This window comes from Lytechinus pictus, chromosome 9 (genome assembly GCF_037042905.1).
Source record: "Lytechinus pictus isolate F3 Inbred chromosome 9, Lp3.0, whole genome shotgun sequence".
In the NCBI taxonomy this organism is placed as follows: domain Eukaryota; kingdom Metazoa; phylum Echinodermata; class Echinoidea; order Temnopleuroida; family Toxopneustidae; genus Lytechinus; species Lytechinus pictus.
In genome coordinates, this window is record NC_087253.1 from 22,336,493 (window position 1) to 22,595,536 (window position 259,044).

Consider the following 259,044-nt stretch of genomic DNA (forward strand, 5'->3'; position numbering starts at 1 on the left):
TCCTGTTATGGTAAGATCCTATTTATCTTGGATAAATCTGCCAAATCAAAAGAATTGATTTATTCAGAAAATGTAGATTTTCAAACTGGCTTTTTTTAATGTGCCATTTTGACTGAATGGGGTTGTGAAATTAAGAACTGAGTATTCTTTTACTTTACTCATTTTAAGGATTAATTTCTAAAAGATGCTTGCTATTTTTAGGCATTTTACTGTCATAAATATTTCTAGTATGTCACAATTTTTTTCTTTACAAATATTCCAAGGGCAACTTTTTTGGGGGGCTCTAACTGATTAAATAATAAGTATGTTATTTTTGTCGGTAATATTGTTTCCGAGGTATCCTTTTTTCCCTTTCATAGAAAACTGTGACGTAGATGCAATTCCTTTCTCAAATCAAACAACGGCTGATTCTTTGGACCATGATGCAAGTATCGTTATAGCCTGTAACAGTGGGTACTCTACCGGTATGGGTATTCTAACAGAGCTCATGTGTGATAACGGAACCCTTTCTGCACCTGTTCCTTCCTGTTATGGTAAGATCCTATTAATCTTGGATAAATCTGCCAAATAAAAAAAATTGATTTATTCAGAAAATATAGATTTTCAAACTGGCTTTTTTTAATGTGTCATTTTGACTGAATGGGGTTGTGAAATTAAGAACTGAGTATTCTTTTACTTTACTCATTTTAAGGATTAATTTCTAAAAGATGCTTGCTATTTTTAGGCATTTTACTGTCATAAATATTTCTAGTATGTTTGAATTTTTTTCTTTACAAATATTCCAAGGGCAACTTTTTTGGGGGGCTCTAACTGATTAAATAATAAGTATGTTACTGTTGTGGGTAAAATTGTTACCGAGGTATATTTTTTTTCCCTCTCATAGAAAACTGTGACGTAGATGCAATTCCTTTCTCAAATCAAACAACGGCTGATTCTTTGGACCATGATGAAAGTATTGTTATAGCCTGTAACAGTGGCTTCTCTACCGGTATGGGTATTCTAACAGAGCTCATGTGTGATAACGGAACCCTTTCTGCACCTGTTCCTTCCTGTTATGGTAAGATCCTATTTATCTTGGATAAATCTGCCAAATCAAAAGAATTGATTTATTCAGAAAATGTAGATTTTCAAACTGGCTTTTTTTAATGTGCCATTTTGACTGAATGGGGTTGTGAAATTAAGAACTGAGTATTCTTTTACTTTACTCATTTTAAGGATTGATTTCTAAAAGATGCTTGCTATTTTTAGGCATTTTACTGTCATAAATATTTCTAGTATGTCACAATTTTTTTCTTTACAAATATTCCAAGGGCAACTTTTTTGGGGGGCTCTAACTGATTAAATAATAAGTATGTTATTTTTGTGGGTAAAATTTTACTGTCATAAATATTTCTAGTATGTCACAATTTTTTTCTTTACAAATATTCCAAGGGCAACTTTTTTGGGGGGCTCTAACTGATTAAATAATAAGTATGTTATTTTTGTGGGTAAAATTGTTACCGAGGTATATTTTTTTTCCCTCTCATAGAAAACTGTGACGTAGATGCAATTCCTTTCTCAAATCAAACAACGGCTGATTCTTTGGACCATGATGCAAGTATCGTTATAGCCTGTAACAGTGGGTACTCTACCGGTATGGGTATTCTAACAGAGCTCATGTGTGATAACGGAACCCTTTCTGCACCTGTTCCTTCCTGTTATGGTAAGATCCTATTAATCTTGGATAAATCTGCCAAATAAAAAAAATTGATTTATTCAGAAAATGTGGATTTTCAAACTGGCTTTTTTTAATGTGTCATTTTGACTGAATGGGGTTGTGAAATTAAGAACTGAGTATTCTTTTACTTTACTCATTTTAAGGATTAATTTCTAAAAGATGCTTGCTATTTTTAGGCATTTTACTGTCATAAATATTTCTAGTATGTTTGAATTTTTTTCTTTACAAATATTCCAAGGGCAACTTTTTTGGGGGGGCTCTAACTGATTAAATAATAAGTATGTTATTTTTGTTGGTAATATTGTTACCGAGGTATATTTTTTTTCCCTCTCATAGAAAACTGTGACGTAGATGCAATTCCTTTCTCAAATCAAACAACGGCTGATTCTTTGGACCATGATGAAAGTATTGTTATAGCCTGTAACAGTGGCTTCTCTACCGGTATGGGTATTCTAACAGAGCTCATGTGTGATAACGGAACCCTTTCTGCACCTGTTCCTTCCTGTTATGGTAAGATCCTATTTATCTTGGATAAATCTGCCAAATCAAAAGAATTGATTTATTCAGAAAATGTAGATTTTCAAACTGGCTTTTTTTAATGTGCCATTTTGACTGAATGGGGTTGTGAAATTAAGAACTGAGTATTCTTTTACTTTACTCATTTTAAGGATTAATTTCTAAAAGATGCTTGCTATTTTTAGGCATTTTACTGTCATAAATATTTCTAGTATGTCACAATTTTTTTCTTTACAAATATTCCAAGGGCAACTTTTTTGGGGGGCTCTAACTGATTAAATAATAAGTATGTTATTTTTGTCGGTAATATTGTTTCCGAGGTATCCTTTTTTCCCTTTCATAGAAAACTGTGACGTAGATGCAATTCCTTTCTCAAATCAAACAACGGCTGATTCTTTGGACCATGATGCAAGTATCGTTATAGCCTGTAACAGTGGGTACTCTACCGGTATGGGTATTCTAACAGAGCTCATGTGTGATAACGGAACCCTTTCTGCACCTGTTCCTTCCTGTTATGGTAAGATCCTATTAATCTTGGATAAATCTGCCAAATAAAAAAAATTGATTTATTCAGAAAATATAGATTTTCAAACTGGCTTTTTTTAATGTGTCATTTTGACTGAATGGGGTTGTGAAATTAAGAACTGAGTATTCTTTTACTTTACTCATTTTAAGGATTAATTTCTAAAAGATGCTTGCTATTTTTAGGCATTTTACTGTCATAAATATTTCTAGTATGTTTGAATTTTTTTCTTTACAAATATTCCAAGGGCAACTTTTTTGGGGGGCTCTAACTGATTAAATAATAAGTATGTTACTGTTGTGGGTAAAATTGTTACCGAGGTATATTTTTTTTCCCTCTCATAGAAAACTGTGACGTAGATGCAATTCCTTTCTCAAATCAAACAACGGCTGATTCTTTGGACCATGATGAAAGTATTGTTATAGCCTGTAACAGTGGCTTCTCTACCGGTATGGGTATTCTAACAGAGCTCATGTGTGATAACGGAACCCTTTCTGCACCTGTTCCTTCCTGTTATGGTAAGATCCTATTTATCTTGGATAAATCTGCCAAATCAAAAGAATTGATTTATTCAGAAAATGTAGATTTTCAAACTGGCTTTTTTTAATGTGCCATTTTGACTGAATGGGGTTGTGAAATTAAGAACTGAGTATTCTTTTACTTTACTCATTTTAAGGATTGATTTCTAAAAGATGCTTGCTATTTTTAGGCATTTTACTGTCATAAATATTTCTAGTATGTCACAATTTTTTTCTTTACAAATATTCCAAGGGCAACTTTTTTGGGGGGCTCTAACTGATTAAATAATAAGTATGTTATTTTTGTGGGTAAAATTTTACTGTCATAAATATTTCTAGTATGTCACAATTTTTTTCTTTACAAATATTCCAAGGGCAACTTTTTTGGGGGGCTCTAACTGATTAAATAATAAGTATGTTATTTTTGTGGGTAAAATTGTTACCGAGGTATATTTTTTTTCCCTCTCATAGAAAACTGTGACGTAGATGCAATTCCTTTCTCAAATAAAACAACGGCTGATTCTTTGGACCATGATGCAAGTATCGTTATAGCCTGTAACAGTGGGTACTCTACCGGTATGGGTATTCTAACAGAGCTCATGTGTGATAACGGAACCCTTTCTGCACCTGTTCCTTCCTGTTATGGTAAGATCCTATTAATCTTGGATAAATCTGCCAAATAAAAAAAATTGATTTATTCAGAAAATGTGGATTTTCAAACTGGCTTTTTTTAATGTGTCATTTTGACTGAATGGGGTTGTGAAATTAAGAACTGAGTATTCTTTTACTTTACTCATTTTAAGGATTAATTTCTAAAAGATGCTTGCTATTTTTAAGCATTTTACTGTCATAAATATTTCTAGTATGTTTGAATTTTTTTCTTTACAAATATTCCAAGGGCAACTTTTTTTGGGGGCTCTAACTGATTAAATAATAAGTATGTTACTGTTGTGGGTAAAATTGTTACCGAGGTATATTTCTTTTCCCTCTCATAGAAAACTGTGACGTAGATGCAATTCCTTTCTCAAATCAAACAACGGCTGATTCTTTGGACCATGATGAAAGTATTGTTATAGCCTGTAACAGTGGCTTCTCTACCGGTATGGGTATTCTAACAGAGCTCATGTGTGATAACGGAACCCTTTCTGCACCTGTTCCTTCCTGTTATGGTAAGATCCTATTTATCTTGGATAAATCTGCCAAATCAAAAGAATTGATTTATTCAGAAAATGTAGATTTTCAAACTGGCTTTTTTTAATGTGCCATTTTGACTGAATGGGGTTGTGAAATTAAGAACTGAGTATTCTTTTACTTTACTCATTTTAAGGATTAATTTCTAAAAGATGCTTGCTATTTTTAGGCATTTTACTGTCATAAATATTTCTAGTATGTCACAATTTTTTTCTTTACAAATATTCCAAGGGCAACTTTTTTGGGGGGCTCTAACTGATTAAATAATAAGTATGTTATTTTTGTGGGTAAAATTTTAATGTCATAAATATTTCTAGTATGTCACAATTTTTTTCTTAACAAATATTCCAAGGGCAACTTTTTTGGGGGGCTCTAACTGATTAAATAATAGGTATGTTATTTTTGTGGGTAAAATTGTTACCGAGGTATATTTTTTTTCCCTCTCCTAGAAAACTGTGACGTAGATGCAATTCCTTTCTCAAATCAAACAACGGCTGATTCTTTGGACCATGATGCAAGTATCGTTATAGCCTGTAACAGTGGGTACTCTACCGGTATGGGTATTCTAACAGAGCTCATGTGTGATAACGGAACCCTTTCTGCACCTGTTCCTTCCTGTTATGGTAAGATCCTATTAATCTTGGATAAATCTGCCAAATAAAAAAAATTGATTTATTCAGAAAATGTGGATTTTCAAACTGGCTTTTTTTAATGTGTCATTTTGACTGAATGGGGTTGTGAAATTAAGAACTGAGTATTCTTTTACTTTACTCATTTTAAGGATTAATTTCTAAAAGATGCTTGCTATTTTTAGGCATTTTACTGTCATAAATATTTGTAGTATGTTTGAATTTTTTTCTTTACAAATATTCCAAGGGCAACTTTTTTTGGGGGGCTCTAACTGATTAAATAATAAGTATGTTATTTTTGTTGGTAATATTGTTACCGAGGTATATTTTTTTTCCCTCTCATAGAAAACTGTGACGTAGATGCAATTCCTTTCTCAAATCAAACAACGGCTGATTCTTTGGACCATGATGAAAGTATTGTTATAGCCTGTAACAGTGGCTTCTCTACCGGTATGGGTATTCTAACAGAGCTCATGTGTGATAACGGAACCCTTTCTGCACCTGTTCCTTCCTGTTATGGTAAGATCCTATTTATCTTGGATAAATCTGCCAAATCAAAAGAATTGATTTATTCAGAAAATGTAGATTTTCAAACTGGCTTTTTTTAATGTGCCATTTTGACTGAATGGGGTTGTGAAATTAAGAACTGAGTATTCTTTTACTTTACTCATTTTAAGGATTAATTTCTAAAAGATGCTTGCTATTTTTAGGCATTTTACTGTCATAAATATTTCTAGTATGTCACAATTTTTTTCTTTACAAATATTCCAAGGGCAACTTTTGGGGGGGGGCTCTAACTGATTAAATAATAAGTATGTTATTTTTGTCGGTAATATTGTTTCCGAGGTATCCTTTTTTCCCTTTCATAGAAAACTGTGACGTAGATGCAATTCCTTTCTCAAATCAAACAACGGCTGATTCTTTGAACCATGATGCAAGTATCGTTATAGCCTGTAACAGTGGGTACTCTACCGGTATGGGTATTCTAACAGAGCTCATGTGTGATAACGGAACCCTTTCTGCACCTGTTCCTTCCTGTTATGGTAAGATCCTATTAATCTTGGATAAATCTGCCAAATAAAAAAAATTGATTTATTCAGAAAATATAGATTTTCAAACTGGCTTTTTTTAATGTGTCATTTTGACTGAATGGGGTTGTGAAATTAAGAACTGAGTATTCTTTTACTTTACTCATTTTAAGGATTAATTTCTAAAAGATGCTTGCTATTTTTAGGCATTTTACTGTCATAAATATTTCTAGTATGTTTGAATTTTTTTCTTTACAAATATTCCAAGGGCAACTTTTTTGGGGGGCTCTAACTGATTAAATAATAAGTATGTTACTGTTGTGGGTAAAATTGTTACCGAGGTATATTTTTTTTCCCTCTCATAGAAAACTGTGACGTAGATGCAATTCCTTTCTCAAATCAAACAACGGCTGATTCTTTGGACCATGATGAAAGTATTGTTATAGCCTGTAACAGTGGCTTCTCTACCGGTATGGGTATTCTAACAGAGCTCATGTGTGATAACGGAACCCTTTCTGCACCTGTTCCTTCCTGTTATGGTAAGATCCTATTTATCTTGGATAAATCTGCCAAATCAAATGAATTGATTTATTCAGAAAATGTAGATTTTCAAACTGGCTTTTTTTAATGTGCCATTTTGACTGAATGGGGTTGTGAAATTAAGAACTGAGTATTCTTTTACTTTACTCATTTTAAGGATTAATTTCTAAAAGATGCTTGCTATTTTTAGGCATTTTACTGTCATAAATATTTGTAGTATGTTTGAATTTTTTTCTTTACAAATATTCCAAGGGCAACTTTTTTGGGGGGCTCTAACTGATTAAATAATAAGTATGTTATTTTTGTGGGTAAAATTTTACTGTCATAAATATTTCTAGTATGTCACAATTTTTTTCTTTACAAATATTCCAAGGGCAACTTTTTTGGGGGGCTCTAACTGATTAAATAATAAGTATGTTATTTTTGTGGGTAAAATTGTTACCGAGGTATATTTTTTTTCCCTCTCATAGAAAACTGTGACGTAGATGCAATTCCTTTCTCAAATAAAACAACGGCTGATTCTTTGGACCATGATGCAAGTATCGTTATAGCCTGTAACAGTGGGTACTCTACCGGTATGGGTATTCTAACAGAGCTCATGTGTGATAACGGAACCCTTTCTGCACCTGTTCCTTCCTGTTATGGTAAGATCCTATTAATCTTGGATAAATCTGCCAAATAAAAAAAATTGATTTATTCAGAAAATGTGGATTTTCAAACTGGCTTTTTTTAATGTGTCATTTTGACTGAATGGGGTTGTGAAATTAAGAACTGAGTATTCTTTTACTTTACTCATTTTAAGGATTAATTTCTAAAAGATGCTTGCTATTTTTAGGCATTTTACTGTCATAAATATTTCTAGTATGTTTGAATTTTTTTCTTTACAAATATTCCAAGGGCAACTTTTTCGGGGGGGCTCTAACTGATTAAATAATAAGTATGTTATTTTTGTTGGTAATATTGTTACCGAGGTATATTTTTTTTCCCTTTCATAGAAAACTGTGACGTAGATGCAATTCCTTTCTCAAATCAAACAACGGCTGATTCTTTGGACCATGATGAAAGTATTGTTATAGCCTGTAACAGTGGCTTCTCTACCGGTATGGGTATTCTAACAGAGCTCATGTGTGATAACGGAACCCTTTCTGCACCTGTTCCTTCCTGTTATGGTAAGATCCTATTTATCTTGGATAAATCTGCCAAATCAAAAGAATTGATTTATTCAGAAAATGTAGATTTTCAAACTGGCTTTTTTTAATGTGCATTTTGACTGAATGGGGTTGTGAAATTAAGAACTGAGTATTCTTTTACTTTACTCATTTTAAGGATTAATTTCTAAAAGATGCTTGCTATTTTTAGGCATTTTACTGTCATAAATATTTCTAGTATGTCACAATTTTTTTCTTTACAAATATTCCAAGGGCAACTTTTGGGGGGGGGCTCTAACTGATTAAATAATAAGTATGTTATTTTTGTCTGTAATATTGTTTCCGAGGTATCCTTTTTTCCCTTTCATAGAAAACTGTGACGTAGATGCAATTCCTTTCTCAAATCAAACAACGGCTGATTCTTTGGACCATGATGCAAGTATCGTTATAGCCTGTAACAGTGGGTACTCTACCGGTATGGGTATTCTAACAGAGCTCATGTGTGATAACGGAACCCTTTCTGCACCTGTTCCTTCCTGTTATGGTAAGATCCTATTAATCTTGGATAAATCTGCCAAATAAAAAAAATTGATTTATTCAGAAAATATAGATTTTCAAACTGGCTTTTTTTAATGTGTCATTTTGACTGAATGGGGTTGTGAAATTAAGAACTGAGTATTCTTTTACTTTACTCATTTTAAGGATTAATTTCTAAAAGATGCTTGCTATTTTTAGGCATTTTACTGTCATAAATATTTCTAGTATGTTTGAATTTTTTTCTTTACAAATATTCCAAGGGCAACTTTTTTGGGGGGCTCTAACTGATTAAATAATAAGTATGTTATTTTTGTGGGTAAAATTGTTACCGAGGTATATTTTTTTTCCCTCTCATAGAAAACTGTGACGTAGATGCAATTCCTTTCTCAAATAAAACAACGGCTGATTCTTTGGACCATGATGCAAGTATCGTTATAGCCTGTAACAGTGGGTACTCTACCGGTATGGGTATTCTAACAGAGCTCATGTGTGATAACGGAACCCTTTCTGCACCTGTTCCTTCCTGTTATGGTAAGATCCTATTAATCTTGGATAAATCTGCCAAATAAAAAAAATTGATTTATTCAGAAAATGTGGATTTTCAAACTGGCTTTTTTTAATGTGTCATTTTGACTGAATGGGGTTGTGAAATTAAGAACTGAGTATTCTTTTACTTTACTCATTTTAAGGATTAATTTCTAAAAGATGCTTGCTATTTTTAGGCATTTTACTGTCATAAATATTTCTAGTATGTTTGAATTTTTTTCTTTACAAATATTCCAAGGGCAACTTTTTTGGGGGGGCTCTAACTGATTAAATAATAAGTATGTTATTTTTGTTGGTAATATTGTTACCGAGGTATATTTTTTTCCCTCTCATAGAAAACTGTGACGTAGATGCAATTCCTTTCTCAAATCAAACAACGGCTGATTCTTTGGACCATGATGAAAGTATTGTTATAGCCTGTAACAGTGGCTTCTCTACCGGTATGGGTATTCTAACAGAGCTCATGTGTGATAACGGAACCCTTTCTGCACCTGTTCCTTCCTGTTATGGTAAGATCCTATTTATCTTGGATAAATCTGCCAAATCAAAAGAATTGATTTATTCAGAAAATGTAGATTTTCAAACTGGCTTTTTTTAATGTGCATTTTGACTGAATGGGGTTGTGAAATTAAGAACTGAGTATTCTTTTACTTTACTCATTTTAAGGATTAATTTCTAAAAGATGCTTGCTATTTTTAGGCATTTTACTGTCATAAATATTTCTAGTATGTCACAATTTTTTTCTTTACAAATATTCCAAGGGCAACTTTTTGGGGGGGGCTCTAACTGATTAAATAATAAGTATGTTATTTTTGTCTGTAATATTGTTTCCGAGGTATCCTTTTTTCCCTTTCATAGAAAACTGTGACGTAGATGCAATTCCTTTCTCAAATCAAACAACGGCTGATTCTTTGGACCATGATGCAAGTATCGTTATAGCCTGTAACAGTGGGTACTCTACCGGTATGGGTATTCTAACAGAGCTCATGTGTGATAACGGAACCCTTTCTGCACCTGTTCCTTCCTGTTATGGTAAGATCCTATTAATCTTGGATAAATCTGCCAAATAAAAAAAATTGATTTATTCAGAAAATATAGATTTTCAAACTGGCTTTTTTTAATGTGTCATTTTGACTGAATGGGGTTGTGAAATTAAGAACTGAGTATTCTTTTACTTTACTCATTTTAAGGATTAATTTCTAAAAGATGCTTGCTATTTTTAGGCATTTTACTGTCATAAATATTTCTAGTATGTTTGAATTTTTTTCTTTACAAATATTCCAAGGGCAACTTTTTTGGGGGGCTCTAACTGATTAAATAATGAGTATGTTACTGTTGTGAGTAAAATTGTTACCGAGGTATATTTTTTTTCCCTCTCATAGAAAACTGTGACGTAGATGCAATTCCTTTCTCAAATCAAACAACGGCTGATTCTTTGGACCATGATGAAAGTATTGTTATAGCCTGTAACAGTGGCTTCTCTACCGGTATGGGTATTCTAACAGAGCTCATGTGTGATAACGGAACCCTTTCTGCACCTGTTCCTTCCTGTTATGGTAAGATCCTATTTATCTTGGATAAATCTGCCAAATCAAAAGAATTGATTTATTCAGAAAATGTAGATTTTCAAACTGGCTTTTTTTAATGTGCCATTTTGACTGAATGGGGTTGTGAAATTAAGAACTGAGTATTCTTTTACTTTACTCATTTTAAGGAGTAATTTCTAAAAGATGCTTGCTATTTTTAGGCATTTTACTGTCATAAATATTTCTAGTATGTCACAATTTTTTTCTTTACAAATATTCCAAGGGCAACTTTTTTGGGGGGCTCTAACTGATTAAATAATAAGTATGTTATTTTTGTGGGTAAAATTTTACTGTCATAAATATTTCTAGTATTTCACAATTTTTTTCTTTACAAATATTCCAAGGGCAACTTTTTTTGGGGGCTCTAACTGATTAAATAATAAGTATGTTATTTTTGTGGGTAAAATTGTTACCGAGGTATATTTTTTTTCCCTCTCATAGAAAACTGTGACGTAGATGCAATTCCTTTCTCAAATAAAACAACGGCTGATTCTTTGGACCATGATGCAAGTATCGTTATAGCCTGTAACAGTGGGTACTCTACCGGTATGGGTATTCTAACAGAGCTCATGTGTGATAACGGAACCCTTTCTGCACCTGTTCCTTCCTGTTATGGTAAGATCCTATTAATCTTGGATAAATCTGCCAAATAAAAAAAATTGATTTATTCAGAAAATGTGGATTTTCAAACTGGCTTTTTTTAATGTGTCATTTTGACTGAATGGGGTTGTGAAATTAAGAACTGAGTATTCTTTTACTTTACTCATTTTAAGGATTAATTTCTAAAAGATGCTTGCTATTTTTAGGCATTTTACTGTCATAAATATTTCTAGTATGTTTGAATTTTTTTCTTTACAAATATTCCAAGGGCAACTTTTTTGGGGGGGCTCTAACTGATTAACTAATAAGTATGTTATTTTTGTTGGTAATATTGTTACCGAGGTATATTTTTTTTCCCTCTCATAGAAAACTGTGACGTAGATGCAATTCCTTTCTCAAATCAAACAACGGCTGATTCTTTGGACCATGATGAAAGTATTGTTATAGCCTGTAACAGTGGCTTCTCTACCGGTATGGGTATTCTAACAGAGCTCATGTGTGATAACGGAACCCTTTCTGCACCTGTTCCTTCCTGTTATGGTAAGATCCTATTTATCTTGGATAAATCTGCCAAATCAAAAGAATTGATTTATTCAGAAAATGTAGATTTTCAAACTGGCTTTTTTTAATGTGCCATTTTGACTGAATGGGGTTGTGAAATTAAGAACTGAGTATTTTTTTACTTTACTCATTTTAAGGATTAATTTCAAAAAGATGCTTGCTATTTTTAAGCATTTTACTGTCATAAATATTTCTAGTATGTTTGAATTTTTTTCTTTACAAATATTCCAAGGGCAACTTTTTTGGGGGGCTCTAACTGATTAAATAATAAGTATGTTATTTTTGTTGGTAATATTGTTACCGAGGTATATTTTTTTCCCTCTCATAGAAAACTGTGACGTAGATGCAATTCCTTTCTCAAATCAAACAACGGCTGATTCTTTGGACCATGATGAAAGTATCGTTATAGCCTGTAACAGTGGCTACTCTTCCAGTATGGGTATTCTAACAGAGCTCATGTGTGATAATGGAACCCTTTCTGCACCTGTTCCTGTCTGTTATGGTAAGATCCTATTAATCTTGGATAAATCTGCCAAATCAAAAGAATTGATTTCTTCAGAAAATGTAGATTTTCAAACTGGCTTTTTTTAATGTGCCATTTTGACTGAATGGGGTTGTGAAATTAAGAACTGAGTATTCTTTTACTTTACTCATTTTAAGGATTAATTTCTAAAAGATGCTTGCTATTTTTAGGCATTTTACTGTCATAAATATTTCTAGTATGTCACAATTTTTTTCTTTACAAATATTCCAAGGGCAACTTTTGGGGGGGGCTCTAACTGATTAAATAATAAGTATGTTATTTTTGTCGGTAATATTGTTTCCGAGGTATCCTTTTTTCCCTTTCATAGAAAACTGTGACGTAGATGCAATTCCTTTCTCAAATCAAACAACGGCTGATTCTTTGGACCATGATGCAAGTATCGTTATAGCCTGTAACAGTGGGTACTCTACCGGTATGGGTATTCTAACAGAGCTCATGTGTGATAACGGAACCCTTTCTGCACCTGTTCCTTCCTGTTATGGTAAGATCCTATTAATCTTGGATAAATCTGCCAAATAAAAAAATATTGATTTATTCAGAAAATGTAGATTTTCAAACTGGCTTTTTTTAATGTGTCATTTTGACTGAATGGGGTTGTGAAATTAAGAACTGAGTATTCTTTTACTTTACTCATTTTAAGGATTAATTTCTAAAAGATGCTTGCTATTTTTAGGCATTTTACTGTCATAAATATTTCTAGTATGTTTGAATCTTTTTTCTTTACAAATATTCCAAGGGCAACTTTTTTGGGGGGCTCTAACTGATTAAATAATAAGTATGTTACTGTTGTGGGTAAAATTGTTACCGAGGTATATTTTTTTTCCCTCTCATAGAAAACTGTGACGTAGATGCAATTCCTTTCTCAAATCAAACAACGGCTGATTCTTTGGACCATGATGAAAGTATCGTTATAGCCTGTAACAGTGGCTACTCTTCCAGTATGGGTATTCTAACAGAGCTCATGTGTGATAATGGAACCCTTTCTGCACCTGTTCCTGTCTGTTATGGTAAGATCCTATTTATCTTGGATAAATCTGCCAAATCAAAAGAATTGATTTATTCAGAAAATGTAGATTTTCAAACTGGCTTTTTTTAATGTGCCATTTTGACTGAATGGGGTTGTGAAATTAAGAACTGAGTATTCTTTTACTTTACTCATTTTAAGGATTAATTTCTAAAAGATGCTTGCTATTTTTAGGCATTTTACTGTCATAAATATTTCTAGTATGTCACAATTTTTTTCTTTACAAATATTCCAAGGGCAACTTTTGGGGGGGGCTCTAACTGATTAAATAATAAGTATGTTATTTTTGTCGGTAATATTGTTTCCGAGGTATCCTTTTTTCCCTTTCATAGAAAACTGTGACGTAGATGCAATTCCTTTCTCAAATCAAACAACGGCTGATTCTTTGGACCATGATGCAAGTATCGTTATAGCCTGTAACAGTGGGTACTCTACCGGTATGGGTATTCTAACAGAGCTCATGTGTGATAACGGAACCCTTTCTGCACCTGTTCCTTCCTGTTATGGTAAGATCCTATTAATCTTGGATAAATCTGCCAAATAAAAAAATATTGATTTATTCAGAAAATGTAGATTTTCAAACTGGCTTTTTTTAATGTGTCATTTTGACTGAATGGGGTTGTGAAATTAAGAACTGAGTATTCTTTTACTTTACTCATTTTAAGGATTAATTTCTAAAAGATGCTTGCTATTTTTAGGCATTTTACTGTCATAAATATTTCTAGTATGTTTGAATCTTTTTTCTTTACAAATATTCCAAGGGCAACTTTTTTTGGGGGCTCTAACTGATTAAATAATAAGTATGTTACTGTTGTGGGTAAAATTGTTACCGAGGTATATTTTTTTTCCCTCTCATAGAAAACTGTGACGTAGATGCAATTCCTTTCTCAAATCAAACAACGGCTGATTCTTTGGACCATGATGAAAGTATTGTTATAGCCTGTAACAGTGGCTTCTCTACCGGTATGGGTATTCTAACAGAGCTCATGTGTGATAACGGAACCCTTTCTGCACCTGTTCCTTCCTGTTATGGTAAGATCCTATTTATCTTGGATAAATCTGCCAAATCAAAAGAATTGATTTATTCAGAAAATGTAGATTTTCAAACTGGCTTTTTTTAATGTGCCATTTTGACTGAATGGGGTTGTGAAATTAAGAACTGAGTATTCTTTTACTTTACTCATTTTAAGGATTAATTTCTAAAAGATGCTTGCTATTTTTAGGCATTTTACTGTCATAAATATTTCTAGTATGTCACAATTTTTTTCTTTACAAATATTCCAAGGGCAACTTTTTTGGGGGGCTCTAACTGATTAAATAATAAGTATGTTATTTTTGTGGGTAAAATTTTACTGTCATAAATATTTCTAGTATGTCACAATTTTTTTTCTTTACAAATATTCCAAGGGCAACTTTTTTGGGGGGCTCTAACTGATTAAATAATAAGTATGTTATTTTTGTGGGTAAAATTGTTACCGAGGTATATTTTTTTCCGTCTCATAGAAAACTGTGACGTAGATGCAATTTCTTTCTCAAATAAAACAACGGCTGATTCTTTGGACCATGATGCAAGTATCGTTATAGCCTGTAACAGTGGGTACTCTACCGGTATGGGTATTCTAACAGAGCTCATGTGTGATAACGGAACCCTTTCTGCACCTGTTCCTTCCTGTTATGGTAAGATCCTATTAATCTTGGATAAATCTGCCAAATAAAAAAAATTGATTTATTCAGAAAATGTGGATTTTCAAACTGGCTTTTTTTAATGTGTCATTTTGACTGAATGGGGTTGTGAAATTAAGAACTGAGTATTCTTTTACTTTACTCATTTTAAGGATTAATTTCAAAAAGATGCTTGCTATTTTTAAGCATTTTACTGTCATAAATATTTCTAGTATGTTTGAAATTTTTTCTTTACAAATATTCCAAGGGCAACTTTTTTGGGGGGCTCTAACTGATTAAATAATAAGTATGTTACTGTTGTGGGTAAAATTGTTACCGAGGTATATTTTTTTTCCCTCTCATAGAAAACTGTGACGTAGATGCAATTCCTTTCTCAAATCAAACAACGGCTGATTCTTTGGACCATGATGAAAGTATTGTTATAGCCTGTAACAGTGGCTTCTCTACCGGTATGGGTATTCTAACAGAGCTCATGTGTGATAACGGAACCCTTTCTGCACCTGTTCCTTCCTGTTATGGTAAGATCCTATTTATCTTGGATAAATCTGCCAAATCAAAAGAATTGATTTATTCAGAAAATGTAGATTTTCAAACTGGCTTTTTTTAATGTGCCATTTTGACTGAATGGGGTTGTGAAATTAAGAACTGAGTATTCTTTTACTTTACTCATTTTAAGGATTAATTTCTAAAAGATGCTTGCTATTTTTAGGCATTTTACTGTCATAAATATTTCTAGTATGTCACAATTTTTTTCTTTACAAATATTCCAAGGGCAACTTTTTTGGGGGGCTCTAACTGATTAAATAATAAGTATGTTATTTTTGTGGGTAAAATTTTACTGTCATAAATATTTCTAGTATGTCACAATTTTTTTTCTTTACAAATATTCCAAGGGCAACTTTTTTGGGGGGCTCTAACTGATTAAATAATAAGTATGTTATTTTTGTGGGTAAAATTGTTACCGAGGTATATTTTTTTCCGTCTCATAGAAAACTGTGACGTAGATGCAATTTCTTTCTCAAATAAAACAACGGCTGATTCTTTGGACCATGATGCAAGTATCGTTATAGCCTGTAACAGTGGGTACTCTACCGGTATGGGTATTCTAACAGAGCTCATGTGTGATAACGGAACCCTTTCTGCACCTGTTCCTTCCTGTTATGGTAAGATCCTATTAATCTTGGATAAATCTGCCAAATAAAAAAAATTGATTTATTCAGAAAATGTGGATTTTCAAACTGGCTTTTTTTAATGTGTCATTTTGACTGAATGGGGTTGTGAAATTAAGAACTGAGTATTCTTTTACTTTACTCATTTTAAGGATTAATTTCTAAAAGATGCTTGCTATTTTTAGGCATTTTACTGTCATAAATATTTCTAGTATGTTTGAATTTTTTTCTTTACAAATATTCCAAGGGCAACTTTTTTGGGGGGGCTCTAACTGATTAAATAATAAGTATGTTATTTTTGTTGGTAATATTGTTACCGAGGTATATTTTTGTTCCCTCTCATAGAAAACTGTGACGTAGATGCAATTCCTTTCTCAAATCAAACAACGGCTGATTCTTTGGACCATGATGAAAGTATTGTTATAGCCTGTAACAGTGGCTTCTCTACCGGTATGGGTATTCTAACAGAGCTCATGTGTGATAACGGAACCCTTTCTGCACCTGTTCCTTCCTGTTATGGTAAGATCCTATTTATCTTGGATAAATCTGCCAAATCAAAAGAATTGATTTATTCAGAAAATGTAGATTTTCAAACTGGCTTTTTTTAATGTGCCATTTTGACTGAATGGGGTTGTGAAATTAAGAACTGAGTATTTTTTTACTTTACTCATTTTAAGGATTAATTTCTAAAAGATGCTTGCTATTTTTAAGCATTTTACTGTCATAAATATTTCTAGTATGTTTGAATTTTTTTCTTTACAAATATTCCAAGGGCAACTTTTTTTGTGGGCTCTAACTGATTAAATAATAAGTATGTTATTTTTGTTGGTAATATTGTTACCGAGGTATATTTTTTTCCCTCTCATAGAAAACTGTGACGTAGATGCAATTCCTTTCTCAAATCAAACAACGGCTGATTCTTTGGACCATGATGAAAGTATCGTTATAGCCTGTAACAGTGGCTACTCTTCCAGTATGGGTATTCTAACAGAGCTCATGTGTGATAATGGAACCCTTTCTGCACCTGTTCCTGTCTGTTATGGTAAGATCCTATTAATCTTGGATAAATCTGCCAAATCAAAAGAATTGATTTCTTCAGAAAATGTAGATTTTCAAACTGGCTTTTTTTAATGTGCCATTTTGACTGAATGGGGTTGTGAAATTAAGAACTGAGTATTCTTTTACTTTACTCATTTTAAGGATTAATTTCTAAAAGATGCTTGCTATTTTTAGGCATTTTACTGTCATAAATATTTCTAGTATGTCACAATTTTTTTCTTTACAAATATTCCAAGGGCAACTTTTTTGGGGGGCTCTAACTGATTAAATAATAAGTATGTTATTTTTGTGGGTAAAATTTTACTGTCATAAATATTTCTAGTATGTCACAATTTTTTTCTTTACAAATATTCCAAGGGCAACTTTTTTTGGGGGCTCTAACTGATTAAATAATAAGTATGTTATTTTTGTGGGTAAAATTGTTACCGAGGTATATTTTTTTTCCCTCTCATAGAAAACTGTGACGTAGATGCAATTCCTTTCTCAAATCAAACAACGGCTGATTCTTTGGACCATGATGAAAGTATTGTTATAGCCTGTAACAGTGGCTTCTCTACCGGTATGGGTATTCTAACAGAGCTCATGTGTGATAACGGAACCCTTTCTGCACCTGTTCCTTCCTGTTATGGTAAGATCCTATTTATCTTGGATAAATCTGCCAAATCAAAAGAATTGATTTATTCAGAAAATGTAGATTTTCAAACTGGCTTTTTTTAATGTGCCATTTTGACTGAATGGGGTTGTGAAATTAAGAACTGAGTATTTTTTTACTTTACTCATTTTAAGGATTAATTTCAAAAAGATGCTTGCTATTTTTAAGCATTTTACTGTCATAAATATTTCTAGTATGTTTGAATTTTTTTCTTTACAAATATTCCAAGGGCAACTTTTTTGGGGGGCTCTAACTGATTAAATAATAAGTATGTTACTGTTGTGGGTAAAATTGTTACCGAGGTATATTTTTTTTCCCTCTCATAGAAAACTGTGACGTAGATGCAATTCCTTTCTCAAATCAAACAACGGCTGATTCTTTGGACCATGATGAAAGTATTGTTATAGCCTGTAACAGTGGCTTCTCTACCGGTATGGGTATTCTAACAGAGCTCATGTGTGATAACGGAACCCTTTCTGCACCTGTTCCTTCCTGTTATGGTAAGATCCTATTTATCTTGGATAAATCTGCCAAATCAAAAGAATTGATTTATTCAGAAAATGTAGATTTTCAAACTGGCTTTTTTTAATGTGCCATTTTGACTGAATGGGGTTGTGAAATTAAGAACTGAGTATTCTTTTACTTTACTCATTTTAAGGATTAATTTCTAAAAGATGCTTGCTATTTTTAGGCATTTTACTGTCATAAATATTTCTAGTATGTCACAATTTTTTTCTTTACAAATATTCCAAGGGCAACTTTCTTGGGGGGCTCTAACTGATTAAATAATAAGTATGTTATTTTTGTGGGTAAAATTTTACTGTCATAAATATTTCTAGTATGTCACAATTTTTTTTCTTTACAAATATTCCAAGGGCAACTTTTTTGGGGGGCTCTAACTGATTAAATAATAAGTATGTTATTTTTGTGGGTAAAATTGTTACCGAGGTATATTTTTTTTCCCTCTCATAGAAAACTGTGACGTAGATGCAATTCCTTTCTCAAATCAAACAACGGCTGATTCTTTGGACCATGATGCAAGTATCGTTATAGCCTGTAACAGTGGGTACTCTACCGGTATGGGTATTCTAACAGAGCTCATGTGTGATAACGGAACCCTTTCTGCACCTGTTCCTTCCTGTTATGGTAAGATCCTATTAATCTTGGATAAATCTGCCAAATAAAAAAAATTGATTTATTCAGAAAATGTGGATTTTCAAACTGGCTTTTTTTAATGTGTCATTTTGACTGAATGGGGTTGTGAAATTAAGAACTGAGTATTCTTTTACTTTACTCATTTTAAGGATTAATTTCTAAAAGATGCTTGCTATTTTTAGGCATTTTACTGTCATAAATATTTCTAGTATGTTTGAATTTTTTTCTTTACAAATATTCCAAGGGCAACTTTTTTGGGGGGGCTCTAACTGATTAACTAATAAGTATGTTATTTTTGTTGGTAATATTGTTACCGAGGTATATTTTTTTTCCCTCTCATAGAAAACTGTGACGTAGATGCAATTCCTTTCTCAAATCAAACAACGGCTGATTCTTTGGACCATGATGAAAGTATTGTTATAGCCTGTAACAGTGGCTTCTCTACCGGTATGGGTATTCTAACAGAGCTCATGTGTGATAACGGAACCCTTTCTGCACCTGTTCCTTCCTGTTATGGTAAGATCCTATTTATCTTGGATAAATCTGCCAAATCAAAAGAATTGATTTATTCAGAAAATGTAGATTTTCAAACTGGCTTTTTTTTATGTGCCATTTTGACTGAATGGGGTTGTGAAATTAAGAACTGAGTATTTTTTTACTTCACTCATTTTAAGGATTAATTTCTAAAAGATGCTTGCTATTTTTAAGCATTTTACTGTCATAAATATTTCTAGTATGTTTGAATTTTTTTCTTTACAAATATTCCAAGGGCAACTTTTTTTGTGGGCTCTAACTGATTAAATAATAAGTATGTTATTTTTGTTGGTAATATTGTTACCGAGGTATATTTTTTTCCCTCTCATAGAAAACTGTGACGTAGATGCAATTCCTTTCTCAAATCAAACAACGGCTGATTCTTTGGACCATGATGAAAGTATTGTTATAGCCTGTAACAGTGGCTTCTCTACCGGTATGGGTATTCTAACAGAGCTCATGTGTGATAACGGAACCCTCTCTGCACCTGTTCCTTCCTGTTATGGTAAGATCCTATTTATCTTGGATAAATCTGCCAAATCAAAAGAATTGATTTATTCAGAAAATGTAGATTTTCAAACTGGCTTTTTTTAATGTGCCATTTTGACTGAATGGGGTTGTGAAATTTAGAACTGAGTATTCTTTTACTTTACTCATTTTAAGGATTAATTTCTAAAAGATGCTTGCTATTTTTAAGCATTTTACTGTCATAAATATTTCTAGTATGTTTGAATTTTTTTCTTTACAAATATTCCAAGGGCAACTTTTTTGGGGGGCTCTAACTGATTAAATAATAAGTATGTTATTTTTGTTGGTAATATTGTTACCGAGGTATATTTTTTTCCCTCTCATAGAAAACTGTGATGTAGATGCAATTCCTTTCTCAAATCAAACAACGGCTGATTCTTTGGACCATGATGCAAGTATCGTTATAGCCTGTAACAGTGGGTACTCTACCGGTATGGGTATTCTAACAGAGCTCATGTGTGATAACGGAACCCTTTCTGCACCTGTTCCTTCCTGTTATGGTAAGATCCTATTTATCTTGGATAAATCTGCCAAATCAAAAGAATTGATTTATTCAGAAAATGTAGATTTTCAAACTGGCTTTTTTTAATGTGCCATTTTGACTGAATGGGGTTGTGAAATTAAGAACTGAGTATTCTTTTACTTTACTCATTTTAAGGATTAATTTCTAAAAGATGCTTGCTATTTTTAGCCATTTTACTGTCATAAATATTTCTAGTATGTCACAATTTTTTTCTTTACAAATATTCCAAGGGCAACTTTTTTGGGGGGCTCTAACTGATTAAATAATAAGTATGTTATTTTTGTGGGTAAAATTTTACTGTCATAAATATTTCTAGTATGTCACAATTTTTTTCTTTACAAATATTCCAAGGGCAACTTTTTTGGGGGGCTCTAACTGATTAAATAATAAGTATGTTATTTTTGTGGGTAAAATTGTTACCGAGGTATATTTTTTTTCCCTCTCATAGAAAACTGTGACGTAGATGCAATTCCTTTCTCAAATCAAACAACGGCTGATTCTTTGGACCATGATGAAAGTATTGTTATAGCCTGTAACAGTGGCTTCTCTACCGGTATGGGTATTCTAACAGAGCTCATTTGTGATAACGGAACCCTTTCTGCACCTGTTCCTTCCTGTTATGGTAAGATCCTATTTATCTTGGATAAATCTGCCAAATCAAAAGAATTGATTTATTCAGAAAATGTAGATTTTCAAACTGGCTTTTTTTAATGTGCCATTTTGACTGAATGGGGTTGTGAAATTAAGAACTGAGTATTTTTTTACTTTACTCATTTTAAGGATTAATTTCTAAAAGATGCTTGCTATTTTTAAGCATTTTACTGTCATAAATATTTCTAGTATGTTTGAATTTTTTTCTTTACAAATATTCCAAGGGCAACTTTTTGGGGGGGCTCTAACTGATTAAATAATAAGTATGTTATTTTTGTTGGTAATATTGTTACCGAGGTATATTTTTTTCCCTCTCATAGAAAACTGTGACGTAGATGCAATTCCTTTCTCAAATCAAACAACGGCTGATTCTTTGGACCATGATGAAAGTATCGTTATAGCCTGTAACAGTGGCTACTCTTCCAGTATGGGTATTCTAACAGAGCTCATGTGTGATAATGGAACCCTTTCTGCACCTGTTCCTGTCTGTTACGGTAAGATCCTATTAATCTTGGATAAATCTGCCAAATCAAAAGAATTGATTTCTTCAGAAAATGTAGATTTTCAAACTGGCTTTTTTTAATGTGCCATTTTGACTGAATGGGGTTGTGAAATTAAGAACTGAGTATTCTTTTACTTTACTCATTTTAAGGATTAATTTCTAAAAGATGCTTGCTATTTTTAGGCATTTTACTGTCATAAATATTTCTAGTATGTCACAATTTTTTTCTTTACAAATATTCCAAGGGCAACTTTTTTGGGGGGCTCTAACTGATTAAATAATAAGTATGTTATTTTTGTGGGTAAAATTTTACTGTCATAAATATTTCTAGTATGTCACAATTTTTTTCTTTACAAATATTCCAAGGGCAACTTTTTTTGGGGGCTCTAACTGATTAAATAATAAGTATGTTATTTTTGTGGGTAAAATTGTTACCGAGGTATATTTTTTTTCCCTCTCATAGAAAACTGTGACGTAGATGCAATTCCTTTCTCAAATCAAACAACGGCTGATTCTTTGGACCATGATGAAAGTATTGTTATAGCCTGTAACAGTGGCTTCTCTACCGGTATGGGTATTCTAACAGAGCTCATGTGTGATAACGGAACCCTTTCTGCACCTGTTCCTTCCTGTTATGGTAAGATCCTATTTATCTTGGATAAATCTGCCAAATCAAAAGAATTGATTTATTCAGAAAATGTAGATTTTCAAACTGGCTTTTTTTAATGTGCCATTTTGACTGAATGGGGTTGTGAAATTAAGAACTGAGTATTTTTTTACTTTACTCATTTTAAGGATTAATTTCAAAAAGATGCTTGCTATTTTTAAGCATTTTACTGTCATAAATATTTCTAGTATGTTTGAAATTTTTTCTTTACAAATATTCCAAGGGCAACTTTTTTGGGGGGCTCTAACTGATTAAATAATAAGTATGTTACTGTTGTGGGTAAAATTGTTACCGAGGTATATTTTTTTTCCCTCTCATAGAAAACTGTGACGTAGATGCAATTCCTTTCTCAAATCAAACAACGGCTGATTCTTTGGACCATGATGAAAGTATTGTTATAGCCTGTAACAGTGGCTTCTCTACCGGTATGGGTATTCTAACAGAGCTCATGTGTGATAACGGAACCCTTTCTGCACCTGTTCCTTCCTGTTATGGTAAGATCCTATTTATCTTGGATAAATCTGCCAAATCAAAAGAATTGATTTATTCAGAAAATGTAGATTTTCAAACTGGCTTTTTTTAATGTGCCATTTTGACTGAATGGGGTTGTGAAATTAAGAACTGAGTATTCTTTTACTTTACTCATTTTAAGGATTAATTTCTAAAAGATGCTTGCTATTTTTAGGCATTTTACTGTCATAAATATTTCTAGTATGTCACAATTTTTTTCTTTACAAATATTCCAAGGGCAACTTTTTTGGGGGGCTCTAACTGATTAAATAATAAGTATGTTATTTTTGTGGGTAAAATTTTACTGTCATAAATATTTCTAGTATGTCACAATTTTTTTTCTTTACAAATATTCCAAGGGCAACTTTTTTGGGGGGCTCTAACTGATTAAATAATAAGTATGTTATTTTTGTGGGTAAAATTGTTACCGAGGTATATTTTTTTTCCCTCTCATAGAAAACTGTGACGTAGATGCAATTCCTTTCTCAAATAAAACAACGGCTGATTCTTTGGACCATGATGCAAGTATCGTTATAGCCTGTAACAGTGGGTACTCTACCGGTATGGGTATTCTAACAGAGCTCATGTGTGATAACGGAACCCTTTCTGCACCTGTTCCTTCCTGTTATGGTAAGATCCTATTAATCTTGGATAAATCTGCCAAATAAAAAAAATTGATTTATTCAGAAAATGTGGATTTTCAAACTGGCTTTTTTTAATGTGTCATTTTGACTGAATGGGGTTGTGAAATTAAGAACTGAGTATTCTTTTACTTTACTCATTTTAAGGATTAATTTCTAAAAGATGCTTGCTATTTTTAGGCATTTTACTGTCATAAATATTTCTAGTATGTTTGAATTTTTTTCTTTACAAATATTCCAAGGGCAACTTTTTTGGGGGGGCTCTAACTGATTAACTAATAAGTATGTTATTTTTGTTGGTAATATTGTTACCGAGGTATATTTTTTTTCCCTCTCATAGAAAACTGTGACGTAGATGCAATTCCTTTCTCAAATCAAACAACGGCTGATTCTTTGGACCATGATGAAAGTATTGTTATAGCCTGTAACAGTGGCTTCTCTACCGGTATGGGTATTCTAACAGAGCTCATGTGTGATAACGGAACCCTTTCTGCACCTGTTCCTTCCTGTTATGGTAAGATCCTATTTATCTTGGATAAATCTGCCAAATCAAAAGAATTGATTTATTCAGAAAATGTAGATTTTCAAACTGGCTTTTTTTAATGTGCCATTTTGACTGAATGGGGTTGTGAAATTAAGAACTGAGTATTTTTTTACTTTACTCATTTTAAGGATTAATTTCTAAAAGATGCTTGCTATTTTTAAGCATTTTACTGTCATAAATATTTCTAGTATGTTTGAATTTTTTTCTTTACAAATATTCCAAGGGCAACTTTTTTTGTGGGCTCTAACTGATTAAATAATAAGTATGTTATTTTTGTTGGTAATATTGTTACCGAGGTATATTTTTTTCCCTCTCATAGAAAACTGTGACGTAGATGCAATTCCTTTCTCAAATCAAACAACGGCTGATTCTTTGGACCATGATGAAAGTATCGTTATAGCCTGTAACAGTGGCTACTCTTCCAGTATGGGTATTCTAACAGAGCTCATGTGTGATAATGGAACCCTTTCTGCACCTGTTCCTGTCTGTTATGGTAAGATCCTATTAATCTTGGATAAATCTGCCAAATCAAAAGAATTGATTTCTTCAGAAAATGTAGATTTTCAAACTGGCTTTTTTTAATGTGCCATTTTGACTGAATGGGGTTGTGAAATTAAGAACTGAGTATTCTTTTACTTTACTCATTTTAAGGATTAATTTCTAAAAGATGCTTGCTATTTTTAGGCATTTTACTGTCATAAATATTTCTAGTATGTCACAATTTTTTTCTTTACAAATATTCCAAGGGCAACTTTTTTGGGGGGCTCTAACTGATTAAATAATAAGTATGTTATTTTTGTGGGTAAAATTTTACTGTCATAAATATTTCTAGTATGTCACAATTTTTTTCTTTACAAATATTCCAAGGGCAACTATTTTTGGGGGCTCTAACTGATTAAATAATAAGTATGTTATTTTTGTGGGTAAAATTGTTACCGAGGTATATTTTTTTTCCCTCTCATAGAAAACTGTGACGTAGATGCAATTCCTTTCTCAAATCAAACAACGGCTGATTCTTTGGACCACGATGAAAGTATTGTTATAGCCTGTAACAGTGGCTTCTCTACCGGTATGGGTATTCTAACAGAGCTCATGTGTGATAACGGAACCCTTTCTGCACCTGTTCCTTCCTGTTATGGTAAGATCCTATTTATCTTGGATAAATCTGCCAAATCAAAAGAATTGATTTATTCAGAAAATGTAGATTTTCAAACTGGCTTTTTTTAATGTGCCATTTTGACTGAATGGGGTTGTGAAATTTAGAACTGAGTATTCTTTTACTTTACTCATTTTAAGGATTAATTTCTAAAAGATGCTTGCTATTTTTAAGCATTTTACTGTCATAAATATTTCTAGTATGTTTGAATTTTTTTCTTTACAAATATTCCAAGGGCAACTTTTTTGGGGGGCTCTAACTGATTAAATAATAAGTATGTTATTTTTGTTGGTAATATTGTTACCGAGGTATATTTTTTTCCCTCTCATAGAAAACTGTGATGTAGATGCAATTCCTTTCTCAAATCAAACAACGGCTGATTCTTTGGACCATGATGCAAGTATCGTTATAGCCTGTAACAGTGGGTACTCTACCGGTATGGGTATTCTAACAGAGCTCATGTGTGATAACGGAACCCTTTCTGCACCTGTTCCTTCCTGTTATGGTAAGATCCTATTTATCTTGGATAAATCTGCCAAATCAAAAGAATTGATTTATTCAGAAAATGTAGATTTTCAAACTGGCTTTTTTTAATGTGCCATTTTGACTGAATGGGGTTGTGAAATTAAGAACTGAGTATTCTTTTACTTTACTCATTTTAAGGATTAATTTCTAAAAGATGCTTGCTATTTTTAGCCATTTTACTGTCATAAATATTTCTAGTATGTCACAATTTTTTTCTTTACAAATATTCCAAGGGCAACTTTTTTGGGGGGCTCTAACTGATTAAATAATAAGTATGTTATTTTTGTGGGTAAAATTTTACTGTCATAAATATTTCTAGTATGTCACAATTTTTTTCTTTACAAATATTCCAAGGGCAACTTTTTTGGGGGGCTCTAACTGATTAAATAATAAGTATGTTATTTTTGTGGGTAAAATTGTTACCGAGGTATATTTTTTTTCCCTCTCATAGAAAACTGTGACGTAGATGCAATTCCTTTCTCAAATCAAACAACGGCTGATTCTTTGGACCATGATGAAAGTATTGTTATAGCCTGTAACAGTGGCTTCTCTACCGGTATGGGTATTCTAACAGAGCTCATTTGTGATAACGGAACCCTTTCTGCACCTGTTCCTTCCTGTTATGGTAAGATCCTATTTATCTTGGATAAATCTGCCAAATCAAAAGAATTGATTTATTCAGAAAATGTAGATTTTCAAACTGGCTTTTTTTAATGTGCCATTTTGACTGAATGGGGTTGTGAAATTAAGAACTGAGTATTTTTTTACTTTACTCATTTTAAGGATTAATTTCTAAAAGATGCTTGCTATTTTTAAGCATTTTACTGTCATAAATATTTCTAGTATGTTTGAATTTTTTTCTTTACAAATATTCCAAGGGCAACTTTTTGGGGGGGCTCTAACTGATTAAATAATAAGTATGTTATTTTTGTTGGTAATATTGTTACCGAGGTATATTTTTTTCCCTCTCATAGAAAACTGTGACGTAGATGCAATTCCTTTCTCAAATCAAACAACGGCTGATTCTTTGGACCATGATGAAAGTATCGTTATAGCCTGTAACAGTGGCTACTCTTCCAGTATGGGTATTCTAACAGAGCTCATGTGTGATAATGGAACCCTTTCTGCACCTGTTCCTGTCTGTTACGGTAAGATCCTATTAATCTTGGATAAATCTGCCAAATCAAAAGAATTGATTTCTTCAGAAAATGTAGATTTTCAAACTGGCTTTTTTTAATGTGCCATTTTGACTGAATGGGGTTGTGAAATTAAGAACTGAGTATTCTTTTACTTTACTCATTTTAAGGATTAATTTATAAAAGATGCTTGCTATTTATAGGCATTTTACTGTCATAAATATTTCTAGTATGTTTGAATTTTTTTCTTTACAAATATTCCAAGGGCAACTTTTTTGGGGGGCTCTAACTGATTAAATAATAAGTATGTTACTGTTGTGGGTAAAATTGTTACCGAGGTATATTTTTTTTCCCTCTCATAGAAAACTGTGACGTAGATGCAATTCCTTTCTCAAATCAAACAACGGCTGATTCTTTGGACCATGATGAAAGTATTGTTATAGCCTGTAACAGTGGCTTCTCTACCGGTATGGGTATTCTAACAGAGCTCATGTGTGATAACGGAACCCTTTCTGCACCTGTTCCTTCCTGTTATGGTAAGATCCTATTTATCTTGGATAAATCTGCCAAATCAAAAGAATTGATTTATTCAGAAAATGTAGATTTTCAAACTGGCTTTTTTTAATGTGCCATTTTGACTGAATGGGGTTGTGAAATTAAGAACTGAGTATTCTTTTACTTTACTCATTTTAAGGATTAATTTCTAAAAGATGCTTGCTATTTTTAGGCATTTTACTGTCATAAATATTTCTAGTATGTCACAATTTTTTTCTTTACAAATATTCCAAGGGCAACTTTTTTGGGGGGCTCTAACTGATTAAATAATAAGTATGTTATTTTTGTGGGTAAAATTTTACTGTCATAAATATTTCTAGTATGTCACAATTTTTTTCTTTACAAATATTCCAAGGGCAACTTTTTTGGGGGGCTCTAACTGATTAAATAATAAGTATTTTATTTTTGTGGGTAAAATTGTTACCGAGGTATATTTTTTTTCCCTCTCATAGAAAACTGTGACGTAGATGCAATTCCTTTCTCAAATCAAACAACGGCTGATTCTTTGGACCATGATGAAAGTATTGTTATAGCCTGTAACAGTGGCTTCTCTACCGGTATGGGTATTCTAACAGAGCTCATTTGTGATAACGGAACCCTTTCTGCACCTGTTCCTTCCTGTTATGGTAAGATCCTATTTATCTTGGATAAATCTGCCAAATCAAAAGAATTGATTTATTCAGAAAATGTAGATTTTCAAACTGGCTTTTTTTAATGTGCCATTTTGACTGAATGGGGTTGTGAAATTAAGAACTGAGTATTTTTTTACTTTACTCATTTTAAGGATTAATTTCTAAAAGATGCTTGCTATTTTTAAGCATTTTACTGTCATAAATATTTCTAGTATGTTTGAATTTTTTTCTTTACAAATATTCCAAGGGCAACTTTTTGGGGGGGCTCTAACTGATTAAATAATAAGTATGTTATTTTTGTTGGTAATATTGTTACCGAGGTATATTTTTTTCCCTCTCATAGAAAACTGTGACGTAGATGCAATTCCTTTCTCAAATCAAACAACGGCTGATTCTTTGGACCATGATGAAAGTATCGTTATAGCCTGTAACAGTGGCTACTCTTCCAGTATGGGTATTCTAACAGAGCTCATGTGTGATAATGGAACCCTTTCTGCACCTGTTCCTGTCTGTTACGGTAAGATCCTATTAATCTTGGATAAATCTGCCAAATCAAAAGAATTGATTTCTTCAGAAAATGTAGATTTTCAAACTGGCTTTTTTTAATGTGCCATTTTGACTGAATGGGGTTGTGAAATTAAGAACTGAGTATTCTTTTACTTTACTCATTTTAAGGATTAATTTATAAAAGATGCTTGCTATTTATAGGCATTTTACTGTCATAAATATTTCTAGTATGTTTGAATTTTTTTCTTTACAAATATTCCAAGGGCAACTTTTTTGGGGGGCTCTAACTGATTAAATAATAAGTATGTTACTGTTGTGGGTAAAATTGTTACCGAGGTATATTTTTTTTCCCTCTCATAGAAAACTGTGACGTAGATGCAATTCCTTTCTCAAATCAAACAACGGCTGATTCTTTGGACCATGATGAAAGTATTGTTATAGCCTGTAACAGTGGCTTCTCTACCGGTATGGGTATTCTAACAGAGCTCATGTGTGATAACGGAACCCTTTCTGCACCTGTTCCTTCCTGTTATGGTAAGATCCTATTTATCTTGGATAAATCTGCCAAATCAAAAGAATTGATTTATTCAGAAAATGTAGATTTTCAAACTGGCTTTTTTTAATGTGCCATTTTGACTGAATGGGGTTGTGAAATTAAGAACTGAGTATTCTTTTACTTTACTCATTTTAAGGATTAATTTCTAAAAGATGCTTGCTATTTTTAGGCATTTTACTGTCATAAATATTTCTAGTATGTCACAATTTTTTTCTTTACAAATATTCCAAGGGCAACTTTTTTGGGGGGCTCTAACTGATTAAATAATAAGTATGTTATTTTTGTGGGTAAAATTTTACTGTCATAAATATTTCTAGTATGTCACAATTTTTTTCTTTACAAATATTCCAAGGGCAACTTTTTTGGGGGGCTCTAACTGATTAAATAATAAGTATTTTATTTTTGTGGGTAAAATTGTTACCGAGGTATATTTTTTTTCCCTCTCATAGAAAACTGTGACGTAGATGCAATTCCTTTCTCAAATCAAACAACGGCTGATTCTTTGGACCATGATGAAAGTATTGTTATAGCCTGTAACAGTGGCTTCTCTACCGGTATGGGTATTCTAACAGAGCTCATGTGTGATAACGGAACCCTTTCTGCACCTGTTCCTTCCTGTTATGGTAAGATCCTATTTATCTTGGATAAATCTGCCAAATCAAAAGAATTGATTTATTCAGAAAATGTAGATTTTCAAACTGGCTTTTTTTAATGTGCCATTTTGACTGAATGGGGTTGTGAAATTAAGAACTGAGTATTCTTTTACTTTACTCATTTTAAGGATTAATTTCTAAAAGATGCTTGCTATTTTTAGGCATTTTACTGTCATAAATATTTCTAGTATGTCACAATTTTTTTCTTTACAAATATTCCAAGGGCAACTTTTTGGGGGGCTCTAACTGATTAAATAATAAGTATGTTATTTTTGTGGGTAAAATTGTTACCGAGGTATATTTGTTTTCCCTCTCATAGAAAACTGTGACGTAGATGCAATTCCTTTCTCAAATCAAACAACGGCTGATTCTTTGGACCATGATGAAAGTATTGTTATAGCCTGTAACAGTGGCTTCTCTACCGGTATGGGTATTCTAACAGAGCTCATGTGTGATAACGGAACCCTTTCTGCACCTGTTCCTTCCTGTTATGGTAAGATCCTATTTATCTTGGATAAATCTGCCAAATCAAAAGAATTGATTTATTCAGAAAATGTAGATTTTCAAACTGGCTTTTTTTAATGTGCCATTTTGACTGAATGGGGTTGTGAAATTAAGAACTGAGTATTCTTTTACTTTACTCATTTTAAGGATTAATTTCTAAAAGATGCTTGCTATTTTTAAGCATTTTACTGTCATAAATATTTCTAGTATGTCACAATTTTTTTCTTTACAAATATTCCAAGGGCAACTTTTTGGGGGGGCTCTAACTGATTAAATAATAAGTATGTTATTTTTGTGGGTAAAATTTTACTGTCATAAATATTTCTAGTATGTCACAATTTTTTTCTTTACAAATATTCCAAGGGCAACTTTTTTGGGGGGCTCTAACTGATTAAATAATAAGTATGTTATTTTTGTGGGTAAAATTGTTACCGAGGTATATTTTTTTTCCCTCTCATAGAAAACTGTGACGTAGATGCAATTCCTTTCTCAAATCAAACAACGGCTGATTCTTTGGACCATGATGAAAGTATTGTTATAGCCTGTAACAGTGGCTTCTCTACCGGTATGGGTATTCTAACAGAGCTCATGTGTGATAACGGAACCCTTTCTGCACCTGTTCCTTCCTGTTATGGTAAGATCCTATTTATCTTGGATAAATCTGCCAAATCAAAAGAATTGATTTATTCAGAAAATGTAGATTTTCAAACTGGCTTTTTTTAATGTGCCATTTTGACTGAATGGGGTTGTGAAATTAAGAACTGAGTGATTTTTTACTTTACTCATTTTAAGGATTAATTTCTAAAAGATGCTTGCTATTTTTAAGCATTTTACTGTCATAAATATTTCTAGTATGTTTGAATTTTTTTCTTTACAAATATTCCAAGGGCAACTTTTTTGGGGGGCTCTAACTGATTAAATAATAAGTATGTTATTTTTGTTGGTAATATTGTTACCGAGGTATATTTTTTTCCCTCTCATAGAAAACTGTGACGTAGATGCAATTCCTTTCTCAAATCAAACAACGGCTGATTCTTTCGACCATGATGAAAGTATCGTTATAGCCTGTAACAGTGGCCACTCTTCCAGTATGGGTATTCTAACAGAGCTCATGTGTGATAATGGAACCCTTTCTGCACCTGTTCCTGTCTGTTACGGTAAGATCCTATTAATCTTGGATAAATCTGCCAAATCAAAAGAATTGATTTCTTCAGAAAATGTAGATTTTCAAACTGGCTTTTTTTAATGTGCCATTTTGACTGAATGGGGTTGTGAAATTAAGAACTGAGTATTCTTTTAGTTTACTCATTTTAAGGATTAATTTCTGAAAGATGCTTGCTATTTTTAGGCATTTTACTGTCATAAATATTTCTAGTATGTCACAATTTTTTTCTTTACAAATATTCCAAGGGCAACTTTTTGGGGGGGCTCTAACTGATTAAATAATAAGTATGTTATTTTTGTCGGTAATATTGTTACCGAGGTATCCTTTTTTCCCTTTCATAGAAAACTGTGACGTAGATGCAATTCCTTTCTCAAATCAAACAACGGCTGATTCTTTGGACCATGATGCAAGTATCGTTATAGCCTGTAACAGTGGGTACTCTACCGGTATGGGTATTCTAACAGAGCTCATGTGTGATAACGGAACCCTTTCTGCACCTGTTCCTTCCTGTTATGGTAAGATCCTATTAATCTTGGATAAATCTGCCAAATAAAAAAAATTGATTTATTCAGAAAATGTAGATTTTCAAACTGGCTTTTTTTAATGTGTCATTTTGACTGAATGGGGTTGTGAAATTAAGAACTGAGTATTTTTTTACTTTACTCATTTTAAGGATTAATTTCTAAAAGATGCTTGCTATTTTTAAGCATTTTACTGTCATAAATATTTCTAGTATGTTTGAATTTTTTTCTTTACAAATATTCCAAGGGCAACTTTTTGGGGGGGCTCTAACTGATTAAATAATAAGTATGTTATTTTTGTTGGTAATATTGTTACCGAGGTATATTTTTTTCCCTCTCATAGAAAACTGTGACGTAGATGCAATTCCTTTCTCAAATCAAACAACGGCTGATTCTTTGGACCATGATGAAAGTATCGTTATAGCCTGTAACAGTGGCTACTCTTCCAGTATGGGTATTCTAACAGAGCTCATGTGTGATAATGGAACCCTTTCTGCACCTGTTCCTGTCTGTTACGGTAAGATCCTATTAATCTTGGATAAATCTGCCAAATCAAAAGAATTGATTTCTTCAGAAAATGTAGATTTTCAAACTGGCTTTTTTTAATGTGCCATTTTGACTGAATGGGGTTGTGAAATTAAGAACTGAGTATTCTTTTACTTTACTCATTTTAAGGATTAATTTATAAAAGATGCTTGCTATTTATAGGCATTTTACTGTCATAAATATTTCTAGTATGTTTGAATTTTTTTCTTTACAAATATTCCAAGGGCAACTTTTTTGGGGGGCTCTAACTGATTAAATAATAAGTATGTTACTGTTGTGGGTAAAATTGTTACCGAGGTATATTTTTTTTCCCTCTCATAGAAAACTGTGACGTAGATGCAATTCCTTTCTCAAATCAAACAACGGCTGATTCTTTGGACCATGATGAAAGTATTGTTATAGCCTGTAACAGTGGCTTCTCTACCGGTATGGGTATTCTAACAGAGCTCATGTGTGATAACGGAACCCTTTCTGCACCTGTTCCTTCCTGTTATGGTAAGATCCTATTTATCTTGGATAAATCTGCCAAATCAAAAGAATTGATTTATTCAGAAAATGTAGATTTTCAAACTGGCTTTTTTTAATGTGCCATTTTGACTGAATGGGGTTGTGAAATTAAGAACTGAGTATTCTTTTACTTTACTCATTTTAAGGATTAATTTCTAAAAGATGCTTGCTATTTTTAGGCATTTTACTGTCATAAATATTTCTAGTATGTCACAATTTTTTTCTTTACAAATATTCCAAGGGCAACTTTTTTGGGGGGCTCTAACTGATTAAATAATAAGTATGTTATTTTTGTGGGTAAAATTTTACTGTCATAAATATTTCTAGTATGTCACAATTTTTTTCTTTACAAATATTCCAAGGGCAACTTTTTTGGGGGGCTCTAACTGATTAAATAATAAGTATTTTATTTTTGTGGGTAAAATTGTTACCGAGGTATATTTTTTTTCCCTCTCATAGAAAACTGTGACGTAGATGCAATTCCTTTCTCAAATCAAACAACGGCTGATTCTTTGGACCATGATGAAAGTATTGTTATAGCCTGTAACAGTGGCTTCTCTACCGGTATGGGTATTCTAACAGAGCTCATGTGTGATAACGGAACCCTTTCTGCACCTGTTCCTTCCTGTTATGGTAAGATCCTATTTATCTTGGATAAATCTGCCAAATCAAAAGAATTGATTTATTCAGAAAATGTAGATTTTCAAACTGGCTTTTTTTAATGTGCCATTTTGACTGAATGGGGTTGTGAAATTAAGAACTGAGTATTCTTTTACTTTACTCATTTTAAGGATTAATTTCTAAAAGATGCTTGCTATTTTTAGGCATTTTACTGTCATAAATATTTCTAGTATGTCACAATTTTTTTCTTTACAAATATTCCAAGGGCAACTTTTTGGGGGGCTCTAACTGATTAAATAATAAGTATGTTATTTTTGTGGGTAAAATTGTTACCGAGGTATATTTGTTTTCCCTCTCATAGAAAACTGTGACGTAGATGCAATTCCTTTCTCAAATCAAACAACGGCTGATTCTTTGGACCATGATGAAAGTATTGTTATAGCCTGTAACAGTGGCTTCTCTACCGGTATGGGTATTCTAACAGAGCTCATGTGTGATAACGGAACCCTTTCTGCACCTGTTCCTTCCTGTTATGGTAAGATCCTATTTATCTTGGATAAATCTGCCAAATCAAAAGAATTGATTTATTCAGAAAATGTAGATTTTCAAACTGGCTTTTTTTAATGTGCCATTTTGACTGAATGGGGTTGTGAAATTAAGAACTGAGTATTCTTTTACTTTACTCATTTTAAGGATTAATTTCTAAAAGATGCTTGCTATTTTTAAGCATTTTACTGTCATAAATATTTCTAGTATGTCACAATTTTTTTCTTTACAAATATTCCAAGGGCAACTTTTTGGGGGGGCTCTAACTGATTAAATAATAAGTATGTTATTTTTGTGGGTAAAATTTTACTGTCATAAATATTTCTAGTATGTCACAATTTTTTTCTTTACAAATATTCCAAGGGCAACTTTTTTGGGGGGCTCTAACTGATTAAATAATAAGTATGTTATTTTTGTGGGTAAAATTGTTACCGAGGTATATTTTTTTTCCCTCTCATAGAAAACTGTGACGTAGATGCAATTCCTTTCTCAAATCAAACAACGGCTGATTCTTTGGACCATGATGAAAGTATTGTTATAGCCTGTAACAGTGGCTTCTCTACCGGTATGGGTATTCTAACAGAGCTCATGTGTGATAACGGAACCCTTTCTGCACCTGTTCCTTCCTGTTATGGTAAGATCCTATTTATCTTGGATAAATCTGCCAAATCAAAAGAATTGATTTATTCAGAAAATGTAGATTTTCAAACTGGCTTTTTTTAATGTGCCATTTTGACTGAATGGGGTTGTGAAATTAAGAACTGAGTGATTTTTTACTTTACTCATTTTAAGGATTAATTTCTAAAAGATGCTTGCTATTTTTAAGCATTTTACTGTCATAAATATTTCTAGTATGTTTGAATTTTTTTCTTTACAAATATTCCAAGGGCAACTTTTTTGGGGGGCTCTAACTGATTAAATAATAAGTATGTTATTTTTGTTGGTAATATTGTTACCGAGGTATATTTTTTTCCCTCTCATAGAAAACTGTGACGTAGATGCAATTCCTTTCTCAAATCAAACAACGGCTGATTCTTTCGACCATGATGAAAGTATCGTTATAGCCTGTAACAGTGGCCACTCTTCCAGTATGGGTATTCTAACAGAGCTCATGTGTGATAATGGAACCCTTTCTGCACCTGTTCCTGTCTGTTACGGTAAGATCCTATTAATCTTGGATAAATCTGCCAAATCAATAGAATTGATTTCTTCAGAAAATGTAGATTTTCAAACTGGCTTTTTTTAATGTGCCATTTTGACTGAATGGGGTTGTGAAATTAAGAACTGAGTATTCTTTTAGTTTACTCATTTTAAGGATTAATTTCTGAAAGATGCTTGCTATTTTTAGGCATTTTACTGTCATAAATATTTCTAGTATGTCACAATTTTTTTCTTTACAAATATTCCAAGGGCAACTTTTTGGGGGGGCTCTAACTGATTAAATAATAAGTATGTTATTTTTGTCGGTAATATTGTTACCGAGGTATCCTTTTTTCCCTTTCATAGAAAACTGTGACGTAGATGCAATTCCTTTCTCAAATCAAACAACGGCTGATTCTTTGGACCATGATGCAAGTATCGTTATAGCCTGTAACAGTGGGTACTCTACCGGTATGGGTATTCTAACAGAGCTCATGTGTGATAACGGAACCCTTTCTGCACCTGTTCCTTCCTGTTATGGTAAGATCCTATTAATCTTGGATAAATCTGCCAAATAAAAAAAATTGATTTATTCAGAAAATGTAGATTTTCAAACTGGCTTTTTTTAATGTGTCATTTTGACTGAATGGGGTTGTGAAATTAAGAACTGAGTATTCTTTTACTTTACTCATTTTAAGGATTAATTTCTAAAAGATGCTTGCTATTTTTAGGCATTTTACTGTCATAAATATTTCTAGTATGTTTGAATTTTTTCTTTACAAATATTCCAAGGGCAACTTTTTTGGGGGGCTCTAACTGATTAAATAATAAGTATGTTATTTTTGTCGGTAATATTGTTACCGAGGTATCCTTTTTTCCCTTTCATAGAAAACTGTGACGTAGATGCAATTCCTTTCTCAAATCAAACAACGGCTGATTCTTTGGACCATGATGAAAGTATTGTTATAGCCTGTAACAGTGGCTTCTCTACCGGTATGGGTATTCTAACAGAGCTCATGTGTGATAACGGAACCCTTTCTGCACCTGTTCCTTCCTGTTATGGTAAGATCCTATTTATCTTGGATAAATCTGCCAAATCAAAAGAATCGATTTATTCAGAAAATGTAGATTTTCAAACTGGCTTTTTTTAATGTGCCATTTTGACTGAATGGGGTTGTAATTTAAGAACTGAGTATTCTTTTACTTTACTCATTTTAAGGATTAATTTCTAAAAGATGCTTGCTATTTTTAAGCATTTTACTGTCATAAATATTTCTAGTATGTTTGAATTTTTTTCTTTACAAATATTCCAAGGGCAACTTTTTTGGGGGGCTCTAACTGATTAAATAATAAGTATGTTATTTTTGTTGGTAATATTGTTACCGAGGTATATTTTTTTCCCTCTCATAGAAAACTGTGACGTAGATGCAATTCCTTTCTCAAATCAAACAACGGCTGATTCTTTGGACCATGATGAAAGTATCGTTATAGCCTGTAACAGTGGCTACTCTTCCAGTATGGGTATTCTAACAGAGCTCATGTGTGATAATGGAACCCTTTCTGCACCTGTTCCTGTCTGTTACGGTAAGATCCTATTAATCTTGGATAAATCTGCCAAATCAAAAGAATTGATTTCTTCAGAAAATGTAGATTTTCAAACTGGCTTTTTTTAATGTGCCATTTTGACTGAATGGGGTTGTGAAATTAAGAACTGAGTATTCTTTTAGTTTACTCATTTTAAGGATTAATTTCTGAAAGATGCTTGCTATTTTTAGGCATTTTACTGTCATAAATATTTCTAGTATGTCACAATTTTTTTCTTTACAAATATTCCAAGGGCAACTTTTTTGGGGGGCTCTAACTGATTAAATAATAAGTATGTTATTTTTGTGGGTAAAATTGTTACCGAGGTATATTTTTTTTCCCTCTCATAGAAAACTGTGACGTAGATGCAATTCCTTTCTCAAATCAAACAACGGCTGATTCTTTGGACCATGATGAAAGTATTGTTATAGCCTGTAACAGTGGCTTCTCTACCGGTATGGGTATTCTAACAGAGCTCATGTGTGATAACGGAACCCTTTCTGCACCTGTTCCTTCCTGTTATGGTAAGATCCTATTTATCTTGGATAAATCTGCCAAATCAAAAGAATTGATTTATTCAGAAAATGTAGATTTTCAAACTGGCTTTTTTTAATGTGCCATTTTGACTGAATGGGGTTGTGAAATTAAGAACTGAGTATTCTTTTACTTTACTCATTTTAAGGATTAATTTCTAAAAGATGCTTGCTATTTTTAGGCATTTTACTGTCATAAATATTTCTAGTATGTCACAATATTTTTCTTTACAAATATTCCAAGGCCAACTTTTTTGGGGGGCTCTAACTGATTAAATAATAAGTATGTTATTTTTGTGGGTAAAATTTTACTGTCATAAATATTTCTAGTATGTCACAATTTTTTTCTTTACAAATATTCCAAGGGCAACTTTTTTGGGGGGCTTTAACTGATTAAATAATAAGTATGTTATTTTTGTGGGTAAAATTGTTACCGAGGTATATTTTTTTTCCCTCTCATAGAAAACTGTGACGTAGATGCAATTCCTTTCTCAAATCAAACAACGGCTGATTCTTTGGACCATGATGAAAGTATTGTTATAGCCTGTAACAGTGGCTTCTCTACCGGTATGGGTATTCTAACAGAGCTCATGTGTGATAACGGAACCCTTTCTGCACCTGTTCCTTCCTGTTATGGTAAGATCCTATTTATCTTGGATAAATCTGCCAAATCAAAAGAATTGATTTATTCAGAAAATGTAGATTTTCAAACTGGCTTTTTTTAATGTGCCATTTTGACTGAATGGGGTTGTGAAATTAAGAACTGAGTATTTTTTTACTTTACTCATTTTAAGGATTAATTTCTAAAAGATGCTTGCTATTTTTAAGCATTTTACTGTCATAAATATTTCTAGTATGTTTGAATTTTTTTCTTTACAAATATTCCAAGGGCAACTTTTTTTGGGGGCTCTAACTGATTAAATAATAAGTATGTTATTTTTGTTGGTAATATTGTTACCGAGGTATATTTTTTTCCCTCTCATAGAAAACTGTGACGTAGATGCAATTCCTTTCTCAAATCAAACAACGGCTGATTCTTTGGACCATGATGAAAGTATCGTTATAGCCTGTAACAGTGGCTACTCTTCCAGTATGGGTATTCTAACAGAGCTCATGTGTGATGATGGAACCCTTTCTGCACCTGTTCCTGTCTGTTATGGTAAGATCCTATTAATCTTGGATAAATCTGCCAAATCAAAAGAATTGATTTCTTCAGAAAATGTAGATTTTCAAACTGGCTTTTTTTAATGTGCCATTTTGACTGAATGGGGTTGTGAAATTAAGAACTGAGTATTCTTTTACTTTACTCATTTTAAGGATTAATTTCTAAAAGATGCTTGCTATTTTTAGGCATTTTACTGTCATAAATATTTCTAGTATGTCACAATTTTTTTCTTTACAAATATTCCAAGGGCAACTTTTTGGGGGGGCTCTAACTGATTAAATAATAAGTATGTTATTTTTGTGGGTAAAATTGTTACCGTGGTATATTTTTTTTCCCTCTCATAGAAAACTGTGACGTAGATGCAATTCCTTTCTCAAATCAAACAACGGCTGATTCTTTGGACCATGATGAAAGTATTGTTATAGCCTGTAACAGTGGCTTCTCTACCGGTATGGGTATTCTAACAGAGCTCATGTGTGATAACGGAACCCTTTCTGCACCTGTTCCTTCCTGTTATGGTAAGATCCTATTTATCTTGGATAAATCTGCCAAATCAAAAGAATTGATTTATTCAGAAAATGTAGATTTTCAAACTGGCTTTTTTTAATGTGCCATTTTGACTGAATGGGGTTGTGAAATTAAGAACTGAGTATTCTTTTACTTTACTCATTTTAAGGATTAATTTCTAAAAGATGCTTGCTATTTTTAGGCATTTTACTGTCATAAATATTTCTAGTATGTTTGAATTTTTTTCTTTACAAATATTCCAAGGGCAACTTTTTTGGGGGGCTCTAACTGATTAAATAATAAGTATGTTATTTTTGTTGGTAATATTGTTACCGAGGTATATTTTTTTCCCTCTCATAGAAAACTGTGACGTAGATGCAATTCCTTTCTCAAATCAAACAACGGCTGATTCTTTGGACCATGATGAAAGTATCGTTATAGCCTGTAACAGTGGCTACTCTTCCAGTATGGGTATTCTAACAGAGCTCATGTGTGATAATGGAACCCTTTCTGCACCTGTTCCTGTCTGTTACGGTAAGATCCTATTAATCTTGGATAAATCTGCCAAATCAAAAGAATTGATTTCTTCAGAAAATGTAGATTTTCAAACTGGCTTTTTTTAATGTGCCATTTTGACTGAATGGGGTTGTGAAATTAAGAACTGAGTATTCTTTTAGTTTACTCATTTTAAGGATTAATTTCTGAAAGATGCTTGCTATTTTTAGGCATTTTACTGTCATAAATATTTCTAGTATGTTTGAATTTTTTTCTTTACAAATATTCCAAGGGCAACTTTTTTGGGGGGCTCTAACTGATTAAATAATAAGTATGTTATTTTTGTGGGTAAAATTGTTACCGAGGTATATTTTTTTTCCCTCTCATAGAAAACTGTGACGTAGATGCAATTCCTTTCTCAAATCAAACAACGGCTGATTCTTTGGACCATGATGAAAGTATTGTTATAGCCTGTAACAGTGGCTTCTCTACCGGTATGGGTATTCTAACAGAGCTCATGTGTGATAACGGAACCCTTTCTGCACCTGTTCCTTCCTGTTATGGTAAGATCCTATTTATCTTGGATAAATCTGCCAAATCAAAAGAATTGATTTATTCAGAAAATGTAGATTTTCAAACTGGCTTTTTTTAATGTGCCATTTTGACTGAATGGGGTTGTGAAATTAAGAACTGAGTATTCTTTTACTTTACTCATTTTAAGGATTAATTTCTAAAAGATGCTTGCTATTTTTAGGCATTTTACTGTCATAAATATTTCTAGTATGTCACAATATTTTTCTTTACAAATATTCCAAGGGCAACTTTTTTGGGGGGCTCTAACTGATTAAATAATAAGTATGTTATTTTTGTGGGTAAAATTTTACTGTCATAAATATTTCTAGTATGTCACAATTTTTTTCTTTACAAATATTCCAAGGGCAACTTTTTTGGGGGGCTCTAACTGATTAAATAATAAGTATGTTATTTTTGTGGGTAAAATTGTTACCGAGGTATATTTTTTTTCCCTCTCATAGAAAACTGTGACGTAGATGCAATTCCTTTCTCAAATCAAACAACGGCTGATTCTTTGGACCATGATGAAAGTATTGTTATAGCCTGTAACAGTGGCTTCTCTACCGGTATGGGTATTCTAACAGAGCTCATGTGTGATAACGGAACCCTTTCTGCACCTGTTCCTTCCTGTTATGGTAAGATCCTATTTATCTTGGATAAATCTGCCAAATCAAAAGAATTGATTTATTCAGAAAATGTAGATTTTCAAACTGGCTTTTTTTAATGTGCCATTTTGACTGAATGGGGTTGTGAAATTAAGAACTGAGTATTTTTTTACTTTACTCATTTTAAGGATTAATTTCTAAAAGATGCTTGCTATTTTTAAGCATTTTACTGTCATAAATATTTCTAGTATGTTTGAATTTTTTTCTTTACAAATATTCCAAGGGCAACTTTTTTGGGGGGCTCTAACTGATTAAATAATAAGTATGTTATTTTTGTTGGTAATATTGTTACCGAGGTATATTTTTTTCCCTCTCATAGAAAACTGTGACGTAGATGCAATTCCTTTCTCAAATCAAACAACGGCTGATTCTTATGTCCATGATGAAAGTATCGTTATTGCCTGTAACAGTGGCTACTCTTCCAGTATGGGTATTCTAACAGAGCTCATGTGTGATAATGGAACCCTTTCTGCACCTGTTCCTGTCTGTTATGGTAAGATCCTATTAATCTTGGATAAATCTGCCAAATCAAAAGAATTGATTTCTTCAGAAAATGTAGATTTTCAAACTGGCTTTTTTTAATGTGCCATTTTGACTGAATGGGGTTGTGAAATTAAGAACTGAGTATTCTTTTACTTTACTCATTTTAAGGATTAATTTCTAAAAGATGCTTGCTATTTTTAGGCATTTTACTGTCATAAATATTTCTAGTATGTCACAATTTTTTTCTTTACAAATATTCCAAGGGCAACTTTTTTGGGGGGCTCTAACTGATTAAATAATAAGTATGTTATTTTTGTGGGTAAAATTGTTACCGTGGTATATTTTTTTTCCCTCTCATAGAAAACTGTGACGTAGATGCAATTCCTTTCTCAAATCAAACAACGGCTGATTCTTTGGACCATGATGAAAGTATTGTTATAGCCTGTAACAGTGGCTTCTCTACCGGTATGGGTATTCTAACAGAGCTCATGTGTGATAACGGAACCCTTTCTGCACATGTTCCTTCCTGTTATGGTAAGATCCTATTTATCTTGAATAAATCTGCCAAATCAAAAGAATTGATTTATTCAGAAAATGTAGATTTTCAAACTGGCTTTTTTTAATGTGCCATTTTGACTGAATGGGGTTGTGAAATTAAGAACTGAGTATTTTTTTACTTTACTCATTTTAAGGATTAATTTCTAAAAGATGCTTGCTATTTTTAAGCATTTTACTGTCATAAATATTTCTAGTATGTTTGAATTTTTTTCTTTACAAATATTCCAAGGGCAACTTTTTTGGGGGGCTCTAACTGATTAAATAATAAGTATGTTATTTTTGTTGGTAATATTGTTACCGAGGTATATTTTTTTCCCTCTCATAGAAAACTGTGACGTAGATGCAATTCCTTTCTCAAATCAAACAACGGCTGATTCTTTGGACCATGATGAAAGTATCGTTATAGCCTGTAACAGTGGCTACTCTTCCAGTATGGGTATTCTAACAGAGCTCATGTGTGATAATGGAACCCTTTCTGCACCTGTTCCTGTCTGTTATGGTAAGATCCTATTAATCTTGGATAAATCTGCCAAATCAAAAGAATTGATTTCTTCAGAAAATGTAGATTTTCAAACTGGCTTTTTTTAATGTGCCATTTTGACTGAATGGGGTTGTGAAATTAAGAACTGAGTATTCTTTTACTTTACTCATTTTAAGGATTAATTTCTAAAAGATGCTTGCTATTTTTAGGCATTTTACTGTCATAAATATTTCTAGTATGTCACAATTTTTTTCTTTACAAATATTCCAAGGGCAACTTTTTGGGGGGGCTCTAACTGATTAAATAATAAGTATGTTATTTTTGTGGGTAAAATTGTTACCGAGGTATATTTTTTTTCCCTCTCATAGAAAACTGTGACGTAGATGCAATTCCTTTCTCAAATCAAACAACGGCTGATTCTTTGGACCATGATGAAAGTATTGTTATAGCCTGTAACAGTGGCTTCTCTACCGGTATGGGTATTCTAACAGAGCTCATGTGTGATAACGGAACCCTTTCTGCACCTGTTCCTTCCTGTTATGGTAAGATCCTATTTATCTTGGATAAATCTGCCAAATCAAAAGAATTGATTTTTTCAGAAAATGTAGATTTTCAAACTGGCTTTTTTTAATATGCCATTTTGACTGAATGGGGTTGTGAAATTAAGAACTGAGTATTTTTTTACTTTACTCATTTTAAGGATTAATTTCTAAAAGATGCTTGCTATTTTTAAGCATTTTACTGTCATAAATATTTCTAGTATGTTTGAATTTTTTTCTTTACAAATATTCCAAGGGCAACTTTTTTGGGGGGCTCTAACTGATTAAATAATAAGTATGTTATTTTTGTTGGTAATATTGTTACCGAGGTATATTTTTTTCCCTCTCATAGAAAACTGTGACGTAGATGCAATTCCTTTCTCAAATCAAACAACGGCTGATTCTTTGGACCATGATGAAAGTATCGTTATAGCCTGTAACAGTGGGTACTCTACCGGTATGGGTATTCTAACAGAGCTCATGTGTGATAACGGAACCCTTTCTGCACCTGTTCCTTCCTGTTATGGTAAGATCCTATTAATCTTGGATAAATCTGCCAAATAAAAAAAATTGATTTATTCAGAAAATGTAGATTTTCAAACTGGCTTTTTTTAATGTGTCATTTTGACTGAATGGGGTTGTGAAATTAAGAACTGAGTATTCTTTTACTTTACTCATTTTAAGGATTAATTTCTAAAAGATGCTTGCTATTTTTAGGCATTTTACTGTCATAAATATTTCTAGTATGTTTGAATTTTTTTCTTTACAAATATTCCAAGGGCAACTTTTTTGGGGGGCTCTAACTGATTAAATAATAAGTATGTTACTGTTGTGGGTAAAATTGTTACCGAGGTATATTTTTTTTCCCTCTCATAGAAAACTGTGACGTAGATGCAATTCCTTTCTCAAATCAAACAACGGCTGATTCTTTGGACCATGATGAAAGTATTGTTATAGCCTGTAACAGTGGCTTCTCTACCGGTATGGGTATTCTAACAGAGCTCATGTGTGATAACGGAACCCTTTCTGCACCTGTTCCTTCCTGTTATGGTAAGATCCTATTTATCTTGGATAAATCTGCCAAATCAAAAGAATTGATTTATTCAGAAAATGTAGATTTTCAAACTGGCTTTTTTTAATGTGCCATTTTGACTGAATGGGGTTGTGAAATTAAGAACTGAGTATTCTTTTACTTTACTCATTTTAAGGATTAATTTCTAAAAGATACTTGCTATTTTTAGGCATTTTACTGTCATAAATATTTCTAGTATGTCACAATTTTTTTCTTTACAAATATTCCAAGGGCAACTTTTTTGGGGGGCTCTAACTGATTAAATAATAAGTATGTTATTTTTGTGGGTAAAATTTTACTGTCATAAATATTTCTAGTATGTCACAATTTTTTTCTTTACAAATATTCCAAGGGCAACTTTTTTGGGGGGCTCTAACTGATTAAATAATAAGTATGTTATTTTTGTGGGTAAAATTTTACTGTCATAAATATTTCTAGTATGTCACAATTTTTTTCTTTACAAATATTCCAAGGGCAACTTTTTTGGGGGGCTCTAACTGATTAAATAATAAGTATGTTATTTTTGTGGGTAAAATTGTTACCGAGGTATATTTTTTTCCCTCTCATAGAAAACTGTGACGTAGATGCAATTCCTTTCTCAAATCAAACAACGGCTGATTCTTTGGACCATGATGAAAGTATCGTTATAGCCTGTAACAGTGGGTACTCTACCGGTATGGGTATTCTAACAGAGCTCATGTGTGATAACGGAACCCTTTCTGCACCTGTTCCTTCCTGTTATGGTAAGATCCTATTTATCTTGGATAAATCTGCCAAATCAAAAGAATTGATTTATTCAGAAAATGTAGATTTTCAAACTGGCTTTTTTTAATGTGCCATTTTGACTGAATGGGGTTGTGAAATTAAGAACTGAGTATTTTTTTACTTTACTCATTTTAAGGATTAATTTCTAAAAGATGCTTGCTATTTTTAAGCATTTTACTGTCATAAATATTTCTAGTATGTTTGAATTTTTTTCTTTACAAATATTCCAAGGGCAACTTTTTTGGGGGGCTCTAACTGATTAAATAATAAGTATGTTATTTTTGTTGGTAATATTGTTACCGAGGTATATTTTTTTCCCTCTCATAGAAAACTGTGACGTAGATGCAATTCCTTTCTCAAATCAAACAACGGCTGATTCTTTGGACCATGATGAAAGTATCGTTATAGCCTGTAACAGTGGCTACTCTTCCAGTATGGGTATTCTAACAGAGCTCATGTGTGATAATGGAACCCTTTCTGCACCTGTTCCTGTCTGTTATGGTAAGATCCTATTAATCTTGGATAAATCTGCCAAATCAAAAGAATTGATTTCTTCAGAAAATGTAGATTTTCAAACTGGCTTTTTTTAATGTGCCATTTTGACTGAATGGGGTTGTGAAATTAAGAACTGAGTATTCTTTTACTTTACTCATTTTAAGGATTAATTTCTAAAAGATGCTTGCTATTTTTAGGCATTTTACTGTCATAAATATTTCTAGTATGTCACAATTTTTTTCTTTACAAATATTCCAAGGGCAACTTTTTTTGGGGGCTCTAACTGATTAAATAATAAGTATGTTATTTTTGTTGGTAATATTGTTACCGAGGTATATTTTTTTCCCTCTCATAGAAAACTGTGACGTAGATGCAATTCCTTTCTCAAATCAAACAACGGCTGATTCTTTGGACCATGATGAAAGTATCGTTATAGCCTGTAACAGTGGCTACTCTTCCAGTATGGGTATTCTAACAGAGCTCATGTGTGATAATGGAACCCTTTCTGCACCTGTTCCTGTCTGTTATGGTAAGATCCTATTAATCTTGGATAAATCTGCCAAATCAAAAGAATTGATTTCTTCAGAAAATGTAGATTTTCAAACTGGCTTTTTTTAATGTGCCATTTTGACTGAATGGGGTTGTGAAATTAAGAACTGAGTATTCTTTTACTTTACTCATTTTAAGGATTAATTTCTAAAAGATGCTTGCTATTTTTAGGCATTTTACTGTCATAAATATTTCTAGTATGTCACAATTTTTTTCTTTACAAATATTCCAAGGGCAACTTTTTTGGGGGGCTCTAACTGATTAAATAATAAGTATGTTATTTTTGTGGGTAAAATTGTTACCGTGGTATATTTTTTTTCCCTCTCATAGAAAACTGTGACGTAGATGCAATTCCTTTCTCAAATCAAACAACGGCTGATTCTTTGGACCATGATGAAAGTATTGTTATAGCCTGTAACAGTGGCTTCTCTACCGGTATGGGTATTCTAACAGAGCTCATGTGTGATAACGGAACCCTTTCTGCACATGTTCCTTCCTGTTATGGTAAGATCCTATTTATCTTGAATAAATCTGCCAAATCAAAAGAATTGATTTATTCAGAAAATGTAGATTTTCAAACTGGCTTTTTTTAATGTGCCATTTTGACTGAATGGGGTTGTGAAATTAAGAACTGAGTATTTTTTTACTTTACTCATTTTAAGGATTAATTTCTAAAAGATGCTTGCTATTTTTAAGCATTTTACTGTCATAAATATTTCTAGTATGTTTGAATTTTTTTCTTTACAAATATTCCAAGGGCAACTTTTTTGGGGGGCTCTAACTGATTAAATAATAAGTATGTTATTTTTGTTGGTAATATTGTTACCGAGGTATATTTTTTTCCCTCTCATAGAAAACTGTGACGTAGATGCAATTCCTTTCTCAAATCAAACAACGGCTGATTCTTTGGACCATGATGAAAGTATCGTTATAGCCTGTAACAGTGGCTACTCTTCCAGTATGGGTATTCTAACAGAGCTCATGTGTGATAATGGAACCCTTTCTGCACCTGTTCCTGTCTGTTATGGTAAGATCCTATTAATCTTGGATAAATCTGCCAAATCAAAAGAATTGATTTCTTCAGAAAATGTAGATTTTCAAACTGGCTTTTTTTAATGTGCCATTTTGACTGAATGGGGTTGTGAAATTAAGAACTGAGTATTCTTTTACTTTACTCATTTTAAGGATTAATTTCTAAAAGATGCTTGCTATTTTTAGGCATTTTACTGTCATAAATATTTCTAGTATGTCACAATTTTTTTCTTTACAAATATTCCAAGGGCAACTTTTTGGGGGGGCTCTAACTGATTAAATAATAAGTATGTTATTTTTGTGGGTAAAATTGTTACCGAGGTATATTTTTTTTCCCTCTCATAGAAAACTGTGACGTAGATGCAATTCCTTTCTCAAATCAAACAACGGCTGATTCTTTGGACCATGATGAAAGTATTGTTATAGCCTGTAACAGTGGCTTCTCTACCGGTATGGGTATTCTAACAGAGCTCATGTGTGATAACGGAACCCTTTCTGCACCTGTTCCTTCCTGTTATGGTAAGATCCTATTTATCTTGGATAAATCTGCCAAATCAAAAGAATTGATTTTTTCAGAAAATGTAGATTTTCAAACTGGCTTTTTTTAATATGCCATTTTGACTGAATGGGGTTGTGAAATTAAGAACTGAGTATTTTTTTACTTTACTCATTTTAAGGATTAATTTCTAAAAGATGCTTGCTATTTTTAAGCATTTTACTGTCATAAATATTTCTAGTATGTTTGAATTTTTTTCTTTACAAATATTCCAAGGGCAACTTTTTTGGGGGGCTCTAACTGATTAAATAATAAGTATGTTATTTTTGTTGGTAATATTGTTACCGAGGTATATTTTTTTCCCTCTCATAGAAAACTGTGACGTAGATGCAATTCCTTTCTCAAATCAAACAACGGCTGATTCTTTGGACCATGATGAAAGTATCGTTATAGCCTGTAACAGTGGGTACTCTACCGGTATGGGTATTCTAACAGAGCTCATGTGTGATAACGGAACCCTTTCTGCACCTGTTCCTTCCTGTTATGGTAAGATCCTATTAATCTTGGATAAATCTGCCAAATAAAAAAAATTGATTTATTCAGAAAATGTAGATTTTCAAACTGGCTTTTTTTAATGTGTCATTTTGACTGAATGGGGTTGTGAAATTAAGAACTGAGTATTCTTTTACTTTACTCATTTTAAGGATTAATTTCTAAAAGATGCTTGCTATTTTTAGGCATTTTACTGTCATAAATATTTCTAGTATGTTTGAATTTTTTTCTTTACAAATATTCCAAGGGCAACTTTTTTGGGGGGCTCTAACTGATTAAATAATAAGTATGTTACTGTTGTGGGTAAAATTGTTACCGAGGTATATTTTTTTTCCCTCTCATAGAAAACTGTGACGTAGATGCAATTCCTTTCTCAAATCAAACAACGGCTGATTCTTTGGACCATGATGAAAGTATTGTTATAGCCTGTAACAGTGGCTTCTCTACCGGTATGGGTATTCTAACAGAGCTCATGTGTGATAACGGAACCCTTTCTGCACCTGTTCCTTCCTGTTATGGTAAGATCCTATTTATCTTGGATAAATCTGCCAAATCAAAAGAATTGATTTATTCAGAAAATGTAGATTTTCAAACTGGCTTTTTTTAATGTGCCATTTTGACTGAATGGGGTTGTGAAATTAAGAACTGAGTATTCTTTTACTTTACTCATTTTAAGGATTAATTTCTAAAAGATACTTGCTATTTTTAGGCATTTTACTGTCATAAATATTTCTAGTATGTCACAATTTTTTTCTTTACAAATATTCCAAGGGCAACTTTTTTGGGGGGCTCTAACTGATTAAATAATAAGTATGTTATTTTTGTGGGTAAAATTTTACTGTCATAAATATTTCTAGTATGTCACAATTTTTTTCTTTACAAATATTCCAAGGGCAACTTTTTTGGGGGGCTCTAACTGATTAAATAATAAGTATGTTATTTTTGTGGGTAAAATTTTACTGTCATAAATATTTCTAGTATGTCACAATTTTTTTCTTTACAAATATTCCAAGGGCAACTTTTTTGGGGGGCTCTAACTGATTAAATAATAAGTATGTTATTTTTGTGGGTAAAATTGTTACCGAGGTATATTTTTTTCCCTCTCATAGAAAACTGTGACGTAGATGCAATTCCTTTCTCAAATCAAACAACGGCTGATTCTTTGGACCATGATGAAAGTATCGTTATAGCCTGTAACAGTGGGTACTCTACCGGTATGGGTATTCTAACAGAGCTCATGTGTGATAACGGAACCCTTTCTGCACCTGTTCCTTCCTGTTATGGTAAGATCCTATTTATCTTGGATAAATCTGCCAAATCAAAAGAATTGATTTATTCAGAAAATGTAGATTTTCAAACTGGCTTTTTTTAATGTGCCATTTTGACTGAATGGGGTTGTGAAATTAAGAACTGAGTATTTTTTTACTTTACTCATTTTAAGGATTAATTTCTAAAAGATGCTTGCTATTTTTAAGCATTTTACTGTCATAAATATTTCTAGTATGTTTGAATTTTTTTCTTTACAAATATTCCAAGGGCAACTTTTTTGGGGGGCTCTAACTGATTAAATAATAAGTATGTTATTTTTGTTGGTAATATTGTTACCGAGGTATATTTTTTTCCCTCTCATAGAAAACTGTGACGTAGATGCAATTCCTTTCTCAAATCAAACAACGGCTGATTCTTTGGACCATGATGAAAGTATCGTTATAGCCTGTAACAGTGGCTACTCTTCCAGTATGGGTATTCTAACAGAGCTCATGTGTGATAATGGAACCCTTTCTGCACCTGTTCCTGTCTGTTATGGTAAGATCCTATTAATCTTGGATAAATCTGCCAAATCAAAAGAATTGATTTCTTCAGAAAATGTAGATTTTCAAACTGGCTTTTTTTAATGTGCCATTTTGACTGAATGGGGTTGTGAAATTAAGAACTGAGTATTCTTTTACTTTACTCATTTTAAGGATTAATTTCTAAAAGATGCTTGCTATTTTTAGGCATTTTACTGTCATAAATATTTCTAGTATGTCACAATTTTTTTCTTTACAAATATTCCAAGGGCAACTTTTTGGGGGGGCTCTAACTGATTAAATAATAAGTATGTTATTTTTGTGGGTAAAATTGTTACCGAGGTATATTTTTTTTCCCTCTCATAGAAAACTGTGACGTAGATGCAATTCCTTTCTCAAATCAAACAACGGCTGATTCTTTGGACCATGATGAAAGTATTGTTATAGCCTGTAACAGTGGCTTCTCTACCGGTATGGGTATTCTAACAGAGCTCATGTGTGATAACGGAACCCTTTCTGCACCTGTTCCTTCCTGTTATGGTAAGATCCTATTTATCTTGGATAAATCTGCCAAATCAAAAGAATTGATTTATTCAGAAAATGTAGATTTTCAAACTGGCTTTTTTTAATGTGCCATTTTGACTGAATGGGGTTGTGAAATTAAGAACTGAGTATTTTTTTACTTTACTCATTTTAAGGATTAATTTCTAAAAGATGCTTGCTATTTTTAAGCATTTTACTGTCATAAATATTTCTAGTATGTTTGAATTTTTTTCTTTACAAATATTTCAAGGGCAACTTTTTTGGGGGGCTCTAACTGATTAAATAATAAGTATGTTATTTTTGTTGGTAATATTGTTACCGAGGTATATTTTTTTCCCTCTCATAGAAAACTGTGACGTAGATGCAATTCCTTTCTCAAATCAAACAACGGCTGATTCTTTGGACCATGATGAAAGTATCGTTATAGCCTGTAACAGTGGGTACTCTACCGGTATGGGTATTCTAACAGAGCTCATGTGTGATAACGGAACCCTTTCTGCACCTGTTCCTTCCTGTTATGGTAAGATCCTATTAATCTTGGATAAATCTGCCAAATAAAAAAAATTGATTTATTCAGAAAATGTAGATTTTCAAACTGGCTTTTTTTAATGTGTCATTTTGACTGAATGGGGTTGTGAAATTAAGAACTGAGTATTCTTTTACTTTACTCATTTTAAGGATTAATTTCTAAAAGATGCTTGCTATTTTTAGGCATTTTACTGTCATAAATATTTCTAGTATGTTTGAATTTTTTTCTTTACAAATATTCCAAGGGCAACTTTTTTGGGGGGCTCTAACTGATTAAATAATAAGTATGTTACTGTTGTGGGTAAAATTGTTACCGAGGTATATTTTTTTTCCCTCTCATAGAAAACTGTGACGTAGATGCAATTCCTTTCTCAAATCAAACAACGGCTGATTCTTTGGACCATGATGAAAGTATTGTTATAGCCTGTAACAGTGGCTTCTCTACCGGTATGGGTATTCTAACAGAGCTCATGTGTGATAACGGAACCCTTTCTGCACCTGTTCCTTCCTGTTATGGTAAGATCCTATTTATCTTGGATAAATCTGCCAAATCAAAAGAATTGATTTATTCAGAAAATGTAGATTTTCAAACTGGCTTTTTTTAATGTGCCATTTTGACTGAATGGGGTTGTGAAATTAAGAACTGAGTATTCTTTTACTTTACTCATTTTAAGGATTAATTTCTAAAAGATACTTGCTATTTTTAGGCATTTTACTGTCATAAATATTTCTAGTATGTCACAATTTTTTTCTTTACAAATATTCCAAGGGCAACTTTTTTTGGGGGCTCTAACTGATTAAATAATAAGTATGTTATTTTTGTGGGTAAAATTTTACTGTCATAAATATTTCTAGTATGTCACAATTTTTTTCTTTACAAATATTCCAAGGGCAACTTTTTTGGGGGGCTCTAACTGATTAAATAATAAGTATGTTATTTTTGTGGGTAAAATTTTACTGTCATAAATATTTATAGTATGTCACAATTTTTTTCTTTACAAATATTCCAAGGGCAACTTTTTTGGGGGGCTCTAACTGATTAAATAATAAGTATGTTATTTTTGTGGGTAAAATTGTTACCGAGGTATATTTTTTTTCCCTCTCATAGAAAACTGTGACGTAGATGCAATTCCTTTCTCAAATCAAACAACGGCTGATTCTTTGGACCATGATGAAAGTATTGTTATAGCCTGTAACAGTGGCTTCTCTACCGGTATGGGTATTCTAACAGAGCTCATGTGTGATAACGGAACCCTTTCTGCACCTGTTCCTTCCTGTTATGGTAAGATCCTATTTATCTTGGATAAATCTGCCAAATCAAAAGAATTGATTTATTCAGAAAATGTAGATTTTCAAACTGGCTTTTTTTAATGTGCCATTTTGACTGAATGGGGTTGTGAAATTAAGAACTGAGTATTTTTTTACTTTACTCATTTTAAGGATTAATTTCTAAAAGATGCTTGCTATTTTTAAGCATTTTACTGTCATAAATATTTCTAGTATGTTTGAATTTTTTTCTTTACAAATATTCCAAGGGCAACTTTTTTTGGGGGCTCTAACTGATTAAATAATAAGTATGTTATTTTTGTGGGTAAAATTTTACTGTCATAAATATTTCTAGTATGTCACAATTTTTTTCTTTACAAATATTCCAAGGGCAACTTTTTTGGGGGGGCTCTAACTGATTAAATAATAAGTATGTTATTTTTGTGGGTAAAATTGTTACCGAGGTATATTTTTTTTCCCTCTCATAGAAAACTGTGACGTAGATGCAATTCCTTTCTCAAATCAAACAACGGCTGATTCTTTGGACCATGATGAAAGTATTGTTATAGCCTGTAACAGTGGCTTCTCTACCGGTATGGGTATTCTAACAGAGCTCATGTGTGATAACGGAACCCTTTCTGCACCTGTTCCTTCCTGTTATGGTAAGATCCTATTTATCTTGGATAAATCTGCCAAATCAAAAGAATTGATTTATTCAGAAAATGTAGATTTTCAAACTGGCTTTTTTTAATGTGCCATTTTGACTGAATGGGGTTGTGAAATTAAGAACTGAGTATTTTTTTACTTTACTCATTTTAAGGATTAATTTCTAAAAGATGCTTGCTATTTTTAAGCATTTTACTGTCATAAATATTTCTAGTATGTTTGAATTTTTTTCTTTACAAATATTCCAAGGGCAACTTTTTTGGGGGGCTCTAACTGATTAAATAATAAGTATGTTATTTTTGTTGGTAATATTGTTACCGAGGTATATTTTTTTCCCTCTCATAGAAAACTGTGACGTAGATGCAATTCCTTTCTCAAATCAAACAATGGCTGATTCTTTGGACCATGATGAAAGTATCGTTATAGCCTGTAACAGTGGCTACTCTTCCAGTATGGGTATTCTAACAGAGCTCATGTGTGATAATGGAACCCTTTCCGCACCTGTTCCTGTCTGTTATGGTAAGATCCTATTAATCTTGGATAAATCTGCCAAATAAAAAAAATTGATTTATTCAGAAAATGTAGATTTTCAAACTGGCTTTTTTTAATGTGTCATTTTGACTGAATGGGGTTGTGAAATTAAGAACTGAGTATTCTTTTACTTTACTCATTTTAAGGATTAATTTCTAAAAGATGCTTGCTATTTTTAGGCATTTTACTGTCATAAATATTTCTAGTATGTCACAATTTTTTTCTTTACAAATATTCCAAGGGCAACTTTTTTGGGGGGCTCTAACTGATTAAATAATAAGTATGTTATTTTTGTCGGTAATATTGTTACCGAGGTATCCTTTTTTCCCTTTCATAGAAAACTGTGACGTAGATGCAATTCCTTTCTCAAATCAAACAACGGCTGATTCTTTGGACCATGATGCAAGTATCGTTATAGCCTGTAACAGTGGGTACTCTACCGGTATGGGTATTCTAACAGAGCTCATGTGTGATAACGGAACCCTTTCTGCACCTGTTCCTTCCTGTTATGGTAAGATCCTATTAATCTTGGATAAATCTGCCAAATAAAAAAAATTGATTTATTCAGAAAATGTAGATTTTCAAACTGGCTTTTTTTAATGTGTCATTTTGACTGAATGGGGTTGTGAAATTAAGAACTGAGTATTCTTTTACTTTACTCATTTTAAGGATTAATTTCTAAAAGATGCTTGCTATTTTTAGGCATTTTACTGTCATAAATATTTCTAGTATGTCACAATTTTTTTCTTTACAAATATTCCAAGGGCAACTTTTTTGGGGGGCTCTAACTGATTAAATAATAAGTATGTTATTTTTGTCGGTAATATTGTTACCGAGGTATCCTTTTTTCCCTTTCATAGAAAACTGTGACGTAGATGCAATTCCTTTCTCAAATCAAACAACGGCTGATTCTTTGGACCATGATGCAAGTATCGTTATAGCCTGTAACAGTGGGTACTCTACCGGTATGGGTATTCTAACAGAGCTCATGTGTGATAACGGAACCCTTTCTGCACCTGTTCCTTCCTGTTATGGTAAGATCCTATTAATCTTGGATAAATCTGCCAAATAAAAAAAATTGATTTATTCAGAAAATGTAGATTTTCAAACTGGCTTTTTTTAATGTGTCATTTTGACTGAATGGGGTTGTGAAATTAAGAACTGAGTATTCTTTTACTTTACTCATTTTAAGGATTAATTTCTAAAAGATGCTTGCTATTTTTAGGCATTTTACTGTCATAAATATTTCTAGTATGTCACAATTTTTTTCTTTACAAATATCCCAAGGGCAACTTTTTTGGGGGGCTCTAACTGATTAAATAATAAGTATGTTATTTTTGTGGGTAAAATTTTACTGTCATAAATATTTCTAGTATATCACAATTTTTTTCTTTACAAATATTCCAAGGGCAACTTTTTTGGGGGGCTCTAACTGATTAAATAATAAGTATGTTATTTTTGTGGGTAAAATTTTACTGTCATAAATATTTCTAGTATGTCACAATTTTTTTCTTTACAAATATTCTAAGGGCAACTTTTTTGGGGGGCTCTAACTGATTAAATAATAAGTATGTTATTTTTGTGGGTAAAATTGTTACCGAGATATATTTTTTTTCCCTCTCATAGAAAACTGTGACGTAGATGCAATTCCTTTCTCAAATCAAACAACGGCTGATTCTTTGGACCATGATGAAAGTATTGTTATAGCCTGTAACAGTGGCTTCTCTACCGGTATGGGTATTCTAACAGAGCTCATGTGTGATAACGGAACCCTTTCTGCACCTGTTCCTTCCTGTTATGGTAAGATCCTATTTATCTTGGATAAATCTGCCAAATCAAAAGAATTGATTTATTCAGAAAATGTAGATTTTCAAACTGGCTTTTTTTAATGTGCCATTTTGACTGAATGGGGTTGTGAAATTAAGAACTGAGTATTTTTTTACTTTACTCATTTTAAGGATTAATTTCTAAAAGATGCTTGCTATTTTTAAGCATTTTACTGTCATAAATATTTCTAGTATGTTTGAATTTTTTTCTTTACAAATATTCCAAGGGCAACTTTTTTTGGGGGCTCTAACTGATTAAATAATAAGTATGTTATTTTTGTGGGTAAAATTTTACTGTCATAAATATTTCTAGTATGTCACAATTTTTTTCTTTACAAATATTCCAAGGGCAACTTTTTTGGGGGGGCTCTAACTGATTAAATAATAAGTATGTTATTTTTGTGGGTAAAATTGTTACCGAGGTATATTTTTTTTCCCTCTCATAGAAAACTGTGACGTAGATGCAATTCCTTTCTCAAATCAAACAACGGCTGATTCTTTGGACCATGATGAAAGTATTGTTATAGCCTGTAACAGTGGCTTCTCTACCGGTATGGGTATTCTAACAGAGCTCATGTGTGATAACGGAACCCTTTCTGCACCTGTTCCTTCCTGTTATGGTAAGATCCTATTTATCTTGGATAAATCTGCCAAATCAAAAGAATTGATTTATTCAGAAAATGTAGATTTTCAAACTGGCTTTTTTTAATGTGCCATTTTGACTGAATGGGGTTGTGAAATTAAGAACTGAGTATTTTTTTACTTTACTCATTTTAAGGATTAATTTCTAAAAGATGCTTGCTATTTTTAAGCATTTTACTGTCATAAATATTTCTAGTATGTTAGAATTTTTTTCTTTACAAATATTCCAAGGGCAACTTTTTTGGGGGGCTCTAACTGATTAAATAATAAGTATGTTATTTTTGTTGGTAATATTGTTACCGAGGTATATTTTTTTCCCTCTCATAGAAAACTGTGACGTAGATGCAATTCCTTTCTCAAATCAAACAATGGCTGATTCTTTGGACCATGATGAAAGTATCGTTATAGCCTGTAACAGTGGCTACTCTTCCAGTATGGGTATTCTAACAGAGCTCATGTGTGATAATGGAACCCTTTCCGCACCTGTTCCTGTCTGTTATGGTAAGATCCTATTAATCTTGGATAAATCTGCCAAATCAAAAGAATTGATTTCTTCAGAAAATTTAGATTTTCAAACTGGCTTTTTTTAATGTGCCATTTTGACTGAATGGGGTTGTGAAATTAAGAACTGAGTATTCTTTTACTTTACTCATTTTAAGGTTTAATTTCTAAAAGATGCTTGCTATTTTTAGGCATTTTACTGTCATAAATATTTCTAGTATGTCACAATTTTTTTCTTTACAAATATTCCAAGGGCAACTTTTTTGGGGGGCTCTAACTGATTAAATAATAAGTATGTTATTTTTGTCGGTAATATTGTTACCGAGGTATCCTTTTTTCCCTTTCATAGAAAACTGTGACGTAGATGCAATTCCTTTCTCAAATCAAACAACGGCTGATTCTTTGGACCATGATGCAAGTATTGTTATAGCCTGTAACAGTGGGTACTCTACCGGTATGGGTATTCTAACAGAGCTCATGTGTGATAACGGAACCCTTTCTGCACCTGTTCCTTCCTGTTATGGTAAGATCCTATTAATCTTGGATAAATCTGCCAAATAAAAAAAATTGATTTATTCAGAAAATGTAGATTTTCAAACTGGCTTTTTTTAATGTGTCATTTTGACTGAATGGGGTTGTGAAATTAAGAACCGAGTATTCTTTTACTTTACTCATTTTAAGGATTAATTTCTAAAAGATGCTTGCTATTTTTAGGCATTTTACTGTCATAAATATTTCTAGTATGTCACAATTTTTTTCTTTACAAATATTCCAAGGGCAACTTTTTTGGGGGGCTCTAAAGGGCCGTCTGCACCATCCCGAAGTTTCAAATTAGCGCGCTATTTCTGATCCGGCAAATTATCCCGATCTGAAAAATCTCGAGATAGTTGGCGGTGCAGACGCAATTATCGCGCTAGTTCGTAGGATTAATCTCGAGATTGCAATCCCAAGTCAACTCGGGTTTATTTGCAAAATAGCGCGCTATTTTACGAATTATCCCGCTAATTCGTCGGTGCAGACGCACTCGAGATTGGACTCGGGGTAATTTATTCATGACGTCAGTCCATAATGCAATTCGCGTTCCACTTCCGCCTTGGTCAAAACATAAACACGTGCGAAAGTCAACTTTATACATGCGAATAGCGTTCATAAGCAACGATGGTGTCCCCACCAGTGAATGGATTTTGGGAGAGACCCCGGGAGAGACCAGACCGAAGGGGGAGGCGCTCATCGCATCGACGATGGTCATATTCAATAACAACACTGACAACAGTGTTGTCTTATTCCTTCGCAAAATGTGAGCAAATAGCATTTCTTTCCTCCTTCTCCCTCTCTCTCTCTCTCTCTGTCGTTGCCTCCTACTCCGCCATCATATTTCACGAAGAATACATCACTTCTTCACTCGCTGAGCTGAAAGGATTGTTGCATAACACCGGTTGAATTCGGCGAAAGTACTAGTGAAAGGAGTTCATTGCTTGCATATCGCGGGAAGTTATTCAAAAGCGCGGGCCGTTGAAACTCCAAGATCCGAAAGTGCGCATGCCCGGAATATCGGGCTTGTTGCCTCGCTCGAGCAGATATAGCTCCTCGTGGGATGGTGCAGACGGGGTTTCTTGAATCTCGAGATTAATCGCGAAGAGGGCTGATCGGGCTAAAATCTCGAGATTGAGCAAACTCGGGATGGTGCAGCACCGCCTTAACTGATTAAATAATAAGTATGTTATTTTTGTGGGTAAAATTGTTACCGAGGTATATTTTTTTTCCCTCTCATAGAAAACTGTGACGTAGATGCAATTCCTTTCTCAAATCAAACAACGGCTGATTCTTTGGACCATGATGAAAGTATTGTTATAGCCTGTAACAGTGGCTTCTCTACCGGTATGGGTATTCTAACAGAGCTCATGTGTGATAACGGAACCCTTTCTGCACCTGTTCCTTCCTGTTATGGTAAGATCCTATTTATCTTGGATAAATCTGCCAAATCAAAAGAATTGATTTATTCAGAAAATGTAGATTTTCAAACTGGCTTTTTTTAATGTGCCATTTTGACTTAATGGGGTTGTGAAATTAAGAACTGAGTATTTTTTTACTTTACTCATTGTAAGGATTAATTTCTAAAAGATGCTTGCTCTTTTAAGGCATTTTACTGTCATAAATATGTAGTATGTTTGAATTTTTTTCTTTACAAATATTCAAAAGGCAACTTTATTGGGGTGCTCTAATTGATTAAATAATAAGTATGTTATTTTTGTGGGTAATGTTGTAACCGAGGTATATATTTTTCCCTTTCATAGAAAACTGTGAATTAGATGCAATTCCTTTCTCAAATCAAACAACGGCTGATTCTTTGGACCATGATGAAAGTATCGTTATAGCCTGTAACAGTGGCTACTCTTCCGGTATGGGTATTCTAACAGAGCTCATGTGTGATAACGGAACCCTTTCTGCACCTGTTCCTGTCTGTTATGGTAAGATCCTATTAATCTTGGATAAATCTGCCAAATCAAAAGAATTGATTTATTCAGAAAATGTAGATTTTCAAACTGGCTTTTTTTTAATGTGCCATTTGGACTTAATGGGGTTGTGAAATGAAGAACTGAGTATTTTTTTACTTTACTCATTGTAAGGATTAATTTCTAAAAGATGCTTGCTCTTTTAAGGCATTTTACTGTCATAAATATTTGTAGTATGTCTTAATTTTTTTCTTTACAAATATTCAAAAGGCAACTTTATTGGGGTGCTCTAATTGATTAAATAATAAGTATGTTATTTTTGTGGGTAATATTGTTACCGAGGTATATTTTTTTCCCTCTCATAGAAAACTGTGACATAGATGCAATTCCTTTCTCAAATCAAACAACGGCTGATTCTTTGGACCATGATGAAAGTATCGTTATAGCCTGTAACAGTGGCTACTCTTCCGGTATGGGGATTGTAACAGAGCTCATGTGTGATAACGGGACCCTTTCTGCACCTGTTCCTGTCTGTTATGGTAAGATCCTATTAATCTTGGATAAATCTGCCAAATCAAAAGAATTGATTTATTCAGAAAATGTAGATTTTCAAACTGGCTTTTTTTAATGTGCCATTTAGACTTAATGGGGTTGTGAAATTAAGAACTGAGTATTTTTTTACTTTACTCATTGTAAGGATTAATTTCTAAAAGATGCTTGCTCTTTTAAGGCATTTTACTGTCATAAATATTTGTAGTATGTCACAATTTTTTTCTTTACAAATATTCAAAAGGCAACTTTATTGGGGTGCTCTAATTGATTAATTAATAAGTATGTTATTTTTGTGGGTAATATTGTTACCGAGGTATATTTTTTTTCCCTCTCATAGAAAACTGTGACGTAAATGCAATTCCTTTCTCAAATCAAACAACGGCTGATTCTTTGGACCATGATGAAAGTATCGTTATAGCCTGTAACAGTGGCTACTCTTCCGGTATGGGTATTCTAACAGAGCTCATGTGTGATAACGGGACCCTTTCTGCACCTGTTCCTGTCTGTTATGGTAAGATCCTATTAATCTTGGATAAATCTGCCAAATCAAAAGAATTGATTTATTCAGAAAATGTAGATTTTCAAACTGGCTTTTTTTTAATGTGCCATTTAGACTTAATGGGGTTGTGAAATTAAGAACTGAGTATTTTTTTACTTTACTCATTGAGGATTAATTTCTAAAAGATGCTTGCTCTTTTAAGGCATTTTACTGTCATAAATATTTGTAGTATGTCACAATTTTTTTCTTTACAAATATTCAAAAGGCAACTTTTTTGGGGTGCTCTAATTGATTAAATAATAAGTATGTTATTTTTGTGGGTAATATTGTTATCGAGGTATATTTTTTTTCCCTCTCATAGAAAACTGTGACATAGATGCAATTCCTTTCTCAAATCAAACAACGGCTGATTCTTTGGACCATGATGAAAGTATCGTTATAGCCTGTAACAGTGGCTACTCTTCCGGTATGGGGATTGTAACAGAGCTCATGTGTGATAACGGGACCCTTTCTGCACCTGTTCCTGTCTGTTATGGTAAGATCCTATTAATCTTGGATAAATCTGCCAAATCAAAAGAATTGATTTATTCAGAAAATGTAGATTTTCAAACTGGCTTTTTTTAATGTGCCATTTAGACTTAATGGGGTTATTTTAAGAACTGAGTATTTTTTTACTTTACTCATTGTAAGGATTAATTTCTAAAAGATGCTTGCTCTTTTAAGGCATTTTACTGTCATAAATATTTGTAGTATGTCACAATTTTTTTCTTTACAAATATTCAAAAGGCAACTTTATTGGGGTGCTCTAATTGATTAAATAATAAGTATGTTATTTTTGTGGGTAATATTGTTATCGAGGTATATTTTTTTTCCCTCTCATAGAAAACTGTGACATAGATGCAATTCCTTTCTCAAATCAAACAACGGCTCATTCTTTGGACCATGATGAAAGTATCGTTATAGCCTGTAACAGTGGCTACTCTTCCGGTATGGGGATTGTAACAGAGCTCATGTGTGATAACGGGACCCTTTCTGCACCTGTTCCTGTCTGTTATGGTAAGATCCTATTAATCTTGGATAAATCTGCCAAATCAAAAGAATTGATTTATTCAGAAAATGTAGATTTTCAAACTGGCTTTTTTTTAATGTGCCATTTAGACTTAATGGGGTTGTGAAATTAAGAACTGATTATTTTTTTACTTTACTCATTGAGGATTAATTTCTAAAAGATGCTTGCTCTTTTAAGGCATTTTACTGTCATAAATATTTGTAGTATGTCACAATTTTTTTCTTTACAAATATTCAAAAGGCAACTTTATTGGGGTGCTCTAATTGATTAAATAATAAGTATGTTATTTTTGTGGGTAATATTGTTACCGAGGTATATTTTTTTCCCTCTCATAGGAAACTGTGACGTAGATGCAATTCCTTTCTCAAATCAAACAACGGCTGATTCTTTGGACCATGATGAAAGTATCGTTATAGCCTGTAACAGTGGCTACTCTTCCAGTATGGGTATTCTAACAGAGCTCATGTGTGATAACGGAACCCTTTCTGCACCTGTTCCTGTCTGTTATGGTAAGATCCTATTAATCTTGGATAAATCTGCCAAATCAAAAGAATTGATTTATTCAGAAAATGTAGATTTTCAAACTGGCTTTTTTTTTAATGTGCCATTTGGACTGAATGGGGTTGTGAAATTAAGAACTGAGTATTTTTTTACTTTACTCATTGTAAGGATTAATTTCTAAAAGATGCTTGCTCTTTTAAGGCATTTTACTGTCATAAATATTTGTAGTATGTCACAATTTTTTTCTTTACAAATATTCAAAAGGCAACTTTATTGGGGTGCTCTAATTGATTAAATAATAAGTATGTTATTTTTGTGGGTAATATTGTTACCGAGGTATATTTTTTTCCCTCTCATAGGAAACTGTGACGTAGATGCAATTCCTTTCTCAAATCAAACAACTGCTGATTCTTTGGACCATGATGAAAGTATCGTTATAGCCTGTAACAGTGGCTACTCTTCCAGTATGGGTATTCTAACAGAGCTCATGTGTGATAACGGAACCCTTTCTGCACCTGTTCCTGTCTGTGTTGGTAAGATCCTATTAATCTTGGATAAATCTGCCAAATCAAAAGAATTGATTTATTCAGAAAATGTAGATTTTCAAACTGGCTTTTTTTTAATGTGCCATTTGGACTTAATGGGGTTGTGAAATGAAGAACTGAGTATTTTTTTACTTTACTCATTTTAAGGATTAATTTCTAAAAGATGCTTGCTCTTTTAAGGCATTTTACTGTCATAAATATTTGTAGTATGTCACAATTTTTTTCTTTACAAATATTCCAAGGGCAACTTTTTTGGGGGGGCTCTAACTGATAAAATAATAAGTATGTTATTTTTGTTGGTAATATTGTTACCGAGGTATATTTTTTTCCCTCTCATAGAAAACTGTGACGTAGATGCAATTCCTTTCTCAAATCAAACAACGGCTGATTCTTTGGACCATGATGAAAGTATCGTTATAGCCTGTAACAGTGGCTACTCTTCCAGTATGGGTATTCTAACAGAGCTCATGTGTGATAACGGAACCCTTTCTGCACCTGTTCCTGTCTGTTATGGTAAGATCTTATTAATCTTGGATAAATCTGCCAAATCAAAAGAATTGATTTATTCAGAAAATGTAGATTTTCAAACTGGCTTTTTTTTAATGTGCCATTTGGACTTAATGGGGTTGTGAAATTAAGAACTGAGTATTTTTTTACTTTACTCATTTTAAGGATTAATTTCTAAAAGATGCTTGCTCTTTTAAGGCATTTTACTGTCATAAATATTTGTAGTATGTCACAATTTTTTTCTTTACAAATATTCAAAAGGCAACTTTATTGGGGTGCTCTAATTGATTAAATAATAAGTATGTTATTTTTGTGGGTAATATTGTTATCGAGGTATATTTTTTTTCCCTCTCATAGAAAACTGTGACGTGGATGCAATTCCTTTCTCAAATCAAACAACGGCTGATTCTTTGGACCATGATGAAAGTATCGTTATAGCCTGTAACAGTGGCTACTCTTCCGGTATGGGGATTGTAACAGAGCTCATGTGTGATAACGGGACCCTTTCTGCACCTGTTCCTGTCTGTAATGGTAAGATCCTATTAATCTTGGATAAATCTGCCAAATCAAAAGAATTGATTTATTCAGAAAATGTAGATTTTCAAACTGGCTTTTTTTTAATGTGCCATTTAGACTTAATGGGGTTGTGAAATTAAGAACTGAGTATTTTTTTACTTTACTCATTGTAAGGATTAATTTCTAAAAGATGCTTGCTCTTTTAAGGCATTTTACTGTCATAAATTTTTGTAGTATGTCACAATTTTTTTCTTTACAAATATTCAAAAGGCAACTTTATTGGGGTGCTCTAATTGATTAAATAATAAGTATGTTATTTTTGTGGGTAATATTGTTATCGAGGTATATTTTTTTTCCCTCTCATAGAAAACTGTGACATAGATGCAATTCCTTTCTCAAATCAAACAACGGCTGATTCTTTGGACCATGATGAAAGTATCGTTATAGCCTGTAACAGTGGCTACTCTTCCGGTATGGGGATTGTAACAGAGCTCATGTGTGATAACGGGACCCTTTCTGCACCTGTTCCTGTCTGTTATGGTAAGATCCTATTAATCTTGGATAAATCTGCCAAATCAAAAGAATTGATTTATTCAGAAAATGTAGATTTTCAAACTGGCTTTTTTTTAATGTGCCATTTAGACTTAATGGGGTTGTGAAATTAAGAACTGAGTATTTTTTTACTTTACTCATTGAGGATTAATTTCTAAAAGATGCTTGCTCTTTTAACCCTAACTAGGCCGGGCTTTTTTGGCTGTTCTGTGGCCGGGGGGGGGGGGTTGATTCAACCCCCCCCCCCTGAGATCTCGGCCGCCGATCGCGCGAGCGCCGCAAAAATTTGCATGCTGGTAGTGTGCGATGTAATCTACAAGGCTGCATGGTAAAATTTTCCAAAATAATGAAATTTTATTTTATATGAATTAATTATGCTAATTTATGCATAAATCATACTTTTTGCTCTAATTCACTAAATAAAGCTCCTAGAATGCTAATTTTTGGTAAAAATATTCTTTGTAGCATTCTTAACAATGGCAATTGAAAAAAACTTCGGTTTGGAAATCAATTTCTTATGTATTTTATTGTTTTATGAATTTCTTATGTATTTCTTTGTTTTTCAACCTTTTGTTTTTCTTTGTTTTTTTCACCAGATTTATTGCACAACCTTTTTGAAGCATAATTATGCTAAAATCAATTGCTTTCAGCTGTTTAAAGTAGAAATAATCATATCTTTATAAATAAGATGAGAAAACTCAATTTGCATTGACTTTGTACACAAAATCACGTTTTGGAACAATTTTTGGTCTGACATGCACTTACAAAATGTTGCGTAATTTCGAAACCGCGTACCCGGGCGTCGTAAATTTGGTCTCAAAAGATGCGCGAGACTAAAAAGTATAAACTCTGCGAGTGGCGCGGTCAAAAAATTTTGCGAGGCGGAATGATCGCAGAAAATGTTGAGGGGTGGTTGATTCAACCCCCCCCCCGGCCATTTTAGGGTTAAGGCATTTTACTGTCATAAATATTTGTAGTATGTCACAATTTTTTTCTTTACAAATATTCAAAAGGCAACTTTATTGGGGTGCTCTAATTGATTAAATAATAAGTATGTTATTTTTGTGGGTAATATTGTTACCGAGGTATATTTTTTTCCCTCTCATAGGAAACTGTGACGTAGATGCAATTCCTTTCTCAAATCAAACAACGGCTGATTCTTTGGACCATGATGAAAGTATCGTTATAGCCTGTAACAGTGGCTACTCTTCCAGTATGGGTATTCTAACAGAGCTCATGTGTGATAACGGAACCCTTTCTGCACCTGTTCCTGTCTGTTATGGTAAGATCCTATTAATCTTGGATAAATCTGCCAAATCAAAAGAATTGATTTATTCAGAAAATGTAGATTTTCAAACTGGCTTTTTTTTTAATGTGCCATTTGGACTGAATGGGGTTGTGAAATTAAGAACTGAGTATTTTTTTACTTTACTCATTGTAAGGATTAATTTCTAAAAGATGCTTGCTCTTTTAAGGCATTTTACTGTCATAAATATTTGTAGTATGTCACAATTTTTTTCTTTACAAATATTCAAAAGGCAACTTTATTGGGGTGCTCTAATTGATTAAATAATAAGTATGTTATTTTTGTGGGTAATATTGTTACCGAGGTATATTTTTTTCCCTCTCATAGGAAACTGTGACGTAGATGCAATTCCTTTCTCAAATCAAACAACTGCTGATTCTTTGGACCATGATGAAAGTATCGTTATAGCCTGTAACAGTGGCTACTCTTCCAGTATGGGTATTCTAACAGAGCTCATGTGTGATAACGGAACCCTTTCTGCACCTGTTCCTGTCTGTGTTGGTAAGATCCTATTAATCTTGGATAAATCTGCCAAATCAAAAGAATTGATTTATTCAGAAAATGTAGATTTTCAAACTGGCTTTTTTTTAATGTGCCATTTGGACTTAATGGGGTTGTGAAATGAAGAACTGAGTATTTTTTTACTTTACTCATTTTAAGGATTAATTTCTAAAAGATGCTTGCTCTTTTAAGGCATTTTACTGTCATAAATATTTGTAGTATGTCACAATTTTTTTCTTTACAAATATTCCAAGGGCAACTTTTTGGGGGGGGCTCTAACTGATAAAATAATAAGTATGTTATTTTTGTTGGTAATATTGTTACCGAGGTATATTTTTTTCCCTCTCATAGAAAACTGTGACGTAGATGCAATTCCTTTCTCAAATCAAACAACGGCTGATTCTTTGGACCATGATGAAAGTATCGTTATAGCCTGTAACAGTGGCTACTCTTCCAGTATGGGTATTCTAACAGAGCTCATGTGTGATAACGGAACCCTTTCTGCACCTGTTCCTGTCTGTTATGGTAAGATCTTATTAATCTTGGATAAATCTGCCAAATCAAAAGAATTGATTTATTCAGAAAATGTAGATTTTCAAACTGGCTTTTTTTTAATGTGCCATTTGGACTTAATGGGGTTGTGAAATGAAGAACTGAGTATTTTTTTACTTTACTCATTTTAAGGATTAATTTCTAAAAGATGCTTGCTCTTTTAAGGCATTTTACTGTCATAAATATTTGTAGTATGTCACAATTTTTTTCTTTACAAATATTCCAAGGGCAACTTTTTTTGGGGGGCTCTAACTGATAAAATAATAAGTATGTTATTTTTGTTGGTAATATTGTTACCGAGGTATATTTTTTTCCCTCTCATAGAAAACTGTGACGTAGATGCAATTCCTTTCTCAAATCAAACAACGGCTGATTCTTTGGACCATGATGAAAGTATCGTTATAGCCTGTAACAGTGGCTACTCTTCCAGTATGGGTATTCTAACAGAGCTCATGTGTGATAACGGAACCCTTTCTGCACCTGTTCCTGTCTGTTATGGTAAGATCTTATTAATCTTGGATAAATCTGCCAAATCAAAAGAATTGATTTATTCAGAAAATGTAGATTTTCAAACTGGCTTTTTTTTAATGTGCCATTTGGACTTAATGGGGTTGTGAAATTAAGAACTGAGTATTTTTTTACTTTACTCATTGTAAGGATTAATTTCTAAAAGATGCTTGCTCTTTTAAGGCATTTTACTGTCATAAATATTTGTAGTATGTCACAATTTTTTTCTTTACAAATATTCAAAAGGCAACTTTATTGGGGTGCTCTAATTGATTAAATAATAAGTATGTTATTTTTGTGGGTAATATTGTTATCGAGGTATATTTTTTTTCCCTCTCATAGAAAACTGTGACGTGGATGCAATTCCTTTCTCAAATCAAACAACGGCTGATTCTTTGGACCATGATGAAAGTATCGTTATAGCCTGTAACAGTGGCTACTCTTCCGGTATGGGGATTGTAACAGAGCTCATGTGTGATAACGGGACCCTTTCTGCACCTGTTCCTGTCTGTTATGGTAAGATCCTATTAATCTTGGATAAATCTGCCAAATCAAAAGAATTGATTTATTCAGAAAATGTAGATTTTCAAACTGGCTTTTTTTTAATGTACCATTTAGACTTAATGGGGTTGTGAAATTAAGAACTGAGTATTTTTTTACTTTACTCATTGTAAGGATTAATTTCTAAAAGATGCTTGCTCTTTTAAGGCATTTTACTGTCATAAATATTTGTAGTATGTCACAATTTTTTTCTTTACAAATATTCAAAAGGCAACTTTATTGGGGTGCTCTAATTGATTAAATAATAAGTATGTTATTTTTGTGGGTAATATTGTTATCGAGGTATATTTTTTTTCCCTCTCATAGAAAACTGTGACATAGATGCAATTCCTTTCTCAAATCAAACAACGGCTGATTCTTTGGACCATGATGAAAGTATCGTTATAGCCTGTAACAGTGGCTACTCTTCCGGTATGGGGATTGTAACAGAGCTCATGTGTGATAACGGGACCCTTTCTGCACCTGTTCCTGTCTGTTATGGTAAGATCCTATTAATCTTGGATAAATCTGCCAAATCAAAAGAATTGATTTATTCAGAAAATGTAGATTTTCAAACTGGCTTTTTTTTAATGTGCCATTTAGACTTAATGGGGTTGTGAAATTAAGAACTGAGTATTTTTTTACTTTACTCATTGAGGATTAATTTCTAAAAGATGCTTGCTCTTTTAACCCTAACTAGGCCGGGCTTTTTTGGCTGTTCTGTGGCCGGGGGGGGTTGATTCAACCCCCCCCCTGAGATCTCGGCCGCCGATCGCGCGAGCGCCGCAAAAATTTGCATGCTGGTAGTGTGCGATGTAATCTACAAGGCTGCATGGTAAAATTTTCCAAAATAATGAAATTTTATTTTATATGAATTAATTATGCTAATTTATGCATAAATCATACTTTTTGCTCTAATTCACTAAATAAAGCTCCTAGAATGCTAATTTTTGGTAAAAATATTCTTTGTAGCATTCTTAACAATGACAATTGAAAAAAACTTCGGTTTGGAAATCAATTTCTTATGTATTTTATTGTTTTATGAATTTCTTATGTATTTCTTTGTTTTTCAACCTTTTGTTTTTCTTTGTTTTTTTCACCAGATTTATTGCACAACCTTTTTGAAGCATAATTATGCTAAAATCAATTGCTTTCAGCTGTTTAAAGTAGAAATAATCATATCTTTATAAATAAGATGAGAAAACTCAATTTGCATTGACTTTGTACACAAAATCACGTTTTGGAACAATTTTTGGTCTGACATGCACTTACAAAATGTTGCGTAATTTCGAAACCGCGTACCCGGGCGTCGTAAATTTGGTCTCAAAAGATGCGCGAGACTAAAAAGTATAAACTCTGCGAGTGGCGCGGTCAAAAAATTTTGCGAGGCGGAATGATCGCAGAAAATGTTGAGGGGGGGTTGATTCAACCCCCCCCCCCGGCCATTTTAGGGTTAAGGCATTTTACTGTCATAAATATTTGTAGTATGTCACAATTTTTTTCTTTACAAATATTCAAAAGGCAACTTTATTGGGGTGCTCTAATTGATTAAATAATAAGTATGTTATTTTTGTGGGTAATATTGTTACCGAGGTATATTTTTTTCCCTCTCATAGGAAACTGTGACGTAGATGCAATTCCTTTCTCAAATCAAACAACGGCTGATTCTTTGGACCATGATGAAAGTATCGTTATAGCCTGTAACAGTGGCTACTCTTCCAGTATGGGTATTCTAACAGAGCTCATGTGTGATAACGGAACCCTTTCTGCACCTGTTCCTGTCTGTTATGGTAAGATCCTATTAATCTTGGATAAATCTGCCAAATCAAAAGAATTGATTTATTCAGAAAATGTAGATTTTCAAACTGGCTTTTTTTTTAATGTGCCATTTGGACTGAATGGGGTTGTGAAATTAAGAACTGAGTATTTTTTTACTTTACTCATTGTAAGGATTAATTTCTAAAAGATGCTTGCTCTTTTAAGGCATTTTACTGTCATAAATATTTGTAGTATGTCACAATTTTTTTCTTTACAAATATTCAAAAGGCAACTTTATTGGGGTGCTCTAATTGATTAAATAATAAGTATGTTATTTTTGTGGGTAATATTGTTACCGAGGTATATTTTTTTCCCTCTCATAGGAAACTGTGACGTAGATGCAATTCCTTTCTCAAATCAAACAACTGCTGATTCTTTGGACCATGATGAAAGTATCGTTATAGCCTGTAACAGTGGCTACTCTTCCAGTATGGGTATTCTAACAGAGCTCATGTGTGATAACGGAACCCTTTCTGCACCTGTTCCTGTCTGTGTTGGTAAGATCCTATTAATCTTGGATAAATCTGCCAAATCAAAAGAATTGATTTATTCAGAAAATGTAGATTTTCAAACTGGCTTTTTTTTAATGTGCCATTTGGACTTAATGGGGTTGTGAAATGAAGAACTGAGTATTTTTTTACTTTACTCATTTTAAGGATTAATTTCTAAAAGATGCTTGCTCTTTTAAGGCATTTTACTGTCATAAATATTTGTAGTATGTCACAATTTTTTTCTTTACAAATATTCCAAGGGCAACTTTTTTGGGGGGGCTCTAACTGATAAAATAATAAGTATGTTATTTTTGTTGGTAATATTGTTACCGAGGTATATTTTTTTCCCTCTCATAGAAAACTGTGACGTAGATGCAATTCCTTTCTCAAATCAAACAACGGCTGATTCTTTGGACCATGATGAAAGTATCGTTATAGCCTGTAACAGTGGCTACTCTTCCAGTATGGGTATTCTAACAGAGCTCATGTGTGATAACGGAACCCTTTCTGCACCTGTTCCTGTCTGTTATGGTAAGATCTTATTAATCTTGGATAAATCTGCCAAATCAAAAGAATTGATTTATTCAGAAAATGTAGATTTTCAAACTGGCTTTTTTTTAATGTGCCATTTGGACTTAATGGGGTTGTGAAATGAAGAACTGAGTATTTTTTTACTTTACTCATTTTAAGGATTAATTTCTAAAAGATGCTTGCTCTTTTAAGGCATTTTACTGTCATAAATATTTGTAGTATGTCACAATTTTTTTCTTTACAAATATTCCAAGGGCAACTTTTTTTGGGGGGCTCTAACTGATAAAATAATAAGTATGTTATTTTTGTTGGTAATATTGTTACCGAGGTATATTTTTTTCCCTCTCATAGAAAACTGTGACGTAGATGCAATTCCTTTCTCAAATCAAACAACGGCTGATTCTTTGGACCATGATGAAAGTATCGTTATAGCCTGTAACAGTGGCTACTCTTCCAGTATGGGTATTCTAACAGAGCTCATGTGTGATAACGGAACCCTTTCTGCACCTGTTCCTGTCTGTTATGGTAAGATCTTATTAATCTTGGATAAATCTGCCAAATCAAAAGAATTGATTTATTCAGAAAATGTAGATTTTCAAACTGGCTTTTTTTTAATGTGCCATTTGGACTTAATGGGGTTGTGAAATTAAGAACTGAGTATTTTTTTACTTTACTCATTGTAAGGATTAATTTCTAAAAGATGCTTGCTCTTTTAAGGCATTTTACTGTCATAAATATTTGTAGTATGTCACAATTTTTTTCTTTACAAATATTCAAAAGGCAACTTTATTGGGGTGCTCTAATTGATTAAATAATAAGTATGTTATTTTTGTGGGTAATATTGTTATCGAGGTATATTTTTTTTCCCTCTCATAGAAAACTGTGACGTGGATGCAATTCCTTTCTCAAATCAAACAACGGCTGATTCTTTGGACCATGATGAAAGTATCGTTATAGCCTGTAACAGTGGCTACTCTTCCGGTATGGGGATTGTAACAGAGCTCATGTGTGATAACGGGACCCTTTCTGCACCTGTTCCTGTCTGTTATGGTAAGATCCTATTAATCTTGGATAAATCTGCCAAATCAAAAGAATTGATTTATTCAGAAAATGTAGATTTTCAAACTGGCTTTTTTTTAATGTACCATTTAGACTTAATGGGGTTGTGAAATTAAGAACTGAGTATTTTTTTACTTTACTCATTGTAAGGATTAATTTCTAAAAGATGCTTGCTCTTTTAAGGCATTTTACTGTCATAAATATTTGTAGTATGTCACAATTTTTTTCTTTACAAATATTCAAAAGGCAACTTTATTGGGGTGCTCTAATTGATTAAATAATAAGTATGTTATTTTTGTGGGTAATATTGTTATCGAGGTATATTTTTTTTCCCTCTCATAGAAAACTGTGACATAGATGCAATTCCTTTCTCAAATCAAACAACGGCTGATTCTTTGGACCATGATGAAAGTATCGTTATAGCCTGTAACAGTGGCTACTCTTCCGGTATGGGGATTGTAACAGAGCTCATGTGTGATAACGGGACCCTTTCTGCACCTGTTCCTGTCTGTTATGGTAAGATCCTATTAATCTTGGATAAATCTGCCAAATCAAAAGAATTGATTTATTCAGAAAATGTAGATTTTCAAACTGGCTTTTTTTTAATGTGCCATTTAGACTTAATGGGGTTGTGAAATTAAGAACTGAGTATTTTTTTACTTTACTCATTGAGGATTAATTTCTAAAAGATGCTTGCTCTTTTAACCCTAACTAGGCCGGGCTTTTTTGGCTGTTCTGTGGCCGGGGGGGGTTGATTCAACCCCCCCCCTGAGATCTCGGCCGCCGATCGCGCGAGCGCCGCAAAAATTTGCATGCTGGTAGTGTGCGATGTAATCTACAAGGCTGCATGGTAAAATTTTCCAAAATAATGAAATTTTATTTTATATGAATTAATTATGCTAATTTATGCATAAATCATACTTTTTGCTCTAATTCACTAAATAAAGCTCCTAGAATGCTAATTTTTGGTAAAAATATTCTTTGTAGCATTCTTAACAATGGCAATTGAAAAAAACTTCGGTTTGGAAATCAATTTCTTATGTATTTTATTGTTTTATGAATTTCTTATGTATTTCTTTGTTTTTCAACCTTTTGTTTTTCTTTGTTTTTTTCACCAGATTTATTGCACAACCTTTTTGAAGCATAATTATGCTAAAATCAATTGCTTTCAGCTGTTTAAAGTAGAAATAATCATATCTTTATAAATAAGATGAGAAAACTCAATTTGCATTGACTTTGTACACAAAATCACGTTTTGGAACAATTTTTGGTCTGACATGCACTTACAAAATGTTGCGTAATTTCGAAACCGCGTACCCGGGCGTCGTAAATTTGGTCTCAAAAGATGCGCGAGACTAAAAAGTATAAACTCTGCGAGTGGCGCGGTCAAAAAATTTTGCGAGGCGGAATGATCGCAGAAAATGTTGAGGGGGGGTTGATTCAACCCCCCCCCCCGGCCATTTTAGGGTTAAGGCATTTTACTGTCATAAATATTTGTAGTATGTCACAATTTTTTTCTTTACAAATATTCAAAAGGCAACTTTATTGGGGTGCTCTAATTGATTAAATAATAAGTATGTTATTTTTGTGGGTAATATTGTTACCGAGGTATATTTTTTTCCCTCTCATAGGAAACTGTGACGTAGATGCAATTCCTTTCTCAAATCAAACAACGGCTGATTCTTTGGACCATGATGAAAGTATCGTTATAGCCTGTAACAGTGGCTACTCTTCCAGTATGGGTATTCTAACAGAGCTCATGTGTGATAACGGAACCCTTTCTGCACCTGTTCCTGTCTGTTATGGTAAGATCCTATTAATCTTGGATAAATCTGCCAAATCAAAAGAATTGATTTATTCAGAAAATGTAGATTTTCAAACTGGCTTTTTTTTTAATGTGCCATTTGGACTGAATGGGGTTGTGAAATTAAGAACTGAGTATTTTTTTACTTTACTCATTGTAAGGATTAATTTCTAAAAGATGCTTGCTCTTTTAAGGCATTTTACTGTCATAAATATTTGTAGTATGTCACAATTTTTTTCTTTACAAATATTCAAAAGGCAACTTTATTGGGGTGCTCTAATTGATTAAATAATAAGTATGTTATTTTTGTGGGTAATATTGTTACCGAGGTATATTTTTTTCCCTCTCATAGGAAACTGTGACGTAGATGCAATTCCTTTCTCAAATCAAACAACTGCTGATTCTTTGGACCATGATGAAAGTATCGTTATAGCCTGTAACAGTGGCTACTCTTCCAGTATGGGTATTCTAACAGAGCTCATGTGTGATAACGGAACCCTTTCTGCACCTGTTCCTGTCTGTGTTGGTAAGATCCTATTAATCTTGGATAAATCTGCCAAATCAAAAGAATTGATTTATTCAGAAAATGTAGATTTTCAAACTGGCTTTTTTTTAATGTGCCATTTGGACTTAATGGGGTTGTGAAATGAAGAACTGAGTATTTTTTTACTTTACTCATTTTAAGGATTAATTTCTAAAAGATGCTTGCTCTTTTAAGGCATTTTACTGTCATAAATATTTGTAGTATGTCACAATTTTTTTCTTTACAAATATTCCAAGGGCAACTTTTTTGGGGGGGGCTCTAACTGATAAAATAATAAGTATGTTATTTTTGTTGGTAATATTGTTACTAAGGTATCCTTTTTACCCTCTCATAGAAAACTGTGACGTAGATGCAATTCCTTTCTCAAATCAAACAACGGCTGATTCTTTGGACCATGATGAAAGTATCGTGATAGCCTGTAACAGTGGCTACTCTTCCAGTATGGGTATTCTAACAGAGCTCATGTGTGATAACGGAACCCTTTCTGCACCTGTTCCTGTCTGTTATGGTAAGAACCTATTAATCTTGGATAAATCTGCCAAATCAAAAGAATTGATTTATTCAGAAAGTGTAGATTTTCAAACTGGCTTTTTTTAATGTGCCATTTTGACTTGATGTGGTTGTGAAATGAAGAACTGAGTATTTTTTTACTTTACTCATTGTAAGGATTAATTTCTAAAAGATGCTTGCTCTTTTTAGGCATTTTACTGTCATAAATATTTCTGGTATGTCAGGAATTTTTTCTTTACAAATATTCCAAAGGCAACTTTATTGGGGTGCTCTAAGTGATTAAATAATAAGTATGTTATTTTTGTGGGTTATATTGTTACCGAGGTATCCTTTTTTCCCTCTTATAGAAAACTGTGACGTAGAGGCAATTCCTTTCTCAAATCAAACAACGGCTGATTCTTTGGACCATGATGAAAGTATCGTTATAGCCTGTAACAGTGGCTACTCTTCCGGTATGGGGATTGTAACAGAGCTCATGTGTAATAACGGAACCCTTTCTGCACCTGTTCCTGTCTGTTATGGTAAGATCCTATTAATCTTGGATAAATCTGCCAAATTAAAAGAATTGATTTATTCAGAATATTTAAATTGTCAAACTGGCTTTTTTAATGTGCCATTTTGACTTAATGGGGATGTGAAATGAAGAACTGAGTATTTTTTTACTTTACTCATTTTAAGGATTAATTTCTAAAAGATGCTTGCTATTTTTAGGCATTTTACTGTCATAAATATTTCTAGTATGTTTGAATTTTTTTCTTTACAAATATTCCAAGGGCAACTTTTTTGGGGGGCTCTAACTGATTAAATAATAAGTATGTTATTTTTGTTGGTAATATTGTAACCGAGGTATATATTTTTCCCTTTCATAGAAAACTGTGACGTAGATGCAATTCCTTTCTCAAATCAAACAACGGCTGATTCTTTGGACCATGATGAAAGTATCGTTATAGCCTGTAACAGTGGCTACTCTTCCGGTATGGGTATTCTAACAGAGCTCATGTGTGATAACGGAACCCTTTCTGCACCTGTTCCTGTCTGTTATGGTAAGCTCCTATTAATCTTGGATAAATCTGCCAAATTAAAAGAATTGATTTATTCAGAAAATTTAGATTTTCAAACTGGCTTTTTTTAATGTGCCATTTTGACTTGATGTGGTTGTGAAATGAAGAACTGAGTATTTTTTTACTTTACTCATTGTAAGGATTAATTTCTAAAAGATGCTTGCTCTTTTTAGGCATTTTACTGTCATAAATATTTCTGGTATGTCAGGATTTTTTTCTTTACAAATATTCCAAAGGCAACTTTATTGGGGTGCTCTAAGTGATTAAATAATAAGTATGTTATTTTTGTGGGTTATATTGTTACCGAGGTATCCTTTTTTCCCTCTTATAGAAAACTGTGACGTAGAGGCAATTCCTTTCTCAAATCAAACAACGGCTGATTCTTTGGACCATGATGAAAGTATCGTTATAGCCTGTAACAGTGGCTACTCTTCCGGTATGGGGATTGTAACAGAGCTCATGTGTGATAACGGAACCCTTTCTGCACCTGTTCCTGTCTGTTATGGTAAGATCCTATTAATCTTGGATAAATCTGCCAAATCAAAAGAATTGATTTATTCAGAAAATGTAGATTTTCAAACTGGCTTTTTTTTAATGTACCATTTAGACTTAATGGGGTTGTGAAATTAAGAACTGAGTATTTTTTTACTTTACTCATTGTAAGGATTAATTTCTAAAAGATGCTTGCTCTTTTAAGGCATTTTACTGTCATAAATATTTGTAGTATGTCACAATTTTTTTCTTTACAAATATTCAAAAGGCAACTTTATTGGGGTGCTCTAATTGATTAAATAATAAGTATGTTATTTTTGTGGGTAATATTGTTATCGAGGTATATTTTTTTTCCCTCTCATAGAAAACTGTGACATAGATGCAATTCCTTTCTCAAATCAAACAACGGCTGATTCTTTGGACCATGATGAAAGTATCGTTATAGCCTGTAACAGTGGCTACTCTTCCGGTATGGGGATTGTAACAGAGCTCATGTGTGATAACGGGACCCTTTCTGCACCTGTTCCTGTCTGTTATGGTAAGATCCTATTAATCTTGGATAAATCTGCCAAATCAAAAGAATTGATTTATTCAGAAAATGTAGATTTTCAAACTGGCTTTTTTTTAATGTGCCATTTAGACTTAATGGGGTTGTGAAATTAAGAACTGAGTATTTTTTTACTTTACTCATTGAGGATTAATTTCTAAAAGATGCTTGCTCTTTTAACCCTAACTAGGCCGGGCTTTTTTGGCTGTTCTGTGGCCGGGGGGGGTTGATTCAACCCCCCCCCTGAGATCTCGGCCGCCGATCGCGCGAGCGCCGCAAAAATTTGCATGCTGGTAGTGTGCGATGTAATCTACAAGGCTGCATGGTAAAATTTTCCAAAATAATGAAATTTTATTTTATATGAATTAATTATGCTAATTTATGCATAAATCATACTTTTTGCTCTAATTCACTAAATAAAGCTCCTAGAATGCTAATTTTTGGTAAAAATATTCTTTGTAGCATTCTTAACAATGGCAATTGAAAAAAACTTCGGTTTGGAAATCAATTTCTTATGTATTTTATTGTTTTATGAATTTCTTATGTATTTCTTTGTTTTTCAACCTTTTGTTTTTCTTTGTTTTTTTCACCAGATTTATTGCACAACCTTTTTGAAGCATAATTATGCTAAAATCAATTGCTTTCAGCTGTTTAAAGTAGAAATAATCATATCTTTATAAATAAGATGAGAAAACTCAATTTGCATTGACTTTGTACACAAAATCACGTTTTGGAACAATTTTTGGTCTGACATGCACCTACAAAATGTTGCGTAATTTCGAAACCGCGTACCCGGGCGTCGTAAATTTGGTCTCAAAAGATGCGCGAGACTAAAAAGTATAAACTCTGCGAGTGGCGCGGTCAAAAAATTTTGCGAGGCGGAATGATCGCAGAAAATGTTGAGGGGGGGTTGATTCAACCCCCCCCCCGGCCATTTTAGGGTTAAGGCATTTTACTGTCATAAATATTTGTAGTATGTCACAATTTTTTTCTTTACAAATATTCAAAAGGCAACTTTATTGGGGTGCTCTAATTGATTAAATAATAAGTATGTTATTTTTGTGGGTAATATTGTTACCGAGGTATATTTTTTTCCCTCTCATAGGAAACTGTGACGTAGATGCAATTCCTTTCTCAAATCAAACAACGGCTGATTCTTTGGACCATGATGAAAGTATCGTTATAGCCTGTAACAGTGGCTACTCTTCCAGTATGGGTATTCTAACAGAGCTCATGTGTGATAACGGAACCCTTTCTGCACCTGTTCCTGTCTGTTATGGTAAGATCCTATTAATCTTGGATAAATCTGCCAAATCAAAAGAATTGATTTATTCAGAAAATGTAGATTTTCAAACTGGCTTTTTTTTAATGTGCCATTTGGACTGAATGGGGTTGTGAAATTAAGAACTGAGTATTTTTTTACTTTACTCATTGTAAGGATTAATTTCTAAAAGATGCTTGCTCTTTTAAGGCATTTTACTGTCATAAATATTTGTAGTATGTCACAATTTTTTTCTTTACAAATATTCAAAAGGCAACTTTATTGGGGTGCTCTAATTGATTAAATAATAAGTATGTTATTTTTGTGGGTAATATTGTTATCGAGGTATATTTTTTTTCCCTCTCATAGAAAACTGTGACGTGGATGCAATTCCTTTCTCAAATCAAACAACGGCTGATTCTTTGGACCATGATGAAAGTATCGTTATAGCCTGTAACAGTGGCTACTCTTCCGGTATGGGGATTGTAACAGAGCTCATGTGTGATAACGGGACCCTTTCTGCACCTGTTCCTGTCTGTTATGGTAAGATCCTATTAATCTTGGATAAATCTGCCAAATCAAAAGAATTGATTTATTCAGAAAATGTAGATTTTCAAACTGGCTTTTTTTTAATGTGCCATTTTGACTTAATGGGGTTGTGAAATTAAGAACTGAGTATTTTTTTACTTTACCCATTGTAAGGATTAATTTCTAAAAGATGCTTGCTCTTTTAAGGCATTTTACTGTCATAAATATTTGTAGTATGTCACAATTTTTTTCTTTACAAATATTCAAAAGGCAACTTTATTGGGGTGCTCTAATTGATTAAATAATAAGTATGTTATTTTTGTGGGTAATATTGTTACCGAGGTATATTTTTTTTCCCTCTCATAGAAAACTGTGACGTAGATGCAATTCCTTTCTCAAATCAAACAACGGCTGATTCTTTGGACCATGATGAAAGTATCGTTATAGCGTGTAACAGTGGCTACTCTTCCAGTATGGGTATTCTAACAGAGCTCATGTGTGATAACGGAACCCTTTCTGCACCTGTTCCTGTCTGTTATGGTAAGATCCTATTAATCTTGGATAAATCTGCCAAATCAAAAGAATTGATTTATTCAGAAAATGTAGATTTTCAAACTGGCTTTTTTTTAATGTGCCATTTGGACTTAATGGGGTTGTGAAATGAAGAACTGAGTATTTTTTTACTTTACTCATTGTAAGGATTAATTTCTAAAAGATGCTTGCTCTTTTAAGGCATTTTACTGTCATAAATATTTGTAGTATGTCACAATTTTTTTCTTTACAAATATTCAAAAGGCAACTTTATTGGGGTGCTTTAATTGATTAAATAATAAGTATGTTATTTTTGTTGGTAATATTGTTACCAAGGTATCCTTTTTACCCTCTCATAGAAAACTGTGACGTAGATGCAATTCCTTTCTCAAATCAAACAACGGCTGATTCTTTGGACCATGATGAAAGTATCGTGATAGCCTGTAACAGTGGCTACTCTTCCAGTATGGGTATTCTAACAGAGCTCATGTGTGATAACGGAACCCTTTCTGCACCTGTTCCTGTCTGTTATGGTAAGAACCTATTAATCTTGGATAAATCTGCCAAATCAAAAGAATTGATTTATTCAGAAAGTGTAGATTTTCAAACTGGCTTTTTTTAATGTGCCATTTTGACTTGATGTGGTTGTGAAATGAAGAACTGAGTATTTTTTTACTTTACTCATTGTAAGGATTAATTTCTAAAAGATGCTTGCTCTTTTTAGGCATTTTACTGTCATAAATATTTCTGGTATGTCAGGATTTTTTTCTTTACAAATATTCCAAAGGCAACTTTATTGGGGTGCTCTAAGTGATTAAATAATAAGTATGTTATTTTTGTGGGTTATATTGTTACCGAGGTATCCTTTTTTCCCTCTTATAGAAAACTGTGACGTAGAGGCAATTCCTTTCTCAAATCAAACAACGGCTGATTCTTTGGACCATGATGAAAGTATCGTTATAGCCTGTAACAGTGGCTACTCTTCCGGTATGGGGATTGTAACAGAGCTCATGTGTAATAACGGAACCCTTTCTGCACCTGTTCCTGTCTGTTATGGTAAGATCCTATTAATCTTGGATAAATCTGCCAAATTAAAAGAATTGATTTATTCAGAATATTTAAATTGTCAAACTGGCTTTTTTAATGTGCCATTTTGACTTAATGGGGATGTGAAATGAAGAACTGAGTATTTTTTTACTTTACTCATTTTAAGGATTAATTTCTAAAAGATGCTTGCTATTTTTAGGCATTTTACTGTCATAAATATTTCTAGTATGTTTGAATTTTTTTCTTTACAAATATTCCAAGGGCAACTTTTTTGGGGGGCTCTAACTGATTAAATAATAAGTATGTTATTTTTGTTGGTAATATTGTAACCGAGGTATATATTTTTCCCTTTCATAGAAAACTGTGACGTAGATGCAATTCCTTTCTCAAATCAAACAACGGCTGATTCTTTGGACCATGATGAAAGTATCGTTATAGCCTGTAACAGTGGCTACTCTTCCGGTATGGGTATTCTAACAGAGCTCATGTGTGATAACGGAACCCTTTCTGCACCTGTTCCTGTCTGTTATGGTAAGCTCCTATTAATCTTGGATAAATCTGCCAAATTAAAAGAATTGATTTATTCAGAAAATTTAGATTTTCAAACTGGCTTTTTTTAATGTGCCATTTTGACTTGATGTGGTTGTGAAATTAAGAACTGAGTATTTTTTTACTTTACCCATTGTAAGGATTAATTTCTAAAAGATGCTTGCTCTTTTAAGGCATTTTACTGTCATAAATATTTGTAGTATGTCACAATTTTTTTCTTTACAAATATTCAAAAGGCAACTTTATTGGGGTGCTCTAATTGATTAAATAATAAGTATGTTATTTTTGTGGGTAATATTGTTACCGAGGTATATTTTTTTTCCCTCTCATAGAAAACTGTGACGTAGATGCAATTCCTTTCTCAAATCAAACAACGGCTGATTCTTTGGACCATGATGAAAGTATCGTTATAGCGTGTAACAGTGGCTACTCTTCCAGTATGGGTATTCTAACAGAGCTCATGTGTGATAACGGAACCCTTTCTGCACCTGTTCCTGTCTGTTATGGTAAGATCCTATTAATCTTGGATAAATCTGCCAAATCAAAAGAATTGATTTATTCAGAAAATGTAGATTTTCAAACTGGCTTTTTTTTAATGTGCCATTTGGACTTAATGGGGTTGTGAAATGAAGAACTGAGTATTTTTTTACTTTACTCATTGTAAGGATTAATTTCTAAAAGATGCTTGCTCTTTTAAGGCATTTTACTGTCATAAATATTTGTAGTATGTCACAATTTTTTTCTTTACAAATATTCAAAAGGCAACTTTATTGGGGTGCTTTAATTGATTAAATAATAAGTATGTTATTTTTGTTGGTAATATTGTTACCAAGGTATCCTTTTTACCCTCTCATAGAAAACTGTGACGTAGATGCAATTCCTTTCTCAAATCAAACAACGGCTGATTCTTTGGACCATGATGAAAGTATCGTGATAGCCTGTAACAGTGGCTACTCTTCCAGTATGGGTATTCTAACAGAGCTCATGTGTGATAACGGAACCCTTTCTGCACCTGTTCCTGTCTGTTATGGTAAGAACCTATTAATCTTGGATAAATCTGCCAAATCAAAAGAATTGATTTATTCAGAAAGTGTAGATTTTCAAACTGGCTTTTTTTAATGTGCCATTTTGACTTGATGTGGTTGTGAAATGAAGAACTGAGTATTTTTTTACTTTACTCATTGTAAGGATTAATTTCTAAAAGATGCTTGCTCTTTTTAGGCATTTTACTGTCATAAATATTTCTGGTATGTCAGGATTTTTTTCTTTACAAATATTCCAAAGGCAACTTTATTGGGGTGCTCTAAGTGATTAAATAATAAGTATGTTATTTTTGTGGGTTATATTGTTACCGAGGTATCCTTTTTTCCCTCTTATAGAAAACTGTGACGTAGAGGCAATTCCTTTCTCAAATCAAACAACGGCTGATTCTTTGGACCATGATGAAAGTATCGTTATAGCCTGTAACAGTGGCTACTCTTCCGGTATGGGGATTGTAACAGAGCTCATGTGTAATAACGGAACCCTTTCTGCACCTGTTCCTGTCTGTTATGGTAAGATCCTATTAATCTTGGATAAATCTGCCAAATTAAAAGAATTGATTTATTCAGAATATTTAAATTGTCAAACTGGCTTTTTTAATGTGCCATTTTGACTTAATGGGGATGTGAAATGAAGAACTGAGTATTTTTTTACTTTACTCATTTTAAGGATTAATTTCTAAAAGATGCTTGCTATTTTTAGGCATTTTACTGTCATAAATATTTCTAGTATGTTTGAATTTTTTTCTTTACAAATATTCCAAGGGCAACTTTTTTGGGGGGCTCTAACTGATTAAATAATAAGTATGTTATTTTTGTTGGTAATATTGTAACCGAGGTATATATTTTTCCCTTTCATAGAAAACTGTGACGTAGATGCAATTCCTTTCTCAAATCAAACAACGGCTGATTCTTTGGACCATGATGAAAGTATCGTTATAGCCTGTAACAGTGGCTACTCTTCCGGTATGGGTATTCTAACAGAGCTCATGTGTGATAACGGAACCCTTTCTGCACCTGTTCCTGTCTGTTATGGTAAGCTCCTATTAATCTTGGATAAATCTGCCAAATTAAAAGAATTGATTTATTCAGAAAATTTAGATTTTCAAACTGGCTTTTTTTAATGTGCCATTTTGACTTGATGTGGTTGTGAAATGAAGAACTGAGTATTTTTTTACTTTACTCATTGTAAGGATTAATTTCTAAAAGATGCTTGCTCTTTTTAGGCATTTTACTGTCATAAATATTTCTGGTATGTCAGGATTTTTTTCTTTACAAATATTCCAAAGGCAACTTTATTGGGGTGCTCTAAGTGATTAAATAATAAGTATGTTATTTTTGTGGGTTATATTGTTACCGAGGTATCCTTTTTTCCCTCTTATAGAAAACTGTGACGTAGAGGCAATTCCTTTCTCAAATCAAACAACGGCTGATTCTTTGGACCATGATGAAAGTATCGTTATAGCCTGTAACAGTGGCTACTCTTCCGGTATGGGGATTGTAACAGAGCTCATGTGTGATAACGGAACCCTTTCTGCACCTGTTCCTGTCTGTTATGGTAAGATCCTATTAATCTTGGATAAATCTGCCAAATTAAAAGAATTGATTTATTCAGAATATTTAAATTGTCAAACTGGCTTTTTTTATGTGCCATTTTGACTTAATGGGGTTGTGAAATGAAGAACTGAGTATTTTTTTACTTTACTCATTTTAAGGATTAATATCTAAAAGATGCTTGCTATTTTTAGGCATTTTACTGTCATAAATATTTCTAGTATGTTTGAATTTTTTTCTTTACAAATATTCCAAGGGCAACTTTTTTGGGGGGCTCTAACTGATTAAATAATAAGTATGTTATTTTTGTTGGTAATATTGTAACCGAGGTATATATTTTTCCCTTTCATAGAAAACTGTGACGTAGATGCAATTCCTTTCTCAAATCAAACAACGGCTGATTCTTTGGACCATGATGAAAGTATCGTTATAGCCTGTAACAGTGGCTACTCTTCCAGTATGGGTATTCTAACAGAGCTCATGTGTGATAACGGAACCCTTTCTGCACCTGTTCCTGTCTGTTATGGTAAGCTCCTATTAATCTTGGATAAATCTGCCAAATCAAAAGAATTGATTTATTCAGAAAATGTAGATTTTCAAACTGGCTTTTTTTAATGTGCCATTTTGACTTAATGGGGTTGTGAAATGAAGAACTGAGTATATTTTTGTCTCACCTGCATAGCAGAGTGAGACTATAGGGGCCGCTTTTCCGACGGCGGCGGCGGTGACGGCGGCGGCGGCGTCAACACCAAATCTTAACCTGAGGTTAAGTTTTTGAAATGACAGCATAACTTAGAAAGTATATGGACCTAGTTCATGAAACTTGGCCATAAGGTTAATCAAGTATTACTGAACATCCTGCCTGAGTTTCATGTCACATGACCAAGGTCAAAGGTCATTTAGGGTCAATGAACTTAGACCATGTTGGGGGAATCAACATCAAAATCTTAACCTAAGGTTAAGTTTTTGAAATGTCATCATAAATTAGAAAATATATTGACCTAGTTCATGAAACTTATACATAAGGTTAATCAAGTATCACTGAACATCCTGCATGAGTTTCACGACACATGACCAAGGTCAAAGGTCATTTAGGGTCAATGAACTTTGGCCGAATTGGGGGTATCTGTTGAATTACCATCATAACTTTGAATGTTTATGGATCTGATTCATGAAACTTGGACATAATAGTAATCAAGTATTACTGAACATCCTGTGCAAGTTTCAGGTCACATGATCAAGGTCAAAGGTCATTTAGGGTCAATGAACTTTGGCCAAATTGGGGTATTTGTTGAATTACAGCCATAAATTTGAAAGTGTGTTGGTCTAGTTCATAAAACTTGGACATAAGAGTAATCAAGTATCACTGAACATCCTGTGCGAGTTTCAGGTCACATGATCAAGGTCAAAGGTCATGTAAGGTCAAAGAACTTTGGCCACGTTGGGGGTATTTGTTGAATTGCCATCATATCTCTATAAGTGTATTGGTCTAATTCATAAAACGTGGAAATACGAGTAACCAAGTATCACTGAACATCTTGTGCGAGTTATAGTAGTTTTCAAAATCAGCACTGCTGCTATATTGAATCGCGTGATGCAGGTGAGACGGCCAGAGGCATTCCACTTGTTTTATGGAAGTGCCCCAATGCATATTTTACCGTATTGAAGATAATTAATTTATTTATATATTATTTGTTCATACAGATATAGATGAATGTCAAACAGGTGAAGCAAACTGTGGAAACAATACAGACTGTACTAATATTCCTGGTAGCTATGAATGTTCATGTGCTATTGGATATTATGGTACACCTCCATCATGTCTAGGTAATACCATCATCATTAGTTCATCTTTCTTATTTTCCTTTTCATCTCTTCAATCTATTTTGTGAGCATCCTAATTAATCAAGCATATGAATCAACTCATGGGAATTTGCAGAGCTATATAGAATATGCATTGGATTTATACTTAAAATTGATTATGAGATTATAATGACACCTACCAAGTGTCCGTCAGTGTCATTTTATTTACAAATATACTAGTTTTGATATTGGCTAGAAGATCCAGACGGTCTGTGTATTAAGTCTATAACATGATACAATGTACCAACGATTGCTATAGCTGATGATTTATCAGTTACACAAAGTAATTTGCAAGCATATAACACATTTTTTTTTTTCATTCTTTAATTTCTTGTTGGCAGACATTGATGAATGTAGTGCAGACCATACAAATAATTGTACCCAGAATTGTACCAATAACCCTGGATCATATGACTGTTCATGTACGACTGGTTATGTGTTAGATGGAGATGGAATCACCTGCAATGGTATGTAACATTATCAATTATGAATGAACTTGTGCGTTAGAAACGAACAAAAATGGGCCATATATTTGACATATTTTAATGAAATTCCATATTTTTAGTATTAAGAGAGTCAGAGCAAAATTGATTGAATTTGGGCGAATAATTGAGAAATTCTAATTTCAAACTTTCATAAATGCAATTCTTGAATAAGAAACCTTCATGAAACCATTTTTTTTAATGCATACACTGTACACATTACAACATTACAATATCCTAAGTGTTTTCAACAAGGAAGGAATTCCATTCCTATGCTAATTGAATGTATTTCTAATCTCTTACAGACATTAATGAATGTGAAACAGCTAATGATTGTGGAGCTAATTCAACGTGTAATAACACAGTAGGTAGCTACATATGTACTTGTGATGATGGGTACTCAGGTTCACCTCCAGGATCATTGTGTCAAGGTTAGTTTTTAGATTCATCATAATCATATTGTGTCAGATTTGTGTTTAGAGTGGATATATATTTCTACTTAAGATTAACTGAAAGGTTTTCCACTTCCATATACAGTTAGTGTAATCTGGAAAAAAATTAGGGGGGTTGTACTATAAACAAATTTTCAATCATACATAACAATGAATAACACATATATAAAGCATGACATGCATAAAGTATGAAATGATTGTTTGATTCCTATACATACATGTAGATGTGGCATCTATCGATCCTTCATTAAGAGCAATCAGAAATCATAATAGGTGGGTGTTTCATAAAGCTGTTCGTAAGTTAAGAGCGACTTTAAGAACGACTGGTGATCTTTTCTTGTGGTAAATGGTATATTCATTGGCGATGGTTAAGCGTGTAAGAAAGGTTCACCAGTCGTTCTTAAAGTTGCTCTTAACTTACGAACAGCTTTATGAAACGGCCCCCTGGAATGTTAAATCTTGGAATAATTCCAATGTTCCCAAGGGCTAAAACACCAATTTATTCTTTGTTGCATAATTTTGTGATATGAAGTATTTCACATTAATAAAGTTAATTACCTATATACATGTAGTATTTTTGGTCTTAAAATGACTTCAATGATGATTTTTTTTTTAAATTATGTAAACATTTTTTTTTTGATACTCCAACCTTATATTCTTGTTTTGATCAGACATTAATGAGTGTACAGATCAGACTGATCAGTGTTCTCAGAATTGTATCAATGAAGATGGATCGTACAGTTGCAGCTGTAATTCTGGTTTTGATCTAGACAGTGATGGATTTACCTGCAATGGTATGTATACTTCAATCCTATTAATGATCATGTTGCCTTGACAAGAAATGTGTAGGAATCGGGGCAATGGAAGAGTTTTAATGCATTTCATTTGGGGAAATTTTAGTGTTTTAGAAATTGAAATCCAGTTTGATATCATATGTGTAAATTTGTAAAATTCATGTAAAATTTTGTATTTTAATTTTAGTATTGTGTGTGTTATGTAAAGTTTATTTTTAATGTCCTAACATGTACATATAAATGTGACCTGTTCAAGGGTGTTTCGTATTAGAAGCAACCTCTTAACCTCTTCAGATTCTATATCCCAAGTCTTTTTGGAATTGAATTCATCCAAATAAGAAATGGAGATGTCACATTTATAGAATCCTTTTGAGTACCGGTATCATTTGAACAAAATCCCAACTTACTGTATGTAGAAAGCTGATCTTACATTAAGAGCCAATAATGGTTACATTTTAGACAAATTATATTCCAGCTCCAATGTTACCATAGATAAGATTTTGTTTTGTTTTCCAATTAAAACTAAAGATAGCATTCCAACATAATTATGTAGGACATTTTTCAACAAGATTAGGGTCTCATTCTTTATTTTCAGTGACAGAAAATGAACCCTGCTTTTGAAAAAAATGTATTTTGCTACTTTTTCTCAAATTCAATCCAATTGGCATTCTTAAGAATGAGAAGATAGCTAAACTGCAATTGGGTTGATATTGATTGAATATTATTTTCTTTTGAAACTTCATCATTAATGTGTGCTATATGGAAGATTTGTAAGAGTGAAGACATTTACCTCACTTTTGCAAATTATTGTAATTTTTGCTCTAGTTGCCCCTGGAATGGATTGCGATCCTGCTGTAGATCCATGTACTGGAGGTGGTATGTGTATCAATGCTTCTTCTCTCATTAGCTGTACCTGTCCCAGAGGGTTTGATAACTTCAATGTCACCCATTGCCAAGGTAATAGAAAGTTGATTTTGAAGGTTTCTCCATTGCTCATTTTTATTAATCTCTTGTGTACTCTCTTTTAATCTCACTCTCTCTCTCTTTCACAATCCCTACCCCCCTCTCATTTTCTTTCTCTTGGTTTCTCTTCTCTCAATCTTTTTCCATTTTTCTTTCTTTTGATTTTTTTAGTCATTCCTATTTAAACTTTTTATTAAATTATCTCTGACCCCTTTCTCTTGCATGAGTTGCATGTTCTCAATCAGTTGTTATTATTGCGGGGGTGGAGCAGGAATTTGTTCACATGATGGAAAAGCATATTATGGTCACTTAAGGACGTTCCACAGTTATGTTTGTGCGCATTATGATCTGCGCATAGTTTACACTCTGCGCGCTGACGTCACAATGGATGAACAGGTGATTAATTAGCTGCGGGTATGAGCTGATTTTTCTCATCTTCTGCACTTTAACTGCAGATCCGATACCTTATTTCATGAAGCTAAAAAATTGAATTATTCCATGGACCATTAAAAAAAAAATTCTCTACAATTTCAAAATACTTTACTCTGCAGTGCTGCCAAGAATCACGAATATTACCCCGAGTTTGAATAAATGGTAGAGTGGTTTTGATTTTTTCTTCACATAGATACAAGGGATTCGGCGCATTTTTGGTGTTTTAAAAAGCACATTTGCTCTAATAAAAATGCTGATAGTTTAAAAACAAGCACATGAACCCCTATTTTTTAATGTTTGTACCTCTTAGGTATACCCTCCTCTACAACTCTGCAAATTTTGGTGAAAATGACATGGATTTTAAATAAAGTGCAGCATTTCTTGTACGTTTGTAGTTTGTGGCTGAAATTTTACATTTTTTAGATTGGGATTTTGTTATCTTTTACGCCATTTTAAAGAACTGACAGTGCTGTTAAACTTAAAATTGCAAACAAATAGCACTTTAAATAGATTCTATATTCTAACGATACAATTACTAACTCTCTCGCGAAATTTGATGACTTTTTCATGTATTTTGACTGAGTAATACAGGTTTAAACTCATTGTAGTAAACTTGGGCGGTCTAAAAATGCCAAATTCTTTTGAATGCGCAATTCTAAAGAACATTCATTTAGGTGAACTTTGAAGCTCTATAGCAAAAAATCAAGCACATGGACCTATGTTAATTTTTTCATATTTCGAATATTAAGGTTCTTAATTATCTATGTGCAAAGTTTGGTGAAAATGACATGGATTTCACTTTAACTGTGGAACGTCCTTAATGGCTATACATGTATATACGTGTATATATATTCTCATATTCATTCCTCAGATACGGATGAGTGTACAAACATGACAGACAACTGTGACAGTTCTCTTGGTGCTTGTACCAACACACCGGGTAGCTACAACTGTTCCTGTATAGACGGCTATATGCTTGAAGCAGATCAAAGAACATGCATAGGTAGATTAATTGCTTTACATGGTTGTAGAAAGTAAATAGTGCTCAATCATGTTTTACACTAGCAATGTTTGGAGCTTTCAGATAAGAAGATGATTGTATCTGTCATTTATCATTCTCGTATATTTACTTCACAAATGGAAATCAGCATTCGCTTTTTTTTGGGGGGGGTAAATTTAGATTATTTCACATTGAGCGAATGAGTAAACTTATGTTGCCTTTACTTTAAATATGCCAATGTCTCCATTTGGTCACCGTACATAGTATATGTGTATGATAAAATACCAATGCAGGCAATTCTTGTTTCAATTAATCAGTTCTTTTTATTAACACATGACTTGTGGGATTTACATCTATGTGTGTAAAGGTTTAATCATATTAGATGTTTTGCCTACAGTGAATTATTTCTATTCCCTTATTGTCCTGCAGATATCGATGAGTGTCTGAAAATGACAGATAACTGTGATGACTCTGGCGGTGTGTGTACTAATACACCAGGAAACTTCAGCTGTTCATGTTTAGATGGGTATAGTCTTGGCTCAGATCAACGAACATGTACAGGTACATGTATAAAGGGTTACTGATCTATTGGGCAGAATCAGTTGGTCTCTTTCCCAATATAACATCACCAGACTAACCCATTTGATTTACTTTATTTGTTCCAATTCGGTTAATTCTCGAATTATCACTGGGACTAGTACCCATGTGTAGGGGAAGGCGGGGTAAGTTGTGACACTTTTTGCATTTTGCATGATATAATTGATATGACTAATAATTTTGTAGAAATAAGTACCTTGCCTTTAAATTTGATTCTTGGGAAATCTTTTTTACCTATATACAATTTTGTACCCCCACACTGAAAGTCGTTGTGACCTTTGAAAAAAACGATGTCAAGTGGCACAACTTGCCCCATCTGTGGGGTAAGTTGTGCCACCTTGTAGGGGTAAGTTGAGCCACAAAAACTATTTACAAAATGTATGCGGGAAGAACCAGCATGTCAATTATTTATTTAAAGTCTTTTTACTTGCTAATTCTCTGTAAATACTAACATTCTCTAAAAGTAAAAGAACTGTCATGTGAATTTGCTCTTTTCTGCCTGCATATCAATGGCTTTTTAAAGTTTGTTTGATTTTTATTGTCTCACCTGCATAGCAGAGTGAGACTATAGGCGCCGCTTTTCCGACGGCGGCGGCGGCGTCAACACCAAATCTTAACCTGAGGTTAAGTTTTTGAAATGACAGCATAACTTAGAAAGTATATGGACCTAGTTCATGAAACTTGGCCATAAGGTTAATCAAGTATTACTGAACATCCTGCCTGAGTTTCATGTCACATGACCAAGGTCAAAGGTCATTTAGGGTCAATGAACTTAGACCATGTTGGGGGAATCAACATCAAAATCTAAACCTAAGGTTAAGTTTTTGAAATGTCATCATAACTTAGAAAATATATGGACCTAGTTCATGAAACTTGGACATAAGGTTAATCAAGTATCACTGAACATCCTGCGTGAGTTTCACGTCACATGACCAAAGTTAAAGGTCATTTAGGGTCAATGAACTTTGGCCGAATTGGGGGTATCTGTTGAATTACCATCATAACTTTGAAAGTTTATGGATCTGATTCATGAAACTTGGACATAATAGTAATCAAGTATCACTAAACATCCTGTACAAGTTTCAGGTCACATGATTAAGGTCAAAGGTCATTTAGGGTCAATGAACTTTGGCCAAAGTGGGGGTATTTGTTGCATTACCATCATAACTTTGAAAGTATATTGGTCTAGTTCATAAAACTTAGACATAAGAGTAATCAAGTATCACTGAACATCCTTTGCACATTTCAGGTCACATGACCAAGGTCAAAGGTCAATGAACTTTTGCCATAATGGGGGTATTTGTTGAATTACCATCATACATGTACATGTATCTCTGTGAGTGTATTGGTCTAGTTCATAAAACGTGGACATAAGAGTAACCAAGTATCGTAGTTTTCAAAGTCAGCACAGCTGCTATATTGAATCGCGTGATGCAGGTGAGACTGCCAGAGGCATTCCACTTGTTTACTTTAATCATTGTAAGGATTAATTTCTAAAAGATGCTTGCTCTTTTTAGGCATTTTACTGTCATAAATATTTCTGGTATGTCAGGATTTCTTTCTTTACAAATATTCCAAAGGCAACTTTTTTGGGGTGCTCTAAGTGATTAAATAATAAGTATGTTATTTTTGTTGGTAATATTGTTACCGAGGTATATTTTTTTCCCTCTCATAGAAAACTGTGACGTAGATGCAATTCCTTTCTCAAATCAAACAACGGCTGATTCTTTGGACCATGATGAAAGTATCGTTATAGCCTGTAACAGTGGCTACTCTTCCGGTATGGGTATTCTAACAGAGCTCATGTGTGATAACGGGACCCTTTCTGCACCTGTTCCTGTCTGTTATGGTAAGCTCCTATTAATCTTGGATAAATCTGCCAAATTAAAAGAATTGATTTATTCAGAAAATTTAGATTTTCAAACTGGCTTTTTTTAATGTGCCATTTTGACTTGATGTGGTTGTGAAATGAAGAACTGAGTATTTTTTTACTTTACTCATTGTAAGGATTAATTTCTAAAATATGCTTGCTCTTTTTAGGCATTTTACTGTCATAAATATTTCTGGTATGTCAGGATTTTTTTCTTTACAAATATTCCAAAGGCAACTTTATTGGGGTGCTCTAAGTGATTAAATAATAAGTATGTTATTTTTGTGGGTTATATTGTTACCGAGGTATCCTTTTTTCCCTCTTATAGAAAACTGTGACGTAGAGGCAATTCCTTTCTCAAATCAAACAACGGCTGATTCTTTGGACCATGATGAAAGTATCGTTATAGCCTGTAACAGTGGCTACTCTTCCGGTATGGGGATTGTAACAGAGCTCATGTGTGATAACGGAACCCTTTCTGCACCTGTTCCTGTCTGTTATGGTAAGATCCTATTAATCTTGGATAAATCTGCCAAATTAAAAGAATTGATTTATTCAGAATATTTAAATTGTCAAACTGGCTTTTTTAATGTGCCATTTGGACTTAATGGGGTTGTGAAATGAAGAACTGAGTATTTTTTTACTTTACTCATTTTAAGGATTAATTTCTAAAAGATGCTTGCTATTTTTAGGCATTTTACTGTCATAAATATTTCTAGTATGTTTGAATTTTTTTCTTTACAAATATTCCAAGGGCAACTTTTTTTGGGGGCTCTAACTGATTAAATAATAAGTATGTTATTTTTGTTGGTAATATTGTAACCGAGGTATATATTTTTCCCTTTCATAGAAAACTGTGACGTAGATGCAATTCCTTTCTCAAATCAAACAACGGCTGATTCTTTGGACCATGATGAAAGTATCGTTATAGCCTGTAACAGTGGCTACTCTTCCGGTATGGGTATTCTAACAGAGCTCATGTGTGATAACGGAACCCTTTCTGCACCTGTTCCTGTCTGTTATGGTAAGCTCCTATTAATCTTGGATAAATCTGCCAAATTAAAAGAATTGATTTATTCAGAAAATTTAGATTTTCAAACTGGCTTTTTTTAATGTGCCATTTTGACTTGATGTGGTTGTGAAATGAAGAACTGAGTATTTTTTTACTTTACTCATTGTAAGGATTAATTTCTAAAAGATGCTTGCTCTTTTTAGGCATTTTACTGTCATAAATATTTCTGGTATGTCAGGATTTTTTTCTTTACAAATATTCCAAAGGCAACTTTATTGGGGTGCTCTTAGTGATTAAATAATAAGTATGTTATTTTTGTGGGTTATATTGTTACCGAGGTATCCTTTTTTCCCTCTTATAGAAAACTGTGACGTAGAGGCAATTCCTTTCTCAAATCAAACAACGGCTGATTCTTTGGACCATGATGAAAGTATCGTTATAGCCTGTAACAGTGGCTACTCTTCCGGTATGGGGATTGTAACAGAGCTCATGTGTGATAACGGAACCCTTTCTGCACCTGTTCCTGTCTGTTATGGTAAGATCCTATTAATCTTGGATAAATCTGCCAAATTAAAAGAATTGATTTATTCAGAATATTTAAATTGTCAAACTGGCATTTTTTATGTGCCATTTTGACTTAATGGGGTTGTGAAATGAAGAACTGAGTATTTTTTTACTTTACTCATTTTAAGGATTAATTTCTAAAAGATGCTTGCTATTTTTAGGCATTTTACTGTCATAAATATTTCTAGTATGTTTGAATTTTTTTCTTTACAAATATTCCAAGGGCAACTTTTTTGGGGGGCTCTAACTGATTAAATAATAAGTATGTTATTTTTGTTGGTAATATTGTAACCGAGGTATATATTTTTCCCTTTCATAGAAAACTGTGACGTAGATGCAATTCCTTTCTCAAATCAAACAACGGCTGATTCTTTGGACCATGATGAAAGTATCGTGATAGCCTGTAACAGTGGCTACTCTTCCAGTATGGGTATTTTAACAGAGCTCATGTGTGATAACGGAACCCTTTCTGCACCTGTTCCTGTCTGTTATGGTAAGCTCCTATTAATCTTGGATAAATCTGCCAAATCAAAAGAATTGATTTATTCAGAAAATGTAGATTTTCAAACTGGCTTTTTTTAATGTGCCATTTTCACTTAATGGGGTTGTGAAATGAAGAACTGAGTATATTTTTGTCTCACCTGCATAGCAGAGTGAGACTATAGGCGCCGCTTTTCCGACGGCGGCGGCGGCGTCAACACCAAATCTTAACCTGAGGTTAAGTTTTTGAAATGACAGCATAACTTACAAAGTATATGGACCTAGTTCATGAAACTTGGCCATAAGGTTAATCAAGTATTACTGAACATCCTGCCTGAGTTTCATGTCACATGACCAAGGTCAAAGGTCATTTAGGGTCAATGAACTTAGACCATGTTGGGGGAATCAACATCAAAATCTTAACCTAAGGTTAAGTTTTTGAAATGTCATCATAAATTAGAAAATATATGGACCTAGTTCATGAAACTTATACATAAGGTTAATCAAGTATCACTGAACATCCTGCATGAGTTTCACGACACATGACCAAGGTCAAAGGTCATTTAGGGTCAATGAACTTTGGCCGAATTGGGGTTATCTGTTGAATTACCATCATAACTTTGAAAGTTTATGGATCTGATTCATGAAACTTGGACATAATAGTAATCAAGTATTACTGAACATCCTGTGCAAGTTTCAGGTCACATGATCAAGGTCAAAGGTCATTTAGGGTCAATGAACTTTGGCCAAATTGGGGTATTTGTTGAATTACAGCCATACATTTGAAAGTGTGTTGGTCTAGTTCATAAAACTTGGACATAAGAGTAATCAAGTATCACTGAACATCCTGTGCGAGTTTCAGGTCACATGATCAAGGTCAAAGGTCATGTAAGGTCAAAGAACTTTGGCCACGTTGGGGGTATTTGTTGAATTGCCATCATATCTCTAAAAGTGTATTGGTCTAATTCATAAAACGTGGAAATACGAGTAACCAAGTATCACTGAACATCTTGTGCGAGTTATAGTAGTTTTCAAAATCAGCACTGCTGCTATATTGAATCGCGTGATGCAGGTGAGACGGCCAGAGGCATTCCACTTGTTTTATGGAAGTGCCCCAATGCATATTTTACCGTATTGAAGATAATTAATTTATTTATATATTATTTGTTCATACAGATATAGATGAATGTCAAACAGGTGAAGCAAACTGTGGAAACAATACAGACTGTACTAATATTCCTGGTAGCTATGAATGTTCATGTGCTATTGGATATTATGGTACACCTCCATCATGTCTAGGTAATACCATCATCATTATTTCATCTTTCTTATTTTCCTTTTCATCTCTTCAATCTATTTTGTGAGCATCCTAATTAATCAAGCATATGAATCAACTCGTGGGAATTTGCAGAGCTATATAGAATATGCATTGGATTTATACTTAAAATTGATTATGAGATTATAATGACACCTACCAAGTGTCCGTCAGTGTCATTTTATTTACAAATATACTAGTTTTGATATTGGCTAGAAGATCCAGACGGTCTGTGTATTAAGTCTATAACATGATACAATGTACCAACGATTGCTATAGCTGATGATTTATCAGTTACACAAAGTAATTTGCAAGCATATAACACATTTTTTTTTTTTCATTCTTTAATTTCTTGTTGGCAGACATTGATGAATGTAGTGCAGACCATACAAATAATTGTACCCAGAATTGTACCAATAACCCTGGATCATATGACTGTTCATGTACGACTGGTTATGTGTTAGATGGAGATGGAATCACCTGCAATGGTATGTAACATTATCAATTATGAATGAACTTGTGCGTTAGAAACGAACAAAAATGGGCCATATATTTGACATATTTTAATGAAATTCCATATTTTTAGTATTAAGAGAGTCAGAGCAAAATTGATTGAATTTGGGCGAATAATTGAGAAATTCTAATTTCAAACTTTCATAAATGCAATTCTTGAATAAGAAACCTTCATGAAACCATTTTTTTTAATGCATACACTGTACACATTACAACATTACAATATCCTAAGTGTTTTCAACAAGGAAGGAATTCCATTCCTATGCTAATTGAATGTATTTCTAATCTCTTACAGACATTAATGAATGTGAAACAGCTAATGATTGTGGAGCTAATTCAACGTGTAATAACACAGTAGGTAGCTACATATGTACTTGTGATGATGGGTACTCAGGTTCACCTCCAGGATCATTGTGTCAAGGTTAGTTTTTAGATTCATCATAATCATATTGTGTCAGATTTGTGTTTAGAGTGGATATATATTTCTACTTAAGATTAACTGAAAGGTTTTCCACTTCCATATACAGTTAGTGTAATCTGGAAAAAAATTAGGGGGGTTGTACTATAAACAAATTTTCAATCATACATAACAATGAATAACACATATATAAAGCATGACATGCATAAAGTATGAAATGATTGTTTGATTCCTATACATACATGTAGATGTGGCATCTATCGATCCTTCATTAAGAGCAATCAGAAATCATAATAGGTGGGTGTTTCATAAAGCTGTTCGTAAGTTAAGAGCGACTTTAAGAACGACTGGTGATCTTTTCTTGTGGTAAATGGTATATTCATTGGCGATGGTTAAGCGTGTAAGAAAGGTTCACCAGTCGTTCTTAAAGTTGCTCTTAACTTACGAACAGCTTTATGAAACGGCCCCCTGGAATGTTAAATCTTGGAATAATTCCAATGTTCCCAAGGGCTAAAACACCAATTTATTCTTTGTTGCATAATTTTGTGATATGAAGTATTTCACATTAATAAAGTTAATTACCTATATACATGTAGTATTTTTGGTCTTAAAATGACTTCAATGATGATTTTTTTTTTAAATTATGTAAACATTTTTTTTTTTGATACTCCAACCTTATATTCTTGTTTTGATCAGACATTAATGAGTGTACAGATCAGACTGATCAGTGTTCTCAGAATTGTATCAATGAAGATGGATCGTACAGTTGCAGCTGTAATTCTGGTTTTGATCTAGACAGTGATGGATTTACCTGCAATGGTATGTATACTTCAATCCTATTAATGATCATGTTGCCTTGACAAGAAATGTGTAGGAATCGGGGCAATGGAAGAGTTTTAATGCATTTCATTTGGGGAAATTTTAGTGTTTTAGAAATTGAAATCCATATTGATATCATATGTGTAAATTTGTAAAATTCATGTAAAATTTTGTATTTTAATTTTAGTATTGTGTGTGTTATGTAAAGTTTATTTTTAATGTCCTAACATGTACATATAAATGTGACCTGTTCAAGGGTGTTTCGTATTAGAAGCAACCTCTTAACCTCTTCAGATTCTATATCCCAAGTCTTTTTGGAATTGAATTCATCCAAATAAGAAATGGAGATGTCACATTTATAGAATCCTTTTGAGTACTGGTATCATTTGAACAAAATCCCAACTTACTGTATGTAGAAAGCTGATCTTACATTAAGAGCCAATAATGGTTACATTTTAGACAAATTATATTCCAGCTCCAATGTTACCATATATAAGATTTTGTTTTGTTTTCCAATTAAAACTAAAGATAGCATTCCAACATAATTATGTAGGACATTTTTCAACAAGATTAGGGTCTCATTCTTTATTTTCAGTGACAGAAAATGAACCCTGCTTTTGAAAAAAATGTATTTTGCTACTTTTTCTCAAATTCAATCCAATTGGCATTCTTAAGAATGAGAAGATAGCTAAACTGCAATTGGGTTGATATTGATTGAATATTATTTTCTTTTGAAACTTCATCATTAATGTGTGCTATATGGAAGATTTGTAAGAGTGAAGACATTTACCTCACTTTTGCAAATTATTGTAATTTTTGCTCTAGTTGCCCCTGGAATGGATTGCGATCCTGCTGTAGATCCATGTACTGGAGGTGGTATGTGTATCAATGCTTCTTCTCTCATTAGCTGTACCTGTCCCAGAGGGTTTGATAACTTCAATGTCAGCCATTGCCAAGGTAATAGAAAGTTGATTTTGAAGGTTTCTCCATTGCTCATTTTTATTAATCTCTTGTGTACTATCTTTTAATCTCACTCTCTCTCTCTTTCACAATCCCTACCCCCCTCTCATTTTCTTTCTCTTGGTTTCTCTTCTCTCAATCTTTTTCCATTTTTCTTTCTTTTGATTTTTTTAGTCATTCCTATTTAAACTTTTTATTAAATTATCTCTGACCCCTTTCTCTTGCATGTGTTGCATGTTCTCAATCAGTTGTTATTATTGCAGGGGTGGAGCAGGAATTTGTTCACATGATGGAAAAGCATATTATGGTCACTTAAGGACGTTCCACAGTTATGTTTGTGCGCATTATGATCTGCGCATAGTTTACACTCTGCGCGCTGACGTCACAATGGATGAACAGGTGATTAATTAGCTGCGGGTATGAGCTGATTTTTCTCATCTTCTGCACTTTAACTGCAGATCCGATACCTTATTTCATGAAGCTAAAAAATTGAATTATTCCATGGACCATTAAAAAAAAAATTCTCTACAATTTCAAAATACTTTACTCTGCAGTGCTGCCAAGAATCACGAATATTACCCCGAGTTTGAATAAATGGTAGAGTGGTTTTGATTTTTTCTTCACATAGATACAAGGGATTCGGCGCATTTTTGGTGTTTTAAAAAGCACATTTGCTCTAATAAAAATGCTGATAGTTTAAATACAAGCACATGAACCCCTATTTTTTAATGTTTGTACCTCTTAGGTATACCCTCCTCTACAACTCTGCAAATTTTGGTGAAAATGACATGGATTTTAAATAAAGTGCAGCATTTGTTGTACATGTACGTTTGTAGTTTGTGGCTGAAATTTTACATTTTTTAGATTGGGATTTTGTTATCTTTTACGCCATTTTAAAGAACTGACAGTGCTGTTAAACTTAAAATTGCAAACAAATAGCACTTTAAATAGATTCTCTATTCTAACGATACAATTACTAACTCTCTCGCGAAATTTGATGACTTTTTCATGTATTTTGACTGAGTAATACAGGTTTAAACTCATTGTAGTAAACTTGGGCGGTCTAAAAATGCCAAATTCTTTTGAATGCGCAATTCTAAAGAACATTCATTTAGGTGAACTTTGAAGCTCTATAGCAAAAAATCAAGCACATGGACCTATGTTAATTTTTGCATATTTCGAATATTAAGGTTCTTAATTATCTATGTGCAAAGTTTGGTGAAAATGACATGGATTTCACTTTAACTGTGGAACGTCCTTAATGGCTATATATACGTGTATATATATTCTCATATTCATTCCTCAGATACGGATGAGTGTACAAACATGACAGACAACTGTGACAGTTCTCTTGGTGCTTGTACCAACACACCGGGTAGCTACAACTGTTCCTGTATAGACGGCTATATGCTTGAAGCAGATCAAAGAACATGCACAGGTAGATTAATTGCTTTACATGGTTGTAGAAAGTAAATAGTGCTCAATCATGTTTTACACTAGCAATGTTTGGAGCTTTCAGATAAGAAGATGATTGTATCTGTCATTTATCATTCTCGTATATTTACTTCACAAATGGAAATCAGCATTCGCTTTTTTTTTGGGGGGGGGTAAATTTAGATTATTTCACATTGAGTGAATGAGTAAACTTATGTTGCCTTTACTTTAAATATGCCAATGTCTCCATTTGGTCACCGTACATAGTATATGTGTATGATAAAATACCAATGCAGGCAATTCTTGTTTCAATTAATCAGTTCTTTTTATTAACACATGACTTGTGGGATTTACATCTATGTGTGTAAAGGTTTAATCATATTAGATGTTTTGCCTACAGTGAATTATTTCTATTCCCTTATTGTCCTGCAGATATCGATGAGTGTCTGAAAATGACAGATAACTGTGATGACTCTGGCGGTGTGTGTACTAATACACCAGGAAACTTCAGCTGTTCATGTTTAGATGGGTATAGTCTTGGCTCAGATCAACGAACATGTACAGGTATAAAGGGTTACTGATCTATTGGGCAGAATCAGTTGGTCTCTTTCCCAATATAACATCACCAGACTAACCCATTTGATTTACTTTATTTGTTCCAATTCGGTTAATTCTCGAATTATCACTGGGACTAGTACCCATGTGTACTGATTGCCATTTGGGGCTCGTTATTCAATATTTTATCAAATAGATGAAATCACTGGTAATTGAAATAAATAGATATGAGACCAACAATGTTATTATATGAAATAGGAATGGGATTGGGGGGGGGGGATGATGGAGTAATCTGGTAACTGCTTTAAAGCTTATGTAAAGATATGATTTTTATCTCACCTGCATAGCAGAGTGAGACTATAGGCGCCGCTTTTCCGACGGCGGCGACACCAAATCTTAACCGAAGGTTAAGTTTTTGAAATGACAGCATAACTTAGAAAGTATATGGACCTAGTTCATGAAACTTGGCCATAAGGTTAATCAAGTATTACTGAACATCCTGCATGAGTTTCATGTCACATGACCAAGGTCAAAGGTCATTTATGGTCAATGAACTTAGACCATGTTGGGGGAATCAACATCAAAATCTAAACCTAAGGTTAAGTTTTTAAAATGTCATCATAACTTAGAAAATATATGGACCTAGTTCATGAAACTTGGACATAAGGTTAATCAAGTATCACTGAACATCCTGCGTGAGTTTCACGTCACATGACCAAAGTTAAAGGTCATTTAGGGTCAATGAACTTTGGCCGAATTGGGGGTATCTGTTGAATTACCATCATAACTTTGAAAGTTTATGGATCTGATTCATGAAACTTGGACATAATAGTAATCAAGTATCACTAAACATCCTGTACAAGTTTCAGGTCACATGATTAAGGTCAAAGGTCATTTAGGGTCAATGAACTTTGGCCAAAGTGGGGGTATTTGTTGCATTACCATCATAACTTTGAAAGTATATTGGTCTAGTTCATAAAACTTAGACATAAGAGTAATCAAGTATCACTGAACATCCTTTGCACATTTCAGGTCACATGACCAAGGTCAAAGGTCAATGAACTTTGGCCATAATGGGGGTATTTGTTGAATTACCATCATACATGTATCTCTGTGAGTGTATTGGTCTAGTTCATAAAACGTGGACATAAGAGTAACCAAGTATCACTGAACATCTTGTGCGAGTTATAGTAGTTTTCAAAGTCAGCACTGCTGCTATATTGAATCGCGTGATGCAGGTGATACTGCCAGAGGCATTCCACTTGTTTACTTTAATCATTGTAAGGATTAATTTCTAAAAGATGCTTGCTCTTTTTAGGCATTTTACTGTCATAAATATTTCTGGTATGTCAGGATTTCTTTCTTTACAAATATTCCAAAGGCAACTTTTTTGGGGTGCTCTAAGTGATTAAATAATAAGTATGTTATTTTTGTGGGTTATATTGTTACCGAGGTATCCTTTTTTCCCTCTTATAGAAAACTGTGACGTAGATGCAATTCCTTTCTCAAATCAAACAACGGCTGATTCTTTGGACCATGATGAAAGTATCGTTATAGCCTGTAACAGTGGCTACTCTTCCGGTATGGGTATTCTAACAGAGCTCATGTGTGATAACGGGACCCTTTCTGCACCTGTTCCTGTCTGTTATGGTAAGCTCCTATTAATCTTGGATAAATCTGCCAAATTAAAAGAATTGATTTATTCAGAAAATTTAGATTTTCAAACTGGCTTTTTTTAATGTGCCATTTTGACTTGATGTGGTTGTGAAATAAAGAACTGAGTATTTTTTTACTTTACTCATTGTAAGGATTAATTTCTAAAAGATGCTTGCTCTTTTTAGGCATTTTACTGTCATAAATATTTCTGGTATGTCAGGATTTTTTTCTTTACAAATATTCCAAAGGCAACTTTATTGGGGTGCTCTAAGTGATTAAATAATAAGTATGTTATTTTTGTGGGTTATATTGTTACCGAGGTATCCTTTTTTCCCTCTTATAGAAAACTGTGACGTAGAGGCAATTCCTTTCTCAAATCAAACAACGGCTGATTCTTTGGACCATGATGAAAGTATCGTTATAGCCTGTAACAGTGGCTACTCTTCCGGTATGGGGATTGTAACAGAGCTCATGTGTGATAACGGAACCCTTTCTGCACCTGTTCCTGTCTGTTATGGTAAGATCCTATTAATCTTGGATAAATCTGCCAAATTAAAAGAATTGATTTATTCAGAATATTTAAATTGTCAAACTGGCTTTTTTAATGTGCCATTTTGACTTAATGGGGTTGTGAAATGAAGAACTGGGTATTTTTTTACTTTACTCATTTTAAGGATTAATTTCTAAAAGATGCTTGCTATTTTTAGGCATTTTACTGTCATAAATATTTCTAGTATGTTTGAATTTTTTTCTTTACAAATATTCCAAGGGCAACTTTTTTGGGGGGCTCTAACTGATTAAATAATAAGTATGTTATTTTTGTTGGTAATATTGTAACCGAGGTATATATTTTTCCCTTTCATAGAAAACTGTGACGTAGATGCAATTCCTTTCTCAAATCAAACAACGGCTGATTCTTTGGACCATGATGAAAGTATCGTTATAGCCTGTAACAGTGGCTACTCTTCCGGTATGGGTATTCTAACAGAGCTCATGTGTGATAACGGAACCCTTTCTGCACCTGTTCCTGTCTGTTATGGTAAGCTCCTATTAATCTTGGATAAATCTGCCAAATTAAAAGAATTGATTTATTCAGAAAATGTAGATTTTCAAACTGGCTTTTTTTAATGTGCCATTTTGACTTGATGTGGTTGTGAAATGAAGAACTGAGTATTTTTTTACTTTACTCATTGTAAGGATTAATTTCTAAAAGATGCTTGCTCTTTTTAGGCATTTTACTGTCATAAATATTTCTGGTATGTCAGGATTTTTTTCTTTACAAATATTCCAAAGGCAACTTTATTGGGGTATTCTAAGTGATTAAATAATAAGTATGTTATTTTTGTGGGTTATATTGTTACCGAGGTATCCTTTTTTCCCTCTTATAGAAAACTGTGACGTAGAGGCAATTCCTTTCTCAAATCAAACAACGGCTGATTCTTTGGACCATGATGAAAGTATCGTTATAGCCTGTAACAGTGGCTACTCTTCCGGTATGGGGATTGTAACAGAGCTCATGTGTGATAACGGAACCCTTTCTGCACCTGTTCCTGTCTGTTATGGTAAGATCCTATTAATCTTGGATAAATCTGCCAAATTAAAAGAATTGATTTATTCAGAATATTTAAATTGTCAAACTGGCTTTTTTTATGTGCCATTTTGACTTAATGGGGTTGTGAAATGAAGAACTGAGTATTTTTTTACTTTACTCATTTTAAGGATTAATTTCTAAAAGATGCTTGCTATTTTTTGGCATTTTACTGTCATAAATACACTACTCAAAAAAAGTTAAGGACCACTTTTTAATGTGTGTATACAATTTTCAAACCGGGTGTTGTATTTCTAGAAATACCCGAATATGGCTGTCTTGAATCTCCTCAAACACCCTGTAACAATTTCACACATGGGTGGTTTCAGTTGTTGCATGATGTCTCTCGCATTATTGCATATCCTGAAAAGTGGGCCCATTGTGAAGTGGTACAAATATGGATTCAAATGCATTTTCTGTCTTTAGTCTCTACAATCAACAAATTGCTGACAACAGCAATGCCAAGATACAGCTGTCCAGGATGCCATCAAACACAATGAAATCAATTTCACACATGCAGTTCTTTCATGTCTCTTGCATCATTGCAATGTGCCCGTACAAAAGTGGCTTCCAAAGCATTTTCTGTCTTTAGTCTCTACAATCAACAACTTGCTGACAATAGCAATGCCAAGATACAGCTGTCCAGAATGCCATCAAACACAATGACATCAATTTCACACATGCAGTTCTTTCATGATGTCTCTGGCATCATTGCAGTGGGCCATAAGACAAGTGTCTTCCAAAGCATTTTCCGTCTTTAGTCTGTACAATCAACAACTTGCCTACAACAGCAATGCCAAGACACCACCTAAGTGAAACAGATGTAGCCAGAGCCCTAGGGATGCTGGAAGCTGGCCTCAGTCAGCGAAGAGTAGCCAGAATGATGGGCGTGTCACACAGTGTCATTAGCAGAGCAAATCAAAGACACCAAGAGACAGGGCTACATGTATACTCCGAGAGACCCCGCAGTGGCCGACCAGTTTCGACAACCCCTAGAGATGATCGCTACTTGACGAATCTCAGCCTCCGCAACCGCTTTCACAGTGCACGCCGCCTCAACAATGACTTCGCTGCAGCAACTGGAGTGATTGTTTCCACTCAAACAATCCGTAACCGACTTCACAGAGCCAATATGCATGCCAGACGGCCAGCTCAGTGTGTCCCACTCACCCCTGCTCACAGAAGAATTCGTCTCAACTGGGCCCGGGAGCATGTCAGATGGACCAGACAGCAATGGCGTAGAGTTCTGTTCACAGATGAGAGCAGATTTTCCCTTGACCACAATGATGGATGTTCGAGAGTCTGGAGGCGACCAGGAGAGAGATTTGCAGACCCCTGTATTGCAGAACATGACCGTTATGGGGGAGGCAGCGTCATGGTGTGGGGAGGCATCACCTTCGCCAACCGTACTCGTCTCTACGTGGTCCCAGGGGGAGCAATGACAGGAGTGAGGTACAGGGATGAGGTCCTTGAACCTATAGTGGTGCCATTTGCAGAAAATGTGGGACAAAACATCATTTTCATGGATGACAATGCCCGTGCCCACCGAGCTAGGGTGGTGACCGAGTTCCTTGAGGGCCAGGGGATTGAGCGTATGGAGTGGCCAGCGAGGTCCCCGGACTTAAACCCGATAGAGCACGTCTGGGACATGATGGGGAGGAGTCTCGACCAGCTCGAAGCCCATCCACTTGGACTGCAGCAGCTGGGTGTGGCTCTGGAGGCTGCATGGGATGCACTGGACGTCAGAGACATCAATCGCCTCATCAGCTCCATGAGACAGCGCTGTGAAGCCGTTATTGCTGCAGGAGGTGGTCACACTCGTTACTGAACTGCCTGAAAGACACTCAGACATTCGTTTTTACCACTTCATGACGGTAGCTGATACCCCTCGGGGCCCACTTTTCAGGATGTGCAGTGATGCGAGAGACATTGTGCAACAACTGAAACCACCCATGCGTGAAATTGATTACAGCGTGTTTAAGGACATTTAGGACAGTTGTACTGAGGTATTTCCAGAAATAAAACACCTTGTATAAAATCTTTATGTACGTTTTAAAAAGTGGTCCTTAACTTTTTTTGAGTAGTGTATTTCTAGTATGTTTGAATTTTTTTCTTTACAAATATTCCAAGGGCAACTTTTTTGGGGGGCTCTAACTGATTGAATAATAAGTATGTTATTTTTGTTGGTAATATTGTTACCGAGGTATATTTTTTTCCCTTTCATAGAAAACTGTGACGTAGATGCAATTCTTTTCTCAAATCAAACAACGGCTGATTCTTTGGACCATGATGAAAGTATCGTTATAGCCTGTAACAGTGGCTACTCTTCCGGTATGGGTATTCTAACAGAGCTCATGTGTGATAACGGAACCCTTTCTGCACCTGTTCCTGTCTGTTATGGTAAGCTCCTATTAATCTTGGATAAATCTGCCAAATCAAAAGAATTGATTTATTCAGAAAATGTAGATTTTCAAACTGGCTTTTTTTAATGTGCCATTTTGACTTAATGGGGTTGTGAAATGAAAAACTGAGTATATTTTTGTCTCACCTGCATAGCAGAGTGAGACTATAGGCGCCGCTTTTCCGACGGCGACGGCGGCGGCGGCGGCGGCGTCAACACCAAATCTTAACCTGAGGTTAAGTTTTTGAAATGACAGCATAACTTAGAAAGTATATGGACCTAGTTCATGAAACTTGGCCATAAGGTTAATCAAGTATTACTGAACATCCTGCCTGAGTTTCATGTCACATGACCAAGGTCAAAGGTCATTTAGGGTCAATGAACTTAGACCATGTTGGGGGAATCAACATCAAAATCTTAACCTAAGGTTAAGTTTTTGAAATGTCATCATAAATTAGAAAATATATGGACCTAGTTCATGAAACTTATACATAAGGTTAATCAAGTATCACTGAACATCCTGCATGAGTTTCACGACACATGACCAAGGTCAAAGGTCATTTAGGGTCAATGAACTTTGGCCGAATTGGGGGTATCTGTTGAATTACCATCATAACTTTGAAAGTTTATGGATCTGATTCATGAAACTTGGACATAATAGTAATCAAGTATTACTGAACATCCTGTGCAAGTTTCAGGTCACATGATCAAGGTCAAAGGTCATTTAGGGTCAATGAACTTTGGCCAAATTGGGGTATTTGTTGAATTACAGCCATAAATTTGAAAGTGTGTTGGTCTAGTTCATAAAACCTGGACATAAGAGTAATCAAGTATCACTGAACATCCTGTGCGAGTTTCAGGTCACATGATCAAGGTCAAAGGTCATGTAAGGTCAAAGAACTTTGGCCACGTTGGGGGTATTTGTTGAATTGCCATCATATCTCTAAAAGTGTATTGGTCTAATTCATAAAACGTGGAAATACGAGTAACCAAGTATCACTGAACATCTTGTGCGAGTTATAGTAGTTTTCAAAATCAGCACTGCTGCTATATTGAATCGCGTGATGCAGGTGAGACGGCCAGAGGCATTCCACTTGTTTTATGGAAGTGCCCCAATGCATATTTTACCGTATTGAAGATAATTAATTTATTTATATATTATTTGTTCATACAGATATAGATGAATGTCAAACAGGTGAAGCAAACTGTGGAAACAATACAGACTGTACTAATATTCCTGGTAGCTATGAATGTTTATGTGCTATTGGATATTATGGTACACCTCCATCATGTCTAGGTAATACCATCATCATTATTTCATCTTTCTTATTTTCCTTTTCATCTCTTCAATCTATTTTGTGAGCATCCTAATTAATCAAGCATATGAATCAACTCGTGGGAATTTGCAGAGCTATATAGAATATGCATTGGATTTATACTTAAAATTGATTATGAGATTATAATGACACCTACCAAGTGTCCGTCAGTGTCATTTTATTTACAAATATACTAGTTTTGATATTGGCTAGAAGATCCAGACGGTCTGTGTATTAAGTCTATAACATGATACAATGTACCAACGATTGCTATAGCTGATGATTTATCAGTTACACAAAGTAATTTGCAAGCATATAACACATTTTTTTTTTTTCATTCTTTAATTTCTTGTTGGCAGACATTGATGAATGTAGTGCAGACCATACAAATAATTGTACCCAGAATTGTACCAATAACCCTGGATCATATGACTGTTCATGTACGACTGGTTATGTGTTAGATGGAGATGGAATCACCTGCAATGGTATGTAACATTATCAATTATGAATGAACTTGTGCGTTAGAAACGAACAAAAATGGGCCATATATTTGACATATTTTAATGAAATTCCATATTTTTAGTATTAAGAGAGTCAGAGCAAAATTGATTGAATTTGGGCGAATAATTGAGAAATTCTAATTTCAAACTTTCATAAATGCAATTCTTGAATAAGAAACCTTCATGAAACCATTTTTTTTAATGCATACACTGTACACATTACAACATTACAATATCCTAAGTGTTTTCAACAAGGAAGGAATTCCATTCCTATGCTAATTGAATGTATTTCTAATCTCTTACAGACATTAATGAATGTGAAACAGCTAATGATTGTGGAGCTAATTCAACGTGTAATAACACAGTAGGTAGCTACATATGTACTTGTGATGATGGGTACTCAGGTTCACCTCCAGGATCATTGTGTCAAGGTTAGTTTTTAGATTCATCATAATCATATTGTGTCAGATTTGTGTTTAGAGTGGATATATATTTCTACTTAAGATTAACTGAAAGGTTTTCCACTTCCATATACAGTTAGTGTAATCTGGAAAAAAATTAGGGGGGTTGTACTATAAACAAATTTTCAATCATACATAACAATGAATAACACATATATAAAGCATGACATGCATAAAGTATGAAATGATTGTTTGATTCCTATACATACATGTAGATGTGGCATCTATCGATCCTTCATTAAGAGCAATCAGAAATCATAATAGGTGGGTGTTTCATAAAGCTGTTCGTAAGTTAAGAGCGACTTTAAGAACGACTGGTGATCTTTTCTTGTGGTAAATGGTATATTCATTGGCGATGGTTAAGCGTGTAAGAAAGGTTCACCAGTCGTTCTTAAAGTTGCTCTTAACTTACGAACAGCTTTATGAAACGGCCCCCTGGAATGTTAAATCTTGGAATAATTCCAATGTTCCCAAGGGCTAAAACACCAATTTATTCTTTGTTGCATAATTTTGTGATATGAAGTATTTCACATTAATAAAGTTAATTACCTATATACATGTAGTATTTTTGGTCTTAAAATGACTTCAATGATGATTTTTTTTTTAAATTATGTAAACATTTTTTTTTTGATACTCCAACCTTATATTCTTGTTTTGATCAGACATTAATGAGTGTACAGATCAGACTGATCAGTGTTCTCAGAATTGTATCAATGAAGATGGATCGTACAGTTGCAGCTGTAATTCTGGTTTTGATCTAGACAGTGATGGATTTACCTGCAATGGTATGTATACTTCAATCCTATTAATGATCATGTTGCCTTGACAAGAAATGTGTAGGAATCGGGGCAATGGAAGAGTTTTAATGCATTTCATTTGGGGAAATTTTAGTGTTTTAGAAATTGAAATCCAGTTTGATATCATATGTGTAAATTTGTAAAATTCATGTAAAATTTTGTATTTTAATTTTAGTATTGTGTGTGTTATGTAAAGTTTATTTTTAATGTCCTAACATGTACATATAAATGTGACCTGTTCAAGGGTGTTTCGTATTAGAAGCAACCTCTTAACCTCTTCAGATTCTATATCCCAAGTCTTTTTGGAATTGAATTCATCCAAATAAGAAATGGAGATGTCACATTTATAGAATCCTTTTGAGTACCGGTATCATTTGAACAAAATCCCAACTTACTGTATGTAGAAAGCTGATCTTACATTAAGAGCCAATAATGGTTACATTTTAGACAAATTATATTCCAGCTCCAATGTTACCATAGATAAGATTTTGTTTTGTTTTCCAATTAAAACTAAAGATAGCATTCCAGCATAATTATGTAGGACATTTTTCAACAAGATTAGGGTCTCATTCTTTATTTTCAGTGACAGAAAATGAACCCTGCTTTTGAAAAAAATGTATTTTGCTACTTTTTCTCAAATTCAATCCAATTGGCATTCTTAAGAATGAGAAGATAGCTAAACTGCAATTGGGTTGATATTGATTGAATATTATTTTCTTTTGAAACTTCATCATTAATGTGTGCTATATGGAAAATTTGTAAGAGTGAAGACATTTACCTCACTTTTGCAAATTATTGTAATTTTTGCTCTAGTTGCCCCTGGAATGGATTGCGATCCTGCTGTAGATCCATGTACTGGAGGTGGTATGTGTATCAATGCTTCTTCTCTCATTAACTGTACCTGTCCCAGAGGGTTTGATAACTTCAATGACACCCATTGCCAAGGTAATAGAAAGTTGATTTTGAAGGTTTCTCCATTGCTCATTTTTATTAATCTCTTGTGTACTCTCTTTTAATCTCACTCTCTCTCTCTTTCACAATCCCTACCCCCTCTCATTTTCTTTCTCTTGGTTTCTCTTCTCTCAATCTTTTTCCATTTTTCTTTCTTTTGATTTTTTTAGTCATTCCTATTTAAACTTTTTATTAAATTATCTCTGACCCCTTTCTCTTGCATGTGTTGCATGTTCTCAATCAGTTGTTATTATTGCGGGGGTGGAGCAGGAATTTGTTCACATGATGGAAAAGCATATTATGGTCACTTAAGGACGTTCCACAGTTATGTTTGTGCGCATTATGATCTGCGCATACATGTAGTTTACACTCTGCGCGCTGACGTCACAATGGATGAACAGGTGATTAATTAGCTGCGGGTATGAGCTGATTTTTCTCATCTTCTGCACTTTAACTGCAGATCCGATACCTTATTTCATGAAGCTAAAAAATTGAATTATTCCATGGACCATTAAAAAAAAAATTCTCTACAATTTCAAAATACTTTACTCTGCAGTGCTGCCAAGAATCACGAATATTACCCTGAGTTTGAATAAATGGTAGAGTGGTTTTGATTTTTTCTTCACATAGATACAAGGGATTCGGCGCATTTTTGGTGTTTTAAAAAGCACATTTGCTCTAATAAAAATGCTGATAGTTTAAAAACAAGCACATGAACCCCTATTTTTTAATGTTTGTACCTCTTAGGTATACCCTCCTCTACAACTCTGCAAATTTTGGTGAAAATGACATGGATTTTAAATAAAGTGCAGCATTTGTTGTACGTTTGTAGTTTGTGGCTGAAATTTTACATTTTTTAGATTGGGATTTTGTTATCTTTTACGCCATTTTAAAGAACTGACAGTGCTGTTAAACTTAAAATTGCAAACAAATAGCACTTTAAATAGATTCTCTATTCTAACGATACAATTACTAACTCTCTCGCGAAATTTGATGACTTTTTCATGTATTTTGACTGAGTAATACAGGTTTAAACTCATTGTAGTAAACTTGGGCGGTCTAAAAATGCCAAATTCTTTTGAATGCGCAATTCTAAAGAACATTCATTTAGGTGAACTTTGAAGCTCTATAGCAAAAAATCAAGCACATGGACCTATGTTAATTTTTGCATATTTCGAATATTAAGGTTCTTAATTATCTATGTGCAAAGTTTGGTGAAAATGACATGGATTTCACTTTAACTGTGGAACGTCCTTAATGGCTATATATACGTGTATATATATTCTCATATTCATTCCTCAGATACGGATGAGTGTACAAACATGACAGACAACTGTGACAGTTCTCTTGGTGTTTGTACCAACACACCGGGTAGCTACAACTGTTCCTGTATAGACGGCTATATGCTTGAAGCAGATCAAAGAACATGCACAGGTAGATTAATTGCTTTACATGGTTGTAGAAAGTAAATAGTGCTCAATCATGTTTTACACTAGCAATGTTTGGAGCTTTCAGATAAGAAGATGATTGTATCTGTCATTTATCATTCTCGTATATTTACTTCACAAATGGAAATCAGCATTCGCTTTTTTTTTTTGGGGGGGGGGTAAATTTAGATTATTTCACATTGAGCGAATGAGTAAACTTATGTTGCCTTTACTTTAAATATGCCAATGTCTCCATTTGGTCACCGTACATAGTATATGTGTATGATAAAATACCAATGCAGGCAATTCTTGTTTCAATTAATCAGTTCTTTTTATTAACACATGACTTGTGGGATTTACATCTATGTGTGTAAAGGTTTAATCATATTAGATGTTTTGCCTACAGTGAATTATTTCTATTCCCTTATTGTCCTGCAGATATCGATGAGTGTCTGAAAATGACAGATAACTGTGATGACTCTGGCGGTGTGTGTACTAATACACCAGGAAACTTCAGCTGTTCATGTTTAGATGGGTATAGTCTTGGCTCAGATCAACGAACATGTACAGGTATAAAGGGTTACTGATCTATTGGGCAGAATCAGTTGGTCTCTTTCCCAATATAACATCACCAGACTAACCCATTTGATTTACTTTATTTGTTCCAATTCGGTTAATTCTCGAATTATCACTGGGACTAGTACCCATGTGTTCTGATTGCCATTTGGGGCTCGTTATTCAATATTTTATCAAATAGATGAAATCACTGGTAATTGAAATAAATAGATATGAGACCAACAATGTTATTATATGAAATAGGAATGGGATTTGGGGGGGGGATGATGGAGTAATCTGGTAACTGCTTTAAAGCTTATGTAAAGATATGATTTTTGTCTCACCTGCATAGCAGAGTGAGACTATAGGCGCCGCTTTTCCGACGGCGGCGACACCAAATCTTAACCGAAGGTTAAGTTTTTGAAATGACAGCATAACTTAGAAAGTATATGGACCTAGTTCATGAAACTTGGCCATGAGGTTAATCAAGTATTACTGAACATCCTGCATGAGTTTCATGTCACATGACCAAGGTCAAAGGTCATTTATGGTCAATGAACTTAGACCATGTTGGGGGAATCAACATCAAAATCTAAACCTAAGGTTAAGTTTTTGAAATGTCATCATAACTTAGAAAATATATGGACCTAGTTCATGAAACTTGGACATAAGGTTAATCAAGTATCACTGAACATCCTGCGTGAGTTTCACGTCACATGACCAAAGTTAAAGGTCATTTAGGGTCAATGAACTTTGGCCGAATTGGGGGTATCTGTTGAATTACCATCATAACTTTGAAAGTTTATGGATCTGATTCATGAAACTTGGACATAATAGTAATCAAGTATCACTTAACATCCTGTACAAGTTTCAGGTCACATGATTAAGGTCAAAGGTCATTTAGGGTCAATGAACTTTGGCCAAAGTGGGGGTATTTGTTGCATTACCATCATAACTTTGAAAGTATATTGGTCTAGTTCATAAAACTTAGACATAAGAGTAATCAAGTATCACTGAACATCCTTTGCACATTTCAGGTCACATGACCAAGGTCAAAGGTCAATGAACTTTGGCCATAATGGGGGTATTTGTTGAATTACCATCATACATGTATCTCTGTGTGTGTATTGGTCTAGTTCATAAAACGTGGACATAAGAGTAACCAAGTATCACTGAACATCTTGTGCGAGTTATAGTAGTTTTCAAAGTCAGCACTGCTGCTATATTGAATCGCGTGATGCAGGTGAGACTGCCAGAGGCATTCCACTTGTTTACTTTAATCATTGTAAGGATTAATTTCTAAAAGATGCTTGCTCTTTTTAGGCATTTTACTGTCATAAATATTTCTGGTATGTCAGGATTTCTTTCTTTACAAATATTCCAAAGGCAACTTTTTTGGGGTGCTCTAAGTGATTAAATAATAAGTATGTTATTTTTGTGGGTTATATTGTTACCGAGGTATCCTTTTTTCCCTCTTATAGAAAACTGTGACGTAGATGCAATTCCTTTCTCAAATCAAACAACGGCTGATTCTTTGGACCATGATGCAAGTATCGTTATAGCCTGTAACAGTGGCTACTCTACCGGTATGGGTATTCTAACAGAGCTCATGTGTGATAACGGAACCCTTTCTGCACCTGTTCCTTCCTGTTATGGTAAGATCCTATTAATCTTGGATAAATCTGCCAAATCAAAAGAATTGATTTATTCAGAAAATGTCGATTTTCAAACTGGCTTTTTTAATGTGCCATTTTGACTTAATGGGGTTGTGAAATTAAGAACTGAGTATTATTTTACTTTACTCATTTTAAGGATTAATTTCTATACATGCTTGCTTTTTTTAGGCATTTTACTGTCATAAATATTTCTAGTATGTTTGAATTTTTTTCTTTACAAATATTCCAAGGGCAACTTTTTTGGGGGGCTCTAACTGATTAAATAATAAGTATGTTATTTTTGTGGGTTATATTGTTACCGAGGTATCCTTTTTTCCCTCTTATAGAAAACTGTGACGTAGAGGCAATTCCTTTCTCAAATCAAACAACGGCTGATTCTTTGGACCATGATGAAAGTATCGTTATAGCCTGTAACAGTGGCTACTCTTCCGGTATGGGGATTGTAACAGAGCTCATGTGTGATAACGGAACCCTTTCTGCACCTGTTCCTGTCTGTTATGGTAAGATCCTATTAATCTTGGATAAATCTGCCAAATTAAAAGAATTGATTTATTCAGAATATTTAAATTGTCAAACTGGCTTTTTTTATGTGCCATTTTGACTTAATGGGGTTGTGAAATGAAGAACTGAGTATTTTTTTACTTTACTCATTTTAAGGATTAATTTCTAAAAGATGCTTGCTATTTTTAGGCATTTTACTGTCATAAATATTTCTAGTATGTTTGAATTTTTTTCTTTACAAATATTCCAAGGGCAACTTTTTTGGGGGGCTCTAACTGATTAAATAATAAGTATGTTATTTTTGTGGGTTATATTGTTACCGAGGTATCCTTTTTTCCCTCTTATAGAAAACTGTGACGTAGATGCAATTCCTTTCTCAAATCAAACAACGGCTGATTCTTTGGACCATGATGAATTTATCGTTATAGCCTGTAACAGTGGCTACTCTTCCGGTATGGGTATTCTAACAGAGCTCATGTGTGATAACGGAACCCTTTCTGCACCTGTTCCTGTCTGTTATGGTAAGCTCCTATTAATCTTGGATAAATCTGCCAAATTAAAAGAATTGATTTATTCAGAAAATTTAGATTTTCAAACTGGCTTTTTTTAATGTGCCATTTTGACTTGATGTGGTTGTGAAATGAAGAACTGAGTATTTTTTTACTTTACTCATTGTAAGGATTAATTTCTAAAAGATGCTTGCTCTTTTTAGGCATTTTACTGTCATAAATATTTCTGGTATGTCAGGATTTTTTTCTTACAAATATTCCAAAGGCTACTTTTTTGGGGGGCTCTAACTGATTAAATAATAAGTATGTTATTTTTGTTGGTAATATTGTAACCGAGGTATATATTTTTCCCTTTCATAGAAAACTGTGACGTAGATGCAATTCCTTTCTCAAATCAAACAATGGCTGATTCTTTGGACCATGATGAAAGTATCGTTATAGCTTGTAACAGTGGCTACTCTACCGGTATGGGTATTCTAACAGAGCTCATGTGTGATAACGGGACCCTCTCTGCACCTGTTCCTGTCTGTTATGGTAAGATCCAATTAATCTTGAATAAAGCTGCCAAGTCAAATAATTGATTTGTTTAGAAAATGTAGATGTGAAAACTGTTTGGCTTTTTTTAATGTGCCACTTTGTCTTCATGAGGTTATGAATTTAAAAAGTCATCATTTTTGTGTCACCTGCTTGGCAGAGTGAGACTTTAGGCGCCGCTTTTCCAACGGCAGCAGCGTCAACATCAAATCTTAACCATAGGTTTAGTTTTTTAAATGACAGCATAACTTAAAAAGTATTATACAAATAATGAATGTGTATGCGTGCAATGGGAAGAATATTTTCATGAGATGAAAGATAAAAAGTTCCATTCAACGAGGCGTAGCCAAGTTGAATGGAACATTTAATCTTTCATCGAATGTAAATATTCTTTCCATTGCACAAATATTTACGTTCATTATTTGTTTTATATAACTCATATGAGTTACAAAGTTTTTAAAAATGTAAAAAAGGAATAAAATAGATAAAGATTAGGTTGGCCTATTTCCAGTAACTCTTTTTCTCTGATAATTGCTAGTCGGCCTACCTTGGATTTCCCCATGTATCGACAGCTCATCAGCCCTTTAATTGCTTTAATTGTCTTGTGACACGCATTGCTTCATGGATCTGAGTCGAGTGCGCACAGTCAGTTTGATCTGCGCTAACTTTATGCGCGCAAACACACACACACACACATACATCAGAAGGTAAGTAGACATACACATGATTATACTGAGGGAGCACTAGCGTACCGTGCAATGGAAAAATAAAAAATGCACGGTCACCATGCAATGGAAAATTACAAAATGCACGCAGTAAAGAATGGACCAAATATTGAACACCTTTCAACCAATCAGATGGCAAGAATCTTCGTTTGAGTTATATAAATGGACCTAATTCATGGAACTTCGACATAAGGTTAATCAAGTATTACCGAACATCCTGCCTGAGTTTCAGGTCACTTGACCAAGGTCAAAGTTCATTTTTAGGGTCAATGAACTTACATGTACACCATGTTGGGGGAATCAACATCAAAATCTTAACCTGATCTGATGTTATTTTTGTTGGTAATATTGTTACCGAGGTATCCTTTTTTTCCCTTTTATAGAAAACTGTGACGTAGATGCAATTCCTTTCTCAAATCAAACAACGGCTGATTCTTTGGAAAATGATGCAAGTATCGTTATAGCCTGTAACATTGGCTACTCTACCGGTATGGGTATTCTAACAGAGCTCATGTGTGATAACGGGACCCTTTCTGCACCTGTTCCTGTCTGTTATGGTAAGATCCTATTAATCTTGGATAAATCTGCCTATTCAAAAGAATTGATTTATTCAGACATTCTAGATTTTCAAACTGGCTTTTTGAATGTGCCATTTTGACTCAATGGGGTTGTGAAATAAAGAACAGAGTATTTTTTTACTTTACTTATTTTAAGGATTAATTTCTATAAGAGGCTTTCTCTTTTTAGGCATTTAACTGTCATAAATATTTATAGTATGTTACAATTTTTTTTCTTTACAAATATTCCAAAGGCAGGTTTTTTTTTTTTTTGGGGGGGCTCTAATTGATTGAATAATAAGTACATGTATGTCATTTTTGTTGGTAATATTGTTACCGAGGTATCCCTTTTTTTCCCTTTTATAGAAAACTGTGACGTAGATGCAATTCCTTTCTCCGATCAAACAATGGCTGCTTCTTTGGACCATGATGCAAGTATCGTTATAGCCTGTAACAGTGGCTACTCTACCGGTATGGGCAATCTAACAGAGCTCATGTGTGATAACGGGACCCTTTCTACACCTCTTCCTGTCTGTTATGGTAAGATCCTTTCAATCTTGAATAAAGCTGCCAAGTCAAATAATTGTTTTTTTCGGAAAATGTAGATTTGAAAACTGTTTGGCTTTTTTAAATGTGCCACTTTGTCTTCATGAGGTTGTGAATTTAAAAAGTCATAATTTTTGTGTCACCTGCTTGGCAGAGTGAGACTTTAGGCGCCGCTTTTCCAACGGCAGCGGCGTCAACATCAAATCTTGACCATAGGTTTAGTTTTTGAAATGACAGCATAACTTAAAAAGTATATGGACCTAGTTCATGGAACTTCGACATAAGGTTAATCAAGTATTATCGAACATCCTGCTTGAGTTTCAGATCACATGACCAAGGTCAAAGTTTATTTAGGGTCAATGAACTTACACCATGTTGGGGGAATCAACATCAAAATCTTAACTTAAGGGCAAGTTTTTGAAATTTCATCATAACTTCGAAAGTATATGGGCCAAGTTTATGAAACGTGTCTATGAGAGTAATCAAGTATTACTGAAGATCCTGCTTGAGTTTTGGGTCGCATTACTGATGTCAAAGGTCACTTAGGGTCAACAAACTTTGACCATGTTGGGAGTATTTGTGGATTGTCTTCATTAATTTCAAAGTTTATAGATCTAGTTCATGAAACTTAGACATAAGGTTAATCAAGTATTACCAAACATCCTGCCTGAGTTTCAGGTCACATGACCAAGGTCAAGGGTCATTTAGGGTCAACAAACTTTGATAATGTTGGGGGTATTTGTGGAATTGTCATCATAACTTTAAAATTTTATAAATCTAGTTCATAAAACTTGGACATACATGTAAGAGTAACCATATATCCCTGAATATCTTGTGTGTTTTTCAGGTTACATGACCAAGATTAAAGTTCATCTGGGGACAATGAACTTTGGCTGTGTTGGGGGTATTTGTTGAATTGGCATCAGAACTTAGAAAGTTTTTTAATCTACACATGTAGGTCATGAAACATATCAGGGTAATCAAGTATGAATGATTGTTTTTGCACACGTCTTAGTTCACATGATCATAGTACAAGGTCATGTTGGGTCAATGGACATAGTATGTTATTATCATATGTGTGTTTTTTTTGTGAATAATTATTGAATAGCTGTTTTCAAAGTCAGCACTGCTGCTATATTGAATTGCGTTATGCAGGCGAGACAGCCAGAGGTGTTCCACTTGTTATACAGTCCTAGCATATCGTAGCATTGCAAAGTCGAGACTCCGTCACGTCATCATTGTTAGTGCAGCATACATGCAGTGCGGCTGCGCTGCATCAATTCGGTTTGACATCAAGAAAAACATAGAAAGACAGATGAAAGTAAGAAAGAAGGGCATACTCATATAGATAGATGGGCTTACTCGAGAATCCACTCTCTTTCTCTTTATTAGTTTCAATAATATTTTAGAGAAACTGACAACATTCAGCATTTGCACTCCGGATTTACATACCCTAGAATTCTCCCAGCCGAGACCCGGCCTCAACCACCCTTGACCCGAGGACTGCGTCCAAGGAAGAGGCCGAGGACAATTTTACGGCCTTGAGACCCACAACACTGACCACTTTTAATATTAACAGTAATAATTGTACATTTCTATATGCTATGGGTTGGGTTGGTGGTTATTTTAAGGGCGTTTGCATTCTACAAGAATATTAACTTTTCTGATTATTATATTCAACTGGGCAGTAGAATACATATCAGATGATAATAATAGTAATGATGTAAATTTATGACTTAATTATCATCAATATGTATATTTCACTGATTACCATCTTATACAACAACTGTAGAAACTACAACAACTGATCCTACGACTGAAGAAACCACACCACCTGACACAACAACAGAAGGAACTACACCAGTTACAACCACAGGTGAGTTAATGTTTTTCCTTTTCTCTTTCTTTCATCCATCTATCTTTACATGTACATGTATTATGTATACTAGCAGAGCCCGTGGAAATTCCACAGGTTTTGGGGGTGTGATTAAGTTAAATAGAATTTTTTCCTTTACAAATATTTCAAAGGCAAGTTTTTTGGGGGGCTCTAATTGATTAAATAATAAGTATGTTATTTTTGTTGGTAATATTGTTACCGAGGTATCCTTTTTTTCCCTTTTATAGAAAACTGTGACGTAGATGCAATTCCTTTCTCAAATCAAACAACGGCTGATTCTTTGGAAAATGATGCAAGTATCGTTATAGCCTGTAACATTGGCTACTCTACCGGTATGGGTATTCTAACAGAGCTCATGTGTGATAACGGGACCCTTTCTGCACCTGTTCCTGTCTGTTATGGTAAGATCCTATTAATCTTGGATAAATCTGCCTATTCAAAAGAATTGATTTATTCAGACATTCTAGATTTTCAAACTGGCTTTTTTTAATGTGCCATTTTGACTCAATGGGGTTGTGAAATTAAGTACTGAGTATTTTTTTCTTTACCCATTGTAAGGATTAATTTGTAAGAGATGCTTGCTATTTTTAGGCATTTTATGTCATGAATATTTCTAGTATGTTACAATTTTTTTTATTTACAAATATTCCAAAGGCAAGTTTTTTGGGGGGCTCTAATTGATTGAATAATAAGTATGTTATTTTTGTTGGTAATATTTTTACCAAGATATCCTTTTTTTCCCCTTTTATAGAAAACTGTGACGTAGATGCAATTCCTTTCTCAAATCAAACAACGGCTGATTCTTTGGACCATGATGCAAGTATCGTTATAGCCTGTAACATGGGCTATTCTACCGGTATGGGCATTCTAACAGAGCTCTTGTGTGATAACGGGACCCTTTCTGCACCTGTTCCTGTCTGTTATGGTAAGATCTTTTTAATCTTGGATAAATCTGCCACATCAAAAGAATTGATTTATTCAGAAAATATAGATTTTCAAACTGGCTTTTTTTAATTGGCCATTTTGACTTAATGGGGCTGTGAAATTAAGAACTTATTATTTTTTACTTTACTCATTGTAAGGATTAATTTCTAAAAGAGGCTTTCTCTTTTTAGGCATTTTACTGTTATAAATAATTCTAGTATCTTACAATTTTTTTTCTTTACAAATATTCCAAAGGCAGGTTTTTTTTTTTTTTTTTTTTTGGGGGGGGGGCTCTAATTGATTGAATAATAAGTATGTAATTTTTGTTGGTAATATTGTTACCGAGGTATACTTTTTTTCCTTTTATAGAAAACTGTGACGTAGATGCAATTCCTTTCTCCGATCAAACAATGGCTGCTTCTTTGGACCATGATGCAAGTATCGTTATAGCCTGTAACAGTGGCTACTCTACCGGTATGGGCAATCTAACAGAGCTCATGTGTGATAACGGGACCCTTTCTACACCTCTTCCTGTCTGTTATGGTAAGATCCTTTCAATCTTGAATAAAGCTGCCAAGTCAAATAATTGTTTTTTTCGGAAAATGTAGATTTGAAAACTGTTTGGCTTTTTTAAATGTGCCACTTTGTCTTCATGAGGTTGTGAATTTAAAAAGTCATAATTTTTGTGTCACCTGCTTGGCAGAGTGAGACTTTAGGCGCCGCTTTTCCAACGGCAGCGGCGTCAACATCAAATCTTGACCATAGGTTTAGTTTTTGAAATGACAGCATAACTTAAAAAGTATATGGACCTAGTTCATGGAACTTCGACATAAGGTTAATCAAGTATTATCGAACATCCTGCTTGAGTTTCAGATCACATGACCAAGGTCAAAGTTTATTTAGGGTCAATGAACTTACACCATGTTGGGGGAATCAACATCAAAATCTTAACTTAAGGGCAAGTTTTTGAAATTTCATCATAACTTCGAAAGTATATGGGCCAAGTTTATGAAACGTGTCTATGAGAGTAATCAAGTATTACTGAAGATCCTGCTTGAGTTTTGGGTCGCATTACTGATGTCAAAGGTCACTTAGGGTCAACAAACTTTGACCATGTTGGGAGTATTTGTGGATTGTCTTCATTAATTTCAAAGTTTATAGATCTAGTTCATGAAACTTAGACATAAGGTTAATCAAGTATTACCAAACATCCTGCCTGAGTTTCAGGTCACATGACCAAGGTCAAGGGTCATTTAGGGTCAACAAACTTTGATAATGTTGGGGGTATTTGTGGAATTGTCATCATAACTTTAAAATTTTATAAATCTAGTTCATAAAACTTGGACATACATGTAAGAGTAACCATATATCCCTGAATATCTTGTGTGTTTTTCAGGTTACATGACCAAGATTAAAGTTCATCTGGGGACAATGAACTTTGGCTGTGTTGGGGGTATTTGTTGAATTGGCATCAGAACTTAGAAAGTTTTTTAATCTACACATGTAGGTCATGAAACATATCAGGGTAATCAAGTATGAATGATTGTTTTTGCACACGTCTTAGTTCACATGATCATAGTACAAGGTCATGTTGGGTCAATGGACATAGTATGTTATTATCATATGTGTGTTTTTTTTGTGAATAATTATTGAATAGCTGTTTTCAAAGTCAGCACTGCTGCTATATTGAATTGCGTTATGCAGGCGAGACAGCCAGAGGTGTTCCACTTGTTATACAGTCCTAGCATATCGTAGCATTGCAAAGTCGAGACTCTGTCACGTCATCATTGTTAGTGCAGCATACATGCAGTGCGGCTGCGCTGCATCAATTCGGTTTGACATCAAGAAAAACATAGAAAGACAGATGAAAGTAAGAAAGAAGGGCGTACTCATATAGATAGATGGGCTTACTCGAGAATCCACTCTCTTTCTCTTTATGAGTTTCAATAATATTTTAGAGAAACTGACAACATTCAGCATTTGCACTCCGGATTTACATACCCTAGAATTCTCCCAGCCGAGACCCGGCCTCAACCACCCTTCACCCGAGGACTGCGTCCAAGGAAGAGGCCAAGGACAATTTTACGGCCTTGAGACCCACAACACTGACCACTTCTAATATTAACAGTAATAATTGTACATTTCTATATGCTATGGGTTGGGTTGGTGGTTATTTTAAGGGCGTTTGCATTCTACAAGAATATTAACTTTTCTGATTATTATATTCAACTGGGCAGTAGAATACATATCAGATGATAATAATAGTAATGATGAAAATTTATGACTTAATTATCATCAATATGTATATTTCACTGATTACCATCTTATACAACAACTGTAGAAACTACAACAACTGATCCTACGACTGACGAAACCACACCACCTGACACAACAAGAGAAGGAACTACACCAGTTACAACCACAGGTGAGTTAATGTTTTTCCTTTTCTCTTTCTTTCATCCATCTATCTTTACATGTACATGTATTATGTATACTAGCAGAGCCCGTGGAAATTCCACAGGTTTTGGGGGTGTGATTAAGTTAAATATAATTTCTTCCTTTACAAATATTTCAAAGGCAAGTTTTTTGGGGGGCTCTAATTGATTAAATAATAAGTATGTTATTTTTGTTGGTAATATTGTTACCGAGGTATCCTTTTTTTCCCTTTTAAAGAAAACTGTGACGTTGATGCAATTCCTTTCTCAAATCAAACAACGGCTGATTCTTTCGACCATGATGCAAGTATCGTTATAGCCTGTAACATTGGCTACTCTACCGGTATGGGTATTCTAACAGAGCTCATGTGTGATAATGGGACCCTTTCTGCACCTGTTCCTGTCTGTTATGGTAAGATCCTATTAATCTTGGATAAATCTGCCAATTCAAAATAATTGATTTATTCAGACAATCTAGATTTTCAAACTGGCTTTTTTTCATGTGCCATTTTGACTCATTGGGTTGTGAAATTAAAAACTGAGTATTTTCTTACTTTACTCATTTTAAGGATTAATTTCTAAAAGATGCTTGCTATTTTTAGTCATTTTACTGTCATAAATAATATTCCAAAGGCAATTTTTTTGGGGGGCTCTAATTGATAAACTAATAAGTATGTTATTTGTGTTGGTAATATTGTTACCGAGGTATCCTCTTTTTCCCCTCTTATAGAAAACTGTGACGTAGATGCAATTCTTTTCTCAAATCAAACAACGGCTGATTCTTTGGACCATGATGAAAGTATTCTTATAGCCTGTAACATTGGCTTCTCTACTGGTATGGGTATTCTAACAGAGCTCATGTGTGATAACGGGACCCTTTCTGCACCTGTTCCTGTCTGTTATGGTAAGATCCTATTAATCTTGGATAAATTTGGCAATTCAAAATAATTAATTTATTCAGACAATCTAGATTTTCAAACTGGCTTTTTTTAATGTGCCATTTTGACTCAATGGGGTTTTGAAATTAAAAACTTAGCACTTTCGCACCTGTTCCTGTCTGTTATGGTAAGATCCTCTTAATCTTGGATAAATCTGGCAATTCAAAATAATTAGATTATTAAGACAATCTAGATTTTCAAACTGGTTTTTTTTAATGTGCCATTTTGACTTAATGGGGTTGTGAAACTAAGGACTCAGTATTTTTTTTACTTTACTTATTGTAAGGATTAATTTCTAAAAGATGCTTGCTATTTTAGGCATTTTACTGTCATAAAAATTTCTAGTATGTTTAAATTTTTTTCTTTACAAATATTCCAAGGGCAAGATTTTGGGGGGCTCTAATTCATTTAATAATAAGTATGTATTTTGTGTTGGTAATATTGTTACCGAGGTATCCTTTTGTTCCCTCTTATAGAAAACTGTGACGTAGATGCAATTCCTTTCTCAAATCAAACAACGGCTGATTCTTTGGACCATGATGCAAGTATCGTTATAGCCTGTAACATTGGCTACTCTACCAGTATGGGTATTCTAACAGAGCTCATGTGTGATAACGGGTCACTTTCTGCACCTGTTCCTGTCTGTTATGGTAAGATCCTATTAATCTTGGATAAATCTGCCTATTCATAAGAATTGATTTATTCAGACAATATAGATTTTCAAACTGGCTTTTTTTAATGTGCCATTTTGACTCAATAGGGTTGTGAAATTGAGAACAGAGTATTTTTTTACTTTACTCATTTTAAGGATTAATTTCTAAAAGATGTTTGCTATTTTTAGGCATTTCACTGTCACAAATATTTCTAGTATGTTAAAATTTTTTTCTTTACAAATATTCCAAGGGCAAGTTATTTGGGGGGCTCTAATTGATTAAATAATCAGTATGTAATTTTTGTTGGTAATATTGTTACCGAGGTATCCTTTTTTTTCCCTCTTATAGAAAACTGTGACGTAGATGCAATTCCTTTCTCAAATCAAACAACGGCTGATTCTTTGGACCATGATGCAAGTATCGTTATAGCCTGTAACATGGGCTACTCTACCGGTATGGGCAATCTAACAGAGCTCATGTGTGATAACGGGACCCTTTCTACACCTCTTCCTGTCTGTAATGGTAAGATACTTTCATTTTTTAATAAAGCTGCCAAATAAAAAAAAAATTATACATTTCTTGTTCGGAAAATGTAGATTTGCAAACTGTTTAGCTTATTTGAATGTGCCAATTTGTCTTTATGGGGTTGTGATTGTATTAGCTGTCTTTACACCTACTTACCTGGGTGGGGGTTTCAATTTGAGGAGTTATACATGTATGTGCAATGAGGGATTAAGCCAGCGGAACAAATTTTCTGGTAAATACACTTGTTACTGATATATTTTCCTTCTCCTTGTTGTCAGGGACTTTTGCTCTGCAATGCACCACTGATTCAAGAATACAGTTAATGTATTGAAAATGCCCGTCAAATGACAATGAATGGCTGTGAGTGGTTTGTCGAAAACTCATGATCTGGTACAGTAGTTTCGTCCCAAGTTCGAGCTGACGAAAATATTGCATATATGTCGTTTGTCCAGAACGAAAGGGCTGTTTTTATTCACTAATTTTCGACAAGGACTTCACTGATGTACTCTGTTATGGCGGGCAGTTGAATTTACTCCGTTACAAAACCAAATGTTACCTTTTGTAACAGTGTACCAAGTAGTTCAGTTTTAACGACATTATTTCACCAAGGTTAGCATGACTGATAGAAATGTAGCACAAGTTGTGACGTTCTCTCGATCACTTCAAAATGAAGACTGACTAAAAATCTATCTTGAACACCACGATTTGCTAAACAAGTCCCCCTCATCACTGGAATTAGTACACCGCAAGCAGATCCGTTCTCACAGAAGTTACAATGTATAACAGTTTATATAAGTGTAGCGGCACAGCTTTGCAAGACGACCGGTGGCTGCCCGCCGTCTTGTGCTGCCCACGTACATGTACAAAGAAAGACAGCGTGATGAAGTAACAAGTCCGAAGAGATGAAGTAAAGTTGTACATAATGTTTATTTCAAATCAGTATCAAATCAATGAGCAGGTATAGTATAATAATATCGCACCCTGGACTGGACGACTGACATTGTGGTAAAACTAAACCAACATGGCCTACAAATCGTGAACAAAAAGAACTACCCCACCTGACTTAACACATGCCCTTTTTATCCTTCTCGGATCAAACACGACATGGCAAGAAAACCCTTCCCCAAATCAGTCCTATCACTTTGGGTGCAATGCGCCAAATTAATCCTACTGTAATATTGTATAAAACGGAACTAATTATTGTGTCTATCCTGATTCCAAATTCAAGTTCTTCGGCTTTTCAATATACTTCCCTCTTACATAACTCTCTCTTCACCATTCCCCCAACTGCTCTCTCGATCAACTTTTCCCTCTCTGCAGCTCTCACACTTTAACCACTCCCACTACAGCTCTCTCATCTACTCTCTTACTCAATTTTCTCATTCTACAACTCTAGTGTCTTACAGCTCAGTTATCTTTCCCACCAGAACTGACACTTCAAGAGATGTACTGTACGATCAATATTATTTTTGTTTTGTTTAGTGTATGAATGATCTTTTTCCTGTAATAAAAGAAAAGGAAATCAAATTTAAAACTAAAATTTCATTGTTATTTGTTGCAGTATCGTAACAATAATAATAATACATGTACTATTACTACTACTACTACTACTACTACTACTACTACATGTACTACTACTATACAACTACTGCTAATGATGATGATAATAATAATAATTGTGCATTTATACTATGCAATTTCTATAACGATATATTAAACTGGACATTAATACATAACAGATAATGACGAAATTTGATGATGTAAAAATGATCAATATATATATTCCACTGATTATGTTTTATGTGCTAGTGGTACTATGACCAACAACTGAAACTAAATCATGACAATTATTATCATACATTATCACAATGAAATTCAGATATCAACGAATGTACATCGGGCATCGATGGCTGTGATGTAAACGCCCGGTGTGTGAACAGCATAGGAAGTTATACCTGTGAATGCCAAGATGGATATGAAGGCGATGGATTTTCTTGCAATGGTGATTATATTTCTCATTTACAATGTTAATAATTATACTTGCCATATATAGCGCTTAACAAAGCAACGTTTGATCTGAAATGGAAAATCAAGAAGAAAATCAAGAAAGTCCCTCATGTAAAGGTATAGACGGACACACATTCATATAGTCTGTCTTCGAAGTTCATTCACACAATCCCTCTTAAGTCTCCTCTATGTCAATTCCCGTAACAAGTTCTTTTGTTTGACACCTTTTCCCCTTTATCATGAAAATGCTGACCCAACCAAACGCCCTCTCCCTTTTCCATCGACAAAAATATATTTTGAATGTCATGTACGCCTGCTACCATAGTGTAGAAACATAATCAACTTAACATATGCTATTTTTCGAGAAATGGATAATGGTAACACTACGGCTCTTATTATGCTCGATAGGAGTTTAGCATTTGACAAACACTATCATAATTGAAAGGCTGAACTCATTCGGTATCAAGGGGACTTCACTTCCTTGGTTCATATCCTATCCATCAGAACAATCTCAATATGTAAGAATCTGTAGTTCTATCTCAAAATTAACTGCTATTGATGTACCCCAGGGCTCCGTAGGAGGTCCACTGCTCTATTCCCTCTATATGCAACCAATCAGCAAGATATTCGGAAACATGGCATAAATCCCAGTGTTATGCCGATGACATACAACTCTATTTGTCATTTCGACCTTCAATGTCGTCACTGACCTCAGCTATCATAAAACTTAAAACATGCCTCCAATACATTGTAACATGGCTTGTATCTAATTGCCTGAAACTGCATGATGATGAATCAGAATTTTTAATACTTTGATCAAAGTTTATGCTTTAAAAAGTTGACTAATGTCACGTCTATCTTGGTATTAAACTCTTGTATCACTCCGTCCAAAATAGCCCGTAATCTCGGGGTTATATTTGATCAGGAAATGTCTTTTCGAAATCATATCACTCAAGTCAAACAGAATATCAGATATCAATTACGTAATTTGAATTTCATCAGAAAGTCACCGACTAAACCGGCAGCCGAGATCCTTATCCATGCTTTGATGTCCTCCCGTTTAGATTTCTCAAACTCATTGTTCTGCAACCTCTCACAAAAAACATTTGACAAAACTTCAACGTGTACAAAACTCTGCTGCCCGTCTCCTAACCTACACCAAAAAGTATGATTCCATCTCGCCAATCCTCCAGTCCTTGCCTTGCACTGGCTGCATGTTGATAAAAGAATCCCCTTCAAAAATGTTTTACTACTACATTATTCAGTTTATCCCCCCCCCCACATACCTCGCCGCTCTATCTCAAAATACCAGCCTTCACGTAGTCCCCGCTCACCATACAACGCTCTATTGCTCCATACACCGAGAACAAAACACGAATGGGGGACCAAAGCTTTTATGGAATCAATTGCCTATCCAATTACTTTAAATTTCATTTACCATGTTAACATAAATTTTCAGATCTTAACTCAAAACCTAATTGTTCGTCCATTAACGATTTAATAGTGTGTTTATTCAGGAGAAATGAAAATTATATTCTTTTTTGGTTTGTGTGTGTGTGGTTACTTTCTCTTGAAGCGCATGTGCGCTATATAGGTAGCCATCATTATTATTATTATTATCAATGTTATCATTATTATTATTATTATCATCATCATCATTATTGTGGTAATTGAATGCTAATAATGATAAAGGTAATATTAACCGTTGATGATGATGAAATTAATTATATAACAGTATTAATATTTAACATACTCCTACAGCATTACTATGGGTTATATATATATTTTTTAATTGCGTTTGCATTCTATAATAATATGTTCACGCCTTATTATTTTATTCAACTGGGCATGATAATAAATATCAGGTGATAATAATTATGATTATGAAAATTGATGATATCATAATGATGAATTTATATTTATTAATACATTTACTATATATGACAAACCATAAATGATTTTCACTAATACAATCAGATATCAACGAATGTATATCGGGCATCGATAGCTGTAATGTAAATGCCACTTGTGTGAACAGCATAGGAAGTTATACGTGTGTTTGCCCAGCTGGATATAGTTACATTGGATTTGCCTGCGTTGGTAAGAACGATTTTATTGTATTCTTCCCAAATGGGTTGGATAGATTTTCTTTTAATTGCGTTTGCATTCTAAAATAATATTTACGCCTTTTCTGATTATTTTATTCAACTGGACATGATAATAAATATCAGAAGATAATAATGATGATTATGAAAATTGATGATATAATAATGACCAATATATATTTCACTGATTATGTTTTATTAGTAAATATTATTATCATAATTATCACTAATATCAGATATCAACGAATGTACATCGGGCGTCCATGGCTGTGATGTAAATGCCACTTGTGTGAACAGCATAGGAAATTATACGTGTGTATGCCTAGCTGGATATACTGGCAATGGATTTTCCTGCGTTGGTAAGAACGATTCTATTCTTCCCAGATAATATGCCCTTAACAAGATAGTTAATGGTAGCCTTGATAATGTAAAAAAAATTATATCAATAGTCATCTAAATGATAGTAATAATGATAATGATAATAATAAATAAGGTTCAATTTACCCAGGGTAGCCACTTCAGTTAAACTGTTAAAGGGATGGTCCCGGCTGGAATTATTTATATCCTAATGCATAGAGTAAAATTCACAAAGCAAAATGCCGAAAATTTCATTAAAATCGGATAATAAATAACAAAGTTATTGATGTTTAAAAATAAGCAATATTTTTCGAAAACAGTAGTCATGAATAGTTATTAGGTGGGCTAATGATGTCACATCCCCACTTTCCGTTTTCTTATGTTATTTCATAAAATCATAATATTTTCATAATTATTTTATACTTGTATGAATAATATGTCTCCCTTTTAATGAAATAAGTTGCAGCTATAAATATCTAATGCACTAAATCAGTTGTCAATCCAATTGTTCTAGTTCTTGGAGGAAAAAAAACAATAAACCTAATTTCATATAATGAAATACAAAAGAACAAGTGGGTATGTGACATCATCAGCCCACCTAATGAATATTCATGACGACTGTTTTCACAAACTATTGCTAAACTTTAAAATTCAATAACTTTGTTATTTGTTATCCGATTTTGATGACATTTTTGGCAATTTGCTCATTGAATTCTACTCTATTTATTTAGCTATAAATATTTCCAGCCCGGACCATCCCTTTAAGCAACTGCTCTACCAGTGAGACCTGCATAACATAATGAACAAATCAGGCTTAAATCAAGAGTGTCAAAAAAATTACCGCCAAATATCAAACTTGTCCTTTTTAGGTAAGCTGCTGGAGAGAGTTGTTTTCTCAGAGTTAACATCATATTTACAAGATAATGAATTTTTTTATTCATGTCAATCCGAGTTCAAGCCTGGTCATAGTGTAGAAACATAATCAACTTAACATATGCTATCTTTCGAGAAATGGATAATGGTAACATTACGGCTCTTATTATGCTCGATAGGAGTTTAGCATTTGACAAACACTATCCTAATTGAAAGGCTGAACTCATTCGGTATCAAGGGGACTTCACTTCCTTGGTTCATATCCTATCCATCAGAACAATCTCAATATGTAATAATCGGTAGTTCTATCTCAAAATTAACTGATATTAATGTACCCCAGGGCTCCGTAGGAGGTCCACTGCTCTATTCCCTCTATATGCAACCAATCAGCAAGATATTTCGGAAACATGGCATAAATCCCGTTGTTATGCCGATGACATACAACTCTATTTGTCATTTAGACCTTCAATGTCGTCACTGGCCTCAGCTATCACATAACCCGAAACATGCCTCCAATATCTTGTAACATGGCTTGTATCTAATTGCCTGAAACTGCATGATGATGAATCATAATTCTTAATACTTTGATCAAAGTTTATGCTTAGAAAAATTGACTAATGTCACGTCTATCTTGGTAACTCTTGTATCACTCCTTCCAAAACAGCCCGCAATCTCGGGGTTATATTTGATCAGGAAATGTCTTTTCGAAATTATATCACTCAAGTCAAACAGAATATCAGATATCAATTACGTAATTTGAATTTCATCAGAAAGTCACCGACTAAACCGGCAGCCGAGATCCTTTTCCATGCTTTAATGTCCTCCCGTTTAGATTTCTCAAACTCATTGTTCTGCAACCTCTCACAAAAAGATTTGACAAAACTTCAACGTGTACAAAACTCTGCTGCCCGTCTCCTAACCTACACTAAAAAGTATGATTCCATCTCGCCAATCCTCCAGTCCTAGTGTGTTTATTCAGCATAAATAAAAATTATATTCTTTTTGGTTTGTGTGTGTGTATTTATTTTCCTCTTAAAGCGCATAATATAGGTAGCCACCATCACCAGTATTATCATTATTATTATTATCATCATCATCATCATTATTATTATTAATAATATTATTATTATTATAACTGGTAAATGAATGCTAATAATGATAAAGGTGACATTAACCATTGATGATGATGATATTAATGTTATTATAACAGCATTAATAATTACCATATTCCTACAGCATTACTATGGGATCGATATATTTTCTATTAATTGCGTTTGCATTCTAAAATAATATTTACGCCTTTCTGATTATTTTATTCAACTGGGCATGATAATAAATATCAGGAGATAATAATGTTGATTATGAAAATTGATGGTATAATAATGATCAATATGTATTTCACTGATTATGTTTTATTAATGAATATTATCATGATTATCCCTAATACAATCAGATATCAACGAATGTACATCGGGCACCCATGGCTGTGATGTAAACGCCCAGTGTGTAAACAACATTGGAAGTTATACGTGTGTATGCCCAGCTGGATATACTGGCAATGGATTTGCCTGCGCTGGTAAGAACGATTCTGTTGTATTTCTTCCCAAATAAAATGTGCCCTTAACATGATAGCTAATGGTAGCCTCGATTATTTAGAAAAAGAATATCAATAGTCATCTAAATAATAGTAATAATAATAATGATAATAACAATAATAACTAGAATTTTAATTCGTCTTGAGGACGAATTAGGTGATCTGTCTGTCATTCTCATGATCACGATCTAATATTTGATCATTATAACCATGGCAATGCAGATCAATATAATCATCATCATTAAAAACAGACTTTTATTAACAAAAGAACATATTAAATACAGCAGCTGAAAGACAAAATATTACGTTGTGTAAACAATCTTGTTGTATTAGAGAGTGCCAAATGCACTTTCGCAAGTGACTACACGAAATAGTTAAAATAATGTTGCCGAAATCCATGAATGTAGAATCAAATTTTGAGAAAAATCAGTATTTAATAGACGTTACACACAAATACATGAGCAAAAAAAAAACATTGTCAAGTGAGTTTCGAACCAAGGACCTTTGCATTGCAAGGCAGGTGTGCTATCCGTTAGACTACACAGCGTCCCGTACTCTCATAGTTCAAAGAAAGAATATTATCTTAAATTGACTTATGACAGTGAAAATTGGTATTGTGATATGCCTCTATGAATTCTCAGTTTTGAGGATGAATAATTAATATAAGTGAAAATGTTATGCAATATTTATTAAGAGTATAAGTCCAGATACAATATGTCGAAATCTGGGCGAAAAATGATCAAGAATTACGGAGTTATAGTCATATTTGCAAAATTATTAAAACGTCATAAAACAAAAATGGAAAATTTTAGTTCCGACGCCATTTTGATGACGTCATGATAAAATTTAGGGCCAAATGTGACATAAAATCACATCTATAATTCATACTCTATCCGAATATAAAAGAAAATGTAGGGGCCAACGGACTATCTGAAGAGTTATATGGAATTTTGTAAAGGCATGTTTTTGCACATATTTGGTCTATTCTGAACGCGCGCGTGCGCGCGTGATTCAAACTTTGATGGAAGCTAATTCCTTTACTACTGGTCGTAGAAGGTTGATCAAGGTATCAAATTATTAGAAATTTAATAACAAATGCATTAACGTAAAAGAAAGTGAGATTCTACATTGCGTAACGACGCTACGCGCGTGAACGCGCGCGAAAACGTGTGAGCGCGCAAATTCTTGAAATGCTTCAAATGACCTGATTCGTACTCTACTTTGATCAAAAAGTGATTTTGAGCATTTTAAAATTTTGACACGCGCGTACATGCGCGTCGTGACGTGTTCATGACCTTTGATGACATGGACAGTTGACCCATGATCTGAAGTTATTTTTATGTTAATATTGTTCATTTTTTATGATTGATGATGAAGATATTGTTGATAATGTGATTTTACAAAATGGCGCGTAGATGACGTCACGATGACCATTTGACGTTGAACTTGTTTCGTACACATCGCATTATAACTGTGCATAATTGATAATAATTTGATGAAAATTGATAGAACAGTTTTTCTGATTTTGGTGGAACAAGAAAAGGGTGGAAAAAGAAAAATAAATAAAAAGAATAAATAAATAAAAAAGAAAATTCGTAGAAACACAAGAGGTGATCTGTCAACAGACAGATCACCTAATGATAACAAAAAATAAGGTTCAATTTACCAAGGGTAGCCACTTCAGTTAAAAGGATGGTCCGGGCTGAAAATATTTATATCCTAATGCATAGAGTAGAATTCACAAAGCAAAATGCCGAAAATTTCATCAAAATCGGATAACAAATAACAAAGTCATTGAAGTTTAAAAATAAGCAATATTTTGTGAAAACAGTCGTCATGAATATTCATTAGGTGGGCTAATGATGTCACATCCCCACTTTCCGTTTTCTTATGTTATTACATAAAATCATAATATTTTCATGATTATTTCATACTTGTATGAATAACATGTCTTCCTTATAATGAAATAAGTTGCAGCTATAAATATCTAATGCACTAAAACAGTTGTCAATCCAATTTGTCTAGTTCTTTGAGGAAAAAAAACAATAAACCTAATTTCATATAATAAAATACAAAAAAAAAGTGGGTATGTGACATCATCAGCCCACCTAATGAATATTCATGACGACTGTTTTCACAAACTATTGCTAAACTTTAAAATTCAATAACTTTGTTATTTGTTATCCGATTTTGATGAAATTTTTAGCAATTTCCTCATTGAATTCTACTCTATTTATTTAGCTATAAATATTTCCAGCCCGGACCATCCCTTTAAGCAACTGCTTTACCAGTGAGACCTGCATAACATAATGAACAAATCAGGCTTAAATCAAGAGTGTCTAAAAAATTACTGCCAAATATCAAACTTGTCCTTTTTAGGTAAACTGCTGGTGAAAGTTGTTTTCTCAGAGTTAACATCATATTTACAAGATAATTAATTTATTTATTCATGTCAATCTGACTTCAAGCCTGGTCATAGTGTAGAAACATAATCAACTTAACATATGCTATTTTTCGAGAAATGGATAATGGTAACACTACGGCTCTTATTATGCTCGATAGGAGTTTAGCATTTGACAAACACTATCCTAATTGAAAGGCTGAACTCATTCGGTTTTAAGGGGACTTCACTTCCTTGGTTCATATCCTATCCATCAGAACAATCTCAATATGTAAGAATCGGTAGTTCTATCTCAAAATTAACTGCTATTGATGTACCCCAGGGCTCCGTAGGAGGTCCACTGCTCTATTCCCTCTATATGCAACCAATCAGCAAGATATTCGGAAACATGGCATAAATCCCAGTGTTATGCCGATGACATACAACTCTATTTGTCATTTCGACCTTCAATGTCGTCACTGACCTCAGCTATCATAAAACTTAAAACATGCCTCCAATACATTGTAACATGGCTTGTATCTAATTGCCTGAAACTGCATGATGATGAATCAGAATTTTTAATACTTTGATCAAAGTTTATGCTTTAAAAAGTTGACTAATGTCACGTCTATCTTGGTATTAAACTCTTGTATCACTCCGTCCAAAATAGCCCGTAATCTTTGGGTTATATTTGATCAGGAAATGTCTTTTCGAAATCATATCACTCAAGTCAAACAGAATATCAGATATCAATTACGTAATTTGAATTTCATCAGAAAGTCACCGACTAAACCGGCAGCCGAGATCCTTATCCATGCTTTAATGTCCTCCCGTTTAGATTTCTCAAACTCATTGTTCTGCAACCTCTCACAAAAAACATTTGACAAAACTTCAACGTGTACAAAACTCTGCTGCCCGTCTCCTAACCTACACCAAAAAGTATGATTCCATCTCGCCAATCCTCCAGTCCTTGCCTTGCACTGGCTGCATGTTGATAAAAGAATCCCCTTCAAAAATGTTTTACTACTACATTATTCAGTTTATCCCCCCCCCCCACATACCTCGCCGCTCTATCTCAAAATAACAGCCTTCACGTAGTCCCCGCTCACCATACAACGCTCTATTGCTCCATACACCGAGAACAAAACACGAATGGGGGACCAAAGCTTTTATGGAATCAATTGCCTATCCAATTACTTTAAATTTCATTTACCATGTTAACATAAATTTTCAGATCTTAACTCAAAACCTAATTGTTCGTCCATTAACGATTTAATAGTGTGTTTATTCAGGAGAAATGAAAATTATATTCTTTTTTGGTTTGTGTGTGTGTGGTTACTTTCTCTTGAAGCGCATGTGCGCTATATAGGTAGCCATCATTATTATTATTATTATCAATGTTATCATTATTATTATTATTATCATCATCATCATTATTGTGGTAATTGAATGCTAATAATGATAAAGGTAATATTAACCGTTGATGATGATGAAATTAATTATATAACAGTATTAATATTTAACATACTCCTACAGCATTACTATGGGTTATATATATATTTTTTTATTGCGTTTGCACTCTATAATAATATGTTCACGCCTTATTATTTTATTCAACTGGGCATGATAATAAATATCAGGTGATAATAATTATGAGTATGAAAATTGATGATATCATAATGATGAATTTATATTTATTAATACATTTACTATATATGACAAACCATAAATGATTTTCACTAATACAATCAGATATCAACGAATGTATATCGGGCATCGATAGCTGTAATGTAAATGCCACTTGTGTGAACACCATAGGAAGTTATACGTGCGTATGCCTAGCAGGATATACTTACATTGGATTTGACTGCGTTGGTAAGAACGATTCTATTGTATTTCTTTCCAAATGGGTTGGATAGATTTTCTTTTGATTGCGTTTGCATTCTAAAATAATAATTATTTACGCCTTTTCTGATTATTTTATTCAACTGGGCATGATAATAAATATCAGGTGATAATAATTATGAATATGAAAATTGATGATATCATAATGATGAATATATATTTATTCATATATTTACTATATATGACAAACCATAATCACTAATACAATCAGATATCAACGAATGTTAATCGGGCACCCATAGCTGTAATGTAAATGCCACTTGTGTGAACAGCATAGGAAGTTATACGTGTGTATGCCCAGCTGGATATACTTACATTGGATTTTCCTGCGTTGGTAATTAAGAACGATTCTATTGTATTTCTTTCCAAATGGGTTGGATAGATTTTCTTTTAATTGCGTTTGCATTCTAAAATAATATTTACGCCTTTCCTGATTATTTTATTCAACTGGGCATGATAATAAATATCAGGAGATAATAATGATAATTATGAAAATTGATGATATAGTAATGATCGATATATATTTCACTGATTATGTTTTATTAGTAAATATTATTATCATGATTATCACTAATATCAGATATCAACGAATGTACATCGGGCGTCCATGGCTGTGATGTAAATGCCACATGTGTGAACAACATAGGAAATTATACGTGTGTATGCCTAGCTGGATATACTGGCAATGGATTTTCCTGCGTTGGTAAGAACGATTCTATTCTTCCCAGATAATATGCCCTTAATAACATGATAGTTAATGGTAGCCTTGATAATGTAAAAAAAAAATAATATCAATACTCATCTAAATAATAGTAATAATAATAATGATAATAATAAATAAGGTTAAATTTACCCAGGGTAGCCACTTCAGTTAAACTGTTAAAGGGATGGTCCGGGCTGGAATTATTTATATCCTAATGCATAAAGTAGAATTCACTAAGCAAAATGCCGAAAATTTCATCAAAATCGGATGACAAATAACGAAGTTATTGAAGTTTAAAAATAAGCAATATTTTGTGAAAACAGTCGTCATGAATATTTATTAGGTGGGCAAATGATGTCACATCCCCACTTTCCATTTTCTTATGTTATTACATAAAATCATAATATTTTCATGATTATTTCATACTTGTATGAATAATATGTCTCCCTTTTAATGAAATAAGTTGCAGCTATAAATATCTAATGCACTAAATCAGTTGTCTATCAAATTTTTTTAGTTCTTGGAGGAAAACAAATCAATAAACCTAATTTCATATAATGAAATACAAAAGAACAAGTGGGGATGTGACATCATCAGCCCACCTAATGAATATTCATGACGACTGTTTTCACAAACTATTGCTAAACTTTAAAATTCAATAACTTTGCTATTTGTTATCCGATTTTGATAAATTTTTGGCAATTTGCTCATTGAATTCTACTGTATATATTTAGCTATAAATATTTTCAGCTCGGACCATCCCTTTAAGAAACTGCTCTACCTTTGAGACCTGCATAACATAATGAACAAATCAGGCTTAAATCAAGAGTGTCTAAAAAATTACCGCCAAGTATCAAACTTGTCCTTTTTAGGTAAACTGCTGGAGAAAGTTGTTTTCTCAGAGTTACATGTAGCATCATATTTACAAGATAATGATTTTTTTTTATTCATGTCTATCCGAGTTCAAGCCTGGTCATAGTGTAGAAACATAATCAACTTAACTTATGCTATCTTTCGAGAAATGGATAATTGTAACATTACGGCTCTTATTATGCTCGATAGGAGTTTAGCATTTGACAAACACTATCCTAATTGAAAGGCTGAACTCATTCGGTATCAAGGGGACTTCACTTCCTTGGTTCATATCCTATCTATCAGAACGATCTCAATATGTAAGAATCGGTAGTTCTATCTCAAAATTAACTACTATTGACGTACCCCAGGGCTCCGTAGGAGGTCCACTGCTCTATTCCCTCTATATGCAACCAATCAGCAAGATATTTCGGAAACATGGCATAAATCCCATTGTTATGCCGATGACATACAACTCTATTTGTCATTTCGACCTTCAATGTCGTCACTGGCCTCAGCTATCATAAAACTTAAAACATGCCTTCAATACCTTGTAACATGGCTTGTATCTAATTGCCTGAAACTGCATGATGATGAATCAGAATTTTTAGTACTTTGATCAAAGTTTATGCTTAGAAAAATTGACTAATGTCACGTCTATCTTGGTAACTTTTGCATCACTTCGTCCAAAACAGCCCGCAATCTTTGGGTTATATTTGATCAGGAAATGTCTTTTCGAAATCATATCGCTCAAGTCAAACAGCATATCAGATATCAATTACGTAATTTGAATTTCATCAGAAAGTCACTGACTAAACCGGCAGCCGAGATCCTTATCCATGCTTTAATGTCCCCCCGTTTAGATTTCTCAAACTCATTGTTCTGCAACCTCTCACAAAAAGATTTGACAAAACTTCAACGTGTACAAAACTCTGCTGCCAGTCTCCTAACCTACACTAAAAAATATTATTCCATCTCGCCAATCCTCCAGTCCTAGTGTGTTTATTCAGGATAAATAAAAATTATATTCTTTTTGGTTTGTGTGTGTGTGTTTATTTTCCTCTTGAAGCGCATATGCGCTATATGGGTAGCCATCATTACCATTATTATCATTATTATTATTATCATCATCATCACCATTATTATTTATAATATTATTATTATTATAAATGGTAAATGAATGCTAAGAATGATAAAGGTGATATTAACCGTTGATGATGATGAAATTAATGTTATTATAACAGTATTAATAATTACCATATTCCTACAGCATTACTATGGGTTGGATAGATTTTTTATTAATCGTGTTTGCATTCTAAAATAATATTTACGCCTCTCCGATTATTTTATTCAACTGGGCATGATAATAAATATCAGGAGATAATAATGTTGATTATGAAAATTGATGGTATAATAATGATCAATATATATTTCACTGATTATGTGTTATTAATAAATATTATCATGATTATCACTAATACAATCAGATATCAACGAATGTACATCGGGCACCCATGGCTGTGATGTAAACGGCCAGTGTGTAAACAACATTGGAAGTTATACGTGTGTATGCCCAGCTGGTTATACTGGCAATGGATTTGCCTGCGCTGGTAAGAACGATTCTGTTGTATTTCTTCCCAAATAATGTGCCCTTAACATGATAGCTAATGGTAGCCTTGATAATGTAACAAAAGAATATCAATAGTCATCTAAATAATAGTAATAATAATAATGATAATAACAATAATAATGATAATGATAAATAAGGTTCAATTTACCCAGGGGAGCCACTTCAGTTAAAGGGATGGTCCGTGCTGAAAATATTTATATCCTAATGCATAGAGTAGAATTCACTAAGCACTATGCCGAAAATTTCATCAAAATCGGATAACAAATAACAAAGTTATTGAAGTTTAAAAATAAGCAATATTTTGTGAAAACAGTCGTCATGAATATTTATTAGGTGGGCTAATGATGTCTCATCCCCACTTTCCGTTTTCTCATTTTATTCCATAAAATCATAATATTTTCATGATTACTTCATACTTGTATGAATAATATGTCTTCCTTTTAATGAAATAAGTTGCAGCTATAAATATCTAATGCACTAAATCAGTTGTCAATCCAATTTTTCTAGTTCTTGGAGGGAAAAAAAAATCAATAAACCTAATTTCATATAATAAAATACAAAAGAACAAGTGGGTATGTGACATCATCAGCCCACCAAATGAATATTCATGACCAGGCGCGTAGCCAGGGGGGCGGTGGGGGCGGTCGCCCCCCCCCCCAAAAAAAAAAAGGGGGAAAAAGAGAGGAGAAAACGAAAAGCGAAGGAAGAAAAGAGAAAAAAGGTAGCTTTGTGGGTTTTTCTTTTTTCTTTTTTTTTTTTCTGAAAAAGAAACTCCTTCACTCTTGCTTTAAATTTATATACAAGGATTTTGCTTCCGCTATACGTGTTTCTTGCCAGTTAAAGTTCAAATATATACATTAGGGCATGAAATTAGAGTAAGGATAGTCCGAAGTATATGAAGTTATCTTTTTTTTTAATTGGTCGCGCAACTTCTGGTCGGGTCGGCTCCGGGCGGGTAAAATCTTTATATCAATTTCTGCCGTCACCTCCATATAGGCAACTTATCCCGCTTTTCAGCTCAATACTAAATAACCATAATTTGGGGCAAACAGGTTCCTAATTTAAAAAGAGGAAGGTATAAAATATTTGTGTTGTATTAAATAAAAAGAGTACAATATTTTTTATCAAATTCTACTAAACTTCATGTCGTTTCCCTACACATTAATCTCCTGTCCTGTTTTGCGCACTAAGTTTGAAATTTTGAATGACACTTAAATTTCTTTATCATTAAAAATGAAGCGCATCAGGATAATTATACATCATCCTGTTTTATATAATTTCAATAAATCACAGAAGTTTCAACTCTTTGCGCACTATTTTCCTTGAAATGAAGTTCAATAATCTTAGAGGAAAAACAATTGAATTAGATGGGGGTATTAGAGATATCTGCATTTGACGAAACGTCCGCCCTTTGAAATTTCAGAGTTTCATTGCTCTGCGCGGGGAGGAATATCTTCCTCCCGGCATAATATATCCTTCTCCTCTGTTTTGCGAGTTTAAGATATGCACTGTCGCTAAATTGTTGGTAACCAAATCTGATCTTTCCAAAGGAAGTATTCAATTAACTTTGAGAATACCCTTTTTTCGGAACCCTTTTCCTTTCCAAAAAATTGATAAAACACTTTAGCTTCCGCGCTTTGCGCGGGGTTAATTTCCTCCATTTATCCCTTTTGTGTACGTTCACAATCACTTTTGAAAACAAGGTTCAAAATCACAATATAGTCAACTGAATTGGGGCTGATATAGGTACTAGAGACAAGAGAGACGGCTCCTTTTCATTTTAATTTATGAAACATCGAAAGCTTCAGTCCTTGCCATGCACTGGCTGCATGTTGATAAAATAATCCCCTTCAAACATTTTTTACTACTACATTATTCAGTTTACCCCCCCCCCACATACATCGAAGCTTTATCTCAAAATACCAGCCTTCACTTAGTCCCCGCTCATCACGCAATGTCCCATTTCTCTATACACCGAGAACAAAACACGAATGGGGGACAAAAGCTTATAGGAAATCAATTGCCAATCCAATCACCCCAAATTTCATTAACCATGTTAACAAAAACTTTCAAATCCTAACTCAAAACTTAATTGTTCTTCCATTAACGATTTAATAGTGTGTTTATTCAGGAGAAATAAAAAATATATATTCTTTTTGGTTTGTGTGTGTGTGTTTACTTTTCTCTTGAAGCGAATGTGCGCTATATAGGTAGCCATCATTATTATTATTATTATTATTATTATTAGTATTATTATTATTATTATTATTATTATTATTATTATAATTCTAATTATTATTATTATTATTATTATTATTATTATTATTATTATTATTAGTATTAGTATTATCATCATCATCATCATCATTATTGTGGTAATTGAATGCTAATAATGATAAAGGTGATATTAATTAACCGTTGATGATGATGAAATTAATTTTATTATAACAGTATTAATATTTACCATACTCCTATAGCATTACTATTGGTTGGATAGATTTTTATTTAATGCGTTTGCATTCTAAAATAATATTCATGCCTTTTCTGATTATTTAATTCAACTGGGCATGATAATAAATATCAGGAGATAATAATGTTGATTATGAATATTGATGGTATAATAATGATCAATATATATTTCACTGATTATGTTTTATTGATGAATATTATCATGATTATCACTAATACAATCAGATATCAACGAATGTACATCGGGCACCCATGGCTGTGATGTAAACGCCCAGTGTGTGAATAACATTGGAAGTTATACGTGTGTATGCCTAGCTGGATATACTGGCAATGGATTTACCTGCGTTGGTAAGAACGATTCTGTTGTATTTCTTCCCAAATAATGTGCCCTTAACATGATAGCTAATGGTAGCCTTGATTATGTAAAAAAAAAATAATATCAATAGTCATCTAAATAATAGTAAGCATAATAATGATAATAACAATAATGATGATAATAATAAATAAGGTTCAATTTACCCAGGGTAGCCACTTTAGTTAAAGGGATGGTCCGTGCTGAAAATATTTATATCCTAATGCATGGAGTAGAATTCACTAAGCACTATGCCGAAAATTTCATCAAAATCGGATAACAAATAACAAAGTTATTGAAGTTTAAAAATAAGCAATATTTTGTGAAAACAGTCGTCATGAATATTTATTAGGTGGGCTAATGATGTCACATCCCCACTTTCCGTTTTCTTATGTTATTCCTCAAAATCATAATATTTTCATGATTATTTCATACTTGTATGAATAATGTGTCTCCCTTTTAATGAAATAAGTTGCAGCTATAAATATCTAATGCACTAAATCAGTTGTCAATCCAATTTTTTCTAGTTCTTGGATGAAAAAAAATCAATAAACCTAATTTCATATAATAAAATACAAAATAACAAGTGGGGATGTGACATCATCAGCCCACCTAATGAATATTCATGACGACTGTTTTTCACAAACTATTGCTAAACTTTAAAATTCAATAACTTTGTTATTTGTTATATGCTTTCTTTCGAGAAATGGATAATGGTAACATTACGGCTCTTATTATTATCGATAGGAGTTTAGCATTTGACAAACACTATCCTAATTGAAAGGTTGAACTCATTCGGTATCAAGGGGACTTCACTTCCTTGTTTCATATCCTATCTATCAGAACGATCTCAATATGTAAGAATCGGTAGTTCTATCCCAGAATTAACTACTATCGATGTACCCCAGGGCTCCGTAGGAGGTCCACTGCTCTATTCCCTCTTTATGCAACCAATCAGCAAGATATTTCGGAAACATGGCATGAATCCCATTGTTATGTCGATGACATACAACTCTATTTGTCATTTCGACCTTCAATGTCGTCACTGACCTCAGCTATCACACAACTTGAAACATGCCTTCAATACCTTGAAACATGGCTTGTATCGAATTGCCTGAAACTGAATGATGATAAATCAGAATCTATAATACTTTGATCAAAGTTTATGCATAGAAAAATTGACTCATGTCACGTCTACCTTAATAACTCTTGTATCACTCCGTCCAAAACAGCCCGTAATCTTGGGGTTATATTATTTTGATGAGGAAATGTATTTTCGAAATCATATCACTCAAGTCATATGCTATTATGATAAAGGTGATATTAACCGTTGATGATGATGAAATTAATGTTATTATAACACTATTAATCATTACCCTACTTCTACAGCATTACTATGGGTTGGATAGATTATTTTTTATTGCGTTTGTATTCTGAAATAATATTTACGCCTTTTCTGATTATTTTATTAAACTGGGCATGATAATAAATATCAGGTGATAATGATAATGATTATGAAAATTGATGATATAATAATGATCATTATATATTTCACTTATTATGTTTTATGTGCCAGTGGTGCAATACAGTACGACAAACAATAATGAATATTATTATCATGATTATCACTATTACAATCAGATGTCAACGAATGTACATCGGGCATTCATGGCTGTGATGTAAACGCCCAGTGTGTGAACAACATAGGAAGTTATACGTGTGTATGCCTAGCTGGATATACTGGCAATGGATTTTCTTGCAATGGTGATTATACTTCTCATTTACAATGTTAATTAATAATTATACTTGCCATATATAAATGTAGCGCTTAACAAAGCAACGTTTGATCTGAAATGGAAAATAAAGAAAAAATCAAGTAAGTCCTTTATGTAAAGGTATAGACGTAGACACATTCTTATACCTTAGTCTGTCTTCGAAGCTAATTCACACAATCCCTTTGGTCGACATAATTAAGTCTCCTTTTTGTCAATTCCCATAACAAGTTATTCTGTTTGACACCATTTCCCCTGGCTTTATCATGAAAATGCTGACCAAACCAAACGCCCTATTCCTTCCCGTCGAGAAAAACATATTTTGAATGCCATTTATGGCTGCTACCATCTCGGGAACCAACATTCAATTGTTACAGTAAGAGTAATGTATTCAAAATGAATGTAACAAATCAATGTCCCACAAACACAACGCTGCTTTCCTATTCATATCGGAGAAAATAAAACAAATAATCCCTTTTTGTTGTTAGTTGTGACGACAATCTATCACTTTCTCCTCAATTATTTGCCAATGGATGTACCATCTTTCATGTAACCTCAGATTCGCTTTGGGAAGATATAGCTACATCTGAATCTCTTTGGAAATAAGAGATTATAAAACAATTAATCATCTTTTGGTTTTAGTGGATAGCACAAACAGTCACTTTCTTGGCGATCGGCATGTGAATAATTTACACGCTCTCTTTCATGATATTCACTTTGGGAAAATAATTTTATAGCTACATCATTCTAATTATCGTCTCGGAAATTATAGTTGTTTCATCACTTGCATCTGCTGATTATTTGCTTTATTTTCTTAATTTACTGTTTAGAGCGTATTTACATCGATTATGGCTCTGGGCTTGACCGGTCACTAGGATATGTTCAATACGGCTTTCTAGCGTGGTTTACTGTAAGACTAGATACAGGGTTTCCTATCAGCAATGGTCAACTATACACCTACATAACAGTGAGTATTATAGAATGGGTATCGAAATCCCTGCAATCTGAATGGTCAATTGCCATGCATTGAATTTTACTTAGCAGACAACCGATGATCACAACAATATAGCTCACGATATATTCGTTGTAAACATGCTATCACGCATGAAGGTAATTGTGGTGTCATAGCGCATATACCGTTGTGCTTGTTTACGTAAAAAATATACCGGTATTCTTCGAAGAAGATCTAGGCCAACTGTAATCAAGTAAAGGATGCAAAAGAATCTGTAAGTACAAATAATTACTGTAATAACAATGGACTAGTCACTAGGTCTATATAGCCTACTCGAGTACTGTACGATCTACTGCCCCGACTGTGGGATTGGTGCATAGGCATGGTATGCTAGCTAGACGCTGCTGTCCCAAGCAGCAGGCGCGCAGTTTAGAATGGCATAGGCTCTGCCTCTTGTCCCGGGGCGGGCCGGGCACGCATGCACATAGCTACTGGAGGTCTATGGCTTTAGCCAATGCAAAGCTGAATCTGGCATTTGAAGTATAGTTCTGGTATATGCTAGCATACTATCAAGTAGTAAGGCATACATGTTGATGTCGTCCCTGGTCATCAAGGCTCTGCATTTCATTTTAGAATGTTCATGCATCTGGTAAATTTGCCATGTATCGGTAATTATTTATGCATAGTTGTACAAAAATTGATTTTTCGCCAAAAAATTCCACCATTCTAGAAAACAGTTCCATAGTTACCTTATGCTCACAAAACCTACCAATCCACTCACATCTGTGCATCATTTGTATATTATGTTACATACAAGAATATAGGTACATCTAAATCTCATTACGTCAAACCCTCATTGCAGAATTCGCCGCCGCAGCTAATGGATTTGCTACGATCCTATACCCCCATAACAAAATCCTCGTTGGAGAAACCATATTTCATTCCCAAGTGCTTTCAACCCTGAATCGCCCGATAATCCCTCTTATGTAACGTTTCTCCTCCGCAGGGGCAAGACCGGGGTTAAACCATAAACAACAGCTGTGATATTATGTAAGAGAAGCTCTGCCTGTAGACAGAATAGTAGGCCTTTTAGTATCAAATTATTGTATTTGATATCTAATCAAGTTTTCAAAAGCATATTGTATTAAGAAATCCAACGTTGATTTGTTTTCAATTTCGAACGAAGAAAATCGACCCAGAAATAATAAAACTACAAGAGAGAATAAAAAAGGATGGAATACGCAGTTCTTTCATGTGTACCTGTACACACTGAACACCATGGCAGGCCCATAGACAATGCATGCACTAACCTTGTACAGTATGTATACAAACATTCAGTTCATATGCGTACACTCTCATTGACATCGCGCATGCCCCCAGGACTGTGCATTGCTGAGTTTGGACCGAGGTCAAGAAACAATTGTTTAGATAATCAGCAAACTTACCTGGAAGATTTAGATTTGGCAAGCCTGGAGAAGAGAACTGGTGGATGTCTAAAGGGGGTTAGAAGTCTACCAATGGAGATTTTCGTCATGTCTTCGGAAATCATACATGTATAATATACATGTAAAACAAATAGTCATTGCATAACGGTGTGATGGTACCAGGTTTCAGTCCAGTCACTTGAATCTGAGTCCGGGGGGGGGGGGGGGGTGGAGTAGCTTGGGGAGCTCCCACAAACCTGGTCTGATGTGCCACACCCCCCCCCCCCCCCATTCGGGTAAAACTAAAATAGTCCAGAATATGTACCCACATTTATCTGGTTCAGATAAGACCTTATTCCTGGTCATATTTTTACACAGAACGGGGTATGGCACCTACAGATCCTGGGCTTATGAGTGTGGCTCCACCAATGACGTTGCACTTGAGGAATGCAACGCAACCCTTAGTAGAATTAACAGGTAAAATGCAAGTACCACGATCAATGACCCATCACAATTTATCAATCCATCTGAATACTAAACCTTGTACGAGAATATTGCATATAAACTGTAAGAGGGTCAAGTAAAGCACAATTTCGATAACGAAACATGACGGTATTATTCTTCTGGTTCATCTCATCATTACAGTGTACATCAACGGGCATGATTCATTTTTCAAACTACTATCCGCGCAGCTATCAACTGTTCAAGTACATCAACCCGTCGTTATATAACCTTTTTGATATCTACTACCGCGATCCATCTATTGCGGTATTTGGTGCACCGGTCGACCTTTACCGCGGTAATCCAAGGATCTATTATCAGGTAAGTTATTCAGGTACATCTTTCGAACTAGTACCCATGTAGTTAAAACCTGTAAAAGTACATCACCCTTTCGCTATAAGAATTATCTATCATGAGCCACGGTAGTCCAAGAATCTCTTGTTTCATTTTTAATTTTATTTGTTGGTTTTTGCAACATTTTTCATAACAAAAATCTGGACAAGAAAATGTATATCTGAAATTTGTTACTGAACAAATAATTTTTTATCTAAATCATCAAATATGTCATACATATACAAACAAATTTAAGCGGTATTTGCTGTTACACAATGAATAGGATGGTTGCAAGGGTCATCACAAAAGCAAAGTTTGAAAACGTGACAGCCCTGATACCTTATTTTCATGAATCTGAGTGCGCTCAGTCAGCCCTTTTGTTGATGCGCTTACTTCGATGCGCGCAAACACACACACATGCCTAGTGGTACACACTGAGAGAGAGAGCTCAACCGTGCAATGGAAAAATGAAAAATACACGGTTGCCGTGGAATGGAAAATAAAATTTGCATGCAGCACAAAATGGATCAAGTATAAAATGGATCAAGTATTGAATGGCTTTCAACCAATCAAATTACAAGAATCTTTATGAGTTATATAACAAATGCTGACATGCAAAAAGAGAAAATTGATGATGTCACACTTCGTTACTCTAAAACATATGCATAACCAATTATTATTAAATCAATATTTTTTTGTTATGATTGTTATTCTTATAACTACATGTATTGTATTAGGCCAATTTAATACAACTATTATTATGATTATAATGTAATTTCTATTGTTTTCATTACCTAATTATTAGCATTAGATTTAATATTGTTATTGCAACCATTACCGTGATAATTTCTTTACAGTATTATTATCATCGATTTTTATTGTTATTATACCCCCGCCAAACAAAGTTTGAAGGGGGTATATAGGAATCCGAGTACGGTCAGACGGTCTGTTGCAAATCTTGCTCATCGAACCACTTCCTCAATTCTTAACAAATTCTCATGAAACCTCGCACACATATTTTTGTTGGGGTAAAGATGTGCAATACTCATTTTTCGTTTTTGTTGGAAATTGTGTTGCCATGGTAATGGTATATTATTGCAAAATATAAGGTAAAAATCTTGTAGTTCAAACTACTTCCTCAGTTTGAAGGCAATTCTCATGAAATTTGGCACACACATTGGTCTTCAGGTAAAGATGTGCAAGATATGATAATGTGTGTGTGTCAGAAATCATGTTGCCATGGTAACTACATATTATATGGTGAAAATCTTGCGGTTTGAATTATTTCATCAATTTTCAATCAATTCTCATGTAATTTTGGTCACGCATTGATTTCGAGGTAAAGGTGTCTATGACACATATTTTGTATGTTTCGGAAATTGAGTTGCCATGGTAATAACATATTATATGCCCCAAATTAGGTAAAATCTGCAGTTTGTACTACTTCATTAGTTCTCTACCAATTCGTATGAAATTCGGCTCACACATTGGTCTTGAGGTAAAGATGTGCTACAGTACATGTAGGTATATTTTTCCATGTGTTGAAAACTGTTGCCATGGTAACAGCATACGGCAGGGGTTTTAATCATCTTCAGTGATAGTTCTAGTTGTTAATGTTATTATTACATTACAATTCCCATTGTTTGGTACATGTAGGTATACGACATCAACAGGGGGTACGGAAATTCAGCTGCTCTTCTCGCAGCGGTACAAGAAAGACTGTATGCATCTCTGTCACTTCCAGCAGGATTGGAGTCCTTCCGGTTCATCAATGGAATCAACTTCATCTGCAAGGTCACATGGCAAAATGTGCAACCTCAGGGATCAGTGGCAGGACAGGAGGTAAAATGAAAAAAAAAATTAAGTTGCAACAGGGTCATTAATGGCTTTGAGTTGCTACAGAGACATAAATAGAGGTAGTTCGGCCAACCATGGACCTCTAGCTCTATGGGACAACCCGAATTCAATGAGTTACCAACATGGCGCTAATGCTATGTTAGGCAAGCCCATTATTCAGAAGAAATCGCGCTATGTTGGTTACCCTTTGAAACCGGGTTGGCCGAACTCTCTTTATTTTGGCTCTGAGATATTACATGTAGCTCATATTGTGCCCCAACGTTCCTCACACTGTTCTTCGACTGTTAGGCCTACTGGACGAAATCCTATAATGAATCATTCTCATCTTCTGTAGAATATCAAGTGTCGTTAAAGATTTGTGCTTGATATACTGAGTATGCTTCCTGCAAAAAAGGAGTGTAACCTGATTTGCTACAGCTAATGTTGATCTAGTAAGAAGGGCTGCAACCTTGCAATCATTTATTTCATCCTATTGGAGAAACCGTAGATCTTTACCCAGGTTATAAGACGCATCCCGCTAAACTTTATCCTGTTTGTATCGTTCTAATTTTGTTGTCCTTTGTTTTTTTTTTCTTTTGTATGTGTTTAAATGTAGCAGGGCCCTCTGGGAGAACAGTGTACGTCACTGATGAGGCTACCCTGGATAAATGAGACTTTATAATAATAATAATGATAATCTATTACATGTAATTGCAACATAATCATTGCAATTGATTGCACATCGTTTTCTTGCAACGCCCCCTTAGACTGTTACCTACCAAGCTGTTCTCTTCACTGACGGAAGAAGAAGTGGTGTTCTGACGATGTACCAGGGAAGCAGTTTCAACTGGAATCCATTCTCTAAGTCAGTACCGGCTAGAATCGGTTTCAGCACCAAGCATGATTGGTATAACGTCTATGAAGGAAACTCTCTAGCTGTACTGCAGGAAAGCTATCGTCCTGATCTTAGGGTTGGCAACACTGGTCTTCTGGTAAGATATAGGTTCCTACTTTCTCACATTTTAGGGTTCCGTCTATGGAAAGTCAGCAACTGCAACATCTATTGTTCATGTTAATACAAAATGATTTCTTGATATGATGTATACTCATCCTTCCATTCATCAATGTTTTTATAATTGTGTGTGCCCCTCTTAGTTTACAAATATCTTGAAGTAGTTGGGGATCTGTTTTGATCTAGACTTTTGAATGTTAAAAGTTCATAAAATGGCAGAGATCTTTACTGTCTCATTCGATTTCACCGCACACCTTATGATTAGTCTGTGACCCGACTTTGGATAAAAGGTAATACAATTTGATGTTAATATTGAATCATGGAATATCTTACTGTGTAATGTTCTAAGTCATTGTATAAATACATAATTATGTTCAAATCAGTGACTATGCTATCATCCTTATTAGATTAAAAGCGAATTTAATATCTAGCTGTAATGACGCCATAGCAGTTGTATGATTGGCTACAATTTGAAACTAATTTGGGCTTATCATCCAAAATGGTTATATTAGTATTCTCTCAGTTAATATGAAGCTCAAATAGAAAGATACTTTTCAGAAAATGAGCGAAATGTGATTTGTTCCAAAATCGGATCATGGACCAGGTATACATGTAAGGTGTGCTCACTGTGCTGTGGCCTGTAGCCATTATGTTGATATCACAGCATGAAATATCAATTTCATTAACCCTCCTAAATAATCTTAAAGACAAAAAAACTTTATCTGAAAATCCGTTTAAGTCCGTTTGAATCCCTTTGAAATGGTATGTGACAACCTAACGATTATCAAGGACATAAAATATATATCCTAGATCAGTTATATATAAATAAAATGCAACATGTAGGTTGCTGTGAAAGTCTTTGGGCCCACCGGCCCAGACCCTTATTGAGACATTGATCAGTAATCATTAAAGAAATATTTGATATGAAAAAGCGCCATTCCATACCCTTTGCACTAATTTATGCACAACGGGAATATGTTCTTATACCATATGATATGCCCTTAATTTGCAGCGTTTAAAAAACAAAGGGGGATTTCATACATTTTATAGAACACTAAAAGTTATGAAAATAATAGGCCTACAAAAAATGTTTTTTGAATTTTGCGATCAGATGCTTGTCAACAACAAGAACTAAATTCTACAAATTTTGGTCATCAATGTATGGACCCCAAGTACATATTCGCATAGGCTTATAAAGTCGTGCTGCATCTCATGCCAGCTTTATTATCAATCATACCTACAGTGTAGTACAATTTTGACTGGATGTTATTCTAAATTACACAACAGCCCAAGAATTGCTTAAAGTAGACATAAGAACATGATCACAAACTGAGATTTTATCATCAATAGAAAGATTTCAACCCATAGAATAGTATCTAACTCCATCCAAGTATCAAATCAAAAAGAAAATACAGAATTTAACCAATAAAACGCCACCCAAATCTGAGAGCTGGAAACAATTCCACTCAAGGAGAAAGGCCCCGTTCATGTGACGTCACGCAGTGGTATTGTGTTTCTGATTATTGTACAAGCACAGTACAAACCCACGTACACTGTACATGTTCTCTCCCAACAGCAGAGCTCATATTTTGCCCTGGAAGCGTACATGGTTATTTTAACATTTTTGTTTCATTCAGAGGAAGAATGGGCCCATGGAAAAAAATATTATGCAATGGATATTTCTTTGTAAATCATCACAAAGATTATTAACGATTAGCTGATGGAATAAAATGGAAAACAAGGTTAGAAATGTTTATGAAAAAGTACATACAGTGTATGAGGGATTTGGGAAGAAGGGCTACAGTGTCTAGTGAACTGATGACTGAACTGTGATCATATTGTTCTTTTAATTGTGCGTGACTGCCTAAAAAATCATATGACAAGCTTGATACTCTATTTTGAAAATAACCCTCATAATAAGCCAATTAGCTTGAGTTTTAGCCAAGTTTCCCTGTCTAAGCCGATGACGTTTTTGTGAATCAGTGTCATTTTCTTCTGCAAGTGATGCGGCTAATTACAGACTGGAATGTCTTTTGTAGAATCGCTAGCGAATAGTGATGGCTTGCTTTGCACAAACTTCGCTGAATACATGTGAATATATATTTCTACTTATATATGCTTTTCACACTGCATTTCCTTAACCCCATACTATCCTTAACCCCATACTATCTTTTTTTCGATTCACACTGTCTTTCTTAACCCCGTACTACTTGCTTAGCCGGGGTTAACGCCTTAACCACGGGCAATCACACAGCTCATAAATATTGATGATTTTACCATACAGAGCGCGATTAACGTGCAATTTCGACTTACAGTATGTGATTGGCTAATGCTTAGCCCCACTTTTGCTTAGCACTGCAATTGCGGTGCTAGCACCACAATAAGCCGGCTAACCCTGCTTTTTTGCAGGGCCAGATAGTACCGTACTATTTACCGTGCTAGCCCACTTTGCTAAAACGTAGTGTGAAAACAAAGTGGGCTAAGCATAACCCCGGGAAATTGGTGGGGCTAAGACCCCCCCTTAGCCCCACCCATTTCCTGGGGTTAAGGGAAAAAAGTGCAGTGTGAAAAGCATAATAGTGAACTATGAGAGTGATTTCAACTTACCCCAGGCTGACCTACATGTAATTTTTATACCAATAAATGATTAAGATGTGGATCATCATGTCAAGGGCATAAACAGGACAAGGGAAAGGAAAATTATAGGAGACCAAATCCCCAACATTCTATAATCTTCCACGTAAACAATGCACCTGTGTGCGTATGGAGCTTGCACACAGCCACGTGTGCTACCACTAAAAAAATAAAAGCGACCGGATCTAGAGTAAACGTGGGCAGTCTCGCCAGTCAGCAAGAAAGAAAAAAAATACTTGGTAAAAACATCAAGTAGCCCATTGTAAGCACAAGTATCTCACAAATAAGTCAGCAAATATTCATAGTGTGAACTACAAACATGAAATGAACCATCATGCATAGGGTTTCGGGTCATATAACTTCAACCTTTTTAAGAAAAACATTACAAAGTTTCTATACATATATGTAGCTCTTGCATTGTTTTCTGTGCAAAGTGGGGTGCACAGCCGGTGAACAAAGGCTTGATGTGGCGTCACACTAATTGGCCCATTTTCGATGCGGAGTTTTCATGCTCATGGAAGGGACTATTTGGGGGCATTTCAATTGAGGATATCAAGAAGCCAGAAGATTTTTGTGATGTAATCTGTCGATGAACAGGTTATAAAAGATGTATGTTTTGCTTATATACCAAATTTATGGATATTTATTTCCTTATATCAACTTTAATGACCATGATTTTGATGAGTAATGACATTCCGTTTTCACTCCACAAGCAATAAGATCAAGGTTCGATTGTAAAACCCCACGGGCATATTTATCAATACAGTATCAATTACATTATGTCAATTACGTGACTTACTACGATAATGTCAAGAAAAGTTTTACACTATTATCATAAAGCTATTACAGATAACTCCATGCTATTATCATGATTATTTGTGCAAGCGGTGTGTGCAATGTATTTATATTTGCAATGCTCAATTAATGATGTTTACGTGGGGAAATTCATGGAAATAGTACACTTCCTCACACCTTCATATTAATAGTAAAAGCTTATTGTTTTAACCTCAACATTTTCTGTTCAATAAAAATCGAAAACAGTGTAGTGGTGGTGGTAGTAGTAGTAGCAGTAGTAGTAGAGGTAGTAGTAATTATGATAGTACCAGTAGTAGTAGTAAATAGGAGAAGTACGGGGAACAGCGGTAGTTGCAGCTACATCAGTGGTAACAGGCGATAGTTGTGAGTGATAACATGATCGTGTAAATCATTGTGATAATTATGCTCAGTGATTCTGAAGATAATATTTTCTATACGACTCGTTTTCAAATTACGATTTTCATAATACTATCCTTAGTCAGCAAGGTCAGATTCACCCGTTCGTCTAACTATAGTTGCTCCAAGATCTGCAAAGGCATAGGTACTTGTACAGGCTTTTGCTTACGCTGGCCCTGTTATCTGGAATGATTTCCCCTGGTAATCCGAGAATGCACTTCAGTTTGCACATTTAAACGTTTATGCAATGCTTCATATTCCTAATTGACAAATAGGCCTACTCCTTCTTTAGTTTGACATATACTTTTCTTTAGTGGTAGTAGTTGTACTGGTAGTAGTGGTGGTAGTAGTAGTAGTAATAGTAGTAGTATAGTAATAGTAGTAGTAATCATGTAGTAGTAGTAGTAGTAGTATAGTAGTAGTAGTAGTAGTAGTAGTAGTAGTAGTATAGTAATAGTAGTAGTAATACGTGTATTAGTAGTAGTAGTAGTAGTAATAGTAGTAGTAGTAGTAGTAGTAGTAGTAATAGTAGTAGTAGTAGTAGTAGTAGTAGTAGTAGTAGTAGTAGTAGTAAAGTAGTAGTAGTAGTAGTAGTATTAGTATTAGTAGTATAGTAATAGTAGTAGTAATACGTGTTGTAGTAGTAGGCCATGGGTACTTGTACAGGCTTTTGCTCACGCGGGCCCTGTTCTCTGGAATAACTGCCCCTGGAAATCCGAGAATGCACTTCAGTTTGCGTTTATTCAATGCTTCATATTCCTAATTGGCAAATAGGCCTACTCCTTCTTTAGTTTTCATGACATATACTTTTCTTTATTTATCTCTCTCTCCTTCTCTCCCTCTTTCATTCCGCCTTTACATTCTACAGAGTGAATGTAGGGCATTATAAATCAAATATAATTGATATTATCATTATTATCTCTTACTAAACAGGGCCGAGACATCTACCGTCTTGATTCGAACCCTGACTGGTACATCAACCCACGCCGATACTGTCAAGATTGGTACAGCGATGATCTGAGCAGGCTATCCTGGGCACCGTGGGCAGAGCCATGCCCCTGTACTCGCTGGCAGGCCCGGATCGATCGAAGGTATACTCGCTGCAACTACCCAATCTACGGCTACGGTTATGGCTACGGTTACGGCTATGGTTACGGCTATGCGGGACTTCCTAGTTATTATTCAGGTGAGCAATGTATTTTCTTTCAGTGCATCTGTTTCTTGTAATGAAGACATTCCTTTGTTATAAGTGGGTCTTGTCATATTCCTTCTTGTAAGATATCATATTCCTCAGACTTGAGAGTTATCGTATACGATTCTACCAGAACATCCTGGACGATCATGTCATTAGTAGACGCAGCATAAGCGCAGTTTAGCTGCATCCAACAACATCCCTTATTCTAATATTAGCCATTTTCTTGATCTCAAGCTTTACCATATGCAAATTCACAATCTGAACCCTGTTAACATAAAAATGGACCGGATGCTAAACTAGAACAGGGCTTACATTGATGAAATGCCATCAAGCCCACGGTTTCATGGCCCCTTACTTTTTTATTTGTACAATGTGCTCATTTGATTTTCTACCAGGTGCTCTAATAAAGAAATGTGTCCTATAGAAAAGTTGGCCTGCCCTCAAAATATTTTTTTTTTTTTATATACATGTATGTTAGCCTGGATGACAAAGTGCAATACCGCAGTCTTAATCAGGATGCTAATATCACTATGATTCATTTGTATTTTATCATATCTTATGCCATATTAACAGACAGTAGAGGGACTACCTGTTACCAGCCTCGATGGCCCAGATTTGGAGGTGGATACAGATGTACCTATGGGTTCTCTGCTTTGATCAGGGGCTATAGAAGTCTTTGGCAGTCCAGCCACTACCAAGCAGTCATGCCACCGAATGCTAGATTCTTCTCATTCTTCTATTACTCCCTTAGTTACTATTATGCATGGATAGGTGAGTTTGCATGTACAGTATATGCCAAGTGTTGTGGTCTGGTGGAGCAGACCCTCGCATTTTAGATTGCCGTGGGTTCGATTCCCAGTCCTTGGAATGTTTTGTGTGTAATTCTCCATAGGCAGCACCTGCAGGTATTCTGGGAGATGTGTAAAAATGTCAAAATGTAACCGGCGGCGGAGACGGCGGCGTTGTCAACATTGAAATCTTAACCAAGGTTAAGTTTTTGAAATGTCATCATAAATGTATATGGACCTAGTTCATGAAACTTGGAAATATGGGTAATCAAGTATTACTGAACATCCTGCCTGAGTTTCAGGTCAAATGTCATTTAGGGTCAATGAACTTAGACCATGTTAGGGGAATCAATATCAAAATCTTAACGAAGGTTAAGTTTTTTTAATGTCGTCAAAACTTCAAAAGTATATGGACCTAGTTCATATAACTTAGACATGAAGGTGATAGTGTATCACTGAAGATCCTGCCTGAATTTCAGGTCACATTACCAAGGTCATAGGTCCCTTAAGGTCAATGAACTTTGACCATGTTGGGGGTATTTGTGGAATTGTCATCATAACTTTAAAATTATATGGATCTAGTTCATTAAACCTAGACATAAGAGCAATTAAGTATCCCTGAGCATCTTGCATGAGTTTCAGGTCAAATGACCAAGGTCAAAGGTTACTTAGGGTCGACAAACTTTGATAATGTTGCGGGCTGGTATTTGTGGAATTTCATCATACATCTAACTGTAAAAGTTTGTAGATGTAGTTCACGAAACTTGGGACATAAGAGTAACCATGTATCCCTGAATAGCTTGTTTGTGTTTCAGGTCACATGACCAAAATCAAAGATCATTTATGGTCAATTTACTTTGGGCGTGTTGGGGGTATTTGTTGAATTGGCATCATAATTTGGAAAGTTCATGGATCTACACATGTAGTTCATGAAACATGGACATAAGGTTAATCAAGTATGAATGGTTGTTTTGCACATGTCGTAGGTCACATGATCATGGTCAAAGGTCATGTTGAGTCAATGGACATAGTATTTTATCATGATATGAGTGTTTTCTTTGTGAATAATTAATTGTTTTCAAAGTCAGCACTGCTGCTATATCGAATCACGTAATGCAGGCGAGACTTCCTGAGCATACCACCTGTTTTATCTAATCATCTCATAATGGTTAGTTTCGGTCATGTTCACTCATTTGGTTTACGTAGCAGTTGATGCTAGCCTGCTAGTATATAGTATACTTACGCAGACCCTATTGCAGATCAAAATCAATTCCGGACTCGATATTTGCTTCCTCAAATTAAATGTCGCTATATTATAAGTATCAGTAGGCAAAGCTTTATAGTACAAGAACATTGTTACTTTCAACATTACATGCTATAATTAAGTTTGTTTGGACTGTATTAATTGTTTCAAACAAAAAGGGTCTGGGAACGGAAACTATCACACGTTAGTCATGTGATGTTGTACACAGAAATATGCCATGTTCTGCCTGCTCGATCTCAAAGTTTTGGAGAAAAATAAGATGTAACCATTATACCAGTCATAAAGTATTATACATCAAACTGTAGGTAATCTTTTTAGCATTGAGATGACAATCAATCTCAACCTTTCTGACCCTTAGGGATATTCCAGTGGGAAAACAAAGGTGCCAGTGTCTCAAAAATATGGGTGGTTTCAGACCGTTTGCCATAGCAAGAGTTGTGAACATGGACACTTTCAAATGAACAGCGAGACGTAAATAATTAATTAATTGTAATAATATTTACATCAAATTAATGGAATTGAATAAAATTTTCACACTATTATCAATCTGGTGTGAGATTATTAATAGTTATAAAGATATATCCGGATTTCTGCAATATTACGTTCATGAAAACCACTGTTCCCTGTGTTGAAGCTGTGTGTGTGGACTTTTGGACACTCAAATGCACGCGACTAACCATTATGAATTGTATTAGTTAATCAGTATTTTATTGTTATTTTTACAATGTATAGAGAGAGATGTCTTACCACGCTTCTACTGTTGCGGACTTGCTGGTGGAAATTTCTGCAGACTTTATGAGCAACGTCGTCCACGGGCTCATTGCTTCGGTTACAGACCACCATGGTTGGGTAAGAATGAATGTCACTGAACTGAAATAGTGATTAACAATGATATTATATTATCAGATGAGATAGCATACTGTAAAAGTGGAAATTAATTAGTATATTAATTTTTCGCACTCGGCGGAGTAAAATGAATTTCGTGTTTTTTTTATTTTGCGGGCTGTCGGGACCATTGGACGATCAATTCCATCATTTCACCACTGCCACGGTACTGGCCAGTAGCGGCAATACTAATACACTCCACGAAGTCTAAACTACAGAATTTCATGAATGCTGCTGGACTATAAAATGTGAAAAAAAAAGAATACTAGTAAATGTCGCTCATAACCCAACAACCTTGCTTTGGAAGATGTAAAAAAAAAATTCACAGTAAAATATGCATGGAAAATACAGAATTAATACATAAATTTTCATGAGCTTGTTCTGCATGCACTATGCACGTACGTGTAAGCGATGTTTTGTTTACATTCAGTAAAAAAACTGGAATGAGTACACATGTGCACAGACTTTATTTTTCTTCTACTCGTAATTCGTACATGTATGAAAGTGAACTCCCTTCTGTAATTCAAAAAAAGTATCTATGTTAGCGTAATAGCGATATGTTGATCTTATTGTATCCTACGAACAGAGTTCGAATGATACTATGGATTTGGCCTCGTCGCGACGTGTCCGCCGCGGCGGCAGAGATTTCCTTGTGAGCTGCATTTCTTCTTCGATCATCTTCAAATTTGGCATGAAGGTTGAGTATGGTATAGCAAAGCCGCCTATTGATTTTGGTGTGGGCGGAGATATCGTTGCTAAGGTAACAAGAGTTTTTGTGGAAATAGCATAAAGTAGATGTCCTTGTGAGCGCTCTACCAGCTGCATTTCTTCTACGATCATCTTTGAATGTGGCATGAAGGTCCATTATGGTAAAGCGAAGCCGCCTTTTGATTTTGGTGTGGGCGAAGAGATTGGTGCCATGGTAACAAGAGTTTTTATGGAAATAGAAGAGATGTCCTTGTGAGCGCTCTACCAGCTGCATTTCTTCTCCGATCGTCTTCAAATGTGGCATGAAGGTCCATTAAGTAAAGCCGCCGATTGATTTTGGTGTGAGCGGAGACATCGTTGCCATGGTAACAAGAGTTTTTGTGGAATAGATGTCATTGTGAGCACTCAACCAGCTGCATTTCTTCTCCGATCATCTTCAAATGTGGCATGAAGGTCCATTATGGTAAAGCGAAGCCGCCTATTGATTTTGGTGTGGGCGAAGAGATTGGTGCCATGGTAACAAGAGTTTTTATGGAAATAGCAGAGATGTCCTTGTGAGCGCTCTACCAGCTGCATTTCTTCTCCGATCATCTTCAAATGTGGCATGAAGGTCCATTATGGTAAAGCGAAGCCGCCTATTGATTTTGGTGTGGGCGAAGAGATTGGTGCCATGGTAACCAGAGTTTTTGTGGAAATAGCAGAGATGTCCTTGTGAGCGCTCTACCAGCTGCATTTCTTCTCCGATCGTCTTCAAATGTGGCATGAAGGTCCATTATGGTAAAGCGAAGCCGCCTATTGATTTTGGTGTGGGCGAAGAGATTGGTGCCATGGTAACCAGAGTTTTTGTGGAAATAGCAGAGATGTCCTTGTGAGCGCTCTACCAGCTGCATTTCTTCTCCGATCGTCTTCAAATGTGGCATGAAGGTCCATTAAGCAAAGCCGCTGATTGATTTTGGTGTGGGCGGAGACATCGTTGCCATGGTAACCAGAGTTTTTGTGGAAATAGCAGAGATTTCCTTGTGAGTACTCTACTGGCTGCATTTCTTCTCCAATTATCTTCAAATTTGTCATGAAGGTCAATTATGGTAAAGCAAACCGCCTAATGATTTTGGAATGGTGGAGACATGGTTGCCATAGTAACCATATTTTTGTGGAAAATTTGGTAAAACCTGTAACTTCTGCTTTTTTTCCAGTTTGCCATAACAGTTGGCACACAGAAGCAATATTAGAAGGTGAAGCGAAGATGCCTATCATTTTTGTGGGGGGTCTTAGGGTTAAGGTTTACAAAGTATATCCAGATTACTCTATAGTTGTATTCCCCAACAGGTGATACTGGACAATACTTTAGGTTCTGCAGAGTCACGCTGCTACGTCATATTATTGTCATCAACTTTGGTACCCACAGGCAAAATGTGGGCAGGGTCATTGTCGCCATGATAATTGTATTTATTTGTCAAATTTCTTTGTGAGCTCTATATATCGCAATGACGGATGACGTGGTGGGTTCGGGGATACATGTGCTCGGCCGCGCGACCCGCCGAGCATCTCTAGTTTTTTGTGATTTCCTTTTTCATTGCCTCCTTAAAAGGCACTACGAGTAGTACCGAGACTCTAACTACATTTTATTTATTTTAAGCCATCTCCTGAATCCCCACATTTTCAATTAATATTTCCTTTATAAGTCTAATTAACCTGAAAATTAAAGCTTTAGAATGGATTTTTTCTTTTTCCTTTTTCTCGATAAGAAGAAAACGCTATGCTTTGGAGCGGCTTTCTTTGTTCTTTTTCTCAATGAGACAAAAATGCTATGCCTTGGAACAGAAATTCGAGTGTAAAAATAAGGGTCCCCTCCACGGCACATACCCACCATGCATTATATACTGAGTGCCCCCCCCCCCCCCCCGGGCATCAAGAGGCTGAAACTCGTCAGTGCATCGTGCAGGAATGAAGACACAGCACAGGGGGGTGGGAGCCAAGATCTTCAAGAGCCTTTACCACTTCTTCTGTGCAATAGGCAGCAAACGCATCAAAGATGAGAAGAGGGGGCGAAGTGGTTCCTTGTTCCTGTTGAATACGTCGTACGTACGGGGCTATGATCTGCTCAACATACCGAACCATGGTGCTTGTGGTACGTGCTCCAGTGAGAAGGCGAATGCCGTATGTCCCAATCATCCGGAAACTCAACGTTAGGATGGCATCTGTCCGTCGTTCCTTGATAGATTATCTGAGGGGGTAACATCTCGCCACTGAGGGTACATGCAAGCAGCGCTGTGTTTTGGCGTTTGTCGTCGATACCTTTGATCTCTACTTGCTTTCCCCCCTTTTCATTCATGGTCCAGTTGCTGCACGAAATGACCTCCACAGCCGTTTGGTCCCAGTTGATGGCCAGTCCATCCGGAATATTAAACTTTCTCACCCGACGTCCAATACGCCGATGAAACTTGCCGCCAAATGTTTCAAAATCATCTGGATGGTGCTTGGCAGCCTTGGTGCCCTTCCTCTTTGTGAAGTTCTTTCGCTGGAGGAGTGAACGGGCCCAAGTTTTTTCTAGGTTTACTGGACCACCAAAATCCTTCAGAAGTGGGGGCTCGCACTTTCTGAGCAGATCCTTTGTGGCCGCAATGACAATAGATGTAGAAATTGGACCACCACTGTCCCTCAGGGCTGTCACAAACTTCCTTTCTTGTCACTTTCATCGCCAAGGAGTACGGGCTGTCCTCTACACTTTTCTGGCAGGTCGGTAATTGATCCAGCGTCCACATCAACTCCCTGATTCAACTGCACAAGGTACGCCTTCTTCATGCCCCTTACGGTGCTTTCATTTACCGATCTGTTCAATTCCTTACTAAATCTCCTTGCAGCAGCGTTGACTCCAATTTCAGCCGCATACCTCCCGATCTTTGCGCGTATTTCACTCGGGTAAACGCCGTACGGCCCTCGCTTTTCCCCCTTGTTTGCAGGAGAGCTAGAGCTGTCACACGACGATCCAGTGGCTGGCTCCGATATGGCATTCGCGATGCTATCATTAGCATTCCGCACTGGATCAATACCAGGAACACTAGTTTGATCAGAAAGCCCAAGACATTCCTCCTTTCGTTTGGAAAGTGGCTTGAAATAACAAAGCATGCTGATGTTGTTGAAGCACTGTGTAAGGCTAAAGGTAGGTCTACGTGACGTGTGATGCATCAAAGCAAGCGCGCTTACCAAAGTGCGCCGATATGAACGTCGTTTAGGCACAAATATATTTTTGCGTTTTTATTTCGCGCTAAATACACGCCGCGCGAAATGCGCGAAAATTTCCACTTTTACGGTAGTATTAGATGTAGTACGCCGAGCAAATGAGTCTTTTAAACTCTTGGAATGCTCCCCAAGGAGTGAAGAAAGTGCATACTTTGTGTTTGGGCAGGCCAGGGTCAGATGACTGGAAGAATGATTTGTAAAGCGCTTAGAGGCGTCGTTCCGATGTATTAAGTGCTATGGGTTTATAAAAATGGGAAATTTATATTAGATCACAGTTTTCGTGATTAACTTCATTATCTTTATTGTATTGTTATTAATATTATTGTCATTATTAGTTCTACATGTATTATCATTTTATCATAATTATTGTTAGTATTACATATTGTTCTTGTCGTTGTTGCAATCCAGCTTTACAAAACACTTTGTACATCTGAACGACCGCTCTAAGGGCTTTATAGAGTATCTTCAACCTAGTTTCTGTCTTGCCGCTGCATGGAGCATTTTTATGAAAGAACTTGTCGGACGTTTTATCCGACTTTTTCTATAGTAATCTTGCTTCTCAGCCAATCAAAATCTGGAATGTCGTCAGATTTGGCAATTTGTCGGACAGAAAATGTTGAGGAAATGCTGCCACCCCCATATAATCACTTTCTCCACTCCTTCAACTAAAATAATGAAAGCAACAACTATCATGATATTAATACTGATTTTTTATATGGCTTAACTGCTTAATATAAGTCAAAAGAAAAATCTAGACAGTAAGCAAATACAAGATTCCTGTTTTTTGTACATTTCTTTCAAAATTTTTGTTAAAATTTTTTTTCAGGATGGTTTTGGGGTGATCCGCATATCAATACTCTGGATGGTAGGAAATACACCTTCAACGGCCTTGGTGAATACATTACGATGTCTTACAATCACGGTGATCCATTCGTTTTACAATCAAGAACTGGCAAGGCTTTTAACAACAGTGAACCTGTTGAACACGGAACGGTCTTCATAGGGTTCGCTGCTACTCAAAATATCACAAAGGTAGGAGGAGTGCGGAATTCATTTCATACAGTTTAATATTCAAATACAAGAACAAACGTGAGAAGTCAAGGATGAATTTGATGTCGCCAAATTTGGTATGCAGACCTGCCAACCAGTACGATATTCCGGTATTCAGTTCGAGTTTAGTTAAAATACATGCTTACGATTTTTCTCTATTTAATACGATTTTTCAGGTAAAAATATATTTTTTATATATTTTTAATATATAATAAAATATATATTTTTACCTGGAAAATCGTAAAAAATATTTTTTTTTTACGCTGAAAAAATATATATTTGCGATTTTGGCGTTCCATACTATAAAGCGATTTCGAAGCTCAGTGGCACTGGCATAAATCGGCACTTCCGCACTCTCACATACTAATCGCCCTCTCAGTCCCTGATGCCGCGAATAAACGGTCTGCCCTCATTTTGTGTCATATGAAAACATGTGGCTGCTGTAATTGTTGTTCCAACATTATGTATATGGCTATGCATTGTGGGATAGCAAGATGGCGGATAATGGTGATCGAGGCACGCACAGTATGCATTTAAGTAGATAAGACTTCGGTGGTTGAACGGGCGAAGCCCTGGCTTTGTGTGGTGCATTTCATGGCGGTGTTTGCTTGAATATTTTCACCTCGGATAATGGATTCATACCCAAAAAATAAGAGAGTAACAGAGGCGATTCTTACTCTGGACCATCCAAAAGGAAAATGAGCAGCGGTGGTAAGTAAGTTGTCAAAATGCAAACTCACAGCCCAGCGGATTAGGCACAGCTGTGACTGCTAGTGCCATGCTGGCTGCAGCCTGCCCTGATGATCGCGCTGCTGCACTGCACTGGCTCCGCGGCCATGTTGTGCACAATGGAGTCTAGCGTTAGCTACGCGTAAGCTGATGTTTTGCTCAATGTGTTCTGATTTTTTTTTAACCCAGATGAGAGTGAACAGTGAAAACGAAAGAAGGATGGAGTGCTCTGATGATGTGGAGCACAAGCCAGTAGAGTCTCTACTTGATTCACTCCTCAGAATATCTGAACAATTTTCACAAATCTTTATTAAGTTTTTGAAAGTAAAAAAATTAGACTCTAAGTCTAACTTAGACCTTTAGATTTCTGTAGATCTATATGGATGTGGTTCATGAAACTTGAACCTTAGAGTAATCAATTATCACTGATAATTTTGCATGAGTTTCTGATTAATTAAGGTCAAAGGTTATTTTAAGGTCAATGGTCTAATTGAACCTCGTATTTTTATTGTATGATTTTTTTTTTTTTTGATTGGCATGTGAGGAGGAAATGACAAAACATGCAAGAAATGGCCCCCTTTCCAGCTTAAAAAAAAAGTCCCTACCATGGGAGGGGAGGACAATTCCCACCTCATTACGCGTTCCACGCATTTTTTAGAAATAAAATACAGTTTTTTTGGGGAAAATACACTTTTTATTATCACATAATATAATTTTTAATTTCCAGAGGTTGGCAGGTCTGGGTATGACCTTTTCAGTGGTGCATAAAATGTGAGAATTGTTAATGATAACGTGAATTTTAAAAGGAATTTTCATTAGTTTATGGTTATCCAAAACCGATCTTATTAAGGTGTAAAGCACGGAAATTGCCCCAATTCCATGCTACACAAAGCTTAGCTACATGTACATGTATATATCTTACAGTTGATTTATAAGTATGATTGTACAATGTAACTTTGCATTCTTTTTTTTTATTTCATGGCGTCTTGAGAACTGTACAACGTGGATTTGTAATCGCACTGTTTTCATTAATATTGATCAGGTTGAGTTCCAGCTGAACGACAACAGGACAGAAATGAGTATTCTTGTTAATGGTTCCTCCATTAATATGACGGATTTCCTAAATGGTAAGCATAGAATAATGAGTAACAATGATGATGATGATGATTAAATAGATTAGGATAAAGATGATGATGATGATAAAGATAAAGATGACAATGCTGATAGTTGTGATGATGATGACAGCTCACGATCTATTTAATGGTTCCTCCATTAATATGACAGACGTCATAAAGTATTGTAGTTTGATAAATGTGATGACAATCATAATGATGATGGTGGTGGTGGTTGCCGGTGGTGGTGGTGGTAAACTGGTAATGATGCCGCTGAAAGGTAATAATGAACCAGAAAGTGAGGATGCTGTCTAACCATGCAGTTAATGGTTCCTCCATTAGTGTGTCAGATTTCCTAAACATTAAAGTCTAACATGAAGTAATACTGTACATCAAGACTGACAATAACTGTTCTTTTGATAGAAGCTCTGAAAATAACTGATTGACGGTCTGAAACAGTACAAATGATATAATGGGGATGATGACGAGGATGGTGAGGATGATGACAATGATGATGATCATCATGATGATGGTGGTGGTTGGGGTGATGATGGGGATGGTGATTATTATGATAATGATGAAACTGGTGGTGATGATGATGATGATGATGGCAATGAAGATGATGATGATGATAAAGATGGTGATGATGATGATAATGGCCTTGATGCTGGTAGTGGTGAGATGGTCGTGTTGGTGATTATAATGGTGATGTGGTGATGGTGGTTATAATGCCCAGTGGGCACTTGCACGCATTTTGGTGCCCAAGCTGCCCCGCATTGATGCGTGCCAGTGCGGAACACTTTATGGCACAACTTGGCTGTATCAGTTCAGGCATTGTCCCGACACGTTCACGGCAGTTGTGACATGTTTCCGCATTGCTTGCGCATAGTTCACGCACTGTCCCAAGGGGCTTTCAGCAAATATTCTTGACACCCTATTCTGTGATGTTTTTAGCACAAATTGAAATATTCCAACGTTCTGGTGTTGACGCCCTCTACGTTCGTTGATTAGGACCACTTGCACTGATCACGTGGTCTGAACTCACAATTTTGCGCATATCATTTGCAAACTATGTGTAAAGTATGCTAGGCCTATGCGCAAAGTATGCACGACCCGGTCATGAACTAATTGTGAACTGGGTGCCACTACCCCGGGGGTGTGCCTACTATTTTTTTGTGCCACAAAATTTTTACTTCGACGCCACACAGTGGCACTACTTGGTTGCGCATAGTTGACGAATTGTAATGCGTGCCAAAATTTTTAACATGTTAAAAATTTTGGCACGCATCTATCCGCAAGCATGAGTGCGTGCCCATGCAAAAACTATGCGGGAAGTGCAATGCGTTCAAGTATTAACGGAGCTTTAGCTGGTACTACAGCTGATCAAAGCAATAACATAATGAATATAACTTTAAGACTATACCCCCAAATTAAATCGAAAACATAAATCAAAATTAGGTGATATGTACCCTACTACAAATGCCAAATTATTAATCTCTCTATGTTCATTTCTAGATGGATATGACTCAGAGGATCCGACTTTCATCTTATCCTCGGATAATGAGACCGAATCTGAGGATGCGATCAAGGTCACGGCTCTCTTTCAACCAGAAGGCTATTCAAGTACGTCCTTCACAGTGACCTTTAAGAATGGAATCTTGGATATAGGTGTCATGGTCCCGCCTGAGTATTCTGAGAACGCAACAGGGAGGGGTCTGCTTGGTAAGGCATCTTGTTGGATACATGGGATAAGATACCGTTTACATATTTTTATTTGATAGATGGGAGGTCGAAAGATTCGTCTTGGGGATACGATCCAATGGCTTTGCAGTACGTGGGGATAGACACAGTCTTATTTTTCCAAAACGAAAGAGTGCGGAAATGACTTTCCGCTTTGTCAAAGGTAGCCGCACAGCATTGTTTTTTAGAATTCCTTATAGTTTTGCTGATATAGTTTTCTTCTGGTATTAAATCTTTTGTGCATTTATATTACCTTGTGAATTTTACGGGTTTTCCCCGTCACTTTATTAAGGGTTTTCGGGGTCCGCACAACATGATCGTCTTTCTTCTTTTGTAACGAACTCTTCGTGCGAGGAGAGAAATTCTTTAATGATGCTCGTCATTTGATCGCAGGCTCTTGCGGGCGATTCACGGTCGGAGGCGAGTTCTTCGCGTAACGTATGCAATGGTTCGCTACGTCTCTGCCATAATCTCTCCATTCATAGGTTTCCAAAGAAGGAATGTTGAATTAGGTAAGGATGTTAATTAGAACCAATAGGAGGACGAAATCATTAGCATAAAAAATACTGTTGCATTAGATGAGTCGTCGGACCGCCATGGCCAACGTCGACTCGGCTTCGGTCGTTTGCAAATGAGGTACAGTATATATCCTGTACCGGTATACATGGCAAGCATATATATATTTAATGATAGTACTATAAAGATAATCATCTTGTCTTATGAACGATACAACAAATTTTTTTTCTAAACGTTTTATCAAGCATATTAAGCTGATATTTTCGCATTATACGCTCCTTTATTTACATCTTTATCAGGTAATGTCAATGGAAACAAATCGGATGATTTTCTTTTACGGAATGGAACTTTACTTACCGATCAACCCGGGAGAAATTTAACAGAAGAAGAAATATTTCAATTTGGACAATCATGTGAGTTAACAGGTTTTATTTGCACATGTATATTTAATTATCAAGCAGTTGATGATAATGGTGATGCTGATGATGATCATTAGGGGGGCATCGTGTTCTAGTGTTTAAGACTCTCATCTTTTCATCTTAGGGATGTGGGTTCCATTCCCAGCCACAGCGTGTTTTCCTTCAGATGAGGTAAATGGGTCCGGCAGGAAGTAATTCCTCAATAAGCTGTGAGCACTGGAATCGATATAGATTAGCTTAGCCAGGGTAATAAAGGAGCACCTTGAGCACCTAACATGGTGGATACGTGCACTATACAAATCCTAAATTATTATCATTCTTGTATAATGATCATGCTGAAAATGAGAAAGATGGTGGTGGTGGCTGTGATGGGAGGGAGGATAGTAATGACGACAGCCATGAAAAATAATAATATTGCTAATGTTGGTAATAATTATGGCGATGATGATGACGATAATGGTGATGAGGAGGACAATTATGATAATGATGCTGATGATGGTAACGACGATAATGATGATGAAGACAATGACGATAATGATGATGGTGACGACTGTGACGACAGCAACCGTGATAATGATTATTATACGAGTGATGATGATCATGATAATAGTGTTAATGATGACGATGATTTTGACGAAGACGATGATGATGATAGTGGTAGACCTTATACCAATGGCCACCTATCACAAATCGAAACAACCATTAAACCAACTTATCTAACTGAACAGAGCCCTTGTTTTACTCCTAAAGGGATGATAACGGAGGACGAGTCGCTGTTTGAATACGGTATTAGGGACTGGAGTTACTACAACCCGAGAAACTACACACCAATGTTCTTAGACGCCCTGCTCGCCCTCGACCCAGACAGGACTAGAGAGGCCCGGGAGACTTGCGGGGATGACGAAGCGTGCCTCTTCGATTTTCTCGCCGTCAACCCTGATTTGGGAAGACAGACGATGGACACCGGGAACCAACTCGATAACGAACTCCTAAACCTTGGTGAGATAGGTCATTGCTATCAATAACCCCAAATAATGAATATTATCATAATTTCTTGTTATCTTACATTGTTTTGTAATTTGTTATACCTATTGCATTACATGTATATTTATTGATATGATTATGTTTAATGATTGTTTCACATTGAACTACATGTAACACCAGCAGCAGCATTATACTTCCAACTAAAAATTGGCTACCAGCTGTAATTTTACTTTACATGCATACTTCCAATTGTATTTTTATAAGAGCTTTTTTTTCCTATGGGAATAAAAAAAAGCAAATAGCAATGACAGCATTGAAATATCAATCCCTGATAATCACAGGACCTAAAGGTTATGTCTCCAAGATCGAATCAAAATGGTTTAAATAAAAAAAATGCAAATAAGTAACATTTCTGATTTTTGTAAAGACAAGCATGATATGTATTGGATTTTTTTTATATTGTATAGATAATTTCCCTCCGAATATAACAAGCGTGACAGAGCTGACAGAAACAGATGGACTTCAAGAGGATGATGTTCTCTTTGTGCAAGTGGGCGTGAACATTACCTTAGATATTACTGCACAGGACCCTAACGATGATGATGACGTATATTTCACTTTCAACAATACAACTCCAGATGGCGCCAATATCAGCTCAGGTGAGATTTTCAAGGGTGCGGGTGCGAGTGCATGTTTTATTGTTACTTACTTTCCTTCAATTGCCTAAATAATGGTTTTGAGTTTTAATGACAGATCAAAATATGCATCATAGTTACAGAAGTGAAATGAAGTTTGAATGATTACGCATACTCTCTCTCTCTTTACTTTTATCCCCATCTTATCGTTATCGTTAAGGAAGTAATTCCTTAAAAAGCTGTGTGCGCTATGAACGCCTAGCTTAGCCGGGTAATATAGGAGCGCCTTGAGCACCTAACAAGGTGGATATGTGCGCAATATAAATACCCTATATTATTATTATTATTATTATCTTTCGACCTTCTCTTTCCCTCTCTCTTTTGTCTTCCTTTTTGTATCTGTCATCTCCCTTTTGCCGTTATTTCTCACCCTTTTCCCTTTTCTATGTCGAGTCGCTCTCTCCCACCCTCTCTGTCTGTTTGTCCCTCTCTAACTCTGTCCGTTTCTATGCTGTTTCCTCTTTCTTTCTCGTTCTCCCCTTTAATATCTCTCACTTTCGTCCCCACCCCACCCTCTCTCTCTACCACTTCCATAGATGGCATATTCACCTGGATACCTACTGACCTGAACGTCTCCTCCATTGAGATCATTGCCATGGACAACCGAGGTGCGGAGACCTCTTTGTCGTACAAGGTCCTCATCTGCCACTGCGAGAATGATGGAGAGTGCGACTTTGAGAGCCAGGCCGAGGAACAGGACCTCAATGCTAATGGCTTTGCTGTAAGTATAACCAACATATGAGAAGGAACTATTATTTTTGGATAAATTTGTACTGAAGATTGTGTCATCCAGACATTGAGATAGTGGACAAGAATGTGAGTTCTTGTGTAGAACAAGAAGACAGGATGACGAGCTATAAGAACTGGGCGAGTCAATTTTGTTTGGGAAAAGATGACAAGATGAAGACAGTTCTTGTGGAACACGAAAACTTGACTATTTTTTCTACTAGTCCCAAACAAGTCTTCTTTCCAAGTTTCAACTCGTCTTCTTCTTGTCTTTTCCCAAACAAATTGTCTTCTCTTACCTTAAACAAGTCAATAAGCTGAGTCGCAAAAACTCGTCATTTTGTCTTCTAATGTAGAACTGGCCGAGTTGCCAAGTTTCAACTAACTTGTCTTTTTGTTCCAAATTTCAACAACTTGTCTATTTGTCTCAAACAATTATCGTAATGTTATCACCCACAACATGCACAATCAAATCTGTAATTCATCTGCAGGTATAATATTCTTGACCAATCATTGACCATACCTAAAGAATACTTAGTTGGATTTTTCTGCACTTTTTCATTTAAGTTTGCTCAAAGCATTTACATTAAAAGAGCATAAAAGCACATTTTTTACATGTTTGTAATGCCATTACAGGTGGTTACGTGCAACTGCACTGATGGGTGGTCAGGTGACCACTGTGACGTAGACTATGATGCATGTGAGGGCAGCGGGCCTTGTTATGAGGGAGTTATCTGCTATGATGAGCCTCCATCTTCGGATGAAGAATACAGATGCGGGCCCTGCCCACCTCAACTGACAGGCAACGGGAGTAACTGCTTCGGTGAGTTATAGGAGAATCCAGAATTTTGAACAATATCGGACTACATTGTAACAATAAGAAAGTTATTAATTTTCAAAAGTTGTGAAAAGGTGATTATTTCTGTATGGACTTCAAATTGGCTGCATTGGTGATGTCGGGAATAGATGACTCTTACACAATGCTCCAATACACAAATTGGTTAGAATGTCATTTTTGTCTCGCCCACCAGAGGTGAAGGTGAGACTTAGGGATCCTAATGTCGTCCATTGTCCGTCCGTCCGTCTGTCACAAACCTTATGACACATAACTCCGCAACCATAAGTCACTTTTTCAACAAAACTTGGATGGTAGATGCACTTGGGGGCCTGCATGTTATGCTGCAGTCGGAGGTCACATGGTAAGGTCAAAGGTCATTTTCAGGTCAACGTTAAAGTTTACATGCAAGATTCTCTTATGACACCTAACTCCTCATCCGTAAGTCACTTTTCAACCAAACTTGGACGGTAGATGCACTTGGGGGACCTGCATGTTATGCTGCAGTCGGAGGTCACATGGTAAGGTCAAAGGTCATTTTCAGGTCAACGTTAAAGTTTACATGCAAGAATCTCTTATGACACGTACCTAACTCCGCAACCGTAAGTCACTTTTCAATCAAACTTGGATGGTAGTTGCACTTGGGGGACCTGTATGTTATGCTGCAGTTGGAGGTCACATGGTAAGGTCAAAGGTCATTTTAGGTTAATGTTAAAGTTAACATGACAGACTCTCTTATGACACCTAAATCCGCAACCGAAAGTCACTTTTCAACCAAACTTGGATGGTAGATGTACTTGGGGGACTTGCATGTTAGGCTGCAGTCAAAGGTCACATGGTAAGGTCAAAGGTCATTTTCAAGTCAACTTTAAAGTTTTCGTGCAAGAATCTCTTATGACACATAACTCTGTAACCGTAAATCACTTTTTCAACCAAACTTGAGATGGTATACGTACTTAGGGGACCTGCATTTTATTGTGTTAGGAGGTCACATGGTATGGTCAAAGTTCATTTTGAGGTCAACATCAAAGTTTACGCAAGACTCTTATGACAAGTGTTATTCAATCCCAGTCATTTCACAATGAAGTTTCAATACAATTCTGTTGCGTGCCCTCGCAAATCATGATATTTCTGGTTATTTTCATAAGTGGGCGGGACACAAAATAGCTTATGCCTTGTTTCAAAAGTTTTACTTCAAATAATTTTTTGCTTGAGGACATAAAACAAGGTGCTATTCATGTTATACAGTATTTTGATTACTTTTCCATGGGAATCGGTACTCTTGAAAAAACCACAAATCCATGATAAATAGTACACATCCCATATCAGAATGTTCTCTTGAAGTAATGAACAATCAATATTGCAGTCTTTTTAATATAAGTTATCGTCATGCGTAGAATGTGATGTATTTTGATTTCCTTTGTCCCAAAATGATTCACAATTGTATACATTAACAATATTTCCTCAATTCTTACATCTTGATTTGTTAAGACTTCAACGAATGTGCTGAAAATGACACCAACAACTGTGACCAGATTTGTGAAAATGAATTGGGTTCCTACGCATGTTCTTGTGAACCAGGCTATAGGCTTGGACTTGATCAACGTTCGTGTATTGGTAAGTTAATGTGTGAGTTTGTAAGGATGGTGTTGATGTGAATGGGGCAGGATAGGGTGAATGTGTGTTTGGAGTCAGTGTGTGTACGTGGGTGTTTGTTTTGGTACGTACGGGAGCGTGAGTGGGTGTGTGTGTGTGAGCATGTGAGTGTGTGTGAGCACATATTTGGGAGTGTGGGTATAGTGTATGGCAGTGTGGAAAGAAAATGTCCATTTGCGTGATTTTTGTTTTGTTGTTATTTGTTAACTGTATGCCATTAAAATTGATTAACCAAGCTTTGAAAATGTGGGAGATCATTCCATCTAAGAATAGAAAAACAAGCCACCAAAAAATGAAAATTATAAGCAGACAGATTTTTTTTTTAAAGCTTGTCTTCTTCGTCGTTGTAATAGATAGTATTTGTAGTAGTAGTAGTAGTGTTAAAAGAAGTAAAAACTCTTAAAGAACAAAAAAATATATTACAATTAAAATGGCTGCAAATAGGATGATTATAATGATAATATTAATAACAATGATATTAATGGTGATTACTATAGTACAATGATAATGATATCAATAATCATGAGAATTGAAGAAAACATCAATTATGTTAATTAATATAATGGTTACAATTACGATAATAGTTGACAACATGACAGTTCAATTCTCCTTGTAACATTATTTCACCTTCTCTCACCTCATTTTTTAGAGATATTCTGTACTGAGGGATTGATGAATTCCACGGGATCTGAAAACTGTACTTGCGATCCAGGCTTTGCACTCATAAATGGATCCTGTATAGGTAAAACATTAGATCATGTGGCAGTTACAACAACTAAACCTAATCCAGCCCGATCTATTAAATTATCATGGTTATTGCATTATGTTAATGGTACACCATCGGTCGATTTACAGTCAGTGTTATTGTTGTGATTTTGAAATCATTGGTGATGATGTAGGCTTGTAAAAATGGCAAAATTTCACAAGGCTTCTAGAGGAAAGATACTTGTTAGTTTTAACAGTTTGTATTAATGAAAAATTATTCTGATATCAAACGCAATCCAGTTATAAATTAATGATTTATTTGTTAATACTTTTTCCAAATTTAGAGAACAGTAATTCAATTTGACTGTAAATTATTGGAAGATAAATTGGAACTCAACATGATAATAAACAGGTTACGTATTATTCTTAAAAGAAGCAGGTCCACACCTATTTTTCAAGAATACATATAGCATTTCCATTTATGTAATGCAGGATGAAAGAGCACCGCCGATTAAATGCCTCGCTCGCGGGCATACATGTAGGTGCCGTGGCCGGGTTCAAACCCCGGACTTTCAAATATCTAGACGGCGCCTTGGACCACTCGGCTACAGCACCTCTGCTACATGTAGCTTGATAACGCTGACGGGCTAAGTACGGTACAGGGAGTATGAGAACAAGAGTAGTCTATGATCTGCATTAAAGGACAAGTCCATCCAAAATGTAAATTTGAATAAAAAGAGAAAAATCCAACAAAGACTAACACTGAAAAAAAATCATTGAAATCGGACGTATGATAAGAAAGTAATGACATTTTCAAGTTTTGCTTAATTTCACAAAACAAATAAATGCACATCTTGGTTGGTATGCAAATGAGGAAACTGATGACATCATCCACTTACTATTTATCTTGTATTTCATTATATGAAATGTTTCATGTTCTCCTCATTGACATGTGAAACAAGGATTTATTTCTCACTGAACATGTAAAAACTAGCATTGTTTCATCATTTTATGGTTCTGTCAAGTTGGTCACTATTGTCAAATCCCCCAAAATTGAGATACATGTATTATATGATTTAAACCATAACAAACACAAAAACAAAAATAGTGAGTGAGAGACATCACCGACTCTCTCATGTGCATATAACTCTTTTGTAAAAGAATAAGCGAAATTTAGAGTATCACCACTTTCTTTTTTAATTCCGATTTAATGAAATTTTCAGCGTTATGCTTGTGTGATTTTTCTGTGTTAATTCAAATCAACATTTTTGTGGGATGGACCTTAACTTTGCGCTTAGTCCTGCGGTTCGTTTTACACAATATCATGCATATATTGAACAAGCTAACCGAAAAGAGATCTTTGAAGAGTTAAATTCAACTCTTATCCTTTTATTTTATTCTTAGATTTTAATGAATGTCTAGCTGGTGTCGACCAGTGCCTGCCTGATATATCTACTTGCAACAACATACCAGGAGATTATAATTGTACCTGCCATTCAGGATACGAAAACATGTCCCCAAAAGAGTGTCAAGGTACTAATATTTGTTATTTATTTATTTATTTGTTTATTGTTCATTTATTTATTAATTATCCATTAATCTATCTTTATATTCATTAGTATATTTATTTATATTTTTATGTAGTTATTTGTTATTATTAATTTATTCATTTTTATTTACTTTTTTCATACATGTATACATTTTTTTCTTTGTTGATAAAAAATGAATGATTTAATTCATTTATTATTGATTGAGTAATTAATTAATTCATATGTGTTCACTAACAATAGTAATGCAATGTATAGTAGAATACACAGATAGCATTGGTCTGGAGGGAGCATGGCGGGGACTGTATTATTGGGAGTTAGCCAGTAGGCAATTTTTTAAGTAGAGAAAAAAAAACATGAGATAAAATGGGTAGACAGAAGAAGCCAAACAGGCCTAATTTGGGTATGTATTCCTATAATACTTTTTTTTATTTATGATATACTACTTATTGTTTAATTTGACGTAAGTTTTAGATTGTCTTACCTCCTGTCCCATCAGACACTGCCCTTGCAATCGCTAGATGGCATATTCATTCTGAAATTGTGTTTCACTGTATTTTAATCAATTTTATGTTTTTAAGTTTTCTAAAGAGCTGTTTATGAAATACTCTCTTACACTGAAATAGATATTGACGAATGTGAACGTGACTTGGATAATTGCAACAAGACTGAATTCAACTGTGTGAACATACCGAGTAACTTCTCATGCGTATGCAAGGATGATACAACAGAAATCAATGGAGTTTGTCAAGGTAGGAAAATACTTTCCTAATGATAATAATTATAATAATAGTAATAATAATTAAAAAAATAAAAGTAATAATAATGATAATAATAATGATAATGATAAAAATAATAATGATGATGATGATAATTATAATAACAATAACAATTTAGAGGTATAAAAAAACAGAATATAAGTACTTTCTACATGTATATCTTTTCTATTCCCAGGCAGCCTCCCCAACTCTCATTCAAGTCATATTTTCTTTATCATGCAAAAATGTCATTCTTCTTCTTATTGACTTGTTTGTAATTTTGTATTATTTAGGTATCTGAAATTCCAAATAAAACAATAATAATACTAATTTTTGAATCTGTAATATTTTTATTGCTTTTATGAAATAGGTGCATTGACGCTGTCATTCAACGTTCGTTTTTCATTTATCAACGGGCTTGGCGTTGTTACCTACCCAGAGACAATTGACTCCCTAGAAAAACAGCAGAAATTGGCACAAGATGTAAGTTTCTTGGAAAGGCGTCATTTCACAAAGCTTTAAATCTGGCTAAAATTCATGTGCTTACATGAGAGTTTGAAAGAATATTATTTTTGGCAATTTGTTTTGGCCGTTTCTGGTGTGTGAAATACATTCATCAATGCTTTCTGCAAGTCTCGAAGATCAGAATAATACATATTTTTAAAATCAAATTACTCACTCTTTGTTACTTTTAAGGTCTTGCGTTACCTCAACACGTCATCAGAACTAAGTGAAGACACGTTGCAGGCTGTATCTGTGCAAAACTACAGCTTGGCAGGAAGTTTTCTTCTGATTTCCTTCCGGGTTGACCTAAAATCTGACTCGTCACTGACTGAATCTGATCTGGAGAATATTTTCATGGAACTTCTTCCAAGCTCACGACTTATTGAACCAAACCATAAAGTTATGCCCGAGGGTAGGTATTTCAAAAATGTTTGTTACGTAGAACTCTCAGCCCTACTTTGATAATGATTTTAAGCTTTAAAATCATTCAATAAATTGTATTGATTATATTGTTTTGTATTTTGCCTCAGTGTGTAATTTTGTTGTTAGTTGATTTGAAATGAAATAAAGAGGGACGAGAAGAGCGAGTCATAGATCAACAAAGCACAATTAATGCTATATTATACCAGTCTCTTTATCTTATCACTAACATGTTTATTGTCTTACACATTTTTTTTTTTGTCTTCTTTTTTTTTTTTTTTTTCCCCCTTCTCCTATTTTCTTATTTCTATTTCCTTCCATATTTTTATTCCTGTTTCTTTTTCTTTGTCTTATTCTTTTGTCTACTAATCGTCATACTCTTCCTTCTCTTCACTTCTCCTTTATCATCATCATCGTCATCATCATCATCTTTGTTATCATAATCACCACCACAATTATCATCATCACCGTCATCATCATAATCACCACCACCATTATCATCAACACCATCACCACAACCATTATCATCATCATCACCATCATCAACAACATCTACATCATGGTACTAACTTTACCTTCTCCTTCTTTTACAGATATCAACGAATGTGAGCTATCTACGGGTGTGTGTGGTAACGGTAACTGTACAAATACAGACGGTAGCTATTTTTGTACCTGTTCTGTGGGGTTCCAACCCGGAAACGGGGATGCTTCTTGCGTAGGTGGGTAAAAGAGTTTCCAGATATGGATCTTTATTATACAAACCATGAATACCCCCCTAGAATAAAGCGACAACATAAATATTGAAATAATCTGAATCATATTGTCCATAACGGTGGAATACTCGTAAAATACTTAGCCATAAATCAATTTCACTCTCAGCATGTTAGGTTTGCCTATTAATTGTAGAGTGTGTTGATCATTGATAAATTCTACTATTAATACATCATTGCAGTCGAGTCTTTTCCTAGTTATGGCAGAAAGTATTGTCAGTCAAATGTTCATGTAAATTAATAATATTGGAATATATACTTTGCTTGTATAAATTTTGAGATGTGCCAACGGCACTATGTCGTTATCACCCTAGCTTTAGCCCAGCTGCCGTCCCCAAAGCTCTCCTTTTTACACTCTTGTTTCGTTTTCCTTTTTTAAATACTTTTACCCTTTCTATTTTCTCCTGGCCATTCTCCTCTTTTCACTCCTTGAAATATCTTAATGGCGACCCCCTGGTCCACCCCCCCCCATGATAGTACCGGTCTGACCATAATGCTTCCAACCATATCAACCCTATCCAGTGGCGTACCTAGGATTTTTAACAGGGGGGGCAAAACCGTCCGCCAAAAAATTTGACCAGCAAAAAAAAAAAAAAAAAGGTCTTCAATCACAAATGAAGGATTTCGTACCAGAAAAAAATTTGACATACAAAAAAAAAAAAAAAGGTCTTCAATCACAAATGAAGGATTTCGTACCAGAAAAAAATTTGACAAGCAAAAAAAAAAAAAAAGTTTCAAGCTCGTCAGGGGGGCAATAAAGGTCTTCAAGCTCGTCAGGGGGGGGCAAAAAAGGTCTTTCAAGCTCGTCAGGGGGGCAGGGATACGTCCTTTGCATGGGTTGTGGCTCGTCAGGGGGGGCAGACTGCCCCCTCTGCCCCCCCCCCCCCCCCCCCGTAGGTACGCTAGTGACCCTATCGTTAACCACTATTCATGATAGGATGTATAGTATAGCTGTACTGGAAATACTTTCACTTCTGCTCCTACTACTACTCAAGGCTTGTCCTCACTTTTCAATTAATGGTACAATAATTTCCTTTTGTTTTTGTTTTAGACATCAATGAGTGTCTCGGGAATCATGAATGCAACCAAACTTGTATCAACTCTCCGGGGAATTACTCGTGTTTTTGCAATCCTGGATTTGAGCTGAATGATGATGGTTTTACATGCAGTGGTATGTCATTCACGTCACAAGATCCGTTGCGATCCGATTTTTAAAGATATTGGAATAACAATTTATATAAACATTCCAACTTAAGCGATCAAAGTTCCCAAAGGTGGTTTAAATACTACAATTGGAAGCCCAGTCTGCTTCATGAAAATGCCAACAAAGCAAGGTTCCTGCGATATGAGCAATATGATTTATCTTCTCATTAAACCATTGATACTATTTGAGTGAATTTTCAAGTTTAAAAACTTTTTTTGTGAAACCATATCGCCCTTAAATTGGTTTATCATTCTTCCAAGTAAGAATACTAAACACTTTGATTATAAATTGAATGATGGAAATCCATCTATTTTGAAAAGAAAATTTTTTATTGTTTTCTTTCTTTTCTTAGATACTAATGAATGTAATGCAACAGACGCGTGTAGTAATGGGAACTGTACAAATACATATGGAAGCTACTATTGCACTTGTGATGACGGTTTCACTGGAACTGGAAATGATTCTTGTATAGGTAATGATTTTCATTGTAAGAAATACTAAATGTATTACTACTTTTTTATTAGTAGTACTACTTATACTACAACTACTCCTTCTACTATTACTATAAGACTGCCACTGGTTGTAAAAGTACTGTACGATTTACATGCTATTTTAAACTTGTTCTGTCTACTTCTCTTTCACCTTCCTCTTCAAGTCTTATTTCTTCGTCTTTTTGTTCTCGTTTGTTTTTGTTATTTGTTTTGTTTTTCTTCATCTTTTTTTCTTTTTCTTATTCCTCTTTTTTTTCTTATTCTCCCTTTTCATCCTCTTTTTCTCCTTCTTCTTCCTCTTCTTCTCCTTTTTCCTTTACTTCTTTACTTCTTTTTCTTCTTCTTTTTCTTCTTCTTCTTCTTTGTTCTTCTTCTTTTTCTTCTTCTTCTTTTTCTTTTACTCGTTTTTTTTCCCTGCCAAATGACCTTATTCCGCATTGCTCACTCATGTCCCTTCCTGTTCGACTCTAACGATCTCATGTTTCCATTTTTACGCATGTAGAAATCGATGAGTGTGAATCTGATCCTTGTCAAAATGGAGCGACCTGTACAGATGGGATCAACATGTATAGCTGTACCTGCGCACTTGGTTATACTGGAACTAATTGCTCAATTGGTAATTTGACCAAAAATAAGTAGTAGGGTAATCTTGAGATCAGTTTGAGGTACAAGAGTTTTGGGGATCTCACCTTCTTCATATGAATTAAAATAATGATGTGGTAATAATTAAGAGTACCTTTCTTCCAAGCCAGATATACTTTCTTGATTTGCAATCAGGAGTATGATCAAGCACCTCCATATGTTTCAAAAAGAAAACTAGGTCAACATGAAATTCATTGCTTTGATGTAAGTATATTATGATTATATGTTAGAGATAACTCTGATATATATTATGTGAGAGGGGCCAAGTTTAATGAAGACCAGTGCATTGTAGTTATTGATATTTTTGCATCAAAATGATTGCACTTTTGTATTGGAAAATAGCTTAGAATACTTAGAAAACTTAAGATATTAACGTCAATGATGAATAAGTTCATTAGATTATTTGAGAGTTAAATCTGGGTATGTAGTGTACCATTGAATATGCTACTGCATAATTATAAATGTAATATTCAGTTTTTATTATTAAATATCTCGGAATTACCCTATCCATCGACTCCAAATGGTCAACCCATATCTCACTGATCTGCAAGAAAGCTACCCAATAGCTAGGCTTTGTCAGGCATAATACAAGGTTTCTGCCCCAGTCATTCAGAGAGGCAGCATACAAGTCCCTTATACGCCCTCACTTAGAGTACTGCTGCAGTGTTTGGGATCCTCACTCTATCATGGATACACAGAATTTGGAAAGAATCCAAAGGCAAGCGGCTTGCTTTGTTTTAGCTGATTACTGTAGAACCAGCAGTGTAACTAGCATGCTCACCAAGCTGAAGTGGCCTAGCCTGTCTTCTCGACGCACTGTAAGCAGATTCGGCATGGTGTATAGGATTGTGAATGACCTTGCTGCAATACCCCAAGAAAAATTCTTTTCCTTAAGCACCACTGTCACTAGGAAAAATCACAACAAGTGTTTCCAGACATATCGTCCAGGAGGCAATATTGACAAATTTGCCTTTGCCCAACGATCTGTACCTGAATGGAATAAACTCCCTCTTCAAATAGTTAATGCAGTTTCGCTTGATAGCTTCCAAAAGCTCCTGCAAAATCACCTTGAAAATATCCCTCACTCCTCGTAACGTGCGTCCAAGTCTAATTTCATCTTCGAGATAGGCTGCAGAGCCCTTTGAAGATTACAACAGATGATGATGATGATTATTATTGTTGTTGTTTTGTAGTTACAAAATGACATATTGCGATTTCTATTCTTTTGTTTAAAGAAATAACCACGTCCACCACCACCACAGAGGGCCCACCACCTACAACTACCATACAACCCAGCACAACTATTACAGAATATACTAGTCCTACTGTTTTAACTACTTCTGATTCTACCACTCTTCAAACAACGATGGCTTCAACTGGTATGTTCAGAAGAAAAATAAAACTAGTGTCAACACATTTTGTATTTATGTTTCTCCCCATAAAAAGTAAACATGTCTACTCGGATATAAACGTCAATGATCAATAATTTTATCAGATTATTTGAGAGTTAAATCAGGGTATGAAGTGTACCATTGAATATGCTACTGCATAATTATAAATGTTATATTCAATTATTATTATCAATACCATTATTATTGTTGTTGTTGTTTTGTAGTAACAAAATGACATCTTGTGATTTCTATATTTTTTTAAAGAAATAACCATGCCCACAACCACCACCACAGAGGGCCCACCACCTACAACTACCATACAACCCAGCACAACTAGTACAGAATATACTAGTCCTACTGTTTTAACTACTTCTGATTCTACCACTCTTCAAACAACGATGGCTTCAACTGGTATGTTTAGAAGAAAAATGAAACTAGTGTCAACACATTTTGTATTTATGTTTCTGCCCATAAAAAGTAATAATGTCTACTCGGATATACATGTAAACGTCAATGATCAATAATTTCATCAGATTATTTGAGAGTTAAATCAGGGTATGAAGTGCACCATTGAATATGCTACTGCATAATTATAAAATGTTATATTCAATTATTATTATCAATACTATTATTATTGTTGTTTTGTAGTTACAAAATGACATCTTGTGATTTCTATATTTTTTTAAAGAAATAACCATGCCCACAACCACCACCACAGAGGGCCCACCACCTGCAACTACCATACAACCCAGCACAACTATTACAGAATATACTAGTCCTACTGTTTTAACTACTTCTGATTCTACCACTCTTCAAACAACGATGGCTTCAACTGGTATGTTCAGAAGAAAAATAAAACTAGTGTCAACACATTTTGTATTTATGTTTCTCCCCATAAAAAGTAAACATGTCTACTTGGATATAAACGTCAATGATCAATAATTTCATCAGATTATTTGAGAGTTAAATCAGGGTATGAAGTGCACCATTGAATATGCTACTGCATAATTATAAAATGTTATATTCAATTATTATTATCAATACTATTATTATTGTTGTTTTGTAGTTACAAAATGATATCTTGTGATTTCTATATTTTTTAAAGAAATAACCATGCCCACAACCACCACCACAGAGGGCCCACCACCTACAACTACCATACAACCCAGCACAACTATTACAGAATATACTAGTCCTACTGTTTTAACTACTTCTGATTCTACCACTCTTCAAACAACGATGGCTTCAACTGGTATGTTTAGAAGAAAAATGAAACTAGTGTCAACACATTTTGTATTTATGTTTCTGCCCATAAAAAGTAATAATGTCTACTCGGATATACATGTAAACGTCAATGATCAATAATTTCATCAGATTATTTGAGAGTTAAATCAGGGTATGAAGTGCACCATTGAATATGCTACTGCATAATTATAAAATGTTATATTCAATTATTATTATCAATACTATTATTATTGTTGTTTTGTAGTTACAAAATGACATCTTGTGATTTCTATATTTTTTTAAAGAAATAACCATGCCCACAACCACCACCACAGAGGGCCCACCACCTACAACTACCATACAACCCAGCACAACTAGTACAGAATATACTAGTCCTACTGTTTTAACTACTTCTGATTCTACCACTCTTCAAACAACGATGGCTTCAACTGGTATGTTTAGAAGAAAAATGAAACTAGTGTCAACACATTTTGTATTTATGTTTCTGCCCATAAAAAGTAAACATGTTTACTCGGATATAAACGTCAATGATTAATAATTTCATCAGATTATTTGAGAGTTAAATCCAAGTATGAAGTGCATTATTGAATATGCTACTGCATTATTATAAATGTTATATTCAATTATTATTATTAGTAGTATTATTGTTGTTGTTTTGTAGTTACAAAATGACATCTTGTGATTTCTATTTTTTTTTAGAAATAACCACGCCCACAACCACCACCACAGAGGGCCCACCACCTACAACTACCATACAACCCAGCCCAACTGTAACAGAATATACTAGTCCTACTGTTTTAACTACTTCTGATTCTACCACTCATCCAACAACGATCACTTCAACTGGTATGTTCAGAAGGAAAATCAATTAAGAAATCTAATTTCAACACATTTTGTATTTATGTTTCTGCCCATAAAAAGTTAAAATGTCTACTCGGATATAAACGTCAATGATCAATAATTCAATGAAATTATTTTGGAGTTAAAGTCCAGGTAATATATAATGCACCATTGAATAGGCTATTGCGAGAATAAATACAAATCGAACATGAAATAGCCGTTTCTCAACTTTTATTGCCTCTGGGGGATTTTCCCAGAATCATTAAAATGACATTTACAATATGTTAACAAGTACACAGTTTCTAAAAAAATTTCATCAAGCCACAATCAACCAGATTTTAAGGGGGAAACCGGGTTACGTGACCTCCCAGAAGGAAGAGATCCAACGGATCCCAGGACAGGTATTTCCTGGGGTGTAGATTCCCCTCTTTTCATATATCATCTATTCAATACAAGATTATCTCATGTGTGTGAAATGAAATTGGGGGAGAGGCTTCAGGACCTGAACGTGAATTCTTGGAAGGGGAACCTGCCGGAAGACATCCAGCCGGTCTTCCAAACCAGGAGACTTTGGAAAGTTGGGTTCCCCTCTCCCGATTTTCTTGACATAATTAGTATACAGTGCCTCCCCCTGCTGTGCCCCCATTGCCGTTGCCTGGCTGTAACCAAGGGCGCTGTGTGACGGCGCCGCACAGTGGGCCAGAATGAGTTGAAAGTGCGCCAAAATTACATTCCGTGTTATATTTTTACTTTAACATGTTGATTAAGTGTAATTTTGGGCGTAGAATCGACTGAACATAATTTAAAGCCGATATGACGTCACTTAGATACCAAATTTTGATTGGCTACTTAAAACCTATCTGCGAAAAGACAAATTACGCTAACCAATGAGCAATATATAAACGTTGTGTTATGTGTTACTTTAAGATTGACCAGAGTGAATGTTGGTTTATGCTTCTCACATGCCTAAAAAGTGTGTATGAGATCCTGAAAATAATTTTATGGCATCGAAATGATCATTAGGTCATTTAAAGATACTTTAAAATATTAACCGTGCTTTATCAAGCGGCGTAGACTTGGGTAAAACGCAGAGTATATAACACCACGAATGTTTTACTATGAGGAGAGTTTTTGGCTGAAATTATTCTACAAGTAACTTTTATCTCTGGAAGAGGGCTGGTTGTCCTAATATGCGTTGTCAACCTTTATTTTGTTTGCATTAAGCCCGGAATTCATGTCATTTTCATGGAATGGAAGGGGAATCGTCCTCGCCGTGCAAAAATGAACACCCCACACGGTACGCTGCGATGGCTGCGCGGTATGAAAATGACCGTTTTTTAACAGGTTTTGGGGGTGTTGTGTCAAGTAAAATCGGCTGTAACATGAAAACGGGCAAAAACGGGCAGCTAAATTTGGTATCGACTTAAAGCTTAGACATCTAGCAAAATGATGATGATAGAATTTAAACGGAAATCTACGGAAATCCAAACGTTTCTAATGTAAATGCAAAAAACATGGATTTTCAGCCTATTTCGAGGAATAATTATCCTATAAACCTCTTGAAAATGTGTCTTTTATCTAATTTGAACCCTTTCACACGAAAAAAGAATATATCTGGATTATGTGGGTGCCATTTCATATTCCTACATGAAAAACCTCCTGTGAAATGGCTTGTTTCTCAACTAAGTTGTCATATACGCGGCATTTCCCAAAAGTGTCACATTTTACGATTTGAGGTAGGAAATTAACAACCTTTATGCAAATTCCGGAAAGAAATATTTTGCTGAAGTATTCTTCAAAGTGTTGTCTTTCAGCTGGGCATGACAAAAAGTAAAAATCTGAAATTTCCCAAAATGACTTTTGGCGCACTTTTGTTTCGCCCCGGCCCACTGTGCGCCGGCCATGCCATGCCCAGCCAATCACAGACCTGTTGCTGGGGCGTGTCTTTGGAGAATTCCCGCGGAATCGCAGGGACGCGCTTTGTTTTCGCGGGCCGTGTATGGCTTGCCAATAATTGGTTTCCTGTCTTCTCTCGCAAACTATCTTATTCGCTTATTCGAATAATCTTATTACATGATATTATATTTTATTACAATTATTATTGCGGGTCATGGGAATGATTTTTGTTACTGAGAGTGCTGATGTAAATTTTACAAGCAGAGCAAAAAAAAAGGGGGGGGGGGTTGTCACCCCAAATGAGGGTGATGAATTTGATGAAGAAAGGTTTTACTTCAAAATGACGGTCATTTTGGTTACAATTCTCCATTTTGTCACACCTTTCAGAATTCCAGGGGGGTGCTGCCTATGGAGAATAATACATGCAGCAAGCCCCCCCCCCCCCTCCTTCCCCCCGGAAATCTTGTGGGTGCTTCAGCACCCCCGCTTCCCAGGGCAATGGATTATTAGTATTAATGTTCTTTCTTCTTCTCCTCCTCCTTCCTCTTCTATTATTATTATTATTATTATATGATATTTCTTGTAACAAAATCTAATTCGGCTTGCAATTCCTATTTTATTTCTAAAGACATGACTACGCCCACTGCTGCCACCGCCACAGAGGGCCCACCACCTACAACTACCATACAACCCAGCACAATTATTACAGAAGATACTAGTCCTACTGATTTAACTACTTCTGATTCTACCACTCTTCCAACAACGATCACTTCAACTGGTATGTTCATTGGTAAAACCAATTAAGAAATCTAATTTCATATCCTTTTGTATTTTATATTTATGCCCGTAAAAAGTATTTTAAAAAATGTCTGCTGAGATGTAAATGTCAATGATCAATGATTCAATAAAATCATTTTGGAGTTAAAGTCCGGGTAATGTATAGTGCCCCTTTGAGGATGCCACGTAATATTGATACTCTTTTATTTCCATTGTCCACAACTTGATGTTCTGTTGGTATATTAAACAGCAACCGGACTTCTTCCAGAAATCTAGGGTTATTGTTCTATATTCTATCAAATGGGTCATCTTCTCATTGTTCACTTCTCTTTCTAATTCAAGACCTTCCGTAAGATATGAGCTGTTCCAAGCAAGCTTGCCTTCTGTATCGTTTCAAAGGACACCTCGACTCCTAGAACAGCCAGAAAGCTTCTGTGTCTTGTTGTCACTGTTCCTAAGGCTCAGATGACTATTGGTACCACCTTCGTCTTCACCTTCCATATCCTTCTCAGCTCCCATGCCAGATCGTTATACTTCTGTATCTTTTCCTCCTCTTTACGCCAAGCTCTGCAGTCTCCCGGAATCGCAATATCTATGATGAGACATTCCTTTTCCTTCTTCTTTAAGAGAACGATGTATGGTCGTCTAGCTTCAATGACCTTGTCTGTCTGGATATTAAAATCCCATAAAAGTTTTACATCGTCGTTCTCTACTACAGGCTCTGCCCGATGTTCGTACCATTTTTCCGCATGAGGTAAATGATACTTCTTGGCCAGACCCCAATGAACTGCAGCTGCTACTCTGTCGTGCCTTCCTTTGTACTCTGTCTGTGCCATTTTGCTGCATTCACTCACCAGATGAGACACCGTTTCGTCTTTGTCATGACACATTCTACATGAGGGAGATGTATGCTCCTTTTCAACTTTGGCTCTTCGGTAATTTGTTCTAATTGCTTGGTCCTGAGCAGCAACTAGCATACTTTCCGTCTCCTTCTTTAAACTTCCTCGTTTCAGCCACTGCCAACTCTCTGGTCCAGCAAACTCCTCTGTCTGTCTTAAATGCTGCCCGTGCATCACCTTCTCTTTCCATCCTTCCAGTCTCATTTTCCTTTGATCAGCCTTCAGCTGTTTCGCTGTCACATCCTTTCCTTTCCTCATCGACTCTTTGACTGCCGCCATGATGCTATCCATCTGGCCTTCAATATAGCAGTATAGGCTTTGTTCCTCATATCTTACAGTCTCCTCTATTCCAGCCAGACCACGTCCTCCCTTCTCTCTTGACACATAAAGTCTATCTACATCAGACTTTGGGTGAAACATCATGCATAGTTAGCAAATTCCTTGTCTTCCTGTCCAGGGTTTCGAGTTCAAGCTTGTTCCATTCAACTATGCCAGCAGCATATCTCACTAGGGCTACTGCCCAAGTGTTAACAGCCTTCACCATGTTTCCAGCATTTAGTTTGGATTTGAGCACCTTCCGAATTCTCCTGATATACTCTGCCTCAATCTTCTTCTTCATTTCTGGATGTTTCAACTGATCTGCCTCTAATATTCCGAGATATTTATAGCTACCACCGTCTTCGATTGATCTGATCTCTTCTCCGTTTGGCATCTGGCATATTGATACTCTATTATTATTATTATTGTTATTATTATTGATAGCATTATTATTATTATTATTATTGATATTATTATTGTTACAAATTTACAATAGTTAAAAGGTACTGAAATCATACAATCTGATTGGCTGATAGTAATTTTTTTTTTTCGGGCCGGATGAGCGCGGGGCGTGGCGTTCGTCATCCGTCCACAATTTCAAAATGCTTCTTTGCCATTTCAATTCTGTTTGCTTTATATGATAGCACTAGGTGCGGGATTCAAAACTTCTACACAGAATTTTGAAACTAATTAAATATGCTGATTTATGTGCATTTTTCAGATTTCACAAAAAATGTTTTTTCTTCTTTATTTGTTGACCGATTTTGATTTATTTTCCTCTATCTGGTAGAGCTGCATGAGGTTCACCAAACTTATACACAAAATTTCGAAATTTTGTCTAGAAAATTATTTATGCTAATTTATGCAAAATTTATTCATAAATCACAAAAAAATGTTTTTTCTTCTTCATTTGTTGATCAATTTCAATTTTGTTTGCTTTATATGACAGCTCGAGGTGGTGATACAAAATTTCAACACAGAATTTTGAAACTCATTAAATATGCTAATTAATTCATTTATTTTCAAAACTCACAAAAAATACTTATTTATTTGTTGAATTTTGATTATTTTTTTCCATCCGAGAGCTACATGAGGTTCACCAAGGGTTTACATAGAAATTTTGACTAGAAAATTATTTATGCTTAATTTATATGAAATTTATTCATAGATCACAAAAAATGCTTCTATGTCATTTCTTCATCAATTTCAATTCTATATCCTCAATTTATGTCACCAACATAATTCACTACATCGTCAACTGGGCTGAAATTAAAATTGTGTTAAATTTCGTTGCGAGATGCCGGATGAGCTCCACATCATTGATGTGCTAGTTTCATTTGTTATAACAAGTCTTTATGAATCAGGACCCGGAATTAAAATGAAATACGAATAAGAAATGAAGCGAACTACTGTCAACAAATTTTGTATTTGATATTCTATTACCTCAATAAATGTCCTGAATTTAAATTCATTTATTTATCTAAGTAACCAGTGCACCGGAACTCATTCCACCGCGGTGGCATGAGTTCTACTCTCTTACAGTATATAACATTTTTAGCTCATTATTATTATTGTTACAAATTTACAATAATAGTTAAAAGCTACTGAAATCATACAATCTGATTGGCTGATAGTAATGTTTAGCTCATCCGGCCCAAAGGGCCTGATGAGCTTGTGGCGTGGCGTCCGTCATCCGTCCACAATTTCAAAATGCTTCTTCGCCATTTCAAGTCCGATTTCAATTCTGTTTGCTTTATATGATAGCACTAGGTGCGGGATTCAAATCTTCTACACAGAATTTTGAAACTAATTAAATATGCTAATTTATGCGCATTTTTCAGATTTCACAAAAAATGCTTCTTCTTCTTTATTTTTTGACCGATTTTAAATTTTTTGCTTCCATCTGGTAGAGGTTCATGAGGTTCACCAAACTTTTACACCAAATTTTGAAATTTTGACTAGAACAATTTTTACGTTAATTTATACGAAATTAATTTATGCATATTTTTAAAAATTCACATAAAATGCTTCTTCTTTTTTTTTGTTGACCGATTTTGATTTTTTTTTCTTCCATCTGGTAGAGCTTTATGAGGTTCTCCAAACTTGTACACAGAATTCTTAAATTTGGAGTAGAAAATTATTTATGCTAATTTATGTGAAATTCATAAATCACAGAAAATGCCTCTTCTTTATTTTGTTGACTGAATTTCAAAATGCTTCTTCATCATTTCAAGTCTGATTTCAATTCTGTTTGCTTTCAATGATAGCATTAGATGGGGGATTCAAAACTTCTACACAGAATTTTGAAACTCATTAAATATGCTAATTTATGTGTATTTTTAAAAATTTGCATAAAATGCTTCTTCTTCTTTAATTGTTGACCGATTTTGATTTCAGTAGAAAATTATGATAATTTATGCAAAATTTATTCATAAATCACAGAAAATGCCTGTTCTTTATTTGTTGACTGATTTTGATTTTTTTTTTCTTCCATCTTGTTCACCAAACTTTTTTTTTTTTTTTATTGTTTTTGCTAATTTATGCAAAATTTAATTATAAATCACACAAAAAAAATTTTTGTCTTCATTTGTTGATCAAGTTCAATTTTTTTTTCTTTATATGATAGCTTGAGGTGGTGATACAAAATGTCAACACAGAGTTTTGAAGCTCATTGAATATACTCATTTATTTATATTTTAAAAACTCACAAAAATACTTATTTGTTTGTTGATTGATTTTGATTATTTTTGTTCCATCTGAGAGCTACATGAGGTTCACCAAGGTTCTACACCGAGTTAAGAAATTTTGACCAGAAAATTATTTATGCTTAATTTATATGAAATGTATTCACAGATCACAAAAAATGCTTCTATGTCATTTCTTCATCAATTTCAATTTTATATCCTCAATTTATGTCACCAATATAATTCACTACAGTGTCAACTGAGCTGAAATCAAAATTGTGTTAAATTTCATTGCAAGATGCCGGATGAGCTCCACATCAGCAATGATGTACTACATGTAGTTGTTCTTTTAATGTTGTCATGGTAATTAATTTATTACCATTCACTTCAGCGGATTTACAGGATACTTGTGACAATAAAGATACACATTGATTGCAAGATATTCTTTACATGAGATTAAAACTACTAAAGTGGAAATCTAGTGTCTCTATGTTAAGGAAATAAAGGTTACATGAACTTTAAAGATAATAATACTAACCATGTTTGAAATTACGAAAAGAAAATTACTAAAAGTATTGGTCGTGTTCATCAAACCTATATCGAATTTTCACTTGAATTGTTCAGGGATCCGTGGTATCTGGTATTTCATGAACACATGATTGTAGAATCCTGATTATCTACTCTCTGAACTTCTCTGAAACAAAATGTTATTTACCCATTAGCAGTACCCGTTTGTCACAAAGGAAGACGAATTACAATTGTTATCTCATATTTTATTAGAAACGTTCGTAAGCATCATAAGGATTGAAATCACAGCCAACAGACGAAATGGTGAAGTGCTTGTATTCACAGAGGAACTCAATGATCAGTCTACGGACCTATTTATGGATTTGGAAGATGTCTTTTGCGGCGCGGTGAGGATATCCACGTTTTACATTTAATGTTTGTTTTATTGCTTTTATTCGCTTTATGTGATGAGATTAGGTTAAGTCGGAATAAATAAGATAAGATTAGATTCTACTTTATTTATTTATTGATTTGATTTGAGTACTTTTGCAATACTTGGTATAGGCCTATATGCTTCTTGGAATATAGACACTATTGAAAGGCGTAAGCATCGGGACAGCTTTTTAATCCCATTAAGGAGACAGTGTATGTATTGTTGTAGCAATTGTTAGATTCTATTGCATTCTACTAACCATTTACTAACTTTTCTTTCCCAAATAAACCGTATAATTCACAGGTTTCAACGTATTTGAATAAAAGCTTGAATTCAGCTCAGCTCATCAGTATCACATGTGAGGTAGTCTCTTTCCGAAATGGTAGTGTGATCGGTGATCTACGAATGGGTCTTACAGCACCATCTCAGAATTCCGCTGATAGTCTTGCTGAATCAGCCACTGACCTATCACCTGCGGATGAGACATTACCCTTTCTCGGCGATTCTCTTAACGTCGAAGAGTTAGCCGTAGACAGTAAGTGCACATTTAAAGTTTGAAAAAATCTTACTTTTCTCTTAAATACACTGTAAGTCATTATTTCACTAAAAGTAAAAGAAAGTGATAAGAATTTGCTTAAAGACGGTTTACAAGGAAATAACCCTTTTAGGAGATTATATAATGCCTCCAATACTAGTGCTTTCAATTCTGTATCCTCCCCCCAAAGCTTGCATCTTCCTAACATCTAAATACAGCAGACACTAAATACAACAAAAACAAACACACAGACAAAATAAAATGTTATATGGGTATTATTATATGCATGTTTTACTAGATACTGATAGCTTTTAGATCGGTGTGTATACTATAACTTGTATTAATCTCTTTGACATATTTTACTAGATACCGATAGCTTTTAGATCGGTGTATTTAATATAACTGGTATTAATCTCTTTGACATTTGTTACTAGATACCGATATACTTTAGATCAGTGTGTATGCTATTGCTGGTATTATTTTTTTTTTTTCATAATCAAACAAATCATACATGTATCACCTAGCATTACAAGACAAAATAAATATTACAAATAATTATTAAAGGTAACAGTTTTGTCTCACACTTGCTGAAGATTACAAAATAATATAAGACTGATATAAACATTGTTTAATACATTACTTTGGGAAAAAAATAGTAATGATAAAAATGAATCAATCCGTTACTCTAAATCAGCCTATTCCCATTTCTGGAGATGTACTTCCAAGATGTTCCTCTCTTGTGCAATCTTATACTATTTCTTCCCTATATTTTTTTTTATAATTTGTCATTATGGTTCCAACAGGTGGCAAAACAGCTTCCTGCCTTGCAGAATAAATCTCTTTTTTAACTATTAAAATTACTGTATTTAAACCTTTTTATCCTATTTGAACTTCCATCAATCCCTAACAAAGTGTCTTCCATGGAGAGATTCTCTAATTCTTATTATAATCTTAATCTATGTCCAATATCTTTCCAAAGTGCTTGAACATTCAGGCAACCTTTAATCTCTTTGACATGTTTTACTAGGTACCAATAGCTGTAAAATCGGTTTTATCATAGCTGTATTATTCTTAGCCATGTTTTACTGAACACTGATAGCTTTGAGATTGGTTCATATATTATCGCTGGTAATTCTCTTTGCCATGTGTTACTAGATACCGATAGCTGTTATATCGGTTATATATTCACTAATAGTATTCTTTACAAAGTTTTACTAAATACCGATAGCTGTAAGATCGGTCTTCATATTATCGCCAGTAATACGCTCTGCCATGTTTTACTAGATACCCATATATCGATAGCAGTGAGATTAGTTCGTATATTATCACTGGTGTTACCTTTGCCATGTTTTACTAGATACCGATAGCTTTGATATCGGTCCGTATATTATTATTATTAGTGGAGGTGCCGTGGCCGAGTGGTCTAAGGCGCTGGACGATCCAAGGTTTGATTCCCGACTCAGCACTTATGCCCTTGAGCAAGGCATTTTATTTACATTGCTGTTTTATCGTATATCAAATAAATGAAAATGCTATATGCAATAATGAATGCCAATGTGTGGTCTTGTTTAAAAAAAAAATGCTGGTATTATTCTTTGCCATATTTTACTAGATACCGATGATTGTGAGAAGAGCAACCCCTGTAGGAATGGAGGGAACTGCACGGATGAATTCAGCACGTATAGTTGCGCATGCCCAGAAGATTACACAGGGAAAGACTGTTCATCATGTAAGTCTTTTTATTACTTTGAATGCAGTCATAGTCATTAATCTTCTGGTAAGATTTGTGGAATAAGAAAGCAATGGCAAACTAGCCCTCATGAACAATTTGTCCTATTATCAATACAACAACTATTTCGAATTCATATCAAAGAATATCAAATTGAAAATCAGTATCCCTTAATATATCTTGCTTACTCACTTATACTTTAAAGAATTATTTTGAAATCGTGAGTAAATCAGGTACATTTATAATGAAAAGAAATAGGGAAGCATAGATATTTACCCATAAACATGATTACTGGTTCTATTTTACAAGCTGTGTATCATAATTCCAGCATGGGCGCTCGTTGGTGTGAGCGCCCACCTCATTATGGGTGTTCTCTGTATCATACCCCAGTGGATTTTGTACTTAGCTACACGTAGGAGTTTCGTTTTGTCCTGTTATTGGTGAGTTTTAATGATATTAAACCACAAGAGTTTGCATTTCCCATTGGTCGAGCAGTTTCACACTCAATTATAATCATAACGTTGAAGTTTTATAGGTAAATTTTCAAAACACATAATCATTTCAAAAAAATTATCAATATCATCTACCAGAATCCGTTCTTATTCATTTATCCCCATAGTCTCTGGTAGGACTGGCCTATCACCTGGTGCTCTTGTTGGAATCATACTTGGTGCTATGTCGGGAGCTCTGATCTTCGTTATCTGCGCGTGTTCAATAATGGCCCGAACAGTGCGTCGTAATCAGGCAAATAGGATGATAATGGGGTAAGTTAAATTTGTATGGTTATTTAAAGCAGCTTGCTATTAGTATTGTACCTGTTTTCTCTCCTCATTCTTTTCCTCTTTCTTCTCCGCCTTCTCTATCTTCTTCTTCTCCTTCTTCCTCTCCTTCTCCTTGTCCTCTTTCTTCTTCTTCCAGCTTTTCATCTTCTTCATCTCCTCCTCGAGTCCTTCCTCTTCTTCTTCTCCTTCTTTTCTTCTTATGTGAATCCATTTTTTTCTCGCCTTCTCCTCATTCTCTTCCTTTTCCTTCTCCTTCTTCTCCTACTTCTCCTTCTTCCTCTCCTTATCCTTGTCTTCTTTCTTCCTCTCCTCCTTTTTCCTCTTCTCCTTATTCTTCTTCCTCCTCTTCCTATTCTTCTTTTTCTTCTTCTTCTTCTCCCTCTTCTTCTTCTTCTTCTACTTCTTCTTCCTCTTCTTCTTCTTCTTCTTCTTTTTTTCTATTTGTTCTGCTTCTTTTTTCCTAATCTTGTTGTTGTTGTTCTTCTCCATGATGTTATTCTTCTCATATTTTCCTTTTCCCGCTTCCTGCCCTTTTTGTTCGTTGCTCCCACTTTCCACTCGTGACTCATGTGAATCCATTTGGTAGTACAGATCCATTGGCTGATCCTCAAAAATGCAGCAATATCACATGGATTCCAATTGGACCTCAAACTCCCCATGTAGTCAGCCAATTTCAATATATTTTCCATGACATTTCTGCATAAACTGACTTTAAGATGATTCTGGTTATTAATTTTATTGCAGTGGTAAAGTGATGCAGTTGACTTTAATTTTCTTAATCCTAATCAAATGAATTATATCACGTGACCAATAATAATGTACATGTATTATAGCTAACATAAATATTGTCCGATGACTTGTACTAATGACTAGTTTTATTGACTGGACATGGTTTGAGATGAGGATCGTATACCAAAATTATAAAGATACACGTCGCTATATCATAAAACAAATAATGCACATAATTTGACTCCGGCAGTAGGATAATTACGCACACTTGTTACTTTTAATAATAATAATAATAAATGTGTTTTGTAATGCGCCAAATCCACTCTGCAGAGTGCCCAAGGTGCAGGTGGTGCAGTTTCATAATTTTATATCACTTTTGAAAGAGCAAAAATGTTAGAATGTTTCAGAAGTACTCTTGCGTGTAATTCTCCCTAATTCATAACACTTTTGAAAGAGCAAAAATGTTAGAATGTTTCAAAAGTACTCTTGCGTGTAATTCTCACTAATTCATAACACTTTCAAAAGAGCAAAAATGTTAGAATGTTTAAAAAGTACTCTTGCGTGTAATTCTCACTAATTCATAACACTTTTGAAAGAGCAAAAATGTTAGCGTGTAAAATTCTCACTAATGCCTTCAACGATGTGCATCATTCGTGTTATTAATTATAAAACTGCAAGTCTACATGTAGATACACATTAATGGTATCGATCTTTCAAATGTAATTCGACAGGATCGAGAAGCCTAGCAACTACCACATCTCAGAGCACCGGCGTATATTCGGTGACCGATGGGCGGATCATTCATCGGATGATTACTCTATTGAAACTTCTCTTGATCGTCGACAGTATGATATCGGTAGGGCTGTTGATCGGATAAGACAGAATCAAGGCATGGATAACCCAGGAAGTGAAATAGGCTATAATCGGGTAAGAATGGTGATTTTGTTTCTTCATTCTGTCGTACTCCCCCCTTTTCACCCCTCCCTCTCCATCCCTCTCTACATCTCTCTCTATATCTCTCTCTCTCTCTGTCTCTTTCATTCTCTTATTTGTTTACCTTTCTATAGTTAATCATACAATAATTTCATTCTGAATGACCAACTACAGGCAGAGCAGCTCTTATGTAATAATACAGCTGTTGTTTATCGGCCAACCCTGGCTCAACGATCAGGCTTGCCTGCGGAAGTGAAATGTTACATAAGAGGGATTTAATTGGTCATGCAGGGTTGAAATGGCTTCGAAATGAAATATCTTGGATCCTTGAACGAGGTTTTTGTTAGTGGGGTATAACACCGCAGTTCAGGGTCTGAACTGGGTCGTCTCTCCAACGAGAGTTTGACGTAATGTACATGTATCCATGTGAATAAACATTGCAATCATCACCAATGATTTTTTGTGTATTTTCTGTTTTATTTTTCTCTCGGCCATTTACTTTTTATTTTGATTATATATTTTTTTTAATGAACAGAGACCAGGAGGTTCGGATAACTTTGCTCTACCATATGTAGCTGATGGGGAGAGGAGGAGTGGAAGCGATGAGGTTAGTACCCCCATGCTCACCACATGATTTTAAAATTCAAACTCGTGAAGGGAGTGGGAATGCGTTTTGTTCTCTAGAAACATATTTAAGTTTTATTCCAAAAGGAGCTAAATCCACTTTTAGCATTTTCTGTAAAACAAGGTTTTTGTCTCACCTGCATAGCAGAGTGAGACTCTAGGCGCCACTTTTCCGACGGCGGCGGCAGCGGGATCAATATAGTATATGGACATACATGTAGTTCATGAAACTTGGACATCTATGTAAGGTTAATCAAGTATTACTGAATATCCTACTGGAGTGTCAGGTCAAGTATCACTGACATGTCTTAGGTCTCATGATCCCGGGGGGGGGGGGGGGGGCACTCAAATTATTTTTTTTATGGGGGTGTGCCTCACAAAACTCTGAAATGGGGGTGTATGGAACTGACTAAAAGGGCAAAGTACGGGTCTTGGGAACTAGATATATACCGCGCGGTGTGAAAAACAGGGTCTGCGGACCGGGATCGCGGCACTGTAGGTAGAGCGCTGTGCATGCGCTCGCCATGCTTGGAGCGGCTCCTAGTTGTTATGTAGGGAGTTGCGAAGCCGTGCGTGCATCTTTCGCATGCGGTGCTCGCGCTTGACAATTTTGACAGGGCTGGGGAACTGAGATGTTTCATAACGGGGGTCTTCTAAAGTATATAGACCTAGTTCATGAAACTTGGACATAAGGACGATAATATATCACTGAAGATCCTGCCTGAGTTTCAGGTCACATGACCAAGGTCAAAAGGTCTTTTAGGGTCAACGAACTTTGATAAAGTTGGGGGTATTTGTGGAATTGTCATCATAACTTTAAAGTTTGTAGATCTTGTTCATGAAACTTGGGACATACATGTAAGAGTAACCATGTATCCCTAAATATCTTGTGCATGTTTCTGGTCACATGACCAACATTAAAGGTCACTCAGGGTCAATGAACTTTTGCCGTGTTGGGGGTATTTGTTGAATTTGCATCATAACATGAAACATAGACATAAGGGCAATCAAGTATGAATGATTGTTTTGCACATGTCTTAGGTCACATGATCATGGTCAAAGGTCATCTTTGGTCAATTGACATAGTATTTTACTATCATATGATTGTTTTCTTTTGTGAATGATTATTTAATAGCTGTTTTCAATGTCAGCACTGCTGCTATATTGAATCGCGTAAAGGGAGCGAAACTGCCAGAGGCGTTCCACTTGTTTATGGATTTAGCTCCTTTTGGAATAAAAGTAAAACCTTAGTTTAATGTCCATTTTTGCCAATTTAAACATGTTTGATATTGAACATCCAGTGTGGATGTAACATACTGGCTTTAAAATTATCATGTGCTTTCTCCAAAAGAAAACTTTTATTTGAATTTGTTCTTCTTGTATGATTTTATTGTTTGCAGAGCCCCGTTGAACGAAACCCATTACACTACACCTACTACTAAAGCTTAGCTGTATCTGCAAATAGTCCCAGCACTATTTATCATTTGGATTTGTGCCCAACCTACATGTGATGTGAATGTGTACAGGATTGATTCATTGAATACACTAAGCACTGGAAACGACAACCAGACCTAAAGCCGGGGTAGTAAATAATGCGCCTCGGAATAGATTATTATCCTACATGTATAATCTAGAATTGAACATTACAAATGTCAATTTATCTTCACTCTGATCGATATTATTAGAACTGTTCTAATCTTTGTTCAATAAATATGTTATGTGACCTAAATATATCTAAGTAAATTCAATCAAACTTGATATTATTGAATTGTGATTATCATGAAAAATTCAACATTTTTTTATTTTAAAGTATGTTATACAAAAAAGGAAACAATATTATACACAGGTGGAGTTTGAAATATTTGTAGTTTCGTTATTATTTACATGACAAATTCACCATTTTCATTTCTAGGGGTTTGTTTATTCGGAACATTAATAGTGCATGCATGTGTTATACAAAAAAGGGAGCAAATAATAAATTTATATTTTTTTTTTACCTTTTTACTTCAAAATATATTTGCTTTTTATAAAGAGAATAATAAAGGAAAGTCCTTAGAACAACAAATGGTTTGTAAATCAATATCATTCAAAACAAGTAGAAGGAAATGACTTAACCCGGGAAGCCTTTCATCTAAAATTGTCGTCAGACGAGTTATCAGATCTGATATTCCTTGATTTTGATTGGCTGAGAAGCACAGTTCCTGTGAAAACTGTCGGTTAAAACACCCGACAAGTCCTTTCATGGAACGCTTCCCAGGAGTTAATCAATTCCACGATAAACTATTCAATTTTTCTTTCAATTAAGAAGTCCATGCAAAGGGTTCACAGATGTGTGATAATACATGTTCATGTATATCACTGTCATTGTAAATACTTATTTTAGTTCCTTATATATGAAAGTTCAATTTACTATGGCTCCGATATCAAATATTAAATGAATACAACGTATGATAAGCTTATATATTATACACAGACCATATAGTACAGTACTATACTGGAGAATTGAAGGTTATCTTCTTGTTTGGGGTGTATACTTGGTAATTAATTTCTAAATATGAATTTATTTTTGTTTATATTTGATTCCTACATGTACATAACATTATCAAATACATGTAGTTACATGTATTCCAATAATAATTAATGTATTTAATATGTTTCAAGTTTAGTACATGTAGTTGTCTTGCTTTCGCAGCTTATTAAATACTTAAGGCATTCATAATTTGAATATTTTCATATATGGTCACATAATTATTCCAATATCAAGTTCTTCCTTATGAATGCCTCAGTGCAGTCCTGTGTATGTGTGATTAAGTAAAACACCAAACTAAGTGCCCTCTCTTTTTTTTTGGCAGCAGAGCAGTATTGAGGGCAAAGTATTTATTTCAGGTGCAAAACAATGTCTTTCATTTAATAATTTCTTCAATTTGTGTATTAAGGGGCTGAGGGAGAATTGTGTGTGTGTGTGTGAGTGAGCAGTGGGGATTCAATTTGGTTGGGATATGCACTTGGTTGTAATATGTATTTTAAGACCTTGTATTTCTAGCTGATCCTCAGTCACATGAAATATCTTTCTGAAATATTTTGTGTACCTTTAATTTACTTTTGTATTCATATCTATGTGGTTCTTGTTTATTGTAGTTTTCATGATGAATGAAATTAATAGAATTGAATATACATGAAGGTAATCATAAAATATCATTCTGTAATTGGGTGCAGGTCCACTTGGGTGTGTGTGTGAACCTTTTCAATAACATACAAATACCACTTATCTACACACTAATCTATAAAGTCCATTTATATGTCAGTATGTATGTAGTAAGCATTTTCACAATTTTAATTTTCTTGCAAATGTTTAAAGTTAATAAAACTTGTAATCATTAGCTATTACCATGGAGCTACTTCATGCTATTACTTTCGAATGAAGTAATTTGTAAATGCTTGTATGCACAGTAAACGTACAGTGTAGGAATCAATATTCATTACATCGACAGTAACAAATGTGTTTATACTAGAGGTTTATACTTCCTAATTTATTTTACTCAGAGAACAATGTAATTGAAATATATCAAGAAGAATACATTTGTGGTACTATCCTTTTGGTAATTATTTTATTTTATTTGCATGCTATGTTTGTTTAAGCGAACAAAAATGTATTGTGCATTTAACCCTAACTAGGCCGGGCTTTTTTGGCTGTTCTGTGGCTGGGGGGGGTTGATTCAACCCCCCCCTGAGATCTCGGCCGCCGATCGCGCGAGCGCCGCAAAAATTTGCACGCTGGTAGTGTGCGATGTAATCTACAAGGCTGTATGGTAAAATTTTCCAAAATAATGAGATTTTATTTTATATGAATTAATTATGCTAATTTATGCATAAATCATACTTTCTGCTCTAATTCACTAATTAAAGCTCCTTAAATGCTAATTTTTGGTAAAAATATTCTTTGTAGCATTCTTAACAATGGCAATTGAAAAAAACTTCGGTTTGGAAATCAATTTCTTATGTATTTTATTGTTTTATGAATTTCTTATGTATTTCTTTGTTTTTCAACCTTTAGTTTTTTTTTTGTTTTTTTCACCAGATTTATTGCACAACCTTTTTGAAGTATAATTATCCTAAAATCAATTGCTTTCAGCTTTTTTAAGTAAAAATAATCATATCTTTATGAATAAGATGAGAAAACTCAATTTGCATTGACTTTGTACACAAAATCACGTTTTGGAACAATTTTTGGTCTGACATGCACTTACAAAATGTTGCGTAATTTCGGAATCGCGTACCCGGGCGTCGTAAATTTGGTCTCAAAAGATGCGCGAGACTTAAAAGTATAAACTCTGCGAGTGGCGCGGTCAAAAAATTTCGCGCGGCGGAATGATCGCAGAAAATGATGAGGGGGGGGTTGATTCAACCCCCCCCCGGCCATTTTAGGGTTAATGATCACCTAGTTTATCTTGTATTTTTAGGGGGATGGTTGGCAAAAAAGTGGTTCTCATTGACATTAAAAAATTATCAAGTCCAGAGATGTTTAAAATGTTTCTTACCAGAAATCTAGAGATTACCCCTAAAAATGGATAATATTCTACTACATGTATCTATTTTAGGGGTCTTTAGATTCTGAAAGGGAGTGGGTGGGGGTCACGGACCACAAACATCCATATTGTTAAGTGTTTGTCTTTGGTGCTTAATCTCTGCATGCATATCATCATCACTATCACCACCATCATCATCCTATCATTTCATCATCATCATTATCACAATCACCACCATCATCATATCACCACCATCATCGACAATATCAGTACACGATGTCACCAACTTACTTTTAATGACCCAAAATACGAATGACACCTCCCATTAAATATCCAATTTTTTATAAATCATTTAATCATTTGGGCATGACATGCCCTATAAGTTTTTAAATGTACAATGCATACACATATAGTAAGTATCAACTTATTTCATGAGCAAAAAATAATGCACACACGTAAGTACAAAATGAGAGAACACAAAGTGCGAGATAATGATCAAAATTGTGAGTGAATATAAACAAATGTGAGAATCACATTTGGTTGAATAATCGATACAGATGCTACATTTTTATAATAAGCATACATTACTCGCCACATGTACAATAGTAAATCATTCATGCGAAGAAGTTACATTAGGTCTTGAGCCATTCACAGGGCCCATAACACAAAACTTTACGATTTGTTGATTTATATGATTGATTGCTCATAATGTAATCAATCGTTAATATGGCCCTACTGTCAATTACCATGCTTTGTGATATAGTCCCCAGATAGATTGCCAATACTTGGATGCAATGAAATTTCTTCATGTCGTCAGGTCTATCTGCATGTATATACCTTAATTGTTTGCCTATTCATATACCTCCCACTGAGAGCAATCATATTTTAGGCACTTTGTTGAAAGTTAGAGACGCATCTTTCCTGCAGGACTCCCGCAAGCAGCTATTCCTTACGAATCATCATAGTCCCACTAGACATGGTGATGGGGACTGAAGGGAAGCTGCAATGAAAAGACGCAAACCATCCCTAAACATGAAGCGGGATTCCTGCCATAGATCTGTACACTGATCCAAATGCACGCATAGTGGCATGTTTGTTCATGCATACTTACTACCCCTGGGATAAACCTGGCACTGGGGAAATATATTACTGGCACAATAAGGGTTAAGAGTTGTAAAAGTTAAGTACAAGCCGCACAAACGCAAATTCTTAAAGACATATGTTCTTCCATGATGGTTTTGTCAATGTCTATGGTGGATTTTGTAAATAGAGGAAAGTGACTTCAAATGATGAGTCTGACCCCTTTCATACTAACGGTCATAATAATTTGTGATCCGGGTCAAGTCCAGGTGAATATCATGGGTCTGATAAGAAAAGAAAAACAAAGCGGAGAGAAAATAGACAATAGTAACAAGACAGTATCTTTTAAACATGTCACTGTCAGAGGAGACAGAAATACTTTCATCTTACCCTTCATATATTTTTTTCCATTACTGACATGTTGTATATTTAGTACAATGTCAGCGAATGGCTCAATAATTGCCAACGGCAATACAATGTCATTTTCTATAGAATAAAGCTATTCCTTACAGTAGAAAGATATATGGTGCTTATCATAATATACATTGCATTGCAATACATACACAGTAAATGTACGTAACCTGCACTAAATATACAGATCACACATAAGCATTTTTACGATTACATAGAAATTACTGAAGCTGTTTTATGATATATAAATACATTTCACTTTCAAAATGAATGTGAACTCTTTAATTTAACCTATACTACGTGCATGTAGAAGGAAGCTTGGAGCTGATTTACCTTAAACAATTTTGGCTGAGGGGGTTATTCAAATGGACCAATTTTCATTCTAAAAATTAGAACTTTCTATGAATTTTTTTATGATTTTGTTTTTCAAATGAAATCATATTTGCAAAAAATTGCAATCAATAACAAATCATTTCTTGCATCACATGTCTTAATATTATGAAACTATTGAAAAGAAATTGAAATATTTTTAGACACCAACATACATGTGACAGCAAATAATGATTAAGATGGGCTTTTTTTAGGATTTCAAAGAATAGATCTTGAGTTGAATTCACAGAAAATATAAACTTACAATAACTTGTTTAATAGAAAGGGTGCTTTTGGCAGAAGATGAGTATTTTTATGGTGAATATGCAAGAAACCCTGACCAATATGTCCAATAAAACTCATGATATTTCATAATCACAAGATGACACATACTATTTCCCCTGGTAAAATAGGAGACAAAATTGATAGTTAATATTTCTTCAACGATTATAATCTGCTTTCATTACCACAGAAATGGAGTAGGCCCTATGTAATATTAATTGTATTGTTCATATTTCACAATCATATGGTACAATTATTGTAAGTACTACATGTAGTATACAGTGAGTGCCTATTCCATGCCCATACCTACATGTATTCCGTTAGGTGCTGTTATAAATGGGTAAAATATCCATTCATGCATTTTATAAATCACATAATACATCATTATTGGGAATCGTGAGAAATTGGTCTACCAGATGTACTAAACACCATGTATAAATTACTGTGTTTCCCTTTCAAAGTAATCACAAATATCATTTACACATTCTAGTTGTCCTGGGAAATCACACATATGTGACCAGCGTCACCAGCCACCCCGAAACCAACAAGTCACTCAAAATTAATTTCAATTGCGCTTGAAAGAGCATATCCTAAGCTTTGAAATCATACAAAACTTGTCAACATTCATCGACTGTAACCCTTGCAAGTACTATAATGCAGAACAAATTCTGCAAGAGCTTCAAGAAGGAAAGAAGGTTTGGAGTTCAGGGTTCACTCAAGCATGAGACGTACACACTTTGCAATGTCAGTGAAACCTTCAAGCAGTCTGGAAAAGATGGAGTACGAAAAACCGTATATCGTCCTTTATTCAACTAAGTATACAACACAAATTTTGACAGTATGAAGAAAGTCTGTTTTTCAGACTGTTTTTCCCATTTTTGCTTTTCGAAGACAGATTTATACTATTTTGGCTATTTTTATAAAGAGAACCTTCCTTTGTGACTGATTGGTTTTGGGGTAACTGGTCACATTCAACTTGTGCTAGGGATTCTACATATTACTCCTTTATTCTCCCCTGCACCTGAAATTCATCGCTAATTTAAATATTTCTTAAAGAAATCAATTCTTACTCACGGCACATGCTATCTTGAAAGTCTCGGGGGAAAAAGTGGCCGACCAAAAGACGGACATTGGTGGCGCATGTTTTATACCGAGAAGTGTTTGTTCTGCGGTGTACAGAGGATTCAAGAACACGGTAAATGTATTGAAAATGCTCGTTAAATGACAAAGAACAACTGGGAGGTCATTGTTGAAAATTGGTGAACCGGAACAGCAGCTTTGTCCTAAGCTCAGAAAGATGACAAAAAATTGCAAATATGTCGTTTGCCCAGAGTCAAGGACTAAACTGCTGTCTAGATAAACCAATTTTGACAAAGACTTCTTGGTTGTTCTTTGTGATGGAGGGCATTTGACAATACATTTTCTATATTCTTGAATCCTTCATACATGTATGTCACTGTGCAAAAACTCCCAATCATAAAGCACACAAACTCAATGGATGAGGATAAAGTTGGTACTAGAAATAGAAAATTTCTTCACATTCACAGACATCATTTTAAACAGGTATTTTTCTTCTTGTAATATAATCTGGTGGTATTACACATGATACATTTTTTTTTTAATTTGGACCCTGCAATTTAAGGGTTTGCGATCAATTGCAAATTAGAGATAGCAAATCAATATTATTGTTGAAAGTACATTCTCTTCACAAGATTGACAAGGAACCAATCAGAGTTTGGCTTTACAAATTTGCAAGTGATCACAAGCCTTTGTGAAACCAGCCCCGATAATGATAATAAACCAAAATTATAAGAACTATCGAATAGACAGTACATGTAAATTCATGAATCATTAAGTACATGTACCTGTACATACATTTCATCTTCTCACATATAGGCATTGATAAAACATGGCAATAATTTTTTTCATAGAGATATAAAATAAATTACATATATAAAAATATATAGACATGACTTGCACCAATGAAAAGCTAGATATAATTTCATTTATACACATGGTACACTGTACCAAAAAAAAACAAAAAGTTCAGCATTTAACAAATTCAAGAATAATCTGTGAAGGTCTTATTTTCAAAGACTTAAGTGCTGCTCGGGAAAGATGGTTAAACAACTACATGTAGCTAGATGTCTTGTTTTCTGCGCCCATAAACAAAGGGAAAATCAAAGAAATTTTTATAGTGTCGGCTTTTGTGAGGAATGTACACTAAATCCCATTTACCGTTTGTCTAATTTCCATTTTGGTTATACCCACTTGATCTAACACCACTTTGTTGTATAATAGATGAATTGTTTATAAACTATTTTTCTAATTTGACACAGTAAAGATTTATAAGTAAATGAAGCGGAAAATTAGTCCAACTGGGCATTAGACTACGTGAGAATTCGGCTAAGTTGGCATAAGCCGAAGTGTCGTGTAAACCAAAAAACTGCACCAAATGGGTTAATTTTTAGCCCATGTGGAATTATCTAAGAAGTAGACCAAAAGCTTGTCCAATGAATATACACCACTTGAAATGGCAAAGCCTCAGATGGAAAGGCAATAATCTCACTATCGATGGGAGGAAAGTGTCTAAGGCTAAGGGTGCAGAAAGTCTTTCACTGTCCGTTACATGTAGCTGGCCCCACTGATATAACTTCATTACAATGTTTTCCAGTTCGTTTTCACAATCTTGTGGTCAGCAAATTAAAATTCCTCCTTTGCGAAAGCTGATGATAGAATATCTATATGAGACAACAATGCAAGGAATATTTTACAACTTACTTTATAAAAGCACAAGAAGTGTGAATTCATATACATGTACATGTAAGAAGGCATGATACACTGTAGCATAACTAACGAAGCAGCATGCCTCACTAGTGGTTCTAGAAACTCATCTATAACAAATTTTTAAGTAGAATTTTAAGTAGCAAAGGCCAGATACATGTACATGAAAGTCACGTTTTGATTATTCATGAGCTTTACGAAACATCCACAGACGTTAACAAAGAGACCCTGTCCACAAGACATTGATGCATTATACAGGTAGGTGTATGTATAAAGTCTGTTGATTTTGGATTGAATAATGACTCGTGTGTTACAAGAGACTTACATTTGATTACATGCCTAAGCCCAAAAATTAAGCATGGTGGGGCATTGCGAGAGAGTTGAGTTGCGACTGATTGCAAGTAACTACAAAATTCCATTCAACTGAAAGATTTTTGTTTGAGTGTGGGACTCAGGTTTGATTTGGAATTGAACATGTTCAAAACTTGTTGGCATTATAAGTCTGTTATCTTCATCATGCTATATCGACGAGGAAAACTTATTCAGTTTTTATCCTCAGAGAGAGAGATGAATAATCTGAGTGACATATCAAACCTGGTGGCTGTTTTATGAAGCTGTTCGTAAATCAAGAGTGACTTTATGAGCGACTGGTGAACCTTTCTCATGCGCTGAATATTCACCAATGAACATTTAATGGTTAACATCATTCACCTCAAGAAAGGATCATCAGTTGCTCTTTACGAACAGCTTGATGAAATGGCCCCTGGTACTGTTAGAGATGAGTGTCACAATTGGCTATCCATAGTTAAACCACAGCTTTAGAGCAGAGTTTGAATTAATATTGGCTATCCATATAGTGTTCAGAATTCACATATAGGGTATTATATATTATATATACAGCAAAATGTTTATATCTCTGTTGAAAGCATTGCTAGTAAAGAGAACAGTCTATTCCCCTTCCAGGGGGGCTGTCGCTATAATTTTGTATCTTCATAACTTGCGGTGTCGGAATCGTCGTCTGCTGTCGCTTGAATCTCCTTGACTCTGATTGGTTGCTGCGGTTGGGCCATGTCTGCTGCCCCCTTTGTTGTCTTTAAGAGCATCTTGTAAGCAATTTCGAATGCCTGACCTAGCGTCATGATGATCTCTGTGGCTAAGTCCTGCAACAACACGATAAATAATTGTTTATGTAAAACAGTTTTACAGTTAGGCTGATTTACCACTGCAACAATAATGAAGAAAAAGAATAGAACAGAAATTTCTTGTAACTTGTATACCGTATGACAAAGATATGATTATAAGTTGATTTACCATTGCAATAATAATGAAGAAAAAGAAAAGAACAGAAATTTCTGGGAACTTGTTATAACCATACCGTATGACAAAGATATGATTATAAGTTTGATTTTACCATTGCAATAATAATGAAGAAACAGAATAGAACAGAAATTTCTTGTAACTTGTTATGACCATACCGTATGACAAAGATATGATTATAAGTTTGATTTTACCGTTGCAATAATAATGAAGAAACAGAATAGAACAGAAATTTCTGGGAACTTGTTATTACCATACCGTATGACAAAGATATGATTATAAGTTTGATTTTACCGTTGCAATAATAATGAAGAAACAGAATAGAACAGAAATTTCTGGGAACTTGTTATTACCATACCATATGACAAAGATATGATTATAAGTTTGATTTTACCATTCAATAAAAATGAAGAAACAGAATAGGACAGAAATTTCTTGTAACTTATTATAACCATACCGTATGAAAAAGATACGATTATAAGTTTGATTTACCATTGCAATAATAATGAAGAAAAAAGAATAGAACATAAATTTCTTATAACTTGTTATAACCAAACCATATGATAAACGTATGATAGTAAGTGTGATTTACCACTGCAATAATAATGAAAAAAAAAGGAAGAAAAAAGGAAAAAAGAAGAGGAAGGAAACATATTGTGTATTGTTATAACATACACTGAAGATGGTTCCACGACATTTGCTCCGGTGACAATTGCTCCGGTGACATTTGCTCCAGTGACAATTGCTCCGATGGAAAATCTGCACGTTACGCCAAACATAAATCCTAACCTCTAAAACTAGATAAACCCTAATCCTAATCTTTACATCATTCTGAAGCACAGTGTATTACAATCCTAACTTTAACCCTATGCCCTTTGAGATATTAAGACCGGAGCAAATGAGGCAGTAGCAAATGTTGTGTCACCATCAAGATACATGTATGATACAAGTCAACAAGTAAAGGTCCTGTCACATTGTTCGGTGCAAGCCTTGCGTGTAACTTGCGGGTGACAATCATTGCTACATTGTACCTGTAGGTAGCCCGCCACTGACAGTATCTACTTTGAGCGTTTTGCTTGGTGAATGTTATCCTATACATTTTCAGCCCAAAGTAACCCTTTAAGAAAAAAGTGAATTAAACTTACCACAGTCTTGACTGTAAAGACATGGCAATATAGCTTCTCATATTGGATATCTTTAGTGATGTACGCAAAGGTTTTAAGATCATTAGAGTCTTGTGCAACGCAAGAGATGTTACAGATCTCATGTTCCGTAATCACCATCTTAGATTTGGAGTCGATGAACTTGACGCCGCCGTAGTTGATGGAGAGCGTGATGGCGGGCATCTTCTGGAGGTGCTGTGCTGATCGTCGCAGCCGCGTGCACGCTTCTCGCGTTGATTCGGTTCCGTGAAGCTCCTTGATGATAGATGACCCAAGGTACTGCGGATGGTGGAGTAAAAGAGCAAACAATAATAGAAATTACAATCCAGGAGCCTGTTTCATTAACAACTGTTGCAACTTTGTCACTATGGTAACGACCATGGTAACAGGGCTCAGCAGCCAATCACATTCAAGGTTACCATAGTATTTGACATAATGACAAAATTGTCATAGTTGGGATTCCTGATGAATTGGGCCCCAGAACTGCCAATAAGGGTCATATTGTCTATTGGTTAGAGCACTGGATTCATGGTTATAAGATTCTGAGCTCAAATCCAAACTCAATCACTACATCCACTTTAACCAAAAAAGGCCCGAGATGAATTTCGATTGTCAATAAGATCAGCAACTACATGTATGATAAATCAGACATGAAATATTTCCTGTGTAATTGGTTACATGGTCTTGGTGTTAAAATGTGGCGGAAAGCTACACTGCTGAAGTAATATGTCCTTACAACAACAGAAACAGAAAACTACAGAAGTTCAAATTAGTTATCCATAAGCTTAAAATTCATAATTTTGTCATTAAAATTATTAATTACTTTTTATGATTTAATTAATTTCCTGGAAAGCACCATGCAGCATTTGCTAATACATGTAAATATTACACAGAAATTAGTCAAGCATCGTAGTAATGGTCTGATCAAGAATAAAAAAAAACAACCTTATAGTTAAAAAGTTCAAGCATTTTGAAAAGGGGAAACTTACATGTACATGTAAATATGGCATGTTTTGAGCTGATGATTTAATAGAACGTACCCAGAATTGCCAATCTGATAACCTAAGATACTTACAGATGATGTATAATTGCAGCATCCCTTTATCAATGCATCAGGTGGGTGCATCCATTGTGATCCGGGGGTGTCACCCTGCTTCTTCTCTGGATGGACTCCGTTCCCCTTCTCCTCCTCCTCCCCTCCCTCTTTCTTTTTACTTTCAACCATCCCTCTCTCATTAGTCCTTTTAAAGCTCGCACAATCGCCGTTCTGGCGCGCATACTGTTCCGTGGTCTCTATTAGAGTTCTGAATTCCTCCTCCTCGGAGGGATGAAGGGCTCCCTCTTCCGGTATCGTTGAGGAAGTGGAGTTTCTTGTCGGAGATGCTACCTCCTTAGAATAGTCTTTAAAGAGATCGATATCCAACGACGATGACTGACTCGTGTGACGTTTGATTTCCTCTCTCTCTTCGGGTCCGACAAAAGATTCAATCTGTAACTCCTGTTGATAGTAAGTAAGGAAATTAGAAATAGAAGTTAGTTTATAGTTTCAAAATACATTCAACATTTCACATGGAATAAATTTGTTCCATATAAATATGAAATATACAAAGTACTAAGTGAATAAATGATTACAAAATCAGTTCAATCATCAAACAGCATTCATGAAATAGAGTCAACATGTACATGTATCTGTTGTAATATAATGTGCCCATCTACAGTGTATGCAAAATATAGCAATCAAACCCTTTACCAATTTCTTCCATTTTACTTGTAAATATAATTTCATGGAAACTCCTCTTTCACCACTCGAAGTGATCTATTATTTTAGAAGGGGAATAAGATAAGCCTAAGAAATACATCATTATTCATTATTGTTCAATTTAATTGATGGAGACTAATTTTCTGAAGATCATTTCAACACAGTTGTAGAAATAGTTGCAATATTACTCCACTAATGCGTCAAGCAGCTTTCCTGTTTCTAAGAAGTGATGTACTACAAGAAGCAAGCTTTTAACACAAATTAAATAACAGATGCCGATTAATAATCAAAGGTCTATATATCATTAATCATTTTGTGTTTCAAACACGTGATTAGTTTTAAAGTTGACCACACTGATAAGAAAATACAGTCGGTCCCACAATGAAGAAAACATGTATGGAAATAAATATCATAATTGTTAATATTGTTTTGATTAAAAAATTGATATCAATAGTAAGAGTGAAATGTCTTCATTGATTTGGCACCAAATTCATACTTTAGTGAATCGTTCCCGCATTGTAGATTATAATCAACAGAAACTGTGGTAAAACAGAAAGGATTAGCACAGAAACTGTTGTATAATTCTGAATCCATATTAGAAATGAGTGAACTCAACTTTTAGGAGAACAGAAGATACGCTAATGAGTCATCCTTTCATTACAGTAGGGTGTCATACATGTATTGTTAACAAATCTTAAGCCATTTTTTCCTGCGCAACTTGGTTTTAACATCAAAACTGGAAATTCTTCTTGCTCGTTTATGCGTGATTCATACATGGTAATTGGTAGGTAAATGTATCAAAATGAAGAAGGAAACTGAACTTCATGATGATGAGGCGGATAAAAGACCAGTTGACGAGTTACAGGCATACATGTACATGTATGTCCTTCTCAACATTCATCTTGGGCGACTCATTGTTAACTTTGGCGTGCTAGGTCATAGATTATCATTTGTATTAATAACTTAAAGGAGACAATATTGTACAAATAAAGAAGCTACTGAATATATATATATATATATACATATATAAAGCTTCAATACTACAATATACACATTGCACACTATACAAAACATAACTTGTTAGAAAACTAACTAGCTTTCAAGTTAGATGAGCATTTACAAATTTTAGTGCTAAATATGGGTTTTAAAAGTGAATGTATTTATCGATATAATGAAGGTCCCCAAAATTAAACTGTTATAGGATTCACTAAAAAATACAAAAAATATATCAATGGTAAAGTTAAATCTTAAAGAAACACTGAAAATACATGGAGTCCTTCTAATATCTACATGTATCTACATATTCAAAGTGAATATAAATAGATGCAATCAGTCAGACTGCAGGTCCCAAGAAAGTGGCTTCTTTCATCCAAGTGATATTCATGACTTGAGATGTTTTGCATATTTAATGAGCTTGATGCGGACCAAAACACCTCTTTTCATTCGGTCATTGCTGCTCTAATTATGCATCGAATTTCATGAATTTGGTACCATTGTAAAGAAAAAGAATCATTCTTTCAGGTCATGTGTTTGGATTTATTCAAAGATTTTGTAATATAGGTTAAAATTTTGACCTAAAATATGCTACAAAATAAATATTTTCACCTGACAAAAGCTGCTATTTTCACACTTTATTTTTGTTTGAGCCCAAATGATTTTTATATCATGATAAAGCTGAATATGTATGCTTTAAAATGATATAGGTTTCAAAATCAGAATTGGTTTAATCGGGTCAAGATCACACTTTTCATTTGCCAAGTACATAAAGCAGCTTGAAAACAAGTAGACTGCACTCTGATTGGTCAAAAAGACCACACAATGGCAAATTCCAACGGTTCCAGTGCCTGGGTTCGTGGGAAGGTCACACTTCCCATGTGGTAATCTCCTCAAATACCCCGCGCCTGTTGTTCTGTGAACCTTATCCAGCCAATCAGAACTCTGGATTTCATGCAAGTACAAAATTTCAGAAATCTCGTCTTGTACCTTGGTGGGAAAAGTGTGATCTTGACCCGATTAAAAGGTGCCGCATATCAAGAGTGGCATTGTGAGAAAGTACAGAAGTTCAGCTTTAAGGTGATATAGATATCATTGAGGCTCAAAATAAAAAGTTTTGCACAATTTGCAAAAGAAAACAGAGGAAGAAAATTCAGTTTTGAGGCACAATTTCAGGCCAGAAATTTACTTGTTTAACAAAATATTGTATACAAAATAAATGACCAATATGAAAGAGTAACTTTTACTCTATCTGATGGTGCAATAATATTTCATTTAACTTGAGGTTAAAACAGGTAAATTCTTAGAGAAAGAAAATCTCACGAATCACGAGATTTTGCAAGGAGGATTCAGCCACGAGATGATTTGGATGAATCTGGCCTTTTTGCTCATTACATGTAGCATAGGGACCTGCGGTCTGACTGCAATATAATGAATTGATCATGTACATACATGTATATGTTATATGTATGGGACACAACATAAGCTGCGCACTATTACAGCAAAATAGAAAATGGACTAAATGAACTAAAAAGTCAACCACAAATGCAACTAATCTAATATTATTATGAAAATCCAGATAAATGAATTTATTCAAATATGAGTATCCAAACCAAAGACTGTGAAAAGTTGGAGAGTTAATATCCTGCTCACATTGGAGAAAATTGAATATTGTGCGGACCACGTAATATTACGTGCTTACAACACTGTCCGATTTAAGTGTCAGCATCGCGCTGTAATACCCCTATGGTGGAAATAGCACAGGATTATCAAAACTGCGGATTTGGACAACAGATGGCGCTATAACGAGAAATTCTCGGGACTTCCCTGTGATTTATAGAAGCTCTATGTAGTGAGTTTTGAGTGTGTATTAAAATTTGCTCAGCACAGAGGGGTTGTATACACATTATGTCAGTCAGCAGTCAAGTGGTTAAGAGGGTTTTACTCGATCAATCTGTTAGTCACACATCATTCTAACAATACAAGTAATTAACCTGTTGGTTACTGAATTCTGTAATTTCCATAGACGGGGATCTCCCGGTTCCAGAATGCGAATGTTTAACCGGGTTCTGTGATTCCCATAGACTTTGTACAGGGATCACACTGTTTAAGTAGGTGATGGGTTTATGTCAAGGTTTTATATCTCTTTCATGAATTTACATGTATGATGTAAAACAACTGTAGGTGATTGAATATCTACAAATATTTATACACCTAGTAGCCAAAAAGTCATGTAATGTTTTCTAATACGTTGAAATGTACATACATGTGTATTTGTACAACGAATGAGTCAACATAATTGTTAATTTATTATCAGTCAACTATTTGGGCTAGTATTCTGTTATCACAGCGCAACAGCACACAGGATTCATACAAGCTTTCTCCTTTTTCCCCTCTTATTAGATTTTGATTTTGTTTTTGTTCTTTTTATTTGATTTTCTTTGGTTTTTATTTTTTTTGGGGAGGGGTCTAGTGGCTAATTCATTAGATCAAATCAAGAAATTTGAATCAGTAAAAGCAAATATATTCATACAATTATGATATTTGCTTAAAATCACAATTGGTTTTGAAATTGTGCACAAAATAACATTTTTGAGCAATTTTGGCCCAAATGTCAAGCATGTACAAGATTATGCATATCTTTGAAGCTGCGTACTCGGGCATTGTAAATCACTAAAACGTTAGTCCTTAATATTTCATCAATCAACAAGCTTTGTGTGACAGGGAAAGTTCAATGTAACCTGAAAGAACCGTCATAATATTTCTCACACCTGGGCCCCGTCTTACAAAGAGTTACGATTGATGCGATCAATCGTGACTCTTTGGAAATCCATCAATGTCATAATTTTTTGTACGAAAAATTTGCACAACGTCCTTTGTATGCAAAGAGAAGCACAGTGAATTTTCAAGAAAACAATTAATGCATGAATATACATCACAGCTAGAAAATATTTTTAACAAACATGCGTAATAGCTGTTGACGTTGCTGGCCGTCCATAGTTGCGATTGATCGGATCAATCGTAACTCTTTGTGAGACGGGGCCCAGGTTTGAAATATGATAATATGTACAGCAGAATTAATCAAATGGTTCCTGATGCAGTCTTGAAAGGATTTCATAGAAAAAATTAACTCTTTAGAGTTGCACCCTAAATATCAATTGCAAACCAGTAACAATGAATGCGGATGGGATTCAACAGTTTGTTTAAATTTTGACTAAGGGGGAGGGGGAATTCTTTCAGCTTGTATGAATCCTGCCTGCCTGGCATTGCTAGCATGTAGCCTACACCAGTTAAATGATTATGTTAGTATTCTCCGGAGTATACAAAGCTTCCAAATCAGCGTCAATGATGTTCATTTTATCTTGCCTTTACCGGAGCAGCCACCCTTGGTACAACCGGGATGTCTCTGGACTTGGAGCTACCGCGATCCGTCGACTTCCGAGGTCGGATCACCTTCTCACTGGATCTGGAGCTGGTGGGGCTGGTTAAGACCTTTCTCGCGAGGGATCTAGCTTTGGATTTGATGCTCTCGCGGTTCGAGAGGGAGGGCTTTACAGCGGAGGTGTGACGGGGTGGTGGCGGTGGTGGCAGTGGTGGTGGTGGAAGCGGTGGAGGTGACAGTGTCGGGACTGGCTCACAAGACGACAGAAGGTTTTCACAGGAAGAAGGGAATTTGTGTTTGGGTGGTCTTACCAAGTCTTCGCTGCAGGTGAGGTCCAGGGAGTGAGGTCGGCTGATCTCGATGTCGATGGTGCTGCTGTGTCGACTCCGTCGTCGGTCACCAAGCGATGCGAGGATCCTCTTTCTGTGGCCGAGCATAGGTACTTCAAGGACCTGTAATGATGCGCAATCAGGATAGATTTAGAAGCAAACTTTAATGAAGCTTAGTTCAGGAGAGATAAATTTGCTTGCAGCTAAAGCTAATTGGCAAGAAAGCCTTATATTGTCGTTTAAGAAAATATCCACGAGAAAGATCATATTTTATGATAATGATGCATTTAAGAAGCTAGAGTATTAAAAATAAATATTTTATTCTGTATGATTATGCCCGTGCAATAGCAGACCTAATCGCACGATCTGCCAAAATGGTAAATTCCCCTAAGACTTATGTACAAAGCTTGCTGTGCAATATTGCACCATATTGCAATGTTACTTGAATAATCATAATGGATAGGATAACTGTTGGGTGCTCTTATATCATGTAAAATTTTCTGTATTTGTACAGTCATGTATATGTGTTGGGAGGATGGGGGGGACCAAGAAAAGGGAAAATTACATTTGGCATCTGTTCTATACTTACATTTTCTAGTTCAAACTCCCATAGCTCTAATGCTCTATCCATCGTAGTGATGCTATTTTCAAGAAAATTTGTGATGTAATCACTGAGGAGTAGACTCCGCAGCCAATCAGAGACGGACGCAGGCTTGGGTGTGAACTCCGGACCAGGACCTAAAGGAGCGTTAGTGTGATTGAAAAAATGAATAACATATTGAAACAATTAAATTTTTTAGAAATAAATTCAAGGAGGAATGATAGCTCAGTGGGTAGATTGGAGTTATTTCTCAGGATTACGGTGACCCAGGCTCGATTGCTACTTGTAAAATAAAGAAGAAATGAGGAAAGAGAGACAAAACAAAACAGAGAGTAAAATTAACAACAAAGCCACTTATGTTATGTAGCTGTTATGTAATTTGTTATAATATATCATTTGTATTTGTTAAACTGTATTTAATGAATGTACCTTGAAATGACCAATAAAACATCATTTAAATACAAAAAAAAAACAAAGCGAATTTGAGGCAACAATTGAAATTGGGGTGAAAATAGAAAGGAAGAAGACTGGAATATCAAAATTCATAGACAGAGACGAACTAAAATAGCCTGTCTAGTATTTGGCATCAATGGTGACCTCATCAATGGTGACCTCAATAAAAACAACTGCTATAAGTGTCTGCAATTCTCTGGTAAAATCCCATTTGGGGCCTTAACGATCACACGATTTAAACCAAACAATGTACACGAATCACATTATTTTGTAGTGATTTTTCCACTCTAAAGCTACTGAATGAAATGCTAATGATCCTCAGCAACTTGGCACATACACATAATAGACAATGAGTAAATTAAATGTATTAAGACAAAAAAATATACCTTCAAGCATTATTGTACACAAGGTCAGATAGCTCAGGCTCAAGGTAAGTTATTATAAGACTGGCTAATATAACAATTGGTGTTAGTTTGCTCCGCTTTAAAACTCTTGTTGTTTTTTCTAATTTAAAGCCAGATTACCTATTGGTTTCATGATGGGTAAACATCTCGTAGCTTCTAGGATCATTTTCCGATGAATCTCTTCTACAATGCCAATATCCATCAAATCTTGCTCTTCAATAATACTCCCACCCTGTAACGATAAGAACAATCATTTTATTTGGCACAAAAGTGATATTAAGAACAGTAATAACAACTCAAATGATGATGCTAATACCAATTATTAATGTTTATAATTAATAACTAATGTTGAAGATAAAACAGATATGATGATAATTGATATACAGGTACAATAATGAAGCCCTAAATCTTGTTATTTTTATGATTGATTAATTTTTCACTATGCTTGAATTCATTTGTACAATTCATCATCATGGATATAGGCCAAAATTTTGATATATATTTGTGTTATTATGTTGATTATTTTGTATTTATTTTCATGATCTGTTTATGTATGCATGTAAAGTAAAGGAATTTACACCAATTTTTTTTTAATGCATCCATGTCAAAACTTCTATTTCATATTGAATTTCACTATCATACAAGTTTCCTTTCATTTGATAATGCATGTATGAATGAGTGAACTACTTACAATAAAATCAAGATGATCAAATCCGTTTGCAATGAGCATGTTTTCATACTGGCCAAGATTCAGACTGTCCAACCATGCACCAATACTCTGAGGTCTTCCTGGACCTGCGATAATTATAACAAAAAAAATTACAGAAAAATAGATTTCCTGAGGTTAATAAGGAACACCTCCTCTGACCCCCTAAACTTTTCCTAGTCCCCTCCGAACTTCCATGATAATTGAGACAAAGAAAGAGACAAATTGTATGAACCATTCACTTTTCTAATTCGTCCCCTTTCCCCTCACTTTTCCAATTGCCCTATAAAAACTATCATGGAGGGGTGGGGCAGATTGTATTACCCCCCCCCCCCACTTCTCCCTTTCCCCATTTTTTCTTCACCCCCCCCCTCTACTTTTATTGGGACATACAGTGTACAGAAGGAAAGAGATATATTGTATATAACCTTTTTTATTCTACTGACAGTAATTTATATGTAACTTTTCACAGCAGCTATGGATTAATTTTAAGTCCTTGTAATATTAAGCATTGGAGAGAGGGAGAAAAAAATATTATATTGCAGCCACCTTTTTAAAGGGAAATGAAACCTTTGGAACAAGTTGGCTTGTGTCAAAACAGAAAAATCAAAGAATAAGAACAAAGAAAGTTTGAGAAAAATCAGACAAATAATGAGAAAGTTATGAGCATTTGAATATTGCAATCAGTAATGCTATGGAGATCCTCCCATTGGCAAGGATGTGTGATGTCACATGTAAACAACTCTCCCTTCGATCGACTATAAAATACCCCCAAAATGTCTCTTTTTGCTTTTTCTTATGGTGATACAGACTCTTTATCCATGATGTATTCTTTAGAAATCTGTATTACATGCTCTCCTATAGAAAGAACACATGATCTTCTGATAGATGTGATAAAAGAGGCAATTTTAAGTGAAATATATACTAAAGTAATGGGGAGAGTTGTTCACAAGTGACATCACACATCTTGTTTCGCATTGCCAATAGAAGGATCTCCATAGCAATAGTGATCGCAATATTCAAATGCTCATAACTTTTTCATTATTTGTCTGATTTTTCTCAAACTTTCGTTGATCTGTTTCTTTGATTTTTTCTATTTTCACACAAGCTATCTTGTTACAAAGGTTTCATTCTCCTTTAACCTCCTTCCATCCTCACCTTTCATAAGGACAGATGAAAAATAGATAGAAAGATTGTCTTACCTTCAAACATCTTTTCAAAGTCTTGTTGGTAGTCTCGCACATAGACAGACTCTCGTACTAAGCCTGCCCCAAATGAGTTCATTATACTCTCGATCTAAATAAAAACAAAATCATACAAAATAATTTGTTAAATACAAAACATGAATTCATCTTTGAAACAAAGAAATTATGTGATTTGAAATTGTTACAATGTAAGCGAAATATTGCGGAGTGGTTTTAGAAGCAAACATCTTCCCCTAATCAGTTATATTGGGAGGAGAGACCTGTGGGTCATCGTGATTCAGTTTGCTTTTCGCATCCAAGGTACATACAGGTGATGCAAAACAAATAATAATGATAATAATACTATCATGTTATGCTATAATACCTAAAAGATAATGGGATTATAAAATTATTTATTCAATTCTGGTTTGAATATAATTACCTACAATCAATATCTTCAACACTGTCATTCAGAATAATATTCTATTATATTATCATCACCATCATCATCATCATCACTATCTTCATCCTCATCATCCTCATCATCACCATCATCATCCTTATCGTCATCACCATCATCATCATCCTCATCATCATCATCCTTATCATCATCATCACCATCATCATCATCCTTATCATCATCATCACCATCATCATCCTTATCGTCATCATCATCATCCTTATCGTCATCACCATCATCATCACCATCATCATCATCCTTATCATCATCATCACCATCATCATCATCCTTATCATCATCATCACCGTCATCATCCTTATCGTCATCATTACAATCACCATCATTATCATTATCATCACCATCATCCTCATCATCATCATCATCATCTTCATCATCACTATCTTCCTCATCATCATCATCAAAATCATCATCTTCATCACCATCATCATCTTCATCATCATCACCATCATCATCATCACTATCTTCATCCTCATCATCCTCATCATCATCCTCATCATCATCATCTTCATCACCATCATAATCATCATCAAAATCATCAACACTATCATCATCGTCACCATCATCATCATCATCAAAATCGTCATCATCTTCATCAAAATCCTCATCACCACCACCATCATCATCATCCTTATCATTATCATTACAATTACCATCATCATCATCACCACTATCTCCATCATCATTATCATCATCATCATCAACATCATCATCATCTTCATCACCATCATCATCCTCATCATCCTTATCGTCATTACAATTACCATCATCATCACAATTACCATCATCATCATCACCACTATCTTCATCATCACCATCATCACCCTCATCATCATCCTTATCGCCATCATTACAATCACCATCATCGTCGTCATCATCATCATCGTCATCATAACTAACCTGATCCCATTCTGATGAATCATCTAAATTTCCTACGACGGACTCGTCCCCCTTTGCCTTCCCAAGCCCATCGCTCAACGTCCCATTCATCACCGACATCCTGCCAGCAAGGGCGCCAGAGCGCTCGATGCCCGGGTAGAGGCGTGAGAATCGATCTTGTTGTGACAAGGAGAAGGTACGGCTACCACGGTTTGAACCATATATTAAACCTGAAAATGTCCAGAAAAAGGTAAAGAAAATATATTAATAAATGATTACTAATAGATGATTTCATATTATTTTGGCATTTCGTACATTTACATTTCATGTACAAATTAATTTTTATTCATCTAGTTGAATGGAGTTGACAGACTAAATTGAATAGACATCACAGACGCAAATACAAAAACTACAAATCAAACAGTGATGTCTATCAATCAAAAAAAATATTGATTTTGATCTGTCAGTCTGTCAAGCAAGTATTCTTGCAGCATTTTCCTTCTTCCTATTATGTATATCACACGTAGTGTGTGACACCGTAGATCATTTGAATAAGGCAAAACACTGATTTAGCAAAAAGAAATTTCACCACTGGCTTCATCCCAAATAAATGGGACACAGTGATTTCTGTCTTGGAATTCAAGAATGATGTGGGGTAGTATACTATGAAAAGCCTCATCAAATTCATCAGGCGTTTCAATGAATGTCATTTATGGTGACATGTACATGTACACTGTACAAGTCAAGATCATCAGTAGTAGAGCGGATAAGCTCCAAAAATCACAACAATTGTGCAAATTTTGACTAAAGCATGAAACTTTCACAAGTATTAGTATACGCCGTAAGATTTATTTTAAAGATGGGAGGTAAATTCATACATGCCATTTTCGGCCGATGCCATGGCAACGGACCAATTGGAACTATCTTGGTGATCTTGAATATTTCTAAATTTTATATGAATTCAATTGGGAGCTTGAAAATTATCATTTTGGTCATCTATATCATGTTTATTTACCATTTCATGGGAATGTATGTTACTTTTGAAAAATTAATATGTTGCCATGGCAACGGCCGAAAATGGCATTTATAAATTTACCTCCCATCTTTAAAATAAATCTTACGGCGTATACTAATACTTGTGAAAGTTTCTTGCTTTAGTCATAATTTGCACAATTGTTTGGCTTATCCGCTCTACAGGGAGTTTTGGGACAAGTAAACAAGAGCATTGTCAAAGTCCAATGATCATGCATGCTAATGTACTTGAGTGCCACTGTGGACTATAAAAGACGCATTATCTTTACGTTCAATCACACTTCAACTTGACGCATACAGCTATGAAAAGTCAGCTTGAGATATCATACACATGTAAAAACAAGCGCGCGGTCACGGTTTACACATTGTCCCGTGAACAAGAACTCTTTCCATTCATTTTTGTCCTTAGGGAAATTTGTACGGGGATTTTATATGACCAAGGGCAAGACCAGGATTTTCTTAATGGGGCTATTTTCAAAATGGGGGGCATTTTTGTACAGAAAACATTAACAAGTCCCCCCCCCCCTCCAACAAAGGATTTTCACTCCCTTGCCTGTGCACGATATATTCCCCTAACAAATATTTGTTATGGCTCTCAAAAGGGGGGGGGGGCATGGTCTGGATGTACCCTACCTGGATCCGACACTCTATATGACATATTAAAAACATGACTAAAAAGATAACATGATTTAAAATTACATTAAGAAAAGACTAGTAGTCTATGGGACTTTTCACACGTGAATCTTGAAACATCATTGTAATGATTGCAATTCGCCTTTAGAATCATCGGACCTTTCACACACTCACTCGAAAACTGTGATTTGAATGGAATGGACCTGGAATTCACCTCTGGAGGAGAATTTGAATTTGTGACTGTGATGCGTGTTCGTGATTCTAATCATGTTTGGTTTCACACGTGCCAAAAATTTGTCATTAGCCTTATTTTTAACTGGAATCATCATTTAAATTTTTTTTTTTTTGAAAGGGTGGTATGTCAAAGTGCGCATCTGAAAGTTCCTCAAGTCCATTCCCTCACGATAGTCTACTGCTATTCATTTAAAAAAAAACATGTTTTCTGCATACAATCTGCCACTTGCCCTACATTGCACATAGTCTGCAGGCAAAGACCCTTGTTTTCGCACTTCCCATAATGCAGAGTCTGAAGTAGTGAGACTAGATATTCACTATGTACTGTGTCTGGCTCTATCCTATTTGACAAAGACAGAGCCTTTGGCATCTAGTCTTTAGATACTCTAGACCTGTTATTGGTTAAAATGTCATATACTGTATGAGTCTGTGCTTGCAAACTATTTGCACACTCCATCTACAGTACTGCTCACTATAGGTATGGTGTGGTTTAATTTCTTAATCCTAGGGGATTACCCTTAATTATTGGCAATGATGTACGCACCTTCTTTGGCCTCATATGACCTAATAGAATGTGTAGAACAGTACAGGTGCGCTCATACGGGTCCATTAGATCACCAAAAAAATACCTGTTATTTTGCCAGTGTTGAAGGAAGACCTGCATGGACTTGTTGCATAAAAGTAACTTTGCCATTGTATGGTAGATACTATGGTAACGATGCTCATCAATCAACATTAAGGACTCTATGAAAGCTACCATGGGATGGCAAAGTTACGATAACAGTAACTTATATGCAAAAATTACTGTAACTCTGTATTCTTTATGTATTAAAAATGCTGAATAAATGATATTAATAGTAAAAAAATAAACTCTCTGCTTGTAGGCCGCATAAGAAAGACAAGATAAGGCAAAAACATAGTCTGTGCACAAGTACAACAAGGATTAAAAATTACTCCTATAATAGACTGATGTGGAATCAGAATCCATGAATGATTGAAAAAATATCATACCATTATAGATTCTTTGTATTAAAGTGCATGTATCCAAGTGCAGAGCCCATGTACCAATGCAAAGCTTTACAGAGAGACAGAGATGTTCCAACTGGGTTTGATTTTGACAGCAAGTTCAACATCGACACCATCACACGATAATCACTACCGTCTGTCACATTTGACTCCGATAATTCCAGTAATCCAATCAAAGACAAAAATCAAATGAACATTTGAACCTCTACCAATGTACTCCAATCACTAGGCAACTTCAACTGATGTGCGAATCAACTCGAAAAGAACATGGGAACAAAATTGGACTGCGAGTGCATTATAAGAGGGAAGCTACTGTGTAATAACCACTTCCTAAATTCCGTTAAAAAGCCACCAACATTATTGCACGCTTCACGTCTGTTTTCGAAGAGCATGTATTGACACAGCTTTGAGAATTTACACAAGAGACATGTTCAATGATCAAAGGTTGAAAAATGAATAATTAGGATAAGCCAGACTGATGGATTGATGACTGTTGGGGAAAATTCTCTCAATGATACGCATTCACACCTCTCAAATCTTGAAAATACCTGGTATTTTGCCCATAAATAACCTTGCAACACAGCAATTTCTTAACCCTGGACTATTATAAACTATATATTATTGCCAACACCATACTATTATTTTCCCTTTTGCAGGGGCTACATTTTCTGCCTAACTCCGACTGAGGATATACTTATTGTTCTTACACAAAATTCAGTATACCGCAATTAAGGAAAATACCCCAAAACTAATACGTACTTTTCAAGATGACAAGAACATTGCAATCTCATGACTTTCTATAAGGTTACCTGGGGACCCTTTCACGGAAGTTGTCAGCACTGAAAAGATGTCTTTCTCCGACAGTTACCATAGTAACAGTCAGAGGCCGCTTCTCAGCCAATCAAAAGCAAGGATTTCACTGAAATAGTCAGCACTGACAATTTAGATGAAACACCCCCCCCCCCCCCCCAGGATAGTTGCTGAGTGAAAGCTAAGAATGAGAATTATTCGGCTGGGGCAAGTTTGTAATGAATGACTCAGGTATTAAACGGGAGGACTGATCAGGTTCTCCTATATTTACAAGTATTTTCTGACTGAGCTGGTGTGAACACACCCAAATCATTTCATTTTCAGAGGTAGAATAAGTGTTTGCAAACATATCAGATAAAATAAAAACAAAGTTCACAATTTGTTTGCTCTGCTATTTCATGCATATAAGAGAGATATAAATTAGCATATTGGTACATGTATACTACATGCACATCTATAAACAGATTGATGTATTTGAATTAAAATAAATTTCTTGTCGACAGTCTTTAACATCAGGAAAATAACTGGGAAGGGGGGGGGGCTTGCATTTAAGGTTATGCTGCATTTCATGTACATGTTTGTGTACATCATGTAGATGTTGGCCAAGTAAGACTTGGTGTCTGAAGTATATCATAAAACAATCCAGCAATATAAAAGTCTGCACCACAGACTATCAAAAACTGGGGAAAGTTGCATTGACACCTTGCTTCTCCTCGGACATGAAAATTCATGAACCCCAAGTGGACGTCGGTTGACCTGCAGGAATACACTGACAAGGCTCTACGTGTACGAGGCAACAGCTCCCTCGCTTGGCCCCCGGGTTATAAAACCCAAGGTGTGAATCGATCTCCAAGCAACATCCATTTTACAAGGCACGCTGGGGCATGATTCTCATGAATACTTCATTATTCGCTACGTGCCACCTCTATTATACATGCGTCAGGAAGGGTTATGGGAATTGATAATATCCAAGATCGTTTCGTACTAAAACAGGTATTGAAAAGCTACGCAGATAATCTCTTCTTTTCTTGTGCCTCCAAACATTCAAATTTATAAAAAACATATCTCTCTTCCAAAGCTGCATAACAAAACATTATTCATCTCCTTTTAGGAAGCAATTAGATTGATGTGTAATGACAGAGAGTAAAATAGGTTATTTTTGTATTTTTGCCTCCATATTTAGATCAAGAACAGACCTATTTCATTATTTCTTTTCCTATTAAAAGCCGTATAACCAGAAAAATATCCATCTCATCCCACTTGAGGAGGTGAATAGATTGATATGGAACCACGTGAATTTAAACACTAAACTTTAAAAATTTCATATCAGAGAATTATGCAAAGACTGTCTCCTGAAATTGTTGTCCAATTCAATGCTTGAGAATAGGATTTATACGAAAAAGAAAAGTATACATTGTGGAAATTGTTCTGGTAGTCCTGACTTTTTTTTAAATCTACATACTCTAATTGTAAGTTTTAACCAATGAAATGTCTCTGCGTTTTATACTTTTCATCAGTGCAGGCACAAGAAAGTCATATTATTTTCAAATGGAATTAAATTTTGTTTAAGTCCTTTGAAAATATATATCAAAACCCTGATGTTAAATTTTATCTTGCAATGAAATCAAATTTAAATTGAATAATTTTTAGATCTAGCAAAACTTACATGTATAACAGGCTTTAATTTTTATATACTAGATGAATTGCAGTCCTATGGGATTTGTGTCTAATATTTGGTGCCAATTTGCAACGCCAGCATCTTAGAATTAGGAAAACCAATTGAACACATCCTTCCGATCTTGCGCTGTCAAGCTACAATGATCTTTGCTTGTCATGGTAGGATTGGTTTGGAGAAACATGAGAAGGTCACAAAGATTGTATGGCTTCTCATTAAAACCAATGCTATCTTTATATGTGTTATCTATACCAGTCCTGGCTCACAGCAAAGAATAGACTACTTTAATATATATGCACTATCCATCCTTTAAAGGTATGAAGTAGTAATAGTAGTGGTTGTGGTGGTAATAGTAGTAGTGGTGGTGGTGGTGGTGGTAGTAGTAGTAGCAGTAGTAGTAGTAGTAGTAGTAGCAGTAGCAGCAGTAGTAGTAGTAGTAGTAGTAGTAGTAGTAGTAGTAGTAGTAATAGTAGTAGTAGTAGTAGTAGTAGTAGTAGTAGTAGTAGTAGTAGTAGTAGTAGTAGTAGTAGTAGTAGTGATAGTAGTAGTAGTAGTAATAGTAGAAGAAGTAGTAGTAGCAGTAGTAGCAGTAGTAGCAGTAGTAGTAGTAGTAGTAGTAGCAGTAGCAGTAGTAGTAGTAGTAGTAGCAGCAGTAGCAGTAGTAGTAGTAGTAGTAGCAGCAGTAGCAGTAGTAGTAGTAGTAGTAGTAGTAGCAGTAGCAGTAGTAGTAGTAGTAGTAGCAGCAGTAGCAGTAGTAGTAGTAGTAGTAGTATATTAGTCTATGTAGTATAAATGTAAGACGTAGTATAAGTAGTAGTATATATTAGTAGTAGAAGTAGTAGTAGTAATAGTAGTAGTAGTAGTAGTAGTAGAAGTAGTAGTAGTAATAGTAGTAGTAGTAGCAGCAGCAGCACGCTCCAGCATTAGTAGTAGTAAAACTTCAGGAAACAGAACTCTCATGATATAAAAAATAAAGTCTTAAAAAAATGTTTACATGTAGCTGAAATGTCTTGTGATTGCATTATCTTCAAAATGTGAACATCTCCCCATCAGGAAAAACGATACTGTGTATGTAAGCATGTGCCAAGTGTAAACATGAAACACAACACCATGAATGAGTTCCAAGTCAGTTTACACAAACCTGTACTATCTCACAATGCAGTTTTAGCTTTTTTGATGCATGCAAAATAAAGAGCGTAATAAGTACAGATAGGCAACCCTCTGAAGAAAGTTAAGTGAAAAAGAGGGATTTATAGTTGCTATCTACAGTAGATGAGAACATATTCCACACAGATTAATCAGAGAGTATCATTTTATATCAAAGTTTTTGCATGATTTTAAATGTTTTCACAGCAGAAACTGGGTGTTGATTGGTGCACATATATGTTTTTTACACTTGCAAAAATTTCTTTAACCCAGTACTATAGGTGGGGCTGAATTGCCATTTAGCCCCACCTACATGTATAGTATGCATCACAGAGCTAATAGCCCACTTTCTTTTCCCACAGCGTTTTTGCTAAGTGGGCTAACCCCACCTACATAGTATGTGATTATTTGCCCCTGCAAGATATCAGGGTTAGCCAAGCAATTGCGGTTCTGAGAGTGATTGTCCGGGGTTTAGATCGCTAGTTTAAAATGAATCCTGGCCAAGCCAAAGACCTTGTTCAATATATGCCCTATAGAGGGAATTTACTGTTTACAGTAGCTCAGCCAGAGTTGCTAGGCCCAAGATACACAAAACGTCGAAAGTGGACTGAGTGCGTCCCGGAGGCGGCTCAACTATGTGCATTAGCTCACTATTATTAATTGCCGGACTCAAATGAGTCCACCTAAAAGGCGATGTCAGTCCGGCAATTACCTCCAAGGTGGCTTAACCGCTGAACTAGAAATAGCAAACAATATTCAGTCATTGCTAGCGAACAATAGAAAATGGTGACGTGAAAAGACAGACACATGTGTCACTTGAAATAGGCCTGGATAAAGAATCTCAAAGCGGTTTCAGTCTACTTCTGGCGTGTATGTAACTCCAACCAAAGTGCAGGCTCAAGGATGGCTCCAAGCAAGCGTTGAGGCGGCTTCAAACCTGCCACATGTGTATCTCGGGCCGTAGTAAATGCCTTTACACATAGCAGGAATAGCAAGGATTCTACACAGAGTACACTCTATATGTGGGAGACAGGTGCGGCATGATTACCTCTACTGAGAGAGTACTGTCCGTTCATTGCTTCTTATTAAAATGTCAATTAGATATAACTGACACACTAAGGAATAATTTTGTTTCACCTACTGTATTCCCTACTGAATTTTGTAATTCCCAAGTCTCTGTACAGGGAGTAGCCAGTTCCTTATGGGTTAATCTGTTGTCTAGGGAATTCTCTAATTTGCATCATAGGCCAATACAGGGTGCACCTGGTTCCAGTAAGCAATGGGTTAATCTGTTGCCTACTAAGTAATGCGATTCCCACAGGCTCTGTACAGGGATCACCCGTTATTATATTCAAGTAGGCAGTGGGTGATTTTAAGTCCGGTGTCTGCCTTGGTGTTGGTATTGGTGTTGAAATTTGGATTGCTTCCCCTAGCTCCAAAACTTATTCAGAGTTTATAAAACTGATCCAGATCACACTATTGACATTTCAACAACTTGTGAGTGACTTTTCGGGACCATCTTCATTTTATGTTTGGTGGTATAATCATGTAAAACCTAACACCAACACCAAAAGGTCAACACTGAAATTGAAATCACCCAATGGGTTGAGGAAACTGTAAAATAAAGCATCTTCAAGGGTAATGTTGAGGTGTAAAGGTGATTCGATTCCACTGCGACACCCAAAAAAAACCACTGAAACTTTCAAAATACAGAGTATAGAAGGAAACACTGGGGTCTAGGACTAGATGAATGGACAATGACACACAAAAAGAAGCAAGTTTTCCTGCAAGCGGAACAATATCCCACGTAGTCAAGCATAGCACCTTTCTGCTAATTAGACAATCTAATGATGTTCAGAATCAGAAGAATTTTAAATCCATGTGGACGATAAAAGTCAAGTAGAAAATCATGCGTATTTCACTTTCAGCGCATGTTTTGTGATAAGCACTATGCAAATAATGTTAATTATTATTAACATTTTGCTAATTACTGAGAAACAATTAACTTTCTAACAGAATCACTTGTCACATATATTTTAGTTTTGATACATAAAAAGCTTAAGAAACGATTTTGTTGGACCTTGTTCAAACTATTTTGTGATCACTTTCACAGATGGATTTCATGTTTAAATACTCCTTTGATAGAAAATAAAGTGTAGCTTTGAGGTATAGGAGGCTGTTCTCACTACGTTCCTAAAACTAGTTTACTGGAAACTAGTTCAGTGGAAACTAGTTTAACGCGTAGTGAGAACGGTCAAAGCGGTCTTGGAAGCGATCTTCCAAACCAGTTTGGAAAACCACCTCTGGATGTAGTTTTCAAGATCGCTTTGCCTCGTTAAATTGGTTTTAGCGTAAGTGAGGACACAACCGTTCTTCGGGAAGCGATCTTCACACATTTTGAGCGCGCTACTCCACACGACAGGTGTAGAATGCCTATGCTGCGGTTTCGAATTTCGTGCGAAACGTGTCACCCCACTGAGAGCCTTTCCATAGCAACAAGAGCGCTTTACGTGAAGTGATTTTGAAAACCACTTTCGTGTGATCAAGTGGGAATGCTAGCAAAGCGATCTTCCAAAGTGGTTTCCTGAATCGGTTTCCAGTAAACTAGTTTTAGAAAGCGTAATGAGAACGGCCTCTAGGTAGGGGCCAAGAAGATGCATTCTTGCAGAAGTGAAATGCAATCACATGAGAGATATAAAGATCAGTCTTATGCGATGACATTTGTTTCAATCGACTACCTGTGAGTCATGATCCTGAATATAGCCGAGTGGGATTGCCGGATGGGATTGCCAGCCAATACCAAGACCATATGAGATGGGAACCGGAGACTTGAAGGTAGTCTTCGCCCTCAGACCCAAGCAAAACTCCAAGCCATCATTCCATCAGGCACCTAACAATTTTCAAATTACATTTCATAATCTTCCTTTGGGGCTGGGGGGGGGGGGCAAGTGACACTTTGACCCTTAACATATTTTCTGGGTCATTATATACTGCATCATTTTGCTCCCAGATTTAATCTGCAAGAGCAGCCTATCTACTAGAAGTGACTGCACTTTCCTGCTGCTGTATTCAGCCCAGGAAAAATGTTGGCTATTAGTATCTGCCATCAGACTAAACAAAACAAACTGTTGGATTTCATGTACATATACCTAAGAAGTTATTGACACCTCATTCTATTATTAAGTACAGTCCTCATAAGTATACATGTATATATATGAATTCATCTTAGACCACATTAGATTTCATCTGGTAACATTGTATAATAATCATTATTGCGGAAAGAATCTGCAGAGGTCTGATTTGAAAGACTACACATCATACCGAACATTCAGGCCAAATACATTGTGAAATGAAATGAATTCTTTATGCATCATGGATGTTTTCATGTTACGCTCAATGAGGCATGAATGTGCCCCGTGCACTTTTCTGCTCCAATTGTTTTTATTAATTTTCATAAAGATGTCAGACTAGTATGCTATGGAATCTCAATGACTTAGGCCTACTGATCAAAAGGTTTGCATACAAATTGCAATCAAAATAAATCATGAATTGCTAAAGACAATTATTCCTAGTCTTCAAAAATAAAAACTGCATTTCATTTTCTGGTGATATTTAAACTCATGAATAGTGCATACATATGTAACTTGCAGAACCCTCAGAAATTTCACCTGGCCATAAAATTATGCAAATGCTTGTCCACAGATGCATGTGTCTCAATGGTGACCGTATGGAATACTCCCCAGGGAGTGGATAATGTGCATACACTGTACATTATGTGCAGGAATGACTAATTAAAATATCATGTCAGGGGTTATAATTATGTAAGTGCTTTAGATATGCACAATGCATGAACAACAGGGCTTAGTAGGTCCATGGTATTAAGAACCTTTTAGATAATCAGATTATCATCATTATTAATTATTAACAAAATATTTGTCTGTAAAGTACATATTTTGAAGTGCTCAGTACTTATGTTTTCAGTCCCATCCATTAATATCTGTGTCTGGAGCACGTGACATCATGTTTCCTGAATGTTGGCTTGTTGAATGGTTGTTTATTAGGGTGTGACAATGATATATATCAGTAGCTCCTTCATGTAGTGGGTTGTTAATTGAGGGATCAATCACACATCAACTGTGACATTCTACTGATGATATGATATATCATTACATCAACAAGATCATGGTGACGGGAGAGGGGTAAGGTGGAGTGATGGGGAAATGGAGAGATATAGAGAGAGAGGGGGAGGCAAAAGATGTGGATAGGAGGGGAGATATAGGGATGAGGGGTGAGAGAGAGAGGGAAGGAGAGTTATGAGGGAGGCAGACAGGGAGGGATGAAGAGGAAGAGGAGATGCATGAGAGAGGAAGAGAGGGAAGGGAGAAAGAGAGAGAGAGAAGGTGAGGGAGAGCAAATGAAAGAAAGTGAGAAGGTGGAAACTAAGGAAAGAGAAAGAGAGAGAGCGAAGACAAAAAGAGATAACAAAAGAAAATGTGTGTTAAGGGATAGAGAAAGAGGAGGAAGAGGAATGAGACAGAAATCTAAGAGGTGGAGTGTGGGAAGAGTTAAAAGGCTACATACAGAGGCAGAGCAAAGTGAAATTGAGGGGGGGGGGGGCATTGAAAAGGGACAGGGAGGTAGGGCTCAGACAGCATATACAATGATAAGGGATGGAGAGAGAGGAGAGATGGAAGGTTGGGGGTGTGAGAGAGGGGAAAGGGATGGGTACATATATATTCATATCTACTGTAGATTTCAGAGTGTCTGATTTGTGTAAAAAAAAGGAGGTATTCTATACAACCAAGGAATGTTGCATATATTTCTGCATATCTTTGCTAAAGTAGCAATGCCAAAAAGCCAATAAAAACCAGAGCTTCCATTAAAGTTTCCACTGAAACACAAAGTTTAACATAGCTAAAAATGCTAATACGATAAATGACAAGGGACATAAGAAACTGAATAAAACATAATTCAAATAAAAAATAATTACAGAATAAGAAATATACTTATAAATGAAGCAATAAAAATATTAGAGATGGAAAATATTAAGTGACAAATCCAACAGACCAACAATATACACTCATACACAAAGGAACAATAAAACATTGACAGACGTGAAAACAGATCAAATGAGAACTGACAATACCATTACCATTTTACTGTTTAGTTTTTTAATCATCATTACTATTTATTTATCATTTTCATCACCCCACCACCATCACCATCATCATTATTATTACTTTGTTTTATATAAGTACACGTACTGTATCAACACGATGACCCAAATTCACAAAGGTAGTTTTTTAAACCATCGATTGAACCCATCGTTCATGCAGATTTCCTATATAAATTATGCTTATTTACCGCATATATTAAAAAACGTCCAATGCTGATGCATGCCTTTGTCACAGTGCGCCAAATTGACGCCTGTTGCCATGGTTATCCATGTGCTATTTTATTAATGAGTCCACTGTTTTGAATTAAGGAGTCCGCTCTTCAAACAGTGGACTCGTGAATAAAATAGCGAACTTAATCATGCAACAGGCGTCAATTTGGCTCACTGTGACAAAAGCATGCATCAGCATTGGACATATTTTAATATACGCAGTAAATAAGCATAATTTATACAGGAAATCGGCATAAACCATGGGTTCAACCAATGGTTTTAAAAAACAACTTTGCAAAATTGGGCCAAAGTGTCCATCAGTCTTGGAATGCTTTTTTAATGACCCCAAAACCTCTGCAGATTTACAAATATAAACGCATTTCAAAGTTTGGCTTTGTAGAGTGTAGGAAAACGACCCCAGGTACGATCATGAAATGAAGGTTCAGATTGCGGTGTGTTTTTTTATAAAGACTTGTGTGATAGTGCAAGAAGAAATTAAAGTTCAATACCAAATCAAGTTTTAATCCATTGAATACAAATTTGTGGTGGATTTGCATTCAATTGGAACTCAATCTGGCAATCCTCTCATCATACTTTATTTTGAACCTTACGCTTGATTTGCAATTGAATGTAAGTTTCTTGCAATGCCCCATTATGATAATGAATAAAGTTGAGTGCAACCATTGAATTCCAATGACAAAAGTTTGTCCACAAAGTTCGGCTATAACGAAATGAGTATTACAACAAAATTGTAGGTCAACTCATGCATTTTACAGGGATTCGAATACCTTATATTCAATATGAAATCGATCTTTTCAGAGAATTACTTTTTAAAGGAATTTCATTGAGCTACGGAAATCGAAATAACACTATCAGTGACATGAATGATCCCTCATATTTGAAAACAAATTCAGTCAATATTAGTCTTGGTTTCACACACCTGCCGGTTATAAGAAATAAAGAGTAGGAATAGGATAATAATATGAAGGGGATGAGGTATAAAAGGCTGCAAATACATGTAAGCATGAAGATATGCTGGAGGTTGATATATACATGTAGTAAATGAATGCATGGAACTGGAGGAAAGCATGTATATGAATATGAATATATTTGCAGGGAATTATGATCATCACATTTTGTAAAATAAATTTTAATGATGTGTGCCTCTTAGTAGGAAAAGTAAAATAAAACATGTATATCAGAAGAATTACATAAAATGGCTCAGTTATCATGCAAGGAAATAGACATATAGAAAAAAGGAAAATAGAAGGGCTTGTCAAAATACAAGTGTTACCAAACTACCACCATCAAGTACAGAAAGGGTTTAATTCAGTATAGAGATGAAAGCGACAAGTTTTAACCCAATTGACAAACGATCATGAGGTCCCATGTCCAATTTACTCCAGTCAAAAAAAGGTAAATGCGTACTAAACTGTCATTTTAAACTTGACATTCTTTTGCTCCATGGACAATTTTGTTGACGTTTGTCTGACCTGTCGTATTGCAATACCATGGTGCGCGATACAATTTTGTGAAAACTGACTTTAAATATCATCTACATTGTATGTTTTGCAGTATATGTGCAAAACACTGGGGGACAAGTGATATCAACTTTACACCAGATACAACACCTAGCTTCCCTTTGACTTTGTGAAGAGAAGTACAAAATATATTTTGACCCCAGACACAAAATACGTTTCAGATGAATGTTAACGGTTTGTCAACTGGGAATTTGAGGAAAGGTGCTAGAGATATAGCAAATAGACAGCTGAATGGGAGTGTAATTTGTTTTTGTTTTTTATATAAATAAATACCTGAGAATTGGCTTCTTATAGATCCTGGATGGGATTGGATGCAAGCAAAACAAAAACAAAAAAAACACACAAAATGTCAAGCAATGTTAATACAAACAATACATGAATGAACGTTATGATGTTATAACATAACATGTACACAGTAAAACACCGTTTACTTTTTAAACGCTGTATACCAACATCATTTACAGTAGTTGTTAAAACAGTTTCAAGTTCAACAAATGTTCAATATCATAAACAAATATTTTTTTATATTTAATACTCAATATATCAAGCATTGTTGTTTAAAGGAGAATCCAACCCAAATAAAAAAACTTGTTTTTATAAGGAGAAGAAAAATCAGACAAGTTGATAGGTGAAAGTTTGAACAATATTGGATAAACAACAAGAAAGTTATGAATTTTTAAAAGTTTTAAATATTGGTAATCACTCTACTCATGGAGACTTCAAATTGGCCGCTTATGGGATGTCATAGTGATGTACATGTAAGGCAAGGACTACTCCTCATGTACTCCAATACATATTATGGCTAAAATGTCATTTTTTTCTAAAAGTTTTATTTCAAATTATATTTTTCTTTCATGAGGACATAAAATAATATATACTATCTGGGTTATATTTAGATTACTGCCCCAGGGGAATTGGTACTTAGGAGAAAATCACAAATCCCTGATAATAAAGTACATGGCCTATGGGAAAGTTGTCCTTGCCCCTTGTCATAATTTACTTACCCAGTTGCCAATTTGAAATCTACACAGTATTAGTGATCTCAATTTTAAAGCATCTATAACTTTCTTATTGCTTGTCCGATTTCTTTCAAACTTTCACCATTCTGTTTAATTCATTTTTCTCCTTCCCAGCACAACATTTTATGGCCAAGGCTGGATTCCCCTTTAAACTGTTAAACAACTACTGTAAGGTTCATATAGTAAACAGTGTTGTAAAAAAATAAACATCATTTTACTCTGTACATGTATACTTCACCCTCAACTATCAAGCAACAAATATTCTACCTACACTACATATAAGTTTCTTAAAAACTACATCACAAATCTATGAAGCGTTATACATGTACATGTATAATTTCCCGACCAGGAAACTTGCGCTATCTGAGTGATCTTCCCTTTGAAAGATGTACGTTTCTACAAAATATTGCAACAGAAACTACATTTTATTGGGTAATGGAAACTATGTTTTATTATTCAATAAAAACTACAATTATCTACAGCCTCCTTGATTATATCAGGCCCTAAGATAGAAAGAGAAGAAAAACACACAAGCATTAATACTAAAACCTATTCAAGAAAGCATCAAGCATTTTCGATCACTCACATACATGTAATATGGACAAAAGAAAGTTTTAATTGTGCAAAAAGAAAATGACTTGTATCACCTGACATAATTTTCAACTATTAAAGCAACCTACATGTACATGTAGCTACATTACTATAACATAGATTTGACATACATACATACATGTAGCAAGAGAAATGAATTTTCTTTGAATGATTCTCGTCACAAATCTTGTGAATGATTTTGCAAATCACATGACCAAAGCAGCCTGTTCACTACACTATTATAAGAATGTGTTACATGTAAAGGGGAAGTTCACCCTGAAAAAGGGTTTGCTGTAAAAATAGCAGAAAAGTTAATTAAAAATATTGAAAAATATTGGTAAAGGTTTGAGGAAAATCCAATAAAGATTAAGAAAGTTATTAGAATTTTAACTTTTGGATTTGTGACATCATAAACGAGCAGCTGTCCCATATTTTATGTAATATAAAATTCATAAATTTCTTTTTTTGTTAATGGTTCTTGATGATTTATTTCTCTTTTCTTTTTAGGAATAGGTGCGAAATGATTGTCTATTATTATACTGAAGGTACAATAAAAAAATATTTCAATTTTCTGAGAAAAATTATATTTCTTTGATTTTTTACCACACGATATGTAGGAATGCTGCTCGCATATGACGTCACAAATCAAATAATTAAAATTCTAAAAACTTTTTCATTCTTGATGGATTTTTCTCAAACCTTCGGCAATATTGATTATAACCTTTTCTGCTATTTTTACAATAATTTTTTTTTCAGGGTGAACTTCCCCTTTAATAATGCATCAATGAAAATACTGAAGGTCCATTATCATATCTAAAGATTATGTACATGTACTCTCTAAATACAAAAGAGCTATAAATCTACTCCCTGATCACACTCTTCAGTCTTCACGGAGTGACACTTGGGAACCATCCTTGTGGAGTGAATTATACATCCTTATAGAGTGCAGGATAGCTCTAGTTGGAGTGAACTGTAAATCTTTTAGGACATTTTCACTCCAAAAGGGGTAAAATTCACTCTTAAAAAAATGCAATCTCACGCTTGAAGGATTGAGATCATCTCGTGCTAAAGGGGAGTGAATTGGAATAGGTTTAAAGCTCTTTTGCGTTCAAATCATTGCTATCCCAACAGGCCAATTCATAAAGCATATACAATTGTAAATTTTATTTGTTTCGATTGTATTCTTCAATTGATGTGAGTTTAATACATGAATGGAAAAAGTGAAACAAAAAAAATGGAGTAACAAAATGGAAGGAAAAAAAGAGATAGGGATGCTCTCCTTAATCTGTCTATAAACAGTCTGAGGCTGAGACTAAAAGTCCTACCCCCCCCCCCCCCCTTTACCCTCTACTCCTCAAGCTGCTGGAGTTGATGGAAAGCTCACACTCTCGATCTCCTGTTACCATGACAACACCTGAAGCTGTAATCTATGATGTTTTATTCATGTCAAATCCTTGTGTCTCCCTCAAAGAGCAGGTTCATTACAGTATGGACGTACTTGAGTTTGACCAGAAAGGGCACCTACATGTAATACCTACTTCTGGAATCCTGAATTCATTCAGGTACACATCTCAGTCAAATGCAAGTCCCCCTCATTATAATTTGGTGTTAGGAATGTCAGCCAAAACAGCAAAAGGCTCAACAGGTTTTTGTGACTCTCAAGGTTTCATTAAAAATATTGCAAAAAATACTAAAAATAGCAATCACATGTATGTTAATATGCACAAGTTTTAAACTTGAGAATATAAGCCAAAATCAGCTAATGGCTCAACAGGTTTTTTTTTACTTTCAATGTTTTAACATATTGCAAATAAGAAAAGAAAATAGTACTCACTTGTGTGTTTGTAACATGCACATGTTTTGCCAGAAAAAAAAGAATGAATGAAGAAGCTGTAGGTCATTTCATTTTACTTCCATAAAATAACCAAGCAGGGTAATCTTTATTTCTATTATCAACCAGAAATTACTATCATTCTTAAAAGCTTTGACAGAAAGATACTTCCTCAGTTTCTCTCAGTTTTTATATTACAAAGTACCATCCTTTTATTTTCAATATTATTTCTCTTTGTCTATATCTAGTAAGCTTTGACAGAAAGATACTTTCTCTCACTTCATGTTTTTTATATTACAAAGTACCATCCTTTAATTTTCATTTTTATTTCTCTTTTTCTACATGTATCTATGCCTTTGTCTGTGTGTCCCTCTTTCTCTTTTAATAGCAGTGTTGCTCGTCACTCTTTGATGACTATCTCCACCCAGCCTTCCTCTACAACCATCCCCCTCCTTGAATTCTGAGCATTCTCCTCTCATATTCATAAAATCTCTCTCTCTTTATTTATGTTTCTTTATCTCTCTCACACCCCTCTCCCCTTCCCCTACTCTATTTGCGAAGACGTCAGCATTCTAACAGAAATTGATGGCGCTCTATTTGGTCGTACAAATATAAAGCTAGTTTATTGGCGATGCCAAGATGTGTAAATTTGCTTCCCGTCATCGAAGCAGGCCTGGGCACACATCCCCAGGTCCCTAGCCGAGTACAAATTTGTTGATCATTTATAAGGACTCTTTTCGGACTCACCTGTGGTTTTTCCTAACTGGTTTGTGTCATGATGAATACCATAAATCGTCTCTTGTTTCATTGAGGTAGCCATCCCAACCAGAATGATTGATTGTATGAAAGTTTAATAACAACCATATGAATCATGTTTTATTTAATAATTCTACGAGATTACCCTGCGATGACAAGGAATTAAGGGGAAAATTTGTGATACCAAAATGTAATTTAAAGAAAGTCTGCAGAGTTATTGGAAAATTCTAGAAATATTTCACTTTGAAATGTCACTTTAATATAAACCTAAAACTGAATTTTGCAATAAAACCTACTGGACTCATTTATTTTTATCTCTTATCTAATAAATATAGACAGTATGAAAAAAAAAAATTTACCATCGTCATCAATACAGTTTCTCATGATTTTTAATAACATTGGTACCTTTCAATTTTTTTAAAGTCTTGTTACTATTAAGGGCTTATTAAAAAATGGCTCATATTTATATGCCACAAAAAACCCTTTCTTTTAGATCTCTGAATGTACAATGATGCAAAGTACAGCCCCCCCCCCCCCGAGCTTTTATCTTCCCATATTCCAATGAATACATTTCCTTTTTTTATACTCCATCTGTCTGTCTGTCTAAGGTCGTGTTCAGTGTCGGTTTCCAAATTTAAACGGCAACATGAATCACGATTAAAAATGTGATTACAAAAACGCAGATATAATGAGATAAAGGGTGTTTTCAATGTCCTCCAGTCCTGGTTGTAAAAGTAAACGTCTTTTACATCATGATTCGGAGGAAAAAGATGCGTTTGTTAGCACAATCAGCTCAGATTTTACAACTTTCAGCATCGCAAATGCGACATTGAACACGTTTGAGTTTTGTTAACGTCTTTAAATTTGCTCTCATCGTGGAAGCCTACACAAGCAGGTGCCAGAATTGACCTTTCCTGTGATGGGTCAAGCTGCGCACTAACAAAAGCGGGAAATTTAAAGACGATCAACGAATAATCAGCTTTATAATTTCGAAACTGAACAGTGCACTGCTGATCGTGTTTGTGTTCTGTATTTTGTAATTGAGTTTTCAATCATGATTCATGTTGTTGTCTAAATTTGAAAAGCGACACTGAACACACCCTAATACTTTCTTTCTCTTTAAAATTCAGTGCAATAAAAAGAGGATTTGTGCATCCCTTGAAAACCACTTTAATACAGAACCACCCCTTCCCATAAAGTTATAAAATAGGATCAAAACATCAAAATCAACACCAAAAACTAAATAATTCCAGATGAATTTAATCCATGCACCCTTGAACGAAACAAATGCTTTAAATAACACCTGCCTCATGAAAAGGGGAAAAGAAAAGAAAAGAAAAGAAAGGGGCAAAACAATTCATCAGACGGAAAGTTAATTTAGCTGGAGCAGACAGACGAAGAAGTCATTTTGACTAACCTTTAGCAAAATAGATCCTTGTAGCTTCTTCCCCCAGCATACCCATATTTCATGCTCAAGCGATGTCATATTCAATATCTGCTCCTGCCTGAAGACCGGTAAAGCAATTTCATTTTCTTTTTCTACCCTCCCCCTCTCTCTCTCCATTTCTATTTTAAACTCTATCTCTCTTTAAAGAATAAAGCTGTTTTTGAACGGATGTCACCCCTGATCTTTTGGTCCCATTATCTTCAAGCTTGAACTTTTTCATGTCAAAGAAAACATTTTTGTTTAAACTTTGTGGTGTGCACACTTTAAAATAATAATGTGTAAAAGGACACTCTAAAACAGTTTTTGTGATACTTGCAGTACATACTGTATACTGTACATAGAAATGTTTATGTTGGTTGTTTATCTTGCACTCTCCCCGTCTCTCTAGGTTACTCTCTCTTTAAAGAATAATAAAGTTCTTTTTCGATGGATGTCACCTCTGATCATTTCACTGTACGCACTATGTTGAATTTTTTTTTTCATTTCACCAAGCCCTGCTTGGAAATATTGGTATGAATTCTTAATTGAAAATGTTTATTTCATCACAATAAATTATGTGAAGAGACACTCTCACATAATATATTGTATAAATATAGGCCTAGTTATTCAACTATTTCAATGTAACTGTTAAAAACATCTAACCTACATATATGACCATAAAATGGTGAATTCAACATCTTGAACACTAAAATATGAAATCATTAGTACTTGCCTTGAAACTGACATCTTACCATTAGACATACATGTACATGTAGGCATTACCAGTATATGCGGCGAAGTAAAAAAAAGTCAAGTAAAATCCAAACTGTAAAGGAATTACGCAAATGTGTCCTCATATAATGAGCCAAATACAATGCCTGAATTCAGCAAAGCGGAAACAACCACCATGGTTGGTGCACCCTAATGCACTTAGTAAATTGGCAATGCGCAACTCCGCCATTAATCAAACTCGCTGATGAACAGTCTTCATTATTGCATATGGCAGAATAAGGATAATGTGATATGAATCGAGCAAAAAATGAAGACATTTTTAGGACATCATGTTGATTAATACGAGGTCTGCCGACTTTAATTTGCCTTTAATTTTGCGGCAGGCATGGGAGATACGCTTCAGGCATACGGGGATGGGGCTCTGGGTGAAGCGGGAAGATGGCTAAACTCACGCACGCGACCCCCATCAATTGTTCATTCAAGAGAGGTCATAAATGCCAATAAAACTCACTGTCAGGGATTGTTTATTAATATGAAGAGCCGGATGGGACATCTCCTTTGAATAGTCTCCAAATTTCTTCTCTAGTCTTTGGCTCTTTCTGGTGAGGTGTGATTGCTTATATTAAATTTATTTCATTATAGTAGTAGCTTCCCTTTGGCAATAGTGAGCAGGTAACCAAAGTCAAGACAGAGGCCATTCCCTCCCATCTTTTATCTGTTATTGATGGATTTTTTTTCTCAACAATCAATTTTTTTCTTTGGTGATGTCTTCCATTGGAAAAATGGTTGAAAACTCAAGAGATTAACAGTAAAAATGTTTAATGTATCATATTTTTACTAGTAGTAACAGTAATATTTACTGCCAAATTTTACAGTGAAAACAGTGTAAAATTTATGCGAGGTGCAAATCAAAGGTGAAATTGGTGTATGAGCCCCTAAATTTTCTGATTAACCATAACATTTATGGTGTAAAATCACAAAGCAAATGCCAGGAGGTTAACATATTATAATTTCATTTTGACGGTAAATCGCAGTCAAATTGCTGCCTTCTACTTAAATGGACCCACAATCCACACAAGAAAACTGTGCCCAATTTCATCACCTTCTCATTTCATTTCCATTTTCCATTTTGCCACCTTTCTATAATACCGTATGCTACACACATGTGCTAACTTCAGATGAGAGGAAGAAACACATTAGGGGTATTCACACTGCCTTGAAGTTCAAGAATACCAGGAATTCTCTGATTGGGAAATCTACCCTGATCAGAAAATACCTGATATCTTTGATAGCCAATGTGAAAGCAAAATAACTGTCAATATCCCCAAAAAGAAAAATACCCGCAAAATAGTAGGTAGGCCTACTGTACTTGCCGAAATTGCAAAAACTTTCACAAGGATTTTCCCACACTGTAAAAACTGAGGTGTTAAAACTGACACCAGTTGGTGTTAATAGAGGACCACACCCTGAGGTGTTAAAATAACACCCTAGGGATTGAACATAACACCAAAGGGTGTTAATGTAACAACCAAAGGTGTTGTAATAACACCTGTAGGTGTTAAACTAACACTGTCAATTTAACACTGGTGTAAAATAACTGGTGTGGTCCTCTATGTACACCGGTTAACACCACAGTTTTTGCTGTGCATGGTATTTTCCAAAGTTTATGAGTATTTTAGCAGTGTGAAAGCAGATTTCCTGATCAGACAATAAATGTGGGGTTTTCAAGAGGGTTTCAACGCAACTACATGTACATGTAATGTTTTGTCAGGCTGTATAAAAGTTGCAATGTACTTTATCCAAAGTTCAAGGACTCTAAATGTTATAACAATACATAATTTCCCCCCTGGGTATGAATTTCATATTGTTTCCCTCTTTTCCAGGAATCAATAAACGCAGATTGATTATATCTGAGTAATACCAGCAACATGAGGATATAACATAATAACAATGTCAATAAACATTATATGGCTAATTAATTTTACTGCTGTTTAAGTTGATTCTCAATTGGTTTACATTTACAATATTTTGACTGATGCTTGGTTCCCATGACATTATTTTGCTCCTGTGCCAATGACTTTGACTATAATAAAAAATCTGCATTGAAGGGAAAATCCTCTCAGGTGAAAGACGGAAATGAAATGATTATGCCCCCAAATTTACTTCACATTCAGGGCTACATATGTACATTAATACATTCAAACAGGCTTTACATACAAGTGTACCCATAATAAAAAAACATGTTTGCATTTATCAACTGTGAAAAGACACCGTGAAATATTTTGAAATCTTAATTTTATCCCCAAAATAAGTTGATAAATGGACCCAAGATATGACCCAAAAGGCAAAACCCTTTATCAATTCAGCTCTCCGTTGCAACACAGAATTCAACGGTATGTAATCAACTGCTACACATATGGCTGATCACTTACTGCCGTCTTAATTAACGTGAAACCAACACACGGTAATAAACATCCATAAAACACCCCCATAAAGAGGGCTGGTTACACAGCAATTAAGACAGCAGCATAATTAACATTGATACCATCATCATACTAATCACCCAAGCTAACCAGGCAAACATCCCATCATTAATTACAAGTGACCATGATGTCTGTACACATAGATGATAGAGACTAAAGACAATATTCATCAAGGACCCTCAACACATGTCAACTGTTGTATCAAGTGTGCCTCTCATTAGAGCAGCGTCTTGATGATGACAAAGAACACTTATTACAGAGAGGAATGCTTGCACTTGACATTTGGTGTTTTAATTAAAATGAGATGGGGAATAAACAAGGATGTGTACTCGGTTCTACGAGGCAAGCCAAGAAGGCACTAAAAATAGGAGTGGGCTATAAGGCTACATATACATGGGTCAAATTTTGTCATTTTAATATGGCAAGTTTTTTCTTATTCCTTGTATAAATGTATCTCAACATGAAATGACAATATTTTTTTGTCTCTGGTCCGAGAAAAAGGTGTGCCTGGCCAAAATTTAAAATGGCCGCCAAAGTCCCCCAAAATCAGTTGTGGCCACAACTTCTTTATTTGGTGGTCTTTTTTTTTCTGGTTTTGGTGTCTATTCATATGTTTTTTTTTGGGGGGGCAGGCAATTTGTTTTCCCCAGATTAGTACTTTTAAACCATTATTTGTAAAGTTACATTGTAAAAGGTGATTTTACCTAAATTTACCAATTTAGAGGAATAAAAGCAATATGGATATATGAAGCTGCTTGCCACTGCTCAACTGGTATCGTCTAATATCCAAGGACCACATGAGGATGAAACCTACTTTGCGGCTAAAAAAGGGCTCTAAAAATAGGTAAATTAATGTAAAATCATCATTTTAAGTAATACTTTTAGGAAAAACAAATTGCCTGCCCCTAAAAACATAATAGACACTAAAAAAAGACCACCAAATAAAGAAGTTGTGGCCAAACATGTGATTGGAGGGGGGGTGGCAGCCATTTTGGATTTTGGCCCGGCACATTTTTTCTCTGACAGCAAGACAAAAAATACTTTCATTTCATGTTGAGATAAGGTAAAAGGAACATTAAAAAATGTTGCCACAGTAAAACAAAAAATCACCCATTTATAGCCCACTCCTACTATAAAAAGTTAAAATGGAAATGATGGTTCAACATGAATTGTGATACTTCCTGACCTGGGACCCATAACACGAAGCTTAGCAATAATCGTAGAACATTTTTCTATGATTGATTTCATTGACTACAATGTACAATCAGCCATGAAAATCAAGTGTATGATTAATCGCTAACCTTTGTGTTATGGGACCCTGGAGATGCAGACTATAGATGATGTAAAGAAAAACAATCGAGGACTAGAGGGGTCTATAAAGTAAATTTATTCATGGTTCCATATGAAACCAAATTCAGATCACCATTTGGTTATTCAGGAACAAACCCAGAATTCATTCTGACTGGTTTTAGATTTACCTTCAAAGTAGACATACAGTTACCAGGGGCATCACGAGGGTGCGAACGCACTCCCTTCAGACCTAAAAAAGGCCGTCAGCTGGGGGTGGATTGGGCTTTTGAGACGACATGTTCTTAGTATTAGTGTATTTTGTGAATATGTAGTGCACACTAGGCAGTATATCAGCACATCCACTACCCCCCCCCCCCTTTGAAAAAAGCTGGTGATTGCACCCTGAAGTTGGTATAAATGAATACATGTATGTGAAAATGCAACAGCTGTCCATTTACAACATGCAATATGTATTGACTGGTTTAATTCACCTGAGACGCTATTACTGGGAAGCACATTTCCACTTGACTGTTTGTATTTTAATTAAGATGCAATAAGGAAGGAGCAAGTAATGATCTTTTTCCAAACACATGGTGGCTTTCACACCGCATCACAAGTTTCTATAAACAAACCACTGGGGTAGATCCACTCGTGCGCTCTATTCATCGGGGGGGGGGGGAAGAAGGTTTACCCCATGAATAGAATTCTTCCAACTCCCCAATCCTCTAAAACTTTGGTGCCCCCCAAAAAAATGATTGATTAGAAACTGATAGAGTCAAATTAATGAAATCAATATATCTGTGCAATAATTAGACGTCACCATTGAATGCATGTCTTGAGATAAACTGTATCTTGGTCTAAAGACAATGATTGTTTTCGGGTGTCATCTTAGTCTCAGGCTCAAATGTCTTGATCCCATTCTCGGTTGCTAAGGGAAATGTCTTGTGTCACAGAGACAAAGACAGCAGCACCATGCCGGAAAACAACTGAAATTTGACGAGTTAATCTTTAACTGTTAAACTTAAATCAATCAGTGATAGTGTTCGTTTCTTGCCAGTCTTAGCTTAAACATACATGTAAGTGTAACGCACTGAAAGCTGAATAAAAAATCGAACAATGATTAAAGAAATACTCTTACCTGCAAACGGGTGTGTAGCATCTGGTTGAAGAATGTCCGACTCGCTGTTGGCTTCCAAGAACTTATTATCCAAAGTAAAGTGATCGTCCGGACGTATCACTTCTGGTACAATGGGCGGTTCACAATCATCCCCTCTTACATTGCTTTCGCTATTCCTCAATGGAGCATTCTCATAAATTGATAGTTCCCTGGTCAAATCCGGAGGGTTATCATAGCCAGTTGGTGAAGCGCAATCGTCCTCATTGTTTGCTTCCTGATGTGTTTCTTGTGAGGATTCAGAACTTTGGAAGAATGTTGATGGGTTGTCGTACCCTGCTGGAGAGACGTCCAAGCTAAATTGCGATGTGACGGCTCGCTTAGGTTTCCTCGGAGAGGTCGATCGCCTCGTCTGAGATGGACTGCCTGGACTACTGTTTTGTCGCGTCACTCGCTGATGATTTCCATTTAGTACCGTCGGGTTGTCGTAGAGTCTCTTCGGCTCATCGTAGCTGAAGCGGGTATTGTCGCTACGATGATACACATTCTCGTAGATATCCCCATGCTCCAAGCTCTGGTTTCCTTGCTCGTTCACTCGGTTCAGGTGCGACTCTTCAACGTGAGCCTGCCACTTCTCCAACCGCGTCTTCAGGTGATCCGCGGCAGCCTCGAACTCGTGAACCTTCCGTGAGCGATTGGCCAAATCAAGTTCCAGCTTTCGGAGCTGCCCTCCAGATAAGGGTTTTGTGCGGCTGGATGTATCGCTTGATTCTTGAACTACAGATGACGCTCGTGTTTGGATTCTGGGAGCATCAGCGGGGAAGAATATGTCGTTGTGGGGTTTCTGTTTACCATTGGTGAAGGCACAAGGTGTAAGTTCTACTGGGTTGTCATAATCAGAGTATCCCGTCTGTATCAAAAGAAAGGAAAGCAAAATGTAAGTAGTGGATAAGAGCAGTAGGACCGTCTTACAAGGAGTTGCAATTGATCCGATCAACCACAATTATGGAAAGCCAGCAACGTCAACATCTAAAATGCTTGTTTGTTCAAAATGTTTTCTCGATTATGATGTATATTCATACATGCATCGTTTTCTGAACAATTCCATATGCTCCTCTTGGTTTACAAAAGAATATTGTGCAAATTTCCATTAAAAAAATTATGGAATCGATGGATTTCTCTAATAGTTGAGATTCAAAGACTGGACTCAAGTCTCTCTATTCAAAACTAAACACTACTAATGACACAAAGGATTCACAAAACAAACTCATCCATCAAATTTCACAAATCATCCACTGACGTCACAGGGTTCTTTTTAAATTGTGCATCAGGAAAGAGAGTTAAACTTGGACTTTGAGACAGGATTGGAATGACTACTATGTAAATGAGGTTTCTGTGCAATATCTCAAGCAGAACTGTGTGATAGCACACTGCAAGCTATCAAACAAGAATGAATGAAACACTAAAAATTTCAAGGAAATGAGGTTTTGGTGTGAATATGATTTTTATTCTCACAAAGTTTCCTGATTTATTAATCTTCTTGATCTTTAATCTCAAACTCTCTCTGGCCTACTTCTCTATTTACAAGCATATGAGGCCAAAATTTTGACATACAGATATACATTTCATCATACACTCTTAGAAAAGGTTGGTCAAAATATAACCAATGTGTTGGTAAATATACATCCGACTGACAAAAATTGTCAAAATCAACCCATTTCTTGGTTAAAATCTGCCATGCAGACTTTTGGTTGATATTGATCAATTTGCAATGTATTGGTTGAACACGTATTCATAGAATGATATGGCCAATCCCAGGGGGGGGGGGGCCACTTACATTGACGAGTGGATACCATGCGCGACCAAAAAAACACATAAAAAGGATGTCTTTTTCAAGACAGGGCACGTTACGTACGTAACGTGATAAGGGTGTCAAAAACACAAAAAAATAATGAAAAAAGGGTATCTATTTCACTAGGAAAGTTACGTGTTTAGGGTCAAATTTGCAGGGATGATAAAACAAAATTAAAATGTTTTATAAAGGATGTCCTTTTTGCCCCAACACTACGAGTCCAATTTGCATGAGGTGTGGAAAGTGGGGTCGTACTAAACCAAATGATGTGTAAAGTTAAAACCAACGACCGAAGGACCCGTGACATAACAATAAATATTCCTGTTCTTGTTAATAGGGGTTCATTTCAGGGAATACTTGCCAAGAGTATCGTTTTGTTCCCAATACTTGTTAAGGGTAGGGTTTCAGACGCCAATACTTGTTAAGGGGTGCATTTTCAGAATATTAAAATACGTGTTTAGGGTGCTTTTCGAGACCCCTTGGTCGCGCATGGTATCCACTCGTCAATGGAAGTGGCCACCCCCCCCCCCCCCCTCCCCCGGGGGCCAATCCTTTTTAAGAGTGTACATTTTCATCCAGCATATTCACACAAGTCATTATCCATGATTCTGGTGTGGTGTTTTCAAATTTTACAAACTGCATGTGTGTTTGTACTGTGGTATTTTCCGGGAGGGGGGGGGCAGGGGGCTTGGGAAATGTCACTGAAACCTGCACAGCAAAAACTGCGGTGTTAACCGGTGTACATAGAGGACCACACCAGTTATTTTACACCTGTGTTAAATTGACAGTGTTAGTTTAGCACCTATAGGTGTTATTGCAACACCTTTGGTTGTTACATGTACACTCTTTGGTGTTATATTCAATCTCTAGGGTGTAATTTTAACACCAGAGGGTGTGGTCCTCTATTAACTCCCACTGGTGTCAGTTTTAACACCACAGTTTTTACAGTGTGTATACTTCAAATACTCTAATAATATGAAAGGGTTTACATATGTACATGTACTGTATCTGTCTACCATGCGAGGCATATGGCATACAGGTTAAAACGTTTGTGGATCGTTAATAGAGCAGAGGCCATCAAATTAGAATGAAGCAGACAGGCTGGACAAGGAAAAGATTCCAATTCATTTAGAAAAAGGTCAGCCCTATTTTCCAGGCATGTGTGTTTAAACGGTAGAAATTCCATGACGAATTCTAAAATATGTATTTCATTATGAAACTCATATGTTTATAGCGGTGTATTGCCACTATTGGAATTTCACAACGTGTGTTTTACAACAGAAATTTCATAATGAATTTCAAAATATGTATTTCATTATGAAATCAACATGTTTGTAGTAGTGCATTGCCAATTTTGGAATTTTACAATAAACTTTGTTCATCAGTCGGAATTTCATAATAAATTTTAATGCATTTCATTGTGAAATCCACATTGTTATATTGCTGCATTGACATTATTGCATTTTTTAACTTGCTTTTTTTACCATGATTTGAGTTTATAGCAATAACACTAGTAACTACCCAAGCCCGTGATGAAAGAAGGAATATGATCGAGAGGGATAGAGAGAAAAAGAACGCAGGGGAAATGGAGGAGTGGGAGGGAGAGAAACTGACAGACAGAAAAACAGAAATACAGATAAACTCAAAGGAATGAAAATCTACAGACCAGTATAAGGCAAGCTTTGAGAGATAAGGGCATGAGGACGTCGGCTAGTGAGTACACAGGTTTCATCATGTAGTTCTACCAACATTTTCACATCAATAATTCAATTATCATGAAGAGGATAAAGAAAATATTAAACGCTGACGCAGAAATAAATATATCTTTCTGCCTTGACTGCAGCCTATCTGAGATAAGGTGATCAAGCAGTCGTACAGGTAGCGTGTTTCTCCCTAGGATGTAAACTGCTGGCATATCTCATGCAATTAAAATTAAATCTAGGTATCTGTCTAGTATGTTCATCAAAAACTTCACATTTATTTCATTACAATATCCTGTGTGTTTACTGTTTTGAATTCTTCACCTGTGAATCGCGATACATAGACTGCCTTAACAGTACAGCCCGACATTCTGTACACATGTATATTAAGGCCCTACAGATGAATTTATCAACATATCAATAAATTCAATCAATGAAGATCAAATAGTCAAATAAATAATATAAAATTGTATTTACATTTTATGCAAAGAAACCTCTTGAATGCTCTACAAACATTTTATTTCAAAGTCCATTTTTACAAAATTGTGAAGGATATTACGGTACTTACTGACTGGATGAAACACCCCCCCCCCCCATCCCAAAATGGATTTTTAAATAAATATATTAAAATTAAATATTTTCAAAATCTAATTAATTTCAAGAAATGGAACAAGGTCTTGCAAGATACTAAGGAGTTTCCAATTCAAAATTTTATTTCTTTAATCAATACTTTATTTTTTCAAAATCAACTTCAGCTCAAGCATATTGCTGTACATTACTTTTATGACAATGCTATTAAAAAAAAGACCAGCCTCCCCCCCCCCCCTCCTTTAACTCTTAATGTGCCATTTACTGTAATCAGCGAGTGCCGTTTTTTTTCATTTATTTTCATTGTTTTATTTATAAAAAAGGGAATCACTCTTGAGACAATCATGTTAAACCTCTTGACCATAAGCTGAACTGAACAATGGAATCACTCATGCATGCATTGCATTCCTTAAAATGCAATAGGCATAACAATAGCTGTATGACCATTGCACGAAAATGTGTTCGTGGCACTCCAGTGGATGCACAGATTTGTGTTCATGGCACGTTAAGGGTTAACAGTAAAATACAATTTTATTCCTAAAGCTGCTAGCTCTCAGCATATTTGATCTATCCCTTTAACTACAGTACAATATGAGGCCAAGATACTAAGCGCAGTGGGCCATGACACACATTCAGTAGCCTACCGTTATCACCTTAAAGTGCTCTATTGATCAGATGACCAATGTGGTACCTGGCGCTCCGCACTTTCGGTCGGATTTGCGCCTCTACGGTGGTAAGCAATTATCACGGGATCAATACAACTTGTTCGTGGATGAGAGGAAGCTAAATCAGATGCGCCGCTGTTGATGGATTGAGTGGAGTGCAGTGATTAGGCTGCTAAAACATACATCGGTCAGTTAGGGTACGTAGGTTGTCAAACATGAAAGCTTATAGTGTGGGACTAAATGTTAAATGTAAACAAATAATTCATTATGGGATTACCTCATAGCAGTGGTGCTCTACACTGAGCAAAACACACAAAGCAAAATCAATACTAGTTTAGTTTGTCCAATATAATGTAAATGTTTCTTAAATGGAGTAATAAATGGATGCTGACATCACAATGAAAAAATACAGTTAATTCAAGGAGATGCCTCAACACTCTTTAAAGTAACAAATAAAGTAATAACTGGAACGAAAAAAAAATGCTATATAAAGTATTAAGGCATCTTCTTCAAATAACTTCTGCATTTATTCATTTTCTGTTTCTCAACACCCTAACAAACAATATCCTAATAAAATAAAAACAAATATCAACCCTGGAAACCTGATATATGAGAAAGAAAGAAAAATGATCTTAAATGTACTTCTGATCCTACAAGCAGTTGCTGGAAAATGAAGAGGAAAAAAAGCAATTCTGCACAAGTAAAGAGCACTTGATATTTGAAAACTTGAATGAGTACTAGTACAAGCCACTACTGTATTGCATTCCATTAGTATTCCAGATTGACGACTTCATTTAATTTCCATTCCAGAATATCATATTGACAATAAATATCCATGGCAACAAGAAATGATAATCAACTTGCCTTAAACGCTCAGGAAGGCTAGGAAAGAATGAAATGACATCATACCACAGCTCAAATCGGATTGTGTCGAAAATCAACCACTGCACAGTTTACAATCGACTCCCGGGTAATACCACTGGGAATAATACAGTTGAAATGAAGCCACTTGTTACAAAGTCCTCTTCCTCTAAAAGCCTGTCGAAACACCCCGTCAAAAGCTCATCCGCTTAACACCCGACCTTCCTCATCAAAATGTGTCAATGGTCACACGCATGGTGGTGCTCATAGCAACCCGTCCAAGCGCATCCACCACAATGACAAAGAAATATGTCTGCGATTCACCCACAATAGATGGAAGTGAAATATTGACCATGACGATGAAATACCTCACAAAGGTAAATAGTGAAGTGGGAAGTGCGCCTGTGTGTGTTATGGCAGCGTCAATTATTGCCAGTTTGCCGCAGCATGAATTTATATTACAATCATTCAAATGAAGCTTTTACCGGCTTTCTGACAGGCCCGTCTTCTTTCTACTTTGCTGATAGGCATATTTCGCTGAATTGACTGACTGGAATATGATGTGGGTATTTTGGTTTGAAATTGTGGTCTACTTCCTAAATTCAATGACTTTTAGCTAAACATTACAATAATTTTATTGATGAAATAAACAAAGAGGATATTGAACAAAATATCCCCAACACCCCCCCCCTCTCCCCCCCCCCCAAAAAAAAAAATAAATAAATAAATAAATAATATATAGCTGATCAGGACAGCACCCTTGGCCTTTTAAAGTATTGACTTTGTTGGATGTAGAAAATGTTTTGTCTTTTATAGTTTTGTTTTTAATGGTGTTTCTTTCATTTGTTATGTTAAAGGTAAAACTGCAAAGTATTGTTTTTTATCTTTGTATCTACTGAGGCATTTTTAAGTGAATAGTATTTGAATTGAATTGATGATCTATAATTGTATTGTTTCCTTGCTTATAGTTATATATGATGATATACAAGCTTCAATTAATGGGATTTGCCTATTTTTAGGAGTAAAATCTAGATTAATTTTTACCTGGTACTATTGAGTACTTCTTCAGAGATGTGCTTGTATGATACTACAATCAATAAAATACAGTGTTGGCTTTTTTAAAAGCAGCAGATTGAGAAATGGAATGCTGATCCTGTTTGCAAACAAATATGGTAATTTGATTCTAAAAATAAAATGTCAGTGGTTTTATGATTATAATGATATTTCAGGACAATTATTGAATCCTTCAACTGCTGCTTGGTTACAAAGAATGCAGTCAGGCATGGTGATTGTTTATGAGGAAGCAATAACCTTGTGGCAAAATATGAGCATAATTATTTACTTTTGGAGTGTTTGTTTTCATATTCATTAATTAAATGCCATATGGATATATATAAAAATTGGCAGTGACTTGATCATCATAATGATCATATATCATTATTGTCACAATTGTCATCATCATCACCATCATCATCATCACATCACCATCATCACCATCAACCTTATCATCACCATCAACATTATCATCATCATCACCATCATTATCATCATCATCACCATCAACATTATCATCATCATCATCACCACCACCACCATCATCATCACCACCACCACCATCATCATCATCACCATCAACATTATCATCATCACCATCATCATCAACATACTCATCATCATCACCATCATCATCATCATCACCACCTCCATTATAATCATCATCATCCCAGCCTTTTTTTTTGTTTGTATCCATTCTCCAAACATTTTCCAGATTTTTTCTCTCTAATTATTGATCTAGTCTTCTTTTCTTCGATACACCATCAACTCCACCTCTCTCTCTCTCTGTCTTTGCCTTAATTTATCTCTCTCTCTCTCTCTCTCTCTCTCTCTCTCTCTCTCTCTCATTCTCTCCCCTCCCCTAATCCCTTCATGACATCATCCATGTTTTCTCATATTATCTGAAAAATTACCATGACACACAAAACTGAAACAAGATTCCAGAACAAATTGACCGTCAGTTGTACGCCTTCTCCCAAATGACCATCCTGTCAGCTCTACAACTACTTTCTAGAATGCATATTGACAGCGTCAACTTCCTCCAGGAAAACAGGAATGTCTTCCACACATCTCATCTCCAGCAAGGTTTGGAGCATCACTCATATGATGATAAACAGTGTTTCTGTTTGACCTACTTAGGAGCTTCCACAAGTTTCATAACTGACTAAAATCTAATTTTACTGTTAAAAAAGAGAGTAAATTGGAGGTTTTTACGGTAAACACCATGTATGTACAGTGTAGTCCTGAAAAGAACTGAGTAGTAAGGAACTCGCAATGCAACTGGAGAACGAATATCTGATGCACATTTCAGGGACTGTATCATAGAGAATCTATGATTATAGTTACCTTAATTGCCATTTATATATTTACCATGGTAACATGGCTCAGCAGCCAATCAAAATCAAGCTTCGTCATGACAAAGTTACAAAAAAAGTACATGTAGGTCTTCATGAATGAATCATTGCCAAGATGTCACTCAAGAACAGATTTAAATTGTTTTCTTTTCTTTTTTTCAAAGCATTAATAATGAATAAAAAACATCAAAATTGTAAAAATTCAAAGATAATTCTTTTCACAACCTAGATAAATCTGTTCATGTTTTTGTCTTGATATCAAAAGTTCATCATGGATCAACTATACCATCACAGAAACGAAAACTGAGAAGAACTCATGACCTTTATATTTTCCCAGGCTTTCAGGAAGGTATACAATATCAAAGTTCATTTGCAAAGACACAGCGATGGGCATGCAAAATATGTGATTGGCCTACATTTTAATAAGTTCAGTACTGAATTTTATTTCTATCCTAAACTCCAGTTTGTTTGGTTATTTTTTGTGTGTAGGTGTGTATTTTTCTATTTGCACAGTACTGTTATGCCTATTAAATATTTTAGTTTGTTTTGCTCAGAAAGTGGGTTGAGTGTATCAGGGATTTCATGGAATAGGTTTTCCACAAAGAACAAATAAACTTTATATCCTGTTCGAATTTTTGCACTGAATCAGTGATTGATATTATTCGTTCTTGATTGTTTTATTGCATTTCCCTGCTTCAAAGTAACAACAGATGCCGACATTGATTTATTCACGAGGTAATATGGAACAAACAATAATATTTATTTAATTTGGAAAGCTAGAATTTGATTTGTTGACTCGATTTCCACACATTCTTTTGTTTATTTTCTGAAAGCAAACATGAAAGCTAACAAGCTGCAAAAATGTAAGCAGTTTAGAATCGTTGTTGACCAAATCAATGATCCATGGCTTATTAAATAATCAAATAAGTATCAACTAACTGAAGCATACTAAATTCCTTACTTTTCATTTATGTTCACATTCTGAATAACACTATTACCATTTTGTATACATGTATCGCTCAACTGAAAAAGAGGGAAAAAAGAGATGGGAATAAAATTCTATAATTCTTATATGATTTCATATTATACTGCAAATACAATGTAATTTAATAGCCTAATGTACATGGGGATAGTGCTTTAGGCCAGTAGGCCTATATTTACTGCATAACTGTGTATAATACAAGCAATATGTGTACTTGTGTGACTATGCAATTATTGGTTTATGAGACAACAATCAATCAAAAATGAACTGATCTTAGCATTATCAATCAATAATTTAATTAGTTATCTTGGTTTCAGTGAGTGCAGGTACATGCTACATGCTTTCGATCTGTTGTTACAAGTTATTTCGATTGGTACTTCCCAGGTGATTTTAGCACAAGGCATACCATTAAAACAAAGCATAAAAGCCATATATTTTTGTTACTATTGATCATACATAGTTTGCCCTGGAATCATGATTGATATCAATTTTAAGATTGATTTTATTTTCTTCTTTTTTTTCAGACACTGGATACAGGGGCCATGTGTTGAGTGGGAACTGGGGGTTCAGCATCCCCCATCCCCCCACCGCCACCATCTTTTTTTCAGTAAACGTGTAAAGTGTGAAAATGACCAACAAATTGTGAATTTGTGTATCTCCAAGCCCCCCCCCCCCCCCCCACCATCATTCTCAAAATCATTCCATAGCCCCTGGGACATGGTATCTTCTTCTTCTTGTCGGGTCACTACACAAGACCTGTCCAGTGGAGGGTACAAGATCTGGCTTTGGGGTTACAAGACTCCAGATCTTAGGCAGCGCACGGTAGGAGGGGGCAGACCAGGGGAGCGTTTCATGAAAGGACTTGTTGGACGTTTTATCCGACAAGTCCTGTTTTATCCAACAGTTACCATAGTAACAGTGCCTCACAGCCAATCAAAATCAAGGAAAGATGTCAGATCTGACAACTTGTCGGACAAAAATCTTGATGAAACGCTCCCCTGAAGGTGTTGCATCGTCTGATCCTCCCCACACTAGCAAGCAGTGTCCCCACCTGCCAACCTCTGGGAATGAAAAACTGTATTCTGTGATAAAAAAACAGTATTTTTCCCAAAAAAAGTGTATTTCATAATAAAATGCTTGGCGCACTCGCTCATCGCGGCGCTCAAGCTGCATGCAAGCTTAAATGCGCACTGCTCTTGCAGATGAAAAAAAAAAACATTAAAACATGTGTATATCTTCACCCTGGTTTGAACAAAATGATTTAAAAAAAAACAAGTTACCTGAAATTACATTGATCTAATAACCATATTTGTGCACGTTTTATGAAATAGAGACATATAGATATTATTTTTCTCAATAAATTACGATTTAGTTTAAAAAAAAACGTATTTTTCAAAGAAAAAACGTACTGCCGTATTTTGGTTGCCAAAAAAACGTACTAAATACGGCTAAAACGTACTGGTTGGCAGGTCTGTGTAGCCCCATTTCTGCGTAAGGGCTGGGATATGGTATAGAAGTGGCTTATAGTACTTCAAAGTCAAATATTCAAATCACCCAATTGGGCTTAGAGGCCTAGCATGGCAGTCGACATACCAACAACTTTACAAGAAGAACTTACAAGCAGGGGGGGGGGGGGGAAACACAACAACTAAAACGTCTGTCATCCATAAGAACCATAACATTTCCCAAATCAATAGTTTCTTTGTAAACACAACCACTCTGGGCAGAAGCACAGACATGGTCGGGAGTTTCCCCCTCTTGTCCAAATACCACTGTATAGAATGGGCATTTAACTCGGGTGCTAGAAATGTTTATCACTCGGCATTATTCTTTTCTGCTTAAGGGCTGTGGCATGGGTAAACACGACAGTTTCGTCTTCACTTCCCCATGATCAACATAATGCACATCAAACATTTGTTTTCTCCATCAGTCATGAATATTCTTCCCTGTAGGCATGGCTGTATATTTAAAAAAATATCATCATCACTGTGTTTTTGTTCATCATTCTAATACATTTGTCAACTAGTTTTTAAAAATGATAAATTTCTCTGCTTGTACAATGGATCAATACATGTATCTGCATGTATAAGTTCACAAATGCTATTCTTGATTTTGAGGGGTGATTACGTCCTCTGCCTCAAAGAAATTTGGGGGGGTATGAATAATATTCAAAAATTATATTTTAATAGGGATTTAGAGTTCCCCGGCAGACGATGACCTGAACAAAGACAAAGGATAATTAATAATTTGACAACCCAAGGTAAATTATGATGATACCAAGTTCAGTAAAAGCATGCTTCCTGGTTGTGTATCACATTAGTTCGGACAAATAGTACATGTGCAAGTAAATAAGCCTATTGCACATTCTGTACAATTCCATTTCCCCATGAGTTTAATGCTTATGTCCCCTAATAACACCACTATTTTGGCAGGGTAATGTTTATTTGGGGGGCACTAAAAATATGCAAAATAATATTTATAATCAATCAAGTCTATTTAAGGTTCCCCAGCAGAGTGATCTACACGTACATGTATTTAGGGCTCCTAAGCGACGATGACCCAAGTTAATCTAGTCATGATAGGAAACAGATCTATGCAGCCTTGCAGTAATACCAAAAATGCTTGTACACGTCTATATTATCATTCATATAAATTTAAAAATGTGTATTTAGATTTTTAATCATTCAAGTCTATTTAAGGTTCCCCCGGCAGATTAATCAATTTAGGGTTTCCCAGCAGACGATGACCTGAGTTAATCTGGTATTGATAGGAAACAGATCTATGTAACGTGCAGGAATACCAAAAATACTTGTACACTTCTATATTATCATTCATATAAATATCAAAATGTTTATTTAGATTTTTAATCATTCAAGTCTATTTTAAGGTTCGCCAGCAGACTAATCTACTTAGGGTTCCCCAGCAGACGATGACCCGAGTTAATCTAGTATTGATAGGAAACACAACTATTGCAGGAATACCAGATATGCTCATATACTTATATATTTTTATTCATATCAATAATCAAAATATGTAAGATTATATTTTTAATCATTCAAGTCTATTTTTAATCATTCAAGTCTATTAAAAGTTCCCCGGCAGACTAATCTAGTTAAGGTTCCCCAGCAGACGATGACCCGACTTAATCTAGTATTGATAGGAAACGGATCTATGTAGATGGCAGGAATAGTCATCAAAACTTGGCGTGATATTGGTCACATCCTGGGACCCGACTGATGAACCCCGTTCCACATCCCAAGACTGTCTCTTAATACACAAATCTCATAGAGAGGGTGCGGCTAGGAGAGGAAGTCAGGGTTCAGTTCAGGAGTATGCTAAAAACTTGGATTACTTCTCATAAAATACCAAAGTGTTCTCATGGTATCCAAAATGATTCAGCAATTAACACACAAGGCTACATACAGTGTATGTGCTAAGTCAGTATTATAATTAATTGTGTTAAGCTCCAGAGTAATAATAATAATAATAACAACGCAGTTCTTATATAGCGCATATCACATTATGTCATAACATCCCTATGCGCTTCCAAAGGATGTGGATATTATTACCCTGGCTTTAGCCCCGCAGCCTTATACAGCGCGGTGGCATTTCAAGGAATAAATTCCTGCCAGGTACCCATTCATCTCACCTGGGTTGAGTGCAGCACAGTGTGGATGAATTCCTTGCTGAAGGAAATTACGCCATGGCTGGGATTCAAACCCACGACCCTCTTTTTCAAAGTAAGAAGACTAATCCACTGGGCCACAACGCTCCACGTTTACTACATACATGGATTCAGGGGGGGGTCGGCAATTTTGCCCTCAAAATGCTCAAAAGGGCCCTGAAAATTTTAAAAGGCGCCTCAACAAATTCCCGTTCACTGAAATCTTAAACTTTATCAAATGTAGCGAGTTTAGGCAGTCGTTTGTGACAGAAGCACCAGAAAATTATTTCTTAAAAAAATGATCTGAACATGGATTACACCTGTATCATGATGCACCTCTCATAAAATGCCCAAAACAGAAAGTTGTAATAGGGTGTTCCATTTGCATTTTCAACTTTCATTGCCTTTATTATGTTCATCACTTTCAAATGGTTCATAAGAAAATATGACCGAAATTCTGGAAGTATTATAAGCTGTCCGATAATCCATAAATCTGCATTTAGATTATTGAAAATCATCAATCCGGGTAGGTTTCCCACTTCTTTTGCAATCTTGTTTATAAAATATCTAGTTCACAGAGCAGTGCTTTCTTCATTTTTTTTCTAGGTTGAATAAAAGTGCAGCCCCTCCAGTCCCTGACCAAGCATTGAGATGCATCTCATTCCCATCTTAATACAAAGTGACAGCACCATTCTACAACATCTCTCAAGCGTACACAACCTCCGCTGCATCGCTAGGGAACAGAGGATTTAAAGTAATGTTCAACTTCTGGTGGAAAATTTTAAAAACATTGTGTAAATTAAAAATCTTTTCATGATATGAAGGGAAAATATCATTTAAAAAGTGGTCCACTGTAATTCAGGATTGGTTTTAAAATGCCTTCAGAACCATGTGACGTTTTCTGATAGTTTGAAAGGTCGGGATGATAATTTGTGAGTACTGAGCAGGGGCCGCGAATCTGGGGGTGCTTCACTTTTTTCCCAAACCGTATATAAAAACATAAATATGACCATCTGATTGTGATGTTTTGCATGGTCAGCCCCCCCCCCCCTTTCAAAGCCATTCTGCTGAACCTGCTGAGTAGACCAGAAGGCGTTGCTCCAGCAGACATATGTATGCATCAAGCATAGAGTTACCATTAATTCATTTCCAGCAAACAAAAATTTAAGGAGCATTATACAAAACCATTCCCAATTACCTTGACACAGTTTCTGTCAGCGTTTATGATCAAAATTTCAAACTAAGTTCTACATGTAGATTTTTAAATTAGTAATGGTTGATTTCCATTAGAAATAATCTCTGAGCAATCAAAATAAATATGCACCTTCATATCGGGGAAAAATCACTTGAAATACAAAAGCGTGTGTGAGTTGGGTGGGAAGGAGTCGGCTTTGAAAATATCAGAGTCCCACATGTAAGTTTTTATAATTTTGTTATTTCACACATAAATCACAAAATAAAATCTGGAACAGCTCCAATCATCTATTTGAAGTGCTTCTCAGAAGTTTCCCTCTGAATATATGTGGCCATTATTCAACTATCACTTTAAGAGCGTCTGATCGCCCCATGCATAACGGCTCGTAATCACTCCAAAATATCTAATAAGTGTGGCCCGTCACGGCTGGCAAGGGATGATAAATGAGATTTTCCCCCGTTTGACGGACTAATTCAAGGGAAGAGTTCTACAAGATGTGTCTCAGCCATCAAGGAAAGTGCAGGGTGGGCAAAGTCTTAAAGGTTTATTTACAAATTCTACATTGTTATTATGACGAGTTAGTATTCAATCAAGGAAGTGATTTAACTCTGTATAAATATGAGTTGCATGACCCAACACCTAAAGTTACTTTCAATCAACATTTCATTACCATGGAAACATGGCTTTCATCGATTTTTAGTACAAACCTTTTGTCACTGCAAAAAAAATCCTCAACATATTTTTGTAAGATAATTCATGCATGCTCTCGGCAAATTTGCAAGCCCTTACTAAAGATACCTACATGCACTAGCGTACCTACGGGGGGGGGGGGCAGAGGGGCAGTCTGCCCCCCCTAACGAGCCACCACCCATGCATGTATCCCTGCCCCCCTGACGAGCTTGAAAGACCTTTTTGCCCCCCCTGACGAAAATCCTGGAAAATCCTACATGTAGGTACGCCACTGCCTACATGGATTGCTATACCTACCTGTGACTACATGTTTTATACATTAATTAGGAGTAAAGCATGCAAATATGCAGAAACCAGCACCATCTGGTCAACCTCATATATACTTCCCATTGCACATGCATATCTCCTATGCAGGGAAGATGCGCAGCTGAAATTGAAGTGAAATTTCCCCCCTAAATTGAATCAAATTTCCAGCCCAAATTTGAGACAAATCTGATTACTCTTCATTCATGAAAAATTCTACTAAACATCTTGCCTTCTGGCTTTCTTATTTCGCTGCTCCGCAATCTAGTCTGATAACAGTGATTCATCAATTATACTTAAGGTATGATCAATGAAATAGGAGGAACGAAGAGAGATAAAGGGAGAGAAAGAGAGAGGGATATAGAGACATATAATGAACATATACGGAGGCAGAGCAGGGGAAAAGAGACAGACGTATAGAGAGGGAGAGAGAGAGAGGAGAGGAAGAACATATCTAGGCATGATTCTGTAGGGAATATTATTCAGACAGACAGACAGAAAGAGATGGAGATAGAGAGAAAAGGTGGGTTTAAGATGACAATGTAGGTGGGGCATGAAAAGGGCGGGTGATGGCAAGCAGGGAAGGAAAAACAAAAGCGGTGGAGCAGAGAGAGAGGGGGGAGAAAGGGGAGGTGTGGTACATTAGGAAGACAGAGAGCCTTGAGAATATTTTCTAATGTACGCTAAATTAAGAAGAACAAAAGCACAGAGGGCAGGAGATGGACATGTACCACCACAGTGCAATACAGTGAACCTATCTCACAGCCTCCTGTCTGTAGTCAAAACCAAAACCTGCCTTTAGTGACCACCAATTTCGACTTCCTATTCAAATGTGATCTCCAACCTGTCTCCAGTGGCCACTGTTTCTGTTTCCCTTGAGTGGCCTTAAAGACCAGTTTGAGATCAGGCCCTAGGAGTTGCGCATAAGCAGTAAACCTGCATTTCATTTTTTTCACTTTTTTTTTTTTGGGGGGGGGTAAAATACAGTACAGTAGAAATACCATCATAAAGGTAACAGTTGGAACCTCAAAAAGCCCCCCCCCCTTCCACAATCATCCTACTTTTAAAAACTAAGCAATGATTCACCCATCACTGGTTAAGAGAAAAACTCTAGCTGTGCACAGATGTCAAGTGACCACCTGATCGAGATGGAGAGAGAATCATTCCTAGAATCAGGGATCGCATCCCATTCTCCTCCTCCTCCTCATCCTTATGCCAAGGGATGTATGACTCATTTCACCTGTACACAGAAAGGGCATTTACTCCTATCTAATAAAAATACTTGGGCCTGTGGGGGGCATTTCAAATATATCAAGGTCTGACTAAAGTAACACTTCAATTCCTGTAAAACAGCGTCGATATGTTATCAATGCTGAGTAGGGCATTCCCTCTTTCTTTTTCCTGATTATTTCTTTTGTTATTGTAAATATATATCATTGTTATTGTTTTTAATTGATGGAAAGTAAATGCGATACAATTACTGGTTGCATATTACAGTCAAACTTGCTTTCAGTGACCTTCTGAACAGAAGGACCACCTGTCTATTAAGACAAGTTTGGTTTCCTTGAATATAATTCCCAATTAAAACAAGCGTTACAAGAACCTCTCCATAAATAATAAAAAATGCAAGTAATGCATACTTACTCAATTTTAATTCTTCAGCAAATCTTATTGCATCTTAAAATATTTTCATTGCCATTATTTTATGCAATAATACAATCTTTTTTCAAATTAACAAGAATGATAAAGCACTAGTCTAAATGGGACAACGAGCCAATAAAAATCTATTTGATTTTAAATCTTTGGCACATCTGATCGCACCTCTGCCACCATGATGCCCAGTGTACAACGTGACTCATCATAGCTATCAACAAAAAAAGCAGCAAAAAATAGAGATGCGATACACTCTTTTTGTGATTCGGAAGGTGTCGGGATAAGATTTCTCCAAATTCCATCAAACTCCTGATTGGTGTCGGTTTACCAATGACTAACCCCTACATATCTTTTTTTTTCATTCTAGGAGGAATGAGGTCAGGTGGTATCCCTTTTCTCTCGGCTACACGAGTGGTCTTAAGGTGAGAAATTTCTTTTCATAGGATGGTATGAGCAGGTGTTCATTTCCTTTAATGTGGTCCTTGAATAATGATGATAATGACGATGATGATGGTTTTCTTTCATGTAATGGGGTAACACAGAATGCAATTGCTTGTTGTGTATACTGTTGTTATTGTTGTTGATGTTGTTGTTGTTGTTGTTCCTTCCTCGTTAATCATCTGCCGTAGACCCGTAGTCTTACTTTCTGTATCTTCAGTATTAGAATGTTGAAGATATAAGAGTTTTAATACTACATGCAGTATTCAAATTAAACAAAATAAATGACCTACATTAACTGGTGCATAAACTAACATGTACACAAGATAAAGAATGAATTGCCCCTATGATGCTAATTGTCCCTGGGAACTTCCAAAGTACACTCTTTAATGTGCTGTTGGGATTAACACTTAGTGGAAAAACAGGGGAAATACTCCCTAGAGAGAAAATCCATTTCCGCTGGTGCCTCATCTGACCTGAATCTGACTTAAATCGAGATATTAATGAGGAAACGAAACAATTATCATCATGATCAAATACACCACCATGCTCATATTCATCATCATCAGCAACAGCAGCAGAAGTGCTATCATAATCATCACCATCATCATCATCATCATCATTATCCTCACCATCACCATCATCACCACCACCATCACCACTATCATGTCATTATCACCACCACCATCATAATCATCATCACCATCTTCCTCATCA

General features: G+C 35.0%; 5 protein-coding genes across 10 annotated transcripts; 4 read left to right on the forward strand and 1 right to left on the reverse strand.

Annotated features, from left to right (window-relative positions):
• Positions 1-1,532: 1,532 nt before the first annotated feature.
• On the forward strand, positions 1,533-53,190 carry LOC135155445 (uncharacterized). Its single transcript, XM_064104409.1, has 4 exons — positions 1,533-1,702; positions 2,054-2,227; positions 2,577-2,744; positions 53,060-53,190. The coding sequence occupies exons 1-4, from the start codon at positions 1,636-1,638 to the stop codon at positions 53,188-53,190; spliced, it is 540 nt and encodes a 179-aa protein (XP_063960479.1). The 5' UTR covers positions 1,533-1,635.
• Positions 53,191-66,015: 12,825 nt separating this feature from the next.
• On the forward strand, positions 66,016-68,277 carry LOC135155446 (uncharacterized). The gene is made up of 4 exons (XM_064104410.1): positions 66,016-66,184; positions 66,536-66,709; positions 67,061-67,234; positions 68,255-68,277. Exons 1-4 carry the CDS (start codon positions 66,118-66,120, stop codon positions 68,275-68,277), a joined length of 438 nt encoding a protein of 145 aa, XP_063960480.1. The 5' UTR covers positions 66,016-66,117.
• Positions 68,278-69,929: 1,652 nt separating this feature from the next.
• On the forward strand, positions 69,930-72,191 carry LOC135155447 (uncharacterized). Its single transcript, XM_064104411.1, has 4 exons — positions 69,930-70,098; positions 70,450-70,623; positions 70,975-71,148; positions 72,169-72,191. Exons 1-4 carry the CDS (start codon positions 70,032-70,034, stop codon positions 72,189-72,191), a joined length of 438 nt encoding a protein of 145 aa, XP_063960481.1. The 5' UTR covers positions 69,930-70,031.
• A 9,221-nt stretch (positions 72,192-81,412) lies between these two features.
• On the forward strand, positions 81,413-197,078 carry LOC129268565 (fibrillin-2-like). 4 transcript variants are annotated; one of them, XM_064104933.1, is made up of 94 exons: positions 81,413-81,581; positions 81,931-82,104; positions 82,453-82,626; positions 83,805-83,927; positions 84,305-84,430; positions 84,751-84,876; positions 85,569-85,691; positions 86,517-86,648; positions 87,958-88,089; positions 88,516-88,647; positions 90,359-90,532; positions 90,882-91,055; positions 91,927-92,100; positions 93,786-93,908; positions 94,287-94,412; positions 94,733-94,858; positions 95,552-95,674; positions 96,500-96,631; positions 97,941-98,072; positions 98,501-98,632; positions 100,100-100,273; positions 100,623-100,796; positions 101,145-101,318; positions 101,668-101,841; positions 104,094-104,267; positions 105,443-105,565; positions 105,944-106,069; positions 106,390-106,515; positions 107,208-107,330; positions 108,156-108,287; positions 109,596-109,727; positions 110,159-110,290; positions 111,757-111,930; positions 112,800-112,973; positions 113,322-113,495; positions 114,604-114,777; positions 115,144-115,317; positions 117,116-117,199; positions 117,448-117,621; positions 117,972-118,145; positions 118,514-118,687; positions 120,486-120,569; positions 120,818-120,991; positions 121,310-121,483; positions 121,994-122,167; positions 122,519-122,692; positions 124,575-124,697; positions 126,680-126,802; positions 127,044-127,166; positions 129,491-129,613; positions 133,764-133,886; positions 134,497-134,619; positions 136,959-137,081; positions 139,796-139,918; positions 141,564-141,686; positions 142,525-142,661; positions 144,716-144,892; positions 146,561-146,746; positions 147,508-147,732; positions 152,532-152,784; positions 153,367-153,564; positions 155,578-155,694; positions 160,505-160,710; positions 162,500-162,584; positions 164,085-164,291; positions 165,125-165,238; positions 165,995-166,243; positions 166,696-166,887; positions 167,460-167,644; positions 168,286-168,472; positions 169,976-170,101; positions 170,790-170,882; positions 172,250-172,378; positions 173,019-173,144; positions 173,521-173,633; positions 173,847-174,066; positions 174,668-174,793; positions 175,896-176,015; positions 176,401-176,520; positions 177,042-177,155; positions 178,417-178,560; positions 178,837-178,983; positions 179,261-179,407; positions 179,678-179,824; positions 180,102-180,248; positions 180,517-180,663; positions 183,182-183,331; positions 188,012-188,145; positions 188,475-188,706; positions 190,319-190,435; positions 191,055-191,199; positions 192,678-192,873; positions 193,415-193,486; positions 194,904-197,078. In XM_064104933.1, the coding sequence occupies exons 1-94, from the start codon at positions 81,515-81,517 to the stop codon at positions 194,943-194,945; spliced, it is 13,824 nt and encodes a 4,607-aa protein (XP_063961003.1). In that variant the 5' UTR covers positions 81,413-81,514; the 3' UTR covers positions 194,946-197,078. The 4 variants fall into 4 exon arrangements, with proteins under 4 accessions (XP_063961003.1, XP_063961004.1, XP_063961005.1 ...); XM_064104934.1 differs by lacking the exon at positions 82,453-82,626; XM_064104935.1 differs by lacking the exons at positions 81,413-81,581; positions 81,931-82,104; positions 82,453-82,626; ... (7 more) ...; positions 90,359-90,532; positions 90,882-91,055 and adding an exon at positions 91,409-91,577.
• Positions 197,079-198,361: 1,283 nt separating this feature from the next.
• On the reverse strand, positions 198,362-219,904 carry LOC129268120 (ankyrin repeat and sterile alpha motif domain-containing protein 1B-like). Of its 3 annotated transcripts, none has more exons than XM_064104939.1 (10): positions 219,514-219,904; positions 216,625-216,833; positions 215,265-215,358; positions 214,048-214,151; positions 213,477-213,588; positions 212,488-212,636; positions 211,881-212,021; positions 206,511-206,933; positions 205,418-205,714; positions 198,362-204,115 (listed from the first exon to the last, which is right to left on the reverse strand). In XM_064104939.1, exons 2-10 carry the CDS (start codon positions 216,721-216,723, stop codon positions 203,930-203,932), a joined length of 1,605 nt encoding a protein of 534 aa, XP_063961009.1. In that variant the 5' UTR covers positions 216,724-216,833; positions 219,514-219,904; the 3' UTR covers positions 198,362-203,929. The 3 variants fall into 3 exon arrangements, with proteins under 3 accessions (XP_063961009.1, XP_063961007.1, XP_063961008.1); XM_064104937.1 differs by having other exon boundaries at positions 211,554-212,021; positions 219,514-219,764; XM_064104938.1 differs by lacking the exon at positions 219,514-219,904 and having other exon boundaries at positions 211,560-212,021; positions 216,625-216,836.
• Between the last annotated feature and the right edge of the window lie 39,140 nt (positions 219,905-259,044).

Coding starts and splice junctions, on each gene's coding strand:
- LOC135155447 (XM_064104411.1), top strand. CDS start 70,032: ATGGGTATTCTAACAGAGCTCATGTGTGATAACGGAACCCTTTCTGCA. Junction 70,099..70,449: donor ACCTGTTCCTGTCTGTTATG/GTAAGATCTTAT, acceptor TCCCTCTCATAG/AAAACTGTGACGTGGATGCA. Junction 70,624..70,974: donor ACCTGTTCCTGTCTGTTATG/GTAAGATCCTAT, acceptor TCCCTCTCATAG/AAAACTGTGACATAGATGCA.
- LOC135155445 (XM_064104409.1), top strand. CDS start 1,636: ATGGGTATTCTAACAGAGCTCATGTGTGATAACGGAACCCTTTCTGCA. Junction 1,703..2,053: donor ACCTGTTCCTTCCTGTTATG/GTAAGATCCTAT, acceptor TCCCTCTCATAG/AAAACTGTGACGTAGATGCA. Junction 2,228..2,576: donor ACCTGTTCCTTCCTGTTATG/GTAAGATCCTAT, acceptor TCCCTTTCATAG/AAAACTGTGACGTAGATGCA.
- LOC129268120 (XM_064104937.1), bottom strand. CDS start 216,723: ATGTCGGTGATGAATGGGACGTTGAGCGATGGGCTTGGGAAGGCAAAG. Junction 213,589..214,047: donor TTGATCATCTTGATTTTATT/GTAAGTAGTTCA, acceptor TTATCGTTACAG/GGTGGGAGTATTATTGAAGA. Junction 205,715..206,510: donor GCTGCAATTATACATCATCT/GTAAGTATCTTA, acceptor CACCATCCGCAG/TACCTTGGGTCATCTATCAT.
- LOC135155446 (XM_064104410.1), top strand. CDS start 66,118: ATGGGTATTCTAACAGAGCTCATGTGTGATAACGGAACCCTTTCTGCA. Junction 66,185..66,535: donor ACCTGTTCCTGTCTGTTATG/GTAAGATCTTAT, acceptor TCCCTCTCATAG/AAAACTGTGACGTGGATGCA. Junction 66,710..67,060: donor ACCTGTTCCTGTCTGTTATG/GTAAGATCCTAT, acceptor TCCCTCTCATAG/AAAACTGTGACATAGATGCA.
- LOC129268565 (XM_064104933.1), top strand. CDS start 81,515: ATGGGTATTCTAACAGAGCTCATGTGTGATAACGGAACCCTTTCTGCA. Junction 88,648..90,358: donor AGATCAACGAACATGTACAG/GTACATGTATAA, acceptor TCCCTCTCATAG/AAAACTGTGACGTAGATGCA. Junction 107,331..108,155: donor TGATGGATTTACCTGCAATG/GTATGTATACTT, acceptor TTTTTGCTCTAG/TTGCCCCTGGAATGGATTGC.